Raw genomic sequence first — 279354 nt, forward strand, 5'->3', positions numbered from 1 at the left:
CAGGGTCTGTACTGGGTCCACTGGCTCCCAAATCCCTGCCTGTACTGTCACCACAGCTGGATCTGGGAGGAAACCTGATTAAATCAGGAAGGGAAATTGTCTTTTCCAGGCTCCCTTTGGGCTATCCTCTTATCAGGAGACCAATCTGATCTAAGGAAACTGGGGGGGTGGGGGTTGCAGGCTGATCTCACAGGCCCAGCCCCCTGCCCCCCCCCCCCATGTAATCACTAACATCCCAACCAGCCTATGGAGAAGCAGCACCAAGCTCCAGTTCCAGCTGATGAAACTAAAGCACAGAGTTGGCAGGAGAGCTCACAGCAGGTCTTTACAGCTCGCTCTATCTTGGACAGATCTGTCTTGTTCTAAAGAGCCAAATCTAGGAAGTGAGACTTGTCCAGACCCCACAGCTCACCAGCCCCAAGTCCAGAGACCTTTGGGACAGGCCCTGTCCTGGAGTTTCCACCCAGACCCCTTGCTTGGTGTTGGAGAAACTGAGGCCCAGGGAGGGCCCATTGCCTGCCCGAGCGTCCCTGCAGCAGTGGGCCAGAGGCTGGATAAAATGAATGACTGGAGGGCACACTGATGGAGGGGCCGGTTGGAGGTAGGTTTTCGAGGCTGACCCGGTAGCCTGGTCCCGGCTCTCTCCAGGTAGGGTGGGGCCGGCTACCCTAGAGGGCGGGGCCTCCCGACAGGGCCCCGCCTCCGCCCCGCCCTCCCTGCGGAGCCACAGCGGGGGAACCCAGTTTCCGAGGAACTTTTCGCCGGCGCCCGGCCGCCACCGGGGCCAGGACAGGACGCGAACGCGCGCGGCGGCGGCAGCGGGTCGGGGCCGGCGGACGCGACACTCGCTGCGAAAGTCCGTACGCGGCGGCGGGCCCGGCGGGCCGCCCGGAGGAGGCAACTGCGCCATGGACGAGCCGCCCTTCAGCGAAGCGGCCTTGGAGCAGGCGCTGGCCGAGCCGTGCGAGCTGGACGCGGCGCTGCTGACCGACATCGAAGGTACGTCAGGGGCCGCTTGGGCTCCGCGGGAGCCGGGAGCTCAGGCGGCGACCGGCCTTTGTCTCCCCGGCCGGCGCGGGCGCTGGCTCTGTACTGCTTGCGCGGGGCTTCCCCGCGTCTCTGGGCCGCGCGCTGTGGGCCTCCTTGTCCAGACCGCTCTGAGCCTCCCTGTGCCCGCCCTGGCGTGTCGGGCCACGCCTCGCCGGGTCTCTTGGAGGCTCAGGGCCGGGCACGTGCGCCTCTGAGCGTCCCGGGCCCCGCGCCGCGCAGCCGGTGAGTCCTCAGCCCAGTGTCGGCCGAGGCGGGAGCTTGAGACCTGGGCGTCGCCGAGGCCCCGCCCCTGCTCCAGCCTTGACGTCAGCTCAGGGTTACTCGCGGTCATTCCCTCCGGCCTGAGAGTTCAGCTCGGCTCAGAGCTCACGCGCATGCGCGCGGCGCTTCCTCCTGTCTCTCCTCCCTCTCCCCTCCACCCCGCCCCCGTCCGGTGCCCCTGGTCCAAGACGGGCATCGCTTCTGCAAAAATTTATTCAACATTTACTGAATGCCAGGCCGTTTCCTAGGCATTGTGCGGAGGGGGGATTCACAGACCGGCCTGGGATCCTCCTTTTCTTGGGAGCACGTAAATCCACCAGAAAAACCGCAAACGGATATTTAGTTGCAAGTTGGGGTGGAGCAGGGGTGGGGTGAGACCTCATTGAGCAGACTTTTGAGCTGAGACTGAGAGTCAGCCCCGGGCCCTCCTGGAAAGGATGTTCTCCCAGCCGAGGGCGTGGCAAGGGCGAAGGCCCCGAGTTTGAGGAGTTAAGAGGAATGCACTGGAGGTGAGGTTGGGACCGTTGATAAAAAGAGGATCCCCTGTGGGCTGGAGAGCGGACTAGGACTGAGGTTTACTCACATCTTTGCAAGCATCATTGTTTGCTTGACAGAGGAGGGGTTTGGGGACAGTGCGGCAGGTCCCATCTGGGAGGCTGTGGCCCCACTTTGTAGATAGGGCAAACCACAGTCCCCTGCAGACTGCCCTCCGTGGTCGCTTCGCAGTTTCAGCAACACCGGCTAAAGTGCGCTGGGTCGATGGGGAACCTGAGGTCAAGAGCACAGGACTCAAACCTCCCACAACCTAGACAGACATGTCCATGGAGCCCGTGGCACCTGGGGTTACCAAAACAGGCACATCGAAGTCACCCACTCCTGTCTTACTGCAGCCTTGCATGGTAGCTCAGCTGGCTGTCAGCCTGGGGCCTTATCAGCTCCCCTTCCCCACGGGCCAGGCCAGGGGAGGGTCTGGGAGGAGAGACCCTGATTGTGGGGCTTTTCCAAAGCAGGACTTGAATCTGGACACTACTCACTTACTTTGACGTCCTGCCCAAGCTCTCTCAACCTCTGTGCCTCAGTTTCCCACCCTGGATACAAATGCTTCCCTTCCTAGGGGAGTTGGGAGAATGGAATCAGGGCAGGTGTATCCAGAGCACAGATCTGGCATAGACCTTTCTTATTGACTCATAGAAGCATTAGGTCCTGAGGCCCAAAGGCCAGGCCCTCCCAGCCATTGGGGGCTGGGGGCAATTCGGCATCAGCTCTAGTCTGTGAGAGAAGGGGAAAACACTGGGGCCTCGTGCTGGTTGGGGCTTGACGTTTGCCTGCCACGGTAGATTTCTCAGCTTTTATCCAAACTTTCTGTCCCCCCCCCGCCACCCGCCCCCGCCAGTTACACAGAGGATCTCTTTGCATTATAGAAAAATTAGAAAGTGCAGGTGAGCAAAAATAAAAAAAAAACAACCCAAATCTTCCTTAAACCCATCACGCAGAGAGAAGCTGTGTTAATTATGTGGGGGATTATTTTCTGTGTATGTCCATATATATACATATACATACATATATATATATATACATATACATACATACATATATATATATATATATATATATATATATATATATATATATTTGTTTTTGAATGGCTCTACACTTGTGATCTACTTTTTGAAAACATCATTGAGGTACAATTTACCTGTCGTAAGATTTACCCATTTTAAGTGTACAATAAGTTTGTACATTGACCAAGTTGTGTTGACCATCACCAGTTAGTTGTGGCACATTTTCATCCCCTCTGTTTACAAGTGCTCCCTGGTCCACACCCAGCCTTCCACACCCAGCCCAGGCCACCGCTAACGTCTACTTTTATAGAGAATAGGGTCCATTAGCTCACAGCAGGTTGTAACTTGCTTTGTTCCTGTATCTACAGCCAGGCAGCAGTCAAGTTCCTTGGTTTGTCTACTGGGTCCCTCATTGATGGACATCCAGGTTGTTCTGTTCTTATAAACTGTACTGCAGGGGACACCCCAGGCCGGTCTTTGCTTGGATGGATCCTTCTCTAGTTCTGTAGGCAGAGGTTCTGGGAGGGGAATTTATAGTCAGAGACCAGGCCTACTTGGGAGGCTGTTATCCTGGCCTTGGAGAGAGGCAGATTCAGGGTCTAGAGAGATGTGACTTGGGTGTGGGAAAGGTACGGTCTCCAGGTCCTCTGAGATGACAGAAGGTTGAGAGGTAGGCCAGGCAGGCCTCGAGTGCCTGAAAGGGTAGATGGACTGAATCTTGGAGGCAGTGGGGAGTCCTGGGGGGGATTGGAGCAAGGCGTTGCCATGCCTGGGTTATATGTCGGAAGCTTCCTCTGGCCGCTGGAGTGGGGGAATCACAACACTAACTGAACACTTACTGTATCCCGGCACCTAGCTGACCATTGGGTCCCCCTGACAACCCTAAGTGGGGTAGACTTCAGATCTTCATCTTACAGATGAGTGAGTGCCTTGAGGCACACAGAGAGGTTAAGTGACTTGCCTGAGGTCACATAGCCAGAACCTGGCAGAACCGGGATTCAAACTCAGGCTGTGGACTCCAGAGGCCACGCTCTTAACTGCTGTGCTCCTAAGAGTGGGGGTGGGGGTGGGAAGCAATAGAACCGGGAGCCCTGGAGGCTGCTCCATGTGGGGCTATGCTGGGGGCCTGGGAGTAGATCAAAGAAGGGTCAGAGGCCACGCTGCCACCTCCCTCTCCCAGCCCAGAGCAGCCTTGAGTCATGAGACGAGGACTGTCACCAGGCAAGGGGCCAAAGGCCTTGAGCTCCACCCAGCCCTGATGCCCGGCTTTGCCAAACCCTCTGTCCTATGACGGGTTTGGGGGCGGAGCTGGCAGCATGAGCCCTTAGTTCTGTGGGTGAAGGCATTGCCTGGGCCCGGTACACCCCAACCTCCGGCGAGCTCCGTCTCCTCCCAGGGCCTCCTGTTCTGGCTCTGTGCTTTGGGGGTCCTTGTGGCAGTGGGTGGAGGCAACGGGAGAGCAGTCCTGTGCCATGTTTGGGATTGGTGTTAAGCCCCCGGCAGGTTTCACTTCTCTGATTAATTTCTCAGATCTTGTCCATGCTTTTAAATGCCGGAGAGGCAAGTGGCCGTGAGATTCCGGCAGGGGCCGGGCTGAGTAGTCACCCTGGGGGCGCTGGTTTATTTGAAGCCTTTGGTGGCACAGTTCATTCTCCCCTCTGCCCGGGTATCCCCACCTTCACTCTTTTTCATACCCCGGCAGTCCTCCCAGACAGGGTGGCCTTCCTGGATCTCACCCGTCCCCGCCCCAGCTCAGCACTGGCAGTGTTTTCTGGCGCTCTCCCGGCCCTGGGGTCCGTCAAGGTACCTGAATAAACCACAGGAGGGCCTGCCTTCTAGGTCTCAGCCTAGGCCTGTCTGGCTGTTTTCTGGTTCCAGGGCAGTCCTGGTGGAGAGAACACACATTGGGGGCCATTCTGCCACCCCCCTCCCCACCTCTCCCCATGTTATCTCATGCCCAGTTCTTCCCCCAGTCCCACCAAGAGGAAATACAGTGCAAGACTGCTTACTGTTCAGCTCCCAGCTCCGGGCATACAACTCCTCAGTCCCCAAACAGCGATGGCTCCCCAGTGCCCCCAAGATAAGGTTCCTTTGTCCCAGCATGGCATTCCTGACCTGCAGGGCTTACCAGACCTGTCTCTTCGGGGGGATGGACAGAGGCATGCTGGGAGTAGGTTGAGGTGTCTGGGGGTTACCTCCTGTCCGATGTTCACTTCGCTGTGGACGCAAACATCCTGAGTGACCTGGTCAACCCCAGGCAGGGGTCACCGCCAGGCGGAGGACTGGGATCTGGACTTTGTCTGAACAACAGGTGCAGCTCAGTTGGGAATGGCAGCACTGGCCAGAGGAAGTATCTCTGGCCTTGTCTCTTGCCAGCCATCGGCCCCGTGGATGTGCCCTTTGATCCCCAGACCCGACCGGGATGGCATTCGTGTGACACCTATGTCCCATGTGGCTACACAGAGGGGGTTGTGTGAGGGGAGGCAGGGGAGCCTTAGAGACAGATTTGGGGCTCCCACAGGGGGGGATCTTCAAAAAAAATTTTTTTAATGTTTATTTTTTTGAGAGAGGGAGAAGGAGAGAGAGAGAGAGAGACATGCACGAGCAAGGGAGGCACAGAGAAAGAGGTAGAAAGAGAATCCCAAGCAGGCTCCGTCCTGTAAGCGCAGAGCCCGACACAGGGCTTGAACTCATGAACCATGAGATCATGCATGACCTGAGCTGAACCCAAGTCAGAAGCTTAACCGACTGAGCCACCCAGGCGCCCCTGAAGGCGTGGGGTGGTCTTTGAGGCTGGCTCCAGGTGTGTGATTCCCATGCTGAGTTTGGGAGGTGGCACAGGGAGAGTTTGTGGCCTGGAAAGGCCCACCCCCACCTGGAACCCTGCTCAAGCTCACCCCCTCCCCCCGAGTGACGTTCCAGCTCTCTCCCAGCAAGCCTGTCCCTCCCAGTCACATGCCAGGCCTACCCCTCCTAGGGCTCTGGGGTTCCCACCAGATCGCAGGGGTCTCAAATTCAACCCCTGCTGTGTGACCGTGAACAAGTGGCTTAACCTATCTGGCCTTCAGATTTTCCTCAGTGTACTAAGAATGATGATAGAAGCATCTTCTTGTGGGTGCCTGGGTGGCTCAGACTCTTGATTTCAGCTCAGGTCATGATTCCAGGGGCCGTAGGATCGAGCCCCATGTCCGGCTCCTCACTGTGCACGGAGCCTGCTTGAGATTCTTTCTTTCTTCCTTTGCCCCTGTACCCTTCTCACGTGATCTCTCTGTCTAAACAAACAAACAAACAAACAAACAAACAAACAAACAAACGAAAACCTTTTCTTGGAGTTGTGGGCAATCAGCCCATTAGAGCTCAGCCCATTTAGAGCTCAGCCTCTAAATGAACTCATTTAGATCAAGGGCTTATGTAGCACAGGACACATAGGAGGCCCTCAACCAATTTTCATCCTTTAGAGCACTCAACCAGGACCCGGCACCTAATATGTTTAGCTTATTATCCAAGGATCCTATGTTGGAAGTTTCTATGGGCTGTGGTTCCAAGTTCTGAGCACCCACCATTTTTGATTCTGGCTCTCTGCTTGGGAGACAAGGTGGGGCTGGGTAAAGTGGGGAGCCTCTCACCTCTCCCCCTGCCCGATCCCCAGGGGAGCAATACCCAGTCCTCAGCTACCATTAAAGATAAAGAGACTAGGGGCGCCTGGGTGGCTCAGTCAGTTAAATGTCTGACTCTTGATTTTGGCTCGGGTCGTGATCTCACGGCTTGTGAAAATGAGCCCTATGTCAGGCTCTGTGCTGACAGCCCTGAGCCTGCTTGGGATTCTCTCTCTCTCTCTCTCTCTCTCTCTCTGTCTCAAAACTAAATAAACATTAAACAAAACAGCAGCACGTGGCCTTCGAACCAATACATCCTCTTCAGGTTGAAAACAGGCTGCAGGGAAACAACCCAAAAGGGGGAAATAGATGTACAACACTACACAGGGGACAGCTGCTCAGCGGTAGGGGACTGCCCCCAAACTGCCACTGTCTCGGGCCCTGGGTTGGTTTTCAGCTGCCAAAATGACGAGTAGGTGCCCCAAGCCTTCACCTATGACAAGATGCCTGAAGTGGTGCTTCCTCGCACCTGGTATAGTGGCCATCTTCCGGGTCACGTTCAGGGTTCTTTGGTGTGTGCAGTTGGGAACTAGCGTGTGGAGTGACACAGAGGAGGGAAGAACCTGAGAAGGCGGCATCAGATCGCGTTTTGAAAGAGGAGCAGTAGTTTGCTAGGTAGACAAAGGCTACCGGGAAGGGCATTCCTGGCAGAGGGAACAGCCTGGGCGAATGCATGGTAGCCCTGAAGAGCTTGGCGTGTTCGGAAAGCAGACGGGGAAACTGAGGCAGGGAGAGAGCCCTGTGGCCGGAGACCGGCAGCGGGACGGTGGCTGGCTGGCTGTACAAACCTCTGATTCTCGTCCCCTCTGTACTCAGCCCTGTGCTGAGTGATGCCAGGGTTCGGGCCCTCCCAGGCAAGGCCCGGCCACTAATGGTGGTCAGGAAGGCCTCCGGGAGGGGGCAGTGCCAGAGCTGAGCCTTACTGAGCTTTGTGCTGCCTCCTCTTCCGTTCTTGCACACCACACACACCTCCTGACCGGATACAAGTGCTGCCAGCAGGTTGGGGCAGAGCCAGGCTGGAGCGAGGGCCCTCTCCTGTCTCTGGCAGGCTGGAGCTGACCAGTGTGGACTCTGGGGTTGGGGGACCTGTGTTCTGAGTCCCAGATTCTCTCCTTGGCAGAGGCAGCCACTTGGACACACGGCCTCTCTCTGGGCCTTAGTTTCCTGGTCCGTCTCGAGGGCCCGTGCCCAGGTATGCTGGGGCTGCAGCCATGGGCCCATCCTCTTCCAGGAAGAGCCAGCACACATTTGCACCCCCAGGCAGCCCCGCGTGCACAAAGGGCAGTCTGTCCCCGTTGCATCCATGACCAGCCGAGGTCGTGCAAACCTGCTGACCTGAATCCTCAGGAGGATCAAGGAGGCACTGGTAGGAGCAGCAGGGATGAATGGCAGGCAGAGTGTAGCCCTGGCTTCCCAGAATGTTCGGCGAGTGTCCCATCCCTGCCTCGTGCCCTTCGAGCAGGCAGAGGTGGAATGCTGCGGGCGTCCTATAAGCCCTGTCCCATGTCCTCTCCCGTGACGGTGCGGCTTTATATCCTTCACTGTTCCTCAGAGTTGTGCAACTTTGTGATCTGCATTGCACGGGACAGTTTGCAAATCCTTTTCCTGCCCATTTCCTGGAGAATTGGTGTCCTTGGCTCAGGCAACGGACAGCCTGGAATCTCAGCTTCCTGGCTGCCTCCCTGAACTCTGTCCCCTCTTTGCTCCCTTTGCTCTGGCGACACTGGCCTCCTTGCTGTCTCAGCATCATCACCCCAAGCTTGTGTCTACCTCAGGGCCTTTGTACTTGCTGTTCCTTCTGCTCAGGACATTCTTCCTCCCTCCTGGCCTCTTTCATTCAGGCCTCTACTCAGATGTTACCTCCTCAGAGCGGCTTGCTGATCACATGTGTAGCGGCCCCTCGCACTGTCTTTATGTGGCCTCTGTTTCTTCATGGTGCCCATCACCATCTGTACCCACAATTCCTCCATGTATTTGCAGACTGTCGGCCACTGGAACATAAGTTCCACGAGGGAAGGCCTTTATGCTTTGTCCCTGTACCCTCAGTCCTGGCAAAGGCCTGACACACAGTAGACACTTAAGAAAAGGCAGTAGATATCGTCAGAGAGACGACTCTGGGCTTCACGGACCAGGCCATGTGAGGGAGGTGGTGAGCTCCCTATCTTAAGAGGCTTGCACACAGAGCTTGTTTGGGGTTCAAGGCCTCATGAAGGTTGGATGGGCTGGAGGCTTCTGTGATGATCAGATCTGGGCTCCTGCCAGTTGGTGGTATTGGGTCCTCCCAAGATTTCCGTCATGGCCTCACAGAACAAACAGGCCAGAGAATAAAAGGCTGCCCCACATCTGCCTTCCAAAGGAGGTTTCACGGTAGAACCAGGGAGGGAGAGGGGCTCAGGTTTCCTGTTGGGCCCTGCTACAATCAGGGCAGGACTGGAGAAAGGAGAGGAAAAGGGAGGAATCCAGGCTTGGGGAGGAGGTGAGGAAGGTGAAAGATTGGAGGGGGTGCGAGATGGGCCCACTGAGGCTCAGAGTCTATGCCTCCTTTTCTTCCTTGTGTTCAAGGACATGGACCTTCGGGCCTTCTGAGTCTCTCTTTATGCCGGAAGCCTAGTGTTCAGCTCACTGGAGAAGGGCCCACCACTTGGGAGCCATGGCCAGCTTTTTGGGGCCTGCTGTCTTGGGCACTTCTCTTGCCTCGCCCTAGTCCCAGCCCGATTTACTCTGCGTAAAACAATCTTCATTAAATGGTCACGGAGCTCTGACTTGAATGTTGCAAGTAATGGGCAACTCACTACCTGCCTTAACAGTTCTAGACCATTTTATTTGCTGCAGAGGGACTAACGTTTATTGAGATCTTGCTGAACGCTGGGTGTTTCATACACTTGCTCTCTTGTTATTTTTTTTCATTTTTTTTAGTGAACCTACAATGTTATATTAATTTCAGGTGTACCATATAGTGATTCAACAATTCTATACATTACTCGGTGCTCATCATGATAAGTGTGCTCTTAATCCCTGCCACGTCCCTCATCCATCCCCACCCCCACCCTCCTCCCCTCTGGTAACCACCAGTTAGTTCTCTATAGTTAAGAGTCTCTTTTTTGCTTTGTCCTTTTTCTCTTTGGTTTTTTTAAATTCCACATATGAGTGAAAGCGTATGGTATTTGTTTTTCTCAGGCTGACTTCTTTCATTTAGCATCACACTCTCCAGCTCCATCCATGTCGTTGCAAATGGCAGTAGTTCGTTCTTTTTGATGGCCGAGTAATATTCCATTGTATATATTCATTTTTCTTTCAGCTGTTGATGGGCACTTGGGCTGCCTCCATAATTTGGCTTTTGTAAATACTGCTGCAGTAAATACGCTTGCTCTTCTAGAACCCCACCCCTGTCACCTCTGGAGACAAGGGGTGGAGGCTCAGAGAAGGGGAGTGACCTGCCTGGGATTACATGGCAGGTGAGGCACAGAGGGAAGGCCCGCCCCGTTGGCTGTGTGGGGAAGAGGTGGGCTGTAGGGCTTGCTCTCAAATTTACGCCCCCCCCCCCCCCCCTTAGCACCCAGCTTCTGCAGGAATTGGCGGGCACATTCAGCTCCAGGGGAGAGTGAGATGGGGGGCTGCTCAGGCCGTGAGTTCGGGGAAAGGCTGGCCCCTCATATGCCACCAGATGCCTTGTGACACGCAGGCCCTCTTTCCCGCTGCATCTTAGTTTAGACCGCGTCCTCTGCCCCATGGCCAGCGCCCCCTCTCAGGAGCCTTTCCTGACTCCTGCTACCCTCAGGGGGGCATTGGGTGACCATTCTCCCTCCTACCTCCTCAGGATGGAATGGGGGCAGAGCACAAAGATGTGGGAAATGGAAAACAAAAAGGCATGAAACTGTGGAGAAGGGAAGGGAAGGATGAGACAGGAAGTGGGTGTCCCAGGCCTGACACCCTCAGGGCTGGCCCTGGCCCTGGCCCTGGCCCTGGCCCTGCCCTGAAAAGTTTCAGGCCGGTATTTACTTGTCGGTCCTGCCACATTCTGGGCTCAAAAACTGGGGAACGTGGTAAGGAAGAACAGAGCCGTGAGGGTCTGCTTTTGAAACTTGTGCGTGGAATTCAGGCCTTGGTGTCTAACCTGTCTTCAGTCTTTCCAGCAGCAATGCTTTGGATGAGGTCACAGTCTTTCCAGCAGCAATGCTTTGTTTTGTTTTTTTTTGGGGGGGGTGGTGAGAGAGGGTGTGAACACCCATAAGCTGAGGAGAGAGGGAGGTGGAGGTGCTAGAGAATTTCCTTATCCTTGGCACCCCCTCCAAAGCCGTGGAAAGATCTAGAAAGATCAGGAAGTAGATGTGTGTAAGGGAGATGAGGCTGAGTTTCCTTGTTTATAGGCTGGTGGAGAGGGAGAGAGATTGGGGGCAGGAGGGACTCCAGGCCTGAACACGCTGCCCCCTCTGCCATGCCTGCCTGCCTGCCTGCCCAGGATTCAGCCACCCTCCAAGGCCGCAGGAGACAGAGACAGAGGAGGGGCAAGCCCCTGTGCTACAGTTGAAGGCTGGGGCAGGACTTGCTGGTGGTCTGTTTGGCCACAAAAGCCCAAACTGGCAACCTGGGCAGCTTGCCAGGCTCTGTTCATCTGTATGTGTGTTGAACTTTGACCTTACTCAGAAGGGGAGGCAGTCCTAGGTACCTCGTCAAAAGACCCCCAGAGCCTGTCACCCATGCCTTCTTTACCTTCTGTCCCAGGGATTAGGCTGCCTCTGGGCCTCCCAGGACCCTGCAGTGAATAAGTGAGTCAGGCTATACCTGGCGATTGCCGGGGGGGGGGGGGGGGGCTGGGGGGGGGGCTGGGGGGGGTTGGGGGGGGTGTGTGTGTGAGACCTTGGGGGCCAGGGCAGACTTTGCTGACCTCCTTCCCTCCACCCCAAACCCAGATTTCTCTGCAAAAGGACATCTGTGCAGACAGACAGAGGCCTCAGGTTCCAGTATTACCTGAATGAGTAGTTTGGGATAAGGGTCTTCCTTCCTCACTCTGGGCCTCAGTTTCCCGGCTGCGGCCAGTTATTAGTCATCCATGTGCTGGGGGATGGCCCAGGAAGGCAAGGTCCCCGCACCTAAGACCAGGCGGCCCTTGGCCTTACGTCAGCGCTTCTTGGTACTGAGCGCAGCACCCATTTTCTCCTTCACTTTTCTCATTAGAGGCCCAAGGAGATGTGATCATCCCATTGTCTAGAGAAGCAAACTGAGGCCTAGGGGTGGGGAGCCGCCCAGAGTGTCAGCGATTTCCAAAGAGTGTTGGGGCATCCCTTCCGGGGGCCTCCCGGTCCCGAGCCCACTCCGCGGCGCTTCGCGGATGTGGTCGGAGCTGGGGGCTTAAAGGGGCCGGTGACCGCCAGTAACCCCGGCGGGTGTCGGCGCCGAACGGGTTAAGGGCCCGCGCCCGCGAGTAACCCCGGCCCCATTCAGTGCCGCGGGGTGAAACCCGAGCCCTAGCCGCCGTCGGGGGTGGGGCGGGGGCAGGGGCGGGGCCCTAGTGAGGCAGTGGCGCGGTCGCTGATTGGCTGCGCGCGCTCACCCCATGCCCGGCCCGCGGCCCCGGGGGGGGGCGGAGCCGGGGGGGGCGGGGCGAGGCGGGGGGGGCGGGGCGCTCGGCGGGCTTTAAAGCGCGGCGGAGCCCTGACAGGTGGTCTGCGGTGCGCGGAGACCGGCAGGCCAGCCGCCGGGGCGCCCCGAAGGGGCGGCGGGCGCGGGCCGCGGAGCCATGGATTGCACGTTCGAAGGTATTTTTTGGAGGACCCCCCCACCCCTTTATCACAGAGCCTCCACCTCCGCTGCGGGGTCACCACCCCCGGTTCCCTCAGAGGGGGGCGTGTGTATGCAGTGGCTGTGGAGCTCCCAATAGGAAGAGCCAGTTCCTGAGGGGGCGGAGTGCCAGTTCCCGGCTCTCACTGGAGTTGGTGGGCCACCCCCACCCGCCCCTGTTACTTACCCCCACCCAGGCGTTTGGAGTGAGAGGGTGGCTTTCCCAAGTCCTCCAGGGAGGAGTCCTGTTGTCCCATCTCCCAGCGCCCCCCCACCTCGCTCCCGTGAGTCGAATCTGGGATCCCAGACCTGGATTCAGTTTTTCTTTCAGGGCCTCGGTTTCACCATCTGTCAGAGGGGCTCATGAGGGCTGGGGTGAGGGATGGAGAGCCCCACAAGTGAAAGTGCTGTATGCGTTTCCCACCTGCATCAACACCCCCCCCCCCCCGCCCCCCGCGGACCCATGGGGTGTTTCCATTGGAGGACCCAGGGAGACTGAGCCCGGCACCCCCGTCTCATGCTGCTGCAGCCCATAAGGAGGTCCCCTCCCTGCCTGGGCACCTGTCAGTAGGAAGGAGGCAGGCAACAGTGCGTCCCACGGGGGGGCCAGCTTCCTGTCCCCCAAAACCTTGCGGCAGCCCTGCCGTGAAGGCCTTCATCTTTTCTTGTACAGACGAGGAAACTGAGGCCCGGTGAGAGGAGGCTGTTGGCCCAGGCCAACAGTGGCGAGCAGGGCCGGGAGCTCAGGCTGGGGACCTCGGGGGCCCGCGGGGCTCCCAGGGCTGTGCTCGTGGGTCCTGCGGAGCACTTTAACCCAGTGGGTGGCTGCCCCTGCTGGGTTAGAGGGCCCCGGGCCAGCACAGCCAGGCAGCTAGTCTCCCGCCAGCTGGGGGAGAGGCTGGGGCGAGTGGCGGGGAGTGTGTCCCAGTCTGTACGAGGAGGAAGGAGCCAGGACAGACAGCGCTCGCTTTTATAGAGGGGAGACTGAATGGCCTGGTCTCGAGGCTGCCTGGCTGCAGGGTCGGTCTGGGCTTGCGCCCAGAACACGCAGGGACACGCTGGTTGGCACACACGTGGCCAGCGGCTGGCTCAGCCCCAAGCCTCGGTCTGTTCCACAGAGGAATGGGTTGGTGATGGCAGCCCTGACGTCCGCAGTGCTGGGCCTAAACCCCAATTCTGCCTCAGCGTAGGTGTGGGGCGAGTGAACGGGCCTCGTGGGACCGGGTCCCTGCAGGGCTCTGACCTTGTCTGGTTGTGGCAAGGACTGTTGGATACATACGAAGCACCAGGCATTGCTTCAGGTGTCACAGGTGCCCACGCAATGGCTGTGTGTCTGGGGGCACGGGCTTATGTGGGTGGCTTTCTATTTCTGCATCATTGCTCCACACGTACAGCTGTGTGGACAAGAGGCAGGGAATGTATGACGCCCTGTACAGGGGCCAGCCCCTGCCCTGCTGTCACTCACACAGCCTCTTCTCCTTTCTCCAGACATGCTTCAGCTCATCAACAACCAAGACAGCGACTTCCCGGGCCTGTTCGACCCACCCTATGCTGGGGGTGGGGCAGGGGGCACAGACCCTGCCAGTCCTGATGCCAGCTCCCCGGGCAGCTTGTCTCCATCTCCTGCCACCATGAGCTCCCCACTCGAAGGCTTCCTGGGGGGACCCAAGGCGACACCTCCACCCTTGTCCCCTCCCCAGCCTGCACCCACCTCATTGAAGATGTACCCGTCTGTGCCTGCCTTCTCCCCTGGGCCTGGTATCAAGGAGGAGCCATTGCCGCTGACTATCCTGCAGCCCCCAACCCCGCAGCCCCTGCCGGGGTCCCTCTTGCCCCAGAGCTTTCCGGCCCCAGCCCCACCGCAGTTCAGCTCTGCCCCTGTGTTGGGCTATCCCAGCCCCACTGGAGGCTTCTCCACAGGTAAGGGGAGGGGGGGGGCATGGGGGGCGGGGACAGCAGGAGCACAGAGAGGAAGGTCTGCTGCGGTCTCGGGAGAGGAATTGGCAGACTTTAGACATTGGGCCTCTGCTCTAGTGCCTCAGACACCCCGGTACTAGCAGTCCTTGTGTTCTTGTTATTGTGGGGTGAAGCATTGCCTCCCATTCTGCCGGGGTGTCCACATCCACGCTGTCCTTCCAAAGACAGACGCCCGCCAGGAAAGCCTGTACATCTGCATTCGAGCTCTAGGCATGGGTTGTCCCCATAGGAAATAGGCCCCGGGGGGTCATGACTCATCCAAGGCCATAGGGTGATAGGGCCCTGAAAGGTAGGTTGAAAGTGGGTTAGGGCAGCCTGTGCCCGCAGCCCCAGCCTTTATCTCTGCAGGGACCCCTCCAGGGAACACCCCGCAGCCGCTGCCTGGCCTGCCACTGGCTTCCCTGCCAGGGGTCCCGCCCGTCTCCTTGTACACCCAGGTTCAGAATGCGGCCCCCCAGCAGCTGTTGACAGCCACGGCCACCCCCACAGCAGCCCCTGGAACAACCACCGTGACCTCGCAGATCCAGCAGGTCCCGGTGAGGAGGGCTGGCCGGGTGTCAGGGAGGTGGCAGCCCCTGGTTCAGACTCCCAGCTCTTGGCTGAGGCGTCCCCCTCTCCCAGGTCCTGCTGCAGCCCCACTTCATCAAGGCGGACTCTCTGCTTCTGACGACCATGAAAACAGACGTGGCGGCCACCGTGAAGACGGCGGGTATCAGCTCCCTGGCCCCTGGCACGGCTGTACAGACAGGGCCCTTGCAGGTCGGTGGCATGGGTGGGGCGGGAGGTCAAGGGGTCTGCGCATGTGCATGCCCGGCTGGTAACCCGTACCGGCCCTTTAGACCCTGGTGAGCGGAGGAACCATCCTGGCCACAGTGCCGCTGGTAGTGGACGCCGAGAAGCTGCCCATCAACCGGCTGGCAGCCGGCGGCAAGGCCCCGGGCTCGGCCCAGAGCCGTGGCGAGAAGCGCACAGCCCACAACGCGATTGAGAAACGCTACCGCTCCTCCATCAACGACAAAATCGTCGAGCTCAAGGACCTGGTGGTGGGCACTGAGGCGAAGGTACGGGCAGCAGTTTTCAGAGGCGCTTCTGGGGTGACCCTGGGGAAGGAGGTGACGGGAAGAAAAAAGAAGGATTGAGACTGAGCCTGGGCCGTGGGCTTTAGCCTCCTTGGGCCTGGCCAGGGCCAGTGATTCAGCTGCACTTCATGGAGGGAGGCTCCCCTGTGTGCTGGGGGCTAATTTAGGTACTGGGGATGCAGCAGCGAACAGACAGACAAAAAACCCTGCTCTCTAGGAACAGACGTTCTAGGGGGGACGGGGGGTGACAAGAAACAGGATAAATAAGTAAGCGTTAGAGCACGCCATATGGGGGTAGGTGCTGTGGAGGAAAATAAAGCAGGAAGAGGAATGGTGAGAGTTGCACATCTAAACCACCTCACAAAGGTGACATTACATAAGCAAAGACCTGAAGGAAGTGAGGGAGTGAGGCACGAAAACGGTAATAATAATAGCAGTTAGCCAGACACTGTTGTATGCATTTTACGTATTAATCTTGACGCCCATCCGGGGAGTTAGGTTCTCCTGGGGGAAGAGCATTCCGTGCAGAAGACATAGCAAATGCAAAGGGCCTGAGGCAGCGGTGTTGTAAAGCAGCGTCACCCACCTCGCTTAGGTGCCTACTTGCCAGGCCTGACCGGCTCCCTGTGCTGTCTCTCTCCTACCACCTGCAGCTGAATAAGTCTGCTGTCTTGCGCAAGGCCATCGATTATATCCGCTTCCTGCAACAGAGCAACCAGAAGCTCAAGCAGGAGAACCTGAGTCTCCGCACGGCTGCCCACAAAAGCAGTGAGTCCTGGCCTCACCCTTCCCTTGGCTCTGCCCACCTCCCCCGCCCCTGCCTGCCCCTTAAGCTCTAACCCTATAAGGGCCCTCAGCCCCTCCTTTGGCCCCAACTTGACCTTCAAGAGCTGGGCAACCTCCTAGTTGCCCTCTCCACAGGGCCCTAAGCTGACTTGGAGTGGGTATCCTAGCCTTCACCCCCAGCCCTGCTCCTTTCTGGCCCACAGAATCTCTGAAGGACCTGGTATCAGCCTGTGGCAGTGGAGGAAACACAGACGTGCCCATGGAGGGCATGAAGCCCGAGGTGGTGGACACGCTGAGCCCGCCACCCTCCGACGCCGGCTCGCCCTCTCAGAGCAGCCCCTTGTCCCTTGGCGGCAGGAGTAGTGGCAGTGGTGGCAGTGGCAGTGACTCAGAGCCCGACAGCCCAGTCTTTGAGGACAGCCAGGTAGGGTCCTGCCGTTCCCCCCCCCCCGCCTGTCTCCCCATGATAACATCTGAGCCCTAAGACTAGGTCAGGAAGAGGCCCCTAACATATCCCACCTCCCATTTTATAGACAGGAAAACCGAGGCCTGTAGTCATGTGAGGTCCCACAGTGAGTGTGGGTGGAGTGCTGAGCCCTTCCTTGTTCCGTCCTCTCTGGGCCACTCCCGCTCTGCCCTCCCTGACCTGCCCACCACCCCCCAGGTGAAGCCGGGGCAGCTGCTGTCCCCTCACGGCCGGGGCATGCTGGACCGTTCCCGCCTGGCCTTGTGCACACTCGTCTTCCTCTGTCTCTCCTGTAACCCCTTGGCCTCCCTGCTGGCCAGCCGGGGTCTCCCCACCCCCTCGGATGCCAGCAGCACCTACTACCGTCCCGGGCGCAGCGTGCTGGGCACTGAGGGCAGAGGTAGGACAGGCCAGCGTGGGTATCTTTGGGTGAGAGGTGGGAAGGGATCCTCGGGGGGACCCGAGGCCCGTGGAGCTGGGGCTCTGGATTTCCGGGGAGCTGTGTCCCCCATCCTTCTGTCTGCCCCCAGATGGCCCTGGCTGGGCCCCCTGGCTGCTGCCCCCACTGGTCTGGCTGACCAATGGGTTGCTGGTGCTGGTCTTCTTGGCGCTCCTCTTTGTCTACGGCGAGCCGGTCACACGGCCCCACTCAGGCCCCGCCGTGCACTTCTGGAGGCATCGCAAGCAGGCTGACCTGGATCTGGCCCGGGTAAGGGGTCAGATCCTGGAGGTGGGGTTGGGGGGACTGGCCGGGGCCGGGACTTGGGCAGCCCCCGGGAAAGTGCTGGGTGCCACTCCCCGTCCCTTCCCTGTCATGGTGAATCGGGCCCTGTCTTCCCCACTCCTGTCTAGCCTTCAGACTCCCATTGAGTGGGGGACACTAGGGTCATGGTGCACAGCCCAAGGTGGAAGGATCTTCAGAGCAGGAGGGGTATCGCGTGCTCAGATTCCCTGACACCCCTTTCCTTACCTGGCAAACCCTCATCCCCAGGGGGACTTTGCCCAGGCCGCCCAGCAGCTGTGGCTGGCCCTGCGGGCGCTGGGCCGGCCACTGCCCACCTCCCACCTGGACCTGGCCTGTAGCCTGCTCTGGAACCTCATCCGCCACCTGCTGCAACGGCTGTGGGTGGGCCGTTGGCTGGCAGGCCGGGCAGGGGGCCTGCAGAGGGACTGCGCCCTGCAGGCGGATGCCCGCACCAGCGCCCGAGACGCAGCGCTCGCCTACCACAAGCTGCACCAGCTGCACACCATGGGTATGAAGGGTGGGGAGCCGGGCCTGAGGGGCTCCTGCCGCCCCTGCCCCACACCCCTGCCTCACATCCTGCCCATTTTTCAGGGAAGTACACGGGCGGGCACCTGGCTGCCGTCAACCTGGCACTGAGTGCCCTGAACCTGGCGGAATGCGCGGGGGATGCCGTATCCCTGGCCACACTGGCTGAGATCTATGTGGCCGTCGCGCTGAGGGTCAAGACCAGTCTCCCGAGGGCCTTGCATTTTCTGACAGTGAGTGGGTGGCGGGCTGGTGGGGACAGGGCTGGGGGCGTGTCCCTGCAGCTCTGACCAGGGGCTGCACTGGAGGAGGCAGCTGGTCGCGGGTGGGCTCCCGGGCCTAGCTCGGGTCTGGGGCCAAGGTCTGGTTTTGAGTCCCTGTCTGGGTCCAGTGTGACAGCCCAGCTCCCCTCCCCTACAGCGCTTCTTCCTGAGTAGTGCCCGCCAGGCCTGCCTGGCCCAGAGTGGCTCGGTGCCTCTTGCCATGCAGTGGCTGTGCCACCCTGTGGGCCACCGTTTCTTCGTGGATGGGGACTGGGCCGTGTGCAGTGCCCCGAGGGAGAGTCTGTACAGCTTGGCCGGCAACCCAGGTGCTCTCTCACTCCTGTGCCCATCCCCTGTCCTCCCACCTCTTCCTTTGTCCCCCATGCCCATGACGCCCCCCGTCTGTCGTTGCTGTGGAGGCTGCAGGAACGGGAAGACTGGCTCTGTCTCAGTGGGGGCTCCTCAGAAGCAAAAAGGGAGACAGAGATTTGGGGGCAGGTGGTTGATTTGGGAGGTGATCCCAAGCAAGACCATTCATTGTGCAGCAAGGAGATCAGATGGAAGGGGACAGGCTGACAGAGGCACGTTATTAAGTAGACTACACTGGCCAAGGTGGGTCATCCTATCCAGGGACAGGGGTGGGAGCATTTATCTGTCCCACCTGCATGACCAGGAAAGAGCACTTGGTGGGGAGAGGTGGATGTGGGGGCCCTTCCTCCCGCCCCGCTCACCCACTCCTCCCTGCAGTGGACCCCTTGGCCCAGGTGACTCAGCTCTTCCGTGAACACCTCTTGGAGCGAGCACTGAATTGCGTGGCTCAGCCCAGTCCCGGCCCTGGATCAGCTGATGGGGACAGGTGAGGGGCCCTCCGCTCCCCTGCAGGCAGGCGCCCTCCACGGTGAAGTCTGGGAGTGGCTACGTCCAGGGCCCTGTGTGGGTGGCCAGAGCCGGGCTGCTGTCCAGCCGCTGGGTGGCCCCAGGCGCATCTCAGTTCCTCCCCGGGTCCGCTTCCGGCCCGGCTTGGCCGGAAGAGATGGCCGCACGGTACAGCTAGCACATCGGGCCGCGCTCTGGTGGGAGGTGAGGAGGGCTGGGGCCTGCCCAGGCCCCCTGCCACCTGCGCTGACTGCCAGTCCTCTCTTCTGATGCAGGGAATTCTCAGACGCCCTTGGGTACCTGCAGCTGCTGAACAGCTGTTCTGACGCCGCCGGGGCCCCAGCCTGCAGCTTCTCCATCAGCTCCAGCATGGCCACCGCCACCGGTGAGCCCCCAGGCCCCTGCCCTGTGACTCCCAGCTCAGCTTCGGGTACAGTGTGGCTGAGTTGCGGGGAGCCTCCCCACCCACACCCCTGCTCCCTACAGGCACAGACCCCGTGGCCAAGTGGTGGGCCTCACTGACGGCCGTGGTGACCCACTGGCTGCGGCGCGACGAGGAGGCGGCCGAGCGGCTGTACCCGCTGGTGGAACACCTGCCCCGCGCCCTGCAGGAGTCCGAGTGAGTCCCGGCCGGAATCTCCCAGCCCCCCCCCCCCCCCCCCCAGCACAGCGCTGCTCCCCCCAGCCTCTGTTCCGTGCCGTTGGGGTCACCGCCTTTTCTTCCCCCGTGAAGCCACAACCAGGGCAGTGGGGAGCTTAGTGAGGGCCTGGGCCCGGTCTGACCATCAGTCCTCTGCCCTGGCCCCAACAGGAGACCCCTGCCCAGGGCGGCTCTGCACTCCTTCAAGGCTGCCCGGGCCGTCCTGGGCCGCAGGAAGGCAGAGTCTGGTCCGGCCAGCCTGGCCATCTGTGAGAAGGCCAGCGGGTACCTGCAGGACAGCCTGGCCACCACACCAGCTGGCGGCTCCATTGACAAGGTGAGGGTTGGTGCCGGGGGCCTCGCAGGTCTGGGGGGCGGTCGCCGCCTTTCCACTCCCCGAACGTTCTTCCTTGGGTTGCAGAAGACTGTGGGGTTAGCCTGACAGTACAGGGCTTGAGGCCCGGCTCGCCTTGCTTTTCTGGCTGAGGCTTGGGTCCGGGGGAAAGTGGCCACCCCTCCGCCCCCGCCCTCAGTTTCCCCACCCCCAGGAGGAGGGGTAGGGTGAGTGGTCTGGCAGAGCCCTCTTTGGAGGCTGCCCCTGTGGCAGGCGGCAGGTGTGGGGGCCTGGAGAGGCGGGCGGCCCCGCGGTGCATTGCTGTTGCATTGCACGTGAGTGAGGCGGGTGCAGTGCCTCGGCAGTGCAGCCCGGAGCCGGCCCCTGGCACCGCGGGCCCCCACCCTTCCCCTCCGAGAGCCGGAGCCCCCCCTGACCCCTGCCCTGCCCACCACCCCCAGGCCATGCAGCTGCTCCTGTGTGACTTGCTCCTTGTGGCACGAACTAGCCTGTGGCGGCGGCAGCAGCCGCCCGCGCCCACCCAGGCCTCGCAGGGCCCCGGCCCTGGGGCCCAGGCCTCCGCCCTCGAACTGCGTGGCTTCCAGCGGGACCTGAGCGGCCTGAGGCGCCTGGCGCAGAGCTTCCGGCCTGCCATGCGGAGGGTGAGTGCCCACGGGGCCACGAAGCAGCAGGTGCGGGGAGAGCCGGGGCCTGGCCTGAACCCCGACTCCCCCGGCCTCCTCGTGCCCAGGTGTTCCTACACGAGGCCACGGCCCGGCTAATGGCAGGGGCCAGCCCCACGCGGACACACCAGCTCCTGGACCGCAGTCTGAGGAGGAGGACAGGCCCCTGCGGCAAAGGTGAGAGGGGCACCGCCCTGGTAGGGGGCGGGTCCTGGCCCCGCCTCCCCTCCCCTCCCCGCCCAGGGGTGTGATGGATGCGGAGGGAGACTGGGTAAGAGAGGCAGAGACCAAGGGACTTAGTGGTGCTTGCCTGATGGCGATGTCCTACCTGTCAAATGCACCGGGGGCCACCGTCCTCCGTGGGATGGGCGACTGTGCACGCCTCTCTGAGTCAGTGGCACGGGACAGGCCCTGGGGAGGGGTCTGAGGCTCCACTCGGTGCGCCTCGAGGCGCGCGGGGAGGGCGGCCTGTGGGGCGCGGACAGGCCCCGAGATCCCACCCGGCACGGCCCTGCCCCTGACGCGCGTGCGGTGTGCGCAGGCGCGGCGGCGGAGCTGGAACCGCGGCCCACGTGGAGGGAGCACGCCGAGGCCTTGTTACTGGCCTCCTGCTACCTGCCCCCCGGCTTCCTGTCGGCTCCAGGGCAGCGCGTGGGCATGCTGGCCGAGGCGGCGCGCACGCTCGAGAAGCTCGGCGATCGCCGCCTGCTGCACGACTGCCAGCAAATGCTCATGCGCCTGGGCGGCGGGACCACCGTCACCTCCAGCTAGACCCCTCGCCGGCGGCCCCAGCGCCCCGGTATCCTTCGGCCTGTGTGCCGGGACGGAGCCTCGACGGCCAAAGGCAGCGACAGAGACGGTCCACCCACGGACGGCACTGTCTCCTGGGGGGAGGGGGGGGATGGAGATGGGAGGCACTCAGGTGCTTTTGCTGCCTCTTGACCTGGGAGGCCGGAGGGGGCGCGACCCCACCACCCCTACTGCGCCCCAACCGAAGAGGGAAGAGCGGCGGCCAGCATGGTGCTGACCTCTGGTGGCCGATCGGGGGATTGCAGGGGCCTGGCCGGCCGATGTCACCTCCTGGCTCTGTTCGGCACCCGGTGGCTTTTCCCCCTTCTGTCTCAGAGAGGGGTACATTTCACTGAGCTGAGGGGGGCCGACTTGGCTTTCCCAGCCAGCAAGGGGGCCCTACTCCAAGGCGCCTCTCTCCCTTCTGGAGAGACTTGTACATAGTGTAGATCGGGCGCACCAGCCTCCTGGCCTCTGAGGCTCAAGTGTTACTTTGCCTTTTGCAAACTTTATTTTCATAGGTGAGAAGTTTTGTACAGAGAATAAAAAATGAAATTATTTATAACCGGGGTTTTGTTCTTTGGGGGCGGAAGGTGTGCGCTTTTGCTGATAGAAGAGCCAGAGGGGGTCCTTTGGGTCTCCCCTCCCCACCCGCTTCCTGCCCTAGACCCAGGCAAAGGTTTCCCACCCTTATCCGCCATTAGGGACTAAAGTTTCCCCTTCGATGTGGGAGGCCTGTGGGTATGACCTCTAGGCGACCTGGATCCCTCCAATTTGTGAGCCACACGTTTGGACTGTATCAACCCTTAATCCTTAAGAGCTGCTCTGGTTTCAGCTGCCCCTTCCCACCTCCTTACTTCTACCCCTATCAGCTCTCGGGTGACATGAGAGGACGCCATGTCCTTAAGGACCTACTGTGATAGGAACTACAGACTGGTATCCCTGTTTGGGGTGTGCGTCTCCCCTCCCCCACCCGTCCCCATTTCTCTGTCTCTTGCACTTGGGGGAGTTTTGCACCCCTATCGCAACCCAAGAGCCCGAGGCCGCCTGGAGTGTGGGTGCGTGGGCGGGTGCCCTCCCGGCAGAACGGGTCAGATCCTTGACTGTCATCCATTTGTGCCCCACTGAGCCTTCCTCTCCGTCCCCACCCCCCACCTAAAGCCTGGCCCCCTCTCCCAGCGGAATCTGGTTAGAATCCACGGGCTGCAGACTTCCAAAACAATCGTTGTATCTTTATTGACTTTTTTTTTTTCTGAATGCAATGACTGTTTTTTACTCTTAAGGAAAATAAACATCTTTTAGAAACAGCTCGATACACACAATCTTCAGTGTGAAGCAATATACTAATAAGAACACTAGTCGTCTTAACATTTACAGTCTTCATATATATTATATATATGTATATGTATACATATATATACACTATATAACGAGGCCAGATATAATACACACGTTTACCATTTTACAGTCATATGTACAGGAAGTTGCTAGGGCGGCCCCAGTCTGGGGGCTGCATCAGGCCTATCGAAGCGTGGACAGAGCTGAGGACACGGACGGACAGGCGGACGGACTGGCGGGGACTGGCTTGGGCCGGTGGTGGCTGCGCGGAGAAGGGGGGCGTCGCCGTAGCCCCCTTCCTGGCAAGGGCCCCGTGCTGAGGGACGCACGACGCAGGGCGGCGGCGACACACGGGAGAAGCGAGCATGTTCCCAACATATATACATTCTATGTAACATATATATAGAGGGGTACACAGGTTTGTACACGAATCTAGCGCTGTCTCTGCTCCCGTGCCGAGTGGGCGCTGCTGTCCCTGGAGACGGGTGGTCGTGCAGAGGGACGATCACGCATTCGCCGGAGGAGGTGCGCTCTGGTCACCACTCCTTTCCACTGCGTTCCCAGGTCGCGCTCCAGGGGTGGGGCAGAGGGCTGGAAAGGGGACGAACAGAAGCCAAAGGGGTGCCCCAGTCCCACCCACACCCGGGGAGCCCGCATCCCCTGAGCATGGGTCCCGGACTCCTCTGGCTCTGCCCAAACCGCACGAAAAGTTTTGGCCAAGGCTGGGTGGGTGGGAAGGGCTCTAGGACGCAATTCGAAAGGTTCCTTCCAAAGCCTCCGGCCTCCTCCCCCGCCGGCCTAGTCCTCTCCGGAAAGGTTTCGGCTCCCTCCCCACCCCACCCGGCCTCGGAGCCCGGAGCCGCCCTTGGCCACTTCCTGGGCCCTTTGGACCCCCACTCCCACCCCCAGGGCGCCCAGCTGCAAGCCGCGACCGGCTGCGGTGGCGGCAGCACCCACGTGGAATGTGTGCCACGTCGTCTTGGAACTACCAGGGGAGAAGCGTGTCCCCAGGCTAAAGGGGTCTCCAATCCCCGCCGGAACCTGGGTGCCTCAAGGAGTCTGGCCGCTCCACGGGCTCCCTCTCTCCAAGCCTGGCCCGGAGGGGTGCGGGCGGGAACGCCCAGTGTTGTCTTGTTCCGGAAGCAGGCGGCTCCGGAACGTGTTTTCTTCCCAACCCGGGACCGCAAGTTTCAGCCCTAGGGGCCAGATCCAAGATCCGGAATCCGGATCAAGGATCGGCTCTGGACCCGCGCTGGGAGCAGCTCAAAGGCCCGGGGGCTGCGCAGGCGGCTCCTCTCCTTCGGCGGCGGGCGGGCAGGCGGGCTTCGGCGGCTTCTCCCGCCGTTGGGGTGGATTACAACGGCAGCCTCTGCAGGGGAAGAGACGCCAAAGCCCCCGTTACTGCCGGTGGCGGACCAGCGCCGGGAGCGAATTCCTCCCAGCCCCGCCCCTCCCCACGACCCCGCCCCCGCGTGAGGCTCCGCCCCTGCCCGCGCCGCCAGCGCCGGGCTCGAGTATCGTTGGAGGCAGCGGAGCCTCACCTTAGGCCCGAACTTTTCTCTCCCCGCACCCTGCCACCGTCACCTCCGTGCCCGACGTCCCGTGCCCCTGTCTGCCCTTACTGGCCCCCACCTCGGACGGCCCCCTCCTTCAGGACCTGCCTCGTCAGAAGGCGGTCTGACTAGCGCGTGCCAACCTGCCCCAAAGGCTGCGGATAAACCAGGAATAATGAAGTTTTGGAGGCGGGCAGGTGGGGGCTGGGCCCTGCTGAGGGTCCGCAGGGCAAGGGGTGGGGAGAGGGAAGGGGCTCCCCTCCAGCCTGGACACCTTCCAGGGAAGGCCTGTGGTCACCTACCTTATGTTTGGGACACTTCAAAGAAAAGTTCTCTTCGATGAATATGCAACCTGCCACCAAAGAGAAGTTTGGGTGGTTAGGACGGCGGCAGGAGTCTCATCAGGGGGCCAGGTGGGGAGGGGGGCCCAGCGCCCACGAGACCCTAGGCTACGGGGCTTTTTGCGAAAAGCAAAGCAGCCCATGCTTGAAACCCTCCCGGTCTCCGAGACCCCATCACGACTGAGCTGAGGGGCCCCGTGTGCTTTTTGTTCTCCCGGAGCCCGCTTGTCACTCCGGAGGACTTCCTGACTCCCTCCCTATGGCAGATCCCCTATGCGTGGGTCTCTCCCCTGCCCCTGCCTCACTTCACTCGGCCACGCTTGTCACTTCCTCCTACTGGTCTATGTGTCGGTTACTTGCTCACCAGCCACTGGCACCTGTGCCGCTCAGAGCAGACACTCAGGATACGGGCTTGTCCCTGTGGGGGCCTCGAGGGGGGAGGCAGACCTGAGTCTGGGGGCAAGGGGAAGACGGGACTGAGGTCTTGGGTCCGAGTGAATCCCAGCAGGCATCTGGGTGCCCTGGGCACTGCCCACCCTGGGGGAACAGAGAGGACGCTGAGCATGGCCAGTCCCTGATGCCCACCTCGGCCCAGGGGTGCACTCATAGCAAGCTGCCACTCCACTGCCTGATGCCACCTAGGGAGGCCCCGGCTTCTCCCCCAGGAGCCCCCAGTCACCACCCCCTCGTCCCCTTCTGGGCTCACCCCCACCCCTACCCTGCCGGCCACTGCTCTGAACAAACCCCAAACCCATAAATAGCCGGAGGCCGGAGCTGGCCAAGCAAGGCCTCTCCTTCCAGCACATTCCTCCTGCTCACGCCGTGGCTCTGTGCCGTGGCATCACGGCAGCGTGGTGGCTGGTAGGCAGGGTGGGGAGGGCAGGTCTGCAGGCCTGAGAACAGGGCTGGGAACCCTCCAGGCCTGTGGCTGTCTCCCCTTTTTTTTTTCCGACCAACCGCTGCCAGAGCTGGGGAGCCTGAGACCGAAAACTGCCCACGAGGTTTGTGCACTCCAGGGCCAGCGGCTGGAGGCAGATCGTCAGTTTTTCCTCTTCTCTACGCTCCGACAGGCCAGACGCGGTGCCGGGACTGAACTCACACCTTCCAAAGAGCATTGAGCTAAAACGCCAGGCCTGCACATGTGAGGTCATCCCCGCCCCACATCCCACTTCGGGCCCTACAGGTTCCGGGTCTCTGGAAGCAGAGGGCAGGAGGTCACCACTTCCAAAACCAGCTTGCTCAGCTACGCCCCCGGCATCCACCCTGGACGTGTGGAGGGGAACCACAGGACAGGGCCAGGCCACCTCTCCTGGTGTCTGCACCTGGGGACCTGGGGACCCAGCTGACAAAGTGGCCCCGGGGCCTGAGTGTGGAAAGGCTCAGACAGACCCGTGGCTTGCTGGCTTCTGCCAGCGATTCTGAGTCACTTAGCCCCAACGAGGTGGTCCTTAATGGGGTGGAAGGGACAGGGCTAGTGAGCCAGGGCAGAACGGGACGGCCCTGATGCCCTACGGTCTGAGAGCGTGACCCAGACATCTGGAGAGCCCCACGGGCCCCCGCTTGGCAGGCCCAAGGGGTCGGGTAGGTGGAAGGTGCCAACAGAAGCCGGGGGCTCCTGTCTGCCAAACGCTGGATGGCCTCCCCAGCCTCCTCCCCTAGTTCCTCTGTCTCCCAAGCCTCCCGCTTGGTCAGGAGGGCCGTGACCAGCCCTCCCTGCCGCCCGGAGGCTCACTTGTTCTCCCAGCTTCTCTGGCTGCTGCTCCTCCAGTGCCCGGGGCTCCACCCGCTCTCCTCTGCCAGCTGCTAAGTGGCGGTGCCCGACCCCCCCCCCCCCCCCCCAGCGCCCTGACGAGCCCTGGGGCTGATGGCCAGCGAGCCTCTGTCCCGAGCCCAGCTGGGACAACTTCCCTTGTACGTCTGCTGACGCCTCAAATGCAGCCTGTCCAGAGGGAAGCAGCCCCGTGTGGCGGACGGACAGACCGCCGGAAGAGCTCCAGGCCCCCTCCCTGGGCCACTATCCTCTGCGCTGTGGCTCTGTCGCTCTTCTCTAGCAGAAGAGGAATCCATCCTGTGAATCTGGGCGGGCTGGGGGACTCGGTTTGGCCAACCGTGTGGTGCCGAGCCTGGCCTGCGGGGGCACGAGAGGCCACGCGACCGCAGCCACCCAAGTCAGTGGCGAGGAGGTCCGCCAGCCGGCGGGAGCGGCGGAGCCCGCCGGCTGACCACGCCCTCGGCACAGACCACCGGGGACTGGCGTTGAAGCCAGGAAGCCGGGCCTGGGAGAGCCGGTAGCCGACACACCTTCGGCACACCCCTGTCCTGCCCCAGACCTGTCCCCTCCAATGTGGGGAAGCTGGATGGCAGGCTCCACACCCCGTCGCCCCTCACCCTAAGGCCTGCACATTCAGTGCCAGCGAAGGCTCTGTCCCCATCAGCAGGTCTCGTCTCCTGCCGGGACAACCTCTGGCCCCCTCGGCTCTGGCTGAGCCAGTGTCTCATCTGCCCGGCTTCCGGGGCCCCTTCCCGTGGCAAGCTCTGGGGCTCTACAGAGACCCCTATCATACGGGAAATCCTTCGAAGATTTCCTTTCGAGCAGAAGCGTATTGTGTCCGGCCTGGTATATACATCCCACTGCTAACCAGCTGCGGGGCACCTCCACTGACCTGCTGGGTCCAGGCTCCAGTGGCGCCTTCTCCTGGAAGTCCTCCTGGATTCCACACACACCCCCCTCCCCCAGCTCAGACAGGGGGACTCTGTCCCAAGGGACACACTCTTCGCCCTTCCTGGTTGCCATAACTTTGGGCAAAGATCATGATTTTCCTGTCTGTCTCACTCAAACGGGAACCCCCGGGAGGTTCTGACGGTACTGGGGTGGGAGAGAGAACACAGGATGGGGAGCAAGACAGGCAAAGCAGTCGCATCCTGGTCTGTCCTGCTGTGTGGCCATGGGAAAGGCAGCCTGTCTGTAAAGATGCAGCCTGGGAAAGCACAGGGGCCTGAGGCAGGGCCTGGCACCCAGTGGGTGCTAAGTTAATCACTGTAGAAGGAGGGGTGCAACTCGGGGTAGTTATCTATTACTGGGGTAAGGCCACGGGTCTGGTTAAGTGGCTGAGTCCACACTAAAATCTGGTTCCTGCTGCCCAGAGTAGGGCTGTGGAACCGGGAAGAAGCCCCACATCCCCCTCCAGCCGGCCCCCTCCCTGCACGGTGCGAGCACCTCAGCCCTCGCCAAGGAACTGTCATCACTCAGTCCTGCGGGTGCTCCCGGGGGTGGCTTAGCTGGGGCTGCTGCTGGCCGGGGACCAAGCGGGCAGGTGGGGGCGCAGGGAGTGGTCCCCGCGGCCCAGGGCAGAGCCAGCAGGCATTCAGGTGGGGAGGAGGGGGCTCCAGGTAATGGGAGGACCTACTGGGAGACACCTCTGCTCCGTCATCCATGAGGCAGAGTCATTGATAACTTCACCCGGGTTCCAGGCTAGAGGCGGGGGTGGGGTGGGGTGGGGCGCGGGGAGCAGGGGGAGGAGGCCGCCGTCCAGGGGACTGGCCCCAAACGGGACGAGGGCTGCACTTCCCTGGGTGGCGTTCATTACTTGGCTCACTGCTCCGAGCAGCCGCAGCAAAAAGGGATGATCCTAATCTCTGTTTTACAGATGGGGAGCCCACCTGCAGAGGCATCCACGAACCTGCCCAAGTCCACGCGGTAAGAATGCCACGGGGGTTTGAATCCAGGCCAGAGCTGCCTCTCAGTGACTACGGCTCCGCCATAAGCAGCCTCTCTCTTTGGATGAAATCGAAAGACTGTGAGCCTGGGTCTCCCTGCCTGCTCGATGAGGTTTGGGACTCCCGGATCTCTCGGGCCCATGCAGTCTGTCCTTCTGTGTGCCTGGGTCACGGTGGGTGCTCATAAACGCTCATGCGACAGATGAATGAGTAAGAGGAGAGAATGAGGTGGGTGAGGGTGCAGGGGAAGCCTGATCCTGTCTCCAGACCCCAGTGTCCTGCTGAAAACCTACAACCGTTGCCTGTAGCCAACAGGAGGGTTTTTTGTTTGTTTTTTTATAAGTAGGCTCCACGTGTGCAACGTGGGGCTGGAACGCACAACCCCGAGATCAAGGGACCTATGCTCCACTGACTGGGCCAGCCAGGCGCCCCCAATAGGAGTGTTTTGAACCCCATCTCCTCCTCCCTCACTTGGTGTTTGCTGAGGTCTGTACCTCCCATCTTTCTTTACCCAGTGAACTCCTATTCAGCCTTCAAAGACCCAGCCCCAGTACCCCTGTCTCTCTGAGGCCTGAGATCCTCCCCAGCCCCTACCACTCCTAAGCACTGATAGCTCCTGAGCTAGCCCTCCATCCTGTAACGCATGCCTCTGGGCATCCCTCGAGCAGGTGGCTCGGGGCTGGTTCCTCTCTGTGGCCTTAGCATTGTCCATCATGGGTCCCAGGGGAGAGACAGCTGAGAAAATAAATTGCTGGGGCAGGAGAGGAGGGCAGCCAAGGCGTCAACTGGGGCAGGGTTCAAGGAGCGGGGTGCCCGGGTGCCCCTGGGCTGCTCAGGTGGGCCTCCAGGGCCTTCCTGTCCCCTTGGGCTGGCTCTTACCCGCATCGCTGGCACACGGGTAATGGTAGGTGTGGGTGCATCCCTTGTGACAGCACCCGATGGTGGCCCCGGCTTCTTGGCAGCTGGAACAGGTCTGGTGAGGAGAGAGGGAAGACGGGTGAGTCTAGGGCTTTATAGACAGGCTCTCCCACGGACCCCACGTCCTTTCCCCCGAAACGCTCCCTGGACATCGGTGGGAAGGAGGGTCAGTATGGGGCACAAGTGCCCCCAAGGGCGATTTTGTGGCAGAATTCCGAGCTGTGCCTTGGACGAGGGGACCCTCTTGGGGCAGGAAAACGTCTAATCTCGTGGATAAGTATCAGGGTCTAGGCATCACACAGACCTGGGTTCAAATCTCAGCTCCGCCATTCTGCCCCACGTGACCTCAGCCGCTAACTCAAACTCTCCATGCCCCGTCTGTGCAGTGGGGACAGTGCCTCCCTTACGGGACAGTCGTGAAGATTAAATAAGAGACGCCGTGTGCCCAGCAGATGACAAGAACTCGTGAGGCCACTCACCCTACGGCTGTGGCTACCGGCCAGCACTGAGCAGGTTTGTGTGTGCGTCCTTACCCACTGGTTCCTCCCACCGGCCCTTCAGGCAGGTAACTTTCACAAACCCCATTTTCTAGATGGTGAAACTGAGGCTTCCGCTCCAGGCAAGAGTGAAGGCAAGAAGCATTGCTTTCTACCCAGAAAGACACTCTCCCGCCCTTCGATGGGCCACTCATCCTCGCCAGATCCCCGGAGAAGAGGACACAGCCAGTCCTGACATGCCGAGGTGATGTAAATCTCACGCGAGGCAGCACAGCGGCCAGCCCACTCTGCCCCATGTGGGGCAGGGACGTGGCCGGGACGGCTGGGCGATGCCAAGGAGGCGACGCAAAACAAGAAGCCTCACTGTATGGGTTGGGGAGGGCAGTGCACAGGAGGGCAGCGCAGCTGTGGCAGGACTAAGCTGTGGTTGCTAAGCTACCGACAGGTGACGGCAGCTTACGATGTGCCCCATGTGCCTGGAAGCAGCCTCCCCATAACCTTATGTTGATATGCTCGTAATTCTACCCAGGTTACCAACGAGAGCTCAGAGAGACTGATTAAACTGCCTGAGGGCACACAGCCCCTAAGTCGCCGAGCCAGGCTTTGAGCCTAGCTGCCCGGCTGGAGCACAGGCTGGCGATCACCCCCCCATACTGTTCGAGGCAGGGGCTCCATGCCAGGTCCCTGGACTAAGACAGATCCCATCCCCAGCATCTGGGGGAGACTAGGAATGAGAGTCTTCTCCCACCTTCCTGGGGAAGATGCCCAGGAATGCTCCCTCTGGCATCAAGCTGGGAGCGGGGAGGTGCAGGGATGGGGGCTGGGTATATTCTGGAACATCAGGTTTTCATACAATGCCTTTAGACGCGCAGTTTCCTTGCGGTCAGGGCTGAGATCTCCTGGGACCGTGAGGCCCCAAATTCCCTCAATTTCTGGCCCACAAGGAGGGAATAAGGCAGGACTGGGGCCCAAGCCAGGGCTGCGCCCTCAGGGCTTTTGTCGCTTACAGGACAACAGGCGCAAGAGCAGCCTCACGCTACCATGCCTGCACCGTGTGCCTCCCTCCCCCAATCCCGAGTGGCACTGCAGACGTGAAGAAATCAAGGGACAGAGGGACAGAGGCCTTGGGCCCTTCTGACCGTCACACCCAGGCTCTGATCCTCTGCTCCCCCGGCAGGGCTTGTGAACCTGACAAAGGCCTCCAGGCTGGTGGAGAGAGAACCCGAGGTCCCAGGGGGTGGGCATGGTAGGGCTCAGGGACAGCAAGCCGTGTGGGGGCTCTCGGGAGGGGACAGAGAAGAAACGGGGCTGCCCCCGAGGGGCCACACGGAAGTTCTGTCCCCCAGGGAGCAAAAGTGAGGCCAAGGTAGCAACAGGTGTGCCGGGGCCTGGAGCCCTGATGCACAGGGCCCCTACTGCGTGCTGGGGAGGGAAGACCACCCCCACAGCCCCGCAACCCTGCGGCCCTGCCAGCGGGGTTTGGCCTCCTGAGGTTCGCAGGGGCCTGCCCTCAGCAGAGCTGCGATTCGAACCCGGGTCTGCGTCTCTCTAAGGGAGTGTGCTGCCACTGAGCTGTCCAGGCAGCAAGAGGTCTTGGCGGGGACAGGAGGCCTAGGATGCCCGGGCTATGGGAGCAGGGGGCATGGAGCCGTGCCCCTCAGAAGTCCCAGAGCCCGCCCGTCTCTCCAGAGCGTTCTGTGGCACGGTCTGCTCCTCCGGCTGGGGTGGGGGGGGGGGGGGGGGGGGAGGGCTGCCTTAATGATCCCCTCTGAGGCTCACAAGCCCTGGCCTGGCTGGACCATCTCTGGCTCGGCGGCCCTTCAGATCCCATCTGAGCTGCCTCCGGTGAGGGAGGGAGGTGCGGCCGGCGAACGGCAGGTGCCTGCTGCTGTGTGTCCTTGCCGCGGCCCCGTCCCGACCTTCCCGGGGAGGCCCCCGGTGGTGCCAGGCTACCACACCGTTTTTGGCGTAGGGCACAGCGGGCAGAGATGGGCCGACCGGGCTGACTTCCAGCTCCGGTACTCAACAGCCGCGGGACACCAGGAAGGCACGGCGCCGCTGTGACCCCGGCTTCCTCGTCGGCCCAACAGGACTCGCGTGCGGGTCCGCGAGGTGAGACCAGGGCGCCCGGAACAGGCTGGGGGCACGTGGGCAGCTTACCCACCACGATGGGTGCAGGTGGCTGGGAAAAGGCTGGACCAGGCCCCGGCTCAGAGAGGCAGCACAGGCAGGCCAGAGTCGTGGGGGGGTGGGCGGGCCGTGCGTGCTGGAGGGGGGAGGCGGTGATCTGAGGGTATTACTTTTTAATGATGGGAGAGACTTGAGCCTATGTCAGACAGGTTGGGCAGGAGCCGGGAGCCAGTGACAGAGAGAGAGACAGAGAGAGAGAGAGAGAGAGAGAGAGAGAGAGAGAGAGAGAGAAGGAGACAGGGAGAGAGGAAGACAAAGTAGCAGATGTCCTGTTGGGAACTGGGGTTGCCTCAGTCAGGCTGGAAGCCTGGGCGCGGAGAGGTCTCTCACCATGCCCCCGGGGCTGTGTAAGGTCTGGTGCAGGAAAGGAGGGGAGGCTGAGGCCCTCGGGCACAGGGGCGGGTCCCAGTGGCTGGGGGTGGGGACCCCCAGCACAGGCAGTAGGAGGGGGGTGGGCCGAGTGGGGGAGGGGGAGGGCAAGAGCACAGGCCTCAGGAACAGAATGCTGGCCCCACCACCACGTCCCGGGCACATTCCGCCGACTGCCACCAGGCAGACCTGAGGGGGCTCCCAGATGCGCCCCCAGCTGCCTGCTCACTCCGGCCGCCCGCACCCCTCAGGAGGGAGCGTGAGGAGCAAGATCCCCCGGTAGCCGGACTGGCGGCATCACCTAGTGTGATGTGGCCCAGCCGCTATCACTGGGCCTAGCAGGGAGCAGAGGACGGTCGGCGGGCACGGAGGCCAGGCACGGCTCTGACAGTTTCACGGGCACGAACCCGCTCGGGCCCCACAGCCCCTCCGCGGCGGGGACCCACCCTGCCCGCGTTAGAGAGGAGGACACGGAGGCACAGAGGGGCTGAGCCCCACGCCCAGAGTCACACGGTGCGTGACGGGCGGTGCCGGGGTCTGAACCGAAAGCCAGCCTGCGTTCTTGCTCAGGGACCTCAGTGACGGTTCCTCAAGGAGCATTTTGTGACTGTTTCACGAGAGGTTCCCAGACCACCCGGCCCTGGGAGGGGGACGCATCCCAAACACCTCCCGAGAGGCTCTTTCCCTCGGCCCGTGCTCCACCTCAGAGACCAAGGAGACACGTACTGGAAGGGGGGGCACCTGCTTTTTTTAGGCTGCCCGGATGTTCAATTCTGGGAGGCTGCCTGTTTTGGGGGGGGTGTTGGCGTGTCAGCTCATGGCACCAGACGGGGCCAGGTGGACTGGGGGTTGGGGGTGGGCGACCGGAGCCCGACGGTGGGGGTCAGGTGTGTGTATGGGGGACGGGCCGGGTGCTGAGGGGCTGAAGCTGCAAGTCCTGGACAGGGGTGGGCGAGCCCGCGCTGCCTCCATTCGACTCCACCCCCGAGCGCCTGACGCGTGAGTCTGTGATCGTGGGTGTGTTTGGCCCAAACCGTGGCACCGGAGAGATGAGGGGGGATTCCCAACTGCCTGCCTGCCTGAGCTGCGGACCCTGAGCTCCCCCACCGCACCTGGGCTGGCCTCTTACCATGTCCACGGCCACCTTCATGGCCTCCTGCAGCCCAAAGAGCTTCCCGGCTACCAGGTAGACCCCGCCCGTCCACACGGCGCAGGCCTCGTGCACCCAGTGCTCCTGGGTGTCCCCGCCAGGCTCTGCCGGCGGCTCCTTGCTGCAGTCATGCTTGCGGCTCTTGTCAGCTGGGGCCACCTCCTCGCCCCCATCCCCCCGACCGTCGCAGCAGTAACAGCTCTGCAGCCGCCGGGACAGGCCCCGGGCGCTGGTGCGCAGGGAGCCCTGCTTGGCGGCGTCGGCCGGGCCGTCGGGCCTCGGGGCTTTTCCAGGGGCGGCGGCGGCGGCGGCGGCACATTCAAGGTCTTTGAGTGTTCTCTCGAGGGGCGGCGAGGCCTCCCCACAGGTGCCCTCCGGCCGCACCTTCTCCTTGAGTTTTGGCTTCTTTTTGGGGAGGCAGTGTTCGGGGTAGTAGGGCCCACAGAGGTCCCCGAGGTCCTTGAAGTTGGCCGGGTTTTGGCAGAGGCAGCAAACAAGGCAAGAGGTACTCAGGGCCTTGGAAACCACGGGCCCCAGATGCATGGTGGAGGACAGGGGCAGGGAGGGGCGTGGCTGCAGGACGGAGCCTCCGGGGAGCGTGGCCAGGGAGGCCCCGGTCGCATCCAAGGAGAAGGAGCACGAGGATGAGGAAGAGGAGGCAGAGGAGGAAGGCTTCCTGTGGGGCTTGGGCTCCTCCCCCGGGGAGTTGACGACAGTGCATATGGTGGTGAACGCGTCTCTCTTCTCCACCCGCACAAAGGGCGAGAAGGCCGGGGTGCGGCTGTCTGCTCGAAGCCGCTTGCAGGAGGAAATGTACTTGAGGCGGATTTCAGGCTCTGCGGGATCCAGGGGCAGCACCTGCTGCTGCCGCCGCCGCTTGGCGCGCCCCTTACAGGGGGAGGAGGTGGTGTTCTTGGCCCGGCCCCGAGTGAGGCGCTTGCGCTTGGAATAGCTGGCGTAGTTGGCATGGCCCGGCTGCTTCTGCGCCCTTGTCTGGGGCTGGCAGGGCCGGCCCTCAGGGGACTGGGAGGCCAGGCCCAGCTCCTCCGTCTTTGGCTTCTTGCCTCCTCCACCAGAGCTGTCCTCACCGCCCCCCTGAGTGCCATTGGCCCTGTCTCGGGGAGTCAGGAGCAGAGCCGGGCCTAGGTGGGGCCGCTTCTCCAGGGGACCTTTAGGGAGTCCGAGGGCTCCGGCCCTGCCTTTCCGGCTTCTCTTCTTAGGCGCCAGGGCAGTCCCCCCGGGCAACAGGGCCTCCGGGGACGTGAAGGCCTCGGTTTTGAAACAGTCAGTCGAGGACAGTTTCTTACTGTTCAGGAGTTTGCCTTTTAAGGATCTGTTGGTTGGATTTCTGCATAACGGGTCGGCCCCCGAAGCTGCTGGGAGCTTCTGCCCGGTGCCCACATTTAAGAGACCTTCGCCTGCCCCAACTGGGCTGCCCCCGGCGCTCTTGAGCCCTCGGTCCTTCTCAGGGAGAGATGGGCTCAGAGGATTACCAGGAGGGGCCCCCGGCGTTTTGCACGCAAACTTTTTCAGGCTGGGCGAGGTGATCTTCTGCACGATGGCCTCCAACTTCAGGCCCCGGCCCTTCCGGGGCGGCAGCACCTTGGTCTTCATGGCCCCCTGGAAGGCCGCCCGCGAGGCGAGCTTCAGGCAGGCATCCGGGGTCTCCGGGGGCGGGGGCTTCACGGCGGGCTCACCGTTGCCCTTGGTGGGCTTGGCCTTCTTGGGGGAAGACATCCTCTTGAAGAGGGTGGAGGAGTCCTCGGCTCCCTCCTCCTTCACGTCCCCCCCACCGCCGCTACGCAAAACCAGGTTCCGCTTCTTGGTGGGGACAGGCGCCATGAAGGCTGACTTCCTTTTGAGTGAGTGGAGGGGCCGATCGGAGAGCTTGCTGCCTGCCCCGGGCTTGGGGACCCTCGCCCGCTGGCTGGCCCTGCCCTCCTTCTGGGGGCTGCCGGCGACCTTGAACGTGGCGGGCAGGTGGTTGTTGGCGAGGAGCTTCTTGGTGGCACGGCAGTTGGGGAGCCGGCTCTCTGAGGGCCGCCGTCTCTTGGAGTGGAACACTTCCTGGGTTTTCGTGCGGGACCGCAGGATCATGGAGCGCTGGTCCTTGCCCGGGGTGCCGGGCGAGTCTGTTTCCTTGGTCTTGGAGCCCATGGGGCTGCTGTCGGAGGCCACGGGCAGGGCGGCCGGGTTACTGGGGCTGGATGCCGCCTTGGGTGACGGCTTGCCCACCCGCTTGCCAGACTTGAAGGCGGCTCGCTGCTTGCCCCCCAGTTTGTCTGGGGGCGCGGGGGTGGTGGTGAGGCCCGGGGGTCCAGGTGTGCGGGGCTCACTCAGGGCCGTGAAGGAGCGTGTGCACATCCTGGGGAGCCCTTCTGAGGCCCCCCGACCCGGGGCTCCTGCTCCTTCCATCTGTCCCTGGGGGGGCCCCGTGCAGGATTCGGGGAGCAGGAGGTCTTTGGGCAGCACAGGTGCCCTGCACGGGGAGTCCTCGGCCTCGGGCAGCCCCCGGTGCACCCGCCGGCTCCGTAAACTTTTGCCGCGCGGCACAGGCTCTTTCTTGGCAATGGGAGCCTCGGGCACAGCGGGCTTGTTCGGCTTCTGGGCCAGGGAGGCGTCCGGGGCCAGGGTGGCGGAGTCCCCTGGAGCCAGCGCCCCGTCGGGTCCTTCTTCGCCTGGCTTCATGTGGGACAGGGAGGACTCGAACCAACTCTGGACCTTCGACTCCGCGCCCACGGTGGGGCCCAGCAAAATGACAGACTCCCCGGAGAGGTGGCACGGGGAGCCCCAGCCGGCCTTGGTGTCCAGCACCCCCTCCACCTCCTCCTTGGTGCACATCAGCGGGGCCTTCGGCGACAGCGGGTCCTGCATGCCGGGCCTCTGCTCGGGGCTGCCCAGGAGCTCACACAGGGAGGAGTACTCCTCCTCGGCCTCCAGGTCGTCTTTCCTCCCGGTGGGTGGCAGCAGGGGGAGGTCCCCGAAGTCGGCCGCTGAGCAGCAGTGCCGGCCCTCCTCCAGCCACCTGTCGGCCTTGCCCACCTCGGGGCACTGCAGCAGCCCGCCCACCTCCTCCTTCACCCCACCCGCCTCCTCCTGCTGGGAGTCCCGAGGCACCGTGGCCTTCTCCCCGGGGGGCTCCTCCTCCTGGAAGACCGGGCAGGCCGAAGCCTCGTGGGCGTTCTCCTTGCCCGCGCCATCCGAGGCCTTCCCGCCCTGCTCCAGGCCCTTGGTGAGCTCACTGGGGTGGAGGCCCCACCGGGGACAGGCGTCCCCCAGGTTTTCCTCGGGCCAGGCAAAGGGGTTGGCGCCGTCCGCGGAGCCGGCGGCGGTCGTGTCCGGGAAGCAGTCAAAAGCCGCGGCGGCAGGGTCCGACACCGCGGCCCCCAGGGTGGGCTTGCTGCTGAAGGAGAGGGGACCGGCCGTCTTCTTGGGGTCAGGGGTGGCGAAGCCCACAGAGGGGTCTTCAAACAGCCCCGGGCTGAAGTCCTTGGCGCTGCCACCCTTGTCCAGCTGCAAGGACTCGGGCAGGGCCTCCGGCTCCCCTGGCCGCGGCCACGCGTTCTTGGCCACGGAGTCCAGGCAGGCGCTGTGGTTCTCCAGCGAGAAGGGGGGCTTGCCGGCGTCCTTGGCCAGGCCGGGCGGCTCGGCCCAGGCCTTGTCGGCCTTCTCGCCGATGGCCTCCTGCAGCCCCAGGATCTCGGACGCCAGGTCCTCCTGCGCCAGGGCGCTGAGCAGCAGCCGCGGGCAGTCCCGCTCGCCCGCCACGAACTTGGAGAAGCTGTCGAGCGGCAGGCTGCTGTGCAGACTCTGGAAGGAGTCGTCGGACTTGGTGGACATGTCGTCGGGCGACGTCACGGAGCAGGTGGACACGGACTCGGGCTTGGCCTTCGAGTTGCTGTTGACCCTGGCGGGGCTGCCCCGGGCCTGGCTGCAGTAGAGGAAGCTGCGCTCCAGCGGATCCTCGGAGCCGCTCAGGTAGTCGGCCTCGGGCGGCTCGGCGTGCGTGGACTGCGGCGTGCTGCTCAGCGGCTCGGACAGCGGCGTGCCCGCCGGCTCGGCCGAGTAGCCGCTGCCCTCGGGGCTGCAGTGCTGGCTCTTGTGCTGTTCCGGGGTCCTGGACACCAGGTTCTTGACGCCCTTCTTCTGCGGCACGGCCGCCTTGGAGAGCAGCAGCTGCTGGACCGTGTTGGAGATGTTCTCCACCTGCGAGGTCAGGGCCGTGAGGCTCTGCAGGCTGAGATCCGACAGCAGGTTCTCAGGCAGCTTGTCCTTCTGCAGCGGCTTGCAGTTGCCAGCCTGGGTGTCCACCGAGCCGGCGGCGTCGGTCGGGGAGGGGTTGAGCAGGGGCATGAAGTGGCTGTGGTCGGCGATGCCGGCGGGGAAGGCCCCGGTGCCGAGCGCCTGCTGGTTGTAGGGGAAGTTCTCCAGGTTGGGCATCAGGGGCGACGGGGTGGAGCTGTAGGAGGGGGAGCGGCCCACGGAGCGAGCGGGCGAGTGGCCAGAGCTGGGGCTGAAGGTCTGATAGTACTGCTCCGGAGTCCTGACGGCCGCGTCCGGCTGGCAGTAGCCAGGGCCTTGCTGCCCGTAGTGTTGGTACTTGGCGAGGTTTTGGTAGTGGAGGGTTTCCTGGGCGTGGTGCCGGCTCTGAAGGGCCTGCTGCTGCTGCTGCTGCTGCTGCTGCTGCTGCTTCTGTTGGTCGTAGCTGAGGCGGCCGGACTGGTAGGCGTGAAGGTTCTGGACCCGCTGCCCCGGGGCCAGGCTGGCGGTGGCGGTCAGCGGCCTGTCGTGGGGCTGGGCGGACGGTGCGGTGCAGCTCTTGTAGGAGTGGGCGCCCTGCCCGCCGCCGCCGCCCTGGCCCGGGGAGGAGTAGGTGGAGGAGGCGGGGAAGGACTGCGTGTGCTGGGGGAAGTGGCCGCCCTGGGGGAAGGGCAGAGGTGAGGCCATGTCGTTCTGCAGCTTCTGCCTTTGGAGTTTGGGGTACGCCAGGGGCTGCTGGGGCTGCGGCAGCTGCTGCTGGACGTGCAGGGAGTGAGTCCGAAAGGGCAGCTGGGCGCCCTGCTCTGGGTACTGCCTGCCGGGGGGCACCGCGGCCTTTTTCATCAAGTTGTCCTCATATTTGCCCACCCCCCCTGGCAGGGGCTGCGGCTGGGGGGGCGGCGGCTGGGGGGCCCCCCAAGCCTGCAGGCTCTCCTCACCCGAGTAGCGGCCGGGGTACGGGCTGCTGTCCTGCACGCTGTAGCCCGAGAAGGCCGGCCTGCCCTGCAGGGACTGCTGGGAGGGGAGCCCCTTGCTGCCCCGCGCGGTGGCCGCGGCGGCGGCCGAGCCTGCGCCGCCCTCGTAGCCCGGGTACGGCTGCGGGTTATAATAGTCCTTGGCCAGCAGCCGCTGCCGGTCACAGCTCAGCCCGGCCTGGCTCGGCTGTCTGTAATTCTCCAGGCGAGATGTCTCCTGTGAGGTCTGCTGGTAGTTCTGTTGTTTGCCATGGAAACCACACCTTTCTCGAAAAGACTGCATGACTCGGGCTGGTTATCTGTGAAAAGAGAAAGGGAGAGAGGGAGGGGGGGCGGGGAGGGGGGGGGAAGGGAGAGCGATTCAGACGGGCCATTTCCCTTCCCCTCAGAACGCCTGCCTCCCACCCCTCTCCCGCCCTGCCCTCTCCCCGCAGCTCTTAACGGTCTCCCCTTTGCCTGAGCCTCCCCACCAGCTGTGCACATATTGACAACTTCTGTGTCAGGGAGGTGTGCTCTGTAATTCCCGCTCCGACATCGCCCGCTGCCAGCTGAGCCTTGCCAAGGATGGCCACCGCTGCGGGAGGCGCCACCCCACCCTGCTCCCAGCCAGCTCCTCCCCTCCACGCCCCCCACCCCCAGCCCTCCCCTGCTGGCGTAAGTAAAATCGTTTAGCAGAGCAATCCCACTCCCCTGTCCCCCCCCCCGCCCCGGGGCCGCCTGGGTCCTGCAATCCAGTCCCAGCGCGGCAGTGTTCAAGCGTGACCCAGCCATGCAGGGACCAAGGAAGGTTTGCCCCTGCCCAGAGAAGCTACTCACCAAGGCCTGTGGAGAGAGAGAGAGAGCGCGCGCGCGCGCGCACACACACACACACACACACACACGCGCACACACACAGACGCACAGAGGCGCGCGCACAGCCCGCACGCGCGTGCACACACACACCTCCTCTATCACTGCCATGCCATCTGGAATCTGTCTGTTCCTTCTAGCAGACGTCGATTAGGGGCTGTGGAGCCATTGTAGGCATAAAACGTCCCCTTCCCTGACTCCCAGTAACGCAGGACAGCGGCACCTGCCTCCTGTTTTTGATATCATAGGTGCGTAAACAGATTACGTGGCCCAGAGTGAGGGAGTGCATGCTAATGGGGGACACAGCCGCAGTCCCTTGGCCACGGAGGAGCGCCCCACAGCTGGGTGTGACGCAGCCCCAGCCCTCCTGGTCGGCCCCTCCCGTCTCCGACTCTACAGGGTCAGGATCAGGGCACACCAGGCCAAGAGCCCATCTGGTTACTATTTTAGGGGCTCGCGCCCCTGGTGAGGTCTAACCAGCCCCAAAGCAGGATCTTGGATCAGGAAATGACCCCGGAGAAGGAGTGGGCCCTTCAGGGCAGGGCAACCGGAGTCACAAACACAGGCTGGCCCAAAGCATCCAGGCTAACGGTCCCCCTAACTGACCGGGGGCCGGGTCACCCCAGCAGACCCTCAAAGGAGGGAGGGATGGAGACAGGAGCGAGGAACGTTCCAGGCTCAAGAGAAATCACATCAAGGAGTCCGGCGTTCAGCCAGAGGCCCAGGGGGGTCAGGATTTAACCCACAACTGTGCCGCTGGTGGGTGAGCCAAGAGGCAGACAGAAAGGCCCAGGCCCCCACAGGGGCACCAGGGACTTTCCAGTTCCCAGCCGTTCATTCCCAACACCGAAAGAGGAAGGGGTGGCCTGCCGGGGGCCACAAGCTCCCAGAGTTATAGGAGGGACCAGAAATGAAAAAGAGACACAGAGGAGAGATAGACGGACGGACGGATGGATGTGCGCAGATGTGAGAACGAGGAGAGAGAGTGATGAGGAGTGGGGGATGGGGGCTCCCCCAGGAGGTCCAGCTCACTCCTCAGCTCTTCCCCTGGATCCCACTCAGATTCCTTTCTCAGTGCTGGGGCCCGGGGAGGGGCTCCATCCGGCCGAGCAGGGCCAGTCTGGGGCGGCCAGAAGCCCCCGGGAGCCCTGTTAGCACGGCCCAGGCCCACCTCCCCTGACCTCGGCAGTCAGCCGGCCCTGACTCGGGGACAGAAGGCCCTGGCTGCAGAGGGGACCAGTGTCCCACAAGGCAAGCCCCTTCCCACCGGGCCCATCAAAGCCAGCAGGCCCCTGGCAAACACAGCCCTGCTCCTTCCCTCCCGCCTCTCCCTGGATTTATCACAGGCACCCCAACAAGGAAAAGCGCGCCCGCCCTTCTGACCCACTTCAATCCCATCCCTGGTGGCTGGGATCAAACGTTACAGGGGGTGCCTGCTGTGACACGCCAACCCAGAGGAGCGGGAGGCATCGCTTGGCCCCGTGCCTCCTGACCTGACCTTCCAGAGAAGGCTGCCGGGCGGGCGGCCCCCTCCCATGCTCGGGCACAGGAAACGAGCAGGCACGCAACCGGCTGGCAGCAGCCGTCACTTTTATTCATTCGGGTGTCACTGGCTGGCAGGCAGTGGCGAGGAAGGCCCGCTCCCGAGGACATCCTACGGCGCTCTGCCTCCCCGGCCTGTGTTTATGAGCCCGAAACGCGCAAACCCAGGACCACTCTGGAGGCTGTGCCTCGTATATCTGCACAAATTACATTTCGGCTTTTATTAGTCCCAGATCGCTCCCATTTCCTGCTGAGTGTCCTGTGGATATCATTAACATTTCTACAGCTTTTTTATGTTTTTATTTTTTATTTTTCTTCACATTCTCCAAAATGCATTACCAGAAACATTACTTAAAAAGAGAGAGTACTAGGACCAGTGTCCCGCCCCCCCCCCCCCCTTTAATCAGTCCAGCTGCTGCGTCTTTTAATTTAGCCGAGCCGTATTAAAGGCGGGTTTCCCAATACACGAGCAGCTGGATGCGGTGAAAGCATCTATCTCTAAGAAAAGACAGTTCAATTAAAATACGAGAAGCCCAGTGCCTGATGGAGAACGCAGGCAAAAATGCTCACCCCAACACCACCCTCCAACCCCAGGCGGCGGGAGGGGGAGAGGGAGGGCTGCGGGAACAAAGGCACGGCATCAAAGCTGATGCCATGCCGGTCTCGGGTCTCTCTGAGCCAACAAGGTCCGCTGGATCTGCCAGGAGAAAATGGGGCTCTGGCTCTTTAAGAGCTGCCTCAGGCCTGCCACGGGCTCTGTTGTTATTAATTATTATGATTATGATTACTTTTCAAGAGCACTAGGAAAGGACAAGGAGGGGGAGAGAGGCAGGCGGCAGGCAGGGGTGGGCGGCACCAGGAGGGGGGGCAGAGAGAGGCCCCTTTGGCAGAGAGATGGTGACCTCTGAACCCACCCGGGGAGGGCAAGAGGGGACAATGGGGGGAGCAGCCTGGGGCGTTCAGCCTCCGTAGGTTCAGCAGGAGGGAGAAGGGGTGGGGGTCAGGGGAGGGCACCCCCCTAACACATCCTCATGGGGCTCCCTCTGGGCCAGCCCAGCCTCCCCATCCTCGTCTCCCCCACCTGCTTCTTGTGGACACTTGGTCAAGGCCTGATCTCTGAAGTTCTCGAGGGGGAGGTCAGTCTTGAGTGTCCTCTAGGCACCAGACCGCAATGCTTATGACAGAAGTCCCTTATAACAACTCCTGGAAGTTGGTTTCCCCGGCCACTGGACTGAGCGTGTCAGGGACAGGCACGCTCTCGAGGCCACACACAGCACAAAGCTGGTTCAAGGACCCGGCCCTTGCAGCCAGTGCCCCAGGACTTCCTTTAGCACAGCAATGGGCCTCACTGCTCCTCCCCACTCCGTTTCCACAGCCATGAAACTGGAGGGGTGGGGGGGAGATGAGCCCAGGCCTCTCCGCTCCCCGCCAAAGGCACTATAGGTCCAAGGGCGCAGGGGCATCCTTTGGCCCTGGGTGCTTAGTCTGTGCAGGTTTGCTCAGTGCATGCTTTGACTATTCTGCCCTTCTAGAGAAAAGGGTGAGGTTCAGAGGGCAAGAGACCTACCTTTGAGCCCACCCACAGCGAAGTTCCCTTTGTGGGATGCCTGCAGCGGCAGCTGCGACCAGACCAAGGGTGCACGTCCCCTCCCCTGGACCCCACACCAAGAACTCCCACCTAGAGGAAGACATCTCGGAGTGTGACAGCAAGAAGGTGCTGCCAGGGAAGGGCAGCGGTCCCCTGTGCAGCATGTGAGGCCCTGAAAACTAGGCCAGGACCCCCCTTTTATTCAGGGAGCCAGACCCACCTTAGGGAGGTCCACTCATGAGCAGTGGTGCTCACTGGCCTCCCACTATCACCATGGTAACTGCTGTCCCTGGGCCCACAGCCCCTCCAGTTCCCCGGGGCAGTCCCCCTGGTCAGGGACACGGGCACAGTGTGGGCCAGAGCGGCCACGGCCCCCACAGGGGACCTGATGGAACCCAGCTGGGAGGCTGTGGCTGGAGGTTTTCCTGAGAGCGAGGGGTGGTGGGAGAAGGGAAGGGTGGGGAGACCGAGAGGAAGAGAGAGGAAGGAAAGGAGAGAGAGAAGGAAGCTTTCTGTTTCCCAGCAGCGGCTCTGAGGCCACTGGTTCCATCCCACCCACTTATCCAAGGTTGTTTTATGACCCGGTTTCCTGATTTGTAGCTGCAGGGGAAAAATGTAAAAACCCAACCCACTCAAGGCCTGGGAACTAGGAAGGAGGAAGTTACCTGGGTCAAGAGGCTGGGGATGGGGCCGGGGGGTGTCCAGGGAGGAGTGAAGAATGTAGGACCACCTCAAGCCTCCCCATCTGCGGTGGGTAATGAATACTAAATATGAAGCCTTGATTAAAATGATAAATCACTAGCCAGGTTTCCTGCTGTCCTGTGGGGTCTATCTTGAATACTAAGGGCCTGGCTTGAACAGGGGAAGGGACGAGCTCCCAAGGAGCACACAAGACAAACAGCCCAGTCCCTGCAGGCCCCTGGGACAGGTTAGGGTCCTCGGGCCCAGGGGCTCGTTGGGAGGGAGGGACTGGAGCCAGCTGGGAGAGCCTTGCCTGGGGCACAGGGGAACGATCCTGGGGCAGAAAGAATCCCAGAGAACAAGGCAGCCCCACCTCAAAGGATGGTCTCTGGAGACCACCTCGTGTGGGCGCTCCCCCCCAACACACGTGGCATGCACCCCTTCTCATGGTGGGCATCCATGGGTGCTCTCAGAAGAACCCAATCCACCATACCCCTCTACAGCCCTTGGGTGGGAGGAGCTGGGGGCTGGAGGTCCTGAATATTAGGCAAGAAGGACAAGAAACTGCCTGGAAACTGCCATGGAAGGCTGCCTCACCATGCTCTCCAGACATCAGGCGGGTCCCCAGCCAGGCTCTGTAGCTGAGACTAGGGGCCCCCCGGTGAGGCGGGGATCTCAGGGCTCTTTGGAGGAGGTCTGAATAGGGAGCAGAGGCTTCTGGACACTCCTGACGTTTGAAAAGCCTTCCCTCAAAGCCCACCAACGCGGTCTATTCCAAGGACCCAGCTGCGGAGGCCCCAGAGACCCTCCTAAGGCACTCGAATATCTCGTCCTCAGGGTCTAACCCACCAGGAGGTCGCCCCACCCGGCCCTGGGGCACAGGCAGGGTGTATGGAGTGTGCTAACTCCTGGAAGCTCCAGGCCCAGCTAGGAAGCCACAACACCATTTCCAGGAAGAGCCACCGCGGAAGTCCCACAGCCCAGCGACTGGGCAGCAGAAGCCAGATCTCAACTTGGGTGCCTGACTTCTAAAGCTGAGCCCCGCTCCGCACCCACACCCCACTGCCCCATGGTGTGGTTTCTGGGATGCGGTGGCCAGCAGGCCCACAGATCTGGGCCGTCCGTGGGGGGGGGGCACGGTCCAGGTGTGGTGAAGGGGCAGATGGCCAGCCAGCCCTCCCCCACTGGGAGCTGTGGGGGTAGCAAGAAGGGATTCAGCAGCAGCTGTGCCCTTGGTACTCCAGAGCCCGCCTGGGGTGGGGAGGGCTCAACTATTCTCAGCTCCGTACTTACCAGTCTCTTGTGGACAGGAATTGTTTTTAGATCATTTTATTCACCATCCAAGAAAAACAAAATCACCACCTCTCCCCATCGTCAAAATGAGGACCAGAAAAATGGGAGGTATTGACTGCTGAGATGCAAACAGCTAAGAGGCCTGGGGTCTGGTGGCCCACACATTCAGGGACCCACAGGGGGTCTCCCAGTCTGCTCTGCTAGCCTCTCCACCAAACCCCCAGAAGTCCCTGGTCTTGTAGGCAACTGCACAGTGTGGATACGACATTGGATCTGGGTGTCTGCTGGCTTTGAGGGGAGGCAAAGGTGGCGAGAGAGAGCCCAACCTCTCACCCCAGCTTGTCCCATGTGCCCCAAGGGACCGTCACTTCCCTGCGGAAGTGGAAGCACCAAGGCCCCAAGCCAGTGGCCTGTGCCGCTGTGGACTCTGTGGCTTTGGGCAAACCTTTTCGCCTCCCCAGACCTCAGGGCCTTTGCACTGGCTGTTTCATCTGCTAGGAATACCATTCTGATATCTACATAGCTTGCTCCTCGACTCTAAGCCTTTGCTCAGGTCACCCTCCCCAGTACCCCTCTCTGACCACTGTGCTTGGAAGAACACCCCTTGCGCTCCTCCTCTCCTGCTCCTACCAAGTGCTCACCTCCTTTTAGTACGCCATGTGGCTGGCGGGCTTTATGACTGGTCTCTCCTCTTAGAACTACAGTTCCGTGAGAGCAGGCATTTTGGCCGGTTTTGTTCGCAGCTACATCCCCGTATCCCAGAACAATAAATATTTGTTGAACGAATAATGTGTAAATGTGACATTAACTCTAGAAAACATCCAGAACAAGCAGTCGATGGCAAAACGAATGCCGGGGTGGGGGTGGGGAGGGCGGGGCACGGGAGGCTTATCGCCACAACCTCTCATTCATTCGACAAAGAACAATCTCCTTCGGGCCTGGCAGACGATGCCCGTGAGTGAAGTGAACAGGTGGGGACGGAGGCAAACTAAGGGTCCCGGTCCCAAAGCGAGGGGGAGCCCCACTGAACTCCAGAGCTTCTGAGTTGTATTTCACATGTACATGCATTTAAAGGGAAGTCTCGCCTTTTAATATATGCTATCAACCAAGTAAAAAGTCTTGGGGCGCCTGGGTGGCTCAGTCGGTTAAGCGGCCGACTTCGGCTCAGGTCACGATCTCGCGGTCCGTGAGTTCGAGCCCCGCGTCGGGCTCTGTGCTGACAGCTCAGAGCCTGGAGCCTGTTTCAGATTCTGTGTCTCCCTCTCTCTGACCCTCCCCCGTTCACGCTCTGTCTCTCTCTGTCTCAAAAATAAATAAACATTAAAAAAAAATTTTTTTTTTAAAAAGTCTTAACACCCGGAGTTCCGGAGAAGCCATGTGGGCTGACACCATCACAAGCTCCCAGGGGTCAAACGCTGTGTAACTGAGGCACACAGAGCTTTGCTAGGGCAGAGCCAGGGCCTTGTTGGGAGAATTTGGGCACCTCGCACGTGCTCAATGGCAGGCGCAGGAGCTCAGTGTGAAGGAATGAGAACAGGAGGAGCACCCAGAACCTTCCCTGGCCCCTGGGAGAAGTCCTGAGACCAGCACGAACCAGCCATGTCGTGGAGCCGCAGGGTAGAGCTGAGGAGGAGCCGTGGGGGAGCTGAGGCCCCAGGGGTGCTAACAACCTTCAGGGCATATTCCACCCCAGGCACCAAATGAGGAGGCCTTGCCGCCCGCCCCGCCCCCCCCCCCCCTTGCTGGGTCCCTGCGGGGTTCCCTGGTGGCACTTATCACAGTGGCAATTACATAATTAATGGTGTAATGAGCTGTGTTACGTGTGCCTCCCCCACCAGAATGCAGCCTGATGAGGGCAGGGGCTTCTTCATCTGTTTGGTCCTAAGCCCTAATGGCGGAGACTGTCCCGAGTGGGTGCCAGTTAAACACTGCCTGGACAGACGGGCAGACGGGATGGGTGAGGGGCTCGGCTCTGGGTTGAGGGCATTAGCCATCCTCACCACAGCTCTAAAGGATGCTGCCCAAAGAGAAGCCTGATGACGACAGGCCTGAAGGCCAGCCAGGACACCTGCAATAGCCAGCCAGGAAAGAAAGACAAAAAGCTCTGTACTCCAGACCTGGGTCACAGCCCCTCCCCTCTCGGGTCAGGTCCTTTTTGGCTCAGCTCACAGTGGGGTGGGGGAGAGCTGGGTGCTGAGGATCCAGAGGAAAAAGCAGCAGGGCCCCTGCCCTCCTGAGGCCAACAGACCCTCAGGAGGCTGCGCGGTGGAGAGTGGAGGTTGTCAGGGGAGGCTGGAAGGAAGGGGCCATTATGTGAGAAAGGGTGAGGGCCTACCAGATGGAAGGAACGGCCTGAATGAGGCCGGAGGCAGGACTGAGCAAGTGGGGCCACTACCATGATGTCCCCTCCTCCCCCTCAGGTGGCCTGGCTGCCACAGCCAATGGTCAAATGCCCTCTGTTCTCATGGCTCCAATCCCTGGCAATCCTGCAAAGTCACCCCGATTTGTTAGCTGCCGATATGGCTGCTGGGGGAGGGGCGGTGGCGGACACTCTCCCACGTGCCTTTGGGGTCCAAGCTGGAGAGGGGTCTCTGGCTTGTTTCTGACCTGGTGCTGCCTACCTCTGCCTCCCGCCAACGAGGCCAGCTGCTAGCAGCAGTGAGCCACCAGAAGCCACTTTCCACAGAGCACGTTCTAGGTCAAACTCCCCCCCTCATTTTGCAGAAGGATTAACAGAAGCCCAGAGAGGGCCAGTGACTTGTCCAAGAGGTCCAGCAGGGTTGAGATCCCTCTACAGCTCTGTGCCCCTTGGTCAACCAGAAAATGAACTCAGAGCTGGAAGCCAAAAAGAGGAGGGGTCAAGGTCTTCCAGCTGGACACCCCAGAGGAGCCAGGGAATGCGCCCCCCTCCCCCGCCTTTCCCAGCCTGGGCGGGAACCACCTCTCCCTTCCCTGCCTTTGACACCCCCTCTCCGCAGCATCCCACAGTCAGCATCCCAGTCGGGGAGGCTCAGCAAACCAGCCCCTCCCAGCCCCGTTCCACCTGGGGGAGCCAGGGAATTGGCGCCCCCCCTCCCCCCAGCCCCCAGGGGAGGAAGCCGCCTGTCAGGCCGCCACGGCGTGTCAAATCCTCTTGCTGCCTAATTGTGAGACGGCGGCGTTTAAAGAAACGCTTTTCTGGCCGCCTGCCACACCGCAAACTGCTTGGTATAATTTTATTATTAAGGAGAGAGAAAAAAAGGGAGGGGGTTGGGAGGCAGAGAGGGAGGGGGGAGGGAGAGAGAGAGAGAGAGAGAGAGAGAAGAGAGAGAGAGAGAGAGAGAGAGAGAGAGAGAGAGAGAGAGAGAGAGAGAGAAAGGGAGAGAGGAGGAAATTGCTTAGTCCAAGTCAGCTGGTGGAGTATTCTGCTCAATGTGAAAGCGGGGACGGCTTTCCAGTTGGCAAGCTGACTTCGTTAATTGCGCATTCAGTCTCTACTTAGGGTAATTGAAACGAAGCGGGGCCCAGGTCTGACAATTAGGGTCTGCGACTAGGCCATTAACCCTTTCTGCATCCGCCCCCCACCCCCGATGGATAGCACGCACCCACTCCAAGTGGGGGTGGGTCACCGGGCACCCCCCGCGAGAACCCATTCTGAGGCTGGGGGGGGCAGGGAGCCGCGCAAGGCGGCGCGTACCGCGGCGGGGGGGGGGGGGGGGCTGCTGGGCGGGCGCCCCAGCGCGAGCAGGGTTAACGCGGTGCCGAGAGTCCGGGAGCTCGGCTACGGCCGAGCTGGGGATGGGGGAGCCGCGCTGGGTGTGTGGGGGTTGTTTGCGGCCTCGCCGCCCCTCTGCAACAGATGTTTCAGCCGTGTAAGACAAAGGCAGAGCGCCTGCTGCTGCCGGGAGAAAATCCGCAGGACTCCCTCAGGGGCAGGTAAAATTTCACCTTCTATTTGTGTTCCCCCCTCGCACCCCCGCTCGCCCCCGCCCGGTTTCCCGGCCTCTGCGCCAATCCGGAAAGCGCCACCAAAGACGCCGCGCCGCCTCCTCCGCAGCCCAACCCGCTGACCCCAGCAAGGTCACGGCGACCTCGGGCTCCGCCAGCAGCGCGCCCGCCAGTCGTCCGCCGGCGAGGGGTGCCTCTCCGCGCCCGGCCCCCCTCCCGGGGCGCCCCCCGTCCGCGATCCGCGGTAATTGGAGGCACCGGGCGCGAGAGGAAGGGGGCGCTGCACTCGCCACGAGGCGGAGGCGGCGCTGGACGCTCCGCGCCTCCCTCCTGCCAGCGCTGGGACCCCGGGGGGCTCTGCACCCCCCCCCCAGCCCCCATCATTCATCTCCCTGATTCCCGCTGTATCCGCCCTCGGAAGTCAGCCGAGTGAAGCAGCTGTTCCTTGCACACTCCACTTGACCAAAGATGATGATAAATGAGGCCCGGGCTGCGTCGGGGACGCGGCGGCGGCCGCGAGGGGCGCGCAGGGCGGGGCGTACGGCCCACCGCCCCCTCCCCGCGCCTCGGAAAGGGCGAGGACGCGGAGGACAGAGGCCGAGAGGCACAATCAAAGGGCCGCGCTTCCCTCCCGGCGCCCCGCGCAGCCCCCGCACCCGGCTGCCAGAAGGCGGCGGGCGGAGGTGCGCCCGGAACGCCGGGGCCGAGGCGGAGACCTCTTCCTCGCGGCCCGCGCCGCAGCCCCGCCCCCGCCCTGCCCCCTCCCTCCCCACCTCTTCCCCTAAGGCCGCGGTCCCCACGGCGCCCTCGTCCCCCACCCCCCCCCCCCACCCCGGTGCCTCAAACCTATTAACGCTCGTAAATAATGAATAATGGAGCGCTTCCCTCCAGCCGCGCAGGCTGCGGGCGGGGGCCACCGCCAGCTGCGCCCGGGCCTGGGGAGGGGGCGCCCCCCGGCCGGGTGCAGGGGGCCCGGGCGCGCGGCCCCGCACACGTGCAGCCGCGGCGCGCAGGCGGGCACCCCGCCCCGCGGAGGAGGGGGAATCCCGCGCTGCCCTCCCCAACGCCACCTCCCCTGGAGTCCTCTGGCACCGAACGAGGCGAGAGAGCGCGCGCGAGCTTCCCAGCCGGAGAGGGTTATTTTTAACCTGCCCCCCTTTCTATATCTGCCTCTCGGGTTTGCGCGCCCGCCCGCCCGCTCCACCAGCCGAGGACGCGGGCTCCTCACCTCGCTCGGCGGCTCCGGCCTCTGAGCGCCTCCCCCGGCCCGCGGCCCCCGCCCCTGCGCGGGCATCGCGCGGCTAAATCTCAGCCTGGAAAGGACCGATTAGGAGCCGCGTGCCTTTCTGCGAAATATTGGAACCGGGTGGGGTGGGGGCGGGGAGCCCGGCGCTCTCGTCCCCTCGCCTCCCTCCCTGCTTGCCGTGACTGCGAGAGGCGGCTCCGGCGCTCCCTCCGCAAAACAGGGGGCGGCCGGGCCGGGGCGCCGAGCCCCCCTTCGCTTTTCGCCCTTCACTCCTCAACGCCCACCCTTCAGTCATCGACAAAGCTGGAGCTTCTAACACACCGACCCTCCGGCAGCGGCGGCGCCAAGTGGGGTGCCGCCTCCCCCCATCTCAGCCTCCTCCCTGAGCCACTCCAAACAAACACACCATTTAAACAGCAGCGGGTTTGCACACCAACTTCAAGGCGGACCCCGCCCGTGCCCGTGCCCAAGGCGCACCGGGGGGGCCTCTTTCCCCAGCCTGTCTCCCTCCTCTCGGGCTTTGGCCTCCGTAAGGCCCCCTTTCGTCCCTCCCTCCACTCCCTTCCCCGTCGCGCCCAGCAGCCCAGACCCCTACCCCCACCCCCCCCCCTTCCTCTGGGGGAATGAGGCAGCAGGAAGTTCACGTCCATTCCCATTACCTTGCTCTCCAAAAGGCCACCCACCCAAACCCCAGCCTGTCCTTACCCCCAAGGGAGGGGGCAGTAGAAGAGCTGGCTGAGCTCAGAACCCCCCTCCAGGCTTTGACTGGATCAGGCACTTGACATTTTCCAGACTCTGCTCACGCCCAATCCTGGAGACCCACAGGCACAGGGCCCCCTAAGGACCCCCTCCTGAATGAGGTGGGGTAAAAGACAGCCGCTGCAAAATACAGGGGAAAACTGTGGAGGAAGTGGTGGGCTGAGAAGGAGGGAAAAGGGCGTTCCAGCGGCAAGGAGCTGCCTGGCTTAGTGGCAGGAAAGAACACAGCGTATTTGGGAATCTGAGCCGGATTTCTCTCCCCAGCTTAGCTGGAAGGTGGGGGAGGGTCCGGCCCCCACCCCATGGGAGCAGCCTCTGGCCAGGATTATGGTAAGCCTGGCAGGCCTGGGGGGGGGCGCGGCGGCGGGCAGAGGGTGTGAAGATGCATGTGGACTACAGATGTGAGGACAGCAGGTGCCACTGGGCTTATCCGATGACACCTTTGGGCCAGAAGCTGCAGCTGGGGGGCCCAGCCTGCCCTGGAGGTGAGAGAGAGGCGGCAGGAGAGAGCGGGTCCCTTAGCGCAAGCAGGACCTGGCAGGGCACAGTGGGCTTCTTAAGGGGCTTCTCCCCCCAGCCAGCCTGGATACTGAGCCCGGGGCCACCCTCACATCTAGAAAGTTCTCAGTAACCTCAGACTGTCAGCTGGGCTGTTAACAGCAGCGGCATCAGACGGCATGCTGTCTGGCCCCCTCCTATGGCCAAGGTGCCTTGATACATTTTACTTCTAACCCTCAAATTGCCCTTCTAGGAGGTGACGTCACCTCTCATTTCACAGCCGTGGAAACTGAGCTCCAGAGGGGGGAAGGGGCCATTCTGGGGACCTTTCTCAGTCCCCCTGCCTGGGCCCGTGGGTAGGGCCTCAAGCTTGTTTGTTCTGCTTCCCGGCAGCTGGGCATCAGGGAGGTGCCCAGGGGCTTGAGGGCGCAAGATAATGAGGTCCTGGTTTGCTCCTTCGGCAATTTCAGAAAACTGGTTTCCTTGGGAGATAAAAAAAAGGGCAAGGGGTTGGTGTGGGGGAAACTGGAGAGAGAAGTCACAGTGCCCACCACCAACTCCCTCCACCCAGTTCCTCTGGCAGATCCAGTTACCCAAGGCGCCAGGCCCCCTACTGAGGGTTCCCAGGTGGGGGGTTGGCTCCTGGGGCTGCAGAGTTATTGTAGTGAGGCCTGGAGTCCACACAGGCCTCATTTATTCATCTGTAGCCGGAATATAAATCTCACACAGCCATGTACCATTGCGCTCTTCAAATGCGTACGGCCGTTGTGATGAATAAATTACAAATTCATTTAGGGCCTAGTGGCTCTGTGTGGTTATACCCTCCTGCCCCCAACAACAGACTAACAGCTCCTATTTTGGCATGAAAGGCGTCTCTGGCTCAGGACTGGGTGCCGAGTCGGGGGACCCCTTACCGATGAACATCTGGGACCGTGGGACCACCTTGTCCACCAGTGCCCTGGCTGCCCCCGCCCCTTTCCAGGAAGGAAGCTTCCGTTTCTGGACAAAGCTTGGATGGACAGCGTGATGCCCCCAGAAATCTCTGGGTGGGGGAGGAGCCTGGCCAGCCCCCCGGGACACGTAGCCCGGTGACCACAAGCATTGACCTTTGGGGAAAGTGAACCACCAGCCGCTGCCCCAGAGGCTGGTCCGGAGGCGGCCTGGGACCGACCGCTTGCCTCAGGACGGAAAATATTTGCCTTTGGTTTTCAGCTGCCGCCTCATCCTGCCTGATTTCCCTCTCTTCCACACAGACGTGAAATGTGGAGGTGCTTAAGGGTCAAAATGAAGGGAGGGCAACCGTCAGAGTCCAGTGTCTGGCCCTTTTGAACAGCACTATTTTTCTCCCAAGGTGGAACAGAATACTTTCTGTCGCTGTCCTGTGCGCCGGTTTTCTGCACCCCGTGTTCCCTCTGCCCAGCCTCAGGCCCAGCCCCCTCGGGCCTCACCTCCAGCGGCAGCAGGCCCTGCCAGAACTCCCTCCCTGCTGGCTTCCAGTCACTCAGCATCTGGGGGAGAGAGCCTCTTCCAGCCCTACAGAGCTAACTCAGCCTGACCCCAGCGCTGTCTTGTTCTGGAAGGCTGCAGGAGAATGCTTCCTGGCATGTTCTGTGGGGCTGGTGATGGCAGGTCTCTCCTGCTCCTGAGACATGTCAGATTCACAAGGGGCCAGGCCAGCCAGCTGTGAGGGCTCACAGGCGGCTAGCTGTGTGGCTTTGGGGTGCAGGGAGGCTCATCTTCCCCCAATCCCACCCTGATTGTAAATGCCTGTGCCCTGATGCCACGCAGCTCTGGGTTCAGATCTCAGTTCTGCACTCGACCTGCTGGGTGTCCCTGGGCAATTCACTTAACCTCTCTGGGCTTCATGAAACCTGAAACCTATTTTTTTTTTTTTAATTTTTCTTAACGTTTATTTATTTTTGAGACAGAGAGAGACAGAGCATGAATGGGGGAGGGTCAGAGAAAAGGAGACACAGAATCTGAAACAGGCTCCAGGCTCTGAGCTGTCAGCACAGAGCCCGACGCGGGGCTCAAACTCACAGACCGCGAGATCATGACCTGAGCCGAAGTTGGCTGCCTAACCGACTGAGCCACCCGGGCGCCCCCTGAAACCTATTCTTACTTACACCGCACTCACAGGGTTGACGTGAGAGGTTGATCTGCTGTGTTTTATACGTGGCAGAACCCCAGGGTCGGGTGGTAACTGCCAGAGCCTCTGGCATTGTCCCTGGGGGGCAAGGGCCAAGTGTTGTACTCGTCTTCCAGGGAACGGTGTGTGTCTGCGACAGAGCAGGTCTTCTGGTAGGTAGGGCCTTATGGGGGATGATGTACCCCCAGAGCCAGGGAAGCTTCTGGGACTGAGCGTTAAGTCCTGTCCACAGACTGTGCCCTGTCCCCCCATGGCAGGAGGGTTGTCTTCCTGGATGGAATCTCGGTGTTTCTCATACACTACTGTGCACATCTTAGGAAGAGGCAGATTCTGCTGTGGCGGGCTGGGGGTGGGGCCCAGGATTCGGCAATCAAACAGTCATGGGCCTCTCCAGGCAGAGTGAGATCTCGGCTCTCCAACACTTCGGGTCCCGCTGAGTCCTGGAGGCGAGGCTCAGCCAAGGGCTACGGGTCCTGTCCTGTCCTCTTGAGGACCCAGTACAAGGCTCTGGCTCTGTGTCTCTGAGTTCTGCACCTCACAGCTGAGTCCCTGCAGTGGTGTGAGCCCCCGGGACCCTGCATTTGGCACCGCTTCCTGGCCACAACACGCCGCTAAAAGGCAGCTTCACACCGCGATTCCCGGCTTCCCGGGCCTCAGTGCCCCCCCGTCGGCAGAGCGGGAAGCTGGGATAAACTGATCCCACGGCTGCCATTGATGGCTCCCCACACCCTCTTCCCTTCCCAGACCCCTTCCAAAGGTACAACAGATCTCAACCCAAGCACTGACCCCAGGGGCGGACCCGAGGGGCTGCAGTCCTGGGGGACCAAAGGTCACCCAGACTAATCACAAACAGCAGCCACTTCTTGCTGGAAGCCTTTTGCGCCGGGCACTGTCCTAATAAGCACTTTGCATGTACAAACCTCACCCACAGGACAGCTCCATGGGGGGGGGGGGTACTGTTATCACCCTTGTTTTATGGGTTGAAGACACTGCAACCCAGAGAGCTGAAACCCCACTGCCCGAGGTCACACCGCTGTGAAGGGGTGCCGGGCCCGCAGTGACTGGACTCAGATTCTCCCCAGCCTGACCCCCAACCGTACATGGGGGCCTTTGAGGATTTCCTTATGGGGAATACCCAGTTAGATTTTCTAGGCACGGAGCAGGGGTGAGCATGGCATACTGCATCCACCTGGGGATGTGGGGAGAAGCCAGTACAATCTCTGTGGAGAGTTTGGGGGCAAGACAGACCCAAATAAAAAGTGCATGCACCCTCCGCCCTGCAGTCCGGCTCCCAGCCAGGCCCAGATTCCTCCGCACGGGGCTAGGACTGTGATGTCCTTTGCAGCAGTGAAAAGACTGGAGATCCCCTAAAATGTCCGTGTGAGGGGGATGAAAGAAATACATTTGGGGAATTCCAGAGTGGAGTCTAGGGAGTGAGGAAGGGCCCCATGTATTCAGGGGGTGCAGCCTCCAAGCTGGGGAGAAAGGCACAGGGCAGAAAGTGTGCAGAGGTGCTTTGTCGCATCAAAGGGGACGGTGTATTTAAAAAAAAAATTTTTTTTTTTTATGCCATGAGCATATAACCCTTACAAAAAGGTTTTAAAACTTATTATATGAATGAATGTCCATCCTCTGGGCTATGCAGGGTGGCTGAAGAAGCCTGGGGTTTGGGTTCCAATCTGACATGGCCGGGTCCATGCTGTTGGTCTAGAGGCCAGCAGGTCACGTGACCTCAGATTCCTCATCAGTAGGATGGCCTGAGGCCGGCTGCCGAGAGGAGTCAGCGCTCCTGCGTCCTGCAATGGGCAAGACGGGGATCATTCCCCATTTTACAGGTGGGAAACTGAGGCTCCGAGGGGTGGGGGACCAAGCCTGAATCCCCCTAGAGTCTGGACCATCACTTCTGGGGGCACCGCCTTGGGGGACACAACGTGCCCAAGCTGTGAGGGCAGCAGGGCCGCTGATAAACCACGGGCCGGCGCAGAACTCCCCGGGACCACTCCTGGTGTTGTGTGAGATTGTGTGTTCCACTCCATTTCTACCACAGTGTGCTTCCTTCAGTCATCAGAACAAAGGCAACACACATTATAAAACTTAAAAGTAGGGGCCATTCTGGGCGCTCATGGGCCCCAAGGGTGTGGCCTGATCGGGAGGCAGTCCAGGACGGTCGGGGGCCAAATCCTGGCTTAGACACACCGCTGAGCTGTGGGGCCTCAGCAGGCAACTCCAGCGCCCGTGCCTCAGTTTCCTCATCTGTGAAACAGCAGTATGAGTAAGTACCTCAGAGGGTGGGTGAGAATTAAATGAGAAAGTGGACAGTCATCCAAGCCATGCCTCGCAGAGGAGGGCCCAACAAGTGAGCTGTTATTTCTAAAGGGTAAATATTTATATAATTTTTTCTAACAGAGGGAAAGTTCAGGAAAATCCCTGACTGGTCCTAGCTGGCTTTGGAGGTGGGGCTGGGGGGGGGGGCGGTGGGGAGCTCCTTGGAGTGACAAGAACCTAGCTCAGCACTCCCCCACGCACCCGGCCCCAGGAGCAGCTGGTCTCTGCCCGGGTGGGCAGGCACACTGTCCTGGCACAGGCAGGCAGTGTGGCCGGAGCGGGACTGGCCGTCTGTGTTCCCTAGCTGGCACGTCGGGTGGAACAGACTTGGCCGGAGGCCTCTACAGCCCCAGGCCCGTGGAGAGAGGGCTCAGAAAGCCTCCTGTGTTCCACCCGGCTCTAAGGCTGGCTTTTTCCAGACCAGAGCCTCGTGAGTCTTTGGAAAGAACATCCAGTACCCAAGGCCCTGCACTGACTTTCTGTGTGACCCCAGGTGAGTCACCCCACCTCTCTGGGCCTCTGTTTCTTCCCCTGTCAAATGTGGATTGGGACAAGTACCCCCCCCACAGCGTTAAGCAAAGACCCAACAGGAAAATGGACATGTTCTGTCATCATCACCCTCGCAACTAATTTTCACGCAGTGCTTACGTGTGCAGGGCCCTGTTTTAAGAAGCAGCGTGCGTATTTTAACTCCTCTGACAGGTGAGGCAACAGAAGCTCAGAGAGGTTAGGTCACTTGGTCGAAGTCACATAGCTCGTGAGGAGTCAGAAGCAGTATAGTAGGTCAGTAATGGGAAGTCTGACATTATCGTTATAATTCACGCTATGAAGTCAGGCCTAGGATCTGAAAGCTTCAAACTCCATTCCCGGAGCCCCCGGAGGGAGCACTGTGTTGTAGTTGGCTCTGATTTTCATGGCAGGCCCTGGGGCAGAAGTTGCTCTCTCGGCACTGGGATTTTGAGTCCCCTATTTCCCGGGTGCCCTCCATATGCAGGGCATCGACAGAGGTGCAATCTTCCCTGCCACAGCATTTTAATTCCAAGAGTAACTGTGTAAGCAATGTATAAGCATGCCCATTTCGCAGACAGCACAATTAAGGTCTGGAGGCAAAGGGAACTTCTTGGTGAGCAGCAACACTTAAGACTTAAACTCGGCTCGTCTGGCTCCAAGTCCACTACTCAGGACAAGGATCCTGGGCACAAGCAAAAACAGTGGGCATCAGAGACCCCCCCTGAAGAAGTGAGACTTTTGGACACTGCAGGGATTCCCAGAAATTTTGCTCTGTCCCATGCACTGTCCTTGGGACATCCGATCTGCTGCTTCTGGGCTTATGCCTTCACTTCACCTCACCGTGAGCCTCCTTACTAGCCACAGGTTCTGGGTGGACCATTTTACAGATGGGGAAATTGAGGCCCGCTGAAAGGCAGGGATTTGCTCCATGGCTCAGAACCACTTCCGGGTACCTATGGGCTCCTGTCACAGACCACACAGTCCCTTCTTTACCCTCACACCCCCTCCGTGTATTCATCCACCTATCCATCCACCCCCTCACTCACCCACCCTCACATCCATCCGTCCATCCGTCCATCCGTCCGTCCATCCATCCATCCATCCATCCATCCATCCATCCATCGAAGAAGTAGTTACTGAGTGCCTCCTGTATAGCACAGACGTGCTAGGTACTGAGACAGGCGTGGGCTTTAGAGCCTCTTAGATTTCGAAAGCCGGTAATGCCGAAACACAGGGAAGGCCCCCAAATCATACCTGAGTGGGAACAGCGGATCAGAAAAGACTTCCCAAAGGAAAGTCCTCGCCTGAGACCTGAGGTTAGTGAGGGGATGAAGAAAGGCCTCTGGAAGATGAGAGAGGGAGGGCGAAGGTAATAAAAATGTGACTGACCATGGCTTGCAAGTTGAACGTGAGTGAGGGGCAGGAGGTGAGAAGCAGGCAGGACCCACGTGGTATAGGCCTTGTGAGCCACATGAAGATCTTGGATATTGTGCGTCGACAATGGGGAGCCATAGAGGGCAAGCAAGGGAGTGAGTGACACTACGGGACACGTGTGTTGTGAGCTCCCGGTGTGGCAGTGGTGGAGAGCAGATTGGTGAATGTGGGGAGAGGGGGCCAGGAAGCTAGGACAGTTTCCCAGGGAGCAATGAGGGGTGCCAGGCCAGACAGGAAGGGTGAGATTCTAGAAATGTCAGGAACAGAGCACTTTGGGACTCAACGGCCAATTCCAAACAGTGGTGGAGAAGAGGGGACAACCCTCCGGGTTTGTCCAGAGCCCATTCTCCCAACTGTGAGGTGATCCTTACCCTCCTGCTCCCTTCAGACCCGCCCCACCAAAGCCTCTCCTGGACGTATCGCTGACCCGAGTCTGGCTCATGGCTGCCAGTGTGTCAGCGCCCGTCAGGGCGAACACCCTTAGGTGGCAGATCTCGAGTCTGGATCCCAGCGAGGGCAAGGAGGCCAGGCGGCACAGCGGCTCAGAGCGGACCCCTCCAGGTCCACATCTCCAGCCTCCTGTCCTACCCATGGACCGGCACCAGCCTCTTCCCTCCCCATCGCACTGCAGGGACAGTGTGGCATCAGGCTGTCTGGGCGTGGTGGGACACAGTGATGAAAGGCTGGTGCTGGGGACTTGGGAGGGAGCATGATTCCCATGGGAAAGGGGTACCCAGGGGCCTGGCCCCCCACAGGCCAGCTTTACTGGCAGGTAAGTCCCAGCCAGCTCCTTGGGCATCTGCCCCTCACTGCGAAACAAGCATGGACATGTGCAAACATCAGCAGGGAAACCCCCAAGCCGCCTGACCTTGTGCTTCTGCCCAGGCACTCTCTTTATTTTTATTTATTATTTATTATTTTTTTCCACATTTATTTATTTTTGAGAGACAGAGCATGAGCAGGGGAGGGGCAGAGAGAGAGGGAAACACAGAATCCGAAGCAGGCTCCAGGCTCTGAGCTGTCAGCACAGAGCCTGACGCGGGGCTTGAACTCATGGACCGTGAGATCACGACCTGAGCCGAAGTTGGACGCTCAACGGACTGAGCCCCCCAGACGCCCCCTAGGCACTCTCTTTATTCCTGTCCCTCCTTTTCAGGCACACATGCCCCTCAAGGACCAGACGGGCCATCAGGTCCACAGGACACACACACCCCGTCCCCTGAGCTCCTTTGTCCCTACCCCTCCCACCCTCAGACCCGCGGCTGGGAAGATGTTGTCTCTCAAACAAACTGAGTTTCGAGTTCACCCACTGTTCTCTCTCGTGGGGATCCAACAGCTAACTGGGGCCTTTGATGGACGTGAGCAAGCCAGGGGTTCGTGGACTGCATGTTTGTGGAATGGATGAGTGGGGGATGGGGGATGGGTGCGGGTGGGCGCGTGGGCTGATGGGATGGGATTCCAGCCCCAAGTAAAGCCATGGCTATTTTTGTTAGCTTGAACAAAATGCGATTTCCCTAAGGCTTACAAGAACATGGCAGGTAATTCCCGGGGTCCTAGAAGTCCCCTCTGCAGCCACCTTTCATGATACCCGGGCCGGTTCACTCAGAGGGGAGCAGCCCTGCTGGACCCCGGGCTCCTGCCTCCCCAGGTCGTGTCATCCCACATCCTCCGAAGTTCCCCTTTTTGCGCCCTGCCCCCCGCCCCTTGCGGCTCCCAGAGACCCCTGGGAATTCCCCTGACCTGTAGGTGTCCCCAGGCCGGGGGTCCCAGGGAGCCTCTCCTTGGGAGGCCAGAAGGGCGTGTGAGGAAGGAGGGGCAGGTGGCTGCCAGAGCCCGCCCGGCAGCTTTGCAGAGCTGGAGAGAGCAGGGCGTTTGTCATCTGCTGAGGACAGTGGGGATGGTTTAAGGTGAAATTTAAGCCCATTAGTGCTTGGCTAATGACATCAGCAGAACGGCGAAAATGAAGACGGCAGGGTGTGTGAGCGCCCATAAATTGTCAGAGCTGGCGCCGCCTCCGTCCTTGGGCCTGGCTCCCCGGCCCCCCGGCCCCTCCGCCCGCCTGGGCCGAGTCCCCCCCCCCCCCCCCCCCACCACGGTCCCTGCAATGCCGACTCCGGCGGGCCCGGCCCCTGCCCCGGCCAGGCCACGCAGGCCGGGGCCCCCGGGGTCAACATGCGGCTGGGGCCTCCGCCAGGGCGTGAGAAAGGAATCGGCCAGGGAGCCCAAGCGTGGAGGCAGCATCTTCTTAATCTCTCTCCTTTTATAACTTCTGTCTCTTTTATGCACACGCAAGGATCCCGGCTCAGCCGCTGGCATCTCTTCCCCAGGCTAATCCCTGACAGCTCTGTTTATGTCTCCCATAATTCTCCAGTTTTATGGTTTTTTTTCGGGGCCATTAAGCTCCCAGCCACAAGCTCCTTCCCCTGCCCCCGCCTGCCTTTGTCCTTGAGGCCTGGCAGCCCCACCGCCCTTTGGGAGACAGGCCGTCCTCCCCCAGCAGGTGGACAAGGACCTCGGCCAGAGGACTCACTCAGGACGGCCCTGTGGATGCAGACTTCCGGTCGCCAGGCCCTCCTGACACCACTCCCCCGTCCCTCCCATTACGGCTCGTCCCTCCTCCCTGGTCCACACCAGGGTCCAGGAGGGCCCTGGGCCACGCCCACCTCCCCAATGGCGCTGGTCCTCAGTCCCATCGTTTGGCCTCTCTTTCTGGCTGACCTCTTCTCCTCCCAGAGCCCTGGCCGCCTCCTGAGGACAAAGCTCCCCCACCTCCTCGCACCCCAACCACCCCTGCAGCTCCAGACCCCTGGATCCAATACATCCTAGACATCCTAGGCCCCCTCCCGTCCAAAGACCTTGCCTTCTGCCCCATGTCCTTCTGTGGCCTGTCTCTGAGGAGGCCTCAAAGTCCTCGTCAGACCCCTCCTTCCCGCCCTCATCGCCACAGCCTAGAACCCGGCCTGATCGCCTCCTGCCGGAAATTCCATGACCTAGCTCCATGCTGGGTTTCCAGGTTCCCAGCCTCAGCCCTGTATGGAGTCTCACAGGCTTGGCTCAGGGCACTCCCTTGTGATAACACCTTCAGTGACTCCTCAGTACGTTCACCTACTCGAGTTCCTATTCTCAGTATGGTGCTCAGACCTCTCCAGCCCCAGCACCCTGGGGAGAGCCGGCTCCAGCTGCCCTGCTCTGCGGTGGGGATCAGGCCTCAGCTGTCCCATCACCAGGCAGGTTCACGCCTCCTGGGCTACCCTTCCGCACCTCTGCAGGTCCATATGCAAGGCAGCAGAGGCCCCTGAGGGCCTTCCCTGACTTCCTCCCTAGATGAAGTTCTTCCCTTTCTTCATCCCACGTAATCTTCCCACATAATCCCCTCATAGGACTCCTATGTCTTATGGGGTGCCTCGTCTCCTTGGACCGGGCACCTGGCTTCCTTTGTCAGTCACCCCACAAAGGCCGACATGAGATGCTTAAAGGCGGAGCCTCTCCTTGACTCCCTCTCCTTTCTGGGTACACCCCCTGTCACTCTCTCTCTGGGGCCAGCACCCCTCGGGGGGTGACCCAGCAGGGAGACAGCAGGCACCCCCTCGGGTACCCTGGCTCCTTCGTGGGGAGGCATGTGCACCTTGGGAAGACACAAGAGGTATTCCTTCTCTGTCTTTCCTCCGCTTCCTCTGTTCCCTTCTGCTGAGCTGCCTTCACCAGCCAGAGGCCCCGCCCCCCCGCCCCCCCCTCCCCAGCCCGGCCACCGGGGTCCTGGATGCCCCTTCCCTGCACATGCAGGTGACCCAAGTCCCACCTGTCCTGTGATGCTGCCCTGGCCTCCCGGACACCACGTGGCCTGCTGCCCGCTCCTTTCCTCTCTCCCCGCATGTTTGGGTGCTGGAGGGTGGTGGGGGGGGGACGCGCATCAGGCCCGCCTCCCCGAGATCGGAGGGAGGGGAACAGATCACCCGAACATTTCAGTGCTAGGTGGCTGTGCCGCCCTCTCCTCTTCACGTGGGCTCGGCGGCCCGAGCGCTTGGCTCGCTTTCAATCGATTCCAACCTGAGTCGTTTTGCGTCTCCCCAGTCTGTCTGGCCGCAGCTCGGCAGGCCCCTTGCTCTGCTCTGCCCTGCCCGCCCCGGCTGGCATTCCACCCAGACGGCTTCCTGCCCTTGGCAGGTTTCAAGCACGGCACCAGCAGCCCCTGGCGTGACAGTCGGAGCCCTCCTCGGCGCCTGCCTCCACGTGTGCCCTGGGGCACGGCACCAGACCTCACAGGGGAGTGTTCTCTCTGATCGGGGGTTGGGGGGGGGGGCCTGCCTGGCCAGGCTTCTACCTTGAGAATAGCTCTGAGCACAGACTCCACGTGGGGACCCAGGCAAGCCCATGGACTGCTGTGAGGAATCTTGTGAAGTCCGGGGCGAGCTCTGCGATGAGCAGGGCCCCTTCCGGAATAAAAATGCAGGAACCTCCCTGCTCAAAAAGTATGAACCTCGGGGTGCCTGGGTGGCTCAGTCGGTTACGCGGCCAACTTCAGCTCAGATCATGATCTCTCAATACGTGGGTTCGAGCCCCGCATCGGGCTCTGTGCTGACAGCTCGGAGCCTGGAGCCTGCTTCAGATTCTGTCTTCCTCTCTCTGCCCCTTCCCCGCTTGTACTCTCCCTCTCCCTCTCTCTCTCCTAAAAATAAAATAAACGTTTAAAAAAAAAAAAAAAAAGTATGAGTCTTAAGACAGCGACGGCAAAGCACCAGACCAAGCACAGGGCATTTCTGAGCGCAGGCCCTGTGTGGCTGCACAGGTCACGGGGTCACGAAGCCGGCCCTGGCTGGGAGAAGGTCACTGTACCAGCTGCCACACCCTGGCCACGTTCCCTAGGCCCCAAGCGCTCTACGGAACACTGCGGGAAGATTGTGACTTAAGCCCCAAGTCACATGTGAGAAGTCACAGGTAACATGAACCGTAATACTGATGATAGTTCCCATTTGCTGAGCACTTACTATGTGCTCAGTGCTTTGCACATATGGAGTCAGCAAACTATCACAACCACCCACTTCTACAGCTTGTGAGATGGAGATTTGGAAGGGCAACGTAATTGCCCAAGATCGCACAGCAGGAAAGTGCTGGAAGCAGGAGTGAGCCCCGGCGGCCTGGACTCCAGGGGCTGCCTCCCAACCTCAACCACAGGCCAGGCAGGGGCGCCACCCTGTGCCCACCCTGCAACAAACATCACCAGGCTCTCCCGGGGGCCGAGCCTGGAGCAGACAGACCACTGCGGCAGTCAAAACATCTACACTCCTGATGTGGGCTCTACCTCTCCTCTCCTCGCAGAGACCCAGAAACAGGCTCCGCGGAGGGCGACCAGCTCTTACAAGGTCACAGGGCGCAGCAGCACCCCCAATCCTAGTCCCCAGCAGCCCTGTTTCCAAAGACCCTTTTCTGCCCCTCGGGCAAGCGCTCACGATCCTGATTTTGTTTAACAAACTGGCTGGAAATGCACAACAATGCTTAACGCCAGTGTCTCCTCATCAGAGGGGCCTAGAGATGACTTCTATTTTCTTCTTTTCCCTCTTTGGTATTTTCTGTATTTTCTCCTGTGAGATAAGATTTGTTTTCAAAAGACCAACAGCTCTGAGTTTTTTAGAATGAACAGGGAACAGGAGTCTGTGGAAGCAAGTTGTGGTTAATAGAGAGTTACCATAGATACCGGGCAGGGATTTACATACCCCCCAAGAACTAGAGCACAGCAGACTAGTTTCGGGCCGTGCTGGTCTGGGTCCCTCTTCCCTTCATTGAGGAGGGTTCAGAAGGTTCCTCAGAATCTGGGGGCCTGGGATTATTCCTGGGTTGTTTCTGCCTGGTTCTCCAGGGAAGTCTGAACGCTCTGGATGGTGTGGGCTTCCGGGAGCTGGGAGTCTCGGTGTCACCCTGGCTGGTTATGAAGTGTGTCCCAATGTGTTCTGTCATCTTGCCTGGACAGCCACTCTGCCCTCCACTGGTCCCCACTTCTATCCCAGAGGCCTCCCTCAGACCAGAGCCTCCCGCCTCCCCCACCCCCTGCCCCCTGCATCACAGCCAATCAGATCCCCGAGATCCACAAGACCAGACTCCTGCCCCTCCCCCACAGTTGGCCCTTGCTACCTCTTTCTGGCCTCATCCCAGTGCCCCCAGCGTTCTCTGGCCACGGCCAGTGTTCAGAGACCACGGCTCACTCCTCGGACACTCCTGTCTCCGCACCTTTGCAGTCCCTTTCCTGGAACACCTGCCCTCGCACCCACTCCGCCCAGAGCGGGTGGCCATGTCCTTCTATGTCCCCAGCTCCCAGGCCTAGTGCAGTGCTCAGAGAATCCATCAACAGTCTCCTGTGCCCTTTGGAGCTGGGGCCCCCAGCGCCCCCCACGCTGACGCTGGGCCTTCCGCCGACAGCTCCGAGCCACCTCCTGCCCGGAGAGCCCCCTGGGTCTCTGGCCTGAGAAGAGCTGAGACAGCTCCTTAATAAAAGCGGGCCACAGACGCGCCTGAGTGACATCGCGCCAGGCCGAGAGGCGGCGGCTTACAGCAAAGCCTCATTTTTCTTCTTCCTGTTGGGCACTGAAACAATTTACATTAAGAGCCCCACATGTGTCTGTGACAAAGATGCATTTCTTCTCACGACTGGCCAGGGACCCCCCTCTGCTTCCCCGGGTGCCCCCTGGCCCCCACCTTCAGCGCCTGGCCCACTTCTCCAGGAGTTGCGGGGGGGGGTCTCAGGGACCACCTCATGCCTGGGTCACCCAGACATGGGGCCAGGGGAGGTCAGCCAAAAGAATAACCACGCCATGTCTTTACTAAAACAAAAACAAAACAAAAGCCCACCAACCCGGAAGGGCCTGGGGGAGGGGCCACGCATCCAACCACATGGGTCTAAGGATCTCAGCAGAGCCTTGCTCTGGCCTCAGACAAATAAAAGGGTGTTGGCAGGATGCGGGCTGGCCGCACACAGTGGCCTCACGTGCAGCCGTGTAAGTTCACGTGTGAGACGGCCCCACCGAGCAGGTCACCTGTCCAGCATCGCAGACCAGGCCTACAGGCCAAGTCTGCCCAGCACTGAGGCCCCGGCTTGGGGACTCCGGCTGCAGGGCCCATGGCCTCCTGTGCTCAGCCCTTGTGAATGAGGGCCGGCCAGGCAGAGAGGCCGGGGCGAGCTGCAGGTAAGGCTCCCCAACAGTCCTGTCTCCCAATGGCCAAAGCCTAAAACCCCACTGTTCTCTTGGCTTCACGTTGGGCGAAGAACTACCCTCTCTGGGCTCCTCTATTAAGAAATGCCACCCCAAGAGGTAACAGAGCAAGTCTCACCACCCTCTGAGCAAATGACCCCGGACCCTTGATCCCGTGCAGCCAGGAGCAGGGAGGAGCGGGGGGTGGGGGGGAGGGCTCGACCAGTTGGGCTGCCCCGCAAGTCCCCTCTGCTGACTCACTGGATGGCCTCAGTCTTCCTGCATGTCAGGTGGGCGAGGAGGCACAACCGGACGACTTGTGAACGAGGGTGTTCCTCGCACATGCGCCTGGCAGATGTGAGTTCCATGCATTCAAATATGACACGATTATTCTTGCCTGCGTACCAGAACGTGCTATGTCACCGCATGACTCACAGTAAGGCCTACAGGCTATGGTTTGGGGCTGAGCGCACAGCCCCGGGTACGGGCCTTTTTTAATGTGATTTTAGGGGGCGCTGACTATATGTGATTTTCATCTTCTGTTCACAACACAGATGCCCCAGTTCTGTGGAAGAGGGACTGCCGGCGATGTTTCCGGATTCTGGGGTTGAGGGAGCTGAGGGCCTGGCCCATTCCTTTGTCCCTCTCCCTGCTCCTGGCCTGGGTCACTGCCTCGGTGTCTCCACAGTGCCCAGGAGACTTCTTACATACCACGAGGCCACGATAATTCCACTCCCAGGCACATAGCCAGTGGGAATGCTATGCTGGGGCACCAAACCACATGCTCTAGAATGTTCATGGCAGGTTTACTCATAAGATCCTCAAACTGTAAACTACCCAAATGCTCATCAAAGAAGGGATAAACAAACTGGTATATGCACACAATGGAATACTACACAGCAGTGGAAGAAAGCAGGTACCGTACTCAACACGGGCAGAATGGCTTGTTGGGTAAAAGAAATCGAGCCAACGAGGGGCGCCTGGGTGGCTCAGTCAGTTAAGCGTCAGACTTCGGCTCAGGTCATGATCTCACGGTTCATGAGTTCAAGCCCAGCACTGGGCTCTGTGCTGATGGCACAGAGCCTGCTTCGGATCCTGTCTCCCTCTCTCTCTGCCCCTCCCCGGCTCATGCAAACGTGCGCGCTCTCGCTCTGTCTCTGTCTCTCTCTCTCTCAAAAGCAAATAAACGTTAAAAAAGAAAAAAAAAAAGAAATCGGACCAATGAGGTTGCATACGGATGAAATTCGCAAGCTGAAAAATGGGTCCTGGGCAGGCAATGCCTGCTTCGGGGGTGGTGCTGCTCTTTCTGTCGATGTGAGTGCTGGTTACATACAAGTATGTTCAATTGGTAGCAGTTCATCAGCTGTTCATTTGTGCCCTTCTCTGTATGCAAGTCAAGGAAAAGTGCAAAATGAAAACAAAGGAGACTTCAGCTTCCTTGACTCAGTGCCTCCTGGGGCTCCTCACTTGGCTTGGGACGGAGTACAGAACCCACCCTGGCCTAGGTGGTCAACGTCAACCCACCACCAGATATGTCCCTGTCTTCTCGGCCACAGGTAGCGTGTGCGTCCCCTCCCCTCAAGAAGTCAGGGTGGGCATAGCCCGCTTTGGTCAATGGAATTCAAGCGACAGTGGCAGTGCTACTTTAGGGGAGAGCTCCACAAGCCCACCTGCCTCTGTCTCTTTCCCTCTGTGACACGCAAGCATTCCAGAAGGCTGCTGCTCTGTCCGCTCGGATCCCCGAGTGACAGCAGTGAGCAGTCCCTCCTGTCTGGCCACAGACACAGCACCGACGAGGAATAAACCGTGTCTTAGGGTGCTCATCTTTTGGGGATGTTTGTTATGTGGCGTAACTAGCCCATCCTGACTAGTACACCAGGCATTCAGGGTCTCTGTGGCCTGTGCCCTGACAGCCTCCCCAGCTTTGTGAAATGGAAACGTTCTGGCTTTGAGCACGCGGGGACATCGGCTGTACGAATGCACCCTGTTTTTTCACATCCTGTGCTCCTGGCACTCCCCAGCATCCCACCCCTGCCCTGCCTCCCAGGCAGACTGCCATTTGTGGCTGCTCCCCTTCTGGATCCCACGACCCCAGCCGAATCACCTTCTTTTGCTGCGGTCGGTGGGCAGTCATTATTTCCCACGAGAACGAGCAAGGAGGGAAGTAAAGACACACAGGCCTGGCCCCCCGCTCCTCAGGAGGGACCTCCAGTGAAGCTCCTGCGTGAGTCATCACAAAGCCAGGTGCCTGGTGGATCTCGAGGCCCCCCTCCCCACAGTGTCCAAGCTCTCTGCCAACTCCTGCAGCTCCACACGGCTTGTCTTACACCTCCCCTCCCTTCTCACGTTTCTACGGGACGCCACCCCCACCCGAGGGCCTCCTGCCGGCTGGGGACAGTTGTGGGGGACAAGGAAGGATCTGGGGCCCCTTGGGGGAAACGGTGCTGCCGATTAACCTATTTTAGGTGATACAGATTGGAACCCCAGGGGAAGAACATTTTTTCCAGAAAGGCCTCCCTTTGAGGCCACGTGATAAATGATCCCAGCTCAGCACTGGCCCCGGTTCCCAGCTACAAAGGCTGCCAGGGAACCTCCCAGAGCAGCAGGGTTTCAGAGTGGCCAATCACTGCATAGTCCTGGGGGAACCTCGGCTGTAGCTTGCTCCAGCCTGGTGACAGGAGAGGGCTGAATGGGAGCTGTGTGGGCAAGAATCTGGGGGTGCACCAGGGAGCCGATCGGCCATGGAATCAAAGGCCTCCTGGACCCGCTGTGTCCCGATTCCCTTGATTCCACTAAGCTGTCTCTACCTGCTCCTCCCAAGTCCCAAACGCCCACCCAGTCACAGCTGGGAGGGCTCTGAGCAAGCACCTGTCTTCCTCTGCGCTGCCACAGGAGAGCCTGGAGACTCAGAGAGGGCGGGTGACTTGTTCAAAGTCACACAGGAAAGCTAATTAATATAGTGGGTTAGCTTTCCTGCCTTGGTGGGGGGGCTCCCTGGCTGCCAGGGGTGTAGACCTTCCCTTCAGGTCAGACTGAACCCCTTGGCTCAGCCGGCACTGCTCTGAAGCCACCCCTCTTCAGCTTCATCTCTAAACCCTTTGCCCCACATGTTCTCTAGCCACTGGCTCCCACCGGCTCCTCCTGCACATCAGGCTCTGACCCCCCCCCCCCCCCGGGGCCTTTGTGCACATCCTTCCCTCTGCCTAGGCCCCTAAATCTTCTCTGCTCAAAAGCCACCTCTTCCTGGAAGCCCTCCCTGACTGCTGGCCTAGGCAGCCCTCCACCCCTACAGCTCTTCCCACTCTCTGAGATCACTTCCCTCGTGTATGTGTTGACTCACTTTTTGTCTGTCTGCCCCAAGGATGGTGAGCTCCATGAGGCAGGGTCCTGTCTATCTTGTCAGAGCACACAGCAGGCACGTGCTTGCTGAAGGGACGGTGGTGGATGCCAGCACTCCCAGTCCTGACCCAGGCGCAGGACCCGGGGCTGGGAGTGAAGCCTGGGGCTACTTCTGGGTCCCAGGACATCCTCATGTTCAGGTTCAGCCTGCAGGCCCTGGAGCACCGGAGGTCCTCCCTCCCTTCACCCTGCACCTGCTGGCCCACGTCCTGAGCCCGCTCTACCTCTCCTGCCCTCCCTTCCCCCTCAGACTCCACCGTCTTTCTCCTGGCCCTGCCCTCTGCTCATAACCCTCCTGGCCCCCCATCACCATGGGACAATGTCCCTGCCTCCTTGGCCTGGCATTCAGGGGTGACCTCCACCCACCTTCCCGGCCCCCAAACCTCAAGCCCCAGCAGCACTGTACCCCCAGGAGCTACTTGCACCTACCAGCTCTTTCATGCCCCCCCAGCCTTTGAACACACCGGGCACGATCCTGGGGCGAGCCTGCCCCTCCTTGTCTGCCTGGCAAAACGCGAGTAGGCCTTCTTACCTCAGCTCAAGATCATCTCCTCTCAACTCTCACTGTGACCTTCCATAGACACCTTCCTGGCTTCCCTCCCAGCCCCCCGGCTACCATCCACTGTCGCATCGGTCACTTGCCTGTCAGGACCGGCAGCTGTCTGCCTCCCGGCGAGCTGCAGCTTCTGGTCCCCTCACGGCGGCCCCGGTGCCTGGCGCACAGTAGGTGCTCAGAGAGAGCCAAGGACGCGGGCTGGTGAGTAGACCGGTGCCGTGTGACTCCAGAGGCCGAAGCCGGTAGCTGGACGTGTGCCAGGGACCTAAGACACCAGCGAGGAGCCTGCCACCCCCACTGCCCCAGGCAACAGTAAAAACAACACCTTCCACGTGCTTGCTGGGCACCAGGCACTGTGCTGAGGCCACTCACAAGGGTCTCCTCTTTCAACCCTCAAGTCAACACGGGTGTCGTCACCATCCTCAACGTAGAGATAGGTACACGGAGTACAGAGAGGACAAGGAACTAGCCCAAGGTTACAGAGCCGGGAAGTGAGGGAGCTAGGACTTGAACCCAGGTCTGTTGGGACTCCAAAACACAGGGTCTTGAACTGAGAGGGGCCACTGCCATCCAAGCATGCAGTTCTAGGAGGCTCCAGGGGCTCTGGGGAAGGAAGGGCCGAGTGTCAGCGTTCCTTCCCGAACGCCTGTTGCCCTCTGACTACAGCCATAACTTGTTGCCAAACTGCTCTTTCCGTTCAGCCATCCCCCACTTCTGGGAGGTGAGGGCTTCTCCCTGGAGCCTTTTTCAGCGTGGCCCTGGGCAGCTGGGGCCTTGCAGGGTGGGCAGCGCCACCATCTGACGGCTGATGAAACCGAGGCTCAGAGAGGTTAAGGGATCTGCCCCCGGCCACACAGCTGCATTTCCAATTCTGGCTTCTGGGAGTGGGCACTGGGCTGCGGGGGCCCTTCTCCAAGGCAGGGAAACCTGGGACCGGGGAACCAACTGAGCTGCCAACAACCCCCGACGTCCAGAAGCTCCCAAAAGGCCAAGGGGTACTGGACACCCACACGTCCTGGGGCACTTGTCTGTCTCTCCCTCAAGCCTGGCGGCACCGTGGGGGCAGAACCCTGTCAAGGTCCCCAGACCTGCCCACACAGGGTAGGGTTCTGACCGGGAGGGAGCCCTTAGCAACTGTTAGATGACTGAATGGACCGTTACGCGTTTACTTCCCTTCTGTAATGTTCCACGGCCCGCTTCCTCCAGGAAGCCCTCTCTGAACACCCTACCCCCCTAACCCTAATCAGTGGGAATCCTCGGTAAGCACAGACCTCACCCCAAACTCCACTTAACCCCAGGTCTAACTCGCAGATGCCTGTGGGCTCCACCCCACTTCTGCTCACTCACCTCTGGGGCTGGAGCGCTTACTTCTTCCTATAATTCTTCACTCAGCACCCACTGGGTGCTAGCCTCTGTGCTGAGTGCCGTGTGTAACAGTAGGACAGCCATGGCCTCTGCCCCGAAACAAGCACTGGACATTCTAGGTCAGCGGGGTTCCCTCCGGGTGGCTCAGCCCTTGGCAAGCTTCACCCCTGGATCTGTGAGGACGTGGGGAACTATTCCCAATGCGTTAGGTGAGAAAAGCAGGTCACCAAAGGGACGCAGAAAGAATATGATGCCACTGCTGTCTTAAAAAAATGTATAACCGTCCCTGGTTCGGGAGCAACTGGGCCCAAAATGTGACCCGGCCATTGGTAGGTGGAAAGATCCCAGGGGAGCCTTATTTTCATGAGACTCTTGTCTATTTGCTGAATTTTCCACAATGAACGTATATTATTCGTCACTAGGGGGGAACTCTGCCAATCAACGCCTCCACTTGGCTGGGCCGAAGTCTGTGTCCCGGTTTGTGTCCTGCTTTCTGGAGCAGCACAGAGCAAGTGACAGAACTCCTCATGGGAAGGGGTTCGCAGGCTCCCGGCCTGGGAGCCAGTGTTTCTCTAGGCAGTCACCCAGACCTTCACCTGGGCCCTTGCCAGCCCCAACAGCAGAGGCCTCATACGGCCTGCGTATGCTTCGGTTCCCTCAGGGGGTCTGTAGTCATCTGGCCCCTCACTGTGATGACAAGTTCCCCAAGGCAGAGACCACAGGCCCAACACGGGGCTGGGCATACAGTAAGTGCAAAATAACAGCTTGCACAGAGTGGCCTCTGCTTCACACCTGGCAAGGGGTCTCACCTCTCCAGGACAAGGAGGCCGCTAACAGCAGCCCCTGCACATGTTAGCTAATCACCCACCGCAGCATCCCCACACTGGAACCGGACAGACGACATCTATGGTTCTCCTGCAAGCCCAAATCCGACTTTGTTCCTCCCCAGTCTAAAATCTTTCATAGCTCCCCAGCGTCCTGAAATAACCACGCCCCTCTGAGCTTTGTTATCTAAGGTCTTGCACCCTCTGAAACCTGCTCCCTCCCCTACGTCCTCTCCTCCACCCAAACAGGCCAGCCTATAAGGCACCTGCTAGTGGGTCTGCCTCACGCCCCTGGGCCTTTGCACATGCTAGTCCCTCTATCCAGAACAGGCAGACCCACCCCTATTCATCCTTCAAAACCCTGCCCAGGTTTCAGGCTCCTACGAAGAACCCTTCCTGATCCCTTACCCTCCCCCAGATCTGGTGACTCACCCCTCCCGTTCCTGCTCTTCAAACACACATTGATTATCACACTCAATGCAATTAGGGGTTGACAAGTCTGTCTCCTACCAAACCGGACGCGACGGGGACTGGGCCTTTTTGTCTTTGTTTTAAATCCCTGGTGCCCAGAGACCGCCTGCAGACAAACAGGCACGCGGGAGCGTCTAGCTGACAGGTGGGTGAGTTGGTAAACAACATCTGCACAGCCCTTTACAGTTTACGAAGCCTTTTCCCGTCCTCTATCTCACCAGGGCAGCGAGGAGGGAAGGCTCCCGCTGCCTTCGAAGAGCTTTGGGGGGGCCCCTTCTCTCTCCCCAGGCAGGAGCTGAGGTTCGCCGGGCACCTCCGGCCGGGCTCACCGAGAGCAGCCTGGGCCCCCTTGCAGCAGGAAGCCAACCGTTGCCCCTGCCGAGGGCCCTCCCACCCACCCCCGGGGAAGCACCGGCAGGTGCCCGGGTGGCGGCCGGTCGGGTACAGGCTCGGGTGAGGCTGCCATCCCGCCCGGAGCTGTGGGATGCGGCAGCTCCACCAGCGAGTCTTGGTAACAGTTGCTATGTAAAACGCTCGGAGGGGGAATTTACTGTCAGCGTTAATAATAGATGAAGGTTTCAGAATTTTTGATGCCTTACGTTCTAAGCCGTTTGATTTATAATGTCTCTGGAAAGGGAGAGATGAGGGTGGGGGCGAGGGAGGAGGCCCAGAGGCAGGAGCCGGGAGCTCATCCCCCTGCCCCCTTTGACAGGCCGGGAAACCGAGGCCCGAGGGGTGAAGCCAAGGAGCCGTGGGATCCAGATGCCCCGTGCTGCCCCGGTCCCTGGGAGGAGAAACTAAGTCCCGGCCCCTCCCGCCCCGCGCCTGGGGTTGTTTTGATGGATTGCAGCTTCTCCTTTTAGCGCGAGCAGGTGTATCTCAAGTAGTCTCCGGAAGCAGCGCTGATGGGAGCCTGTGGCGGGGGCTGTGTGGGGCTGATTAGAGGCGCTAGGAAGGCAAAATGCAAGTCCCAACTTCCCTTCTGCTTAGCTGCAAGTGGCGGCTGTTGTTGAGTCGGGGGAAAAATAGCCTCCCTCGGAGAGCAGGCGGTGAGGCTGGGCAGGAAGCAGAGCCGTTTGCTGGGTTGCTCAGAGCCCGAGGGGCTGGGAGGGGGGGGAGTGGGGGCAAGGGCATAGGGGGCTGTCCTGGAGGCAATGTGGCCACTGGGTCTGCCATTCAGTCCCCCGCACGCATGCCCGGATGGACACACACCTGAACGTGGGCTCAGGCCGCCCCACCCTGCCGTGGGGCCGCTCCCCTGCTGAGGCAACCCCCGAAATTGAGCTGGTTTTTTTAGAGGGTGCCTTCCCTTTGGACTTTCCCCACCAAGCCTCTGCCCATGCTGGTCTTTTCATCTGGAATTCTTTCCTGCCTCCTTCGTCTAACCCTGCTTGGCCTCTCACTCCAGCCTAGGAAATCTTTCCTGACACGGCAGCCCAGATGGGCTCTCTCCTCCCTGAATCCCCGAGACCCGGGTCTCCGGGCAAGAGAAACCGGGCCAGGATATCCCAACACCCAGATGACATCCCCTCACCTCCACAGCTCTGTCCCCCCAAATCACATCATCTCCCACTTACAAATGTGGGTATGTCTGGGCTCAGTGTTCTGCGTCATTCCTCAGACCCTGAACGTGTCTAGGAGCCTTCACTTACCAAGCAGATGGGAGGACCCTGCCCCTCTCCGGCCTCTGTTTCCCCGTGCAGGGAGCCGGTCCCCAGCGTTCAGCACGGGCCTAGTGTGGACCCACAAGCAACCATGGGGCCAGAAGGAGGAGAGTGACACCCCTTCCCCCACAGACACCCTCTTGGGGCAGCACGTGAAGGCCCACAAACTCTGAAGGGCTGTGGCAATGCTGTTAATAACTGACAATAACTATGACCAGAACCCCATTCTGGCGGGTGAGCCCATCTCCCCATAGAGAGAGGCCTACTCGGACCACCTCTACAGAAACCCCCTCCCCTGGCCCCCCATCCCACCTCCCTGCTCCATCACTGACTGGCTCATCTCCTTTTTTCAGTGCCTCCCATTCACACATCAGCTTCACAAACAAGGGTTTTTGTCTGTCTTGACCACCGCTGTGCCCTCAGCACCTGGGACAGCCTGGCACATAGCAGGTGTATGACAGGGGTTAAGCTGAATGGATAAAGGAAAGAAGGAATGAATTAATGCACGAACGCATGAACGAACAACAAGCCCTTCCTGAGCCCTCACATAAATCAGGGCTGGCCTGGGGGCACAGGGGTCTGCAGGGGGGTGCAAGGGCATGGGTATAATCACGGGCTTGCCCCATCCCGCTCTCCCTCATCCCTTCTTCATCCATTCACTCATTCACTCGTGCTGCACTCGCGCGTCCCCAGGCACCCCCTATACCCGTCCCTGTGCGAGGCATTTAAGTGTCCCAGGTTCCAGAATGCTCTCAAGTGGTGACCCTGGAGCTCCCATCCGAAGGGGAGCCAGGGCACACAGACCCACCTACAGGCTCTTAAATAATCACCCACGCCCCAAATGGAAGCTGCTCTGGCCCTCCTGACCCTCCCAGAGTGGCTGGGACTCATGCAAGGATTGGGGCCATGGAAGGCTGTACCAGCCCCCTGCTCCCCGGTGCTGACAGGGCCGCCGTAGGCACTGTGCCTCAAGGCAGAGGCTTCTCCTGGGAGGTAAGGCCTCCTGCCTGCCTGCCTGGGCGAGACCCCGCCCCACCCCCATGTCACATTCCTCCAGGAAGCCAGCCCCTGCAGGAATTATGGGTATCACCCACTCACCGAATATTCCAAGGCCCTCCTCGGAGCCAGGCCCTGTGGGGCACATGCTGGGGACACTGAAGGAATTGGACCAGGTCCCCAGCTGGAGGGCACCCCAAGGGACACACCGATTATTGTCTTCATGGGAGAGTGTGGAGCAGGTCTGCGGTGTCCCAGGTGCCCGGTTAGGAGCCACGAAGTGACCCAGTCATATCTGAGGGTGAGGGGGGCCCAGGCTTGGAGGGATAAGCAGGGAAGAGACAGGGGGTGAGGGGTGCCCCCTTTTCTGGCTCAGGAAAGCACCCCTGTTGGTGGGGACGCTGATGGTGAGTGGGAGTGCTTCCTGGGGAGGGGGCTTTAAACGGTCACGGACCCCTGATATCTTCAGGGCCCTTAGTCCCCAGAGGGCAGGGATCCCCCAGAAGGCTGTGCGCAGCCTGCAGGTGGGGAGGGTCTGTGGGTGTCCAGTAGAGAGACGCCCCAGTGGAGACAGACCCCGGTGTGGAGAGCTCTGCTTCAATGTCTGGCAGCCTCCAGCCTCCCAGAGCCTCACCGTCTGGGCTCCGCTGCCCTTCGGCAGGCTGAGCTGGGACGGGAGGTCACTGAGGGTGGCTGCCGGGGCCTTGGCAAACAGGAAATGCCAACTCACCCTTGGGAGACGGCTCCAGTGCCCGATGCTCCCCTTGGCCTCTCTAACCCCAGGCCTGTGCCTCTCCTTCCTGCCCCAGCCCCTCCCACCCCAGGCCTCCCAGTCTTGCTGTTCTGACCAACCCCACTGGCCAGGTCTTCTCCCACGGGGGTCTAGAAACAAAGGTGCCGGGAGCCTAGAGGCCCCTTAATCAGCCACTTACTCACTCACTCACTCACTCACTCACTCAACAAAGTTGCATTTTACACTATGCGCCAGGCCCGGTGTCTAGGGCTGTCAGTTTAGTGCTGGGCTGCTGCCAGGTTGTTGGGGGAGACAGTGCAGAAATGGGCCTGCCAAACGAGGGGGGCAGCACCATGACAACAAAGTCCAGGCTGTGTGAGCCCAGAGGAGGCCTCTAACCAGTCCAAAGGTCAGGGGAGGCTTCCAGGAGGCCGGCTGCATGCTGTGAGGTGTAGTCAGGTATGGCTTTAGCGACTTCCTCTCCCCTCCTTGGCCTCCTTTCTGCCCTACTCCAGAGGTTTTGTTCATCAAGTCTCCCCAAACAGGTAGATCTCCACTCCAAACCTCCAGCTATCTCAGGGCCTCAGTTTTCCTGATGTATAGAATGGACGCGATGAAATCACCCATGTCGAGTGGATAAACATTTACATAGTAGGTGCTCTCTACCCACTATTCTTCTCCCCACTCTCTGCTGAGAGACAGGCCCAGCTGTCGTGACCAGCTTCCTATCCCAAGTGAAGCCTGTGGACAGCCCCCAACTACTGCCCAGTGAAAGCCCAGGATTCTAGAAGCACCAGGAACTAAGTAAGCATTGGTGGGTGAGGGCTGCTGGGTCATTCGTTATGGCTTTAATAATGGGGTTTCCGGAAGGTCATCTAGTCAGCAATAGGGGGCACCATTTCTCCAACTTCTTCAGTGCCATAACCTGAGTTGTCATGGGAGGCAGGAGGGCTAGGGCATGCTATATGATGCCTTTGTACAAAATAGGAAAAGACACCCCACGTGCCAGGCTGCACAGCTCAGCTAGTGGAGGGCAGGCTGGATTTCTGCCAGGAGCCCTTGTGCCATATACAACCCATACAACTGTGCCCTCTGGCCCTGGTTCAGGTGAGCGTCAGCATGGAGGCCTTTTACCAAACAGGTCTCTCCTGCTTTTCAGACCACTCAAGCCAGGTGTGAGAACTTCCTGAAATCACCTGCAAAGTTTGTGTGTATGTGGGTGCACAGCACATTTTTCTGAAGAGGACGCAGAGCTTTTTTTCCCAATTCCCAAAGGGTTCAGAGTCCCTCAAGTCTGGGCCTAAGTCTGGGCTAAAGAATGGTAGAGGGGGGGTCTTGCTAGAGCCCGGGAAGGGATCTGAACGTGTTCGGGAGCACAAACATTTGCCATTCTGTTTCTCAAATATTGGATTTAAGATTCTGACCATCAAAACCACACAGGCTTGGGGCGCCTGGGTGGCGCAGTCGGTTGAGCGTCCGACTTCAGCCAGGTCACGATCTCGCGGTCCGTGAGTTCGAGCCCCGCGTCAGGCTCTGGGCTGATGGCTCGGAGCCTGGAGCCTGTTTCCGATTCTGTGTCTCCCTCTCTCTCTGCCCCTCCCCCGTTCATGCTCTGTCTCTCTCTGTCCCAAAAATAAATAAAAAACGTTGAAAAAAAAAAATTAAAAAAAAAAAAACCACACAGGCTTGAAAAAGGGATAATTTCTGGGTCCCACCCCTGAAGATCTGTGATTTGGGGTGCCCTGGGCCCAGGAATTGCCCTGATACAAATTCCAAAACTCCTGAAGGTCTGATGTAATACTACATTGTTACTGGCTCTGCTGTGGGTTGTAGTTTTTCTTTTGGTATTGGTGCAGAGCAACGTATACACCCCAAAGTCCATCGAAACCCCCAAAAGCATATCTATGCATATAACTATTTAACTGATTTCATGACTTTAGTTCCCTTTTCATCATCAGAGTGCGGTGGGGGTAAGGCCTCTGGAGATTTGGTCATGCACACCCCATCAAGCCAGGGAAGGGCACCGTGAGTGCTCCACAAAGAAGTCAGACGGCTGGGCCTCCCAGGAGTCTCTGGCCCCAGCGTGTGCTCAGCAGCCCTCACCAGCCCACTTCTGTTTCACGCCTGCCTCCTAGGGCCAGCCCCAGGGCTGCCCATCTGGCCAACACAGTGGGCTATTCACCAAGGGCACACACCAAACCAGGCTCCTCTGGCCTGGGGTTCAGGCCAGACACTCACCCCATGGCCCGGCCTTGGACACAAGCTCTTCTGTGTCTGGGAGTGAAGGAGCATCTGTCTCCCTTTCTCCCAAGTCCCGGCATCCAGCACTGGGCCTGCCAAGGAGGCCTTGGGGGCAGCCTGATGAATGGGTTCATTCAACAATACAAATTGAGCACCTACTGTGTGCCAGGCCGTAGGCAGGACCCCCGCCCTGATGGCACTCAAGTCTGGTGTGGGAGGAGGACGCACAGATAAAGGCACAACTGCAAGGGAGACAAGCTGTTAAGCAGAAGCAGGCAAGCAGCCCATGTGGAAAGCTTCCTGAGGAAGAGTGAGAAACTAGCCAGGGAAAGGGAAGTAGAATGTCCAGGAACAGAGAATGGTGTGCAAAGGCCCTTCGGTGGGAAGGGGCGGCACAGGCCGGCGTGTAAGTATGGTGGTCAGCCCCCGTGATGGGTCGGCCACTAGGGACAGGTCAGCGGGGGTGGACCACCAAGCGCCGGCACAGTCGGGCCTCTCACTCTCAGACCCCGGGGGACCAGAAAAAACTGCAAGAGACAGAGCCGCTGGCACGAGGCGCCCTTTGTTGGGGGCCGCCAACATGGCGCACTCACCCCCCAAACCAAGCTCCCAGGGCTGCTGTTCCGGAAGCCCCGCCCTTTTCCAGCCGCGCGCGCCCACATCGGCTTGTTAATCACGGGCCGCGCGCGCCTGAGGACTGACACGCCTCACCCCGGTGCCCCGCCCACACGTTTTAGCCCCGCCCGTTTCCGGGGCCGGGCGGGGCTCATGGGGCCGCCCCGCCCCTCCGCGGCGTGCCGGCTAATCAGGGACGGCGGCCTGGGCTGGGGGCGGGGGCCTGTGCGAACACAAAAGGCAGGAAATACAAGGCGTCTCTGGCGCTGTAACCATGACTACCTGCGCCCTCGCACCGCCCCGAGCCCTGTGGGGGGACCAGCCCTCGGCTATGACAGCAGGATGCTAGGGATGCTAGAGACTGGTAAATATCTCTCCCATGGGATGCTGGGCCGCCCCCCACCACGTGGCCGCGAGACCCTGGGCCTCTACTCCTTCGTCTGTGAAATGGGGTCACAGGGCTGAATTCCCTCGTTGATTTCACCACTTCTTGAGTGCCAACTGTGTTCAGGGGCTAGAGATGCAGACAGATTAAATACCAAAAATTCGGGGGCACCTGGCTGGGCTCAGTCGGTGAGGGCATGCGACTCTTGATCTTGGGGTGGTGAGTGCAACGCCCCACTTGGGGGTAGACTTTACTTAAAAGAAATCCGGCCCTGGGGTGGGATTATACTTTGGGGCGTGGGGAAGTTGGGGGTGGGGGGAAGGGAGACAGCCAATAAGCAAAAACACAAATAAGTAAAGCATACAGGACATTAGAAGGTGACTAAGTGCTTTGGAGAAAACAGGTTTGGAGTAAGGAGAGTGGGAATATGAGGGGGATGGTTTGTAGTTTTAAATAGGGTTGATCTGGTAAGTCTCCTCAAGAGGTGACCTTTGAGGGAAGGCTAAAGGGGAGGGGGAATCAGCTGCATGGCCATCTGTGGCGAGAGCACTGGAATCAGAGCCAGAGCCAGAACAAACAGCCAGTGCAAAGGCCCTGAGGCATCAGTGTGCCTCATGGAGAACAAGGAGGCCACTGCATCCATAGCTGAGTGAACAAGGGGAGAAGAGGAGATGAAGCCTGAGGTTACAGCAAAAAGATCCAGGCCCCTCAAGGCCTCAGCAGGTGCTCAGCCCGGTCAACATCTCCTTTTCCCTCCTCACCTTCTTCCTTTTAGGGTGTCCTTTCCTCCTCCTTCCTCTTCTCTTCCCATGCCCCCTCTCCTCCTCCATGGACTAGGAGACATTCCCTTATCAGCATAGGTCAGAAGGACCTGGGTCACTGGTCTGGGCAACAAACCTGGCTCTGGGGGTGAAGGCAGAGATAGGAGCCAAGAAGCCAGACTCCTTTAGGCTGTGTGCAAACTGTCACCTCTGCCTGGAATGCCCTTCCCATCTCTCAATCTAACAAACTACTGCCTTAGCCTTCAAGGGACAATCAAATGTCACCTCCTCCAGGAAGCCTGGGCTACCTGACTTGGTAAGATGCCACTCCCCAGAGCTGTCCTCCATAGAGACCCAATCACAGCACATTCTCCTGCAGCTTTCCTACCAGGGACTTTTGTCGTTTCTCTGCATGGGGTGAGAGGCAGGGGGGCTGCTGCTAAGTGGCAGAAAGGCCCGCAGGAGAGCACCTGCCAGTCATAAGGGGCTGGAAGAGAAAACCCAAAGTGGACGGCCAATAGTTGGTAGCCACGTGTGTGCCTTCCCCTCCTGTGTGGGAGGGTGGGTCCTGTCTTACCCCACCAGTCACAGGTGGTGCCAGGCGCAGGCCTGGAGCTGGGGAGGTGGCAAGGAACAGAAGAAGCCCTCCAAAAACGGGCAGCTGAAACGACGGAAGAGTGCTGAGCCCTCAGGGAGATGTAGCCCCCATCTCAGGCAAGGGCAGAACCTTCACAGACCAGGAAAAAGGGAAGCCAGCAACTGCCGCTCAGCCTGCATATAGTTCATTTCTTCTGGACACTGGCCTGTTTACTTAAATACCTGTGTGGAGGCAGGTACTTTAAGGAAGCAGGGCAGGGTCCCTGAGTCAGCTCTGCCCCTTAACAGGTCATTTGAGCCTTGGCCTCCTTCCTCATTTGTGGATGGGGACAATAATAATACCCACCTTGCAGGCTGTTATGAAAACTAAATGGGCCAACGTGAGAAAAGCTTAGAACCATGGTAAGAACCCAGTAAAGGTTGGCTGTGGTGGTTAGAGAGACCTGAACAGGAAGCTTTGGAGTCAACAAAACCAGTGTCTGGCCTCAGAGCCACAGCTGGACTACATTTCCCAGCCTCCCTTGCAAATGGACATGGTCACACGACTTGAGTTCTAGCCAATGGAATTTGAGTAGGATCTATGCGCCCATTCCAGGTATGAGGACCACCCTGAGGTCGGAAGGCTAAAATATATCGTCACCCCATGGGGGAAACCGTCCACCAACCAGGAACTCTTGCTGCCCTCACACACGGAGGACAAACTTCTAGAAACGTTAGGGTTTGTTCACTTACTCATTTACTCATTCAGTAAATATTTCTGAGGGCCTGCATGCCCCATATTGGGTGCTAGGGATGGGGGGGGGGGGAGGGGAGTCCTGCCCTTGTGGAGCTTACCTAGTGTATAGAGGAAGGCCATCATTAGTAAATACAAAGGGCAGACATACTGGGACAGGGAGGGGGAGAGAAGGGAGAATAGAGTTCTGGGTAGAGAGACCAGCGGCCGTAAAGGTCCTATGGGTGTGAGGGAACGCAGTCCACTTCCTGGCACCAAGAGGAGAGAGGTGAGGCCAAAATGATCAGTCTTCATCACGGCTCCTTTCTGAGGCTCAGTTTTCTCATCTTTGAAATGGAGGCTGGGGTGCCAGGTGGCTCAGTTGGTTGAGCATCCAACTTTTGATTTCACTCAGGTCATGATCCCAGGGTCGTGGGATCTAGCCATGCATAGGGCTCCCCACTCAGTGTGGAGCCTGCTTAGGATCCTCTCTCTCTCTCCCTCTCCTCCCCTCTCTCTCCCTCTCTTCCCCTTTCCTACTCACTCTCTGTCTTAAAAAAAAAAAAAAAAAAGGAGGCCACACTAATAACACTCTCTCACAGGGCATCTCTGGATCTCAGAAGAAAAAACACCACATGCACGGTGCCGCTGGGTGCCTGTTCATTCCAGATTATTACCAAGAGTGGGCAGAAAGGCCTCTGCCTGATGGGGGTAGCGTGGTCAGCTCAGAAGGTGAGCAGGGCTGTCTCTGGGGCACAGGAGGCAGGAGCAGGGAGGGAGAGTTGCTGCTATTAAGGCTCCTGCCACGCGGGCTAAATATCAAGGATTGTCTCCAGCTGGGAGAGCCATTAGGCAGCAGCGGAAGTGCTGGCTCTCTGGGGAGGCGGGCAGGACTGTCCCTGGAGGCAGCTCAGCGAGCTGGTGCTAAGAGCGGGAACTCTCTGCTGACGGGCAGATGCTGGCCGCCATTCAGCCTCTTTGTGGACAGGGACAGTTGAGATGGGCACTGCAGGATTCGTGGAGAGGTCCAGGAGGCCCTCGGGGACTGATGTGTTGGGCATTTCCCTGATGCTCGATGCCAGCCCGACTCCTGTCTCCTGAGGTCAGAAGCAGGAAGACATGTACCAGATCTGGGAGGGGTGCCTGTAGCCAGGTGCCTGAAGAGACACAGGCAGGCAGTGGGGAGTGCTGGCAAGGGAGGTCTGCCTAGGAGCTGGAGCCCTGAGTGAGACCAATGGAGCCCCGTGCAGTGGGACATCACCCCCAACTCACATACCTGCTGTGGCTCCCTAGCTCTTCTGCTGCCAGCTCTCCATGACCCAAGCCCACCTCTGCTTGCTCTAGCATTACAGACCTTCATGCCCCAGCTACTCCCACAGCCATACTTTTGCATTTGCGGTTTCTTCTGCCAGGCATGCCAGACTCACTGCCCATCCCCTTACATCTTTTCTGTCATCTTTTGAGAACCACTTGGAGTTCTAATCCTGGCTGAGTGAGCTGGCCAAGCAACCTCCCCTCTGATACTTAGCTTACTCATCGAGAACATGCGGAAGCTATTTCCTACCTCACAGGGTTGTTGGTGCAAATTAAACACGACAACGTATGTGAAAAGCACCTAATGGCACGTGGCACAAAGAAGTTATTTAAAAAGTAGACCAAAACAAAACAAAACGAAATTAACTAACAGCACTTAGCAACAGCACCTCTTCCTGGAAGGCTTCCTGGACCACACGTCCCCGTTTGGGTTGGGTGCCTTCTTGTTTGGTCCCTACCTTCCTGGGCAACCTGTGGCTGGACAGCACACAGGACAGCAATGACTTATTTGGGCATCTGCCCCTGTCCCCACTAGACTGTGAACACCTTGAGGGCAGGGACATCCCTGGTGGGTGCCAGGCCACGCGTTCAGTGTTGGATGGGTAAGTGAAGAAGGGATGGATGGCATTGGCCCAACCTCATGTATCCCAAGAGCTAAAAACACAAGCTTGCCTTGCCCCTGGGAGGGGAGAGGATAAACATCTCAAATGCCCTGGAACCCCAAGATTCTCAGCCTCTGTGCCTGGGACCAGCTTGCCAGGACAGTGCTCTGTCAGCTGCCCTCTGGCTCTGCCCAGAACGGTCCTGACCTCAGCCCAGGCCCCCAGCTCCTTCCCGGGCTGCCACTAATGGCAGCGTCCAGGGATGGGGACAAGCCTACTCCATCTCCCTCATTCTCTGCCAAGCCGCCGGTCAGCCAGTGGCCAAGTGCCAAGCAGTCAGCCTGAGCTCAGAGCTGGCTGGAGAGGGGGGTGATAAAACATCCCAGGTGGCCCCAGGGGTTTGGCGAGGCGATGTATGGGGGGGTCCACGAGCTGTCTGTATTTCTTCTAGAAACCTCAGGGGTACTGTGCGTTTACCCAAACGAGGCCACAGTGACACAAATCTAGCAGTACCCCTGCTCTGGGCCAGAAGGCTGTCAGCTCGAGGCCCTGCTGGCTATCTCCCCCACCCAAAGCTTGGATAGGCAGTTATGGATGTCTTTGATTAATAAGAAATGGGGGCAATGAATTAATCATTATGTAATAAATGCAGTTTGTTTGGCAGCCGTATCTTTCAAAAACATGGCTTGTGTGTGAGAAATAATGAAGGGGTCCCTCGATAAACACATATGGCACTCTGGGGGAGGCTACAGTTTTTGCCCCAGGAGCCCCTGTACTTGAGGCAGTGACAGCCACGGGCACCCAGGGGGTGGTGGGAGCTCTTGACCAGAAGTCCACAGACGGCCAGAGGCAGGCCAGGTGGCAGCAGGTGGGTGGAAATCCGGCAGAGAACGGTGGTGGTTTGTCCGAAACCCCTTAGGACAGGGGTCCTGGGCTTAGCCCACGATCTCCACCCTCCTGCCCAGCGCCAGGGACAGCCTCGCGGCTTCCCTCGTCCTGGGTCGGCTGCCCGCCTCTCTCTGAAAGGAGACGCATGAACAGATGTTTCCTTGAATCAGGAAAATAACGTTGGCTCCCAGATGGGCTGCGTCTCGGAAGCGCGTCCTCTCCCTCCCTCCCTTTGTGACAAGGTCTTTCTTTCTGGGGAGCAGCTGAGCGTCAGAGAGTGGTGGGTGGCGGTGGTGGCACACCAGCGGGGCATCTGCCGGCTCGGTCATCACCCGCGTCCCTGGAGGAGGACTTGGAAGGCACAAAGGCCTCCGCCCGCTGCTGTTTGCAACGCGGGTCGGCCAGGTGCTGGTGGAGGGCATTCTGCCCGGAAAGGGGGAATGGAGGCCTGATGGGCAGGCGCGCCCGGAGCTGAGAGCGGACCCCGGCCGGAGAGGAAGGCCACGCAGGCCCAGCCACCCCACGTCGCGCCCGCCCACGTCAGGAGCCGCACACCGTCCATTCCCGGTCCTCGCCCCAGACCCCGCCCCCTCCGCCCGCGTCCAATCGCCGCCGGCACAGCCGCTCCCACCCCCACCGCCGAGCCCGTCTCCCCCCTCTGGCCACGTCCCGGCCACCAGCGCTGCTCCGCAGCGCCCCGGACCACCGCACAAGCCTCCCGGGGGGCTCCCTGACCCTCTCACCCTCCTGCAAGCCGTGCTCGAGGGAGACCGTTTTCAAACACACACACCGGGCCAGGTCACTTCCCGGCTTAAAAGCCTTCAGTGGCTCCTATTACTTACAGAGCACAGCAGAAACTCCGGCCCAGGGGTTCGGGGCCCCGCGCCACCCGCCCTCCAGCACACACACGCTGCGCGCCGCGGCCAGGCTCTCACGGGTGGCTTCGCACGGAGGGGCTGACCCTGGCGGTCCTGCCGGGATCCCAAAGCCCGCGCGTCCCAAACCACCTCCCTCTCCCCGACCCGAATGCCTTTCCTGCTCCCCTCTCCTCTCCACCTAAACACTTACCAGCGTTTGTGCAGGCCCAGTTTAAACCCCACGGGTCCTGTCAAGCCCTTCCCGACTCCCCCTCCCGACCCTGCCACCCACGGTTAACCCCTTCCTTTGTGCACCCCCTCTTGCCTCATCTTACAGCAGGCTCCCCGTCACAGGGTAATTGATCAGTTTCCTGTCAGCCTCCCCGGCAGGACCCAGAGCGCCCCCTAAAGGCAGAGCCCGGGTCTGAGTCGTCTCTAAACGCTCAGAGTTCCACACACAGTAGGTGCTCAATGAAGAATTAAGCGTGTGTGTGTGTGTGTGTGTGTGTGTGTGTGTGCGCGCACAAATGCGTGCTCCCCCTCCCTCGAATCCAAAGGTCCACATTAGACTAGGAAAGTAATGACTTCCAAGGAAGCCTCTGTGCAGAGAAGCTCTGACCTATTATGTTACGTACCTCCAACGTTTCTTCTCTATTTACAACGATCATCTCTCTCCTTTTGTAATTAAAAAGTGATTTTGAAGGAAAACCACAGCAAGGAGACTTAGGGGAAACCTCCTGGTACGGACCCTGTTCTGTGCAGGGGCTTGCCTCCTTGGCTGCTAACACTCATGGCCACCCTGGGTGTGCCAAGATGATGTGGTCCACTTTACGGACCAGCCAACAGAGGCTCAGGGCAGGGAAGGTCATCCAGGGCAGATGAGCTGGTATTTGAACCATGGGGAACCTGAAACCCACGATACCCCAGGCTGCAGCTGGGTCTCCCCCAGACAAGTCGGCTGTCAGTGAGAAAGTGGGGCCGATCCTGGCAGTCCCACAGGGACCCCGAAATCAGCATATACACAAGTGCCACGATTCACAAAGTCACTTGTGTCTGTAAGCAAAGTCTGTTAAGCATTCACCACGTGCAAAGGACAGTGCAGGAGACACAAAGGTGACCTATCTCACTGCCCAAACCAGAATCTTAGGAAGCAACACCTCCTGCTGGTGCCCTCACCAGTACTCAATTCGGTCTCCCTTCCCCTCTCTACCCTGGGCCCATCAGCTCTCCCACTGCCAAAAGAACCAGGCCCTGGCCAGCCTAAAAGATGTCCTTGATATTGCTGCACACTTATATTGGTTCCCAGTCCCGGCTGGCATACAGCAGTACCTGAGGGGTTTATTATAGTTCCAATTCCTGGCCGCCCCCAGGGACTGTAATTCAGGCAGGCCCAAGGATGCTATGCTGGGCATTTCTGAGTGTCTCTTCCCAAGTGACCAAGCAGATGAGCCCCACGCTGCTCCCATGTCTGTGGGCGGAAGCACAGGGGCCTGGTGCCTGGGAGCTGGATGTGGGGCAGGGGCAGGGGGCTGCCTCTGTGCCTTCACGCTGAGGTCAGCCCCAGAAAGAATGCTGTGTGTGAGATCTGCTGTCCTGCATGCCCTGGCATTTCCAGTGGCATAAATCAGTCTGACAGTGCCCAGGTGTCAGCAGTGATGAGCTGCTGGGGGAGTGGGGGGCAGGGGCAGCTGGGCTCAGGGGCCTCCTCACCCCTCCGGAACCGTGGGGTCCCTGGCACACAGAAGGGGTACAAGAAACGTTTGGGGGCATGGAACAGATTCCTTCCAAATCACAAAGGCTACCGCTTATCAAATGCCCGCCTGTGGTAAGTATTCTGCCTACATGAGCTTGTTTAAAACTGGGACTGGAATGAAGGTACTTGTAACAGCAAAAGGAAGCCGTCCCTGTGTCCACCCTGCAGAGACAAGGCACTTCCAAAAGTACCTCCTGCGTGTTTCCTTTGGCCCAGGTTGAAGAGTGGGCAGGGGACGACTAAGGAGCCCCACGGCGCCCCAGAACAGTGTGTGTGAAAGGGTCCCCTGGAGGAAACCCCCAAACTGGACCTAAGGCACAGAATTCCCAGTGACAGGAGGAAGGGGTAAAGGATGAGGCCCCTGCCCTTGACTCTGGGGACTCAGGCACAGAGCTGTGGGGATAGAAACTTCCAACTTTACACACTTCTGTTTTGTCTTAAAAAAAAAAAAAAAAAAAAGATTAGAGGATTTTTGGCGAAGTTTGCAGTAAATTCAGGGCCAGGGTTTGGGGGTGGGGGCAGGGAGTGGTGCAGGGTTGGTACCTCCTGCCAGATAGGTTATTTCAGACTGGGGAGCATGGCTTCGTGCACGCGCTCATGCATCCATTCATTCGACAAAGATCCAACACTGAGCATCCTGCCGGCTACCCCAGGCCCCAGCTATAGGAATTCGTGCTTTCATTCACGCCACAAATATTTATTAAGCGTCTGCTATGAGTCTTGGGGCCTTGGTGGTGAGCCTGGAACCATAGCTTGAGGCCTGGCTGGGGGTGGACAGCCCAGGGCAGGCCGGGCAGGGCAAAGCCACGGGGCACTCCCTGCCGTCTGCCCCAATGTCCCTGCCCCCTGGGCCCTGTACAGCGTCACCGGTGGTCACAGGAGCCCACCCCCTATCCCTGAGCCGGCAGGCACCCAAGACGGGAATTATGGTCTCTACAAGAGATACTGACATGAAACTGGTTACTGCCTTTTCAGCAAACGTAATTCCTTTTTATTAGAAAATTAAAGGGTAGGACCAGCTTGCCAAAAGCCAAAAGAGCTGAAATGTGCTTTCCTAAGATATGCAGCGTCTGATAAAACGGATTTGCTCGTCTCTCTCCTTTTCCACCAACATCTCCCCTTGGCCCGTCTCTCCTCCATTCACGCCCCTTCTACTGGCACCGAAGCAATGGCCGTGAGCTTGGCCTCGGCCAGCAGGCCTATCACCTGGGAAGGGATGTGGGGAGCGTGCCTTTGTTTCCTGGCACAGGACAGGAACCAGGTGCTCCCGCTGAGCCCCACTCCCTGGGTTTCAGCCTTTTTAGAATTACCTTGGGGATTCTCTAGCTTTCCTGAGATGCAAAGGCTGCCCTTGGCTTCTGGTAAGCTGAGGGTAGCATGAGGGAAAGGCAGGAACAATAAAAGATTGGGCTCCCGAGAAACAAGCTCATCCATCTGGAGACCCAGGAGCAGGCGGCTCCAGACGGAGCAGCGGAGGGAGGCGGGCAGGGCAGGGCGCCGAGGAGAGGACAGTCCCTCCGCTGCCACACAAAAAGCAACTATTCAAAACCACCCAGGGAGTTCTCTCTTATTGAAAAGTCCTTGATTCTTCCCTTTCTGCTGCAGAACTCATGAACAAGGGCCCCGTCTTATTAATGGGGTGATGGAGGGGCCTGGGAGGGAGGGTCCTCCTGCGCAGGAAGGTGGCCGAGCCCGCCCCACGAGTCATTAGAGCTGGTAACTAAGGTAACTCCAGAATCGGATTTTCTTCCCACTAATCTCTTTTTCTCTTTCCCTTTCTCCTTTTTTTCTCTGCTTCCTGGTTTGGAGGGAACCTCAGACGGTGGGGGGGGGGGGAGGTGGGGGGGGGAAGATGGGATTGACACGTGTGAGTGCATCTGAGTGTGTGCGCGCGCCCGGGTGAGTGTGTGTGCGTGCGTGTGCATGCGGAATACTAAAATGACGACCCCGCTCTCGATGCTCTAGCGGGTGGGGAGAAGTCTCATCTCAGGTGTGCCCCATCCTTGAGCACATGCCCCCCACCCCCTCCCTGGTCTCCCTCTCTCCCTGTTCAAGGGCAAATCCATTTCCTTCACTCCCTCCTTGAGTAACAAAAGGCCAGACGGAGTTCCCTTTCACCTGCTCTGATTGAAGCCTCCGCTTTGGCATGTCTAGTAGAGGCCGCTTTGTTCTGGGCAAAATCAAGACAGGGTCTGCCCTGGAGGCCTGACAGGGTGGGCGAAGGGGTGGGGGGCAGAAGTAAATACAAAAAATAGCACTGTCCCACAGGCCTGTGCTGCTTGGACCTCTCCGCCCGGGAGCTGTGGTTGGCGGAAGCCAGTTCAAATCCTAGCCGTGTGGCCTGGTGTTAAGTTCTTTTACTCTCAACCCATAGGAAGCCCCTGATCCAGTGTCAGGTCTCTCCCCACACTGGCCATCTCCAGGCTGAGAGCGGACGCGCCACTCTTCCAATTCGGTAGATGTGACGCATCGGGGGGGACAGTGATCCCAATCCTCCAGGGACAGCCGTGTTAGGGAGAAGGCACAGCGCTGGCCGCCGGGGCCCAGGGTTTCTGTGGGCGGAGAAGGAGCTGGGAGGCCCTGAGCACGGGACTGCAAAGGTCCGCATCTGCGTGTCTGCGTACCTCCTTCCCTCCTAAACGTGGCGGTCCCGAAGGATCTCCCAAGGTTCTGGGTGGGTCCTGGAGCGGCACAGGGTCTGACCCATGGAGGTGAGCGATCCCCATATCCTCTGGGAAGCCAGCTGTGGAGGGCTGCAGCTTCAGGAAGCTTCCTGCTTCCCCCCAGTGGGAAGAGGGAGTTGTTTGCACCGGTGAGGTGAGTCATGTCAGCTCTGCTGGCTCTGTGCGTGTGGGGGAGGGGCTGCCCTCTCTCTGGACCCGAGGTGACAAGGTCAGCCCAGCAGCCGACTGACGAGCTGGACTGGCGCCTGGGACCCACCCCGGGCGGCCTCTGGGGCGCCCCCACTGCTCCGGTCCCCCCAGGCCCCCACTGCCAGGAGGACCAAGCCCAGCTCCTGGCAGGTGGCGGCTCAAGGCCTCAAAATTCGCACGCAGAGGGGCAAGGGAAGCCAGTGTGGCAGTAGGAGGTCAGGGGAAAAGGCAGGTATTGGAATATGTCTGGAGCAGAGCCAGAACAGAGGTCCCCAAGCTCTGCGGGCGGAGGGGGCCACAGCCCAGATGAGCAGCAGGCATCCCGCAGCTGGGCCAAGCTCAGGTTCCAATGCCACAGGCCCCCAACGCCTGCTGCCAGGTCGTCTCCCTGCACCCTCATCCCTCCCCATCTCCCCCTGTGTCTGTCCTGCCCACCCGCCCCCCCCGCCCTCTAAGCAAATGGGCCACTCGTGGGCACTGCCTTCTTCAGCCCCCTTTCTCAGCTGCTGGAGCTGACCTGTCCCTTCCATCCAGCTCCCTCTGTCCCTCTTGTCCTCGGAGGCCAGTGGTAGCCCGCTCCCCACTGAAGATGGGCTGTGAGCTTCTGCGACCCAGGGGTCAGGCAAGCTGCAGTGACATGGCCTTGCTGAGCAGAGCTCTTCCCTCAGTGGGTTTTCCAGGAGCTCTTAATGGATGATGTGTGATGCCCTGTGTGTGTGTGTGTGTGTGTGTGTGTGTGTGTGTGTGAGAGAGAGAGAGAGAGAGAGAGAGCGAGCGCCGTGTGCACGGAGGAGGCAGCCATCTCCTGCTCTCTGTCCCCACCCTGTCCTGACTCCCAAAGGCCTTAGTCTCCCTAGTCACAAAACCTGCCCACCCAGGGGCAGAGAAGGCCCCAGGCCGGGAGCTCCCCGACGGACATTTCTGGGTGCCGGGAAAACACCCTCCCGGTAACAACCATGATGACAGCTGCTGCCATTCCCTGAGCTCCTACTACCTGCGGGGGGCTGGCCTGGGCCTGCTCAGGCTTAGGCACATTTATTAATAACAACAGCGCGAAGAACAGCCTGTGCTTCCAGTGTTCGTTGAGCACCTGGCAGGCATTTCAGCCCTGAAAACTCCCACGAAGCTGACCACAAACCCCATTTCCCAGTTGGGGAAGACTGAGACCCTGAGGGCAAGCACCAGGGGCTGGGGGTGGGGTGGGGAGGGTGACCACAGTTGCTCCCTTGTGATGGGAACACTGGCCTGAGTCTGGGCAGTTGTGGGTAGAAGCTGCTGGGAGCCTCTGCATTTAGCCTGAGCCCCTCACAGCCGCCTCTCAGAAGCTCAGGAGGGGTGGGCTCTTGGCCTGTCTGGAGCCCATGGCTTTTCCTGGCTGGCCCCTAGAGTCCTCCGTTTCCACCAGCAGACAAGCCTCAGGCCCTGTGGGGTGGCAGGGACCACCCAGGTAGACAGAGAGGGAGAGGGAGAAAGGGAGGAGGGTAGGGGGAGAGAGAGAGAGAGAGAGGAAAAGAGAGAGAGGGAAAGAGGGTGTGTGTGTGTGTGTGTGTGTGTGTGTGTGTGTGGTGACCCAGCGCCCAGCCCGGATGCTCCGCCCAGCCTGACCGCAGCTGGGAAAACAGCCTCCTCAGCTGCCCCCACCAGCCACAGCCCACCCCACCCCACCAGGCCAGCTGCCTCACCCAGCCCTGAACCAGGAACTGGGCCTCTGCCGCCATCATGGCCTGCTCAGCCGGAGTCACAGCCCCCCAGGCCACCCCCTCAGATCCCTGCCAGATCCGGGAGGAGGCAGGGGCACCCCTGGAAGCCCACTCCCTCCTGCTACCCTGGCTCAGAACCCCCCAGCGTGGCTGCCCCCAATTGTACACCTGCCTCAGGCCAGCCGCCCTCCGCCCCTCGACCTTCGCCCAAACCGTCAGGTGAAAGGGTCAGCTTTTTAACTGCAGTGTGGCCGTAACTAACCCTAACCCTCATCTCCCTGAGCTGCGGCCCTCCACCCCATCCCCTACACCAGCGTTTGGGGCATGGAGGCTGGCACTGGGGGCAGGGAAGGGGGCTCCCCACCCTCCCCCACCTCACACTTCTGAGGCAGGATCACTGAGGCTGAAATTTCAATTAAGGAAGAGAAATAATTACTCCGGGGCTCCAGGCCGGCTCAAGTGCTGACAGGCCTCAATAGCCGCTTCCTGGGAGTCGGGGCTGGGGCGGGGGGTGGGGGAGGTAGCCTGGCACCCCAACGGTCAGCCTGGGCCTGAGCAGGGAGGGACCTGGACCTTCACCAGTGTTCAGCCTTGTACCCCTCTTTCCCTTCTGCTGAAGCAAGGCCAACCTCAGGGCTGCTCCAAGGTAGGGGGGTGGTGGGGATATTGGCTCCAGAGAGGGTGGAGGCTTCTGGCAGAGGGGGCTGGGGAGTAAGCCTCAGATGGCTCCAAAGAAATGGAATTAAATTAAATTTAACCATTCAGTCACTGCCTGTTCCTGCAGTGAGCCTGGAGACTGCCAGGGCCCCACCAGGATCGGGGTGGGGACCCCAAGAACAGAACTGAGAGGGTTCTAGCCTCCCTTGGGGGAGGATTCCAGCACAAGCCTGAGGGAGGGGGTGGCTCTGGAAAGGTCCCCAGAAGGGCTGCTCTGCCACTCACAGGAGGAGTGGGCTTGGGCAAGGGCCTCCCCTCTGGACCTCAGGCCCATCCTCCTGCACAGGTAGGGGGGCGTTCCTGCCCACCCCCCCCCACCCCCAGGAGACCCTCTCCCATTTACTACTCCAAGAGGCAAACAGCCAGCTTTAGCAACGGCCCTCTCGTCTCCAGAAAACACCATCTCCAGAAATATCCCATCTTTGATCCTTTTCTGAGAATGACACATTTCCTCTCCAGAAACGCTTGGTTTGAATCCAGAAATTCTCAGCTCCAGAACATTCCATCTCCAGAATGTTCCATCTCCAGAAACGTTCCATCTGATCTCCAGAAATCCTCTCTCATCTTCAAATATAATCCGTCTCCATAAATGCCAGTGCTCTCTATAAAGGCTCCATCTTAGCTCCAAGAATGTTCCACTTCCAGAAATATCACATCCCATCTCTAGAGATGTTCCATTTCAGCTCCAAAAATACCTCAAATCCAGAAATGCCCTATTTTATTCCCAGAAATACTCCTGCATCATCTTCAAAAACACTCCATTTCCAGAGGTACTACAGTTGATCTCTAGAAATAGTCCATTTCCAGAAATGTTTCATCTCTAGCAATGTTTGGAATCCAGAAAGGCTTTATCTTTACTCCAGAAAACGCCCTCCCCTATCTCCAGAAATGTTCAGACTTCGTTTCTCAAAATGCCCCCATTTCATCCTCACACCTGTCCCTCCTCCAGAAATGCTTTCCATCTTATTTCTAGAAACGTCCTCATCCTGTCTCCAGAAGTGCCAGGTCTCACGTTCTAAAAACATTCCATCTCTGGAAATGTCCCGGCTCACATCTAGAAATGTCGGTGGTAGCCCCAGAAAGGCCTCCCTCCCTGTGTGGCCCAGAGGCTGCAGAAACACAGAAACCCTCGTCCTTCAGGACCTTCTGGGGAGGGGCTGAGCAGTGAACCGGAGGCCTCCTCTTCCTCCTCCTCCCTTGTCCCTATGGGATGCCCCCTGGGGTCTCTCAGCCCCATGCTGGGCCTGCTATTGTGCTAAGACCTGGGCTGGCAGGTGTCAAGGTCCCCATCAGTGGGGGTGAGGATGGTTAGGGTTTGGGGTGGCTGGGAGCCCCTGAGGATCTGATCTGGGGGCAAGGGTGGTGACAGGGACCTGGGGTGGGAAGAAACGGACCAGGAAGGAGGTGGCGGGACACAGCCCCCCCCCCCCCCCCCCCACACCCTGGTCACAAGCATATCCACTGGCCCACATGCACACTTGATGGTCAATACCTACAGCGCACAGAAACACCCTCAGCCCACCTCCCACCCCTCAGAGCCACACACATTATACACTCTCTACATGGAGATCCACACTCAACACTTGCAGCCCTGCTCATTCAAGTGTACAGAACACACGCAAAGGCACACACACAACACAGATACACACACACACACTGACAGCTATCCTCCTCATCCACATTCCCTGGGGCTCTCTGAGCCAAGTTCTGCGGACACCAAGGGGCAGAAGCCCTCTGCCAGTCCCTCAGACCAGTCTGGGTTGGCAAGACGGAGCAGCAGCCTCAGTGACCGATGCGTGCCAGCAAGGGGAGGGGGGTGGGTGGGGGTGGGGGTGGAGGGGTGTGGGGGGAGGGGATTCACGGCGCCAGGACTTGGGCTTAGAAGGGACTGCAAAAGACAGGAAAGGACATGTTCGGCATCTGCTTGCAAACCTGCTGAGAGGGGACACTCCCTTCCCCTTGGAGCAGCCACCCCCCCCCCCCCCCCCCCCCCCGGCCACCTCTGCTAAATGACACTCTACATGACAGAAGTCCCTCTTTGGGTGGAACCAAAACCTTGCACGGTCACCTCTGTCCACAGGGCGCTGCTTTCCAGAGTCGCAAAGTCCATGCCCTGCTGAGATTCTACATGGGAGAGTCTCTTGTCTCTGTCCCTTGATGGGTGGGGAAGGAAGGGGGCCTGGAGGTGGCTGAGCGGAGGGTGGCCCGGTACCAGCACACGCGTATGCACACTCACATGCGTGCATGCACACTCGTACACATGCAGACACGCGATGTGCCTCAGTGTCTAAAGATCTCACGTGCAGGCACACAGGCAGGGATGCAATACACCTTCATGCCCGGGACCCACACACAGGAATGAGGGGGTGGCCCCTGGTCTGCACCAGGTCCCGGACCCCTCTGCGGGTGGAAGCTCTGAGCCTCTAGGTGTGGGAGGGGAAAGGGGCCCCGGATCCATGATCTCTGTTCCTGGCAGCATTGGGAGCTCTGGTCTGCTCCCACAGGATGATAATTACCATTTATTAAGCCTCCCGATTTAGAATCAGCCTCAATTAACTGGAACCTCCCAAGCCCCCTTTTTGGATCCTTTGGGACCAAGGGCAAATGCTGAAAAGACCTTGAAGGTGCCCTTCAATTTGCCCTCAGCATGGGCCCCTTTTTGTCTACCTCCCCGCCAACTGGCCAGCTCTTGCCTACAAATGGGGCTTTTGGGTCGGTCCCACAGCCACCACCCCACTCTTAGGCTCTTTGTGTTCTGAATACTCTGTCCCTCTCTACCTAGACCTCCTCCTGTAGGAACTGAGACCTTCACTCAAAACTGTGAGGGAATAAAAAAAGCCAAATAGTCAAGCATGATCTGAATGAACACATGGTCCCAGGGTTCAAGTTGGGAGACAGCTCAGGGCCTGGCCTCGGCATGGTGAGGTGAGAGGGCTGCCCCCACCCCCGTATCCTAGTTCCCAGGAGCAGCGGGCTTTCTGGAGAGGCTTCTGCATTGGTATTCTCTGTCCCTCACAGCCCAAATTACACCAGCTCTCCTGGGACCCTTTTATCGCACGTTGTCGCTTCAGCAAAAGGTTATGTACGAGAACATCGAAATCCCTCCCGCATATTAACTAAAAGAGCATTTTTTAAAATGCACAGGAAAAAGCAGCTCACCTAAGAGCCAATTTTTACAGTATCTTAGATCAGAACGAGCGCTGGGCCAGCAGTCAAGAACAGGGCCCTTGTCAGAATCCCGCCCTCGCTGGGACCCAGGGCATGTCACTTCACCTCTCTGCCCCCCACTTCTCTCTGTCCAGTAAACATGAGAATAAAAGCCCCCACAATGGTGCTCTATCAGGGGTGCTGTGAGGGCCATATGAGTGACTGCAATGAATGAACCGTGCTATGGAACCAGAAGAGTCCAATGGGTGTCTGTGTCCAGGCCCCCCCAAGCGCGGCGGTAACAGGCAAGGAGAGTTCGATGCTTCTCCTCAAGTACTACTCTGAGCCCTTTTGCACCTCCTTGTTTTTCTCCAGGAGGTCCCCCCCCCACGTGGGGCACCCTTTCCTTTTTCTTTTTTTTTCCTGCCTGGAGAATTTCTGGAAAACACTTCAAGACACAGTTTGAAATCAGTTCCTTGGTTCTGACATTTTACAGGTGAGGTTCAAAGATGTAATCTACCCAAGACAAGTGAGAGCCAGGGGCCAGGATGGGAACAGAGGGCCAGGCAGGATGGAAGTGGGGGTGGGGTGGGGTGGGGGTGCAACTGGACAGGGTGAGGACCGCACAGGACCGGGCAGAAGGTGGCAGCCCATCTCAGCTCTGCCTTTAGCACCCCGTGGGCACAGGTGGGTTTCTAGTTTCAGAGAAGCAAAAAGTAGGATTTTCATGTGAAATCTCATGTTATATTTTCAACTGGTGTGCTGGACGGGGCACCTGGGTGGCTCAGTCGGTAAGCGTCCAGCTTCAGCTCAGGTCGTGATCTCGTGGTTCATGGGTTCGGGCCCCGCGTCGGGCTCTGTGCTGACAGCTTGGAGCCCGGAGCCTGTTCGAATTCTGTGTCTGTCTCTCTGTGCCCCTACCCCGCTCATGCTCTGTCTCTCTCTCTCTCTCTCTCTTTCAAAAAATAAACAAACGTTGAAAAAAATTTTTTTAAACTATGCGCTGCTCAAACAGCACCCATCTGAGGGCATCACACAGCCAACAGTTTCTGGTCTGGGTTCTCAGGCCCTGGTCTCTCTACCTCTCCCTGGAAGAGGGTAGAAGGGGAGTTAGGGCTGGGCAGCAGGACTGTGGAAACTAGGTCTTCATTTTCTAGGAGAGGGCTCTCCCCAGAGCAGCAGGGACCTCTTTGAGCCTCTGTGCGCTTTTGTGACACACGGGGATGATAACAGAGCCGGCCTCCCTCCAGCATGCAAAAGCTGAAGCCCCTTAACATCACAAAGGGCTCCGAGGGTGCAAAATTCTCAAAGGTTACTTACCTCCGCTGTCAGGATTTGCCCTACTGGCCAATCCAGCTGTTTGGGCTACAAGGAACCTTAAGATAATCCGAGCCTTTTACAGATGAGGAGATGACCAGGGGGAAGCGGCTCTCGCCTCGCATCACAGAGCAGGTGAGTAAGTGAATGACAGTGTCAGCCCTGGATGACAGACTCCTTTCAGTCACCACAGTGGGACGCATGATCCCCTTGCTCCTCCCCTAGACAGGAGACTCCAAACATGGGGAGTGTCAGGAGGGGTGCCCCGCTGGGCCTCCCCTGGGGTTGGGCAGTGCCCTCCGCACCACAAATACCCAGCAAGGAGGGCCATGCTCGGACACAGCCCTGGGTTCGTCCCCGGCTTCTTACTAGGCCAGAGGGGCCTTGAGCCAGAGTTGCCTGACTTCTCCAAGCCTCAGTTTCTTCATCTGTGGAATGGGGATGGTGGGACCTTTCCCTCCCTCACCCCGTGAAACGGGAGTGAAGACGGGAAATAACCAAGAGCTCAGGACCCAGCACTGGGGAGGCCTCGCAGAGAGAACATTCTGAATAATAGGATTTCAGGTATTATTTTATCACCCCCGACCCTGTGCGGCCCCGCATCCCCCATGCTGCTCCTCCTCCTGTCCTCCCTGGGGCCCTGGGTACCACTCCTCTCTCTCCGTGCTGAGCCTTCTTTTTAGGGAATTACAATCTGCTGGGCTTTAATTACTGGTCCCCGAGGACATCCACCTCTTTCCCCAGCGAGAGGTAATCATCCCTCCCAAGACTCAGACGCCGCAGGGCTGGGCGGAGCTGCTCCAAACTGAGGCAGGAATTCGGCAGCGGGTCGGCGAAGGCTCCGTCCAAGGAGGGAGGATGCTCTCGTCCAGTTCAGGCCCCAGCACTTAGAACTGGAGGCCTCAGTGCCGAGGGAGGACAGAGGCTCTGAAAGGAGAACCGGCCGGCCAGCCAAAGGACTCACAGCCCCACCGGGTCCTTTTCTGATCATCCCTGGCTTTTCTCCTCCTTGGCTCATTCGAGCCCTGACTCCAGCTGTGTTCCCTGCCTGGAACAGCCTTCTTTTCCCACTGCCTTCAGGGTAAAACCCTTCACCACGGTCAAGGCCCCAGACTCCTTTTCAGCCTCCACTCCTGTCTCTCTGCCTCCTTGCCTCCCCCCCCCGCCGCCCCCCTGTCTTTCTAGAGCTCTCCTGGCCCTTTTGTGCCTCTGGGCTTCCCGGCAGGCTGTATAGTGACAGTCCCTCCTGTGGTCAAATGCTCCCCCTTTCAGACCCAGGGCCCATGTTTCCTCCACTGGGAGGTCCACCCTGACTCTCCCTGGACATGGCCTGAATGTGCCTCTCTGGGCTGTCAGTAAACATCCACCGAATGAAGGATTGTAGGAAATGAAACTCGACCTATAAACCAGGCTCCCACCAGACGCCTGCTGTCCCTCCCCAACCCCCTCCCCCCCCCCCCCCCCCCCCCCCCACTGAGCCCCGTCAATGGCAGCAGCTGTGGGAACTCAGTCGTGCATGTACAAGACTGGGTCAGGCCACGGTGAGCCACACGGACAGGGTCAGGCCGACCTGTTCCAGTCGGGTCCCAGCACCCCTGTGTGTGATCTCCACGCTCCCACACCCTCACTTCTAAGACCACTAACGAGGGCCAGGGCGAGTGTGGGATGTGCACGAGGCTGGCCCTGTGCACGGTTTTCAGGGCCCTGCAGACTGAGGTTCAAGGCCAGGCACAGAGGGCGGATATAGTGCCTCCTGGATAATAGCTATTAAGCCAAGAGGCTCCAGACTGGCAGCCTGGTTGGGGGAGGGGGGGGGGGTGTCTGAATTTGGCCACAGGTGGGTTGCTGGATCAGGTGACAACAGACACAAACCAGGTGATGTCATGTAAACATCGCAATCCTGCTTCCTAAGAAGGTAGGTGACAGGCACCCTGGGCTGCATCCCCACAGGCCACCCTGGCAGAGCTGAGCTGCTGAGCCCCACGAAGGCCAGACAGCCCTCACATCCTCATTAGCTTTGCCCACTGGCCCTGTGGGACTTCGAGGTTGCTGGCCCCCACATTATGCAAACATGAGTTCAGCTTCTGATCACTCCTGCAAGGTAATAGGTTTGCATTTTAAGCAGAACTTTCAATGTTTTGACCCTTTGGCAGTGACAAAAGGAGGCATCTCAGGCCCTGAGAAAGGGAAGAAGCGGGTATTTTTTGGGAAAGCAGGCACCCTATGGGTCAAAGTGCTCCTGGGAGGCGGCACCTTGCAAGGGATGACCTGGGGTAGGCATAGTGTCTCCGCCTGCTTCAGCTCAAAATGCTTTTTGTGCGATGAGTGACATCTGCGTGCCTCTCTTCCAAGTCTGACCTTGGGAACAGGGGGATGCTGACTTTTTTGGGCCCCATCTGCCCCTCTAACTCCCCATGACATCATTTCTGATCTCAGAACCCTCCCCTTGGTCAAGGTCCCCCTTAGAATGTGGAACTTGGCTCAGGAGGAACATCCCCTCCCTTTTCACAGACACTATCTTTGATAATGCACCTGCAGGGGGTGTCCAGTGAGATTCTTGGCTCCCTGAAGGTTTCTACTGAAATGACAGTCACCTCAACCCCAGACTGTCTCCTAGGAAGCATGGAATACAACATGTCTCCCACCCTACAAGCCGGCAAACCCAAGGCCCCTGTCGTGCTAACACACAGATGCCCTGAATGGACAGACGAATGCTTAATGAGGCCCTCTGTGCGTCCCGATGCTGCTAGACGTTTGAACAAACCTGACCTGGTTTTCTTTACTTTTCTGACAGTCCGGTCCGGAAAAAGCCATGATCCCCACTGCCCAAAGGCAAAACCAAGGCTCAGTGAAGAGAAAGGTCCCTGCTCGAGGCCAATGTTCTCATGTGCTTTTGGGTGTGGCTGACCTAAAGAAGGGTCTCCTCCTCTCAGAGAAGCCGGGCCTAGATGCACAAGTGTGTGGAACAAGAAGGGATAGGGCAGTGGGCCATGCTTGTGGACAGTTGGGTCCCCACAAATGCTGAGCTAAAAGGGTTTACCGAAGCACCTAGCACTTAAGAACCAGGGCAACACTTAATTCTGGGGTGTAAGCTGAGGGTCACCTGCTTTATTATTATTATGACTACTTTCTACGACAGTAGTCTTTCCAAGGCTGACTGGGGGGAGATAACCAGGTAAGGCAGAGCGTGACCAGGCCCAGGTTTTTTCCAGAAAGGTCTTGGTGGCAGATACCCAGGACTATGGGTGCACGGTATCCAGCAGGCCCTGAGGAGCACCTGTGGCTGGTCTGGTGTCACACTGTCAGCCACCTCACGGGGGACAGTGGGAGGGAGGAGGAAGAGGCCCTGCCCAGGATGGCGAAAGTCACAAGAGTCAGACCAGAGCTGCCCAGGGCCAGGGAGTCATCTGGCTCCCCACATGAATGGACACCACAGCCCTATGCCCTGTGCAGCTTGGATGAGAAAGGAACAATCTCAGGATGCCACGAAGGATAAGAAGGCCTGTCATCGACACCTCAGCGTCCCAGGGTCCTACAGAGGGAGGATCCCTAATCATGAGAGTCAGGGGCAGCTGGGAGCTCGGAAGTGGGGTCTGGAGCTTAGGGTCAGAGAACTGGGTCCAGCCTGGGGTCCCTAACTTCTGACTCCTTGACCTCAACCATGTCACTTCTCTGTGAAACCTGAACCATGAATACTGACTTTCAGGATCTGTGTTAACGACAAGGCCGGTGTCGTGCACATGAGTGGGGCATCCATGAAGTCTGGGATCCTGCCAACCAGCTCCCAGGACCTCGGAGAGCACCACCTTGGGAGGTGGGGGGGGGGGGGGAGGGGAGGAGCGGGGTGGGGTGGTGGTCTTTAAAATTCAAAGGAGAAGCTCAAATCTGTCTTGGGCATATAACTCCAACACCCGGCCACTCAGTGCCCCCTCCCCAGGCGGGCTCCCCTCCCTTGGGCTGCGCCCTGCAGCCAGACCTGCCCCATTCTGCATCCTCTGGCCTCAGTCTCAGCTTTTCCCGGCCGGGGGATGTGAGCAGGAATGGCTCAATCAGGATATAATCGTTTTTAATTAACGTGCGGATCATTTCACAGGCTGATCTCCTTGGAGACCAGAGGGAAGACGGTCTTTTAAGATTTTCTTTTGCCTCCCCCCGTTCCCAGTTGAAGGCCGCCCCCCCCCCTTCACCCACCCAGCCGCAACCTTGAAAGCAGCACAAAAGCCTGCTGCCTGGATCCCTCTTGGGGCCATTAGGAGGAAAGTGTGTGCTCACACACAGACAAACATGCACGTGCCCAAGCTCAGGGGCACGCTCTCCCCCCGCCGGAAATGCACAAATGGGATCAGAGACTCAGAGACATATGCACACACCCACGGACATGGCACACACAGGGCTACACACAGATTCGCACACACACACAGACGTGCGTGCATGCACACGTGCCCAAGCTGGAAGACACACAGACCCCTTAAAAAACATACAAATAGGGTCCAAGGCAGACAGACATGGCACGCACACACACACACACACACACACACACACACACACACACAGGCTGGCAGGCAAACCCACCCCCATACAAATAGGATCAGACACACAGACATGCACACACAGGCATGCGTGGATGTGTACACATGCACGGGGACATGTCCAAGCACAGAGATGCACCACAGAAATGCCCAAATAACCGACGCTCATGGGAGGGTTGTTCTGAACCTCGGTGGCCAGCTGGTGTGCTGGCAGTGGGGAAACAGAAGGTTCCTATCCTTCGATGGGAAGTCAGAGCCACAATCACCTTGTCCCCTAGGAGTGCCCATTGCCCCAGCCCCCTCCCTGGTGCCCCGCCACCTGCCCTGCAGGGAAACCCGGGAACAGAAGCCTCCCAGGTCTTGCCTCCCTGCCACGCACCTGGTCTGGATCCTTCTGATCCCAGAGCCCGGCTAACAGCTGTTTCACTCAGCCCTCACAGAGCCCACCCCAGAACATCCAGCCTTTCCTGGCGGTCCAGCGCTGGCTAGCCCTGACACCTGCCCTGGGAGTGATGTCCCCCAGTCTGTCCTCTGGGTGCCCTCTTCTCTTCTTCATTTTCATTCTCCTCCTTCCTGAGCTCCCTTCCCTCTTTTCTAATCCCTCCCTCACTGATCTCCCCTTCAGTTCCTTTCTCTCCCCCCCTTTCCCCCTCCTCCCCCTTCCTCCCCAGGGGCTCTCCTGAGGTCAATCTAAGATCCAAACAAGTTGAAGATGTGGCTGGTCGTTCCCCACTCCCCCACAGTGGATATCTGTGCCAACACCTGCCCCCCCACCCCCACCCCAGCTCCTGAACAGACCCAGAGCTTGGTCTTTGGACAAGTAAGCCGAGGCACAGGGGTAAGGGCACAACCACTGGGATCCTCTGACAGGAGCCCCACTCCTCTCACTGCACCTGCTTTGGATCCTCGACTTCTCCTTCTGGAAAATGGGATGGCAGAGAGCAAGGAGGAGTTTTGAGGAGGGGCAACACGGGAGCCCCCCGCTGGCCAACCACAGGCTAGCAACTTTGGTGACCCCAGATCCTGTGGGCAGGGCCAGTGTATGTGACACAGAAAGTATGTGACAGGCTTAGGAGCCTATCTGTTGCACCAGCTGGCCATTGATGCCAGGGGAAAGCTGGGGGCTTCTCTCTTGGATTCTCAGTGCCCCCACCCCTGCAATCTTTGAAATGGGACAAGGTCAGCCTAAAAGATCCCTGGGAACTCTTCCCACACGTAGAAACCAAAATGACAGATCACTAGTTGGTTCCTGGCTGCTGCAAGGCCCAGCGACTGCTGTGTGACCTTGGGACTCACTTCCCCTCTCTGGGCCCCCGGTTTCCTCTTCTGTCAAAGGAGGGGGCTCAGACAGGTGATTCACTGCCCAGGCTCTTTTCAGTTCTGACAGAAGGTTCTAGGTTGTGAGGAAGGAAGGGGAATAGTGCCCCACTTCTGGGAAAACGAGAAGCCCATTTCTTCCACTGCAGAAATGTCGGAATCTTCAGCAACAGCAACGTCATTTTGAGGAAATCATCTTAAACATCACAAAAAAGTGCTCTGTGCAAAATATATTCACTACCTCGTGCATCAGGAGCATCCGGGATGTTGAACAAAAGGGGAATAGTAAGTAAATGATGGTACATCCCCCCGATTGGAAAAGCCCGAAGATATTAACCATGGTGTTTAGGAACAGTTGGTTACAAAACAGGAAAAGGCTCCTGTTAGGGCCAACCAAGAAAGCAGGATATACATCTGAATACAGAGAATGGCTACAAAGTCTTTTAAAAAAAACAAACCAACCACCAAGTCTGTAAAGAACATCAAAATATTAACATTGTCGTAGCCCACTGTCAGTATCCTTGTTTCTTTCTCTAGATTTCAGATGGTTCTCTGAACCATATTGTAAAATGTGTATATATTGAAAAGGTTTTTTTTTTTTTTTTAATGACTACATGTCTGCTATTGAGAAACTTTCCCCTTTCATTCATGTATTCATTCATTCATCATTGATTCATTCACTCCTGTGTTTGTCCAGCCAAAGCGGAGTGCCCATGGTGTGCCAGGCCCAGGGCTCTAAGACCTGCAGGGAATACTTCTCACCTGCAGGAAACAAATGCGTGGGCGGGGGTGGGGGGGGGGGGGAGGGGGTGGGTAGGGAGACAGCTACACCAAGGCACTCCCCCATAATGGGGCCCTGGGGGGTAGGGAACAGAAATCAATCTTGCAGGTTTCAGCCCTGCCTCCCCCTGGCCTCCACCAGGCCTGCCCTCAGCTCCTAGGGTCTCGTAGCCCAGCCCACGGGTCAGAAACTCACCCTTCACCGCCAGCCATCCAGCTGTGGGTGGTTTAAGGGTCAAGGTGGGGAGCAGGGCAAAGTGGGCAAAGACCCACCCCTTAGCCCACATGGTGATTCTACTTCAAGTTCCCATAACCCTGGCGCATGGTGGCTACCTGGCTGCTGTACCCTCCCTGGGCTCTGATTTCTGCTTCCCTTGAACAAGGCACCACCCAGCCAGGCCCTGTCCCGCTGCCTGAGGCTGCTGAGAAGGGAAGCAGAGTATGGAATCTGCTAGCTCCTGTCAGCCAGTGTCACGCTGTTAGCACGTCAAAGGGTCCCACAGTGTGTCCCTGCTGTGTGGGGGCTGACAGATTTCTGGGAAGGGTTAACTCTTGACATTCCTGAACCAAGCCACAGAACAGCCTGAAAACAGTCTGCCACCCCCCCCCCCCACACCCCCATCCAAGGTGCCTTGCTCCCCCGCCCCGCCCCCCTGCCCAGGAGTCCTCTCTTTAACTAGGCAGAAGGGTTTCTTTCTCCCGCCTGGGTTGCCAGCCTGGGGTCCCCCGGCCTCCCTACTCCGGGAAGAGAAGGAGGAGCCCAGGAAGCTCGCCTGGGAATCAATTGAGGCAGATTTCCATGGACTCTTCTCGGCCCCTAGTCCTGTTCCAACTAGCCTTTCACCCGATCCACACCTTACCCCCCCGAGCAAAAGGATCTGGGCGCTTGGAGTGACGAGAAGCTTCTGACCCCAAGACCCCTACTTTGCGTTGAGCACACCCTCACAGGCCTGCGGTCCCCAGAAAGTCTCTGGTCTAGAACTCCCCTCCCATGGCCCCAGTGGGAAAAGGAGAAGTTCCCACCACTCCCCTCCCCCTTTCTTCCCCCCCCCCCCCCCCCCCCCCCCCCCCCCCCAGGGAGAGAGAGAGGCGTCCGGATCTCCGGGTCACCGGAGCGGCGTCTGCTGTGGATCGCAGGAGACAAACACTCCGTCACTCTCTCTCTCTCACACACACACACACACACACACACACACACACAATCACCCTCGGGATCACCTCTGAAGCCCGCATTGTACGGGGAGGGGAGGAGGCCGAGTTGCAGGGAGGAGGTTGAGGTTGGGGGCGGGGGGGGGGGGGGGGGGGTCCGACGTGCCTGAAGTCACCAGCCAATCAACAAATCCAAGAGGGGCTAGAATCCACGACCCCCGGCCGGGCCGAGAACCCCACCTTACCCCCGCCCCCTCCCCCAGCACAGCACCATCGACGTCAACGTCTCCAACCCAAACAAGCCCCTCCCTCCCCCTCCCCCTGCTCCGGGTCACCAGCCCCCAGAGAGACCCAGCTACGACCCCCACCCCCGACGGCAAGGCGCGAGATTTCATTGTCAGCCTGGCCACTCAGGCGCGCGTGAGGCGGGGGTGCAGGGCAGGGGGGCCTGTGTGGCAGGCTCCGGCGCGGGGAGTGGGGAGGGGTCTCCAGGGGAAGTGTTTGAAGCTGCTCCTCCAGCTCTGTCCAGATCCGGAAGCTGCCGGGGGAGGGAGGAAGGCGGGGGTGGGGAGAGCGCGACCTTAAGCGCTCGCAGGCGGCAAGGAGGGGCCGCGGCGGCCGGAGGAAGCGCCCGGAGGCGTCGGGGGCGCCGAGTCCCCGGGGAGGCAGCGCTCTCGGGAAGTTTCCCACCGGTTGCCTGGAGCAGGACAGGGTGCGCAGACGGCCCTCCCCGGGCTGACCGGCTCCAGCGCGCAAACTGCGAACTTGAGCAAAACTCCTTCGTCTCTGGCGTCCCTCACCTTCCCATCCGCGGCCACCAGCCCCGCCATCTCAGCCCCCTGTCGTCCACCAGTGCCACAGTCGCCAAGACCTCTCACCAACGTATTGTGGAAGAAAGGGGAGGGGAAAGTCCCCAACACAACCGAACTGCGGCCACACACACACACACAAAAAAAAAGAAAGAAAAGAAAAAGAAAAAGAAACAAAAAAGGAAAGAAAGAAATTCCTTCTCCTGAGACCGATTCCCTCAACCAGCGTGGAAAACCCCCAAACAGGCAAATCTGCAACTCCAGCCAAGATCGCGGCGCGGCGGGAGGGGTGCCCGCGGCCGGCGGCCACCAGCGCCGGCAGCCCCGGGCTTGGGGCAGGTCTGAGCGCGGCGGCGTCCCGGGGGCTCCGGGAGCCCTCGCGCCCCCGAACGGCCCCCCGAAGACACAAAGCTCTGCCGCCAACAATACCTGCGGGTTCCTCCTGGATCTCCCGGACGCCGGCGCTGCGCGTCTCGCCGTCTCCCCTTCCCCGCGCCGTCTCTCTCCTCCTCCTCCTCCTCCTCTCGCGCGCGCTCTCCCCCTCGCCTCTTCCAGAACGCGGCGGCCAGATGAGATCCTTGGGAGAAAAAAATGTGAGCGCTCGCACGATTCCTTTCTCTCCGCCCGCCGCTCGCGGCGGCACCGGGCTCGCTCCTTTCTCCCTCGCGCTCCCGCGCGCGCCGCGCCTCTCGCGCCCCGCGTTTCCTTCTCAGCAGCCCCTGCGAGCGCCCTCAGTAGCCATTATTCACGGGCCACCGGAGGACAGGAGGTAATTAGAGACCGCCCCGTGGCCGCATCCACTCTGCAAGCGCGATGCGGGCTCGGGGTGCGCGCGGGGAGGGGCGCGCGACGAGGGGGCTTGGCTGCGCGCAGCCCGCGCCCCAGACGCGGGGGAGGGGGAGGAGGAGGAGGAGGGGGCAGGGAGGGAGGAGGCGAGGGGAGGAGTGGTGAGCTCGGGTAGGGAGCGGGAGGAGGGGGCGCCGGGGAGACGCTCCCGCGGCTCTCACCGCGGGGGCTCGGGGTCACCGGCTAGGAGGCTCCAAGGCGCTTAGGGACCGGGGGTGGGGGCGAGTGTCTGTGTGTGTGTGTGTTTGTGCGCGCGCGCACGCGCGCGTGTGTCAGAGATGGAAGGGGAGGGAGGGAAACGCTTTAATATTTTTCCAGTGACTTACGAGCCCGTGGGTGAGCTCTTGGCTGCGCGGTTAGGTCCGTGTGTGTGTCGGTGTGGCCGTGTATTTCTGGTCTGCCCGACGTGTGAATGTCACGGGGTTTGGGGGTCTGGCTACGAGCTTGCGAGTGTCTTGCTGGGCCTCGGAGGAACTGAGTGATGCGGTGCCTGCGTGGAGTTGTGTTTGTGTGCGATCGTTTATGGAGGGTTCTGTGACTGCGTGGGTGGGACTGCGCCCATGTGGGGCTGCATGTATCCGAGGGGCTGTGTGTACAGGATCGTGTCTGCGTGGGCCCGAGTGTGCCTCAGGGGTGTTGTGTGTCTGTGTGGGTTTGTTTGCGAGTGGGATTGCGGTTGTTGGGGCTGTGGGTCTGCGCGTGGAGGGGGCAGTACGCCTGTGCAGGGCTGTGGGTCGACGTGAGGCTGTGGTGTGCGTCTGCAGGCGGTCTTGTGTGTGGCTGCGTAGGGCTGTGTTCTGCGTGCGGGTCTGAGGCCTGGCGGGCGCGGGGGTCAGGAGGGGGGCTCCGCGTGGTGTCGACGATGGCACCGCCGCAGAAGAGCCGTTTAAGGCGCGAACAGGCTGCGCTGGGGTCGGGGCGCAGCGCGACGAGTAGTGGCGGAGGAGGGGCGGGTAGAGAAGGCGGAGACGAGGGGGCCTTCATCTCGCGCCCGCCCCCCCCCCACCTCCGCACCAGAAACGCAGCTTGGAGATCCTGGTACTTGCCGGCTCCGCGGTCCTAGAGGCACTGGGTTTGGGGGACCCTGCTGGGCGGGGGAGACGCCTATGGGCTGGTGGGGGCAGTGGGAACTGAGACTCTGGAGATCCGGAGCAGCTCACAAGTGCGCGGCGAGGGCTGCCTGGAGAGGCGGGCGGCAGCCTGGAGACGGCAGAGGACTGGGCCAAGACAAAGGAGAGCGGGGCCGGGGCCTCGAGGCGGGACCGCACCTCCAGGTCCCCCCCCCCCGCCCCCCCCGCGGCGGAGGGGCAGCCCAGCCCGCGCGCTTCAGGCTGTCGCGTGGAGCCCCGGGGCGGTGGTGCGGTGGCGCAGCCCCTCTAAGCCCCAGTCCGGGAGCCGCCTCGGGGAGCAGCTCCAGGGCCCCGGGGGGCACGGAATTACACGCCCCGGGAGGGGCCACCGTAGCGGGGTTGGGGGGGGGGGCGGGTTCTGAGCTTAGCAGGCGGACGCCAGCGCCCCGGGGCTGTGATTGAGCGCTCGCCTGGCCCGCCCCTCGCCAGGCTGCTCACCGCCCACGCAGCCATTCATTCATTCATCTATCCGTCTCTCCTTCTACCCACCCTTCCATCCAGACACGTGTCCGACCTATCGTCCGTTCACCCAATTATCGCGCCAGGGATCACACCGACGTGTCAGACCCGGCTCTCTCCACTCTCTCTCCTGCTTGCCAGTCTTGCTTGTCTTGCTTTCCTCGGGCCCCCCCACCGATGCTCCCCGCTCGGGGCCCCTCTCTGTTCTGCCAAGCGGGGAGGAGTGCACCCACGACCTCTATCACACTTAGGTTTTGCTGTTCAGTGATTGCCCGACTTCCTCTATTAACCCCCACCCTGCCCCTACTAACCTCTCCATACATCCTACACTCTACTCCCGCAGCAATTATGAGCCAACTGGGTGTGGGGAGCCTTCTCCCCACCCTGCCGGCCCTCCCTGAGGTCTGGTGGCTCCTTAGAGAGGGCAGTGGCAGGCAACTGCCACTGCCTGAGCTCTTCTTAAGGCCCAGCCTCCTGTAGGCTGCGTAGAGGGGAGGGAGGAATGGGGACTAGAAGGGGTTTCATGGATTGCTGTGTGTCCAGGTCTTTGGCTAAGGGCTGTGCAGGCTTAGGGCCTGATGGCACAGAGGCCGCCAGTACCCCAGTGGCTTGAATAGTCACTCCCAAACCTACCATTGGTACAGCGTCAAGTGGGAAACCAAAAGCACAGATTCCTGGGCCCTAGCCCAGACCTAACCAATCCAAGTGCCCAGGGCCTTTGTACATGCTCTTTCCCCTGCCTAGGAATCAACAGCTTATAGCCAGGCTCTACAGTGGTCACTGGCCTGGAACGTCTTACAGGCTCCCCAGACTGCTGGGTGCATCTGCCCAGGGGCAAAGAGCCAGCCTCACTCCCATAAATGGACCCTAATGTGCCCTCTGGTCTTCCCATCTGTAGGACCCAGGCTACTTAGCCCCTATCTTCAATGATCTGGCCTTGGGAACCAGGGTTCTCAGTCCTGAGGCTGCGGAAAGGCAACATTAGACAAAAAAAAAAAAAAAAAAAAAAACCACCCCAAATCCCTGCTGGGGATCACCAACCCAGCCGCAGACTGGCCTGCAACCCCTATCATAGTGCTCCCTGACCCCTCAGCCTCAGACTGTCCCTGTCACATCTGACTCAGCCACCTCCTCCATACAGCCACCCACAAGGTCAAGATTGGCAGGTAGGGTGTGAGGGTGGTAGCGTGTGCCCCCTTTATCAGGAGGGGAGGGACAGGCTCCCCTCCCCTCTCTGGTTTCAGAGTGAAGTAAAAGTCCTCACAGTCTCTGATGAAATCCCACACAGTCAGCCCCCCCCCACCTCTCTGGCCTCATGCCCCTCCCCCTTACCCACTACTTTGTCTTCTAGATGGTCCTTGAATTCACCAGACACACTCTTACCTCAGGGCCTTTGCACTTGCTTATCCCTCTGGCTGCAATGCTCTTCCCCACCTTCTAATGTACCATATACTTTGTTTATTTAAGTGTTTTGCAGTTATTTTTGTCTGTGCGCTCACTGTGTACCCTCTGTACCTAGAATGGAGGCTGGCACACATTCAGTAGGTGTTGAATGAATAAATGAGTGAACGAGTGAATGAATGAATGAGGTTGACCCAAGCCTTCTTCTTGGGAGCCTATCCCAGCCCAGGGCTTTCTCTTCTTTGAACCAATAGCCCCCTTGGAGAAGAATGGGGGAAGGGGATGGAGAACATCAGGGCAAGATACATCACATGACTCATCCGAGGTCACTCAGTGAGTATTCTTCACCCATTCTGGAATCTGGGCACACGTCCTAAGGGTTTGGAGGAATAACACGGTGGGGGGATGGCTTGTCCCAAAGGAGAGCAGAGCCCTTCATCTGTCCCAGGGGTCTCTCTGTCATTCTGGGGGCAGTGTAGAAGAGGGGTCCAGATTCACATCTGCCGGGGGGGGGGGTTGGAAACCCCCAATCTGACCAGAGCCCTTCTACAAGTGTTGTCACAGAGGGTCACCAAGACAACCCCTCAAGTGGGGACCTACTCATCTCTGAGAGGAGACACCCAGGCTGAGAGCCATCTCAGGATGCATCAAGAACACACAGGAAGACAATCTGATCCCTACTGGACTATTAGTTTCTAGAGAAACCTTGCTCACCTCTGCCTGGCACAGAGCAGGTGCTCAGTATGCATTTAGCAAATGAATGAATGAAGGAGAGACAGTGTCAAGGTTCAAACTTAGGTCTACATGGCCCCCGAACCCTCGCCTGTTCCATCAGACCCCACTGGTTGGGGGGGGGGGGATCATGGGATCGTGACCATGGGATCATGGTGGTAGTACCCAGCACATAGCAGGTACTTCATAAATACTGAGGGAATGACTGGCCAGGGAGGCTGTCTATCTGGCAGGTTCCCTGCTCCGGCCAGGGGTCTGACTCCACTGCTCACCACATGAGTACTTCCCCAGGCTCAGTAGGGAGGGGGACCCCCTCATGCTTGGCTGGCAGGAGAGTTTTATGGGCCACGGTGGGAGTGCTGGGAGTGCTCACGGGTGTCAAAGGGCCAGATGCTTCCTGGGGAGGTGCGGCTGTGCTCAGGAGAGCCTGGGCCTGGACAGGTCAGCCCTTTGTTTGCCCAGTGCAATCTGGATAGAGCTGCTTTCCTGCAAAGTGTGTGTCCAAATACCATTCCAGTGTTAAATAATAAACAGGAGCCAGGGAGGAGACGCCAGGCAGGGGCCTGGGGAGAACAGGCAATGGGGTGAGTGGAGCTGCCAGATGTTAGGCTCACTGACGGGCCACCAGGGACAGGGGTTAGCCAAGGGCCACCCAGGTGGGCACAACAGGCAGGGAAGAGGGGCCTAGACTCCACCTACCAGGCTAGGCGGGTGCCACTGAGACACCGAAGTCTCATTCAAGCTCAGCCCTGATCTGGTAACCCCCAGGCCCTCCTGGCTTTGAGACGCCATGGCTCTCCGAGGAGAAGACACGCAAGTCTGCAGGTCCCGGTTCAGAGGTGGGCCAGGCAGGTTGCAACATCTATCTTATACATATTTATAGAGAGTCAGGTTTCAAATCTCTACCTTTCCCTCACATCAGTCACCGTTTCAAAGACGGGGTCTCTGAAGTCCAAACAATTGACTTGTCCAAGGTCACAGAACTTGAGTGTAGCAGAAGTACTCATCCATTTGCCTGGCCGATATTTACTGAGCACCTACTATGTTCTAGGCACTGTTCTATGTATTGAGTATTCAGAGCAAGGAACAAGACAAAGCTTCTGTTCTTTGTGGTCATGAGTCAGACAAGAAACAGAATGAATGGGTAAATTATATAGTATGTTACACTTAGGCGGAAAAATAAATAAAGCCAGGGAAGGGGACTGGGAGCATCTGGGGAAGGGCTGTGTTTTCACGTTGGGTGGTCAGGGAACTTGCACTTAAAAACATTCGAGAACAGACTTGAAAGACTGAGATAGTAGGGCGTGCAGCTATGTCGGGGGAAAAGCTGTGCAGGCAGAGGGAACAGCTAGTGCAAAGGTCCTGAGGCAGAAGCAGGGTGAGAATTTTCATGGAACAGCACAGGCTGGTGTGGCTGGAGCTGAGTGAGCCATGGGGCAAGTGGGAACAGATGGGGACAGAGAGGGGACAGAAGCCACACCACAGGACCCTATACACCTTAGTAAGAACTTTGGCTTTTACAGGGAGTGAGATGAGGTGTCTGCAATGTTCTGAGCAGAAGTGGGACACGATCTCTTTGAGGGCCTTCCTCCTAGTATCCCCAGCAGCCGCGAAGACAACAGACATGCGGGCAGGGCAGGAGCAGGGAGGCCAGAGGTCCAGGTGGACGAGGACAGGGCCTGGCCAGGGTGCGGATCGTGGAGAGCCAAGAAGGCGCAGAATGCTGCCTTTATTTTGGAGGCGGGGCTAACAGGACTAGCTGGTGCATCTGGCCTGAGGAACCAGACAGACAGACGGAGCAGCCAGGCCTGCTGGCAGAGTGGTCTGGGGCAGGTGCCCCAGGCTAGGGGGAGGGCACTTCCTTAGGAAGGGCACAAACCTGCCCCATCTGACAGGTTAATGAACTTCATGCCAATGTGTCAGAGCAGATAGCTGAAGAGGCCCCGTTTCTATCAGATGTACTGGGAGTAGCGCCCTGCCGAGTCATTTTCCCACTCCAAGCCTCAGTTTCCCCTTTTCGGGAACACGTCAGTCCAGGGCAGCAGCCCGAGGGCCCGGCTGGCCTTCCCTCCCTTGTGGCCACTGCTGTTCTCGCAGGCCAACCGAGTGAGACCCGCTCCGCAAATCTCTGCTCCAGGGTGCATTTCTGGAGTGCCCGCCAAGTGCCATTGTTGGGGGGAACAGGGGAGACGACAATGCACAAAACAGACAGACCCCCTGCCCTCGTGGTCACTAAGCAATTCCAGCCCTGTTACTTTCGGTCCCCCGCCAAAACCCTCTACCCACCTGGCACTTCCTAAGAGCTGGGCCACCATGTGAGACCGAGAGCAAAAACACTCGAGAAGATGTTTTTCTTTGAAAGCAAAGCACTTGGGCGGTTCAGCTTCTGGGGGTGGGGGGCCAGGATCATAAACATCCAAGTCCTCTTAAACTCTCAGAACATTCCAAACACTTGGTACGCCCCCTGCCCCAAATCTCAGGGAGGGCAGTGGAGGGCAGAGGAGGGTCTGGGGTCTCCTTATTCGGGTTCCGGCCCGAGTCGGGGCAGGAGAAAGCCCTGGGGGCAAGGGGCAAGTCCTTCACAATCTGCCTTGGGCTGGTCTGCCCATCGGGCTCTGCAGACACCAAACCATTTCCTGCCTTTGATCAGCACGACCTTTGATCTCTGCTGTCTGTGGCTTTCTCTGCCATCTGTCTGTCTGTCCATCCTTCTTCACTAGGCTGTGGGAGGCCACCAGATGAGGTCACACAGCTTCAGGCTCAGACGGGGCAGACCGGCCCGCTATGGGCTACCCTTCACTGGGTGTGGGCCCCAGAGGAGGAACACTGTGCAGGGGGGCGCACACTCTCTCTCACCCCATAGCCCCTACAGCCTCCATGTCCCGCGCGATCCAGGCTGGCGCCTGACCCCCGGGGGCAGTCACCTCCCTTTCTCAGCATCTGACTGCGCTAGAAGGTGCTGGGCTTGTATCCCTGAGCTCGGAGGAGGCGGCGAGGCCCTGCAGTCAGAGGGCGGAGGCCGCAGGCAGGGCTGTGTGGGGAGTCAGTGGGAAAAAGAGGCGGGCCGGACAGGACAGCCGGATAGACAGACAGAGGAGGGACAGGGGAAGGCAGACGGCTGAGGAGCAGGAAGTGTGTGGAGGGTGCCAGAGCAAATGAAGGGGAGAGGGGAGAAGGGATGACAGGGCAACAGGGATGAAGGGAGGGGAGGGCACCAGGTCCACCAGGCAGCATCCCCTCAGCCTGGGGACGGCCTGCCCCTGCCACATGTTCTCCTGAGCAGTCCTGCGTCTGGAGGACAGCCCTTCGTTCCCGGCTGTGACCAATGCCACCAATTCCTCACACATGTGGCCCGGCTGGGAGCCATGTGAACCTTCTTGCCTCTGAGCCCCCACCTCTCAAGCAGCTGCAGCCCAGGGCTCAAACCTGTCTTCACGGTGAGGGAGCCGCCAAGGGGCTGGGAGTCCTATCCGGTCCTCGACGTCAACACAGATGGCCCCCTGACCCAGCCACCGACCGACCCTTAGCCACAGCCACATTGGACCCTTGACCCCAGTCAGTGTGAGCCTCCTGCCCCAACTCCAGCCACAGACTGACCCCTGCCCTCTGCCACGAATGGGCTTCTGACCTCAGCCATAGTCCCTAGCCGCAGACCAACATCTGGCTCTTGCTGGGGATCGACCTGGGGCCCCAGTCCCAGCCTGAGCCTGAACTCTGATGCTGGCAGAGGCACTCTGCCATTCTGGGGACCATCCTGTGCACACATTCCCCCAGGCCACTGGGGACCATGTGGGAAGACGGAAGGGGCCCAGCGCAGAGCCGTGGTAAGAAGCACCATCAACCCCGTACATGGCCCACGCCGAGACCTCAGGGTCAGGCGGTGACCAAGGGCGGGGGGGGGGGGGGGGCCGAGGCCACTGACACTTTCCCCAAGCAGAATTCACTGGCGCGGAGCGGGAAGCCTGCCTGGGCCAGAGCGAGCAGGCCAGACAAACACACAGACATACCCAGGAACTGCCAGACCGACACACACAGTCAGACCCAGCAGCCCAGCCCCGGAGACGCTCCCACACCAAAACTCACCTGCAAAGACACACGGAGCCCGAGATGCACAGGTACCAGCACACGGATGTAAAGCAAAGCCATGGAACCAGATACACGCACACACGGACTGTCCCTGCCCCTTTTCGCTGAGCCGCACGGCTTCTCTGGCCCGGGCCCAGCGGGTCCCCAGGTACCCAAGAATGGGAATGACAACAGCTCCCTCCTCTTCCTCTCCTTCCAAGAGCATGTGGAACCTACCCTGAGCCCCAGCAGCTTCCTCTGCCCCCCCGGGGAAGAGACCCCAGCAAGAGCCCAAGGATTACTCCCTCCTCCGAATTCAGGGGGGTCGTGGATGCCATTTTCTACACAGAGGGCCTGCCCCATGTCACACGGCAGACGGGGAGGGGGACCAGGATGTGCACACACACACAGGGTCTCCTAGGTGGAAAGACACAGGCACACACGTCCATGTGTACGCACACTCACAAAATCAGAGACACGCATGTGCTCGTTTGCACGCGACGACGTGTACTGCAGGGACCTACACAAATGTACCCGTGTGAAAGTGACACAGTGCACACGTAAGGACACCCAGAGACTCCTCTGTGTAAGAGTGCGTAGGCACACCTGCCTCCACACGTCATTTGTTCCCTGACCCCGCAGTCTCCAGGGATGGGGACCCCAGAGACCAGGGGTCACTCTAGGTGGCTCAACCACTCCTCAGGTGCCCCTCCAGCCCCTTCCTGTCTCAACCGAGAGCTCTGTGGGCCTGCGCCCTCCCTCTGCCTGGTGGCACTGGGGATGCTGCCCCGGGGCTTCTCCCGGCCTCCAGTTCCTGACCCCAGCCAGGTGAGGACCCCCGAAGTCCTCCTGACCTCGTCCCGCCTGGACCTGGGCTGGCTACGGCATGCCCTCTGTCTTTGGCACAAGGAGGCCAACTCCCTCGCTCCTGGGGGACGACCGAGCCCTGTCACCTCCACCTGTCAGCTGTGGGAATGTGACAAGAGACCCAGGCCCTGCTCAGCTTCTCCCAGGGTGGGTGAGTCCCCAGGAACATTCAAATGGAAAGCCCTTTTCAGGGGGTGCCTGAATCTGCACAGATTGCCTCTGGAAGGATGGAGAAGAAACTGCTGATCAAAAAGGAGGGTAGGGGTGGGAGGGATGCTAATTGTGCGGTGTGAATTTTTTACCACATGAGTGTATGAGGAGGAAGAGGAGGGGCGCCCGTGGGGAGGGCAAGGAGGGAGGAGGGAGGGGTGGGAGGAGGAGGGGATTATTGTTCTAATGCTTTTCCTCCCAGTTTGGCTTCATCCCCAAATTCCCCGGTGGAACCCAGGTGACTGTGCCACAGGGCAGGGGTGGCGGGCGGGGAGGGGTGTTGACTCTGCCAAGCACCCGTGTGGAATCCTCCCAGAAATCCTCTGAGGGAGGCGTCCTTAGCCCATTTTGGAGATGTGGAAACGGAGATGTGCAGACGGGAGAGCACGAGGTCTGAGTGGCTTTGGGTGGAGCCTGAACCACTGTCCTGTCTCGGGAGCCGTTCTCATTCACCTGTTCCATCCGGGGCCCGACTCAGAGCAGTCCAGCCCGGGCACGAGTGTGGAAGAAAGGAGTCGAACCCCCGGCTTCGCACGCCTGCCTGGGTTCTGACCTCCAGGAGAGTTACCGGCTGATGCAATCGTGGCTCCCATCCTCCCCACACACCTTAAACCAGGAAAAGGGCTGCCTCTGTCCTCCCCGGTGCAAGTCCGGTCCTGCCACACCGTGGCTGTGTGTCTCTGGGCAGCTGTGCACCCTCTCTGGGCCACAGTCGCCACAGCTGGGAAGAGAGGTGATGCTTCTCTGCTCCTGCTTATTGCCTCATGGTGGGGGCAGCGGAGGGGGTGGGGGCAGCGGGGGTGGGGGGCGGGTTATGGGCCGGAAAGCAGCCTTCTAAGCTGTAATCTTTCTCCCTAAATTTGGCACATGGTCCACCGTCCGAGACCAGGAGAACCCTCCCCAGCCCGGCCCCGAGACGAGGCAGCTACAAGGGGCTTTCACCAGACAGACTGACAGGGCCAAGAGCCAGGTCCAGCCAGCCACAAGTATGACGTCCCCCCGGCCCCGTTTCCATACATTTTTGTGGTGGGGAGGACTGCGGTCAACTTTCTTAGACAGTCCACACCACTCCCGAAACGCGTGACGAGGGACTCACACCCAGCTGCTTCGCGTGATGTGCCTTAGGTTTTTTCACCTTTAAAATGGGAGACTGGCAGGGCCTGGGTCGTGTGTTGAGGAGGCATGGAAATGAGCACGTGAAAGTCATTGTGGGGTTTGCCTCGTCGCGAACCCCTGAAAAATGCCAGCTCTGAAGGCTATTAGTCCCTCCTGGCCTACGGAGAGATGGGAGTTCTCAATCGCCGGGATAAGTATCAAGTCTCAATTTCACGGTGGTGGTCTGAACATTTAATTCGGAAATCCTACTTGGCTGTGCTGCCGGGGCGAAGGCCCACCCGCACTTTGTCCCCCGTGCTGAGTGACCACTGACATGTGCTCTGGGCTGCTAGTCCCCAAATCCCTTCACAACCACCACCCACCCCACAACCAAGCAAGGGGCCCGGAGGCCCGGTGCTGCAGACCCAGACGCTGGGGCTCAGAGAGGGAGCTTAGGAGAAGTAGAAGCAACAGGAAGACAGATTTCACCTCCATATAAGGAAGAGCTTGCTAACAGGCAGAGCTGCCCAGAAATGGAATGAGTGAACTGCCTTGGGAGGTGGTGAGCGACCCGTGGCTGAAGGCGTGCAAGGGAAAGAAGGAGGTCTCTGGGTGGAGATGGCACGCGGGCGGGCGGCTCAGACACTAGTTGGGGGAGGAGGCTGGGAGCTCTTGTCCTGTGACTTGACCAAGGCCATGTGAGCAGGAATGGAATCCCAGAAGGTCAGAGCTGGGGGCCCGGACAAGCGCTCTCCTGCTCCAAACCTGTCACGTGAAAGCCCAGCGGACAGAGGCCCAGCCCTCCCCATCAATCCCATGCCCACCTCCCAGATCGCAAAGCATTTATTTCTTAGAAGGAAATACCTACTTTCAATTTTGAAAGCTGGAAAGTATACGAAAGTAGAAAGGAAAAACAAAACAAAACAAAACCCCGAATCCCCCTCACCCTGTGACAATTCCTGTTAATATTTCCTTCCACTCTTCTCCATGGGCATCTATTTTGGTTAGAAGTCCTAGTATGCGCTAAAAATATATATATATTTTAAGTGAGATACAATCCACATACTATACAATTCACTCTTTAAAAGTGGTTTTGAGGGGCGCCTGGGTGGCGCAGTCGGTTAAGCGTCCGACTTCAGCCAGGTCACGATCTCGCGGTCTGTGAGTTCGAGCCCCGCGTCAGGCTCGGAGCCTGGAGCCTGTTTCAGATTCTGTGTCTCCCTCTCTCTCTGCCCCTCCCCCGTTCATGCTCTGTCTCTCTCTGTCTCAAAAATAAATAAATGTTAAAAAAAAAAAAAATTTAAAAAAAGTGGTTTTGGGGGCGCCTGGGTGGCTCAGTCGGTTAAGCGTCCGACTTCAGCTCAGGTCACGATCTCACGGTCCGTGGGTTCAAGCCCCGTGTCGGGCTCTGGGCTGATGGCTCAGAGCCTGGAGCCTGCTTCCGATTCTGTGTCTCCCTCTCTCTCTCTGCCCCTCCCCCGTTCATGCTCTGTTTCTCTCTGTCTCAAAAATAAATAAACGTTAAAAAAAAAAAAGTGGTTTTGGGGGCGCCTGGGTGGCTCAGTCGGTTAGGCGTCCGACTTCGGCTCAGGTCACGATCTCGCGGTCCGTGGGTTCGAGCCCCGCGTCAGGCTCTGTGCCAACAGCTGGGAGCCTGGAGCCTGGTTCGGATTCTGTGTCTCCCTCTCTTGCTGTCCCTCCCCCACTCATGCTCTGTCTCTCTCTCTCTCTCTCTATCTCTTTCAAAAATAAATAAACATTTAAAAAAAATTAAAAGTGGTTTTGGGTATATTCATGGCGTGGTACAGCTATAATCACTGTCTGATTTCAGAACATTTTCATGGCCCCCCGAAGAAACCTATACCCGTGAGTAGTTACTCCCCATGACTCCTCCACACCATAGCCCCTGTCAACCACGAATTTACCCTCTGTCTTTACATGTAAGTGCAAAGTGCTTCTTCTCAGCCTCCCTGGGCCCACCCCTGCCCCCTTCGGCCCTTCTGGCAGCCAGAGGGAGCCTGCTGAAACCCAAGTCGGATGCATCCCTCCCTCACTCCGTGCCTCCCACCTCACACAAGAGTTAAAACCAAACTTGTACCACAGCCTACAATCACCTACACAATCTGATCTCTACTACCTTGACCTCATCGCTTCCCATTCTCCCCCTCCTCCTCCTGCTCCAGCCACGCGGGCCTCCTCGGGGCTCCTCAAATGCATCCGGCACGCCCCGGCCTCAGGGCCTTTGCACTGGCTGTTCCTGCTACCTACAACATCCTTCTCCTAGACGTCTGCTCAGCTTTTCCCACCACCGTCTCTGCAGCCCCGCTTTTTCTTCATTAACTCTTATCACCTGCCTTATCTATCTTTCTGTCCGCTGTCTTCCCCTCCGCTAAAATGGCCGCTCCATCGTTTGGCATCTTGTTTGCGCCTAGCATGGAGTTGCAGCTCAGTGAATATCTGGGCTGTCTCCAGTGAAGTCAGTAACATAAAAGGAACAAATGCAAAAAAACGAGCGCCCCACAGAGCAGACGTTATGAACGAGGCCCTCTGCCTGTGGACATGTGCGGTTTAAACCACACTATGCCTTTTGTTAATTGAGCCAGGAGTGTTCACATAAAAATCCAAATTCCGGTTTCTCTTGAAAACACAGATCTGGTCATCCCGGGCCGCACACCCGCGTGACGACTGTCAGCAGGCACTGAGAGGCAGGGCCCGGGGGCGGGGGGGGGGGGGGGGGGCTAGGGTCCTGGCTCTGGGGTCTGAGGCCAGGCTAGGGGGCTGCCTCTGCTGGGGGGGGGGGGCCATCCCCCGGTGGGAGGCCACGAGGTCCTGCCAGGTGAATGCCTTGTGGTTCCTCAGAGACGCCCAGATGTGGCACCCTGGAGGAAGGCCTCCCCTACGGCTGCTCCCCAGCATCGGGGCCCTGGCTGACCCCAGCCTCATCTCTCATCCACCTTTACGATTCCAGCCATGTGAGCTAGCAGCACCTGCCCGGGCTCACCAAGCTCGGTCACCCTTTGCAGCTACCGCGCCCTATGCATGCTCTCAACTTCATCCTCGGGGCCTCACCTGACCCTGATGGCCCGTTGAGACCCCCCCCCCCCCCACACCACCTCCTTCTGACTGTGAGGTGGAGAACAGAGGGTGGCACCCTCTCATCCCGGCCTCCCCAGCCCTGGCAGTGCCCGGCGCACAGTAGGCCCTCAGGAAGCTTGGCTAAAGGACTAGGAGAATAGCACGCACCCTTAAGGGCTGGAGGAACGAAGGGATAACACGTGCACCTGGGAGGGTCCGGCTTGGGTCACGGTCATTGCCAGCATGCACTTGCTCAATCACCTACTGTGGGCCAGTGCGCAAAGATGGAAAACCTGGGCAGGGCCAGCAGGGGGGAGACGGGTCCAGAGAGAAGGCGGCACGGCTGGAGCCCGGGTGTGCTGCTGCAGTTGTGCGTGTGCGTGTGCGAGTGTGTGTGCGTGCCTGCTCATGCTGATGAAGGAGGGCTCCACGGCGGGCAGTGTCCGCTATTCTCCTAGGGCCTCAGTCTCCCCTGATGCAGGGCTCCCCTGATCATCACCCTCTCTGGCCCCATGGTTCAGTCCCGCCTCCCCACCCTGAAGAGGTTTTCAGGGTACTGCAGCCCTGCCTTCCCATCCATCAGGATTTTGCTGCATTCCTGTGAGTCATTCTCCAAACAAACCCCTGCGTGCAAAGGAGAGAAGGGAGCAGGGGAGGGGGAGAGGGGAGGCTGGATGCAAACCCAGCCCCGCCTCCTCCCTCTCTCCTGCTCCCTGTCGTCATCTCCGTCATCTCATCATCGTCGATGCCCCCTCCCATGCACATATGCGTCCCATCCCCTGGACCAGGAAAGCTCTGGAATAAGAGTCTGGTCAGCTTGTACCGCAGACTTGCTGTGTGACCTTGGGCAAGACCCTGCCCTCTCTGGGCCCCTGGAGAAAATGACCCTGAAGGTCTCCCCCTCCAGGATGCATAGGCTTCCAAGGCAAACTGTATCAAATGAAGCAGTGTGTGTGTGTGTGTGTGTGTGTGTGTGTGTGCACGCGTGCATGGGTGTCCTCAAAGCAGCCTGCCCGCTGCCTCGTCTCAGTTTCCCCACCTCTGAAATGAGAGGGCAAGTCCCTGGTAGGCACAGGGGACAGGGGGCACATCTGACAGGTGCAGCTGGGCAGGGGGCCTCAGCGCGGGCAGAGCAGCTGGTGCCAACGGATCACGGAGCCCAGGCCAGCCTGGGGCCCCAACGCTGGGCCAGGGGGTCCTCCCACAGGAAGTCCCAGTCTCCTGCACTGAGGCCTCCCTGTGCAGGCATTTCCCCGGGCTGGTGGGGTTAGGGGGACTGGGCGTCTGAGTCACAGAGCCAGGGGCCAGGCCATCAGGAGTGTCTCTATGGGCAGACCCCAGCTCTGGGGGAGGGGGGGCGGGGGGATGAGATGGTGCTGGGAAAAGGAGGAAAAATCCCCACACCAGCAATGAAGAGCAAAATGGCTGTGGCTGTATGCCCGTGTGTGCGTGTACGTGGGTGTGCGTGTGCATGTGTGGGCGAGTGGGGGCGGGGGGGTGGGCAGGTCCCACAGGAGACCGTGGTCGTGTGGCTCAGATGCTGGAAGCCGGTGGTCCAAATCGATAAGGACTGTGTGCAAACATCTGTGTGCTTGTACATGTCTGGACGCATGGCACGTGAGGGAAGGATGGGGGGCCGGTGCAGAGGGTCTCCCTCACATGCCCTCTCTTGGGGCTGAAGCACCCTCTGGGCTCTGTTTCTTTGTGAAAATCCAGCTTCTCAGTCACCCTCACTGCAGCCGTCACCTTTGACAGGTGGGTGTGTGCACCAGCCTGGGGGCCCTCACCCACGCGTCTCCCTGTGCCTGCGCGTCCTCAGAGCCCCAAAGCGAGCGCAGAAGTGGTCGCCTGGCCGAGGGCCGGCGAGCAGTGGGAAGCACGCCTGCGTATGTGTGACAGATTTCGGGGGGTGTGAGCGTCCACGAATGCGAGCACACGTGGCAGGGGTGTGTGGGTGTGTCTGAGCGTGGGTGAGTATGGGTAGTGCCACAGCGGGCTGGCATCTAGGGCTGTGCGTGCGAGAGGATGTCTGCCGGGAGCGCCAGCTCCAGGACTGCCCCAGTCAGTCCCCAGCTCGGCCTCCGCCCAGGCTGAGATGCCTCCTCGGGGCCCTCGGGCTCTGTGGCTCCATGACAAAGGGGTTTCCAAAGCCCCCCCCCCCCCCCCCCGGGCAGCACCCACGCGTGCACAGGGGCCTCGTATCTGTGTGCCCCCTTAGGATTCAGAGCCAAGCTCCAGGCCCTCTGCCCAGACAGATGCCCTGACACACACCACTTTGAAGCTGGTGTTGGGGTTCAGGGAGCCTGGACGGGGGTTCCGCCCTGACCAAGGCCCCGAGGCGACAGGGGAGGGAGAGGCCTCCCTCCCCCCCACCCCCCCAACTCAGACTGAAAGCTGAAGTCCTGGCCACAGCCTGCAGATTGTTCACGAACCCCCTCCCCTCACACCACCCTCACACAGGCCCCTTTGCTGTTTTTGCAACACATGAAGCACGTTCCTGCCTCGGGCCTCTGCACGGCCACTCCCTCTGCCCGCAGTGCCCCATCCCCAGACCCCCCCCAGACCTCGCTTGCCTCCCTCACACATCACCTGTTCGCGAGGCCTCTTCCTGATTCCCGAAGTTAAAACTGTAGGGGCGCCCGGGTGGCTCAGTCGGGTCGGCGTCAGACTCTTGATTTCGGCTCAGGTCATGAGCTCCCGGTTCGTGGGTTCTAGCCCTGCACTGGGCTCTGCACTGAGACAGCAGAGCCTGCTTGGGATTCTCTCTCTCCCTCTCTCTCTGCCCCTCCCCGGCTCTCTCTCTCAAAACAAGTAAACGAACATGTAAACAAACAAACACCTTCCAACTCCCGAGCCCCTTCTCTGCTCTCTATTTTCCTCGTTGCACACGGTGCCTTCTAGCATACTCTGAGGTACTGTCTCCCCATAGAACAGAAGTTCCACCAGGGGAGGGGTCTCTGCTTTGTTCATCGACGTGCACCTAGAACAGTGCCGGGCACACAGTAGGGGATCAATAACCATGTGGGGGAATGAATAGCACGCCCTGTGATTCAAGAAAGGAAAGCCTCCATTTGAGTGGTGAAATCTTTAGAAACCTTACCCCTGTGGGAGTTTCAATTCTTTTTTTCTTCTGAGACAGTGCAGGGAGGAAACTTGTGCCATCCGCTCTCAGCTTAGGCCCCACCCCCAAATCAATGGTTTGCTCTGGATGAGACAGGCAGACCTCGTTTTTTCTTGAAACCATGTTCAGTCGACTAAGCAACCCCCCTTCCTGGACAGCTACCCTAGATGTTGCTTGGGCCACTCACTGACTCTACACCTACCCCCCAAATCTTCTCGGTAACCGTGCAGGGAGCCCCATCCACCCCACTGCTCCCCCAGGCTGCAGGTGCTGCCCACAACCACTGGCCCCCAGCCCTGGGCTCTCCCGGTCCCTGGGCTTCCTTTTCAGACCGCTGTTCAACCCTCACCCACCTAGATCCTTGGCCTGACCTCCCTCCCTCCCTCCTACGGCTGGTCTTTCATTTTACCTACGTGGCCTCCTCATCCTTCAGCCCAGAGCACTAACTAGGCCCAAGGCCAAAGTCTCCCTGCAGCCTGGCCAGACCCAGCTGCCACCCCTGCGCCTTTTCTCAAGCAGGACCCACTGCCGAGAAGGCCAGTCTGTCCCTCCGCCTGGCTCTGCGAGTCTGAGGCCCGCCCTGCCCCTTCCAGCATTCCCCACCTCTGAGCCCCACAGGGGAGCCCACCCCGTCCCCCCTGGGCCACGTGCTGTTGCTCTGCACAACAATCGTCAGCTCCCCCGGCCTACGAAACAGGTGCCCACGTGACATTTGCTGAATGAATGAATGAATGAACGAACGAATGAATGATGTACACAAATGAGGAAGAAGGTGAATAAGTGAGAGTCTGAGTGGGACAATTCTAGAAATAGGTCATTCTCGAAATGGCAGGCCTTCTCTACAGCTCACTGTTCCCTTGTAGGGACCCCTGGTGTGTGTGGGAATGACATTTGAGTGACAACGATATGAACAGACCTACCTGTCAGCCTAGGCTAGGCTACCTTGCTACGACAAAACCCCCCAAATCTCAAGGGCTTGAAACAACCAAAGTTTACTTCTCGTTCACTCGTTCACACCACGCATCCAGCAGGGTGGCAGGGAGGCTCCCGCCCACTGAGCAGTCACCGCTCTGGGCTGCCAGAGAGAAAGAGAGTTCTGGCATCTCGCCGGCAGTAGTGAGATGTTCAGCCTGAGAGACACGCGCAGATCATTGGCCAGAACCGGTCACGTGACCCCGCCCAACCACAAGCCGTCCAGGAAGCATGATCCCACCACGGGCTTGGGAGGATGAGGAACTGGAAGTCTTGGCCAACAGCTCTAATGACACTTCCAGAAACACCAACAACACTATGAACAGCAGAGGCCATTTATTATTTCCTGTGTCCTGGGCACTGGGCTTAGGACTGGAAGTGGAGTTTTACTTAATACTCGTAGGATCGCTCTGAGGCCGCTGCTATGAATATTCCCATTTCCCAGAAAAGACAGCTGGAGTCCAGCCAGTGAAGCGACTCACCACGGTCACACAGCTTGTAGGTGGTAGGGCTGAGATCGGAACTCCCATCTGTGATTCCAGGCCCTTGTGCACCCCATTGCCCTGGGGTCAAGGATGGGCCTCAGACCAGAAGTCCCCTCATGCAGAAGGCCATACTGACCGTGCCTCCTCACCACTGCCACAGCACATTCCCAGACTTCTCCAGTGCCCCAACCCCCGAAGGCGATGAGGCTGGTCCCAAATGTCACTGAGAGAGACACTGAGGCTCAGAGGGACCGGTGACTGAGTCAAGATCACACTGTTGGGCTGTGCAGGGCTGAGATGAGATCTTAAGTCTCTGTCCACGGTACTCTGAGGGTCCCCAACCATCTCAAAAAGGTTTTCTTAATGTGGGCTTATTTTTGAGAGAGAGGGAGAGACACCTACCTGGAATCAGATCCCAGCCCTGCTCTGTGATCTTAATCTCTCTGAGCCTTGGTCTTGTCATCTGTGAAATGGGGTGGCGATCAAGATTACAGCTGACATAGCCCATATCTGACACCTAGTAGGTACTCAACAAACACTGTGGCTGTTATGATTGCAGCTGGGTTTTCTTTTAGTTTTTTTTTTTTCTGTTTTTGCCCACCAATTTCCACTTCCCATCCCAAACCTGGGCCCCAGACCATGATGAACTCTTCCTGAGCTGCAGTGGGGCCTCTGTACCAGAAAGGTTATGGCTAAAGACTCTCACTCTGGCAGCCCCAAGAATGCATTCCCCTCACACAGCCCCTCCTCCCAAAGACTTTATGCCTCGAAGTTTGGTCAGAATGAGCCCCCACCCTGCACGCAAACCCTGCGTGGCATGCGTACCCCCAAGCAGTGCCAGAGACTCACAACGTGGTCCGCCCCAGCAGCTCAGCCTCCAAGGGCAGCCACCCTCCTAATGTGGACAGGAAGTCAAGGCCTTCCCAGCCTCCTCTGAGCCCACCCTCTGCTAGGAAGCCCGGAGCCTCCAAGTCTCCTTACCCTTTCGCCCCTTGTCCCCCAGCTCCTGGAGCCTTTCCACTGCCTATGAATCCTACGCATAGTTCCCTGCCCCAATCATCCAGTCCATAAGCATTTATTGAACACCTACTACACGCAGAGCACCAGGCCAGGCACCATAAGAGAGGCAGAGTTGAAAGGGCATGGCCCCGCGTCCCCGTGAGCCCAGAGTGCAGCAGAAACATCATATGCATTAGTGACGCTCCACAGCCCGATGGTTACTAACACAGGCTTTGAAGTTGCACAGAGCTGGATTCGAGGCCCAGTCCTGCCACCTCCCAGCTGAGAGACGCTTTGGACACACGGCATCACCCCCACTAACCTCAGTGTCTCCATGGGCAGAATGAGATGGTAACGGAATCTACCTCGTGGGTGGTGACAAGTTTCCGGGTACCAAGAGCTTTGCACAGAGCCCGGCACATAATAGGAGGTCAACCCACGTTCAGCCTCATTCCTCGCCTTGACTGGGCAAGGGCAGAGTCCCGAGGCATGCCAGAATAGACCTCCCTCCAGGCTTCCACCACCTCATTAATCAGAAAGGACTGTCCACCCGGCTAGGATGCCACCTGACGCCCCTGGCAGCCTGCCCATTCACCTCCATCTTGTCTGCAAGGACATCTGGGGATGGGGACGGAGCATGCCAAGTTCTGGCTGAAGGCCAGGCATGCTGGGACCCCAGCAAACCAGAAGAGGCTCACCCAGCAGGCCCCACCGCCATTGAGCCCACACAAGGTCACTGTCGACACACCGCACACACGCTGCGCTCACACAGTAGGTCCACAGTAAACATCCTAGGTGGGGTGGGGAACGGGCTGAGGCTAGGTTGTGCCGTGAGATGAGGTGAGTAGTACGAGCTGGCCATGAGAGGAACTGAATTTGATGTCTCAGCAATAGGGAGCCACAGAAGGTTGCTGGCCAGCAGAGGGACTTCTGCCCACCTCCCGAGCCTCGTGCTTCCCCACCCTCTAGTAAGCTTGAGCTTTTTGTGGTTGTCCCTTACTCCCCCCACTCCGAATACGAGTCCATGTTCTGCCCCAAATCTTTGCCCCAAATGTTCTTCCCCTCAAACCGTTCCCGGCCCTTCTGATTAGCTCACGCTTCTCCTTCTATGTTGAGTTTAGAAGCCTCTCCGGACCCTCCCCGTCTGGGCTCAAAGTCAGTTCTCTGCCTCCTGCAAACTGGTCCTCCCTACATTAGAGCACAAGTATTCCTTTCTCGGGCCACCTTGCCCGGACAGGAGTCCTTGGAGGGCAGAGTCCTGATCTGACTCCCCTCTGCGCCCCAGCACTGCCTGACACAGAGCAGGGCAGGGATCGGTGGTTTCCTGATGGACATCACTTTAGCCTTTAGAATTCTGTCTCTGAGATGGCACAAAGGAAGGACACAGGAGCCCACTTGGGGAAACGAGGTCATTGGTGCAGACCAGAGGGGAAGAGAAATTGGGGCGGGGGCAGCAGAAAGGAGGGGCCGGTGGGCAAGGGGCAATGCAGAAGGGAGGAGTGAAGAAGGGGGTTGGGGAGAAACTTGGAGAAACTACAGAACCAGGAGGAGCCTGCTCCTCCCGTTTTCTCCCTCCGTCTGCAGAGAGGAGATGGAGGGTGGGGAGAAGCAGGACTGAGGGAGAGACCCGGGGTGCAGGCCCCTGCCAGTGGCTCACCCCGAGGGGAGGAGCACAGGCAGGTCCCACAGAGAACACCTGGCGTCTGAGGCGTCCTGACCTATCATTTCCTACAGCCCCCAGGACCCCCAGTCTGGGCAGAGGGCCCAGGGCAGCACTGCATGCTGGGACAATCAGACCAGACTGGCCCCAAGGAACTGTCGGTCTGGGGGAGCAGGAGACACCAAGATACCCCGCATCCTGAGCCGCCCCTTCCCTCAAGAGAGGGAGCAGAAAGACAGAGGCTGCCTTGTTGGAGGGGACGGGGATGGATTTCAGGGCGGGTTGAGAGAGGGAGGAGAGGGGCCCTCGTTCCAGGCAGCAGGGACAGTTCCTGAAAGGCAGGGAAGGTAAGGCGGAGAGAGAACGAGCCATCTGGGGGCCTCTGAGAGGTCACGCTGAACGCCCTCCAGGGCACGTGGCGCACAGCGAGCGACCACCTTTACTGTCGCCGCCGAGCAGCGTGGCACCGGCCGGGTCGCGGGCAGCGGCCGTCCCGAAGGGCCTTGAATGCCAAGCCAAAGGTGGCCCGGTGCTGGGCAGCCGGCGGCGGCCGCGGGCCAGAGGGAGCGCCGCGCGATCGAACGCCGGGCCGCCGGCGGAGCAGGTCTCCGCCGAGGCAGGGCGATAAATTAATTAAATGAACCTGCCACGCCAGCCTCTCCCCACCCTGCGCCGCGCTCGGAGGATGAGCGGGGCCGGGCCGCGGCCCGGCGGAGGCAGGAGCGCCCGCCGAGGCCCAGCCGCTCCCTCCCTCCGTCCCCTCCCCGCCGGGCGCCGTTTTCCAGGTAATTAAGGCCGTCCAGGCGGGCGCGCAGCTGCTTCCGCGGCCGGCCGCGCCTCCGGCCCGGGCAGGTGCAATTAAACCCGCGCGTTCGCGGCCATTAAGCATTAATGCAGCTCATTAGCATAAGAACGAGAAGGCGCTTTGATGGCGGCAACCCCGCAGGGGCAGCGGGCGAGCGCCGGAGGGGCGGCGGGGTGCGGCCGCCCAGAGCCGGGGGCTCGGGCTCGAGCGGAGCCTGCAGCCCCGGGGACGAACCCCCCCCCCCCCCCGCCGCCGTGCGTCCCGACAGGGAAGAGGGGTGTAGGTCTGGCCGCGACCGCGCCCAAGTCCCAAGAAGGGGTCTTTGGAGGGCGAGGGAGGAGGCCCACCAGCGAGGGCAGGTGTCTCTCTCCCAAAGAAACAGGTGGGTAAACTGAGGCCTGCAGGTGCCATGTGACTCACACAGGGGTCCCACAACCCGGGAGCGAGAGCCCAAGTCTCAGCCTGCAAGTGGTTCCTTTATTAACAATAGTACCAGCCCACACTTAACCCTTGTTTCTGAGCACTTAGCAGAAATTCTCTCACTTAATCCCCCACCCCCAGCAACACCCGGAGCTAGTGGGTACTTGCAATTGTGATCCCCACTTTACGGAGCAGGGAAATGAGGCTTGGGAGATGGACTTTATCTCAGGTCCCATGGCTGGTAAAAAGCCAACAGCAGGATTTGCACCAGGGCAGTCTGGCTCCTGAGGCGGGGCTCATAACCAGGAAATCACACAACAGCCAGGAGGGGTTACCAGGGAGGAGGAGGGGGCTGTGGCTAGGTGGGGGTCGGTCCGTCCCACCCCAACTGGGGGTCAGACTGAAGCCAGTGCCACCAATCATCGCCTTGGGGGAAGCAGGTTGTAATAATACAGAATTCCAGTAAACTGGAAACTGGGGGTAAAATCGTGCCCAAGGATTGATTATTCACTGGCAATCATTTGATTTTCCCCCACAAACATTTGGTGGGCCTTCAAAATGGGTCTGGGCCAGATGCGGCAAGAGGACAACCAGTTTGCCACTTTGCCTAATGCCTGGCAATTAACAGGAATTCAAGAAACACGGGCTGAGCAAATGAACAAGTGAATGCACGGATACGTGCCTCCCTCTACAGCATTGGGGGGAGGGGGACGGGACCGGTCCTCAGACTTCATCTCTTCCAGGTTTCCTTCGGCTCAGGAGGTGGCTCTGTGAGAGCAAAAGGGCTAAGGCGAAATGGCAGGTGGGGCCTGAGGCAGCCTTGCTGTGCTGTGGCTCTGGGTGTCCCCTGGGGCAGTGCCTCGGGCATTCCAAAGTCAAGGTTGTTGCCGAAAGATGTCTTGAGGGCCTGGTGGTTAAGGCAAAGAGCACAGGAAGAGGAGACACAGGCCGCCTGAGTTCCACTCTGAGGGGATGGAGCTAGAAGGAAACTTCTGGCCCCTGAGGAGCTCAGAGAAGGTAGGCAGTTGCCAGGGGCCACACAGCAAAAAGGAAAAAAAAAAACAAATCTCCTGACTCATGCAGTCCTAGATATGCCCTTAGCAGGTGTCTGGAGCAGCCTGCAGCCAAAACACAGGACTTCTCTCTCCATAAACAGCTCTGCACGTATCTTCATGCCTCTGTCTTGGCTTGTGATGGTGTGCATTCCCATACATGAATGTATAATGACACCAGTAATTTGACTGTTCGATTACCGTCTTTTCCCCCTTGGCCACACATCCCAGGGGCAGGGATTACGAAAACCCAGATCATGGCGGATCTCAGTCCTGGAACGAAGTAGGTTTGCAAACGTATCTGTCCACCAGACGAAGTATTATTACTACAAACAGTCACAGTGCCAAAGAAAAATGCTTGGTGTGGGCTTTCCTGCTTCCCCAAGCCCTCAGACATCCCCCCGCCCCGACACGCATCCCCAGGCACATCCCCACACAGCTGGCTCATGGACCTGGATGGGCCTCGATGCCTCCATAGGCAGGAGAGGGGCTCAGCCCCCCTCTTCCTAACCTGACCCTGCGGCCAGCCCACCCCCTCAGCTGCTGGCTGGCCTGCAAAGGTATCTGTCCCAGGGGGGCCCTCAGCAGCCTCATTAGGAAAGTAGTGACAGACGCATTAGCTGCTAAGGGTGTGTGTGTGTGTGGGGGGGGGGGGTGCCTGAGGGCTGTCACAAGGCTGAAGAAAACCAAATGCCTGCCACTTCCTGGGTCACTGGGCCCCATCTGTGCCAGGGGCTGTGGCTGGGGAAGGGACACAGACAATGCCCCAAGTACAGAATCGCCCCCAGAGCTGGGACTCACCCCTGGGTCTCAGGGCCCAGAGCAGGGATCTTCCCGTCATTCTTGCTGTTCTTGCTGCCTGCCTCCTAGCTGGAATCGACTCACTGAGTGATCCTTGACAAACCTGTTCTCTCCGTGCCTCAGCCCTTACAGTCTCAATGCTCTGTGCGAGAGGAACCCAGGAAAGCTGGGAACCCATTCCCGTGTAACAGAAGAGGAAACTGAGGCCCAGGGAGGTGCTGCTCCAGAGCAGAGTACTAGAGTGGGTGCCAGGCTCCGCATTAAGGTCCTGGCTAGGCCACTAATAAGCTGTCTGGCCTCTGGACCTCAGTTTCCCCATATGTGAAACACAGGCCTGGACCACAGTGACCCTGGAGTTTCCTCTGGCCTTTGGGCCAGGGTCAGGGATTATCGGTGTCCTTTCAGCCCCCAAAGCCAGCCCTCCCTGGAGCCCGACGCACAGCTACACACAGGGGTCACAGAACTCAGACTTCCTAGGTGCCGAGTTGCTCCCGGCGCCCAGGGCTGGGGGAAAAAACAGATGCCCAGCAACCCAGTCACTGACCACTCCCTCTACCATTGATAAAAAAGCAGGTGGGAAAAGTCTTATACCGCACTCCACATGCACACAGGAACAGGCCTCGCACCACAGGATATACACATGAACACAGAGACAGACACTGAGCCACATACCCAGGTTCTCTGCCCACAAACACAGACACACAAACCACACTCACACACAGAGGCGCACAGGCGCCCCTACCGTACCAGTGCATGTATGGGTACCCAGGAGATGCTCTGACAAACCAACCCTCTGTCATTTCTCCAAGACACACACACACACACACACACCCGCACATCTATCCTAGTCGCAAACACAGACACCCCCACAATACGCACAAATCACACACACAGGCACATATTCAGCAATCCAGCACAGATAGACTCATACACTTGCCTGGATGCGGCAGCCACAGGAGAACCATCACCCCCTCCATGTACAGAACCCACCCCCCCTCAACGGACACAGCCACATGCTGCACACACAGGCCTCCAAGCCCAGGAACACACACACATACACACCCATCTTGCCACTTGGTTAAATTCCACATGGCAGGCGGTGCCCAGCCCAGAAGAGCAAATCCAGATAAATAAATCATGTTCAGAGCATCAATCTCGGCCCCAACCTGGCTGCCTCTTTGCTGCAGGTAAAGCGAAACGGGTCTTAAATATTTTATAAATGAATAAACCTGTTAAGAGAATGTAATTTACAGGGCCATTGGCTGTAGGCTCACAATATCCCTCCCACCTCTTTTCATTTTGGAGAGCACGTGGTGGTGGCAGGTGGTGGCCACTGGGGCATGATGTCTGGTGCCCCACCCGCTGCCCTTCTGCCAGGGGTGTTATTCCCAGGGAAAGGGGCATTCTGTGATTTTCCATCCACTAAATCCAGCTGCTGCTCAGAGACAGGGCCCTGCATTCTCTTGTCTCTTTGGCTTTTTTCCCCCCCAAGCCTTGGATGCCTTTTAAATGCCAATCCATCCCTGGCAACTGTGATTTTCCAAGGCCTGTTTCACACGGGGCTTGGATGTGTTAGAACTGAACTGCTCAGGAACGGGGAAGAAGAGAAGCCCGTGCTGCAGGGATCAGTGGGGGCGAGGCCAGCTTGTGGCGAGGCCAGCTTGTAGCGAGGCCTGAAGGGCAGCCGGGCATAGGGAGGCTGAGCCTGGTGCCAGGCTCGCCACCCCCCAGGGAGAGGCTGAGGAGCTTTGGGCAGCAAAAATGGCTCTAGGATGTAGAGAGGGAACAGAAGGTGTGTTCCAGGACCAACAAGGTGTCTTTGGGTCTGAGGATGGCTGGGGCAAAGGAGGCTGGAATGAGACCTCACTGCAGCCTCATACAGCTGGGGCCAGTAAAAGCCCCTTGCTGCTGGGACCTGACTCTCAGCTGGGGCCATGAGTCTTCAGTGTCCCGGACCAGGCCAGGTGATCTCCTGGCCCGGAGCTAGCAGAACCTCCTGGCCCAAGCTGCTTTTTATTATTTTTATTATTTTATTATTTATTATTTCATTATTAGTGGCAATGAGGAAGGGCTCCTGCCTGGGGTATGCAGATGGAGAGAGGATAAACAAAGTCAGAAAGGGACCATCTAAGGGCACCTGGGTGGCTCAGTCGGTTACGTGGCCAACTCTTGGTTTTCGGCTCAGGCCATGATGTCACAGTTTGCGAGTCTGAGCCCCGCGGCAGGCTCTGCGCGGACAGTGTGGAGCCTGCTTGGGGTTCTGTCTCTCACCCTCTCTCTGCCCCTCCCACACACTTGCTCAAAATAAATAAATAAACTTGAAAAAAAAAAAAAAAAAGAGAGAAAGGGATCATCTAGCCTGGCTTTTCTGAAGTTCTCACAAGAACGTGGTTCCAGTTTTCTCAAAACTCCCACAGACTCAGGAAAAAGGAGAGTGTTACACAACTTTGAGAAAAGCAGGATATCAAATGGTATACACAGGATGAGCTATGGCATGCTTGAACAACACAAAACCAATGAACAGGGGGGCAAAGTCAAATGTGCCTAGCTTCGAAGACTGGGATTACGGGTGAATTGTTTTTCTTCTAACTTGTCATATTTTCCAAAAGTCTGTAATAAGCTTGTCCTCCTTTTATAGAGGGAAAAAAGCTGCTAAAACCAGCAAGTGCCTTACAAAACCAAATATATAGAATGGTCCCATATTTTACACGTATTTATCATATATTCTTTACCATATGTCTAGAACAGGATGTTGACAGAGATTATGTCCTAGGAGTAGAAACATACGGAATTTTTTACTTGTTTTCCTGTATATAGATTTTTCTAAATTCAACATATTAATAACATGATAATTTCATTAAAAACAAAATGCTTAGGACTGGGAAGTTCTTTTTGATATCAAGCCTGAGTCTCTCCTGCTGCAACTGAGGGGTCACACTGAACGTACTCACTCTCCCTCCGTGTGTGCGCACCGGGTGAGGCTTGAGAAAGGCCGAAGGGCAGCTGCCCAACAGGCACACAGCCTCCCTTCCAACACCTAAAGGCTGGCATTAAATTTTGCTTCCTGCCCAATCCAGGTAGGAGGGAACAGAGGGGTCAGCTGGGTCGGTACCTCGGAAGAGACTGGGGGAAAGAAGGCGGCACTCCGGCCCTGGAGTGCCGGGTCTTAAGGCGTTGGCAGCAAAGTTCCGGAAGAGGCTGCCCCCAGGGCAGGCGAAGTGCCCGGGCTAGGGAGGTAGGAATGTGTCTCCTGGCCAGACAGTCCACTGGCTGCCAACTAGGGGAGGCCCGTGCTCCTGGGCTGGAGGCAGGCCGTCTGAGCGGCAGAGTCCAGGCCTGGACGACGTGGTGCGTGCGTGGGGTGCGTCCCTGGCCCTTAGCGGGGAGGTAGGCCCGACTGACCCACGGGCAGCACCAGAAGGACAGAGTTGGAGGCCGCCGGGAGCCTGCTGCTCCGGGGCAGCGCGGCCTGGAGGCTGGCCGCTACTTTCAACTTCCCTGCCGCGGGAGTCAGCGGTGCAGCCTTCCCACGAGCCTGGCCCCGGGAGGCGCTTCCTGCTGCCCCTGACGTGGGCTTGCGGGGCTTCGGACGCAGAGCCCGGTCGTCGGGCGGGCCTCGAGCCGCGGCGCCGGGATTGGAGGCCGCTACCCTCAGTCCCGGGTTCCCGGAAAGACAGCGGTTCGGCGAGGGGGGCGGAGCCTCGGTAGCCCCGCCCCGCGCCCCCGCGGAGCACGCCGGGACGGAGCGCTGCCATGGCGACGGGAGCGGGCTGCCCCGCCCCGCGCCCCCCCCCCCCCCCCCCCCCCCCCGCGCGCCGCGAGGCTCCCGACCCCTCCCGGCGTCGCCGGCCCGCCGGCCGGGGCTTGTCAGGCCGGACGCCGCGGAGGAGGCCCCGGCGCGGCCAAGATGGTGGGCGCCGCGGGAGGGGAGCGGAGGGGAGGGCAGGAAGCGCGGGCGTTTGCCCTCTCGCCGCCCCCTCTCGAGGTTGAGGAGAGGAGAGGAAATGGCCCCGGAGGCGATAATCGAGCTGCCAGTGTGTCTGGCCTGACAGCTCCTACCTAACTAAGCCTTTCCCCGGAGGCCCGAGGTCTGCCCGGCCCCCAGAGGCGGGCCGAGCTGGGACAGCCCGCGCTAGGATCCAGAATTTGACATCCGTCCCCTCCCCCCACCCGCGCACCCCCTCCCCCCCCCCCCAAAACGCCCCCTCGCCCTCTCGGAAAGAAGGTCCCAGAAGGCCCCCGTCTTCCTGGCTGTGTCCCTTCCCCCAACCGAGTGCGCCAGTGAAGCGGACAGTATTTGGTTCCCCAGGTCTGGGGGCCTGAGATGCCAGCCTCTACCCACCTACACCCGAGGCATCTGTTACTGGACAGCACGGACCCCTTCCCCTTCAGTGGGGCTGCCTTCGAAGCCCCCAAAGCGCCCGCAGCTCTGAGCAGCCATCCCTGCCCTTCCAGGAGATCCAGCTGAGCTGACAGCTCCCCTAGGGAGACCCTGATCCCCTCTTACCCTGTGTTCTCCCAGCAACAATGAGGGACAAGAGTAGGATGGGAACTCACACTGACTGGGCCAGGCCAGTTTGGCCAGATGACTATCTTCCCGAGTCCTGCATGTGAGTGACTCTGCCCAGGTTCCGTGGGCAAACAAGCCCAGATCTGTTAAGGAGTGAAGTACTCCGGATGCCTGTCCACACACAGTGGCACTCCCTGCTCCCAGGCCGCCTAGCTAGGGCTGGTCCGGCTGCCTATCTCTGGCCCAGAGCGATGGCCTGGTCTCCCAGTCCCTCCTCCTCCCCACTACCACAGGCCTGGCTTCCCTTCTGAGACGCCAATCTGCAGCCACACAAAGCCCTGTTTGTTTGCTTTCTCTGCTGCTCCCCCTGGATCCGATGTCTTTCTCTGCTACCTGCCGGCCTGGCTTCCTCTCCAAGCTGCCCTCCCAGCCAGCTGAAGGGAAGGAGGGGGCGGCCATTCCAGCAAGCCCTGCCTCACAGCCACCCCAACATTCCTCGAATCCACCTCCCCAGTGCCAGGGCACCCAGCTGGGGCAGCGTGACCCACAATGGCTTTGCAGCCCCCTTGCTGCCTCAGAAAACGTAGGGTGCCAGCGGGGTGGAACAGGAAAGATGCCTGCAGCCAGGGGCTGGGGCAGGGGGAGGGGAGCCCAAGAGGCCCAGCCAACCTCCCCTCTCCTTTTGTGAGCAAGGCTTGTTTTGTTCGTCAATCAGGAAGGCTGCCCTGACTTCCCAGCAACCCACGGGCTGCCAGGAGATAAGGAGATGAATGGGGCCAGGAGGGCTGAACTGGAGGCGGCAGAGGGACACCCTGGTTTTATGGCCCTCCCCCCACCAGTCTTTCTGGGGCGTCCTGGGTATCCCGGGCTCTGGGACAAGAGCTTACAGGCTGCACTGGGAGCCTTACACGGTAGGTGCCCCCTCAGTGCCCATCCTGGGCAGGCACCTGAGAAGATGCCTCTACATGGTGGGCACCCCAGAGCGTGCAGCCTCGGGCACCCTCTACAGTGTCCTGGGAAGCCTCATCAGCCTGAGCTGAAACAGGGCTTTCACAGGCAAAGAAAAATAAACACCCGCATTCCACACCACCTTCTCTACCTGCAGAGTAGGGGTTGCCCTCTCTCCCCGTTCAAATAAAGAAACCCAATACGGATACTGCACAAGATACAACAATCTCTCCCGGTTCCCCTCAACCCAGGGCTCTTTTATTGCACCCTGCCACACTGGGTGGCCCAGGGCAGGTCCTAACCTCCCTGGGCCTCCCTCTTCCCCTTCCTGTCCCCTCCACGCAGAGTTTAACCCTTACAGCAACTCAGGATAAAGGCATGATTATGCTCACTTGGCAAATGACAGGAGGCCCTAAGAGAGAGAGCCACAGACACCAATTGCCCCACTCAGAATTCAGGCTCATTTCTGTTGGACTCTAAGCCCTAAAAACTTCCCACCAGGCTGCAGTATCATTTCACGGCCAGTGAAATCTGCCAAGTGGATGAGTGACCACCACGCGGAGGTGACTGAGGAGTAGGCAGGTACAGCCAGCAGATGTCGCTTCCAATGTCAGCTCTGCCACTTGCTTGCTGTGTGACCTCAAGCAGGTCGCTTAACCTCTCTGGGCTTCAGCTTCCTTGAGAATCTGTATAGGGCAGCTGATAAGGCTCAGAGAGGACAGATGCCCAGGAAAATAGCAGGCACTCATTAAATGATGGCTTTTCTTTATGATCCCTTTCAGCATCCAGAGAGACCTCCATTCCTTAGAGGAACCAGACCTCTCCACCTCTGCTTTCACCCATCTGGCCCTGTTGCCAGTGGTCCCCTGGTCCCCCCTCCCCCCACCAAGTCACCCTCTCTGGCCCTCGGGAACACTCAAGGCTAAGGCCAAGGGCTGCCAAGCTGAGCTCCCCAGGCTCCCGTCCTGCCTAGGAGATCAGGGCCTCTCTGTTTAATTAGCCAGGGTGAGGGCCCCAGGAGACAATGTCACCCTAAGGGAACAAAGCCAGCTCCGTCCACATCCTGCTGGACTCCAGAAAAGAGAACCACTCAATTAAGTCTGATTTGCCAAAACGTCTGTTTTTAGTGCTATTTCGGGCCACGGTGGGGATTTTCTGTGCTTGTCTCAAAGGTACCCTAAACCAGATTCCTTCCTACCTCCCCCACCCCTCCTGTGTTTGAAATGAAAATATGTTCTTCCTCTTCTCTCTCTTTCCTTTTTTCTGCCTCTCTTTCCCACCTATCAGAGGGATGCAAATGAGAGAAAGGGAGGAGGCCGGGCCCCCACAGGAAGGCAGCACTCCCACCCATGAGGTCTCAGCGGGGGGGGGGGGGGCACAGCTCAGGCCCCCAGAGCACTGGGAGCTGTAGTTCCCTCAAACCAGGCTGCAGGGTGAGAGCTCCTACTGGAACTTTCTCTCCTCCCCACCTCTGGGAGCTTTTGCTTGGGCTGTGCCCTCTGCCTGGAAAAACCTCCCCCAAGGTCTCTCCTCCATAGAGTGCAGTTTACCTTCTTGGCTTGCAACGCAATTACAATGAAATCCGCATCTATGCAATCATGTCTTTAATGTCTGCGAACCTGCCAGACTCTAAGCTCCAAAAGGGCAGGGGCAGCATCCACTTGGTCACCGCCGTTTCTACAGGGTGGGGTCACCCGCCCTTGGCACTGTTGACATCGTGGACCAGATAATTTGTTGTGGGGGCTCTTCCTGTGCATCCTGGGATGTTTAGCAGCAGCCCTAGCCTCTACCCACTAGATGCCAGCGCCTCCCCAGCTGAGACAACCAAAAATGTCTCCAGACGTGGCCCACATGTGCCCTCGCCCCCACCTGAGAACTACAGCTCTGAGGCCTGGCACAGTGCCCTCTGAAAATGAATGAATGCGTGCTTCCTCCTTCCTCCCCCTAACAGAACAGGCGATTTTTATTTTATCTCTTTACCTATTATCATAATCATGTGCAAAATTAATTTTCCCTATCGGACCAGAAGCTTCCAGAAGACAGGCCCATGTGACCTCAGCCGTGTATCAATGCTGACTGCCCATAACTATTCCCTGGAAAAACAACTCTCAAGGTATCAGAGAGCGCCAGACCGAGGCCTAGTTCTGGCTCCCCCTTTGCCAATGCCCTGGATGACTGTGTGACTTTGCTACGCTAGCTAAACTTCTCTGGGCGTCGGTGTCTCTCCAGTCACTGTCACAAGTCTCTGTCCTACTGGACACGAGTCTTTCCGGTGGTTTTCAATTTACATTTACATATTCTGAGAATTTTTATTATCAAAACTGGTGACACTGATAAAGCACTTTGCAATGTGCCGAGCACAGCTAAGTGCTTTAGAGGCATCATCTCATTCAATCCTCTTAAAAAGAAAACTAAAGGGGCGCCTGGGTGGCTCAGTCGCTTAAGCGGCCGACTTCGGCTCAGGTCGTGATCTCGCGGTCCGCGAGTTCGAGCCCCGCTTCCGGCTCTGCGCTGACAGCTCGGAGCCTGGAGCCTGCTTCAGATTCTGTGTCTCCCTCTCTCTGACCCTCCCCCGTTCATGCTCTGTCTCTCTCTGTCTCAAAAATAAATAAACGTTAAAAAAAAAAAAAAGAAAGAAAACTATGAAGCAGGTACTATTATTTTCGTTTCTTGATAGGTGAGGAAATAGTGGCTCAGAGCGCTGGAGGGGACTGCCTAAGACACGCATATGTGGTCTGGTAGCCTCTGGCACCTGAGAATGTCTCCATCAGAAAACACTTTTTTTTTTTTTAAACGTTTATTTACTTTTGAGAGAGAGAGAGAGAGAGACAGAGTGCGAGTGGGAGAGGGGCAGAGAGGGAGAGGGAGACACAGAATCCGAAGCAGGCTCCAGGCTCCGAGCTGCCAACACAAAGCCGACGCGGGCCTCGAACCCACGAACCGCGAGATCAAGACGTGAGGGGAAGTGGGACGCTTAACTGACTGAGCCACCCAGGCGCCCCTTCATCAGAAAACTGTTGGCTTCAATACTTGATCCTGAAATCTTTCCTACAGTCTGAAGCCCGCCTTTCCCAGTGATTAAGGCTCTTGCGGCCTTATTCCTATCTTCAGGCCTCACCCTGGGAGCCCCCTGGGTAGAGAAGGAGCTCAGGTCACCACAGAAAGGTCCAACAGAGTCCAGGAGGTGGTAAGTGCTCGTTGAAATCGGTCTGCCTTGACGGGGTTTGGAGGGCCACCCACCGCTCCCTTCCCTTCCCTTCCTGGGGCATCATCACTCTGCTCAGGAGTGCCCAGGCTGGGAAACACTTCCCCCAGCACAGAGCCGCCCTTTAAGATTCTTCAGGGAGGGAATAAAAAACAAGCAGGAGCGGGGACACCTGGGTGGCTCAGGTCGGTTGAGCACCTGACTCTTGATTTCCGCTCAGGTCACCATCTCACAGTTTTCTGAGATCGAGCCCCAACATGAGCTGGGCGCTGCCAGCGCAGAGCCTGCTTGAGATTCTCCCTCTTTCTCTGCTCCTCGCCCTCTCCCATCCTCGGCGTCTCAGAATAAACAGATCGACTTAAAAGAACACCACAAAAAAACCAACGAGGAGGAACCATTCCCTAGCACCTTCTAGGTACCAGGCAGTGCTGTACGTTACCTGCGTTAACTCACTAATCCTTCCAACAATTCTATGAGGTGGGTGCTGCCATCTTCTCTATCTTACGGATGAGGCACTCGAGCAAAGAAAATAAGTAACTTGTGCCAGTCAGTCAGTGGCGGAGCTGGGGATGGGAACTGCGGCCGCTGAGCTCCAAATACAAGCGCTCGTCTGTCGGCGAGGCCGTAGGAGAGAGGCATCGCACTTGTGGCCGTGCTCCCAGCACGCTGGTGTGCAACAGGGTCTCAATGTGCGATTTGTGAATGAGTGCACGAACAAACGAGTGAGTCTGTGGTCACACGGCCACACCCACTGCCGCCGAAGTCACAAGTTGCCAGATGCTTTCTCAGAGCCCACCCACAGCGCTGGGACAGAGCCTCTCTGGAAACAGAAGCTCTGGCCAGAAGGCTCGTAGAATTCTCACCTGCCCCGCTGTGTAACAAAGACCCCCGCCCGCAATCCACCTCCTCCACCGGGCTGGAAAAGAAACTTTGTTTTGGCCAGTGTCGCGGCGGGGAAGGTTTAGAGGCAACCCGGCACGGACCTGCCGTCTTTTCTGCGCGCAATCAGGAGGGGCCTGTGATTACGCCCCGTTATTATTATTTTTGATTATGCCCATCATAAAGGTGGGGGTACGGAGCCTAGAGAGGGCAGTCAGTACCCAGATTTGGCCCAGGCGGGCCGAACCCCAAAGCCTGTGTTTATGGTCCCAGGTTCAGACCCTTCCTTGCATCCCAGATCCTAAGACACCCTAACACCGCCAGCACGTTTAAAGTTTGCAGAAATTAACGCTCGCATCTTTGACGGGGGAGGGAGGTGCCGGGCCTGAAGCAGCAGCTGGAACGAAACCTTTTCCTGGTTCTCGACCAGCGCTTCTGCTGTTCCCCCACCACGCTGTCCTGTGCACAGTCTCCAAGGAGGGGGCTCGAGGAAAGGGGGCCCCAGCTCTGCTCCGGTCTGCAGGTCCTGCCTCTGGACCCCCAGCCCCGGGCCTGCCCACGCTCTGAGTGAGCCCCCCCGCCGTTCCTGTTCTGTCTGCCCCCTCCACTCGGTCCCCTACTTTCTTCATGCAGAGTTGCTGACTTGGGCTCACGCACCATCAGTCTGAAAGCAGCTGACCTTCTCCCAGTTTACAGCTGAAACGGAGGCCTGAGGGAAGAGGGGACATGTCCCCACAGCTCCTTGCCGATGGCTGCCAGCGCCCGGTCCCTGGCTGGCTGCTACTGTTTCCCCTCCCAGGACTTGCTCGTGCCCCTCCGTGGCACCCCGGGCGCCTGTTGACCTGAGCCTGACCACTTTATATAGAAGCTGGATGTTCAGGGTCCACCTGGCTCTTGGACTTGGAAGGCCCGGAAGGCCAGACCATAGGTGGTTCTTCTCTGGGGCCCAGTTTGAGCATGGGGCTGAGGCCAAAAACCCGAGGGGATGTCTGCTGAGGGAAGGAAGGAAGGAAGGAAGGAAGGATGGAAGGAAGGGAGCAAGGTTCAGTGTCAGAGGCCTAGAACTCCTGGGTACTTCCTTTGCTGATCCTGAGCATACAATTTAGCCTCAGGAGCATCTCCTTCCCCCCCTCCCTCCGCGTCTTTTTCTCTCTCCCCTGCCTTCTCTCTTCTCCTGCCTCACCTTCATCCCTGTCTCCCTCCCTCCCTCCCTCCCTCCCTCTGTCCCACACACACTATTCACTCAGAGTTGAAGAACCAGCAGAACAAAATCTCTCCTTTGCCAGTGGAGCCCCAGTCTTTGCCTCCAGCCCCTGGCATCCCCCCCACCCCGCCCCCCATCACATTCCAGTCTCAGATCCCCAGTGACCCACCCCGGCACAGGGCACAGCCCTGCCTCAAACCGTCGTCTCCTTGATCCCCCGGGAAACAGGATGAGCCAGTTTCTCCTCAGCCCCCTCAGGGGGCAGCCTGGGGGTGCTGGGCCCCTCTCTGGCCCTGCCTGTCACTCAGAAGTCTGACAGAACAGAATCCTCTGACTAGGGCCCTGAGCACCTGCCAAGGATCTCAGGGGCCCACAGAAACAGCGTTAGGCTCTCACCCGGCCCACCGCACCTAGCCCTTCCTGCCAGGAAGCATTTCCAAGCGTCTCCCCGTGTTCCAGGCCTCGCCCTTGGCACTGGGGCTGGGAGAGGAGGGAGGTGTGCTCTCAGGCCTAGATGCTCCAGCCTGGTGGGGAGGACAGACACTGACAGAATTACCGATAATTCCATGATAAACACTATGCCACGGGTATAGACAAAGGGAGATGACTCAGTCTGCCTCACAGGTCAGAGGAGGAGGAGACAGGACGTCTGTTTTGGTCTTGGGAGGCAGGGAGGAAGGTGAAAGGCATCCTAGGTGGAAGCAGCGGCCAGGGAAATGCACGGAGGCAGGGATGTCCGTGGCTGAGTCCTGGGAAGAAGGCTGTGCTGTGGCTGGAGGGAGAGGAAGGGGCTTGAATAGGGCAGAGCAGGCGGGGGGAGGGAGGGACACACCAGGAAGGGCCCCTACAGTGTGGGAAGGACCACGGACCGGACCTGTATTCAGTCCAGCAGGAGCCCTTGGAAGTTATCTGCTGAGGTTGAGAAAGATCACTCTGGTAGTGTGGACCCCGCTGGGAGGGGCAGGGTGGAGGCAGGGAGGCCAGTGAGGCCCAGCACAACCTCTTTGGCCACCATTCGTTCTGAGCTAGTTCCACCCCTCTTGGCCGCGGTACACAGGCCACGTCCGTTCCAGCCTCCAAACACTTGCTTGTGTGTTCCCTCTGCCAGGAACGCCCCTCTTCTTACTTACCTACGCTTGAAGCCCCTGCCTCCATAAAGCTCCCAACTCTGGTCAAGACTGAATCCTAAAGCCCAACTTCTCTGTCCCACGCATCTGGGAAAGAAATTCTGCAGTGGCTCCCTCCGCTCTTCTTCACGGGGGCAAGTCTTACCCAAGATGCTGCCACACACTCTTGCCCTTATTATCCCCGTAACACCTACAGGGTGCCTTCACCGGGGGACCCGCTTCCTGCTTGAAACCTGGCTCGAGCTCCCATGACAATGCTGGTTCCCTTGGGTATTATCTGGGTCTCAGTCACCCACCGGGCTGTGACCTTTTTGGAGGCAGGTGTACAGGGCCTCAGAAATGCTGGGTCCTTAGAAAACACCTGTTCCCTTGGGGCCGGTGAGCTTAGGCACCTTTCCCACAGAAACACTGCCCGCACTGCGCATGGCTTCACCTTGTCCCTCCCTGTGACCCACACATTAAAAGGGGGGAGGGGGGCACAACCACAGGTGGCTATCACAAGCAACAAGACAGGGGCGCCTGGGTGGCTCCGTTGGTTAAGCGTCTAACTCTTGACTTCGGCTCAGGTCATGATTTCGTGCTTAGTGAGTTCAAGCCTTGCATCAGGTTCCACGCTTACAGCACAGAGCCTTCTTGGGATTCTCTCTCTTTCTCTCTCCCCCTCTCTCTCTCCGCCCCTCCCCTACTCATGCTCTCTCTCGAAATAAGTAACAAAAGATAGGACACTGAGACACAGAGAGGTAAATGACTCATTTAGTGTGTGTGTGTGGGGTTGGGGGGAACCAGGAGTCAATCCAAAGCCTGGCCCCGGAGCACCTCGCCCTGTGACTTTCCAAAGACAAATGGAAAGGAAAAAGGAAGCGAAACAGTAAGAGCCTGAGATACATTTTCATTGGGGGTAAAAGAAAGCTATATACTGATATATATGATACATGTATATGTATGCGAGTAGCAAATCATCTAGAAGGATACATTCAAACTCTTAACTAAGGTTACCTGGGGGGGGGGGGGCGTTGTGGAGGAGTATATTTATTCTATATACTTCTGGGTTATTTGCATTTTTCACAGTAAGCATGAATCCACGTGTTAGTCGAGTAATTTAAAAAGGGAGAACTTGTCAGGGCCTCAGTTTATGTGTGTGGAATGAACAGAAGCCAGATTCGTTTTGTTGGACTGTTTTCTTCTAAGTCTGGGTATGACCCATTCGTGGATTGTGAAATCAATTTAGTGGGCTGCAACCGGCATTTAAAAAAATTTTTTTTTCCAAATAGGCTAGAACAGAAAGTATCCGCTCAGCAAAGTAGAGGATAGAGTTATTTCACTCAACTTTTGTTTCAGTTTTAGATAGTGGGGTGAACAGAATTGTGACCTAACATGTACTTCTTCCTACTGGCAAGAGTTTGAAAAACCATGGGTAGAGACTTGGGGGGGGGGGGGGGCGTCTGAAAGGAATGGGGGAGGGGGCACCTGCAAGAGCCTCTTGGTCAGGTCTGAGTGGGTGAGTTCCAACTCTGGGAAGAAGCCACAGGGGCCCCTGGTTCTTGGAAAAGCCCTATTTAGCCCACTCCAGAGTTGGCTTCTGGGGCCTGGATCATCTCTTGATAAGACTGCTTCCCTCCAAGGCTTTTGCCTGTGAGAGGCTTGGCCAGATATCTGGGAACGAGCCTCCCAGAGACCAGAAGGTCTGTGTTCACTCCTCTGTGGCACCCAGAGCTCCTAAGGATGCTCCTGGGGTCCCATGTACACCCTGGGCCGTCAAACGGGCGGGGTGGGAAACAAGATTCTTTTCCAGCTTCCACATCCCCAGAGCCACATCCCAGGGAAGCCTCTGGAAACACAGCTGTGTGGTCAATCGGGAGGGGCCTCCACTGAGTCTGCAGCGAGGGCTGCCCCCACCCTGGGTGAGCCCGACCTGGGCAGAGAGAGGTCTTTATGGAGAATGGGGTGGGGGAAGGGAAGCAGAGCCCCCAGCCTGGGGCTCCCAGGGCGCTGGCGCCCCCACTTCGCAGCTCGCCTAACCTACCCCCGCCTCCCCTCCCAGGGCAGCAGACAACTAAAAAAAGATAAAATAAAAAAGAAGTAATTCCCCTGCTCTGACGTCAGCGCGAGGTTTTAACAGCCCGGCAGCGGCATGAAAACTGGATTGCAACCAGATGTAATGCCCTTGAATCGTCAACACACCGCTGCGTTGGAGAAATAAAAGCAGGAGGGGGGTGGAGGTGCGGCACTCTGCGTGGGAGGGAACCGTGCGGGTCCCGCGTGGGTCCTGGGATCCGAGCCTGCCGAAACCACGGGAAAGGCGCTGCGGGAGGGAGAGCTACGAGCGGGGCGGCTCGGGGCCCGGGTCCGCCATTCAGGCGCGCTGCCTCCCCTCCCCCAGCCCCCCAATAGCGCATTGTTACGCTCGGTTTTGTCCGTCCGGAGCCGAAACCCCAGCGCTCCCCGCCCCCTCCGCCCCCGATCGAGGGCTTCCAAGAGGGCACAGCTCCGGCCGGCACTCCGGCCCTCGGCGTGGACTCAGAGCCCCCAGAAGGGAAACGGGCTCGCTGGGAAAACGGGCGCCCCAGGAAGCTGGGGCCGCAGCGGCCTCGGGCCTGACTGATGTTTCGCTTCCCCTCCGCCCCTCCTCCGAGGCCCCCGGCGCGACCAAGGCTCCAAATGTCACCCCCGCGCCCTGACACCCCCTCGCCCCCTCCGCACTCGGCGACGCCGCCCGGCGCCCGGCCTCCACGTCTCCTCCCCGGGCCCCTGCCTCCTAGGGCGCGGGGGGCCGGGGACGCGGCCGGCTCGCCGCGCCGCTGTCCGGGGGCCCGGGGCTCACGCGTCCGGTGCCCCCGACCGTGACGTCACCCCCGAAGGGCCCGTGAGCCCGGGGCCTGGCCGCGCCGGAGCTCCCCGGGCCTTAGGGCCGTTTCCTGCCCGGTCGCGGGGCCTGCGCACAGGCCCGGGCGCCGATGCCCGCGTGGGGGCACCGCGGGGACCCCCGGCGCGCCCCATCTCCCCCACGCACGGCCCTCACCGCCCCCGGCGCCCTGCCTCCCACGCCGTGCCGCACGCCAGGCCCCGAGTCCCACACGCTCAAGTCGGCTCCCCGCCCCCCACCCCGGGCGCACTCACAAAGCTCCCCTCCCGCCCCGGCGCCGGGCGAGTGTCCCCCCGCGTCCCCACGCCCCGCGCGGCAACACTCCGCGCCCCGGCGCACACACAGCCCCGGGCCACACGCGCCCCTCGCCGCTCGCGCCCCCACGCCACGCACCGCCCCCGGGGCGGCCCTCCGGTGACCTCGCGCACCCCCACACCACACAAAGCGGTGACCCCGCGGACCCCCACGTCGCGGCCCGCGGCGCGCTCGGCCCCCGAGCCCGCCTCCGTTCCTCACCCTGCCTCGGCTCCCGCCGCCTCGCGCCGCCCCCACCCCGGCAGCGCCCCCCGCAGCCCCCGCGCCCCAGCGCTCCGTGCTCACCTCGGCGCCCGCGCTCACTCGGGGGTCCTGGGTCTCGCGCTGCGACTTCGCGGCCCGCAGGCCCGGGCGGCCATGGGGGTCAGGGCGCGGCGGCCCGGCCGGCCGGCGGCCAGGCAGGAAGGAGGGTGGGCCGCGGCGCCCCCTCCTCGCGCCGGCGCTCGGGCGGCGGGCAGGGCGGCCTGCTCGGCTCGCCTCTCGCCCTCGCCGCCGCCTCGCTCTCCGCCTCGACTCTCCGAGCCCAGCCGCGGCGGGGGCGGCGCCCGGGGGCGCGGGGAGCGGGCGGCGCGGGGAGCGGGCCCTGGCCGCGCACCCGGCCGGGCCTGCCTGGTGTCCGCGGGTGCCGCGGGGAAATGCGATCCCCTCCGCACAGGAAGAGCGAGCGGGCGGGCGGGCGGGCGACGCGCGGGGGGAGAAGGAGAGCGAGAGCGGGAGGAAAAAAGTTCCCGGGCGGCCTGGCTGCGCTCGCTCGAGGCCCCGGGCGCCAGGTGGGCCGTGCGCGCCCCGACAGCACCCCCTGGCGGTCCGCGCGCCCCACTGCGCGTCACCCCCCCCCCCCCCCCCACCGCCTGCCCGCCGGCTTTGGGGGGAGGGCGCCTTGCGTGGGATCCAGGTGGAGCCCTCCCGGACTCGCACGCCCCGCCTGGGTCCTGGGGACGCCGTGGGACTGGGGGCTGGGTGAGGGCTGGAACCTCGGGCGGATTTGGACTGGCACCTTGCCCTCAGATGCTTCCAGTCTCTGGCCTGGTTCCTAGGCCAGGCTCCCACCCTCGCCCCACCATCAGCCGTCACCGTGACCTCCTCTTTACAGGGTGGGAAACATTTTTGACGTCTAAACTCAACAGGTCGGACATAAATTTCTCCACTTACTGGGTTCCCGGCACCTTGCTGGGTGCTGGGGAATCAACAGAGACAAATGGTCCCAAGCTGTCAGGGAGCTAACCTCCTGTGGGGGACAGACAGACAACAAACAAATGCTTACATACATAAAGAAGATAATTTCAGGGAGTAATGAGTCCTAGGAAGCAAATTAGCAGGTGAAGTGACAGAGAGGGGCTACTTAGCTGGAAGTGAGAGAAGGAGGCCTGAGCACAGAACTGAAAAACAGGAAGGCAGCCTGCCATGAGTAGAGCCAGGGGAAGACCATTCCCAGCAGAGGAAAGATCAAGTACAAAGGCCCTGAGGCAGGAGACAGCTCGATGTGTAAAGGGCCAGGAGATAGGTGGTGGGCACACTGAAGGCAGAACCATAACGGAAGACCTCGGTCTTCAAGGCTACAGAGGGCCTGGTGAGGAATTTGGATGTGATTCTGGTGCCGCGGGAAGGAAGCCGTTGGCAGATTTTAAGCAGAGGAATGTTGAATAAACGAGTGAGTGAATGAGCCTGTGAACTTATAGACAATTGCTGCTCTAACGCTTTGACTCACCAGGGCTCAGGCAGAAACCCACAGACACCTGCTCTGGGAGCCTCCCCACCAGCCCCCCAGCCTCTGCGGTCTGTTGGTCCTATGGAGGGGAGGGCAGAGCATCAGAGCTCCCAGGTGACCCGGGGCTAGTGAGGTCCCCTATCTAACCTCAGCTTCCTCATTGGTAAAATAGGCTGTAGTAGGTACAGTGCCCTTACTCTGTGCCAGATACTGTCTTTCTTTCTTTTTCTTTCTTTCTTTCTTTCTTTCTTTCTTTCTTTCTTTCTTTCTTCTTTCTCTTTCTTTCTTTTTCTTTCTCTTTTTTTCTTTCTTTCTCTTTCTTTCTTTTTTCTTTCTTTCCTTTTCTTTCTTTCTCTTTCTTTCTTTTCTTTTTTTTTTTCTTTTTCTTTCTTTCTCTTTCTTTCTTCTTTCTTTCTTTCTTTTTCTTTCTTTTTTAAGGCTTATGTATTTATTTTGAGAGAGAGAGAGAGAGCACAAGCAGGTGAGGGTCAGAGAGAAGGAAAGACAGAATCCCAAGCAGGCTCCACACCATCAGTGCAGAGCCAGATGCGGGGCTGAGACTCACGAACTATGAGATCGTGACCTGAGCCGAGATCAAGAGTCAGCTGCTTCACCAACCGACTGAGCCACGTAGGTGCCCTGAGATACTGTCCTTCTTTGTATGGGTTGTCTCATTCGATCCTGGCAGCCCTTTTGTGAGGCTGGCTCACTCATCACATTTTGTTCATGTGGCACAGAGTGGTGAAATCACCCGCCCAGGTTCCCAAGCTAACGTGTCAGAGCCAAGACCTGCACCCTTCCCACTGAGGCTCCGTCACCTATCTCCCACGGAGAGTGGCGAATGGTAAGAGCGAGGCGGGGGCTGGGTCACAAAGTGAGCTGCACCGTTTTAAGCTAGTTCTAAGCACACGTTCTGGGGGGAGCTGGGGGGAGACCAACCTGGTTTCTAAATCTGGCTCTTTTGTGCCAGCTTTGGGCAGACCACTTGACTTGCTGAGTCTCGGTTTCCTCGTCTGTAAAATGGGGGTCACAGCAGTACCTGCTTCCTGGGGTTGTTGAGAGGATTGAATTAAGTAAGGTGGGTGAAGCATTAAGCCCAGAGGTCAAATACTAGCTGAGTGGGAATGGCTGCTTTCATCCGTTCAGGGGCTTTTTAACCCCCACCATGGTCCACTCTCCTGCCCTCCCTGCCTTCACCTGCTTTTGGGAGAGCCCAGGGGCAGGCCTGACGCCAGGAACCTCAGTGGGAGCTGAAGGAGGCAGCCTCGCTGCGGGAAGGAGATTGCGTGGGGTCCAGATACTCACAACTGCCATTGTCGAGCACCTACGTGCACCCGCTGCCTTCCGTATGTATTATTTCCTGCAGCTGCTGTGACAAATGACCACAATTTCACTGGCTTAAAACAACACGCATCTACTCTTTACCGTTCTAGAGGTCCGAAGAGTCTGAAATCAGCTTCCCACGGCTAAAGTCAAGGTGTTGGGAGGGCTGGCTCTTTCTGGAGACTCTAGGGAAGAATCTGTTCCCTGTCTTTTCTAGCTTCTGGAGACCACCTGCATTTCATGGCTTGTGATGGCGTGGCGACCTCCAGAAGCTAGAAAAGGCAAGAAAACAATAGCTTCTGTTGTCCCGCCTCCTACTTCCTCCCTTGACCTTCCTGCCTCCTCTTCTAAGGACCTTTGTGATTACATTAGGGACACCTGTATATTCCAGACCCTTAATTTAATCACACCTGCAAGGACACCACCCCCACCCCCTCCCCCCCCCCCCCCCCGATTTTTTTTTTCCATATAAGAGAACATCCACGGGGGCCAGGGATTAAGACATGAATATCTTTGTGAGTCATTGTTTAGCCTCACACTCCATGCATTCTCTGAATTCTCCCTCATCATAACTCCTTTTACAGATAAGAAAATCATCAAGGCTCAGAGAGGTGAAGTCACTTGTCCAAGGTCATCCAGCACATGAGTTTATTCACCCGTTGCCTGTCAAGGAATTCCCGAAAGGCTTCCTGAAGGAGGTGACCTGTGAGCTGAGATCTGAAGAGTGATTTTCCCCAGTGTGTTTTAGTCAGGGGAGGGCATGGGGCTTCTCAGAAGAGAGCAGGGAACTGAACAGGGGTCACTGTCAGCAAAGCCAGTGCCCGAGAGATTTCTGCTGAGAACTGCTTCGTCATCCTTAGCCAGATGCGGTAAGAGGGCCAGGAGGGAGGGGGCCACCGTTCAACAGACTCCCAGTAAAGACGCTGTTGGTACAAGTCTCAAACTTGCAGCTTGAATGTGGAATCCAGGGTGCTGGGTTTGTTTGGACTGGAGAGGAGAGCAGAGTGTTTAAAAATCTGGAGTTGAGTACCTTTAAGGAATCTAAGTTCTTGGTGAGTTGAAATACCTGTTTTGTTTTTTCTTTTTAAGTTTATTTATTTATGTTGAGAGAAAGAGAGAGCAAGAGCAGGGGAGGGGCAGAGAGAGAGAATCCCAAGTAGGCTCTGTCATGGTCAGTGCAGAGCCCGATGTGGGGCTCGAACCCACGAATCATGAGATCGTGACCTGCGCTGAAATCAAGAGTCAGATGCTCAACTGACTGAGCCACCCAGTCACCCTTGAGATACCTTTAAGGAATATAAATTTTACTTCTTGTTCTCTTTTAAATCCCCAGATGCATTTGAATTTGGATACCCTCCCTCTTCCCAGGGGTCTTAAGACCTAGTTCTGCCTCTGTGTGGCCTTGGCCTTGGGCTACCCTTAGTTTTGTCACAGGTTGAAAGGAGACAAAGACCTCTACCTAGGGGAGGGAGAAAGACCCTTGTGGGCTGGAGGATAGGAAAAGGGGAAGGATCTTTCTCAAGATTGGATCGAGCATCCTGAGCGAATAGCCTTATTTATCATTTGCTCACTCAACAGAATACAAAGCGAGCCTTTCACCAAGCCTCAGCCTCATTGGGTAGACACCCCCATTCAAATAGCCCCCTGGTTCACACAAGGAAACTGAGGCCAGGGAGGGGAAGTACCTAGAGCAAGAAAGTACAGAGTGGGATTCGGGGGTGTGTAAGTGCCCTGCTGGAACTCAACCGCACGGCCAGCCTCCTGTCTTAGGGCCAAAGCACCTGGGGGCTGAAGGCAGAATTTAGGATGTGCAGCAGCCTCCCATTCGTAAGTATATAGCCAGCATTTACTGAGCACTTACTATGTGCCAGGCCCTGTGCATTTTGGTCTGTGAGGTGGAGACTCACGGTCTGCATTTTGCAGATGAGAAACCAGAGGCCCAGAGAGGGGAGAGAACATTCCCAGAATTGGTCAGCTCAGTGCTTGTAGCTGTCGGCTTAGTCCGGGCATTCTTCGGGCCACTGAATTCCATCCGCTGAGTTCCATCCTGTTCTGAAACACTTCATGTGCGGGGTTTTCCTTGTTGAGATGGGGCTGACCCAGCCAGATAGATGGAGCCTCGATTTGTCAGCCACGGGGCACGAGCCCCCAGGAGTTCTCCAATATCCTTCTCACCAACTTTGTGAGATTCTACAGCTTTGGTTAAGATTTGAAGATTTCCTTCACCATCAACTTGTGTAAGTGAAACTGATGGAAAAGATGCCCACGGCAGGGGCCGGGGGAGACGTGGTGCTAAACAGCGGGGGTGGGGGCTAAGTTTGTAAGCCGTCAGGACAGTGGCAAATCTGGTCACGTTTTAACAGTTTTTACTTCCAATGCAGATAACAAACGCTCAGCTGCTGGGGACCCCCATCACCTGGATTAGCTGGGTCAGCCCAGGAACGGTTGCATCAAGAATTATAGGAGGAGGGGGGATAAAATTCCATCTTGTCTCAGCCATTATGGGTCTCTTTCCAGAACCTTGTCTTTTGGTGGTAATAACCCATCTACTTCTGGGATGCAGAGGTGGTCGTATGACTCAGATTTAGCCAACCAAAATGCCCTGTTTGCCTGGCCACCGTAACTGGTTCGGGAAAGGCCACAGGACCCAAGCCCTCTGGGAGTTTTGCTGGAAGCATTGAGCTTTGCCAGGCCCTCCAGGAGTTGTTAAGCCAGTTGGCTGTGGGCCTGGGAATAAAGCCAATATGGAGAGAAGCTGTCTGGAGATACACCCAGAGATACCACCTGGGCGCCTGGATCCAGCTATGCCTGAAGCTCAGAAACTCCTGGAGTTGCAGTTTCACAAACCAATAAATCCGCCCGTTTGCATAAATTAGTGTGAGCTGATCTTCTGTTGCTTGTCTCAGAGAGAACCGAAGCTGCTTTGCCTGGAGAAGAATAATTAGGAACGTGAGAATGAGAGCAGGGCCACTATCTCCAAAGAGCCGAAGGGTTGCCCTGGCCTTGTATACAGATTGTGTGGTTCCAGTGGGCAGGAGGATCTGGAGCAGGATGTTGGCTCTATGAGGAAGAACTTTCCCACAGTTAGAGCTGTTCAAAGAGGACCCCGCGCCACCTGGAGGGAGAGGGTAACTTCCTGTCTCTGGGGGTACGCAAACAGAAGCAGGATGTGATGAAAGGGACTGAGGCTGGCTAGAACAGCAATCCTGTAATTGACTATGACTCCGTACCTCAGGCCAGCTTCAGTGGGGAGCTGGAAAATACCATTTGCTCGCCATTTTTCATTGTAAAATATTTCAAAGGGCGCCTGAGCGACTCAGTCGGTTAAGCGTCCGACTTCGGCTCAGGTCATGATCTCGCGGTTTGTGGGTTCGAGCCCCGCGTCTGGCTCTGTGCTGACAGCTCGGGGCCTGGAGCCTCCTTCGGATTCCGTGTCTCCCTCTCACTCTGCCCTTCCCCGGCTCGTGCTCTGTCTCTCTTTGTCTATCAAACATAAATAAAGTAATAAAAAAATTTAAAAAGGTTTCAAATATTCAAGAAGATAAGACAGTAATTCAGCGATCGCCCCTGAATCCATTCTTGTCAGCTCAAGAAATAAAACTTTGCCAATGCAGCCTTGCTCCTGATGGCAGACTCCCACCCCCACCCCCACCATCCCCTTGCTGGTCTTTAAGCTTTTATTACATACGCACAGGCCCAAGGGACATGTAGTTCACGGGTCTCTCTTAAATCGAGGGGTGGGACTTGCCATACTTTTGGGCCCTACAGAATTTTTTGTGATTGCCAGTGGTGAAAATAAAAGCAGTTGGCCACTAAGAAAACATATATTTTCCTTCTTTCTTTCTTTCTTTTTTAATAATAGAAAAGTATTACAAAAGCAGTCCCCAAACAGTTTTTCATCTTGTGTTTATAAAAGCAACTCCATGACCCCCTCTCCACCTCTGGCGCCCCCCCCCCCCCCCCCCCCCCCGCCGCCTCCCCTGTTCTGCTGTTCGGGGCTCCCTCACCCTCAGCGCTGTGGGGGCTGAGCCGGAGATAAGGTGGATCAAGGGCTCTGCTCATGCCCCGGGGTGTAGTAAGTGCTCCGTTATAGCACCAGTTGGAACTGTCATGCTTTTCAGGAACTGCTCCCCACCCCCAGCCACTCCCCTCAGTGGAGAAACTGTCACCCTCCTCCCTCTGCTCACCCCCTGGTCCCGGTGGTCGTGAAATCCTGACAGTTTCAGCCTCTGGTTGTCCCCCGATGACAGCCTCTGGAACCGGTCTCTTGCCTTCAGTTTTAACCCCCCAACATCTGCCCTCCTTACGGTGGCCCAGACAGTTGTTCCCTTCCAGTGTGTTCCTCCCGGGCTTGCCTCCCTCCACCCCGCAACCCACCCCAAGCCTGGCTTGGCCTTTCCGTGTCCTTCCCAGCCCCATCAGTTCCTCCTCCCAGCGTCCCCACCTACTATTCTCTCTGCACCTTTCTCTTTTTGCTCTGTCCGGGGGCTCCCTCCACACCCTTGCAGGCTCAACTCGAGAGTGGGTTCCTCCAGGGTCCGGGCGCCTGGGGGGCTCAGCTGGTTAAGCGTCCGACTTCAGCTCAGGTCATGATGTCAAGGTTCGTGGGTTCAAGTCCCGCGTCGGGCTCTGTGCTGTCAGCTCGGAGCCTGGAGCCTGCTTCCGATTCTGTGTCTCCCCCTCTCTCTGCTCCTCCCCAACTTGCGCTCTGTCTCTCTCAAAAACAAATAAACATTAAAAAATTAAAAGACAAAAAACAAAAAACAGTGGGCTCCTCCAGGGTGCCCTCCCGGAGCTCCTCGGGTCAAATCAGGCCTTTACTCCCTCAGCCGGGTGCCTGGACGCTTACTGTCCCATGGAATTCTGGGTGATCGCTATTTTTTATGAGTCTTTCTTGCTCGGGGTGGAGAGTTTCTTGAGGGCAAGAGTGCTGTCCTCCTCAGGGTTTGGCAGATAGTTTTTGCACAGCAATGATTAAAAACAGTAGCATTTACTCTTCTAGGCTCTTTGCACCTACCAATTCATTTCAGCCTCATAAGGGCTCAGGAAGGGAAGTACTAAATCAGCCCATGTTACAGATGAGGAGGGGAGGCACGGGGAGGGTGTGTATGTTGCCTGCGGCTGCCGTAACAAGTCACCACTAACCTAGTGGCTGAAAACAACACAGATTCGTTCTCTTACTGTTCTGGAGGTCAGGAGTCCAGAATCCATTTCTCTGAGCAGAGCTGGTTCTTTCTGGAGGCTCCAGGGGAGAATCCGTGTCGTTTTCTTTTCAGATGCCAGGGGCTGCCTGCGTTCCTCAGCCTGTGGCCCCTTCCTCGGTCACTGCTGCTTCTGGCTTCTGTTGTCACATCTCCTTCTCCTCTTTGTCACATCTCCGGCTGCCTCTGTCTTAGACGACACTTGTGATGACATTGGGCCCTCCAGATAAGCGATTCCTCTCCCATCTCAAGATCTTTGTCTTCATCACTGCAGAGTCTCTTTTGCCATCTGAGGTCACGTGCAAAGCGTTCGGGGTTTGGGGCTGTCTTTGGGGGCCATTATTCAGCCGACACAGAAGTGCCCCCGAGTGGGGTGGGGCATGAGTTACTTGGACCCTGATGAGGCCTCGAGGCCACCGCCAGCAAGACAGGGCACAGCCGTTCCTCCCACCTCCTCCCCATCCCCACATCCCCGGTGGTCAGCAGGGCCCAGACCAGGGTCTTTGCTGAGAATTCAGTCTTCAGAATGTGCCAGGCAGTGGGTCAAACTGTTCCCATCTGTCATTGAGTCTCTACAACCATCATCCCTCATATACCCATTCTATGGATGTGCAGGTTGAGACTTACCGACAGCGGCTGGTATTTCTTGAGCATCGACTGTCAACCATGGCCGCGGCCACACCCTGTGCACCATATTTCACGGGTTCATATGCTCGGGCGGTGCTCACAGGGGCCCTGTAAGGGAGGTACTGTGATCCCCATGAAGGTACAGAGAGGAAACTGAGCTTAATGGTACGGCCACTAGTCACAGAACACTGAGGGCACTTGACGGACGAGGCTGAGCTGGGCTCCAGAGCTGCAGTCTGGAGGGGAAATGGAGGGCCGGCAAGGTCTGGTCTGGGTAGACAGCCCCCAGGCCGCTCCCTGTCAGGTTCACGGAACAGCCACGCTGGAGCCCAAGGGTGTGCAGGCTCTGTCCAGCTGCCAGGCCTCGAGGGGGAGAGAATGCTGGTCCTGGGCTGTGGGGTGGGGGCAAAGAGAAGCTGGTGGGAGGTAAGCAATGGGGGGCTGGGGGTAGGGAGGGCGTGCAAAGTGGGGAGTGGGGGTACAGAGCCTGGGCGGGTGGAGGAGGGAGTGGGGAGTGGGGTAGAGAGGGAGGGGGAGGGGGGACTGGGGTGATGGAGGAAGGGGAGGGATTAGGAAGTGGGGAGTGGGGGAGGGGGGAGATGGGAGGTCCGGGAGGGTCGCCATAGTAACGGGAGTCCGCGCCGCTCTGAGGCTGAGCTGCCCCTGGGGAAGGAGATAAAATGTTTTCTATCGATCTTTGTCGGGAGAGTCATCAGTGATAAGCTCCTCCAGCCAAGACGGGGCTGGAGGGGCCTGGCTGGTGGGAGTGCGCATGACGGCTGCACACTCCTCCGCCCGTGGCACCCAGGGTGGCCACCAGGACTGGGGGCGGATCGGGAGGCTGGGCAGGGAGCCGCATTCATCGGCCCTGGCCCTCTGGCCCCTTGTGCCCAGTGGGACAGTTACACCTGGGCTGGATGCGCGCGGAGTCAGGGACGGAGGGGACGAGACAGGGGCTGGGGATCTGGCTGATGTGTGGAAGGCTGTGAGGCCGTTCTCTGTGCCCCGAGGTCCAGCCGCAGGGAACTTGTCCTTTCTCTTCCCGGGAACTGGCGTCAGGTTCGTCAGGTGCCCACCTGCGGGATGGGCAGCCACGGCTGGGGAAGGACCCAGTGGCCTCCGCTGGGGACAAACGCTCCAGCCGTCTATGCTGCCGGGGCCGGGGTCAGGGCCATTGTCCAGGGCCTCCGGGGACCGGGAGCGGCTTCCCCGCAGGACGCGTACGTGCCCGTGTGCGCATACGTGTGGGCCTCGCCGCCCCCAAGCGTACAGACGTGCACGGATCACCTGCCCCTGCCAGTCTCCGTGGGTGTCCACCTGTGTCTATGTGGTTCCTTCGCTCCACGGGTGTTAGCGCCTGCGATGCCGGGGGGCTGGGCTGGACAGGGGTGCACCGGTGACCCAGGCAGACACAACTCCTCTTCCTCTTGGGGTCGACTTTTGGGGGTGGAGAGTCAGACAAATAAAACAGAAAAGTAAATAGGGAGACTCTGGATAATTATGTGCCAGGGATTCGTAGAGGGGGCGGGAGAGTGGGGAAGCGGCTTCTTAGTTCTGTAAGGAAGTCGTGGAGAACTAAAGAAGAACATGCTTGGCCCTGCAAATAGCAAGTGCAAAGGCCCTGAGGCAGGAGTGTGCCGGGAAGCTTAGCCCCTGGGGGGCTGGAGTGGGTGCGAGGGCACAGAGGGTCAGGAAAGGTTTGGGTGGCCACAGCGAGGCCTCTGGCTCTGACGCTGAGTGAGTGGGTGATCTCCCTTGAGGCCCCCACAACAATCCTAGGCCGAAGAGAACAGACGTGGGCCGGGGGCAGCAGCATGGATGCCGCCAGGCCGCGGCTGCATGAGTCCAGATGGGCATCAACAGGGCCTGGTCAGGGTGCGAGCCGGGACGGTGTGAAGAGTTACCGATCCCAAATATATTTTGAAGGTAAAATTGACAGGATTTGCAGACGTGGGAAGAGAAAGAGAGGCGTCCTGGGCACTCGAGAGTTTTGGCCTGAGCCATTGGCACTGTGTGTCTGTGGGCGTCTGATCATTGCTCTCAGGCCCCGCTGTGTGGGGGCAGGTGTGTGTGCACAGCCCTGTCTCATCCCTGCCGTCGCCAGGGCCTGTGGGCTGGGAGCGGACAGCAGAGAGAGGAAACCAGGGAGGGAGGGGCCATGGCAGGTGCTTGAGAAACATTTATGGGTAAAAATGGGCACTTTAGGTCTACCCCTTCTCTGGGCACCACCAGCTGGTGGCGTCTGTCCTGGAGGCCCTGAGAGGGGACACCTCCCCAAGAGCAGAGACACTGGCTCTCACCTTCCACGTCACCTCCTTCCAGAAACCAGAGAGAATCTCACTGGTCCATTCAGCTCTCAGAATGCATTCACTTTCCTTCTCCACTCCCCCGATTCCTGTCCGTCCTCCAAGAGCAGCTCAAACTCCGGTTTTTTTTTTAATTTTTTTTTTAACATTTATTTATTTTTGAGACAGAGAGAGACAGAGCATGAACGGGGGAGGGTCAGAGAGAGGGAGACACAGAATCTGAAACAGGCTCCGGGCTCTGAGCGGTCAGCACAGAGCCCGACGCGGGGCTCGAACTCACGGACCGCGAGATCATGACCCGAGCCGAAGTCGGACGCTTAACCGACCGAGCCACCCAGGCGCCCCTCAAACTCTGGTTTGAAGGAGTCTGGGGAGACGCCAGCAAGGTGGGTACTGGAGTCAGCCAGGGGGTACTTAAGTCTGCCACTTGCTGCTGTGTGACCTGGGGCAAGTCACTTCACCTCTCTGAGCTGACGCTTCTTCCCTGTGTAAGTAGGAGCCAAGAGCTGATAGCACCTGTCCTGTGGGGGTTGTTCAGCTGTTATCTCTGTGAGCCTCAGTTTCCTAATCTGTCAAGGAGGGCTGAGGGAAGATAAAAAGAGACACTATCTGTGCCCAGGTCACGGTACGCCTTTTCCCCACATTCATTCCTTTCTCCTGCCCTGGAACCCAGTCCTGTCTCCCCGTCTCCCCACTCTGCTTCTCTGGAACTCCCCACCCCCAATTCTAGGCGGCTCTCGTTACGCTGTGACCACAGGCCCACCAGACCCACAACGTCGGTACCACACAGGGTCTCCAAAGGCTGTCGCTGTAAATGGCCCTGCTCGGTTACCCGGCTGGCTTTAGGAGCTGGCCACAGAGCTCCAGCTCAGAGTCCGTGTGGCTCACCGTGGCAGACTGAAAATGGCCCCCAGGGGTGCCTGGGTGGCCCGGTCGGTTTGAGCATCCGACTGGCTCAAGTCATGAGCTCGCAGTTCATGAGTTCGAGCCCCACGTCGGGCTCTGTGCTGACAGCTCAGAGCCTGGAGCCTGCTTTGCGTTCTGTGTCTCCCTCTCTCTCTGCCCCTCCCTGACTTGCTCTCTTTCTCTCTCTCTCTCTCAAAAATAAATAGACATTAAAATTTTTTTTTTAATTGAAAATGGGCCCCCAAACATACCTAAATCCTAAACCCTGGAACTTGTGGCCCAAAAAGGGTCTTTAACAGGTCTGACTTAGTTAAGGACCTTGAGATGGGGAGATCATCCTGGCTGATCTGGGTGGGCCCTATATGCCATCACCAGCGTCCTTCTAAGAGAAGTGACAGACATGGGGGGGGAGGTGACACATGAGGTCACACACGTTACCACAGAGGCAGAGACTGGAGTGATGCGGCGGGAGCCAAGGAAGGGCACAGCCACCAGAAGCAGGAAGAGGGAAGGAATGAATTTTACCCCCTGGAGCCTCCGGAGGGAGGGTGCCCTGCTGACCCCTGGAAGTCAGCCCCGTGATACTGATCTCACACTTCTGGCCTCCGGAACTGAGAGAATAAATGTCTGTGCTTTAAGCCACCAAATGTGTGGTAATTTGTTACAGCGGCCACAGGAAACTAATACACGTACATTTTAGGATTTCTCGACTACCACCCTGAGCCCCCTCCCTGCCCGCTGCTCACCAGAGCTGGGACGTGATCGGGTAGGGTCGGTGGGTAGGTGTTCGTTCACTCCTGCAGGCCAGCGGCGGGGGCCTGGGGGCTGGTGGGGGACAGGGCGGGTGGAGGGGAGCCCGGACAATGTTGGTGTTCTGTGAGCTGCCTGACCTCAACTCGGGCCTGGGATCCCCAGGGATGCTGGGAGCAGTGGCTGCACTGGGCTGCCCTGGCCTGGCCCCGTCTGATCTCTCCACAGCTCCTTTGTGGGTTGGAGTGGAGCTGAGATCCTCCCTGGGGAGGCCACAGGTCCCCTTGAGCCTCCCCAGAGGGCACAGAAAGCCGTCACCCGTGGATGCAGACGCATGCAGGGAGCATGGGAGGAAAAAGCCCGCAGCGTAGGTGGTGGCTGCCTGTGTGTCCACGCGCATCTGTGTGTGTCTGTGGGGGTGGGGCTGGTGCATGTACATATATATGTGGGCCCAGATGCAGCCCGCCCGTACTGGTAGGGAGCAGGTGCATGTGCACGTGATAGAGGCCCAGCTGAAAACCCAGGTGTCCCAGAAAGAGCCTACATAATTTTCTTTCAATCAACTTAAATCCTGTTCTAAGCCCCCATTCTGCTGACTGGTGGAAAATTGCATCTCCGCTATTCTTGGGACTCCTTTTCCCCTCCAGAGTGATGCAAAGGTCCTGGGGCCGCACAGCCTGGCTACCACCTCTGGCAGGACTGTGGGTCAGGACAGGTAACCGACACTTCCTGGCTGGTGGAGAGACCAGCAACACTCCCTTAGACGGGAAATGCAAGGAGCCTGCCTGGAATTGGAGCGTGGGGCAGCGGTGGGTAAAAATAGAACAGAACCCAAATTAATATCCGGTATTCATCTAGAACAGTACAGTTGTGCTGCTCCGTAGAGGTGTCGTGGCGTTAGCTACGTGTGGCGATTTGGATTTCTATTAATTAAAATGAAACACAAAAACATTTAATGCGGTGTTCCTCAGTCACATGAGCTACATTTCAAGTTTTCAGAAGCTGCGTGTGGTGAGGATGTTCTACAGAACTTGCTACAGAAAGTTCTAGCACTGGCATAAGTTCTACCCTTTTTTTTCAAAAAATTTTTTTAATGTTTATTTATTTTTGAGACAGAGAGGGACAGAGCATGAACGGGGGAGGGTCAGAGAGAGAGGGAGACACAGAATCTGAAACAGGCTCCAGGCTCCGAGCTGTTGGCACAGAGCCCGACGCGGGGCTCGAACTCACGGACCGCGAGATCACGACCTGAGCCGAAGTCGGCCGCTTAACCGACTGAGCCACCCAGGCGCCTCAAGTTCTACCCTTTTGAAAGGAGTAATCTGCCCCTCCTACAGGTGGGGATGCTTGGACTAGACAGGCCACTCACCCCGGGGCCATCCTCTGCGTCCCTAGGGGAAGTTGGCTTCCGGAGAACAGTCCTGTCTTTGTTTAGAGGTACAGCCAGCCCTGAGCTCAGCTTGTTAAGGAGCTGTGTGGCTCCAAGCCCTGTCTCAGGCCTGATACTTCACTCCTTTGTGACTCAGTTTCCCCATGCATGAGATGGAGATTGTGACAGCCTCCTGGGGCTGCCATGTGATTTCTGTGAGTTAACATTTGTAAAATGCTCAGGACACCGCCAGGTACACAGTAATTTCCAAGTCAGAGTGCATCAGAGTGACCACTGACACCTCGGGGCCGGGATTTGCTTAAAATCAGACTCCCAGTCTTATTCACGCTTCTAGCATTCACTTGATGAACACGTACTGAGCTGGCTTTGGGGGGGGGGGCGCTATAAGTTGTATGATGTAGATCTGGAGCTGTGGGGGCCACCCTGGGGGGAGGGAAAGTTGCTCTGAGAATAAAGTGAATCCAGAGGAAGGTTCTTGTTGATATCTGAGAGCTGGATCCAGCTGTTCCTGAAGCTGGTTTCTTTCTAGTTACGTTTGCCAATAATTTTTTTCCTGTCATTTGTGACTCAAAGACTAATCTTAAGGGGCCATCTCATCTCACTCCTTACTCCCTGATGCCTGATCCTTCTCTACAGCAGCCCTGATAGCTTGAATGCCACTCACGATAGGGGTTTCACTACTTATCAAGCTCCATAAGGGTAGTACCAATTCTTCCACTAGTGAGGGCTGATCACTGATTGCTCCTGTCTGGAAAGGGTGTGTGCAAGAAGATGGGATGAGGGGACAGCCGGGCTGCTCCTGAAGGAGCCCTCCTGGCTCAGATACAGTGCGGGGCGGTGGAAAGAGGACCCTCATGATCTGGCAGGCCTGGGTTCCAATGATAGCACTGCTGGTGACTCACCGTGTGACCCCGAGCAAGACACTCTCCCTCTCTGATCCTCAGTTTCACCACCTGGAAAATGGGTTTCCTGGCAGCATTCATGTCAGGACATCGTGGGGGGGGGGGTGGGGTGGCAGGAAACGCGTGCAAGCTTTTGGGCACACGCCTGTGCCAGGCACACAGCAGGCACGCAAGAGTGGGGGCCACATCTTTTCTGTGGACAGTGACACTGCTCCTTCCACACACATCTGAAGGGTCTGCTCTGTGCCGTGAGGGGCCGGCGCTAGGGGTCTACAAGGAGGCCTGGGTCACTCCTGCTCTGGAAAGCGTCCACCGCGGCTATGCCGTGCATCCTTCCCCTGGCCGTGGCGTGCAGCCTGAGACACAGGAGCTGTCTGTTGTCATGGAGACGGGGGCCCACTGGAGTCCTGGGCCCGTCAGTCACCTCGGCCTGCTGCTGCGGGCACATCGGCGGGAGGGTGTGGGACGCAGGGTGTGCATAATCCGTGCGCCTGTGTGTGCGCGCAAGTGAAATTCCCGAGTGTGCAAGGCAATGCCCCTGTGTGTATGGGCGTATGGAGAGAATTCCTGTGGGCACGGAGGCCACCTGCCTGCACGTGGGAGCGTGAGCAGAATTCCCGCAGGCGTGGGGCTGGGGGTGTCGGTGTTGTGGGTGACTCCGCACGGAGGGGTGGCGTCGGAGTCGTGTGTGGTCTGGGTGTTTGGGGCGTGTATCTCTGGGATGCCGGCCCCAGGGCAGGGTGGGCGGGAGTCTGGCTCGGTGGGGAGGGATGTGGGCTCAGGTGTCCTTTGCTCCGTGTGGCCCTGGTGGGTCACTGGAGCTTTTGGAGCCCCGGAGGCACGGCAAGGTGTGAAGGGCATTCAAACTCGATAGCTCACGCAATCCTCATCGGTACATGCGTTCATTCAACACATATTTATTGAGGGCTGATGACGTGCCAGCTTCTGGGGTTACAGCGTGATCAAATTTCCCTCCCTCGGGAGTCCGGAGCCTGGTGGAAGTCGGACAAGGTCCAAGTGAGCAAATGGCAACACAGGGATGCCAGCAAGACGAGGGTGCCGAGACATGGGGGGTGAATTCTGAGGGTGGCGTGGTCAGGGAGGTGACCTTTGAGCCGAGGCCTGATGGAAGGAGGGACAAAGTCATTGGGAGAGCGTTGCAAGCGGAGGGAACAGCAAAGGCAAAGGCCCTGAGGTTGGGCCGAGGTTCGGGTGCCCGTGGAACAGTCGATGTGCTGGAACCACGTGGGCTCCACAGTGAGAAAGCTGTGAGGTAGCAGGAGGTGGACGGAAGGAGAAGAGAGAGTAGGCCTGGGTAGGCTGGGGGCTTGGATGCTGGGCCCGAGGATGGAGTTTAGGGCCAAGAAAGCCTGGACAGGTCTTCACATAGGAAAGGCCCCATACGTCTGGGGACTGGTGTTGAAGATGCATGAAGGGCCCAGGAGGCGGGTGACAGTCCTCCCCTCCCGCACAGAGGGATTCTGCTCTGGCTCCCGTGCGCGCTGGGCTTGGCAAAGCGAACCTAGAACTCTCACAACCCGACGACATGAGAAGAACCTAATCAACACGAGCGAAAGATCTGCCCCTTCTCCAAAGATGTGCAGAAGGTGTGCGAGCACGTGAAGAGAGGCTCCGCGTCGTTGGTCATCTGGGAAATCAAGTCAAAACCTCCACGAGACACCACGCCACCCCCACTAGGATTGCTAAAATGTAAAAATCAGATAATACCAAGTACTGGTGAAAAAATCTGGGACAATGGGAGCTCTTGTACGTTGCTTGCAAGGAGGTAAAATACCGCAGTCACTTCGGGAAACACTCTGGCAGTTTCTTATGCAGCTAAATATGCACTTACCATATGACGCAACCCTTTTCACTTCTAGGTGTTTACCCAAGAGAAATGAAAACATATGTCCACACATATGCTCATGGCGGTTTTCTGCGTAATTGCCCCAAACTGAAAACAACCCAAATGTTCATCAGCTGATGAACGGAGAAGCAAAACGTGATACATCCATATGATGAAATATTATTTGGTAATAAAAAAGAGTGAACTCTTGGCATCACCACCGGGTACATGTAAAAAGCAAGGGTGAATCTCAGATGCGTTACGGTGCGTGCAAGAAGCCAGATCAAAAGACTAGGTACTATGATTCGATTTAGGTGACATTCTGGGGGTGTCAAGATTATAGGGACAGAATACTGGTCAGTGGTTGTCCGGGGCTGGGGGTGGGGAAAGGGTTGACCACAGGGGGCATGAGGGAACTTTCCGGGGGGTGAGGGAAGTGTTCAATGTCACAAGGGGGTTGTGGTCGAAAGGTGTTATATATTTGTTGAAACCCACAAAACAGTCTGCTAAAAATGGATACATTTCATTGTGTGTAAATTATGCTTCACTATCTCTGGCCGTAAACCATGACCTCTGGTTCTGCTGGGCATAGGGTAGTTTCTCAATAAATGTTTGATTGACTGATTTGGAAATGATTCCTGCCGAACATTGAGGTCCCTTGTTCTTTTTTTTTTTTTTTTTAATTTTACAAGTTTATTTATTTATTTTGAGCAAGAGAGAGCACGTGGGAGGGGCAGAGCGAGAGAGGGAGAGAGAGAATCCCAAGCAGGCTCAAGCAGGGCTTGAACTCGTGAACTGCGAGATCATGAACTTGAACTGAAATCGAGAGTCGGTCGCTTAACTGACTGAGCCACGCAGGTGCCCCAAGGCCCCTGTTCTTAACAGGTGAGGCAGGAGTGACCAGGACATCAGGATCTTGCCGAGGAGGAGTGTGTGTGTGTGTGCATGCATGTGTGTGTGTGTGTGTGAGAGAGAGAGAGAGAGAGAGAGAGAGAGAGAAAGAGGGAGGGGAAGGTTTCTGAGGGGACTCCTGGAGACTACTGTGGTCTGTGGCTATCAGGAGCACTCTGGTTCCCCTCCTAGCACCAGGCAAGACAGGATGCACCCCTTGCTTCGAAGTCAGGGGTGGCAGGTGACCTGCTCTGGCCAATGAAATAGCAGAAGTGAGCCTGTCACTTTTAGGAAGCAACTTCGAGGGCTGGTGTGCAAGTCTTCACTTTCCCTTTTCCCTGACCTGCTGACCCCATGTCAGGACAGAGTCTTGGTCAGCCTGGACCCTGGAGTGACTCTGACACGTGGGGGTCTTCCTGCTCCCCTGGGTCAGACATGCAGCATGGGTGAGAGGAATCCCTTCCTCCCTCCCATCTTTCCTTCCTTCCTTCCTGACTTTATTTATTTATTTATTTATTTATTTATTTATTTATTAAAACAATTTTTAAAGTATTTATTTGAGAGAGAGAGAGAGAAAGAGACAGAGTGAGAGCAGGGGAGGGGCAGACACACACACACACACACACACACACACACACACACAGAATCTGAAGCAGGCTCCAGGCTCCGAGCTGTTAGCACAGAGCCTGACGTGGGGCTCGAACTCACAAACTGTGAGATCATGACCTGAGCCGAAGTTGGATGCTTAACCGACTGAGCCACCCAGGCGCCCCCGACTTTATTTTTTAGAGCAGTTTTAGATTCACAGCAAAATTAAATGGCGAGTACAGAGATTTCCCACGTACCCTTCCCTCCAGCCTCCCCCAGCTTTGGAGTCCCTCACCACAGCAGGGCATTTGTCACAGCTGATGAACCTACATTGACACACTGTTATCACCCACCGTCCACACTTTACCTTAGGGTTCACTCTTGGTGGTGCAGGTTCCGAGGGTTCTGATCAAGGCACACTGGCATGCATCCACTGTGATGGTATCATACAGAACAGTTTCAGTGCCCCGAAAATCGTCCGTGCTCTCTGTGCTCTGCCGATCACCCTTCCCTCCTCTCCAAGCCCCAGCAGCCACGGATCTTTCTGTTGTCTCCGTAGCGTTGCCTTTCCCAGAATGCCATATAGTTGGAATCATGCAGTGTGCAGCCTTGACAGACCGGCTTCTTTCACTTAGTAATCTGCATTTAACTTGTCCCCGTGTCTTTTCATGGCTTGAGAGCTCAATTCTGTTTAGAGCTGAATCCTATGCCAGTGGGTGGAGGGACCACAGGGTATCCATCTATTTTTGCTAAAGCACGTTTTGGTTGAGATTATGAAGAAAGCTGCTGTAAATATCTCTGTGCAGGTTTCTGGGAGGGCGTAAGTTTTCCAGTCGTGTGGGTAACGTGGTGGCTGGATTCCATGGTAAGACTGTGTTTTGCTTTGTTAAGAAACTGCCTGTCTTAGCTGGGGCTACCATCACAAAATGCCACAGACTAGGTGGTTTCAACAACAGCAATTTATTTTTTTTTACTTTAATATTTTTATTTTTTTACATTTATTTATTTTTGAGAGACACAGAGACAGAGCCCAAGTGGGGGAGGGGCAGAGAGAGAGAGGGAGACACAAAACCGAAAGAGGCTCCCGGCTCTGAGCTGTCAGCACAGAGCGCGACACGGGGCTCGAACTCAGGAACCGTGAGATCGTGACCCGAGCTGAATGAAGTTGGACGCTCAAATGACCGAGCCACCCAGGTGCCCTAAACAACAGCAATTTATTTTTCAAAGTTCTGGAGGTATACCTTCTTCTTGGTGTGACTTAATATGGTAGGGGTGGGGAAGACAGAGAGAGAGAGAGAGAGAGAGAGAGAGAGAGAGAGAGAAAGAGAGAGAGAGAGAGGAGAGAGCTCTAAGCAGTGTCTCTTCTTATAAGGATAGGAATCTACTGAATCATTTAAGGTTATCTCATTTAACCTTAATTATCTCCATAAAGGCTCTGTCTCCGAATATAGTCACATTGGGGGCCGGTGCTTTCACGTATGAATTTTGCGAGGACACAGATATCCATCCATAACACTGCCCAACGGTTTTTCTGGGGTGGCTGTACCATTTTGCATCCCCACAAGGAGGGAATGACAGTTGCCTCGCTCCACGTCCTTGTCAGCATCTGATGCCCGTGCTGTGGAGCATTTACTTGTTTGTTTTTTGTTTATTTAAAGATTTTATTTTTTTAAGTAATCTCTGCCCTCAACGCGGGGCTGGAACACACAATCCCGAGATCAAGAGTCGCGTGCTCTACCGACTGAGCCAGCCAGGCGCCCCCTCATTCTTTGGACGGTGTCTTTTGTAGAGCAGAAAATTTAAAATGTAACGAGGGCCAACCTAGCGACTCCTTGATGGATCCTGCCTCTAGCGTTGTATCTAAAAAGTCGTTGCTCAACTGTTGTTCTTTTAAGGCTTAAAAACCGCTGAGGTTTTGGGAACGCTTCCTACCACGGCATAACCTTGCTGGTCCTGACGAATGCAACAGTTAACAATCGAATTGTTGCTTGGCCTGCAGAACCAGGCTGCAGAGCTGACCGCCCAGCAGAGCTGCTGGCTCTGTTACCATCTGCACGGTGGGGGATCAAGATCTAGTCCAGGAGCCAAGTCAGGGTGCCGTTGTCACCATAGCAACCTCTCAGTACTCAGAAAGCAGCACCCTAGAGCCTGGGAGGCGGCTGCTGCAAACGCCTTCCTTGCAGGGAGAAGCCCCCCTCTCACTCCCTCCTTCCTGGTCTCCTGGGCTGGTACATGGAAGGACAGCACATCGAGAGTCAATTTCCCACCCTAGCTGCAAGGGATCCAGGAACATGGGTTCAGCCTCCCAGCCTCACTGTCCCGAGAGACACAGGAGAAGGAGGTGGGAATGGGTGCGAAGGGCCACTTGACCATGATCAACACAACAGGGGGTGGGAAGGGGGGCACCGCCTTCCTGAGCCTGCGTGACTCAGTTGGTTAAGTGTCCGACTCTTGGTTTTGGCTCAGGAAAAGGAGAGGACCCGAGGCGCACAGACAGAGGCCAGGGGAAGACAGGCAGTGGTGCAGAGATTCAAGGGATGTGTCCACAGGCCAGGGAATGGCGGGAGGCTCCAGGACAACATGAAAAGGGACCGTCCCCTAGAGCCTCTCGGGGGAGCACAGCCGGGCAGCCACCCTGAGTTCAGACTTCGGGCCTCCAGAACTGTGAGAGAGAACATTTCTGCCATTTGAAGCCCCCCAAATTTGTGTTACTTTTTTTTTTTTTTTAATGTTACAAACATTCTTTCTAATGTTTACTTATTTTTGAGTGAGAAAGAGACAGAGGGTGAGTAGGGGAGGGGCAGAGAGCGAGGGAAACACAGAATCTGAAGCAGGTTCCAACCTCTGAGCCCATCAGTAGGGAGTCTAGTGAGTCCGACATGGGGGAGGGGGGGGGCTGAAACTCACAAACTGCAAGATCATGATCTTTGCAGCTTTAACGGGCTGAGCCCCCCAGGTGCCTCTGTGTTATTTTGTTACAGCAGCAAAGGGAGTAAAAACACTGGACCCCAGCTTTCTTTACCCAGAGGGCTGGGAGCACGGGAGCCCACGCTGGAATGATAGCCCCAGGACAGCCTGGGGGAGGAAACAGGATGTGGAGGGCGCCCCACGGAGGCCGAGAGCGTGGACCCGCCTTTGGGCTTCTACTACACAACACCTGTCAGCCTGTGCAGGGGGTTCAGTCCAGAGACTTGTGGGGGTGGAATCTGAGGGCTGCGATGGGTCCGGGGGGGGGGGGGGGGGGGGGGGGGGATACATGTGAGGCCATTCCTGGGGATTGATGTGTCCTAAAGGGGTTGGTGTGCCCTGGGGTCTGCCCAGCTTGACTTTTTCCGACTTGCTGTGTGCAGATGAGCAAGTCACAGCCCGTCAGGCCACTGGGAGGACCCAGTACTATAAGGCTGGACAGGCCTTTGGAAGTCCTGAGGGCAAAGCAGGGGAGGATGGGGAAAAACATCCTGTCACCATGGCGAGATGTAGGGGAAACAGGTATTCTTCCAGAATCCTGGCTTCTAAGGCCTGGGAATTCTTGCAAGGGAAGAGAACACTTCCCTTCCCCGGTCCGAACTGAGGGTTAAGTAGGGTGACCATTTAATCTGGGGGCCAGCAAACTTTGGCCTGCCATCCTGCCCGGATTCAGCCCGCTGCCTGTTTTTATAATACAGTTTTATTGGACCAGCCACGCTCACTCGTTTACACGGTATATAGTGTGGCCTTGGTGCCACGAAACCAGGCCCGGCTGCTGTGGCAGGCACCACGTGGCCTGCAGAACTGGCCCGTGCAGAAGTTTGCCGGCCCCTGCTATAACTGACCAGCCACACGGGGCCACTTCTGAAGTGAGAGGAGGCTCAGCCATTCTGCGTAAACCGGGCTGTCCCAGAAAAGACCAGGCATGCGGTTGCTGTGGGCCACTCGGGCCCCTAGCTCCCTTTCGGTGATATTCATGGCTCTGGTTGTCAGTGCTGAGGTTAGAGGAAGGGGCTGCGTGGGACCCGCTGGCCCAATGCGCCACAGGGCCCACCGGGTCTGCCCAGACCGGGACTGAGGCCTTGGGACCTGGGTAGAGCCCCAGGAAGCCCCATTAGGAGGAAGGAAAGAGAAAGTGGGGCCTACCAGTGTCTGTGGGCTGGGCACAGGCCTGGTGAGGTCCTGGGTGTTTGACTCTCTCTGCCCCTTGGCACCATGTGGGTCCTTGAAGGTCAGCCCACTCTACCTGCAAACGAAGTCCCTAGCCCATCACTGTCTGCCATCCTGCTGCCATCACCATCCACAGCCCTCAGGGTTGTGGTGCTTCTGTCCTTCCTGAAAAGTCCACACACAGCAGCCAAAGTGCTTAACGATTCAAACAGGCCACATCATTGCCCTATACCACACTGCCTACCCCATTTCCTATCATCTTTTAAAAATTTTTATTTATTTATTTTGACAGAGAGTGAGCAGGGGAGGGGCGAGAGAGAGCAAGAGAGAAAATCCCAAGCAGGCTCTGCGCTGTCAGCATGGAGCCGAACGTGGGGCTCGATCCCGTGAACCGTGAGATCGTGGCCTGAGCTGAAATCTTGAGCTGAGCTGAGCTGACACTTAACCAAATGAGCCACCCAGGTGTCCCTCTTGTCATCCTTAAGATAAAATCCCCATTTCTCCTGCATGACCCAGCCCTGCCTACTCTCTCACCTCATCAGCCCCCACATTCCCCCTTTCTTCGCTAAGTTCATTGCTGGTTCTATAAGTTGCCGAGCTTGCTCCTGCCCCAGGCCATTTGCACAGATTGTTTCCTCTGCCTTCCTCTAGGCTGGCTCCTTCTCAGCCTTCACCTTGCAGCTCAGATGCCATCTTTTCAGAGTGATTTTCCTGACCAGCTTTGCTGAAGGTCTTGGAGTTCTTAACTAAAGTCTTGTTCTGATGATTTATACTTTAACTTTTATTTCAAAATTATCCATGCCTACAGCTTAAGGAGTACAATAGTTTTAAAGGTTTATTGGGAACAACGACAGTCTCTCTTCGTTCCCTCAGTTGCCTCCTTCCCCAGAGGAAGCCACTTCTGGAACTTTTTAGCTGGTTCTTTTGCTGTTTATCTCCATGCCTCTAAATAAACTGCTCATCTTACGGCTTCTTGCTTTTTCAGCCTTCGGTATTATCTACTGACTTCCCATTCTAGAAGATGGAGATAGGGTGCTCTCCCTCCCCCCTTTCAAAAAAAACGTGGGCTATCTTGACCCCCCACCCTCTATTAGAATTAGTTATGATTTGGGGGCGCCTGGGGGGCTCAGTCGGTTAAGCGTCCGACTTCGGCTCAGGTCACGATCTCACAGTTCGTGGGTTCCAGCCCCGCGTCCGGCTCTGTGCCGACAGCTCGGAGCCTGGAGCCTGCTTCAAATTCTGTGTCTCCCTCTCTCTCTCTGCCCCTCCCCTGCTCATGCTCTGTCTCTCTCTCTCTCCCTCAAAAATAAATAAACATTAAAAAATTAAAAAAAAAGAATTAGTCATGACTTGGATCAAAGTGTCATCCAGGGAGGTACAGTGCTTGTGCTGCCCTTTAAGAAAAAATGTGTTCTGCTACAAGGAGTGTGGGCCAGCTGTGGCAGCCCTGGGCTTCAGGGCAGCATCTGGGCCGAAGTGATGCTCTGGGAAAGCCCTCAGCCAGTTCCTGAGCACGGGGGACGGCATGCACCGAAGCCACTTCTCCCCAGCGTGGAACTCCTGAAGCGGGCAGTCTTTGCTCTGGAGCTCCTGGTTGGGTTGGACAAGACTTTTGCAGATTTGCATGGTAGTCCAGTGACCTCGCTGTCCGGTTCAGCTTTCCTCCCTTTTTATCTCTCGCGGGCGTCACTCGCCAGCAAACTTCTGTGCTCTCACATCATCTCAGCTGCTGCTCCCTGGAGAACCTGAGCAGACACAGGCAATATTCGGTGTGGACATCATGCCCACGTGAACGCCACTTGGCATGCAGTCTACCGAGATGAAATGTGCTTCCCGGTACAGCACTTAGCGCTCCTTGCGGCTAGAACAGAGAGGTTTTGCTTTGTTTTGTATGCACTGACCGTGAACTCCACCCCCTGCCTCGGCCATTTGTCTGGACCAAATTTCGCTTCTTATATATCATGTGTGCCATCAGTTTTCTTTTGAAGAAATCTCTCCAGAGATTTCTGCCCTGCCCTACTCTGCTCTGACCACCCTTTCTGCCTGGTGCACAGCTTAGATCACTTTCCGGTCACTTCTTCCCTCTCTCCCCAGGAGGATTTCCTGTTTCCTAGGTCTGTGATTTCCCCTTTCTTGTTTTTTTCTTCCCCCCTTTTATTTTGGTTTTCCGCCCTTCCCAAGAAAGAGTATGTAGGAAGTACATTCATTGAGACTTTTCATGTCTGAAAATGTCTATAATCTACCTTGCTATTTGGTTTCTAGTTTAGCTGAGTATGAAATTGAAGGTTGGAAGTAGTTCGCTTTCAACTATTTCCAGAGCACTAGTCCATCACCCTCTGGCTTCTAGTGTTGAGAAGTCTGAAGTCAGTCTGATTTCTGATCCTTTGTAGGAGACCAACTCCTCTTTCCCCTCTCTGGAAGCTGTGGGAATTTCTCTTTGTCACTGATCTTCACAATGATGTTTTGATGTGACTCTTATTTTCATCCATTGTTTGGGTTCTCGGTGAGCCCTTTCAATCTGCAAAGGACAGGAAAAGCCCCATCAACCTGGAACATTTTCATAACTTACATGATTGATGATTTCTTCCCTCTTTGTTTTCTGTTCTTACTTTCTAGAACTCCTAAAACTCAGATGTTGATGCTCCTGTACAGATCTGCTCCATTTTCTTATCTTTTCCATTTTTTATTTCATTATCTCATGCACTTGAAAAATTCAATTTTATTTTTTAACGCTTACACTGATGTTTTAATTTCTGTATGTCTATGTATCTATAAATACATTTTACCAACAATATAATATATAGTATAAATATAACACATAGATATAGATATAATTTTCCTGGACCCTTTTCTGTTCTATGAAGATTCTTTTTTTGCCACATCCTGTTCTTGTTTTATTGCTGTAATTCTCTCATCTTTCCGAAGATATTATTGTTCTTGTTACTCATTTTTAAAGTTTTCTTCTTCCTGCAGAGTTTGTTTCTTTTTTGCTTTTTCATGTTTATTGATATGAGTCTCTGTCTTTCTCCTCAGAGGCTTGCCCCAGATTTCTGGTGGTATCTGGAATCTTTATGAGCCTTGCTGACTCACCTCCTGCAGTCGTTTGCTGGGGACGCCATAGTGAAGTACCACAGAAGGGGGGCTTCCGCAACAGACGTTTATTTCTCACAGTTCTGATCTCAGGCTGGAAGTCTGAGATCAAGGTATAGGCAGGGTTGGTTTCCCCTGAGGCCTCCGCCCTTGCCTTGTAGATGGCCAACGTTTCCCTGTGTCTTCACATGGTCCTTTCTCTGTCACGCTTGTGTCCAAATTTCCTCTTATAAGGACACCCATCAGATTGGGTAGGATGCATTCTAATGGCCTCATTTTACCTTGGTCCGGTTCCCACCACTTCATGGAACCAGCTCCCCACAGGTGGCCAGTCATCCTCTTGTTATCTGTCTGCCGGGCAGAGGCTGCTCTATCCCCATCTGGCAGAGCCTTTCTGCAGCATTTGATTCTATGGCTCACTTGTCTTTTCCCGAAATTCCACCCTCGTGTGCTTTGGTTTTCTTTCTTGCTCCTCATATTGTGGGCGTCCCCAAGGCTCTTTCGTCCTCCTTCTGTGAGGCCCAGTGACCACTTGCACCAGGATGGCAGTGCGTGGGCAGGTGGGATGCTTGTTAAAAAGCCAGATTGGCAGGCTTCATCACAAAATGTCTACACTGGAGCCTGTGGGCACGGAATCCAGGAAGCTTCCTCGTTAATCAGCTCCCTAAACGACCGTCTGGCGCGCTGCTCGGTAGCCAACATTTCTTGCGTGATCGACAGGTGCCCGTCTGAGCGCTCCGTCAATGTTAACTGATTGAGTCCTCCCTGCACACCTGTGAGATAGGAGCTAGGACCACCTACACTTCACAAACGGGGAAGGAGGCTCAGAGAGATCAAGGCCACACGGCTCCTAAATGGCAGTGCTCAGTGTTACCTGTCCTGGAATTACAAAAAAATGGCAGCACTCAGATTTGAGCCCAGGCCACGTGGTTTCAGAGCCCACAGGGCAAGCCGCCCCTCTGGGTTGTCACAAAATTTCAGAGCCACTGTCCCAAGTCATCTCCTCTATCTAGCGGCCTTACTTTCTTTTTTTTTAAATAATTTTTTTAATGTTCATTTACTTTTGAGAGAGAGAGGGCAAGAGAAAGAGAGAGAGAGAGAGAGAGAGAGAGAGAATGAGCGGGGGAGGGGCAGAGAGAAAGAGAGGGAGACACAGAATCTGAAACAGTGGCCTTTTTTCCAAATCAGATTCTTCTGGGCTGCTGTAACCTGCCCAGACTTTCCTGGACCCAGTCCTGGATGTTTCTTGGGCGCCTCTGTGCCAATACATTAATGAACCTATGCATCTTCCTCCCAGACTGCTCCTGCCTGGTGCTTCCCACCTGGGAGGCCGTCAGATACTGTCACCCAACCTAAAACCTGGCTGTCAGCCCGAGTCTTCTCTCTCCCCTGCCTCCCATCCTGCTGTCCCCCTGGCGCTGGCCTCTGACAGGCCTCACCTCCCCCGCAGTCCTGCTGCCCCTCCCTAGACTCGCTTCCCTCACCCTCGCAGCCCTGACCCTCTCCTTCCTCCACTCCCAGCCACTTTCCTGCTTGGGACCCACCATGGCTGCCCACTGGCACACGACTCAGCACCAAATCCCTTTCCTGGCTCTAGGGTGATACCTTCTCTCTTGCCAGCCGCTCTGCTCAGTTCTTGCAATTCCTGGAAGACGGCCTGTAGCTTCAGGCCTCGAGGCCTTTGATTTCACTTTTCTACTGCCTGCTAGGCCCTTTCTGCCTTTCTTTTCTTAAAAAAGAAAAAAAAAATTTTTTTTTTCCTTAAGTAGGCTTCATGCCCAGCGTGGAGCCCCATGCGGGGCTTGAACTCGCAACCCTGAGATCAAGACTTGAGTTCAAGAGTCGGACGCTTAACCGACTGAGACCCTCAGGCGCGCCCCCACCAGAATATTTTTTAAAAATGGAGATAAATTCAAATAACGTAAAATTTGCTGTTCTGACCATTTTTAAGTGTCCATTTCCCTGGTCTTTAGTATATTCGCAGTGCACAACCAACACTCTCTAGTTCCAGAACATTTTCATCACCCCCAAAAGAAAGCGTGTGCTTCCCCATTGTCCCTTCCCTCCGCGTCCTGGAAACCACGAATCCACTTTTGGTCTCTGTCCATTTGCCTGTTCTGGACACTTCACGTAGATGGAATCATGCATTACGTGACCTTTTGTGTCTGTTTATTCTGCCTAGAACAATGCTTTTTTAAAAACATTTTTTAAAGTTTATTTATTTTGGGGGCGCCTGGGTGGCTCAGTCGGTTAAGCGTCCGTCTTCGGCTCAGGTCATGATCTCGCGGTCCGTGAGTTCGAGCCCCGCGTCGGGCTCTGTGGCGACAGCTCAGAGCCTGGAGCCTGCTTCAGATTCTGTGTCTCCCTCTCTCTCTGCCCCTCCCCTGTTCATGCTCTGTCTCTCTCTGTCTCAAAGATAAATAAACATTAAAAAAAAGTTTATTTATTTTGAGATAGAGAGAGAACACAAGCGGGGGGTGGGTAGAGAGAGAGGGAGAGAGAGAAAATCCCAAACAGGCTCCGCACTGCCAGAGCAGAGCCAGGGGGGCCGGGGATGGGGGACTTGTTCTAACCCTGTGTGGAGTTCAGAGACTTGAGTCTGTGGCCTGGCTCTGGGTGACCGTGGACAAGCCACTCCCACCTCCAGGCTTGGCCTTCTCCCCTGTTAGTGGGGATCCCAACTCTGCCTGTGGCAGTTTCTGTGGGTGCCTGTGGTTGCTCCCCAGGCCCGCCATAACACAGCACCTCAGGCTGGGGGCTTAAACAACAGAAGCTTCTGGTGTCACAGTTCTGGAGGTGGGACGTCCCATCAAGGTGTGTGTGGGGGTGGGGGGGTGGGGGCGGGTCCTTCTGACGCTGTGAGGGAGGGGCCGGTTCCAGGCCTCTCCCCTTGGCATGCGGATGGCTGTCTTCTCCCTGTGTCTCTTCACATTGTCTGTGCATGTCTGTCTTTGGGTCCAAATTTCCCCTTTGGGTAAGGACACCAGTCATATTGGATTAGGTCCTGCCCTCATGACCTCATTACGACTCAATGAAATTGTGACTAATGACTTAACTTGATCACCTCTGTGAACAGACCCTGTCTCCATGTAAGGTCTCCTTCTGAGGCGCTGGGGGTTAGGACTCCAACATATGTATTTTGGGGTGCACAGTTCAACCCATAACAGCCCATACTTGCCCTCAGATCCTTGTCGCAGGGTCTGCTTCTGGGGACCCCACTTGGGCCACAGCCCCGCTTGGCTCCCAGACTTGGGGAGACTCACGTGAGCAAATGCAGTGTCTGTGGATCATCTGCTATCCCTGGGGCCCCGGGCTCAGCACCCAACACAGCAGACAAAGCTCGCGGCATCGTGAAGTTCATGGCCCAGGATGGGGGTAGAGTGAGGCGGGTCGCGAACATGCAACGTAGTTGTAGACAGCAAGACGTCTCTGGGAATATCAAGCAGGGAATGGGCAGGAGTGAGACGAGGGGAGGCTATTTTAGCCTGGGGCGGTCAGGGAAGGCCTTGCGGAGCAGGTGACATCTGAGCTAAGACCCGAGTGGTAAAGATTCCAGCCTTGGGAAGTGTTGGGGGACGAGCATACCAGTCAGAGCAAACAGCTAAATGGCCGTGTCTCTGTTTCTCACTTCCCACCCCCTAAATACCAGCACTTAACACGAGGAGAGCCATGCTGGGGAGAAGAACGAGGCATACGTCCCAGGAGTGACGCTGGAGGAAGCCTAGCCTGGCTGGTGGGTTTTTCGGAACTTCTGGGGGGCTGCCAGAGGGGAGAGGGGTCAGATGAACTGTTTACGGAGGTAAGAGGAGGAGCAAAGAGCACATGTGAAGAGGAGAGAAGAGGAAGAGCTTTGTGAAGAAGACGAATAGAGAGTGAGCACCCCATTTCTGGAGGTATTCAAGGCCAGGCTGGATGGTCTCCTGGCAGGACACTGTGGAGAGAACTCGAGAGTTGGGTTGGATGCTGGAGCACCTCCAAAATCTGGGTTCACTGTCAGAAGCACCCAGGAGGGGCCAGACCTCTGATTTTCATCTGTGACAATACCCTGGGCCTTCTCTCCTGTCCCTTTTATGAATTTAAAGGGAACAACTCTACCCTTGGCTTTGAATCTCACGGGCACCTGAGACCATTTCCCACGGCTCATGCACTACCTGTAGTGTCTTTGTCTTCCACCAGGTGGCACTGTTCACCTGGTGTTGGGACCCAGTTGCCCTTCCTTTGGCATTTTTTTGAGCACCGGCAAGGAATAGAGAGACGCCAGAGTTTCAGTTCTCAAGAATGGCCCGAGTGGGGAAAATCCTTGCAGACCCCAGCCCTGCGCTCAGATGTGAGTGGCTTAGCATGTCCTCCGGAGAAGGGTCAGGGCAGATCCGAAGGCCAGTCTCAGCTCCACCACCTTCTAGCCCTGAGACATTGAGCGAACCACCTCTCAGAGTCTGTTTCCCCCCGCGTAAGTGGGGAACTGGTACCATCTTGGAATTTTGCCGAGAGGAGTAAAATCAGTCCACAGTGTCTGGCCTGGAACAGGTGGTCAATGAAACAGGACAGAGCTTGTAGACGTGTAAGGTCTGCTCGGTGGAAACTCACTGCAGCCCTTCCAAGTTCAGGGGAATCAACTTCTTGACGTCTAAATGATTCCCAAGAGGCTTTGGCGGCCGCCCTCCTCTTCCCCGAGTCCCTTAGTTCCACGGTGGGACCTTAGATTGCCTACAATAAACAGGTTCTTAAGTTCCTCAAAAGTGCTTGCTGTAGGGGCGCCTGGGTAGCTCAGTCGGTTAAGCATCTGATTCTTGATTTCTGCTCAGGTCATGATCTCACAGTCTGGTTTGTGGGTTCGAGCCCCACATGGGACTCCGGGCTGACAGAGTGGAGCCTGCTTGGGATTTTCTCTCTCCCTCTCTCTCTCTCTCTCCCCCCTCCCCACTTGTGCTCGTTCTCTCTCTCTCTCAAAATAAATAAATTAACTTAAAAAAAAGTGCTTACAGGAGAATGTGAAGCCTTACATACATAGTTCCATTTGCAGTGCAATTTGGTGTGGGTTCACTCGGGAATTTTTTTTTTCTTTCAGCGTCTACCTAACCTCACATCTATGTAAAAATTATTATTGGGGTGCCTGGGGGGCTCAGTCGGTTAAGCGTCCGACTTCGGCTCAGGTCATGATCTCGAGGTCCATGAGTCTGAACCCCGCGCTGGGCTCTGTGCTGACAGTGCAGAGCCCGGAGCCTGCTTCGGGTTCTGTGTCTCCCTCTCTCTCTCTGCCCCTCCCCTGCTCCCACTCTGTCTCTCTCCGTGTCTCCCAAAAATAAACATTAAAAAAAAAACTAAAAAAAAAAAAATTTAAAGAACGATAAGCAAGGGGATGGGATGCTGTCGGATGTCGCTCTGAGGACATAAACCTGTGTCGTGGCCAGTGTCGAACGCTGGCTCGCATCCCAGACGGCAGGGGTTTGCCGCTGCTTACATTTTTTTTGGTTAAAGCTGCGCATCTGACAGGCGGAGAAGCTGATGTTTGCCAGCGGCTTCTCTCCGTGGGTGTCAGAACCCCGGCGTGGGTCCTACAAGGTCACTAGTACATGAGGGTGACCCCTGGCAGGCACGTGGTGGCCCGGGAGAGAAGAGGGGAGTGGCGGGGGTGGGGGTGGGGCTGTACTGGAGGATGAAGAGCCCAGTGGCTGTGGGGCCAGGCCAGCCTCTGACCGTGCCTCCTGGACCAGTTCCCCGGAGCCTGGTCCCGAAGGCCGAGCAGGCTTGGTGCTTGGAGGCTCCACGCTCGAGTGTCTTCCTCTGTCACCCTCCAGCTGCACCTGCGGATCTTGGGCACCTGCATAGCCAGCAGCCAGAACAGTTTCTGGGGAATTGGACCAACCAGGGCAGCGATGAGCTCACTGGGGATGCCCACGGGCAAGCGCTTTGCCTGATTTCCTTCCACGCCCTCCCAGCCGCTCTGTGAGGCGTTCGTTCATCTCCCGGGGAAAGAAACGGATTTCCAGAGGTTTGGTAACCTGCCTGCGGCCAGCGGCCAGGAAAGAGCAGAGTCAGGAGTGGGGCCGGGCCCTCCTGCACGTGGAGGTGTCCTCCCGGTTCACATGGCCCCTGGCCCTTGCGTTCCCTGGGACTCTCTCAGCCCGTGAGACGGGCAGGCTCAGGTGCCAAGGGTTCTCAGGGGGCCAGGGGTCACCTCCCAAAGAAGTCACTGCTCCGGCATTCCTTGTCTCAGGGTCTGCCTGTGAGGGGACCCCCCCCCCCCTCCCCGCCCCGAGACACTCACAGCCCCGTCCCACGGTCCAGAACACACGCCGGCCACCTGTGCTGGCGTGCTGGAGATCGGTCACAGGGCCGCAAGGCAGCCAGGCTGGGCCTCGAAACGCCGCAAGCCTGACTGTGTGGCTCACATCATCTCCCCTCGGGGTGTCCACGGTCTTTGGACTGGATTTCCCGGAATGTGCCCAAGATGTATGGGCTCAGCGGGGCAAGTGCTCTGGGCAGGCTGGGCTGAACACTACGGTGGCGGCGGCCCCTCCTGAGGGCCAGGCCTAGCGGGGCGAGGCGCCCCAGGGCACGGAGGGACCCACCGTTCCGCAGCCCGGGAGCCCAAGGCCTGCGTCCTTCCCAGAAGTGGCTCTTGTTGACAGGTGCCGGGAGCCAAGGGCAGCCCAAGCTATTCCGCCCTGGAGTCCCCTCTTGAGGGCCAGCTGAGACCCTCCGTGCCTCTCCCTGCCGGACAATGCCTCACCACAGACAGCACTGGCCTCTCGGCTCGGCAGCACGGCCTGCTGTCCCTAGGGCATCGCACTGCCTGCTCGCTGACACTGGGACAGGCGCGAGGTCAGACCCGGGACGCCCCTCCGGTGTGCATCCCACCCCCACTGCTCTCTCCCTATGTGACCCTGGCAGTCAAAGCTCCTGAGGGACGGGGGGGGGGGGCCCGGGGTGGGGGGAGAGCAAACACCGACCACCGTGGAGGCCACTGGCTCCCCGGGGAGCTGTGGGGGTGTTCTTCTCATTGATGTAAGGAGACACGCTCGCAGAGATAGGCGTCTCTTTTTGTCCGTATTGGAGAAAACAGATATGTAGCGTCGAAGGTGATTGCGTGGGTGTTAGAGCCGGGCGGGGGTGGGGGAGGCGAAAGTTTAAGAAATGAATCAGATGAAAATTGTTAGGTGACCAGAGGACCGTTTTCTCTGTACTCGATTGGAAGATCCTAAGAAGTCTGATGATGCCAAGCTTTGGCAAGGATGCTGAGCCACGGGAGCTCTCATCCACTCCTGGTGGGGATGCAAACTGGTGTAGCCACTTGGGGAGACAACTTGGCCTTATTTAGCAGAGTCAAGGAGATGCGTCTTTGCTTCAAGGAGTGGACCCCAGAGCAGGGCTTCTGGAGCTTTGATGTGCATGCAGATCACCTGGGAAATCTTGTCGGGAGGCAGTTTCAGCCTCAGGAGGTCTGGGTGAGCCCAGAGAGCCCGCGGACCTCTGTGCGAGTGTTCCCGAACATTCTCAGTGGCACTGCTGGTGGTAACACGGGTTAGAAACAACGCGAGTGGCACTGTTCGTGGACTGGGTGGGGGAAATCGTGGCATGGTCGCACGACCGAGTAGCTCACAGCCCAGAAGGGGGACTGCGCCTGGCCTGGGAGCTCTGGCCAGTTGGGGCAGAGCCCGATTTGGGCCAGGTCTCCCACGCCAGGGCCGGAACTTTGCTGGAGTCCCCTGGTGGGGGCGACGAAGGTGGAAAGCCTGTGGCCCTGCCAGCCAGGCTCCTGGTAACATTTGGATTTGGAACGTAACTGTGTGCTGTGTGGCTCGTGTCCAGTTCCCAGCTGGGGAGAGCGTGTGGTTGCTGACCGGAAGCTGAATGTGAGGTCTCCCAGGCCCTGGCCAAAGTGGCGAGAGAGAATTCTCCCTGAAGAACTCTCGTTCGAATCCCAGCCCTGCTGTGTGACCTTGTGCAAACCGCAGGATGTCTCTGAGCCTCAGTTTCTTCAGCTGGAAAATGGGTATAATAGTAGCTCCTCACCTCCCATGGGCTGAATGGTGACCATCCTCAGGGGCTCTCTGCGATCCCCCAGCCACCCGGCCCTATAATGGGGCCCCCATTTCTTCACTGGCCAAGTCTAGGGGGCGCTAAAGGGCTAGGGCAGGCCCTCCAGGCTCTTGGGGCACCTTGTCCTGACCACCGTCTCCAGCCCCAGCTCTGCATTTGCACAGCCGCGGTCCGGCTCATGGAGATGGCTCACCAGGAAGCAGATGCCCCTGAACTCTCGGCTAGGCCCAGGCATGGGCAGGTCAGGGTTCACTGGGGGCAGAGGCACCACAGCCTGCCCTCGCCCCGCTGGCCAGCTCTGGCCTCAGTCTGGGGGTCGGCCCTGGCTGGGGTTTGGCCTTGCCAGCTCGCCACCCTCCTGTGTCACCTCCCCGTGCCTCTCTCACGACCCCTCACCCACACTGGGTTCCTGGGCATTCCTCAGTACCTGCCGGCCCCCTGTCTGAGATCTCCGCCCCAACATCTCTGCAAAGCTGGTTTTCTTGTCTGCAGGTCTCAGGAAGGAAGAGAAGTCCGTGAGAGAGAGCGAGCCAGGGGGAGAGCAGTCGCAGCCCGAGTGACAGGAGCTGGAGAGATGTCTGCATATCTGAAAACCCAATAAATATGGAAAAGCGGGGGCCACTGAGTGCCTGGGCTGCCGCTCGGGCCTCCTGCACAGAGCATGTGGGGTGAAGCTTTGGACCCGCTTCCAGATCCCAGGAAGGCCAAGGGGCAGCTGTTTCCTCACGCGGCCATGGCAGGGCTGGGCCGAGCCTGGGCATCGAGCCAAAGTGGCCAGAGGGAACGGCGGCAGCCGGCCGCGCTCTGCGGGTCTGGAGCCACCACGCTGGGGCAGGTCCAGGGTCGTCTAGGGGGAGAGACCCCGGGCTGGGGCCGGAGATGTGGTTCCAGGCCAGCTCACTGGGTTCAACCTTCCTGTGGCCTTAACTTCAACATTTAAAATAGTTGGTTCTCGGTAGCTCTTCCTGCCCACGGGTCCTGTGCCTGTGCTTTAATAAAATCACCTTTCGCACCAAAAACAGAATAGAATAAAATCGTTGGTTCTCTAAGGGTCCTTCTTCAGCTATGAAATAGAGCCCCTGGTGTGATTTCTTGGAGGCAGTTTGAGCCTTGGCCCCATGACCGCTCTGGTAGGGAAGAAACAGGCCCCTTCTGCCTCTTGCCCCTGGAGAACCCATCATCCTGCACTTGGTGCCCTCAGACTCAGGCTTTGGTCCCTCTGGAGCCCCTCACGTTTTCTGGAGCTGTCTGTCCTGCCCTCTGCACTTCCTGGGCTGCTGTGCAGGAGTCAAGTCTTGGCGCGTTATCATCGCCAGCCCGTGGAAGACCACCTCTCATTCATTTTATTGTGTGACGGGTTCCCTTGTATCTCCAACCCCCACTCCCGTCCCCCCCAACCAAGACTCCCACTTCAGAAAACATATTTCGGGGCGCCTGGGTGGCTCAGTCGGTTAAGCGTCCGGCTTCGGCTCAGGTCATGATCTCACAGTTGACGAGTTTGAGCCCCGCGTCGGGCTCTGAGTTGACAGCTCGGAGCCTGGAACCTGCTTCGGATGCTGTGTCTCCCTCTCTCTCTGCCCCTCCCCTGCTCGTACTCTGTCTCTCTGTCTCTGGCTCTGTCTCTCTCAAAAATAAATACCTAAACATGAAAAAATTTAAGACAACTGGTATTTCATCTTTAGGTGTGTTTCTGTCCTTGTAAAAACACACCACTTGGTTTTCAATTGGTGCCGTGTTACGTCTCATTCCGTTCCTTAACACTCTAACTGAGCATCACGATCTGTCCCAGGAGCCTTGGGTGCTCCTAGTTCTCTGCTTTTCATGGACACCTGGACCCACAGCCCCACCAAGGTGCGTGCATTCCAGTGGAAAGGAAAACATTCCTTTCCAGTCTCCGTGGGATGGGCATCAAGGTGGGATCACAGAGCTGGGAGAAGGATGGCTGGTTAAGAGTAGTGACGGTTCAGCCTCTGGAACAAGGTCGATCCCACCTCACAGCAGAGCAAAGGAGGGGCCCAGTGAATTCAAGATCCAACTCTTAAAAAGTGAAACTGCATATACCGTGTCCAAGAGGTAAAGCTAATAGGAGTAAACATTGGTTGATAGCTTTGTGATCCTGGGGTGGGGAAGATGAATCGCAAATGTCCCAAACATGAAGTGTGCTCCCATGCATGAGAGAGAGAGAAAGAGAGAGGGAGAGAGAGAGAGAGAGAGAACATGTGTACAAAGGAGAGAGCAGTGAATTTGATTACATAAGAGTGAAGGATTTCTGTCTCATGAAGGACACCACACACAGAAATTAACAGGCAAATGGCAGACTGAAAGCAAAAAAAAAAAAAAATCTTAAAGGTTTTATTTATTTCAGTAATCTCTACGCCCAACGTGGGGCTCAAACCCACAACTCTGAGATCAAGAGTCTCATGCTCTTCTGACTTGAGCCAGGCAGGTGCTCCGAGAAAATAGTTTTGATAATTGAAACCAACAAGGACAAATGTTGCTGAAAGAAACTAAAGGAGATATAAACAAATGGAAAGGCACTGGGTGTTCAGGGGTTGGGAGGTTTAGTATTGTCAGGATGGCTTAGTTCTGTCAAGCTTGCAGATTTAATGCAATCCCGATCCAAAGCCCAATAGCCTTTTTTGCAGACACGGAAAAGCCAATCCTCAAATTCATATGGAGATGCGAGGGGCTCTGATGAGCCAAAGATACTCTTTTTTTTTTTTTTAATTTTTTTTTTTTTTTTTTAACGTTTACTTATTTTTGAGACAGGGAGAGACAGAGCATGAACAGGGGAGGGTCAGAGAGAGGGAGACACAGAATATGAAGCAGGCTCCAGGCTCTGAACTGTCAGCACAGAGCCCGATGCGGGGCTCGAACTCACAGACCATGAGATCATGACCTGAGCCGAAGTCGGCCACCCAACCGACTGAGCCACCCAGGCGCCCCGAGCCAAAGATACTCTTAAAGAAGAGTAAACTCACCGGATTCACGCTTCTTGATCTTACACCTGATAACAAAGCTCCCTCAATCAACTCTGTGTGGTACTGGCACAGGATAGTCATGTAGACCAACAGAATGGAACTGAGAGTCTGGAAATAAACCAATACGTCTGTGACCAGTTGATTTCTGACAAGGTGCCAAGACCATTCCATGGGGGAAAGAACAGCTTCTTCGACAAGTGGTGCAGGGACGACCAGATGGTCACATGCAAAAGAATGAAGACGGGCCCCTACCTCACACCATAGACAAAAGCCAGCTCAAAATGGATCAAAGGTCTAAACTTAAAAGCTAAAACTATGGGGCGCCTGGGTGGCTCGGTCGGTTAAGCGGCCGACTTCGGCTCAGGTCATGATCTCACAGTCCGTGAGTTCGAGCCCCATGTCGGGTTCTGTGCTGACGGCTCAGAGCCTGGAGCCTGTTTCAGATTCTGTGTCTCCCTCTCTCTCTCTGCTCCTCCCCTGTTCATGCTCTGTCTCTCTCTGTATCAAAAATAAATAAACATTAAAAAATTTTTAAAAAAAGAAACAAGGGAAAAAAAAAGAAGAAAAAAAAGAAAAAAAAGCTAAAACTATAAAACTCTTAGGTGAAAATATAGGAAGAAACCTTCATGACTTTGCACTTAGCAAAGGATCCTTAGATATGATGACAAAAGGAAAAGGAGATAAATTTAATGTCACCAAAACCAAAAACGTTTGTACATCACAGAACACCGTCAAGAAAGCGAAAGGACAGCCTACACAATGGGAGAAAATATTTTGAAATTATATTTCTGACAAGGGTCTGGAATCCAGAATACATAAAGAACTCCTGTACGTCATGAACAAAACAACCGACCAATGCTAACAGTGGGCCTATGATTTCAAAGTAGATATACAAGCAGACAACAAGCACATGAAAAGATGCTCCACATCATTATTCATTAGGGAAAAACAAATGAAATACCACGAGGAAATACCACATCACACCTACTAAGAAGTCTGTAATTAAAAAAAAAAAAAAAAAAAAGGACTAGATGAGGCCCGTTTCCTATTTGGCACTTTTTTTTTTTTTTTATAAATTTTTTTTTTAACGTTTATTTATTTTTGAGACAGAGAGAGACACAGAGCGTGAACAGGGGAGGGGCAGAGAGAGAGGGAGACACAGAATCTGAAACAGGCTCCAAGCTGTCAGCACAGAGCCCGACGCGGGGCTCGAACTCACGGACCGCGAGATCATGACCCGAGCCGAAGTCGGACGCTTAACCGACCGAGCCACCCAGGCGCCCCATCCTATTTGGCACTTTTAAGCAAATGGATTCCTAGGGTCATTTTGCTCTGACTTGGGCCTCTCGCCCGAGTGAAGTGTCGCCTTGGAGGGGACATCTCAGGGGTGTTGGGGGGCCCTCCAGCGGAGGGGCCTTCTTTCCTCAGGGGAGCAGAGGCGGAGGGAACTTCATGTGGCTTAGCAGGAAGGCGCTCTCCTTGGAACCTGGGAGGGGAGGGTGTTGCCAGGGCCCACGGCCCCTCTGCCCTTTTGCCCCTTTCCTCCCCTCAATTCCTCTTCCCGGGCAGAGGAACCCCGGGGGGTCAGCCAGAGTGGGGGGAAAGGTGAGGCAGAGAGGGCAGTGCCTGTAGCCAAGCTCGTCCCCACCAACAGTGGCTGCCTGCCTGGCAGGATTTCTCTGGGTGACGGCAAAGGGCTGTTTATCATTCTTTCCCTTTTTCTGTATTTTAGATACTTTACTTAAAGAGGAAGAACTAAAGAGGCTTAGGGTGGATATTTAGAGGGTTGTGAAACTCGGCGAGGCTTCTGTGTGTGAATTTGCGAGTGTGTGAGTGAGTGTATGTTAGTGTCTCCCCTCGGCTCCCCCAGAACGGGGACGGGGATCATGACAAGGGCTATCGTAGCCCCCAGCACCTAGGATCAGTCAGGGACCCTCCACACACACCCCCTGCCCCTTCCAGCAGCCCCAACAGGTCCCCACTTTGCAGAAGAGGAAACGAGGCTCCGAGAAGCGAAGTGACTTGCCTAAGGTCGCACAGCGAGCCAGCGGCAGAGCTGGGATTTGAGCCAGGCCTGGGGCTCTCCTGACCTGCCCCGCGAAGCTGCCCGAAGGGCAGGTCATGTTTACGCGGCCTCCACTGCAGATCCCTGCTGCGCAGTGCCCAGCCCCGATGACCCGACACGGCAGCCCAGCCCTGGGAGGTTCTCTGTCTGTTGGCCCCAAGGCTGAACAAAGCAGGGGTCCTCTCTGACCTGAGAGTCGGGTCCTGCGTGCACAACTCGGGGAGCCTCCCGCTGCCCCAGAGGACGTGGTGACATAGCACGGCTCATCAATGGCTGTGGTGTGTGTGAGCCAGCTGGTTGTGCCTCAGAGTTGACATTTCCCTGGCCGAGCTCCTCTTCTTAGAAAGAAAACACGGGATGTAGGGCAACTCCAACAGCTGTGTTTAAATGCCAGACTTCATTTGACCTTCAGAAGCAGAGAACGTTGTCCTGTTTCTCACAAACATTCCCATCTCTTCTCAAGGGAGCCCCGTTACTTACAAACACGGCAATTCTACAATGACCATGACTGCCAGGCAGCAGTGTGCACGTTGTGCACTGCCTAACTCCAGGCAGAACACCAGTCTACGTAAAAGTACCCTTTTTCTGTTGCACAGTGCTCAACCTGTGCAACAGTGCCTGGTGGCCCTGAGCCTCCAGAAATATTTCCGCTGGGTAGACAGGTGAGTGGGTCCCCTGAAGCTTTGAGAGGGCGGGTGTGCATGCCTTCTTGTAGATATGCGTCCCCTTGAGCAGGAGAAACTGACCAGTTCCACAAAAGGGACCTGGAGGTGGATGGCCCACCCTCATTGATGAGCATTGCGTATGTCCCCAGCACGATGTCTCACTTACCTTCCCCTCCCCCCACATTCCAGCGGGCCCAGACTTGGCTTGTGTTAAAAGTCTCCGCAGCAACCCTTCCATATCTGACTCTTAATTTCTTGGGGGGGGGGGGATCTTCGATGTACTCGCCCCTGTGTCTTCTGTCTCCTCTCCTGGTCTCTGCCATCTCCCTCCGCCACCGCCATTGTCCGGGTTGCTCAGATCCCGAGCCCTGAGTCCTCCCTGACTCCGCGACGTCCCTCCCTGCCACCGCCCAGGTCAGTAAGTCCTGGTGGTCCTGCCTCCTAGATACACTTGGGTCCCCTCCTTCTTCACCTCCCTACCTCCTAGGTGTCCAGGCTGGCCAGCATCCCTCACCTGATGGGGGCTCCAGCCTCCTTCTGGCCTCCCTGCCTCAACGACGCCCCGCTGCAGACCCTTCTTTTCCCTGTGGCAACCAGAGGGGCCTCTAAGAAATTAAATCGAGAGAAGCCAGACCCCAAAGGCCCCTTACTGTATGATTCCTTGTATATGAAACGGCCAGCAGAGGCCGATCCACAGGGACAGAGAGCAGATGGCTGGTTGCCAGGGGCTGGAGGGAGGGAGGATGGGGAGTGACTGCCCAGGGGTTCGGGGCTTCCTTTCGGGGTGGTGGGAGTGTTGTGGAACCAGGTAGAGGGCAGCGACTGCACAACACGGAAAGAACGAGATGCTCCTTCATCTGCATACTTAAAACATTGAATGGTGGGTTTTATGTTATGTGTGTTTTACCACAATCAATACAGAGTTTAATCAGATGTGGTTGCCATGGGTGGCTCCCCAGATGCCCTCACAATAACCCCAAATTCGGTGTCAGGCCCCCAGGCTCCAGAGCCTCACCTGCCCCTGGAAGGCTCGTCCTCTGCATATCCCCGGGGTTCCTCCTCCAGGCCTCTGCGTGGTTTCCCCTCCCCCTTTCCTCAGACTTTCTAGGGCTGCCTCTTCCCCACCTTTGAGGCTGCACCCCTGCTGACTCCTGAGTGCCTGGGACCCAGTCGGGGGTCTTTGTGGTCTGGATGAACGGAACATACCAGCTGGGTGGGTTCCTCTTGCCCCATGCGGCTTCTGGCCACTGGCTCGCAGGGGCCTCTGGCCAGCTGGTCAACCCTCGCCCTCCTGCGGGCCCGCCAGAGCTGAGCCCTGAGCACGGCCTCCTGGGAGCCCGGCTTCGTCTTTGCCCCTCAGAATCCTTTCTTCTGCCAAAAGATTCATCCCTTTGGCACGAGCAGCGTTGGATCCTGCCCCAGTGCTTTCTGCTTCTGCAAATCCTCCGGGCTCCCATGCCCCTCCCTGCTAATACCCGTGCCCTTGAGAACTTTCGACTTCTTCTGGCTTCGGGGAGGGGTTGTCCAGAGAACCAGAATCACACCCAGCGCTTGGCACACACCACGGGCTAGACCACGGGGTAGGAAGGGCAGCACCGGGCTTGTTCTGAAACGTCCCTACCTGTGTAGCGATGGTTCCTAAGGTGAAGGTCAGGAACGTCTGTACCTTGTCAGCTGCTATGGCTGCCTTGAAACGCCCTCGAAACTTTACCCGAAAGTCACCTTCTCAGTGAGGGGACCTTCCTACTTAAAATTGCACCCCCCCCATGCCCTCCCTGCCTCATTTTTCTTCAGAACCCTCACCACCATCGATGAACGGGGCAGAGACTTTCCTAGGCCATAACTGCCTTGTCTCAATTGTTGGGGCGATGCTCACAGACGGTCAGAGAGCAGCCAGCCCGCCCCCCTTGGCTCCTCGGGGCACAGTCCTGGCTGGGCCTCATCCTTCCTCTCCAGGACCATCGACGGCCCTTGCCCAGCTCCCTGCTCTGGCTTCTCGCTTCCAGACCTCCCTTGGAAGGGGCTGCCCAAAGGCAGACCTTAGCACTCCTCGGCTTAGCACTGACCGGGTGGCTTCTCAACTTCCGCACCGCTGGCACTGCGGGCGGATAACCCCCTATTGGGGGAGCTGCTCTGACCATTGTAGGACGTCCAGCATCCCTGACCTCAGCCCCTGAGATGCCAGGAGCACCGGCCCTTGTGACAATTAAAAATGTCTCCAGATGTTGCCAAACATCCCCTCGGGGCAGAACCGCCCTTGGCCAAGACATCACCTTTTCTCTTAGGGATAATTTCAAGCAGATACAAAATCAGGGAGCACAGGGTGAAGAACCCCCGGGACCTGTCACCCAGCTGCACAGTTGTCAACCCCTGGTCAACCTTGTTCCATTCCCACACCTACCCAACACTCTCTTTATTACTTTGAAGCAAATCTCAGACATCGTATTAGTTTGTCTGCAAATGTTTTGACAGTTCCCTCTAGAGAACAAAGACTCGGGGCACCTGGCTGGCTCATTCGGCAGAGCGTGCGGCTCTTGAACTCGGGATCATCAGTTCAAGCCCCATGGTGGGTGTAGAGCTGATTTAAAATAAAATAAAACAAAATAATGGCGTGCCTTCTAATCTATGGGCTTCTTGTTCATCTCTTTGATCCCTTGCAATTTATCTGTTGGAGAAACCACCTCTTGACCCCCCAGAGTCTCCACGGTCTGGATTTTTCCTGGCTGCACGCCTGTGGTGGCGTTTGGTATGTTCTTCTGTCTCCTGTATTTCCTGAAATTTGGTGGTTGGGTCCAGTGCTTACGCAGACTCGGGGTGGATTGTTTCTGGCGAGAAGGGTTCGGAGGCAATGCTGGGTTCTTCCATCAGGAGACGCACAGTCTCTGGTTTTCCTGTCTCTGATGTCAGCGGCTGCCTGCCTTAAGCCCTGGCAGGCTGCTTCTCCAGCTGCCCGGTGCCTGCCTCGGCCTGCCCCGGGCTTGTTGCGGGACCACACCGCTTGCCTGCGAGATGTTTCCCGGGCTGCCGGGGTGGGGTGGAGGTGGAGGCAGGCTCTCAGAGGCTGTGCCTGCTCTCCCCAACATCGTGGGCGCCTTAGCTGGGCAAGCAGGTCTCGTGCCTTGAAGGCCGTGCTGTGCACCACGGGAAAACTCTGTGGCCAGGACTCTATCTCCCAGAAGTCAGAGGTGAGGACTTCTCTCCCAGCCCTCGGGCAGGGGTGGTTTCACAGGTAAAGGGGAGAGAGAGGGCACCGGGGCAGCAGCTACAGCTGGGTAATGGGACGGGGGGTAGCACACAGGCCCCATCTGGGACCCGAGACTGGTGGAATGCTGTGGGCATAGGAGGAGCAGTGGGCGGGCCTGCCTGCTCTGGCTGGATGCCGGGCTGTACCCCTCCCTTACGTATCAAGGCACCTAGAGACTTTAGTCTGAGCTCCCTGCACAAATCTGGGTGCTGGGGGATAAGAAGGGAGAGCTCTGCTGGGCTGGGTGTCTGAGGACCTCTCAGAGGGAGCGACACTTGACCTGCATCTTCAAGGACATCTTCCTCCTCTGGACACGTCGTCCGTGCGCAGTGGGGCCCACGAGAGAGATGTGTTTAAACGCTTTTGTCTCCCCAAGGCGGTCAGCCTGCAGCTGGCACTCACCGTGTGGGAATGGTCTGGAAGGGTCCAAGGGAAGAGGAAGCCACCGTGGGAGTGGGTGACAGCCACAGAGGTGGGTGGGAACTAGCGAGTCAGGGCTCCTAACACCAGCTCCCGTGGGTTGCCCTGGAGGACCCACTTTACGTGGATTGTTTTATCACAAGAACCCCATGAGAATGGAAGTATTATTGACATTTAACAGACCAGCAAACTGAGGCACAGAGTGGTCAGTGATTCACTCTAGTCACGCAAGTGGTAGAGGCGTAAGTCAAACCCAGTTCTGGGTGATTCTAAAGGTGTAGAAAATGTAACTGACTGTGGTTCCTTAAGTAAGTCAGGGATCAATTGTCACCTAAAAGATGACTGGAGGTGGGGTCGAGGGCTGGCTTGGCAGTTGCACAAAATCATCAGAGCCCCAGGCTCCACCGTCCTCAGTTTATGGCTTCCATCGCCAAAGTCACCTCATAGCCCAAGATGGCTGCTGGAGCTCCAGCTGTCTCATCTGTTTTATAGGCAAGAAGAAGAAGAAGAGAGGAGAAGGAGCACAGACCTTCCTCCTACTCTAATTGGCTCTTTAAAGAGGGTCTCTATTAGTCCCACTCAACAGCTTCCAGATCATTGGCTACCGCAGCTCCAAAGGAGGATGGGAAATGCAGTCTTAGTTGGGCACGTCGCTGTGCAAAGACCAGCGCTCTGTGAGCGAGGAAGAGGGAGATGATATTATAGGGCCTCCCTCCCCACCTCACCAGTCCCCAGGGGAGCCATTTTCCACGCCTCCCAGTTTCCCCGGAGCAGCGTGTCCCAGGACGCATGTAATCCAGACCCACCGATGGGAGTCACTTGAGGCTTTGAAAGTCATTCAGCCCTTCTCTTCTGGACTGCTTTGCTGGGGGACGCAGGCCCAGAGAGGCATGTCCTGGGCCGTGTGCTGCAAGATGAGGTGCCACAGTCTCACCGCTCGTCCCTGGCTTTGCCTGTGGTCTCCTACGGGGGACCCGCGGCGCCGTCTGATGCGCGTAGAATCTGTTCTCGTTTATTACGCCGGTTGGTGGTTTCGAGCGTGTGGGCTGGTGTCAGAGAGACCCGGCTTTGGCCCTTGGCTCCGCCTTTCCCTGGTTGCATGACCATGGGCAAATGTGCTTGCTTGTTCGTGAATTTTCATCCCCTCGCCTGTGAAACGGGCATCACGATTCTGCCACACGTATGTCGAGGGCTTATTTGGCACCAGCCCTTCTGAATGCTCCATGGACACTAATATGCTGAGCCTCGCCAGTGGGCCTGTGAGATAGGGACGGCTGTCATTTCCATCGCATAGGTGAGGAAACTGAGGCACGAGGAGTTTAAGTACAGCGAGGGAATCACCAGGCTGGGAGAGAAACCTTATCTGACCGGAGCTCACTGATGTCTGTGACGGGCTCCATTTAGCACCTCGTGCATAGTAGGTACTTGGCACACGTTGGCTAATGCTACCCTGTTCCCCAGGCCCCTGGGGATTGGTGCCCACACTTGGCTAAACGTTGTCTGCCTGGCTCTTTGTAGTTCCATTCGTTCCACTGGCTGTTTTTATTTCTATTTCCTTGGAATTCTGGATTCTAGATGTGCGTCTCAGTGGTCATTTGCAGCACGCATGAGAAGACCAGGGCTTTGGGGCGATGTGACAGCTTCCCAAATGGGAGTAACTGGGAACGCGATGTTTATTCTGCAGAAACCAGTGACCCAGCTGCCTTCCCTGGGGGAGTGGCCCATGGACTCTTCTTCCGTAGCTTTGCCAGGGTGACTGGGATGGTCTCTGCTGGGAGAGGCCATGCGAACAGGGTGTCATGTCTATGCTGAAGGTTTACTGGGAAGAAGCACCAGGACAGGGCAGCAGGCAGATGTGGGAGAATAGGGATGGGAGCCATGAACTCTCCTGCCATTATTTCTTCACAGAGCCTCGGGCCTGGACAACACCAGGCCTGGTGGCCCTCTCAGCCCTAGGACAATGGGACTTTCTGACAACAGCCCCAGAAACAGGACTGGGGATTGAGGCAGACCCCGCCGACCGACTTCCTAATACCTATTCTGTTTGTGCTGGCAAAACATCGCTTGGCTTTTTAATCAAAAGAGCCAGCCATGACCATTCTGTCACCAAACGCTCATGCTGATCATGTGACCCAGGCAATCAGTCCCGAAGTAGAAGGTCTGCTCGGGGCATTTCTGGGAAAGCTTTTGCTCTCCGGACGAAAAGAGGCAGGTGTAGTTAGCATGGCCCGTGACCTTTCCCCGTCCTTGGACTTGTCTTGTTTCCAAGTGTGAGGACTAGGGCCGTGGCACAGCCATCTTGTGACTCTGAGGCCAAAGCACGAGGATGGAGGGTGAATTATATTAGGGAAGGTGGAGTCACAGTCCCTGATCCTAGCAGCTGCTTGCTTCTGGTTGTGTTATGTGAAAAAGAAAAAGAACCCCCTGCCTATTTGTTTAAGCCTCTATCGGCTGGGTTTTGTTTTTTGCAGGCGAATGTGTTCCTAACTGATACCGAAGTGAAGGCAGAGGGTGGGTTGGGCCAATCAGGGACCCTGCGTGCTCAGAGAGGCTCATAACTGCTCCTCAGGACTGCTGTGTGCTAAGGCCTTTACTGGGCCTTGGTGACATCTGGCAAATCGGGCCCAGACCCTTCCCTCTAGGGGGTCATGGTCCATCAAAAAAGAGGACACAGATTGTTCATTGGTACAGACTGTTGCACAATGCTCCGGGTATAAGAAATCCCTTCCCTTTGCAAAGTCAGATGAAACCCTACTCGAAGGCCCACATACCAAGCTTGGCAAAAACTACAATTGCTCAGGATCACCAGGGAGCTTAGGGCTTGGTCACCCCTAAAAAATCGAAGGGGACCTTTGTGTTCGGCCTTTCACATTTCTGCGGACCCGGTCTGGTTTTCGTTAAATAAGATTAGCTGCTATAACGAGGAAACCCCAAAGTCTCAGGGTACAGCACCATGAAGATTTATTTCTTGTTCATGTGAGTTGGGTGTGGGCTGGTGGGAGCTGGTGAGCACATGGGGGTCAGCTTGGTGCAGCCTTTCCGTCTTGTGGCTCTGCTTCCTCTAGGTAGGTCTTCGGGGTCCTCTCATTCAGCAGGGAGATGGGGAAGGAGAGATGAGGCCGGCACATAGGAGGGTCTTTGGCCTGGGAGCGATGTCATCCCTTCCTCTCACGTTCCGTTGGCCGGAACTTGGTCGCGTGGCCATCCCTTACAGCAAGGGAGGCTGGGAGATGGAGTCTCGTTGTGTGCCCAGAGAGACTGTGGACACCTGTCGGCCCTCAGAGGTGATGGCCAGCGGTCTCCCTTCGTCATCTCGCCAAGCCCCTGTCTACAGCTGTTTCTCCTCACAGAGCAGCCAGTCAAGGCCCTTGGAGCACCTGGACCTTCCCAACATAAACACCTGAGCATCGGCCATCTCCAGGAAGCCCACTTGACCGGGGAAGGGCCCTCTTCTCTGGAGCCACCCACACCTGGGGTTAGAACAGGTTTCTCAACCTCGGCACTATTCTGTTTTGGGTTAGATGGCTTTTGGTGGTGGGGGTATCCCGCACACGGTAGGATGTGAGCAGCATGCCTGTCCTCCACCCACAAGATGTCCATAGCACCTCCCAGCTGTGACAACCAAGTCTCCAGGCGTTGCCCAATGTCCCTGGGGGTGTGTATGTGGCAAAATCGTACCTGGTTGAGAACGCTGCATTAGGAGATGCCAGAACTTTAGATAAAAAAGGCTGCCTTCTCCTTGGTGGACGGCTGAGGTGCAAGGAGGGAGAGGCACACGTTGTGTCCTGGCATGTCTGTGGCAGCAGAAAATAAAACCAAGATGGCCACTCATTTACCAGAAAATCATAGTTAAAATAACAACGAGATGAGATCAACATTGTAACGAGGTCTCTGTCGGGCTGGGCGTGTTCCAAAGGCAGGACCGTCAGGTCAGCTGCACGGGATCAGGGCGCTTTTCAAAGGAGGAGACACTTCCACCAGGTCACAGGCTCTCTGTCCCTATTGTCCCCGTACAGGCCCACTGTACCACTGGTCACGCTGCAATGATTTGCTTCTTCTCTAAACCCTGCCTTTTGTCCTACTGTGTCCCAGTGCTGTGCACATAGTAGGTGCTCAGGCTACTGAATGACTGAAGCAATCAATCGATAAATGAAGGAACTGATCCAGCACAAGAAGATTGAACTTTGGTCTGTGCAGTAAGGAGCCATTGCAGGGTTTTGAGCAGGGGAGTTGCCTGCTGTTGGGTGGAGGCAGGGAGGCCAGCTGTGGTGACTGTTCAGGTGGGAGCTGATGAGGGCCGAGAAGAGCTCTTTCAGAGAAACAGTTGTTGATGACTGATTCGTTGTGGCAGGGAGGGAGAGAGGGAGGAGTCTGGGTGGTGCAGAGAATGGGGGCCTAGGGTCACGGACTAGGAGCGGAGGGGGCTGGAAGACCACATACCCCCTTGTGGGGAGGAGTCCAGCAGGTGGGAGAGTCTGGGGTCTGAAAGGGAAGTTCAACTGAGCAATGGAAAATTAGGAGTCATTCACGTGTAGTGCCTGCAAGAACAAACACGTGATTCTACTTTTCGGAAGCTGGCTGTAGCTGTTTCTGCAAACACACAAGGCAGTCGCAGCCCTGATGTTCTGAGAAAGAGCACCTTTCCTTTGGAAGAATAGTCGAAAGAGCTCTTGGCTGGGTTAAAGGTCTTGGGTTTGCCTGGAAGCAAGGTCGAAGGGGGAGAAGTGCTCCATTTCCCCCAGAGATGGGGAATGGGTGTGTGTATGTGAAAACGCCGGAGGGCAGGGGCAGGCCGTTGAGAGACAGGGTTTCCTCAGAGACAGGGGCTGACACCCTTGAGAAGCTGAGATGGCCAACATTCCGTTTGAAATGACTCCTCCTGTGTAATTACCCTTTACGTTTGAACTCCATAATAGAAAGGTAAATGACCCAATTAGAAATGGGCAAAGGATCTGAACAGGCATTTCTCCAAAGGAGATAAACAGATAGCTGACAGCACAGGAAAAGATGCTCAACATCCTTAGCCGTTAGGGAAATGCAGATCAAAACCACAAGGAGATACTGCTTCACACCTAGGAGGAGGGCGAGTATCAAAAAGACAGAAACAAGGGGTGCCTGGGTGGCTCAGCTGGTTAAGTGTCCAACTTCAGCTCTGGTCATGAGCTCACAATCTGTGAGTTCAAGCCCCGCATTGGGCTCTGTGCTAACAGCTCAGAGCCTGGAGCTTGCTTGCTTCAGATTCTGTGCCTCCCTCTTTCTCTGCCCCTCCCCCGCTCATGCTCTGTCTGTCTCTCTCTCTCAAAAATGAGTAAACGTTTTTAAAATTAAAAAAAAAAGGCAGAAACGAACACGTGTTGTTGAGGCTGTGGAGGAGTTGGAGCCCTCACGAACTGCTGGTGGGAATGTAACATGGTGTAGCCACTGTGCAAAACAGTCTGGAAGTTTCTCAAAAGCCTCAGTATGACTCAACAATTTCACTGCTAGAGAACACCCAAGAGAAATGAAAAGGGAATCCATTTAAAAAAGAAACAAATAAAACCAATCAACCCGTACATGAAACGTCCACGGCAGCATTATTCACAACGGCCAAAATACGGAAACAACCCAGTATCCATCAACGGATGAACGGATGAACGGGATGTGGTATGGCCATACGGCAGAATATGATTCAGCCATAGAAAGGCATGAAGTACTGATACGCGCTCCCATGTGGATGGACCTCAGAAACGTTATGCTAGAAGACATCCGGATGGCCAACAGGCACATGAAAAGATGCTCAATGTCGCTCCTCATCAGGGAAATACAAATCAAAACCACACTCAGGTATCACCTCACGCCAGTCAGAGTGGCCAAAATGAACAAATCAGGAGACTATAGATGCTGGAGAGGATGTGGAGAAACGGGAACCCTCTTGCCCTGTTGGTGGGAATGCAAATTGGTGCAGCCGCTCTGGAAAGCAGTGTGGAGGTTCCTCAGAAAATTAAAAATAGACCTACTCTATGACCCAGCAATAGCACTGCTAGGAATTTACCCAAGGGATACAGGAGTACTGATGCATAGGGGCACTTGTACCCCAATGTTTAGAGCAGCACTCTCAACAATAGCCAAATTGTGGAAAGAGCCTAAATGTCCATCAACTGATGAATGGATAAAGAAATTGTGGTTTATATACACAATGGAGTACTACGTGGCAATGAGAAAGAACGAAATATGGCCCTTTGTAGCAACGTGGATGGAACTGGAGAGTGTGATGCTAAGTGAAATAAGTCATACAGAGAAAGACAGATACCATATGGTTTCACTCTTATGTGGATCCTGAGAAACTTAACAGAAATCCATGGGGGAGGGGAAGGAAAAAAAAAAAAAAAAGAGGTTAGAGGGGGAGAGAGCCAAAGCAGAAGAGACTCTTAAAAACTGAGAACAGGGGCGCCTGGGTGGCGCAGTCGGTTAAGCGTCCGACTTCAGCCAGGTCACGATCTCACGGTCCGTGATTTCGAGCCCCGCGTCAGGCTCTGGGCTGATGGCTCGGAGCCTGGAGCCTGTTTCCGATTCTGTGTCTCCCTCTCTCTCTGCCCCTCCCCCGTTCATGCTCTGTCTCTCTCTGTCCCAAAAATAAATTAAAAACGTTGAAAAAAAAATTAAAAAAAAAAAAAAAAACAAAACTGAGAACAAACTGAGGGTTGATGGGGGGTGGGAGGGAAGGGAGGGTGGGGGATGGGTATTGAGGAGGGCACTTTTTGGGATGAGCACTGGGTGTTGTATGGAAACCAATTTGACAATAAATTTCATATATTGAAAAAAATAAATAAAAATAAATAAAATTAAAAAAAAAAAAAGAAAGAAACGTTATGCTGAGCAAAAGAAGCCAGACACAAAAGGTCACACGTGTTGTGTGATTCTTCCAAAAGATGCGAATCTGTAGAGACAGAAGGTAGGTTAGTGGCTGCCAGGGGCTGGGGCGGGGACGGGGTGCAGGGTGACGGCTACGTGGGGTGATGGAAATGTTCTGGAATTAGATCGTGATGATGGTCACACGGCATTGTGAATGTGACTAAAAACGACTGACCAGTATACTTTAGAATGGTTAAAATAGTTCTTTGAGGAAGATGGGGTGGCAGCTGCAGCAGAGGCGGGGTCACCTACTCCTGCCCCTGTCTCCCTTCTGTTCCCTCTCCCCAAGGAACGAGGAACCGGTCAGTCAGGAGGCCACAGCACGGCTTCCGCTTCTTGAGATAGTGGAAAGACAGCCGCGGAACCAGAGGTGGCGGATCACCAAATTAGGATGACTCTGAGCAGCCATAACGTAAAATCTTTGGAGAAGGTGTGTGCTAACTTGAGCAGAGGTGCAAAGGAAAAGAATCTCACGGTGAAGGGACCAGTTTGAATACCTACCAAGGCTGTGAGAAACACTGCAAGAAAAACTGTCCGTGCTGAAGGTTCTAAGACTTGGGATCTTTGCCAGATGAGGACCCACAAGCCACTCACTGGTTGACATTGTCCTGCGGCTGCTCGGCAGACATAACCTCCATCAGCAACGAGCCAGCGGTCAAGGTTGAAGTGACCACTGCAGGTGATTTAAGCGGCATTTCTCATACATCGATTACCGATTGTTAAAAAAATAAAATAAAATAAAATGGTTAAGGGGCACCTGGGTGGCTCCGTTGGTTAAGTGTCTGACTCTTGATTTTGGCTCGGGTCATGATCTCATGATTTGTGAGTTCAAGCCCTGTGCTGGGCTCTGCTCTGACAGTGCAGAGTCTGCTTGGGATTCTCTCCCTCCCTCTCTCTCTGTCCCTCCCCTGTTCGCACTCTCTCTCTCAAAATAAATAAATAAACTTTAAAAGAAAGAAAGAAAAGAAAATGGTTGATAAAATGAAGTTTATCTCGACACAAAAAAATTTCTTAAAGTAGGTTCCATGCCCAGTGTGGGGCTTGAACTCATGACCCTGAGATCAAGAGCTGCGTGCTCCACCTACCGAGCCACCCAGATCCCCCCCGCCAATATTTTCTAAGTATATGGGAAGTCTCTGTACTTTCTGCTTACTTTCCCCGGAAAGCTAAAAGTACTCTAAGGTGTATTAATTAACAAAACACACAGAAAAACACGAGGTGGCCATGAAGGGTAGGAAAGCTGTAGCCTTGGGCCCCGTGGCACCACCTGCAAGCTACTAGGTGTGGGGACCCCCTCCCTGTGCATCTACCGTTGTCACTGCCAGCCTGCACCTCCCTGGCCCCGCCACGGTTCTCCCCTTCCTCTTTCTGAATGACTGAGCTTCCCTTTGGTCAGCAGAGGCTGCCTACAGAGAGCTGGTCAAAGGGCTTGTTTGTTGCCTTTGACCCTCATGACAAGCCCGTGAGGAATCGAGGGTTGAGGGAGGTCAGGACATTTGCCCAGGATCAATGAGTGGTTAAGTGGCAGAGCCTGGCCGGGCGGGACCGCGGGTGTGTCCTGTCCCAGTGTGCACAGGAGAGGGGCGTTGCCGTTGGGTCAGTTCCCAGGCAGCCCCTGGACAGCAATGCCCTGAGTCTGGAGACAATACACCCACTGGCCTGGAGACACAGAAGCACACTCACACATTCTGACACGTGGACGTATACTCCCCCCTGCACGGATCACACCTACACACACCCGCTGGCACCGAGATACAGGCAAACACACACGGACACACACCTGCACTCACACTGAAACAGTCGCATCCACGTGTGAACTAGACACACACTCGCACAGATGCTGAAGCACATTCGCCCACCTGGAAACACACACACACACACACACACACACACACACACACCCGAAACGGACATTTATACCTACACAGTGAGACATAGACCCAGACAACTCATACACACACAGACACGCACGAACGCGGAAACACAGACAGACCCAAACAGTAACACACTCCCATGAGGGGCTGGGCTCGGTAGCTGGGCTCCAGCCTGCAATTTAAAAGTGCTGATTACCTAAGTCCTGGGCTGGAGGGGGGGGAAACAGGCTGGCTCTGAGTTTCCCGTGGCCTGTGGGTCACTGTGACCCGGCACTTAGCCATCTGGTGCCCAGGCAGCTGGCTCCAGCTGCTCTCACTGGGGAGAGTAGGAAGCAGGGAGAGGGCAACTCGGGGACCAGGGCGGAGTGCTCCTAGGGGCCGCTCCCCTTAACCTAGGGCCACGTCTCCTTCCAATTGCTTAACCTCAGACTGTCAGAGTCCTTGAGTGTGGCGGTTACTGAATCCTGACGGTCACGGCTAACGGTAATAGCAGCAGCAGTGACAGCATTACTGAAGAGCATCGATTTGCTAAACACCTTCTGTGCGCCAAGCATCGTGCTGAGAGCATTGTCACCTTCGATCCTCACAACAAGCCTAGAAGATCAGTACTAGCCTCGTACCATTATGCTGATGAGGACACAGAGGTCTGCAGAGGCAAAACACCCCGCCCAAGCTGGTCTTCGAACCCAGGTTGTATCAGTCAGCTCTTGCTACAATAATGCTGCATAACAAACCAGCCCGGATGCAGGGGCTTACGGAGAGCGTTTATGCTCCTGTACGTGTCTGCAGGTTGGCTGGTCTGGTGTGAGCTGGTCTCCTCCATGTTGGTTTGTTCTGGGGCCCAGGCTAAAGGGGCGGTGGTCACCCAGGATTTGTGCTTCTCATGGTAGGTCACCAGAGCACCAGAGGGCAGAGCATACCGCACAAGCCCATTTGAGGGCTCTGTTTATGTTATGCCCATTCCCGTTCCATTAGCCAAAGCAAGCCGCCTAGGCCCAAAGTCAATGGCGCGGGGAAGTCTGCTCTCCCCACAACGGGAGGGGAAGAGTGAGGGTGAATACCCGCTGAGCGACAATTCAATCTGACGCTCAGGTTTAACTCCGAAACCCCAGGCTCACCACCCGTATGTGACGTTGCCTCCGTGGGCGGATAGCCTTGCACAGGATGGGACATTAAGGGTCAGGCTTCCTGGGGGTGGAGGTCCTGGCTCCGACACTTCCTGGCTGTTGCTTAAGCTTTCCGGGCCCCACTTTTCTCATCTGTGCGACGGGTTGTGTGCAGTACCAATGGGATGATGTAGATCAAGTGTTTGCCAGGAGGCCAGCACGTGGGGAGCCTTCAGCAGACAGCAGCTGATGTTACTGGCTGTTGTCTCTAGCCGTTCTCACCTGGGGGCCGCAACCCCCTTCCCAGAGCCATCTGGAAATGTTTGGCGGGGGGGTGGTATTTCAAAGCAGGGCCGGGGACACTCCATGTTTGCAAGACCCGCCCACACCACCAAAAATGGTCTGGCTCAAATGCTGAGCGCCCTCCTCCGGAAACCGGACAGATTCTCACGCGGGCACTTGGTGTCACAGATGGAGAGATCGAGGCCCGAGGAGGGGTGGGGGCTAGACCGGGAGGTGGCCTTGGGGTTCCTCGGTAAATACAGCGAGTCAGCTTGCCGCTGGGTTGCCATGTAACAAGGACGCATGGAGCAGGCAGCGGGGGTCACTGGTGAGGGGGTGGGATGACAGCTTTCCCCAGGGGTGGCCCCACCGGAACTCAGCTGTACCGGCGCTACTCTCCTGAACCGGGCTGCCAAGCCCCAGATTTATGAAAACAAGAACAGGCCAGCGGGTGACGACACACACACCTCTGCGGAGGAGCGATCAGCCGGTCACAGCGATCAAAGCTCACGGCCCCAGGATGGGCAGCGACACCACCACACCAGGCAGGGGGAGGGGGCGGGGCGCAGCCGCACTTCGGTGACGTCCTGGCCGCCAGAGGCACAGCCTCGGGGAATCATGGGAGACAAAACCCACCCGAGGGGCAGTCTGCAAAATACCCTGTGTTCTCCCAAAGTGTCAGTGTCGTGAAAGACAAGGTCAGGCGAAAGAATGTTCCACATCAAAGCCGGCGGAAGGCAACACGTGGTCCTGCGCTGGAGCCTGGATCTGATGAGAAAACGCACCAGGAAGGATGTTTTCGGGACAATCGGTGAAATTCGAATGTGACCTATATGTTGGATATGATCTTGTAGCAATAATACACTTCCTGATTTGGGTCACAGTCTCGAGGTTTCGTAGGAAAACATCTTTATTCTTAGGAAATAGCCACTGAAGTATTTAGCGCGAAGAGTCTGCAGTTTACTTTCAAATAGTTGATAAAGAAAAAATGATTACATGTGGGGTGCTTGGGTGGCTCAGTTGGTTAAGCATTCGACTTCGGCTCAGGTCATGATCTCACTGTTCATGAGTTCGAGCCCCACATCAGGCTCTGTGCTAACAGCTCGGAGCCTGGAGCCTGCTTCAGATTCTGTGTCTCCCTCTCTCTCTGGCCCTCCCCCACTCATACTCTCTCTCTCTCAAAAATAAATAAACATTAAAAAAAACAATTACATATAAACAGACAAGGCAAATGCTGGGAAACGATAATAGGTAAACCAAGGTGAAAGGTATATGGGTTTATTGTATAATTCCTGCAAGTTTTTGGGGGGTTGGGAAATTTTCCAGGTAAAAAAGTTTTTAATCACTTAAAATGTGCAGCAGTCTGGTTCGTGTCATTAAGAAGTTCAAGAGATTGTTAAAGATTAAGGCTCATGTGTCTTTTTGAAAGAAGGCACAGGAAGTGCATTGGTAAATAGTGCAAATAAAACAGTATTCTAATCAGAAAGGAAAGCACTTGGGGAAAATGCCCCAAATTGTAAATAATGGGAGAAAAAAACCAAATTAAGTAAGGTATAATTATTCAACTATTAAATCAATGTAAATATGTTTGGAATAATAATATTCGCTGCGGGCAGGTCAGGGAAATGGAAACTTCACCCTTCTGCAGAGGCACAAAGCCTTATTTATTTTTTATTGAAGTATAGGTGATGCATGATGTTGTGTTAGTCTCAGGTGTATGACATCGTGATAGGACAAGTCTGTCCATGTGCTGTGCTCACCGCCAAGTGTAGCGACCGTGGGTCACCACCCATCGCTATTTTTTTCAACACCACGGACTGTATTCCCTATGCTGTGCCTTTTATCCCGGTGACTTCTTCATTCCAGAGCTGGAAGCCTGTATCTCCCCCTCCCTCTTCACCCCCTTTGGCTCATCCCCCCCCAATAGCTCCCTCTCCCCTCTGGCAACCATTGATTTGTTCTCTGTATTTATGGATGTTTCTGCTTCTTGTTTGTTGGTTCATTTGTTTTGTTCTTTGGATTCTGCATATAAGTGGAACCATATGGCCTTTGTCTTTCTCTGTCTGACTCATTTCTCTTAGCAGAATGCCTTCTAGGTTCATCCATGTCGCTGCACTCCTTGGGAAAGGAGTTTGGCTGTCTGGACCCTTTGCCTCTGGGGGTGAATCCCAAGGAAATAATCCTAAACCAGACTTCACGCATTAAGATGACCCATGTGCCCCAAGAGGCAATGTCTTTGCTGAGGCCTCTCAACCCTCAGTTCTCATTGCTTTCCAGCCTCCTTCCTCGGTGCACCCCTGCTGAGATTTCCAAGTCACCTTCTAGCATTTGGGGCCACGACTGCCTGTTCCTGTACCCGTGGCAGCCCCTGTTTGCCTCCCCAGCACTCAGTAGCGCTCAGAGCTCCGCCCCCACCCCCACCAGAGTGTTTCTGGAACCAAGCCAATAAATGGGAAATGCCATCTTCTCCTAGAGTCCAGTCACTCGCCATTCCCCGGCCACCGTTGCTTGATTGGGGTGGGTCACCTGACCCAAAGGTATAGTTCTCACACCCTCAGCCACCTGGATGGACACCTGGCTCGCGTGGAAGCAACTGGATCTCATTTCTGAGGTTTATTGTTTTTTAGGATTTTATGTTTCAAATGTTTAATTTTGAGAGAGAGAGAGAGCGAGCAGGGGAGCAGCAGAGACAGAGGGGGACAGAGGATCCGAAGCAGGCTCCATGCTGACAGCCCGACGCAGGGGCTCAAACCCATGAACTGTGAGATCACGACCTGAGCTGAAGTCGGACGCTCAACCGACTGAACCACCCAGTTGCCCCTTTTAGGATTTTATGTTTAAGTGATCTCTACACCCAATGTGGAGCTCGAATTCACAACCTGGGGATCAAGAGTCGCCAGCCAGGTGTCCCTCATCTTTGGGGTTTAAAAAACAAACGTATTATCTAATTTCCAGACGTTGGGAGATGTTCCAAACATTGGGATTTGCTTGCTAGCTTAATCCCAGTGTTTAGGAAAATAAACTATGTGATTGGAATCCCTTGAAATCTGTTGAGATTTGCTTTATGCCCCAGCATATGGTTGATTTTGGCAAATGTTGTATATGACCTTGAAAAGAATATATGTTCTGCACTTGCTGGAAGGACATTTTTTTTTTTTTTTAAGTAGGCTCCACGCCCAACATGGGGCTTGAACTCACGACCCTGGGGTGGAGTCAGGTATTCTACTGATTGAGCCTGCCAGGTACCCTGAGGGCCATTTCTGAGGAGATCACGGTATAGAGCTGGCTTGTCATGTTCGAATATGTAGCCCCACAGGGTTTTTCCTGCTTTTCCCCTCAGTTACTGAGACAAACATTTTAACCCCACAAGAAATTTTTATTAGTTTCACCATCTAACTTATTTTTTTATTTTTAATGGTTTTTTTTTTAATTATTTTTTATTTATTAAAAAAAATTTTTTTTAACGTTTTATTTTTGAGACAGAGAGAGACAGGGCATGAACGGGGGAGGGGCAGAGAGAGAGGGAGACACAGAATCGGAAGCAGGCTCCAGGCTCTGAGCCATCAGCCCAGAGCCCGACGCGGGGCTCGAACTCACCGACCGCGAGATCGTGACCTGAGCCGAAGTCAGACGTTTAACCGACTGAGCCACCCAGGCGCCCCTAATGTTTTTTATTTTTGAGAGAGCGCGAGAGAGAGAGAGAGAGAGAGAGAGACAGCAAGCGGGCATGAGTGGGGGAGGGGCAGAGAGAGAGGGAGACCCAGAATCCGAAGCGGGCTCCAGGCTCCGAGCTGTCAGCACAGAGCCTGACGCGGGGCTTGATCTCGAGAACCGTGAGAGGGTGACCTAAGCCCAAATCGAGCTGGACGCTTAACTGACTGAGCCACCCAGGCGCCCCCCTCTTTGTCTCCATTTTTGAGGGACGACTTCACTGGACTCAAATTCAGTTTGGGCCTTCCTTCACCCAGTGATTCATTTGGTACATTTGACGAGTGCCTGACCGGTGCCGGGTGTGTGCCAGGTGCTAGAGATCCAGTGGTGGCCAAAGCAGGAAATGCCCTTGGTCTCCAAGAAGAGGAGGGAAGGGTGTGCCTGACAGGGAACAGGAGGTGCAAAGGCCTGGGGCTGGAAGCAACTGAGAAGAGGTCAGTGTGGCTGGAGTACAGACAGCAAGAACTGAAATGGCGGGGCCATATGGGACCTCTGGAGGCCATGGTGAGGACTAATGACCTACCTCAGTCCTTAGAGGAGTAGTCAGGCTTCTTAGAAAAGATGAAGCTTTAACTGGACCTTGAAGGGTGGATGTGATGGGAAGAAACAGAGAAAGGAGCAGAAGCACGATGTGTTTTGAGCATTGAGTATTTGGATAAGTGCTGATCCTGCGCTGGATCCTGTGCTGGGCTTTTTTATGTCGTTTCCTCCGTCCTAGGGAGGCAGGGTTGCACGGTGGTAAAAGGCCAGGGCGGGCTTTGGGCTGGCTGGCTTGAAGCGCATCACTTACTCAGCTGTCTGCCTGTGGGCCAGTCCCTTCCCCAGAAGTTGGTTCCCTCATTTGGAAAGCCGGAATAACACTCCCCGCCTCACAGGGCAGTTCCGAGGCTTAAGCTGAGTCTGCAGCTTTGTAAGAGCTTGAAGAGCTTGGCTGTTTGTTTTAATTGGTAGAGTTTTCTCTTCTGCTGAGCATCAGAGAGGGTAAGTCACTTGCCCCGGGCCCACAGCCAGAAAGTTGGGGGGGAGGGGGACTTCGAGTCTCACTTGCTGCTTTGATTTCCTACTCACAGATCCCATCCCTCTCCGCTTTCCATGGACAGGGTCGCTGGGGCCCAGAAAAGTGGTTTGCCCAAGAACACCCCAAATGTGGGAGTGGTAGAACCATTCATTCATTCATTCATTCATTCCTTATTGAGTGCCTGCTTTATGCCAGGCATGATCCAGATGCCACGGAGAGAGTTGTGTATAAAAGGGATAAGAATCTCCATCCTCGTGAAGCTCACATTCTAGCGAGAGGGACAGATACTACACAGAATAAATAAGTAAACTAAATCAATTTGTTAGATGACTATAGGGGCTGTGGAGGGAAATAAAGTTGGGAAGAGGATGGAGACTGGAGGGGGAGGTTGACATGTTCATAGAGCAGAAAGGTGATACTCGACCTGAAGGAGGTGAGGGAGGGAGCTCTGAGGACATTGAGGGAGCAGGATTCCAGGCAGAAGGCGCAAGGCAGCGTGTGCAAAGGCCCTGAGGCGAGGGTGTGCCTGGGGTGTTCCAGGAACCACAGAGAGGCCAGCAGGAAGGCAGGGGTTGTCTGCTCTGTGGACGCTGAGGGGTCAGGGATGCCCTGCTAGTACCCACTCCTTGCTGGCCTTCAATGGATGGATTCAGGTGAGCCCTCTTCTCAGCCATAGGAGGTCGCTGGGAGAGAGGCTCCTTCCTGAGCCTGGGGAGGAAGGGAGGGTTTACTCATTACCACTAGCACTGCCCTGCCCCAGCTCCCACCCCGGCTCCCGCTGAACCTGCTCCTCTCTGGTTCCTGGACACTCCTCGGGCACAGTGGGGACAGGGGGGCCTGAATACAGGAGGGAGGTATTGGGCATTGTGGCTATGACTCCTCATTACCCTCCTGTTTTTATTTTTATTTATGTATTTTGAGAGAGAGTGTGTGCGCGTGGCGGGGTGGGTGGGGGGGGTGTGGGGTGATAGAGGGACAAAGAGCGAGAATCCCAAGCAGACTTCATGCTCATCGATAAGCCTGACACAGAGGCTAGATCTCATGACCATGTGATCATGACCTGAGCCGAAATCAAGAGTGGGATGCTTAACTGAACCACCCAGGCGCCCCTATCGTCCTGGTTGTAGACAGCATGCATGAGGTCTCCAGTGCATGATGCCTACTCCCGCCCCCCCATCCCTGCCCCCACCCCCCTCCCCAGGCTGTCTGCTCTGCTGGCTTCTCACCCCCTCTCTTCCTGGGAACTCAGTGGGCCTCTGAGCTGGGCTGGCCCTAGACCCCAGCATGTCCATGAGGGTAAGGAATGTGATCTAAGAGCTGAGCCTCCGTTATATACAGAAGAGGCAGACAAACATTTGTTGAGAACCCACGGCACGTTGGGTGCTTTTGTGCTTATTACCGACGCTAATCCCCGTGTCAGTCTTGCTCAAGAGATATTATGCCTATTTTGTGATTCAGAATAGGGAAAGGCTTCAGTTTTACCCAAAGTCACCCAATATGCAAATGCTGATTTTAGTAATAGAAGTCCATTTTAGTGATTACTGGGAGCCACGCAGCCAGATCCAAGGCCAGGTGAGGGTAGGGAGAGGAGGGGAAGGCAATGAAGAAATGAAGAAGTGGCTTTTAGTTTTGATCTCCTTTTGTAGCAAGTGTCCAGCCACTGGCCAGCAAGGTCATCAGCAGATGTTTGCCCTGGAGCCGACTAGGAGATGTTGTGTGATAAATGGCTTCCCATATCTGAGGAGTAACCAAGGGGCAAAGAGAGATAACCCTGAGGGTGGAAAAGAGCTCTGTTTGTTACCACTTCAGGAAGGGTGACTTTGGGTTTGTATCATTAATACACACCCTGTTCAACAGTGGAGCGGGCTAGTTTTGGAAGTGATGAGTCTCCCATCACTTGGGGCATGTAAACAGAAGTGGCTTTTCTATTTGCCAGGGATGCTGAGAAAAGAATATTCCAGTGAGAGAGGTTGGCCTGGATGATTTCTGCAAGCTTTCAGACCTGGGAGTTTTCCAATGGTCGAGCAAAGCCTTCTGCCCCAAACTATCTTCCGCAGGAGGCTTTTGATATGAACAGCCCCAATCACATTTGAATCTGCAGTCTGGCTTCTCTATGCCTGGGTGTTTTCTTTTCACAGAAGGTGGCAGGGGGTGGATTAGGGGTGGAGGAGTGGATTTTTCTAGTTGCATCAGCTCTGGTGTGACCTCTGACATTTACCTTTCTTTGTTCCCAGATAAACCAAACACACACAAACTAATTTTTCTGGCTTCATAAAACAACCAGAGCAGCCAGGTAGGTCAGGAGAAAACTGGAGCTTCGGCAAAGTAGACAGGTGGTGGGGGTAGGGGAAAGGCCCTTAGGAGCACTCCACCTTGGCAGGCTCCCCAGAACGGACTCTGGGTCCAGGAGGCCCTGCCTGGACACCCCGAGGAAGAGAGCCCTCCCGACTCTTGTAACTAACTGATCAGGAGGCAAACCAGCTTTTGAGCACCTGTTGGGTACTCAGCTCTGTTGTGGCCAGTGGTAATTAAGTGCTTCCCGTGGGTCAGATCATGTGTGCTGAGTTTCACTGACATGTATTTCCCTTTTCCTTTGGAGGAAACTGAAATTTGCCCATAGTCATACAGCTAGTGCATGCTCCAAAGCCAGCGTCCTTCCTGCCCTTCCTGTCTTGTTGGTGGACCTGCTCCATCCTAAGGATGTGGTCAAGGTTGGGACTAGGTGTAAAGCAGTCAGCACAGGGGCAAGCACACCAGGGCTAAGGGGGAGAGAAGCAAGCCACCCAAATCAGGAAGCAGCTGGCCTTGCAAACGTCCTGCGTGGGCTGGCAGCTTGCTGGGTGACTGCACAAATCTCTGGGAATCTGACTCTATTTCCCTATATACGTAACACCCGGCTACAGAAGGGGCTCTCTGGGACCTGACCATCTAAAACCCCACCTACTTTTCTAAACTTCCTTCCCATTCTAGTGGGCACCTCCTCCACCACCACTCCACAGATCATCAGCCCTTTCTGGATTCCTGAAATATCCCTAGTCCTGTCCTGTCTCCTGGCCTTTGCACATACTGCCTCTCTTCCCAATTTGTCCCGCCCTCACACTTCACATGCCTTGCACCTTCTCCTGTGTTCAGGCCTCCCTCAAGGGATTCTCAGGCACTTTGCCTTGTCATCATCTGACCCAGCCCCCAGTTTCCTTCCATCATAGAACTTACCCAAGTTATAATCCGTTATTCATGTTTTGTCTCTTCCATTAGGAAACAGTGAGGGCAGGGACCTGTGTTGTTCCCTACTGTACCCGCAGTACACAGACAAGTTCAGCAAGCGCCCGGTGAGTGTACCAGAGAATGAATGAACAAAGAAGTGGAGGAGGTGTCTCTGACCGAGCCAAAGAATAGGGAGGCCGCAGGGGCGGGGGCCCAGGGTCCCGAGGAGTAGCCTCTGCTGGAGGCTACAGAGTGTGCTCGTCCTGTACCGCCTCTGGGCGAAAGCAAATTTCAGAAGGGGGCAGGGGACCCCGAGCCTGGGCCAAAGTCCAAGTCCGCAGGGGGCTGCGCAGGAAGCTACTTATACCTAGGACCCGCAGCCGCCGCCTCCGAGCCCCACCGCCAGCCAAGGACAGGGAGGCCAGGTCAGTTGCGGGCCGGGTGCGGGAGCGGGGACCGAAGGGTCTAGGCGACAGCCGCCTCGGAACTGGCAGTCACTGCGGCGCACGACCCTGGGACGTATAGCTCTGGGCTCCGCGAGATGCCGTCGCGAGCTCCAGGAAAGTGGCGCTTCGCGAGGACAGGAGACTACATTTCCCAGAAGGCCGGGAGGAGTTGGGGTCACAGGCAAAGCGCCCCGGGCGGCAGAGCTTCCCGGCACGACAGGGCGGCTTCGGGCGGGGGGCGGGGGGCGAGTTGGCGGCGGCCGCGAGGCCCCGGCGTAGGCTCTCTAGAGGCGGCCCGGCTGAGAGCATCTGGCGGCCCGGGAGCGGAGCCTATGAGCAGCTCGGTGGCGGGGCCGGACTGCTGCGGAGGCTTCGGCAATGTAGACTTTAGACAGGTACTGATCGGGCCGCGCGGCTGGGGAGGCGGGGAGAGGGATCCCGCTGCCAGGTGGGTCTTCCGGGCTCTGCCGCCGCAGCCAACGCCCAGTGGGCGGGGCCACCCGTTACCAGGCAGCGGGGGCGGGGCGCGGTGGGGGCGGGACTGCGCGCTCGGGGGCGGGGCGCTGGCGTGTGCGCACGTGCGCGCGTGCGCGCGTGCGAGAGGGATCGTGGATGTCACAGAACGAGTTCCTGAGATTTTGTGTGTGGGGGGCGGGGTGTGTGTGTGTGTGTGTGTGTGTGTGTGCGCGCGCGCGCGCGCCTCTGGGATTGTGTGGTCAGTTGCCCCAAGAGTGTGTGCCCTGAGTGTGAGTGTGTGGGACTGGGACTGGGCGTGGAAGCGTGTGAGGGAGGCCACGCAGGTGTATTTGGGAGTGTGCGTGGTGGCAGCATGTGGCTGTGTGGGACATGGGAGGCCCCTGCCGCAGTTGCATCCCCCCTTCCCCGGGCTGGAGGCCAGCTCTGCAGCGAGCGGAGTTAAGAGAAGGGTTTGCACCCTGGCATCTCCACCCCCTGGCGCTGAGCCGGCTGCAGAGCGTCGCCTCCTTCCCGGGTGGATGGGTGGAAAGAGTTTACAGCCTTTCAGTGTTGTGCTAGGATGGGGTGGGATGGGCCCTGCTGGCTGGAGACCCAGCTGCCCGAGTCAGCCCCTTTGCAAAGTTATAGGCCAGAGAGTTTGTGTTTTCTTGCTGTCTCTCCCCAGACTCCCCCTTCTAATGGCTGTTCCTCTCCAGGGTGTTCCCTCCTGTCAGAGCAGCTTCCTTTCCACCTTCCCACCTTTCCACCTGTTTCACTTGTCAGCCATTCTCTAAGGAGCCCGGGAGATGTGCCTCTGCCCCAAGCGGCCTTTCTTTAATCTAGAGCATCTTCCCCCCTTTATTCATTCACTGATACAGCCAGTCTTTGAGAACTTTGAGAGGCAATAAGCCCAGAAGCATAGAACCTTCTCTGATGGGGGTAAAACTGGTCAATGTTTTAGAGAGTAGCTGGTGGAGAGGTGGGATTGAAATCCCTATATCTGTGAGGGGTTGACCTGCAATCTGAGACCCGAGTGATAAGCCAGCGGGGCCAGATGCCGTGGGTGGAGGGACAGCAGGGCAAAGGCCTTGAAGGGGGGGGAGTATTTGTTCATCCAACAAAGAGCAGGCTAGCATCTGACCCTGAGAGAGTGCAGGATGACTTCAAGTGGATAGGTGGCCTCATGAGGATGATGTTATCCCATGGAATCCTTATGCTCTTTTTTTTTTTAATGTTTATTTATTTTTGAGAGAGAGAGAGAGAGAGACAGAGCGTGAGTGGGGGAGGGCAGAGAGAGAGAGGGAGACACAGAATCGGAAGCAAGCTCCAGGCTCTGAGCTGTCAGGACAGAGCCGGACGTGGAACTCAAACTCGTGAACTGCGAGATCATGACCTGAGCCACAGTCGGACGCTCAACCAAGTGAGCCACCCAGGTGCCCCCTTACGCTCATAAACCGTAAATGGCCATCCAGGGATCTCTGGGCCACATGGTCCGTGGTGGGACTGCGATTCTTGTGTTCTGCCTTAGCAAGCGTTAGGAGTTTGGAATGCCAGAGGGACCCGGCTTAGGGGGCGGATGCTTCCTGGATGAATGACTCCGGGTGGAAGGGTGGGTCACCGTTGACCTGAGGTGGGACGTCTTTGAGCCAGAGGCCACCACGGGAGGGGGCAGCGGGCCCAGCACAGGCCCAGTGGAATGCTAGGGTGCTGCCGGCTAATCTGAGCAAGGCCTGTGTTCTAGACCTGGCTGCAGGGGTGAGAATCAGCCACGGGGAGGGGATGATTAACTGGGTGTGTGTGGGAAGGGCTTTTCCGCTCTCTCCCTTCCAGAGCTTGGTGGGGCTGTGCGGTCGGAGAGAACGGGGAGTGTTTCCAGGGACAGGTCAGGGTGACCCTAGCTGACTAAAATTCAGTTTTTTCCACTGCTGTTGATACAGATAAGCTTCCTGTTACCGAAGGATTTTTTTCTTAAACACGACAACAACACAACATTACTATGTATTTGTCTTGTGGTAGTTCTCCTCCTTCAATCAAAATCTCTCTGTTTTTTTTAATGTTTATTTTTTATTTATTTTGAGGTGGGGAGGGGCAGAGTGAGAGGGAGAGAGGGAATCCCAAGCAAGCTCCACACTCAGCAGGGAGCCCGATGCGAGGCTCAATCCCATGACCCTGGGATCGTTACCTGAGCCGAAATCAAGAGTTGGATGCTCAACCGACTGAGACGCTCAGGCGCCCCCCAAAATCTCTGGTTTTAATCAGTCCCTGGCCCAAGTGAGCACCAAGGTTTCTCTTCACTCCATGGACATCTGTGCTAGCCCAGCACCATCCGATAGAAATAAAATATGTCCCGTTTATCATTTAAGCTTGTCTAAGGGGCACTTGGGTGGCTCAGTTGGTTAAACGTCCGACTTCAGCTCAGGTCATGATTTCGAAGTTCATGGGTTCGAGCCCTCCCATTGGTCTCCGTGCTGACAGCTCGGAGCCTGGAGCCTGCTTCAGATTCTGTGACTCCCTCTCTGCCCTTCCCCTGCTCAGCTCTCTGTCTCTCTCTCTCAAAAATAAAATAAACGTTAAAAAAAACAAACAAACTTGTAGCCACATTTTAAAAAGTAAAAAGAGGGGCGCCTGGATGGCTCAGTCAGTTAAGTGCCTGACTCTTGGTTTTCGGCTCAGGTCATGATCTCATGGTTCATGAGTTCGAGCCCCCTGGTGGACTCTGTGCTGACAATGCAGAGCCTGCTTGGGATTCTCTCTCCCTGTCTCTCTGCCCCTCCCCCACTGGTGCCCTTTCTCTCTCTCAAAATAAAATAAATAAACTTAAACAATAAAAAAAGGGGCGCCTGGGTGGCTCAGTCGGCTAAGTGTCCGACTTCAGCTCAGGTCATGATCTCGCGGTCCGTGAGTTTGAGCCCCGTGTCGGGCTCTGGGCTGATGGCTCAGAGCCTGGAGCCTGCTTCCGATTCTGTGTCTCCCTCTCTCTCTGCCCCTCCCCTGCTTATGCTTTGTCTCTCTCTCTCTCTCAAAAATAAATAAACATTGGGGCGCCTGGGTGGCTGTCGGCTGAGCGGCCGACTTCGGCTCAGGTCACGATCTCGCGGTCCGTGAGTTCGAGCCCCGCGTCGGGCTCTGGGCTGATGGCTCAGAGCCTGGAGCCTGCTTCCGATTCTGTGTCTCCCTCTCTCTCTGCCCCTCTCCCGTTCATGCTCTGTCTCTCTCTGTCCCCCAAAAAAATAAACGTTAAAAAAAAAATTAAAAAAAATAAAAATAAAAATAAAAGAAATCAGTGACGTTACTTTTGACAGAACATTTTATTTAGCCTAATACCTGAAAAATATTATTTCGTCATGTGGCACACTGCAGGTTCTCAATAGCCACCTGTGGCGGGTGGCTGCCGTATTCGACGGAACAGGGCAGCCCTTGGGTACGACGCTCTTAACCAGCTAGTTTTTGTGCCTGTTCCAGCTGGTACGGAATGTTGGTTTTGTTTTTAAGTTCAAAAAGTCCCTCGTTGGGATGAGGAGTTGACCTGCTGTGACCTCACCGATCAAGGTTGTTCTTGGCCCTCCCTACCCTCCCTGCCATGGGATGCCAGAGCCCTGCTCCCCAGCCTGCCAGTTTGCTGTTCACAGGCAGGGACGCCTCCAGGACTCAGCAGATGGCTCCAGTGGGGCCTAGGGGTCCCGGCTTCTTGGAGAACCCAGTGTGGCAGGGCACAGTCACATGGGAGCCTCTCATGCCCTTTTCCTTTTTTTTTAAAAAAAAATTTTTGTTTTTAACGTTTATTTATTTTTTGAGACAGAGAGAGACAGAGCATGAACAGGGGAGGGGCAGAGAGAGAGGGAGACACAGAATCTGAAACAGGCTCCAGGCTCTGAGCTGTCAGCACAGGGCCCGACACGGGGCCCGAACTCACGGACCGTGAGATCATGACCTGAGCCGAAGTCGGACGCTTAACCGACCGAGCCACCCAGGCGCCCCTCTCATGCCCTTTTCCATACGGACTCACCTGCTCTTGTGAGCAGATGGATGGTGTCAGGTGTCAAGAGACGCGCTTCAGTTTCTGGATCTGTAAAATGGGGGCAACAGTTGTATGGTCCTCATTTGTGATACAGGAGCCCGAGTAAACCATTGGAGACAAAATCCCTGTGGCAGGTGTGGGATGTCTTGACTGCCTTTCGGGGAAGATGCTTGCCTGCAAAGAAATTGTTTTTAAAGAATCTTTTGATGGTGGGGCACCCGGGTGCCTCAGTCATTTGAGCCTCTGACTCTTGTTGATTTCAGACCTGACCCAGGGTCGTGGGATCAAGCCCCGCGTTGGGCTCTGCACTGAGCGTGGGGCCTGCTTAAGATATTCTCTCTCTCTCTCTCTCTCTCTCTTTCTCTCTCTCAGCACCTGGGTGACTGAGTCCGTTAAGCATCTGACTCTTGGTCTTGGCTCAAGTCATGGTCTCTCAGTTCGTGAGTTCGAGCCCCACATCGTGTTTGCTGCTGTTAGCGTGGAGCTTGCTTGGGATTCTGTCTCTCCCTCTCTCTCTCTCTGCCCCTTCCTCACTCATGTATGCACTCTCAAAAATAAATATTTAAAAAATTAAAAAAAAAAAGATTCTCCCTGTCAAATGAAATTTTTAAAAATCTTTTGATGCTATTACTTTATTTAAATAAATATCAGTCCATTTTATTGGATGACTTATTTTGTGAAGTTCCCGAGGACATAATTTTTATCTTCAGTATTTTGGATTAGTCAAGACAGGAGGGTTGGGGCTTTTTTCTGCCTTTCATTGTAACCTTGGAGAAGTCACTTAAACTCACAGAACCTCAGTTTCTTCTGCTTCTGTTGAAATGATCATGCAGCTCTTCCTTATTTGGCTGCTAATGTGGGAATCACATTGATGCTTTGATTGTTGAACCAGCCCTGCATTCCGGGGGTGACTCAGGATCCTGATGTGTTAATCCTTTGTATATGTTGCTAGATTTGCTTTGCTTTGTTTTATTGTTGAGGATTTTGGTGGCTGTATTCATGAGGAGTATGGTTTGTTGTTTTCTTGTGGTGCCTTTGTGTGGTTTTAGTATTAAGGTAATGCTGGCCTCTTAGTGTGAGTTGTGAAATCATCCCTCCTATACTGATTTCTGGGGGAAATTGTGTGGTTTTGGTGTTATCTCTTCCTTAAATGTTAGTAGAATTCATCCAATGAAACCATCAGGGCCTGGAGCTTTCTTTTTTGGAAGGTTTTTAAATGTGAATTTATTTTCTTTAGTAGATATAGGGCTATATCTTGAATGAACTTTGTTGGCTTATGTCTTTCCAAGATTGGACCATTTCATCTGAGTTGTTGACTTATGGGCATAAGCTCCTTTATTACCCCTCTAATGTTTGTGAGGTCAGTAGGGGAGGCCCCTCTTGTGTTCTCGGTATTGGTAATTTGTGCCTTCCTTTTCCCTTGGTCAATGTAGCTAGAGACATTTTTTCCCAAAATACATGTTTTGGGTTTGATTTTTTTTTTCCTCTGTGTATTTCTGTTTTCAGTTTGATTGATTTTTGCTTTTATTTTTTCCTTTTGCTTGCTTTGAGTTTAATTTGCTTCTCTTTCTCTATTATGTTAAGAGTGAAGCCTATGTTACTGTTTTGAGCCTTTTCTTTTTCATCAAGATAACACTTATCTCTTAGCCCTCTGGCCCGCAATTTCTGATATTGCATTTTCATTTTTGTTCAGTTCAAAATATGTTAAAATTTCCCTTCAGACTTCCCCTTTGACCCATGGATCATTTGGAAGTGTGTTCTTTAGCAAATATCTGTCTGTTATTGATTTCTAGTTTAATTCTGTCATGGTTCAGGAGCATTCTTTTATGCTTTCTGATTCTTTTATTTATTAAAAACTTTTTTAAGTTTACTTATTTATTTAGAGAGAGAGAGAGCACAAGTGGGGGAGGAACAGAGAGAGGGAGAGAGAGAGAATCCCAAGCAGGCTCTACGCTGTCAGCACAGAGTCTAAACCACGAGATCATGACCTGAGCTGAGATCAAGAGTCAGACGCTTAATGACCGAGCCACCCGGGTGCCCCCTGATTCTTGGACATTTAAGATTTGTTTTACAGCCCGATTTGGTCTGTCTTGGTGAACGTTCCCATGCGCCTGGGAAGAATGTGTTTTGCTGTTATCGTGGGACGTTCTATGAACGTCAGCTAGGCCAAGGGGTTGACAGTATTGTTCAGGCTGTCCTCGTCGCTACTGATTTTCGCTCCTGCTGCTCCTACCTGCTCCCTCCTGCTTCCTAGCTGCTCCCTCAGTTCTGAGAGAGGTCTCCAACTGTCACTGTGGATTTGTCTGTTTCTTCTTTCAGTTCCGTCGGTTTTTTCTTCATGTGTCGGCCTCAGTTTTTAATCTGCAAGATGGGCATGTCTCACAGTGTTGTCGTGTGGACTGAATAACACAGTAATAATAACTAACATCGATCCGACTGTGCCAGGTGCCAGACACGGTACTAAATGCTTTCTTCGCATTATCTCATTTAATTCTCCTGACAGTCCTATGAAGGAGGCACCGCTACCTCAAAGCTTATGGAGGGCAGGATACCTGGGTGGCTCAGTCAGTTTAGCACCAGACTCTTGATTTTCTCCTCAGGTCATGACCTCACGATTTGTGAGGTCGAGTCCCGAGTGAGGCTCTGTGCTAACAGTGTGGAGCCTGCTTGGGATTCTCTCCCCCCTCTCTCTGCCCCTTCCCCCACTTATTCACGCTCTCTCTCTCAAAAATAAATACATAAACATTAAAAAAACACAAAGTTTACCAGGGCTCGTGGGGGGTGGCTCAGTCAGTTGAGCGTCCGACTCTTGATTTCTGTTCAGGTTACCATCTCATGGGTTCGTGGGATTGAGCCCCCACATCAGGCTCTGCCCTAGAGTGCGGAGCCTGCTTTCGCTGTCACTCTTTCTCTGCCCCTCCCTTTCTCTCTCTCTAAAAAAATAAATAAATAAACACGAAAAAAAAATAAAACAAACAAACAAACAAAGCTTACTGAGGGCACTTGACTTGCCCAAGCTTATGAAGGGTTTGTGGAGCCCGACCAGGCTGGGATGCACCGTGTCTTAGGACTGTGCTCTCTGTCCTGCCTCATTAAAGCCACGGCTGGGTGCCCGGTAACTTCCCAGTGAAGGTCAGCTGGCTTATTGTCATGATTACTCTTAATATATGACACTTATTTAAATAAATGTACTCAGCAGCATCGGCCTAGTGGGGTGTGTCCTGGGCCCTTGAGGGTGAACGGAAGAAAAGGGGTCTGCAGCTCACGATCACGTTGCGGAGTTGAGAGGGCACCCAAGGTGAGGTGAGGGCCTTGAGAAGCACGGGACCCGTGGATGCCACTCCCAGGCCCGGGGCTCACTGATGAGGGTGCACGTGAGCTGCCAGAGCGGTTTTGCACTTGGCCCGGGACACACGAGTTGAGTGAAGCATGAATGAACATCTTCCCCCTTCCTGAAAGGAGTTGCGGATTTGGGGGAATTAGAGCAGCTGCTGGCCATTTCTTTTTGTTGTGGGATTTAGGAGCGCTTCAAATGCCAGCTGGGGGCTACCTTTCTTGGATCCGTGTCCCCTCTCTACCTTTTCCTCAGGATGACTGTATTCCCGGAGGGCCTCTCCAGAAGAGGCGAGATGTCTGCCAGCAAAACAGAGGGAGGGGACAGAAGAGCGTCAGCCTTAGAAGCACCCTCTGCACCTCGTACTCTGATACTCGTTCTCTCCTCTGCCCAGAATGTGACCTTGGGGGTGAGGGGCAGTCTTGTCACCCCTACGTCATCAGAGAGAAACCCTGGGCTGAGACTGGTCACGGAAGGCCTGCCCAAGTGGTCCTTCCTGGAGGGTGGGGGTACCCTGACCCCAGCCCAGATTGTGAGCTGCCCGGAGACCTTCTTCTGAGCCAGATGCACCCCCCCCCCCGCCCCCGCCCCATGCAGAGGAGCTAAAACGAAGTTGGGAGCCTGCCTGAGTATAAAACTTCTTTCAGGAAAAAGACTCCAGCACATTCATTCTTGTGTCAGACACAGGGCTCTAACCAAAAGCTGCCCAGTAAATGTTGCCTGAATCGACCGAGAACGCCAGGGGCCCGCGGGGTCCCCCGGGACAGGCAGCCCCCACCCTCACCCCGCTCCTCCTGCCCTTTGCTGTCTGTGGTGTGTGGATCCCACTTGCGATCGATGTGACTTTGACTCTCTGGGCCTCTACTGTTTGTTTGGATGTCACAATGTGACCCTGGGTGCTGTTGACCTGCGGCGAATCCTTCCCTGAAGTGTCCTCAGAGCCTGTAGGCAGTACGGTGAAATTGCCATGAGCCGCTTCCTTGCCGACTCGTAGCGTTTCGGGAGCGGAGCCCATTCGTCCGTGACCTGAGTGGAATTCTTCCGCGGTTGGGTAGGTAGCGCCTCTCCTCTGTTCAAACACAGAGGTCCGCAGTCTGTGACCTTGGAGCCGAGTTCCATTCTTAGAATCAGCCGGTAGAGAAAGCCAGGATTTTTGCTGCTTTAACAAGATTGGGGCAGGGACGGGAGGGGTGCGGGACCCTCCCCTTAGTCAAGGCTGCCCACTTGTGTGCAGGGGTGACCGAGGGACCAGGGACCCAGGACGCTCCTGATCTGCTCAAGTGTGACCCCGGGGTGTTTTGTTCTTTTCTGCTGATCCAGTTTTAGGAGGGAGGTCCGCCCTTTCAGGTGAGTTTTGGGAAGTGACGACAATCAGGAAAGGACCTTCAGGTCTCTGGAGTGGGAAGCCAGAAGGGCCTCCCCTCTGCTGCCCGGAATACCCCTGTGGACCATTAGTCATTCTCCCCTGCTGAGCAGGCCCTTCTCCAGGCAACGCAGATCCCCCACTCTCAAGGTGACCGAGGTGACTGGATGCTTCCTTCCCGGCAAGACAGTTTGACCCCAGGGCACGGAGACCTGGGTGGGAGCCGAGGTTTCGGTTTTAACCCGTTCAGCCCTAATTGGGGGATCCTGCTTGATGTTACCTGCTGCCAGCTTCGGCAGGTGTTAGCTGGTTAACCTTTCAGTACCTCAGTTTCCCTTCTCTGCTTCAGCTCCCACAAAGGGTGAAAGAAAGAAGCATATTTCTCCTGCTCCTCTGCTGTGTCTCTTTGGGAGCGTTCAAGACTTTTGTCCTTGCCCCACCGGCAGCAAGCAGTGGCTGCAGCACTTCTGAGTCCCAACAGAAAGCCCCAGTTTCTGTCAGGAATCCGGAAGGGCTGATCTGGCCAAGGCCTGGCTCTGCTCTCCTCCTGTGATCTGGGAGCTTCTCTGAGCCTTTGGCTTTCTTATCTGCAAAGTGGGCATTACGATAGTGCTTGCCGGGATGAGGTATGTGAACTTTAAATAAATGCTTTTTGATTGTGGTACCTGGCATCGTGAAGCTTCTTGAAGGAGGTCTTGGTCCTCGGACCGCCGCCCAGAGTAGGGCCTCCCTAGTAGATGCTCAGAAAGACACGGAGTTGAATCCTTAAAAATATCTGCCGCATTTCCAGAGGACGTTGTTTTCCCCCAAGGGCCTGGTGGGGAAATAGGGGACACAGTTCCCAGTTCCCAGGCCGAGGCTCTTGCTCACTTTCCTCCCTGGGGAGGTGTAATTTACACGCAGTGAAATGCCCAGACCTTAGCGCCCAGTTGGAAGGTCTGACACGCAAGCTCCTGACTGGCTGTCCAGGCTCCAGTTGAGATGGGGAATATTTCCATCACCCCAGAAAGTTCCCTGTGCTCCTCCCAGTCAGTGCCCCACCTTGCTTCCCAGGCGGTCACAGTCCAGGTGGCTGCGCCTTCTTAGGCCTGCACTGAACCACCGGTCCGGCTCTCTCCTGCTCAGTGTCCCCAGGCCTGGGTTTCCAGCCGTGACGCCCTGGCCATCGTCTGCACCCTCTCTCCAGCTACCTGGGACTCTGCTCTGTACCTCACGCTTTACCCTCTTTCCTCTGGCTTGGTCACGCTGGCACAGGGTCAGCCTGTGGGACGGGAGGCGCCACGCTGAGGGCATGCCAGGTTTGCCTGGGACTTTGGGATTTCTTGTCCTCAGCCAGCCACTAGCTCGCGGCAAAAAGTGATGAGGAGCTGGGAATCCCAAGGCAGCGCAGGCTGTGTGGGCATGGAACGGGGCCCTGAGAATCACACCCGCAGATAACGCAGTTTGCCTATCCTTGAAATGAGGATGCTGATGATGGCGGGGGAGAGGGCTGGAGGGAGGGCTGTGGGAGAGGATATTTTACTTCTCTGTACTTCGTGAGAATAGACCACTGCCAGCTGCAGACCCTGACTGTTGTTCTTTTTCATTGTCATGAGCAAACGCTGCCTTAACTGTGCTGGAGGGCAGGCGAACAGGAGCAGAGGGTTCTGGCTTAGAAGAATAGTGGCCCTAAAAGGGAGTCTGGCTAACAATAAAATCCTTGTCTGTCCCGTTGCCGTATGAATTCCCGTGGGAAGTGTCTGCTCTTGTGAAAGCTAGCAAGGGTGAAAAGTACATTTCACGTGTCAGGTGTGCTGGCCCTAAGCTCCGCTGTTTGATGATTCAGAGGGCAAGCCTGGGTCTTAGAGGACCTTTTGTGGGCAGCCGTGGGGGGATGGATCGTGAGGACGGCTGCCTTATAGAGTTGATAAATGGGGTGAGTAGTATCTGGAGGGGACGATGGGTAGTGGAATTCAGGGAAGGGGGGGTCAGGGCTTCAGAACTCCTAGTAATCCCTGGTGCTCCTCTCTACACACACCTCCCACCCAGCTGTACACCCTACGGACGGGCAGGCCCCACCCGGGGAGACTGACCTGTCTTGAAGAGATCCCATCCCTGGGGTTTCTGAGAACCTGAGAAAGCCCTACCCCGCCCCTGGTCTGGCCAAACCACCTCCCGCCAATGCCTGTGAACACTGCTTGATTTCCCAGTGTAAAAGATGCCGTAAAAATATTTCCGAAGCGCGGCGTCTGGGCGGCTGGTGAATCTGCGGCCTCAGGAGCAGAGGGATCCGCCGGCCGCCTGCCGGCTGTCCACCGGCAGAATCTCCACGGTGGCCATTTGGGCAATTTCCTGCCTTCAGTTTGAGACCAGGAGGGAGGGGATCGGAGTCCCAGGAGCACAGGCAGCTGACCTGGAGGGCCCCTTAGGGATGTACCTTTAGCCCCTGCGTTTTGCTCGTGATGAAATGAGAGCCACTCGTGGAAGATACGGAGAGGGAGGAAAAAAATGGCCCTTAGCCTGGAGGAACGATTATGCTATAGGGACAGATGACCAAATCCTCATAACAGGGTGGACACTAAGGGCACAAAAGAGAGGGCCATGGGTGAAGTTAGAGGAGAGGCTCCCACTGGGTCTTGAGGGATGAGTAGGAGTTTGCCTAGAGGTGTCAGAGGCGTGGAGAGTATTTCAGACATGTGCAGACCCATGGTAAAAGGGTCTGGAGCAAGGTGTTGGTGTGAGTGATGGGGTGGGGCAGGAAGGGTGGCAGGTGAGATGGACGCAGGGGAGTTCATCGCCTGTCAGTGAGCGCTGGGATGGGTGAGCCCAGGGCAGGGGAGGAGGCCTGGGGATCAGAGCATGGCAGGAGGTGAGGCATGGGAAGCTGGCTGGGGCTCGAGTGCCCCAGCCTGAGGGCAGTGGGATCAGTGGGGTCAACGGACATATCGGAGTCATGGACGAGAGGGGAGAAGGGTCAATGACGGGCAAGTTGTGGCCGGGTGTTGAGGGTTGAGATGGGGACCGGGGAGGAGGGGCAGTGAGGCAGGTGCTGCTCCGTAAGTGGCTGAGCAGGCCCAGAGCAGCACTCTGGTGGCTTCCCAGACCAGCTCTCCTTCCATCCCCCCCGCAACCCCACCCTCAGCCCCATCACAGACTCTCAATGGGCGGGTCCTTCCAGGCCCGGGTGCTTGATGAATGTTTCTTCTCACACAGAAGACAAGAACGCCCTTTGGTTCAGTCCCAGGTTCTAGAGGCTTTGGGGCTGAGGTGTGCGTGTCTCTCTCTAGGGTGGGCAGCCTGTTTTGAGGCCTGTTCTGGCTGTTTTGTCCTTCATGAGTGGCTCCGCCTCTTCTGGCGTGTGCTCCAGGGCAACTTGGAATTTCTGTCATGGCCCGAGGCTTCATGAGGGGCCCGCCCTGAGAGCTTGGTACTGGCGCAGGGGGACCTCTGACCTGGGAGCAGACGGAGGAGGAAGCTGGAAGGCAGGCCAAGGGGTTTCCGGCCTCGTGGGTGTTGGCAGCGCCCGGGGTGCCCAGAGGCTGTGGTCGCTGTGAGGCCAGGGTCTGTTTGAATGTCACCCTTCCCCGTTCGCTGAGTGGGTCCTCCTGCATCATTTATTAATATGGGCTTGTGTGCCCGTGTGGCCACTTTGCCCCTCAGTCACCTTATCCACGTGTTTACTTAGTGGTGCCTTTGTGGCTTTGCTGGTTCATTCATTGGGTTCATTCATTCTTAGCTTTGCCCTTGGCCTCGTAGAGGTGAAGGTTTGCCCTTGCCTGGGAAGGATGTGCCGGGCCGCGTCCTCCATGCTCAGTGACTTTCCAGAATCTTCCCACGCCTCACTCTTGGGCACTGTCTAGATGGCAGGCTGAGTTAGGCCGGGAGAAGGGGGCTCAGTGAAGCAAGAGTTGGAGTAGAGGGGGCTGCTTGTCCTCCAGGGCTGGGTGACCCGTGGGGCCGACCAGGTCAGGAGCATTGCCTACTCAATCCCCAAGAAAGGTAGAGATGGAGATACTCCTTGAAAGGATACTATTAGGATCCCCAAACGAAGCAAAACAGAACAGAAAATACCATCAAAGCCAACATTATGAGGGGCGCCTGGGTGGCTCAGTCGGTTAAGCAGCCGACTTCTGCTCAGGTCATGATCTCGCGGTCCGTGAGTTCAAGTCCCGCGTCGGGCTCTGTGCTGACAGCTCAGAGCCTGGAGCCTGTTTCAGATTCTGTGTCTCCCTCTCTCTGACCCTCCCCTGTTCATGCTCTGTCTCTCCCTGTCTCAAAAATAAATAAATAAAACGTTAAAAAAAATTAAAAAAAAAAGCCAGCATTATGACAACGCTGTCACTCTGATGGACTTAGACTTATTTTACAATTTAGGCTTATTTTTACTTTGATTTGACGTGGAGAGTCACCATATTTTCAGTGCATTGGCCCTCAAGTCCTTTCTAAAAGCAGAAAGAAAAAGTCCAGAGAATAATGTAGGGATACAGCAAATACCACTCGAAATCGGAAGTGTCCTACTATCTTTTTTTTTTTTTTTTGATATTTATTTATTTTTGAGACAATGCAAGAGACAGAGTGCAAGCAGCAGAGGGGCAGACACAGGGAGACACAGAATCTGAAGTGGGCTCCAGGCTCCGATCTGTCAGCCCAGAGCCTGACGCGGGGCTCAAACTCATGCACCATGAGATCATGACCTGAGCCGGAGTCGGACGCTTCACCGACTGAGCCACTCAGGCGCCCCTATCTTTTTTTTTTAAGTTTTTATTTATTTATTTTGAGACAGAGAGAGAGAGAGAGCGTGCACCCCCCCCCCAAGACACACATGAGTGGGGGCGGGGCAGAGAGAGAAAGGGAGAGAATCCCAAGCAGGCTCCACACTGTCAGTGAAGAGTCTGATGGCGGGGCTTGAACTCACAAACTGTGAGATCGTGACCGAAGTTGAAATCAAGAGTTGGGCTCTCTACTGACTGAGCCACCCAGGCCCCCCCTACCTTTTTTTTGAAGAAAGAAATCAGTGTTCCAAGCGTTCAGCTCTTCTATTTTCTTGTCCCCAGAGGCAGGATGTCGCAATTCTGCCCGTGGGGGGATGCACTGGGGCCATGCCTGGAGACGTTTTTGGTTGTCGCAACTGGGGAGAGCTACCAGCACCCGGTGGGTGAAGGCCAGGGGTGCGATTTGAACACCCTAGGGTGCAGGGACGGCCTCGCCACAGAAAGTGATCCTGCCCCAAGTGTCCACAGTGGAGGGCAGGAGACCCCGCCACGGATGTGGCAAATAGTGTGAATGTGTTAGCATGTTGCATGCCAGTCTTTTTTTTAAAACACACGCACAGAAAGAACATTTAGCACCACGTGGTTTGTGTTATTTTCTAAACGTGTATATATGCTGTGGGAAATCTACAGCTCTCTTTATTCATTTGACTTTTTTTTTTTTTTTTTGAGATTTGTTTAAGGGATCTCTCCACCCAACATGGGGCTCAAACTCACGACCCCCAGATCAAGAGTCGATGCTCCCACTGACTGAGCCAGCCAGGTGCCCCTCATCTGACATGCTTTTCTTTAATGTTTATTTTTGAGGGAAAGAGAGAGAAAGACAGGGTGTGAGCAGGGGTGAGCAGAGAGAGAGGGAGGCACAGAATGCGAAGCAGGCTCCAGGCTCTGAGCTGTGAGCACAGAGTCCCATGCGGGGCTTGAACTCACGAACAGCGAAATCAGGACCTGAGCTGAAGTTGGACGCTTCACCGGCTGAGCCCCCTAGGCACCCCAGCAACATGTTTTGAAGAATATCACAAGTCAGGGCGCCTGGGGGGCTCAGTCGGTGAAGCGTCCAGCCCTTGATCTCAGCTCAGCTCTTGATCTCAGGGTGGTGAGTTCAAGCCCTGCGCTGGGGTCCATGCTGGGTGTGAAGCCTACTTAAAAAAATATATATGTCACCAGTTGACACAAACGGCTAGTTTGTTTAAATTCTGTAGTTTCGCTCCGTTAGGAATGGGCCACCTTCCATTTATCCTTCTTCCACAGGTGGACAGCTAAGTGGTCATGCTTTTCATGACAGGCGTGCCAGATGGAAACATCTTTGCACATGCGCATTGCACACTCATGGGCGTATCTCTGGGACAGGTGCTCGGGAGTGAGATCGCAGGCAGTAGGAACACAGCTTTCAGTTCACAACTTCCTCAGCGCTCAAGACTATCTGTCGTCAGGTTTGGCGAGAGGAGGCTCATTAATGTTGCTTCAGTTTGCATTTACCTGATTGCCAGCCCCTCGGCTTTGCTCCAAAGCCCTCTGCACGGTCCCAGTCACAGCACCTGGTGACCCAGACATTGGTCCTGGCGGGGTCACTCCCCCTGCAGGGTGCTGGCTGCTCATCCTCTCTCAGAGCCACCGATTTCCGGGCACGGTGTCCCCACACTCTGCTCTGCTGCTGCAAGCCCGGCCACCCTTCGACAGGGCACCACACGGCTGATTGGCTTTCGCCTTTTATCTTCCGTTTTATGATTACACAGTAGTAACCTTCGCTGGACTTGCCTGTGCCCGCGCCTCCCGGCGTGTTCCCGGAGGGTAACTTTGTTTCCGAGTTCCGGAGGCTTGTCTCTCCTTGTCCCGCAGGTGGGGGCCGGCGGGGACTGGGCAGGTCTCCTGCTGACGCTGGCTGTGTCCCTGCAGGCAGACCTCTGCGTTATGACCCGGCTGCTGGGCTACGTGGACCCCTCGGATCCCTGCTTTGTGGCTGCCATTCTCACCATCACTTTCAACCCGCTCTTCTGGAATGTGGTAAGTACCCTGCGCCCATATTATCTGGGCCAGCTGCACGGACGGACAGATGGATGGCTCTTCCCTCCCCACGTCTGTCTCTGCCAGCGTGGAATCGTCCTTTCTGTTTCCCCATCAGTCTCAGAGCCCGGGTGGGGGATGCGGACCAGGGAAGCCCCTCATTTTGGGGATCCCACAGCATCCTGACAGCGACAGCCCTGGGCTGCTGTGGGCTGGGCCAGTGGGGCTGTCCTGTGATGCGGCTGCCCAGCTGTGCCCGACGATCTCAGCCTTCTCCTCGGTGAAGTAGACGGCCTCGGCTTGGGGGCTGCCTTCCTCCTCTGCCATGCTTCGCAGGGAAGCAGCTTTCTTGGGAATCCTCGCCCCCTCGGATGTGCTCCAGAAACATGATTATTTGTCCTGAATGAGGCTTCCTGCAAAAGGGTTCGCACATCGCTGGACTTTGTGTGCTGGGTGGCAGTGAAAACAGGAGACAGAGCAGCACCCAGTTCTTCTGTGGGCCCAGGGGACGCCCAGGGGACGCTTGGAGCACGGAGAGCCGGGTGGGACCAGGCTGTGTGGGAAGGGGGCCCCGAACCCTCTGAGGAAGGTGTGGGAATGCAGGACAGTCTCTCCTGCTGTAGTTTTTCTCTGAGATGCCTCCTCCCCTGCCAGGATGTGGGGGAAGCTCGTGGGGTTTCTGGAAGCATGGAAAGGGGCGGCAGCGGTGCCCCCTGAGGCTCCTGCCCTGTGCCTAATCTCGGGTTTGCTGATGCAGAGCCACGGACATCGTGTGATCACCCTTGAGGGTAGCCTGAAGAATAAGGCCAAGCTCAGCGTTAGCAACACGCTGTTCCAGACTGTTTTCATTTCAGGTGACCACTTGGTCCCAGGGGCAGAACAGGACATGTTTTTCATCTGGTTTATGAGTTAGGTCTTTTCTCTATCTGGGGAGGTCGGAGGTGGGTGGGAGCGGGGGGTGGGGTGGGGGCGGGGCTGCTCATCTCAAGGAGGCCGCATTCGGAATGTTCTGTCCCTCTTCTGGCCGCCCTGAACACGCTGGGCCCACCCTGAGGTGGTTGGTGGCGGCCCCCGGCTGAAGGCAGCCTGAGGGGCGGGATGAGCTCTGAGGGCTTGCTTTGCCTAAAACCATTCCTCTGGCCTTCGGGGACCCCCGCCACACCCCACATGGGACCGCCTCCCTGTTCATTTCTGCTCTCCGTTCCTTCTCTGCCACTCACCGTCCCCACCCCCCAGCTTTCCTCCGGCAGCACAAGACAATGAAGGGTAAAAAGGGTATGTGGCAGGCTGAAAAATGGCCCCCGAAAGATGTCCACACCGCAATCTTTGGAACCTGTAAAGGTTTACCTTGGATGGCAGAAAAGGGGAGCTCTGCAGGTGTTAAGGATGTCTGGATGGGGAGATTGCCGTGGATTGTCGGGGTGGCCTGAAATGTAGTCACATGTGTCCTTATAAGGGTGGGGGGCAGAGGGAGATGTGAACACACTGGCTTTGGAGACTGAGGTGATACGGCCACCAGCCAAGGAAGGCGGGGCCACCAGAAGCTGGCACAGGCCAGGACTGGATTCTCACCTAGAGCCTCTGGGAGAGTGGGGCCCTGCTGGCTCCTTAATTTGGCCTAGAGATACAGATTTTGGACTTGTGGCCCACGGAGCTGTGAGAACGTGAATTCCTGTTGTTCTAAAGCACCTGGTTTGTGGTGATTGGTTACAGCAGCCGCAGGAAACTGGTGCAGGATATGAGACAGGTTGTTGGTCCCTGCGAGAAGAACCTGCAGTCGGCTAGGAGTGTGCGGTGCTCTCCCCTGTTCACCGTCCTCCCCCGGAAGGCCTGGCTTTGACCGCCAGTCTCACTGGCCTCCCCGTGCTGGGGGCTCGGCTCGCCGGCCTGCTGGGTGCGCAGTGGGTCCCCGGGACACTTTTTCATGCACAAGCCCCTTCCATTATTTCCCGCTGGGCCTTCCAACAGTGTGGTTTTGCAAGTTCATTTTGAAGTCACTTGGTGGCCCACAGCCAGGTTGAGGTGCTTGAGATTTGCGAGGCAGGCAGCCCGTGTCTGTGCGCTCGTCATAAGGCTTGTTTCTTTTGTCGTAGCGTTTGATTTGCCTTGTTTCTGCAGAAGTTGTACGCTGGCACAGTGTGTGGTCATTAGCGGGAGGGAGAGCTTTTCGGTCGGTTCAGAATGGGAGAAGTTATGGAAACATATTGTGGTTTAGCGGGCTGCCGCTGGCTGGGCAGTGGGAACGGGACCGGGAGGCTGGAAGAACTGGTCTGAGTGGGACCCCAGCTCTGTGACACCCTGGGGACGAGAATCCCAGCAGTAAGGGAGGTCGCACCTGTGAAAGCCTTTGATGAGCATTGATTCAGTCCTCCCTCCCCGTGCTTGGCCATTGTGCTGAGTGCAGTTCACGCAGGATTTCAGCTGATTGTCACAGCAAAGGCTGTTATTATCCCCTTGGGAGACCAGCCTCCAAGAGGTCCACTCATCTCTTACTTACTGATGGTCCACTGCATGCCAGGCGTGGGCGGCACACTGCCCTGGTTCTAAAGGAACTGACGTTCCAGGAGGCAGACACCGTGTGGGTAAAAACACGCACTGCATACAGCAGGATGGGGCTGGGGGTGGGTGGGCGATGAGGCAAGGAAAGGGGGAAGCTGGTCAGGGCAGGGGTGACCTTTAAGCAGAAACCTGCCCTCGTGTGGGAGGGAGCCCTCGGGTATCTGGAGAAGAGGAAGCAAGTGCAAAAGTCCTGGGTGGTTTCAAGGCTGGAATCCGACAGAGAGAGCGTGGAGGGCGGCAGGTCAGGGAGGGGGCTGGCCTAACAGAGCAGGCCTTGTAGGCCGTGGGCAGCATGTGCGATGGTTTCTGAGTGGGGAGCCGTGGAATGAATGGCCTGATCTGACTCCGGTTTTCTAGGCTGGCGTGGGCTGGTAAGCGCAGATGAGGGGTGAGGGTGGGCCGAGGGCGGGGCTGGAGGCTGTCACAGCGCTTGCGACCCAATGGTGGCCTGGACCAGGGTGGCACCAGCGGGAATGGGAGAAGTGGTCAGAGTCTGGGCATGATTTGAGAGCAGGAAGAGTCAACGGGATTTACCCTGGTTTGGTGGGGAAGTGCAAGAGAGTTCTAGTTGGGACCTAAGAAATAGGTATTTGGTCTTCAATCTGGCTCACAGCTCCCTGAACCCTTGAAATTTCCTAGGTGCTGAGTGTCATCAAGGTGTCTTGTGTGATGTTAATGAGGTGACTTATTAATGACTTATTAATGAGGTGACTTATTAATGAGGTGACTTATTAATGACTTATTAATGAGGTGACCCCCCCACACCATCCTAAGGACTGGGGAAGGGTGCAACCTTGCCAGAGGAACCAACCACCTGACCTCCGGGGAGGGGGGAGGAGCTGGAGGTCAGTTCAGTAGCCAAGGGCTACCAAATAATGTAATCAGTTGCCTCTGTAACGCAGCCTCCATTAGAACCCGAAACGATGGGTTCCAAGAGCTTCTGGGTTGGTGAGCATGAAGATGTGGGGAGAGTGGCATGAGAGAGCGTGGGCACTCTGCACCCCTTCCCCGTCCGCGCCCCCCCCCCATTCATCTTTTCCTCTGGGTGACAATTTGTACCCTTTAGTATCCTTTGTAGTAAACTGGTCATCAAGCAAATAAAATGGTTTCCTGAGGTCTGTGAGTTGGGCAGATAGTGTCAGACTTGCGTTGAATTGTAGGACCCCCCTCCCCCCCTCGCCCGGCAGCTAGCGTCAGAGAATTGGTTGGATGTGTGGGTACAGACTTGTAGAGGGCATGGCCACGTGGGACAACCTAGGGGCAGAGGGCCGTGGGGAAGAGACCTCTGTTCTGCCCGTGCCTGGGAGATTCTCGGTGGGGACGCAGGCCTTGAGGGTCTGGAATTCAGGGCAGTGGAATGGCTGGGGTTGGTGATGATGTCTGGAGTCACAGAGGGTGGCCGCCCAGGCCGAGCCTGGCCTTGGCTCCGGGCCTTCCGATTCTTCCATGGCCCACTGTCTGCCTCCCCGGGGCCGTAGCTCCTTGAAGAAGCTACGCCATTGGCTGGAGGGGCCTGCCCACTTGTCAGTGTCGTGGGTAGATGCGTAGGCACATCCTCCCCACCGGCACTGGCCCCGGGCCCATCTCTCTCTTCTTCCCGCCCCCTTCTCTCCCCGCAAAGGACTCTGTTGCTTCTGCCCTCTCCTTGTTGAAGCTTTGGGGAAACCAACACTATTGACCTTCACCGTTTCTTGAAACCCTGTGCCTCACACTGCTTTTCTGGCTCGCTCGGCTGTTCCTTGTGAACAGCTTTTCCTCTGCCTGTCATTCATTCATTCATTCATTCATTCACTCATTCCACAAACGTTCATAGCACACAACAGTGTGCCAGGCACTGCGCGAGCCTGCAGGACCCAGGGAATAAAGCTGCCCGGTCTCCATTGTTACAGGTCACAAATAGGTTTGTAATTAAAATGGTGAAAAGGTCAGGTGCTGCAGAGGGACTAATTGGGGCTTTTCCCAATTAGTCATCTCAGGGCACCGGGACCTGTGGCTCCACCTGGGCATGTCCAGGCCCAAAAGAGAGCTTGCTGTTTGAACTCTGGCCAAGAACCTCCCTGTGTGCTCCCCTACCAGGGGCCCAGGGCAGAGATCCAGGGGCCGGCCTTCACTCCTCACTGTCGCCCACCTGCCAGGACCTGTCCTCAGCCGTCCACTTGCTCGCCCGGTCAGCACTGTGGCCTTCCAGCCAGGTTCCCCGGCACCCCCTGTGCCTTTCCAGCCTTCCACGCCGCACGCTCCCTCCTTTGTGAACGAACACAGGCCAGGGCCCAGGGCCAAACCACCCAGTGCCCCAGCTCTCAGTTGCTTAAAGGTGCCCCACACCTTGCAGCAGAAGGTGTGAGCCCGTTCCCCGGCCCCTGGAGCCCCTCTGCTGGGCATCCCGTTGTCTGCACACTCAGTCATCCTGGTCCCTGCCCTTCCCTGGTGATTCAGCCTCTTGCCGGGGGCTTCTTGCGTACCCCGTGCCACCTCTTCCAGGCAGTCGTCCCTGCTTCTCACAAACCCCCTCCCCAGCCCACCCTCCGGGTCAAGGTTGCCAACACTGGCACTGTTGACATTCTGGGCCATCCTCTTCTCTGTGGGATGTTTAACACTGTCGCCTGCCTCTACCCACTAGGTGTCCTGACAGCCTCAAATGTCTCCAGATGTTGCCAGGGTCCCTGAGGGGCACGGTTGCCCTGGTTGGTCTGAGTGAGGCAGCCCTTTGTGTCCCCTGCATGTGTCCTGTGTTCCCTCTGGTGTCACTGCTTCCCCTGGGCCTTCCCCTTGGCTTGAGTGTTCCAAGAGAGCCGGAGCAGCCCCCGCCTTGCTCCCCTGTCCCCCCAACCCTGGCCTGTGCCCGGCACCGTGTGCCATGAGGAAGGGCAGAGTTTCTGCTTCACCTCTCCGTGTGTGCGCCCAGCGCTGCCTGCACAGACCTGCAGCCAGCGTTTACTGGGTTCTCAACAGCTGGCCTCTTCCCCAGTTTTCTGCCCTGGCATCGGAGGAGGGGGCGTCTCCATCTGTGACATTTGCATCTGCGTACTGAGACTCTGCAAAGGAGGGGATCTGGGGTGGTGGGGGGAGTGAAACACAGTGGGCCCAGCTATTCACGGCATCTCGGTAGAGATAAGATAGACGAAGCCTTGCGCCGTTCCAGCTCTGGGAACTCCCTCCAGAGTCAGAACGCAGGAGCCAGCGGCAGGTGATGATGAGGTAGCCTTGAGCCCTCTCGCTGTTTACAAAAGAAAATGGTTTGCAGGCTTTGGTGTCTTAACTATTATCGAAGGCAGATTGCTTTGTTACGGACGTCAAAGCTGATTGAGCCTATCAGCATGTGTGGACCGGTGCTAAACTCTCGCCCTTGGGAGAGCTACAGGGGCGTTACTATTGATCCGGCTGGGACGGCAGGTGGGAAGGGGGACCCCCGACCAGCCTGGCCCAGCTTTCTGCTCCTCTCGGAGTGCCTGCTGTCTCACACCCAAGCCTGCTTGCGGGCTTTCTCCTGCCTGAGACCCACCACCCATCCTTCCAGGGTCCATGTGCAGCGCCCCTCCCGCCCCCCCCCGCCAGAGCCCCCCACGACCGGCTGTCCCACACTGCGTCCCAGCCTCAGACTTCTCTCTCTGAGGGTGGGATCTACAGCCTGTGTCTAGGGCAGCCGGCATCTGCAGGACGGCCAGCCTGCCTGTTGGCCAGGCCTCTCCTGGGTTTGGCCTTGAACTTTCTGCATCCCCAGAGCCTGTCAGTCCTGGGTTGGGCACCCTATCTGTAGAGGGTGAGTGTGGGAGGAGGCAGCTCTTCCTCTCCAGGAAGTAGGGGCACTGGCCATCTAGCCGGTGTGGGGTGGGGGTGGGGGGGGGTCCCTCCGCAGAGGGATGTTTTGTTGGCTCAATACCTGAGCTGGTGGCCGGGGACTTTGGAGGGAGCCAGAAAGGCAGGACGGTAGGTGGCGCTGTGGGCAAGGCGAGCGCAGAGCAGGGCAGGTGGGCCTGCCGCCTTCAGTGTGCCTTTGCCTTGCTCCCTCATTTTCTGGTTTCAGAGCCCCAGCCAGCAATTTCAGGCGCCCCAGAAGACCCCCATCGGTGCCAGGGAGCTGACCCTGAAGACGCCGCTGGGCTGAACCAAGGGCACCAGCCTGGCCCTTGGGAGGTAGTTCACACCCCACTCTGGGCCTTGGTTTCTCCATCTGTGAGGTGAGGACCCTCAGCTGAGGTCCTATCGAGCTCTGAGACACTGTGACCCACCCACTTTACCAAGTGCTGCCCTGGAATGTCCCTTTGCTGGGTCCAGGGGAAGCAGACGTCCCTGCCCGCTTGGAACCTGCTCTTGGGCCACTGAGGTGAGGGCGTTTATCGGCAGTGCGATCTAAAAGTCAGGGCTTGACTGATGATAAAGCTTGCTGGTAGAGACAGATCTGGAAGAGAGGAGACGAGAGAGGGGTTGTGAATCTCCCGGGCTTGTGAGCTGCATGGGGCCTGCTGAGGTATGGCTGGGCTTTCTAGACAAGTGGCAGGGGTGAAGGGTGGGGGCAAGAGTTGAGAAGACCCAAGAAAAGGGGGTGTGTATGGAGAGAAGGTGGACAGATGGGCCTGGGGCCCCGGAGGCAGGACCCTGAACACTGGCTTGCAACCCGGATTGTCTGCTACAGGCTGACAGTGAGTGTGTGCGTGTGTGAGTGTGTAAGTGTGTGGCTGTGCACGTGAGAGTGTGTGAGTGTACATGAACATGTGTGTGTGTGTGTGTGTGTGTGTGTGTGTGTGTGTGCATCTTATCCAGACAGGCTGGGGAATTGGGACAGGGCGTGAACCCAGACTGTCTGAGACCCTCGCCCCCACCTGGCTTTGAGAGCTGGCTCCCAGGGCATGGCCATGTACCCACTGGGCTCTGAGGCTGTGTTTCCGGATCTGAAAACATCTGCCTCTGCCAGGGTGCGTCTTGCCTTTGTGGGAATGCTGAGCTGGGCCTGCTGGTATAGCCCGTGGCACGGGAAGGGCCTTTCACTGCGCAGAGCTGGCTGGCTGGCTGGACGTGACTGAGACCTTGGCTCCTGGAGCCAAGAGAGCACAGAACTCTGGTTGGCCAGCCACTTGTCTCTTATGACTGGTGTCACCTGGGACACCATAGCCCTCCCCCAGCCCTGGCGCTCTCCCTGTCCCTGCCTGAGCTATGCTCAGAGCTGGATTCTGCAGAACTAATGGCATGTCCGGTCTTGGCTCCATGGCTGGGGAGGTCAGCTCCTTGTCACCAGGGACCCCTGCTTTGCCCCTCTAACATCTCAATGTCAGCTCAAGTGCAAGATGCCCCATGACGTGTGTGTGTGTGTGTGTGTGTGTGTGTGTGTGTGTGTGTTCTTTTCTGAGCCAGGGAGTAGATGGGTGTTTTTAGCTGGATGAAGTCCTGGCCACCCCCTGCGGCCCCATCCCTGTCCGAACGGAGAGCTGCACTCGTCGCTCTGTGGGGCTGCGGGCAGTGGCCTGGCGGGGGAGCGTCGTGACATTGGCCATGTCTAACTTTAGATTCTCTGTGTCTGAGCAACGTGGTGATGAAGTGCATATGGCACCTCGAACTGGGTCAGCTCACAGTCTTTGCCGGGATCCCTTGGAGCGACATAGTTAAGAGCAGAAGTGGGAAAAGCAGAAGGAGGCTGTCTCCTACGTGAAGCCCGGGCGAAACACTGGTGGACCCAGCTTTCTGCAATGACCTCATCTTTGCTCTCAGCTACCTGATATTCTGGAGATGCCATCTGAGTTTTCTTACAAATTCCGTGCCGGGTGGGGGTGGGGGTCCAAGCACTTTTTCCATTAATGATTTGTTTTTCGTTCTGGACTTTGTGGCTTTGTGAGGACATCAGGCACTGTTAGTACGTGTGGGATTGAAATGGGCACGTTGGAAAGGGCTCCTGGCTGAGTGGCTTGGGGAAGGGGACATCCTGGGATCCTTCCCTCATGGAGGGGTCCAGGGCAGAATTTTATTACCCTAGCCTTTCCCGGGTATTCTGTGCCAGCCTGCCCTGAGCCCTGAGCCCGAGCAGACAGGGCTGAGCATCCCCTCTGTGGCTCTCCCGCCCAGCTGCACTGCTCGCCCACGTGCCCTGTGCATTCATGTTTCGCCTCCTCCCTCAGACTGAGTGCTCCTGGAAGTGGAGGGCGGCGTCTTGGAGCTCGAGACAGGGTCTAGCCCAGCGCTAGAAGGGGTGGATGGAAACGTGTCCTTCCTTCACCGAGGGTGAGCTCTGAGTAGCCCGGGGAGTGGTGGGCCAGGCAAGGTCATGCCTTCCTTTCTCCATCTGTGAGGAGGGTGGCAGGTCCTGACCCCACTAATGCCCCCGTGAGTGCCCTGTCGGGAAGTAATGAGATGCAGCCATGAGCGGTTTAGCAGCCTGGGAGCTGGCCTGCCGGTGTTGTTGGCTTTGCCTCCTTCCCGGGTCTTCTTCTGAGGCCGAGATTCCATGGAAAATTTCCAGGGCTTGAGTTTTTTGTCTCGTTTTATTGCTAACTTGCTCTGTGACCGGAGCAAGTCATTTGGCTTCCCTAGACCTCAGTTGCCTCATCTTAGGTCTGGGGGAGCAGCCTTTGCCCGATTTCCTTGCCATCTGGCAGCAAGGCTGTCGGGGAGGGAATGGGTGCAAAAGGGTTTGGAGGCATGAAGTGTCCGGTGTCATATTTGGCTCGAAGGAGGGGCAGCCGTGGGGGCTGTCTGGTCGCAGGCACACCCAGAAGAGCTCTTGCATCAGTGGAAACTCCCAGGGCCTTTATCCTTCCAGCCACTTCCCCAAGCTTTAGGCCAAGTGTTTTCACTTGTTCCAGAATCTCCTGCCCAGAAAGCTTCCATGGCCTACAGATACCCCTTGGAGAGGGAGTTCTAGAGCTGGTGACCCCTTCCTTGTCCCCAGGAGTCAGGAATCAGCCAGGGAGAGACTTTGATTCAGAAGATGAGGGGGATGCACGTTGCTGGCCAGTGCTCTGGGGCCACGCCTCACCAAGCGGTACCCGCAGGCTCTCCTACGTTGTTGGGTGCCTCTGCCTTGCTGGGGAGTTCCGGTTCACCAAGTTGCCTGAGAGGCGGCCCCACTCTTGCCACCTTTGTCTCCGATTCCTGCCCTCCTCCTTCCCTGTCTTGGCACAGGGAGACTCAAGAGGGCTAAGATGGGAGGTGGTCAGGCGCCATGACCAATGTGGGGTTTGGGTTCCAAAGCCCCTGGGTGATGCCCCGTTGCATTTCAGGGAAGGCTCCCATGCATGTGTGCCTGCTGGACATGGGATAACAATTGTAGTTTGTTCAACGAGGGGACGGTATAGGCCTGGGGTGCTGGGCTCCTGAGGGCTCCAGAGGTTTTGGTGGTCCAGGGAGCCTGGACTGACTGGGAGACACCGAGGTGTGCACTGGGCAGGGGACAGAGATCATGAAGAGAGGCTGGAACCAAAGCTGAGCAGCTGGTCTGGAGGTCCTGGGTGGAGAAGAGTGGAGAATCCAGGCCAACTGTTGGAAAATGGGGAATTAGGAAGGGCCGGGGGCGGGGGGGCGGTGGGGAAGGTAAGGAGCAGAGGGTGGGAGGTGGAGCCTATGCAAATGTCCCAATGGTAGTTTCCGAAGTCAGGTGCCTCTTGTCCGGGGCTCTAACCCCGTACAAGGCTCTGCAGGTGTTTAGGTGGTCACCCCACCTGCTTACACATCTTTGGTACTTTTCACTCTGTCCCAATGCCCCTGCTTGCAAATGCTGCTTGGTGGGCCCGCTCGTGCCGGCTGGGTGTGCAGAGGCCTCTGCTCTCACCCTCCTGGCCTCTGCGGCACGACATTTGAATTGATTCCCAACTGGCCGGGAAATGGCACACACAGCAAGCGTGAGGTTCTCCAGCCTTCCAGGGCTGTGCTCACAGGCAGAGGATCATGGAGTGAGGACCGTGAGGATGCCAGCCCTTCGGCTTCATGACTGGGGGGGGGGGGGGGTGTTATCCTTCAGGGTCATCCTGTGGCTTAGATGGGAATACAGCTTGGTGGGCGGGTGACACTCCGGGCACGTAATAGGCATCAGTCCCTTTGCCTTGAGTCCCCATCTGTCTGCCCATACGGCAGGCAGAGCTATCATGGGCATTACATGATTAAGAGGCATGAAGGGGATTTGTAAGCAATAAAGCAAAGTACGAGCAGAAGGAGTTAGGTGATTTATAATAAACATACATTTGGTCTTCATTCCTGTTCCTGGCACAGGCTTCCTAAAGCCTTTGAATTTCCTAAGTGATGAGAGCCGCAAAAAAAAAGTCTCTGCTATGTTAATGAGGTATCTTATGGGAAGTCCCTGGGTCACCTAAGGCTGGGTACCAGTGGAGTCAACCCTGCGTAGACAGTTGGAACTTCCAGTCCCATCCCCGACCTCCCAGGAGGGGAGAGAGGCTGGAGATTGAGTTCAATTCCAGTGGACCATGCTTTGATCTCTCATGCCTGTGTAATGCAGCCTCCATAAAGACCCAAAAGGGTCTGGAGAGCTTCCCCAGGTTGGTGGACATGTGGAGTTTAGGGGAGAGTGGCGGCCTTGGGGAGCATAGACGTTCCACACCCTTGGGGTGGGTGGTTCAATCAATTAAACCTCCAACTCTTGATTTTGGCTCAGTTCACGATCTCACGGTTCATGGCATCGAGCCCTGGGTTGGGCTCCGCCCTGGCATGGAGCCTGCTTGGGATTCTCTCTCTCGCTCTCTCTCTCTGCTCACCACCCCCCCCCCCATAAATAAATAAACGTTTAAAAAAAAGAATCTTCACACTCTTTCCCCACACCTCGCTCTCTGTATCTCTTCCCCCTGGCTGTTCCTGAGTTAACATCCTTCATAATAAACTGGTAACTGCGGAAGTGAATTTTTCTCTGTGAGCTGCCCTAGCAAATTAATCAAACTGGGGGAGGAGGAGGTGGTCACTGGACCCCCTAGTTTATATGCATCGGTCAGAAGCATGGATGACCACCGGACTTGAACTCGGCATCAGTCGTCAGGGGCAGTCTCGTGGGATGCTTATCCGAGTTAATTGTTTGATGGTCGTGGGAAAAGCACACATATCGGAGGCTACTGTAACTTTTAGTTTTATTTGCTCATGAAGTTTTTTCTTTGATTATTTTATTTTTTATTTTTTATTTTTTTTAACATTTTTTATTTATTTTTGAGACAGAGAGAGACAGAGCATGAACGGGGGGAGGGCCAGAGAGAGAGGGAGACACAGAATCGGAAACAGGCTCCAGGCTCTGAGCTGTCAGCACAGAGCCTGATGCGGGGCTCGAACTCACGGACTGTGAGATCGTGACCCGAGCAAAGTCGGACGCTCAACCGACTGAGCCACCCAGGCGCCCCTTCTTTGATTATTTTTAAGAGTTGATGTATTTATTGGGGGGGGTGAGGGGGGATCTTAAGCAGGTTCTGCGCTGTGCGGCTCAATCTCACAAAACATGAGATCAGGACCTGAGCCAAAATCGAGCTGGACGCTTAACTGACTGAACCACCCAGGCGTCCCTATTTGCTCATGAAGTTTTAATTGCCTTTTTGACCATGCCTCTATTTCAGGCCCAGACTTGCCCCTTCTTCCTGAGGTGGGGGGGGGGTCTGCTCTTCTCCCTCCAAAAGCCTGGGACTTCTCGAGTATCCTGGTGGCGAGCACGGTGGGTCACAGAGCCCCAGTGGTGGTCACATCACCGTGGGAGGGGTGAGGTGAGGGGAGAGGGTTTGCCCAGGGCCGCTGAAGTGCTGAGACCCGTCCCCTGGCCCCCTGCCTGCCATACCCACAGGAACTCATATGGATCCCGGGGAGGCCCAGAAGCCCCTGCTGTCCAGGAAAGCCTGTACCCTCCTGCCTGTGCCCACCCCTTCCCACCCGGCCTGGGCTGGATGCCATCAGTAGGGTGTGACTCGTTACCAGCCACCGGTTCTTGAGGTCTGTGTGCCTGCACGAGGCTAGGCGCAGGGTGGGTTGGTCTCCCCAGAGGCGCCCCAGCAGTTCCAGGGTCAGATGTATGCTGAGGGCCCTGGGGAGCCCCAGAGGACGTGCTGCCCCGGGAAAGGCAGCTTGAGCTGGGCCGTGGTTCACTGCCGAGGAAGGCGCACATCCGAGTTCTTTCCCACCCCGTGGGACCACCTGTGCTGCCTCTACGACCCTGCCTGCCTGCTGAGCAGAGCGTGGAGCCCCCCCTCCCCACTTGTGCCCAGCGGCGAATGGCGGTGACCTTGACAAACACGTGGGAACCCTTAACTGTGTGCCCCATCTCCTGCGGGATGGCAGGCTGAGCCGGCCCCTCAGCTTTTCCCCTGTTTCTGCGAGAAAGACCGCTCAGCCTCAGCGGACCTTTTTATAAGGTGTCCGAGGCACTAGTGCCTTCTTGAGGCTTTCTTCTCTTAGCGATGAAGAACATTGGAGAAGGGCATTGGTACTGTCCCGAGCAGACACCTCTGTATTCTGTTCTGTAGAATCTGTCTCTGGTCAAGTAGGTAGGAATCTTGGGCGTGGTCACAGAGGAGGTGGGTAGGGGTGGGCACCTGCCCCGGTCAGCCAGCTGATTGGATGCGGTGGCCCTGCTCTGTGTCTCCCCACCAGTCTTTGAGGGTAGGGACCAAGAGACGGTGGCCTACAGTGAAGGGGCAGAGCAGCCCTAGGTAGGAACAGTGCCGTCCGCGGAGGGCACCGCCCCAGATTCTCCAGAAGCCGAAGCTGAAGACCAGAGAGGTTGCTTGGCCTGCCGTGGTCGCACAGCTGTGGGAGCAGAACTGGACCTGGCAGCTGGGGCTGCTGCTCCTGCGCATTACCCTGCTGCCCCCATCCCGTCCCCTGGAGGGCCTGCATGGTGCACACACAGCCCTCAGTGGCAGCATGGCCTGGCCTGGATGAGGCAGAACGCTGGGGCTCTGCTGGCGGGAAGAGGCCCTCAGAACACCTGCTGGGATCTTGCCCTGCGGCCCCCCTGCCCCTGGAGCCTGGGGTGCTCGAGTGTATCCTGCACTGACTTCTCGGCAGCTCGGCTTCTGGGCTGCTGTAGACGCTGCCCGTGTCAATATTATGACCGCACGTGGATTTCCTGTGGGCAGGGCCACAAGTGCGTGGCCATGAAGGCCAGCCACCTGGAAGGGAAGGCTCTGCTGGGGTACGGCTGACACAGGTGTCCTCCTGGCCCGTCCTCGGTCTGCTCAGCCTCAGGAGCTCAGGGCAGTCATGTCCCCCTCCCCTGTCCCCCCACAAGTCCCCCTGGCCCATCTTGCCGGGCCAGGGAGGGGTGGGGCGTGCGTTTCTGAGCATATGAACCTGTCTCGCTGATGATACCTCTTAGCTGAGGGACCTGGGCAAGATTTCTGGCTTCTCGGAGCCTTGGTTTTCTCATCTGAAAAATGGGCACAGTAGTCAGGGCCTCAAGGGTTGGACCAGAAGGTAGGCAGAACAGCACCTGAGCCAGCTCAGTGGCTCGCTCTTTCTTACTGTCCCCTTTGTGCCTGGCAGTTCTTCGAGGCCTGGCGGCCGGGAGCTTCTGTTGTGGAGCTGTCCTGCGGCTTTGTGGCTTTCGTCCTTCGGGACGGGCTCAGGCAGGCCTGCAGGGGCCTTCCCACCCAGCTTGGGAGGCGATGGCCTGGTCCAAGTCATGACCGGCTACTGACCGCACGACCTCAGGCGAAGTCCTCAACGTAAGTTCCGTGCCTCGGTTTCTTCATCTGTGAAACAGGTTCACTGTAAGGTTCTGTCCCAGGGTTGTGGTGAGATGAGTGAAGTAATCCACGTGCAGAACGCAGGGCAGTGCCAGGCGCAGAGTCAAAGCCGGATAAGTGTGAGCTGTCGTCTGGGTCCCGTCTGACGGCTGCCGGGGAAATGCTAGGTGACTGGCTGGCATGCTGGCCCTGCCAATCACGTGATGTGACCATGGGGCCTGGAGGAAGGGGCAGGGAATTGTTTGTAAAGGACGGAAGAGATGGGAAAGCGTGCACACAAGTTCTGGCCTTTGCCAGTCACATCGCTCGTGGCCGCCGGGTCCCTGGCCTGTGCCCAGCTGGGCCCAGGCTGCAGGGCCCATGGAGATGGCCGGTGACAGGGCAGTTCCAGAGTGGGGAGGGCGAGTGTGCGGGAGCACGGGGCGGTGTGAGTGGAGGAGAGGTGGGAGGAGAGTGGGCCGCACCTCATCCGAGGCTCGGGAAGGTCGGGGGTGGTAATGGGAGCTGAGGCTGGATGGGTGGTCTCGGGGGCCTTCCGGGGAGTTTGTACCTGCGCTGGGGGTGGCAGGGAGCCGATGGAGGCGGGGAGGCATGACGCCCACTGGATCTGTGGGCACGTCAGAGACCCCGGCCCAGTCCTTGCGTTGTTCCTGGCTGTGTGTGGCTTTGTGTCAGGGCCTGCTTGGTCACAAGGCGTTGATGCCTGCACCTGGGGGCTCTGCACCGTCGTCCTCCTCCTGGCCCTTTTCAGTCCTGCTTTAGGCAAGCGTAGCATGGTTGACAGGACGGTAGGTCCTGTGTAGGGAGACACAGAATCTGAAGCAGGCTCCAGGCTCCAAGCTGTCAGCACAGAGCCGGATGCGGAGCTCGAACTCACGGACTGCCAGATCTCAGAGCCTGACACAGGGCTTGAACTCACAAACCATAAGATCATGACCTGATCTGAAGTCTGATGCTTAACTGACTGAGCCACCCAGGTGCCCCTATAGTACAGTCTTTTCTGCTTCTATGTATTTGAGGCTGTTCTCTGGCTCTATCCTGTGCCCCGGGTTTCCTGGGGATCCTAGCCATGACTCGCCGACAGGCCTGAATGTTCACCCCACTCCAGAGCCCCAAATACGCCATCCAAACTGCCTCCCCACCCACCATGATGGCCCATCCACCCTTCATGCCTGTGACACTGGCTTTTGGGCGCTTCTGAGGACCCACTGTTGTGTGAAGGGCCAGAGGCCTATGACAAGGAGGCTAGCCCTGAACTGCAATCTAGCTAAACGTTCTCCATCCCTCACTCACACCGGGCTCCTGGCCAGTGGACCCCCTTTCCCAGCAACTTCCTGCCGTGGAGTGCCACTGAGGGACGAGCGTGGCCTTAGATAGGCTGCCCGGGCTCCAGTCCTGCTCCTGCCGGCCCTGAGCAAATCACTTAGCCTCTCTGAGCCCCTCGGCTCTCTCTGCCCTGCTTGACACCCCACGGGCCCTGGGATGCTGGTGCCTTGACCAAGGGCTACCTCCCCCAGGTCCCCGCCCCAAGGGAACCCCTGCCAGTCCTGGACCTCTGCCTCTGCCCGGGTTGGGGAGTGTGGCCCGTCGTGGCATCCAGCTCCCGCAGCACCGCTCTCTGCTCCACTCTGCCCGCCGCCCCCCACTGCCCACCCTGCAGTCCTGCTGAGGTTTGCTTCGCGCCCTTCATCCCGCAAACGCTCTCAGGGCACTTGCTCCACACAGCTCTGGGAGCTGGCAGGTGTTAGAGACAAATAGGAAGCCAATTCTAGAGCCTGATGATGAACCCACGGTCTGCTCTGTTCTGCTAGAGCATGCCTGTCACAGTTCCAGAACGAGACTGCTGGAAATGGCTTTCCCGTGGCCATGGCCTTCAGGGCTCCTGGGCCAGCCCCCGGCTCTCTTCCTCCGGGTCTTTCCATGTGCATCACCAGCCTCGGTCCAAGCGCCATTTTTTTATTTTTCATTTCTGGTCAGTCTGCTGTGTGCATTTTCGTAAGCACCCCATGTCCTTTGCAGAATGAAGCATGGGGTAGGGACAAAGGCCAGCAGAGCCCAGTGCGGGGCTGTTGGGCTTGGGGCTCAGTCTGAGGCATGGTCTCCACGCAGGGGAAGCCATGGGAGGAGCGAGCCCCCCTGCATGGGTGCGTCCCCACGAGGGGAGGGCTGGGCAAACCGACAGGCTCCACAGAGGTGGGGGTCAGAGGGGTCGGTGAGCGCCAAAGGCTCCGGGGGCAGCCAGGGGTCCAGCGAGACGGAGGAGGGATGCGGGGTCCGAGGTGTAGAGCTCTGGTAGGGCCCTGGGGACCTGCTGGGGCTGTGGGCTTTTCTAGGTCTTTTCAGCATCCTGCTTCCTGCTGAAGACAGAGTCTTGGTTTCTGTTTCCCTGTGAGAGGTGGCAGCCCATGGGCCGTGGTGACAGCATAGTCTACAGAGGCTCTCACTTCCCCCGTTAACAACACCACCAGGGGCTTTCCCTGCAAACGAAGGGCACCTCAGCTCTCTTCTTCAGCTCGGGAGGCCTCTGGAAGGAAGGAGGAGGCTTTGGACAGCACACAGGAATCCGCCGGAAGGCAGGCTCTGTCCCGGAACAGTCCCGGCCGTGGCTGGTACCCCAACCAGACCCTTCCCTCGGGACTTTCCTTTATTACTATTATTATTATTTTAATGTTTATTTATTTTTGAGAGAAAGAAAAACAGAGTGTGAGCGAGGGAGGGGTAGAGAGAGAGAGGAAGACACAGGATCTGAAGCAGGCTCCAGGCTCTGAGCCGTCAGCACAGAGCCCAATGCGGGGCTCGAACCCGCGAACTGTGAGATCATGACCTGAGCCAAAGTCGGATGCTTAACCGGCTGAGCCACCCCGGTGCCCCTATTAGTATTATTTTTTAAAGTTTATTTATTTATTTTGAGAGAGACAGAGACAGCACAAGTGGAGAAGGGCAGAGAGAGAAGGAGAGAGAGAATCCCAAGCAGGCTCCACACTGCCAGCACAAGAGCCCGACGCGGGGCACAAACCCCGAAGCTGCGAGATTATCACCTGAGCCGAGACCAAGAGTCGGATGTGTAACTGACTGAGCCACCCAGGCTCCCCCCTGGGGGCCTTCCTGTCTGGGCAATGGGGGTCGCAGGGCTGGGGTCCAACGGCCCGATGACTGTGTCGTTAACTTGAAACAGACCTGGCCCTGTTATCGGGAATCACGGTCTGGGGGAGCCTCCTTACCTGCCTGTCACCCCCCTTGTCATTTCCCTGCCCTGCTGCCCGGGCAGGTGGTGTGATGTGAGGCCCATGTGTCCTGTCTTCTCCCCGACAAGGAATGTGTCAGCTGCTCATGGCTGAGCCCTAGTTCCCATTGAAGTGGCCGGTGCTTAGAGGCCTCATATGTGAAATGAGTAAGCCAGACGGTCTAGAGAGGGCGCTACAGACACGTTTTCAGAGAGCCTAACGCAGAACAGACTGCCCCAGCTGTGGAGGACACACATCAATGGAGGGCAGCTCAGGGTCTGACTGGGCCCCGGGGTCGTCATGACAGGCATGGGCGGTCAGCATGGACAGGCCGCCACCCTCGGGGCCGATGAGGCCACATCAGCCTTCAGAGAAGCCGGGAGTGCTCTCTGAATGGCACCCCAGTACAGGTCCTGCAGAAGCCAGAGGAAAGGGGGGAGATTCAAACACTCGGCTGTAAATAAATGTCTCCTCTGCCGGACCTTAGAGACGGGGCCCCTGCCCTCTTTTGTGATGCATGCCTAGAAGACTGGTTCTGGAAAAGTTCTTCCTCACTTTTCAGAAGAGGAAACTGTCCTGGGTGGAGGGCACTTGTCCAAGGGTGTCCCATGAGCCAGTGACAAATGGGTGCCTGGGCCTTTGTCAGTGCTGGGCTGTCCTGGCGCTGGAGGAGGTGGTCCCTCGCCGGGCTGCTGAACACGCTCCCTCTGGGGGCAGAAGCCACGTGTGCTGCAGCTCTGTCCTCCAGCCCGTGCCTGGCCCGTCTGCCCCTGCACTTCCCTCCCAGTGCCACCTTCTCTTCCTAGATGTCACCTTTCTTCTTGGAGAGACGGTGGGGGGTATACCCGGGGTGGATCCTAGCTCTGCCACTTACCGGCTGGCCTCAGTTTCCTCCTCTGTGATATGGGCATAATGAGCCTATCTGCTTGTTGGGTCTCTGAGAATTCAGTGGTTTGGTCCCTGGGTGGGGTTTGGAAGGGTGCCCGTTTGCACTCTTGCAGATGCGTGCTGTGGTCACATCCCCAGATGGCACAGCGGCTGTGCACAGTCTATCAATGTTGGGTGAATAAATGCATAGACATATGCCTCCCGCCCCCTCCCCCCTCCCCCCAGCCCAGCCGCTTTCACTTCCGTGCTGTCGGTTCTTGTAAAAAAATCTGCTGACCCTGCACTGGTTGATGATGATACAGTCTTGCAGTGAAAGGGCTCCATTTGCTGGGGCCCAGCTGGAGGCGAGCTTCCCGCACCCCTGCTGGCAGAGCTCCCCACCTGCCAGAACATGCTTCCCCACAGCGCCGCATTTATGCCTCTGGAGCCCATGGCAGCTAGCTCAAAGGCAGGATGGGGCAGGATGTAAATGCCTAGGATGTTTACATCTGTCGGTGCCTTCGTCGACCGCCAAGCCCTTCACTTGTTTTCTGGAGGAGGGAGGCCTGATCCGGCACCCGTAGCAGGTGGCAGAGGTGGAGGGGTCCGGGGCCCTAGTGCTGTCCCCTCACACTAAAAGCTGAGCACCTGCACGAGCTGTGACTTCGAGAGAAACAGACAAGAGGAGAGAAGAGAGGAGGCGTTGAAGGCGCCTGGCGTTGCCGTAGCTGGCAGGGTTCTGCTGCGAGGCCCCTTGGCTTGGCCTGTCAGTTTGAAGGTTTCATGCCCCCTCCCCCAGGAGCCTCTGACCATCCAGGCTGGCGTAGCCCCCGCCCCCTGGCAGGGTATGTGCTGCGTGGAAGGGACAGCGGGAGGAAGAACCAATTCTCCCCGGTGTACCCCATCCCCTGCTGCAGCAAGGATATGACATCTTTCAAGACAGGCAAAAGCAATAAAGGGGAACGGATAGGTAGCCACAGAAGAAGGATCTAGATTTTGCTAGACTTTCCAAATAGACGTGCAGGGTTGGGATGGTTCGTGGGGCCTCACGTTGCTGAGATGCTGGCCGTGAAGGATGCTGCGGAGGGCCCACGTGATGAGCTGAGCGGGGTTAGCGGCAGGGGCATCCACGGGCTTAAAAGATGCATGATTAGAGGGGCTCCAGAGGGTGAGGGAGGCGGGAGCATGATTTCATTTGAGGCGTCCCTCTGAAACAAAACCCAGGTGGGCAGCTGGGAATGGCGGTCTCCCGTGCACATTAGCCTTCTCTCTCTCTCTCTCTGATCCTCACAGCCTCCAGGGATAATTACAGGATAATTATGGGCGAGAACATGGAAAGAGCAAGCGCTGCCTGCATTCCAGAAGCTAAGCGCTGTGAGCCCAGCTGGAGACCTGGGGGGCCTCTCCCCAACTGCCAGGTGGCTGACGGAAGGGCCGGTCTCCCTCTGTGGGGGCTATCAGAGCCCTGGCCCCCTGTTCTCTGGCTGCAGATCTGAGCCATGGCCCGTGTGGAGGGTGGCTTCTGGGTCCCCAAGAGCCTGGTGCTGGGGCCCCCGTGAGGGGATCTTACAGCCTTTCTCACCCCCAGCCCACCAGGTGCCTTCACACCTGCATGGAAACCTGCACGCTGGTTACTTTGAAGAATGGGTTGAGCTTGGGGTTTCTGGAAGTGGTGAGTGGGGGCGTCGGACCCTGACTGTGCCTCCCGGGTGAGGACCCTTCAGCATTGCCCCTGGCGCGTAGTGGGACAGATATTACTCCAGCCCGTGCCGGGCTGGAGCAGTGTGTTCAGAAAACACTGTTCCCTGAGCACGGATTTGACACCTTCCGCGGTCAGACTGAGACAGCCCCCCCTCTTCTGGGGAGCTTGGAAAGTCAGGTGCGAGATCCAGTGGCCTAATTTTAGACCTTGGGTCTCCATGTCAAAACAGCAGCAGGATAATTAAAAGAAGAAAAAAGAAAGAAAGAAAGAAAGAAAGAAAGAAAGAAAGAAAGAAAGAAAAAAGAACAGAATGACAGGCTGGCCTTGGATAATTAAAAGAAGAAAGAAAGAAAGAAAGAAAGAAAGAAAGAAAGAAAGAAAGAAAACAAAGAAAGAAAGGGAAAGAAAGAAAGAGAGAAAGAAAAGAACAGAATGACAGGCTGGCCTTGGATAATTAAAAGAAGAAAGAAAGAAAGAAAGAAAGAAAGAAAGAAAGAAAGAAAAGAGAAGAAAAAAGAAAAGAAAAGAAAAGAATGACAGGCTGGCCTTGGATAATTAAAAGAAGAAAGAAAGAAAGGAAAGAAAGAAAGAAAGAAGGAAAGAAAAGAGAAGAGAAGAAAAGAAAAGAAAAAAGAATGACAGGCTGGCCTTGGATAATTAATAGAAGAAAGAAAGAAAGAAAGAAAAGAGAAGAAAAGAAAAGAATGACAGGCTGGCCTTGGATAATTAAAAGAAGAAAGAAAGGAAAGAAAAAGGAAAGAAAGAAAGAAAGAAAGGGAAAGAAAGAAAGAAAGAAAGAAAGAAAGAAAGAACAGAATGACAGGCTGGCCTTGACCCCTTGTTAATTATGAAGCAAGCACATTTCCACCAGGGACAGGAGGCCTCACCCAGGAGGGCTGCCGTCCATTCCCGCCCGTGGGGCCTCGGGGGTACCCAGACCCCTTTAAAAACCAATCATGCATATGTTCTTTCTGAAGTCCCTCCTCTCTAGCACAGACGGGCTAATGCAACTGTGTCATCATGATGCGGGTCCTGGAGCTAGGATGCGGGCCCCTCTGCACACGGCCCCAGATGCTACCCTTTTTCAGGACCACGTGCCTGTTCCAGTGTTTCTGACCCCTGTCCGCGCCTGCTTCTCGCCGCCTGCGGTGCACCTGTCCCGTCTCCCTCCCCATCTGCCGCTTTCCTGCTGTTTTGGGCAGCCACGCAGTCAGGCTTGTTAGACTCATGTGTGAAGCAAAAGCACGTCAACCCGAGGCAGGAGTCAGCGTTCCCCACGAGCCCCCGGTTTGGACGGGTGAGGGCCCTGGGAGTGGACACCTGCGCAAAGCTGCATACCTTGGTTGACCTTGAAGATCAGCCATCTGGGGTGGCCACCTGGGGTCCCTGCCTTACCTGACATAGCCATCTGCCCCTCACCCCTGGGGACAGGGTCAGTTTGTTGTCTGTAGTATCCCCGCAGTTATTGTGTTTAAAATTGTAAGTGTACGTGACACATGCACATGATAACAATTCAAACGGTGCCCAGGGGCATAGGGTAAAAATGTCTCCCTTGAACTCTGTTCCCCGGCCCTCCCTTTTGGGAGGTTCTCTGTGCGGAGAAACTCTCTTTCCTACAAGGGTGGCCACCTTCTTTTCCTTCATAAAAGCGGAGCTTGCTGATCTTAGAACAGTAACAGGAACTGGGGCGCCTGGGTGGCTCAGTCGGTGAAGCGTCCGACTTCGGCCCAGGTCGTGATCTCGCGGTCCGTGGGTTCGAGCCCCAGGTCGGGCTCTGTGCTGACAGCTCGGAGCCTGGAGCCTGCTTCGGGTTCTGTGTCTCCCTCTCTCTCTCTGCTCCTCCTCGTACTCTCTCTTTCTCAAAATAAACGTTAAGCGTTTTTTAATAAAACAAAAAAAGAAGAGTAATGGGAACTAATGTTGTGTTTCCTCAGCACTAGGCCCTGTTCTACCGAACTCTTCGAGCAGCTCTTGGCGCACTTGGAGATTTTCACTTTCCTGTCCATAGATCTACGATATTCTTTTCCGTTGCTACGCAGGATTCTGTCGTATGGGTGTCCTGTAATTTATTTGTCTCCCTCATGGACTTTCACCACCGTAAACGGTGCTGTCGTTACACATCCTTATCCTGCTCATTTGCTCACACGGGCAAGTACATCTCGGATCTGCGTTCAGTGGAACGGGGGTCCAAGAACCAGTGTGGCCGTGACTGTGACGGAGATTGGCAGGGAGGCGAGTGCGTGAAGGCCCAAGCCCCCGGGGCTCAGAGCAGACCTCCCCGGTGGCTGGTGCGCCTGACCTCTGACCCCTGAGTGCCACAGGAGACCCTAACCGCTGTCCCAGCCATGCGTCTGCGCGTCCAGCGGGGGCTCGTGTTTAAGCTCAGTCTGCATGGCAGCACGGGGAAGCTGTACGAGGTCGTCCCCAGAGGGACCGGGCCAGACAGACGTTGTGCTGTTCTGTCTCGTCCTCCCTGCGGGTGACAGAGAACCGAAGACGTCCCCGTCCTCGGAGGTCACGAGAAATGTTCCGGCGGGGTGGGTGATTAGCACAGAACACAGTATCTTGAACCCAGGCTGTACCCTGCGAGAAGAGAGAGTCCTCGTGCTCAGTGCTCTGTCCCCTCAGCTGTCAGGCACTTTTCAGGGACAGTCACACCGCTGTGTGAAGGGGATTGGGTTTCCTCAGGACGCTGCTTTTCTATGTTCCTTGCTGCAATTGGGTGGAGTTGCTCACCTCCCTGAGCTCACACTGGCTCCCCGCTTCACAGCCTCCGGGAGGGTGCGTGGGCATGGTTTGGGGGCACGGGGACTGGGGGGCCACGCGGGCTCAGTGTGGCCGTGTGGCGGTGACGGGGACACGGCTCCCTCCCATCTGCTGGGCGGGAAAGCTGACCATCCGCCCACCCAGCAGAACAGAACTGCTTTTGCCCAAAGAATGGCTGAAATGTCTCCGCTGCTGTTGTCACCAGTAGGCCGTGGGTCCGGGAGGTGACCACCTCAGAGGAGCTGGCCGGAGGCACGCGGGAACCCTGGGCTGACATTACAACTTTTCTAGGAATCTGAAAGTATTGAGAATAAGACGTTATTTAAAAATGCCGCGGCTGTTTGTCACTGCAGGGGGTCCGTCCCACTCCTGGTCAGTAAGCCTTCTGGACAAATGTCACTGAGTTTGGGCGTGTGTTTGGCCTGTGTCACCTCTGCATTCCACTGCCTGCCATGGACTCTGGGACAAGTTTGGACATGGGCCATGGGGCCTCTGGGTCCCTCGAGGGCAGGGGCGAGATGATCCCCAGCCCTGCTCAACGCTTCTAGGAATCCTGCTCCCGCCCCCCTCACCCCCCAACCCCAGCCCGCGGGGCTCCCCGTCCAAGGTGCCGGTGGCCCTTGCAGGTGTGTGCAGTCCGACCAACTCCTGAGTCTTCCGTCTGTGGACTGTGGGTCCTGACCTCCCGCAGAGGGTTCTTGTGAGGATGGGGGAGGTCGATGACGCCCTCACCGCCTGTCTCTCTCTGGGTTTCTTTGGTTCGGCTCATGTGTTGGTGCTTCTGATTCCGTAACACTCTCTGGAGTTCAGGTGTCCTTTCTTTTAGGGCCTTTGTCTGCCCCCTTCACCCCCCCACAGCCAGTTTCCCTTGTCACCGCATTTGCAATTCTCTCCCTCCAGCTCAGTCACTGATTCGCATGATTTAGACTTGTCCCTCGCGAGTACCCCTGGCTTCTGTCGTGAAGACACCTCACCTTGCTAGATACCAAGTCCGAGATCCAGAACAAAACCTTTGCGCCTGCTCTGTCCCCACCCCTCTTCCAAAGCCCAAGCACTGGGGGGGCCGGGTGACCCTGGCACTCTCACTGCCCGGATTTGGCTGTGAGGGCTTCAGGCAGTGCGGACACCCGGCAGGAAAGCAGGGTGGTCAGAGCAGGACAGAGAGCGCCATTCCATGTCTTCCTGCCCGGAGGAACCTTCTTTCTGTGTTCTGTGTGGGTCTCGTTTTTATCTTTCAGGCCACGGCGTGCGGGTCGCCCTGCCAGGGAGGCTTCCTCGACACCCCCAGCCCACGCTATTCTTTCTGCCAGCACCCATTCTCCGGAGATCGCCAACTCTGGCGATCCACCCCGGAGGCCTTCTGAGGGCCACGCCTGGCACGGGCCGGTACCCCGGAGCCGCCCAGGGGACAGACCCGCAGGCGGGAAGGCCGAGGCTGGCCCTCGCTTGCAGCTGAGTCTGGGCTGGTTCGTAAATACTCGCGCTGTCATCAGCAGGCGTGAACCAGCATTCGGTGCTCCTGCCTGGCAGAACTGTTTGCTGTGGAATCAATTCTCTCGAGTCTCTGCCGTCGCTGCTTGTATTAACAGCGAGCTGCTAATAGGGAACATTGGGTACCACCCGATGGGGGAGCCGAGCTTTGCTGTTAAGGACGCTTGGAGCCACAGAGCGGCGCTCAGCTCGGGGGGGCCCCCGAGAAAGGCCCAGGCTTCCCGAGCCTCGTCACCGGATCGCCCAGCTTCATCCTGCAGGTCGCTCAGACTCGTGCGGAGGCCCAGTCCGCTCCCCACCTCCTCTCTGTCCTTTAAAAGGAGAGGGGGGAGGGGGCAGAAACTGAGCCCGGTGGACAGAGGCCCGGGTCGGCATGCAGCAAATGAAATAATCCCGATTCAGCTTTGATGGCAACTGTGAGGGTAAAGAGACGGCCTTCGCCGGCACGTAAGCTTGGCAATTACCGGGAAGTAATTGGGCGTCCGTGGACTGCTCCAGATTGTGAGCACCATCAGGCCACCGAGGGCCACGCTGTCTGATCAGAGCCCGGTTCAGCCTTCCCGCCTGAATGGAAGCCACTCCTCCCTCTTATGCCCAGACCCCTCCCCCCCCAGTGGTAACAATTGTAGCTGTTCACCCCCCCCCCCCCCCCTACACACACACCCCAGGATGAACAGTGGCTTCCTCTGGGGCTGGTTGGCTTTGGAGCATCTCTGTGCTGTGTCCATGAGCAAGGGGCTTGGTGGGCTGGACAGCGTGTGTGTGTGTGTGTGTGTGAGAGAGAGAGAGAGAGAGAGAGAGAGAGAGAGGGACAAGGCTGCTGCATGCTGCTGTTCACAGCCCTGCAGATGCCGTATCTTTGTCTTTCTCTCTCTGTGCCCTTAGCAGACTTAGCAAACATTAGAAGTGCTCTGGGTTGCTTAAATCCTATTACGCCCAGCGCCCCCTGGCCTGGCCAGGGGAGGTTGTCACCAGCTTGAAACCTGCTCCTGCAAATGTCCTGGGGAAGGCCTTGCTGTGCCTGGGAGGGAGCCCAGGCCGTTTGAATGCGCACCCGCTGGGTTCAGGACTGCAGAGCCGGCACCGCGGCCGGAGGGAGAGTGTGGGCTGGGCTGGCCAGGCCAGGGTGGTGGCGATGGTGTCCAGCACATTCTTGCCCCTACCTTGGCTGCGGCACACGCTCTTCTCCCCCGATGCTGTCATTTCCTTTCTTCCCCCGTGACTGGGCCACCGCAAATGCAGAAGTGGCACTCAGCTTGGGCACTCAGCACGTCGGGGATTCAGCCAGTGTCCGAGTGCAGGGCACCTGGGAGGTTTGGGGAGGAACAAGGCATGGCCCCCTTTCCCAGGGTTCAGAGGATGCTTGAGGAGGTAAGGTGGGTATAGATTTCAGGGCCCAGAAGTTGCTATGCTGTGAGCAAGGCACAGGCAGGTGGCCCGAGGGCTTGGAGGGACAGAGCAGCCGGGCCACAGGCACAGACCCCCTTCGTTGGGGAGATTTTGGTAGGAAAAGGCAGGCAGGAGAGAGATAGGGTTCTCAGGCAGGGGCAACTTTTTTAATTGACAGATTTTAAACGTATACAGCAGTGGAGAGAACAAACCTCCCAACGCTCACCTAGATTCCAGAACATCTTGCCACATTTGCTGAAGTCATGAGTGCAGTGACACGTGTCCCCTCATCCTTTCATTGTAGCGTCTCTGAAACTGGGGACATTTCCTACCTCAGCGCAACTTCATTATCACAAGAGAGAACATTTTGAGCAAAAGTTGGGAAGCAGGCAAGAGTAGGGTTTGTTCTCGAATGGAATGGATGAATGAGTCATTGGATGTACCCAGCCCCTAGGCCTTGCTGTCGAGAGTCTGGTGGAGGAGCTGAGGCCAAGACCCAGGACGCAGGACAAATGGTGTTGCTCCCCAGGCCAGTGGGAATGGCTCCTGGGGACTGGACCCACCAGGGATGAGGTCACCAGAAGAGGGTCTAAAGCTTGGCCGGCTGCACAGGTGTGATGTTGGCAGGCAGAGGTCAGGGACAGCTCTTCTCGGTGGCAGGAATGGTATGAGAGAGTCATGGAATCCAGGTGACATGGATGTGCTGGGGACACGTGCAGGTGCACGGCCTCTTGGGGTGAGCTGGGACGCCAGGACCGTGTAGAGCTTCATGGTGGTTGCATCTGACCTTTTGAGGGTCCCCCCGGGGGTGGGTGAGGTGTCTCAAAATGCTTTACATGGAGCTGTAGCCTCATGGCTTGCACCCATGGCTGAGGTCCCACTCGGCGCACTCAACGTGCCCGGGAGAGTCGGGCTTTCCGGGGGGGTACGGCCTGGCAGGGGACTGGAGGACGTGCAGGTCAGACGGCCCACTGTGGAAGCTGAGGACACTGAGTGGCCCTTTGGAGTGGAAAATGCCCCGTGGGGTTAATGAGGGCCCGGGGCCAAGGTGGGCTCACTCAGGAACAGCACAGGTGTGGTCACCTGTCATTGCCTGGATGCAGCCTTCCAAAGCACGTACATTTCTAGCTCCCTTGTCGCAAACGCCGGAGGTGGCAGTGTGGTGGCTCAAGCTGCCTGTGTTTCTGCCCCAGTCTCAGGTGGGGGTGAAGTTCCTGTCCGGTGGGAGAATGCTCTTGGCACCCACGCCTGCTGGCCAGCAGTGAAGGAGGCAGCCCCGTTCTGCTGTCGTTGACGGACCTGCGGGACGTTGGAGCTGGTGGGGATGTTAGCCTAACCCCCTGTCCTTTACACACAAGGAAACTGAGGTTGTGATGTGTCCCGGCAAATCGGGGGACCCAGCCCAAAGGAGAGCTGTCCTGGGAGCTTACTGATTGGAAACATAGGTTCTGGATTCAAGGCTGGGCTTTACTACTGCTCAGCTGTGTGGCTTTGGCTGAGTCACTCACCCTCTCTGTGCCTCTGTTCCTTTATGTGTCAGATGAAGTGCTTTTCTCACAGATCGTGGTGAGGACTCTGGGGGACAATCCCTGGACGGTATGCTGCACAAAGCAGGGGCTCTGCTTCTCCTGAACCCTGTCCAGTGCTCTCTCCAGCCTCTAGGCCGTTCCCAGAAGAGGCATTAAGACTTCTCCTAGCAAGGCTGAGTAGCTGAGTTCCTTAAAGCTGGATCTCAGCTCTCCCCAGCACCCTGGTGGCAAAGCTTCATGTTGTTACAAGCAACTGACAGTCACTAGGGTCGCCTTAAATCACGTGCATGGTTAAGCTCAGAGGTCGAAAGAAGGCATGAGCTTGATTTGGCCTCTGCCACAGGGACCGGCCTTGAAGTATTTGTCTGGGATGTGCCGCTGCTGTGTTCTGAGCGGAGGGGCCCTGGGCCGGAGGTGGGGAGCACCGTCTTCCACGACTGCTTCAAAGGACCGCCACCTCTAGAGGCGGAGCATCTCGGGGGTTGTCCCTTCACGGTGCCGTGGGCCTGGTAGAGAGCCACGACGCTGTGTTCGGGAACGGCCGGGGCGATGCCATGGAGCTTTCTGGCGGTGAAAGCGGTTTCGGGGTTGAGTCAACAACCGAGTGGGAGTGTGAGGTCCCTCCGAATGCTGGGGCAGCATAGCCCTTCTCGGCAATCCCCGGGGACGCGGTGAAAACGCAGACTGACTCGGCGGGTCCGGGGCGGGGCCCAAGAGTCTGCATTTCTCAGAGGCTCCCGAGGGATGCCCGCACTGTTGGTCTGCGTTTGAGGAACTGGATTGGAGGCGGCGAGGCCGGCCTCCGAGGGAAGGCAGCTGGAGAGGAGCACAGGCGCGTGTCCAAACCCCTTCTGGCCTCAGGAGGCTCCAGAGAGGGCAGCATCTCTGAGGAAAGGAAGCGGAGACCCCTACCCCGCCCCCCCCACCATCGCTTCCCAGTGTGGCCTGGTGGCCTTGGGCCCTGCCCCCCTTCCCCCGACGGCTGCACACAGGCCCGGCCTTGGCTCAGCCTTGGTTCACGCTCAGTCCTCGCCCCCTCACCGCCTGCTGAGGGTCGGACAAACGGACGTGGACCAGCCACAGAAACCTGAGAGGCCACGCCCTCGTCTTTCTTCCTTCGTGAAAGACAAGCCCAGCACAACGCAAAGCCCCTGCACTCGACCTGTTTGTGTCCTTGGTACGGCGCGGCCTGTTCTCAGAGACAGGCCCTGCCCAGCTCTGGGCGCCCTGGGAGGTGGGTAGGTCGTGGCAGGTGGGGTGGCAGGGTGAGGCCCGGAGAGGTAATGTGGGGGCCACGGTGAGGTGAGCGCGCTCAGCCGGGGTCACCCGAGCAGGCCAGCGTTCTGCGGGCTGTGTCATGTCGGTCCACGGAGACGGGGCCCCTTTTCCTGGATTAACTTCTAGGGAGCTCAATTAGGCAAACCACTTTCCTCAGCCCGGGGCTTGCCTTAAAGGATAACAAGATTAGCTGCACCTTTCTGGCTCAGACACTAATATTCTAATATTCACTAATGGGGCTTCACTGGCCCTGAAGCACCTTCTGGAAGGCAGCGCTGGGCAGGTGGGGGCCTGGGTGCTGGGCCCCCGTGGCCACGGCCCATCGGTGGGGCTTAGAGCCAGGGTGGGCGGCCCATTCCTCTCCGGGCAAGGGGCTCAGAAGAAATCCTTCTGGGGTTGTAGACCAAGCTGGCGGCCTTGGGCACAGTCCTGGCCCCATCGCCGCACTCTTGGGCAGGTCACTTCCCCTCTCTGAACCTCACAGTCCTTGCCTGGAAAATGGGCACATAAACAGTTCTCGCTGGAGGCCTTGAGAATATGTGCTGGATTCTGCTTTTTCTGGGGCCGACTTTTCGAGACCAGTGAGTGGCCTTCTGCTGGACGCCACCTCTGTCCTGCTCGCTGGGACTGGGGACCAGGCTCCTGCTCCTGGGGATGAGAACCTGCCCACACTCCCTCCCTTCCCGCCCCCCCCCCCCCCCACTGCTGCTGAGGCCTGGCGATCACAGGGGCACCCCCCCAGTAGGCAGACAGCTCGTCGTCACTGGCCTGCTAAGGTGACAGGCAGCTGGCCACGAGGAGGGGTGCCCAGAAGCCACAGCCCTGGGGAGCTTCCGAGGGCTCCTCCCGGATGGTGGGCAGCTTGGGCTGTGGGGAGGCATGGAACTAGGGGTGGGAAGTGGGTCTGAGGCTGAGGGGCTCAGGCCTGTGTCCCCTCCGCCCACCCTATAAGCCCCCCCATGGCTCCCTGCCTACCCTCCTTGCAGGCCGCTTGCCTGCATCCTCCGTGCCCTCCCCGCCTGTGGGCTGGGTCCTCCACCGGACTCCTCCTCACCCCTTTCCTTTCTGTCTTGCCTTCAGGTCTCAGCTCAGATTCTTTTCCACGATGGGGTCTCTGTCCCCTCCGCCCCCCCCCCCCCGCCCCAGGCCTTTGCCCCTCGCAATCTTGTGCCCCCGACGTGCTCCTGGACCTTGGGCTGTGGAGTGTGGGCGCTCTCCCGAGCGGTGGCTGTGTTCCCTGTCACCCCTGTGCCTGGCCCGCGTTTCCTGGCCGCCCCTCTAGGGACTGGCACGGCGGTGGAGGGGACACAGCTGCTGCTCAGTAGCCGCAGCAGGCCACAGGGCGAACGAAAACAAAAGCACGTGCACCGCCAACCCTGTCTGCAGCAGCTTTGTTTACAAGAGCAGAGTCCCGTGACAGCCGAGTGTCCCTCGGCCGGGGAGCGGATAAACCAAACGTGGCCCATCCACCCATGCCATGGATCCCTTCCCTCACAGCCTCGGAAAGGAGCAAACCACTGAGGCGCAGGCACCGGGTCGGTGGAAAGGTCCCCGCCTTAAAAAATAAATAAAAAAAAAAAAAAAGAGGGCACCTGGGTGGTTCAGTCGTTTGAACATCTGACTTCGGCTCAGGCCATGACCTCATGGTTCCTGGGTTCGAGCTCCAAGTTGGGCTCTGTGCTAACAGCTCAGAGCCTGGAGCCTGCTTCTGATTCTATCTCCCTCTCTCTCTGCCCCCCAGCCCCACCCCTGCTCATGCTCTCTCTCAAAAATAAATAAACATTATAAAAAAAAAAAAAAAGAAAAGGGCGCCCAGGTGGTGCAGTTGGTTAAGCGTCTGACTCATGATTTCGGCTCAGGTCATGATCTCATGGTTCGTAAGTTCAAGCTGTGCTATCAGCATGGGGCCTGCTTGAAATTCTCTCTCTCCTTCTCTCTGCCTCTCCCCTGCTTGTGCATTTCTTTCTCTCTCTCTCTCTCTGTCAAATAAAGAAAACTTTTTAAAACATTTTAAAAAAGAGAAGAAAACTTCCCTCCGAGGAGGTTGAGGGGGTGGGGGTTAGAGACTACATGGTTCCACATGTAGGACGAGGGGGCAGAAAACAGGGGTTGTTGGGGCAGGAGTGGGGGAAGGGCCTGACTGTGAAGGGCACAGGGAACTTTCCAGGGTAATGGAAGTGTCCTCTGTCTTCATTTGGCTGTGGTTGCATGACTGTATGTGTTTGTTGGAACTCAGAACTCTGCATTAACAAGGGTACATTTCTTTCTTTTTTTTTTTAAACGTTTTTTCATTTTTGAGAGACAGAGAGAGACAGAGCATGAACGGGGGAGGGGCAGAGAGAGAGGGAGTCACAGAATCCGAAGCAGGCTCCAGGCTCCGAGCTGTCAGCACAGAGCCCGACGAGGGGCTCGAACTCACGGATTGTGAGATCATGACCTGAGCCGAAGTCGGTTGTCTAACTGACTGAGCCACCGGGGTGCCCTAAAAAGGGTACAGTTCTATTGTATGTGAGTTTTAGTTTTAAGTCTATAAATCTGACCTAAAAAAAACTCTCTTCTAATTAAAACTAATATTATTTCCAAAAAAAAAAAAAAAAAAAAAACCAACAAAGAAAAAAGGCTGGCTGACCGTAACTGTTAATATCATTATAGCGATGTTGATGTTGATGTTGATGTTGCAGTTCCACACCTGGCCCCACCTAAGATTCCCAGGAAAGGCCCCAGCTGCGATTGAAACCCTGCGTCTCCAGACAACCACTCTGGCCTCCAACCAAATACTTTCAAATTTCCTTTCTGAGTCAGGCTGAAGTCCGTGTAAATATTGACCAAAGAAGGCAGACTAGATTTTACACTGTGTTTGGTTAGTGGTTGGAGAGCCACTCCGGGGCTATTTTTCCAGCAGCTTTGTGCAGGTGGGCCTCGCTTTATTTGAAATAAATTAAAAAAAAATTTTTTTTAACGTTTATTTATTATTGAGAGACAGAGAGAGACAGAGCACGGACGGGGGAGGGGCAGAGAGCGAGGGAGACAAGACACGGAATCCGAAGCAGGCTCCGGGCTCTGAGCTGTCAGCACAGAGCCCGATGCGGGGCTCGGACTCATCAACTGCGAGATCAGGACCTTAGCCGAGGTCAGATGTTTAACCTACTGAGCCCCCGAGGCGCCGCGATTTGAAATACATTTTTAAAAAGATCCTAAATGAAGCATTGTAAGTGTGGTAGGAAAATGCATCTATTTAGATGGATCTCATAGTGGATCTTTTGATAAGGTAATTACCTCTTCCTACCCCTTTAGTGTATATATTAAGTAAAATTTAAGAATAGATTTTTGGTCTGCTTAAGCGAGGGCTGTGTTTTTGAGATATAGAAGTCCACCTTTGCCCTGGCCCCGGGCTCCCCGGGACACATGGTGGCCGTCTTCTTATGAGAAGCCACATGGTGTGTCGAGTGAGTGACAAGAGTTCCAGGGGCTGTCTCACGGTGAACTGGGTGTCCTCCCTGCTTCCTGTCAAGGTGGGCACAGGTGGCATTCCTTTAGTGTCCTCCCTCTGCCATGGTGCAGGGTTGGACAGGGAGAGCAGATCAGACGGGGGGAGGGGGGGGGCTACCCTATGGGTTCCTGCAGCCAGGCTGTCCCCTCCTGAGAGCAGACTGGATGCCAGGATGAGGTCCCACCCAAGTCACGGCTGTGTGACCGTCTTCCAAGTCAACAAATGTGGCCCAAGCCCCCTGGAAGGCAGGGTGGCGGGAGGGGCCCAGCGCTCAGCCCCGTCCATGTCCCAAATGCAGCAGGCTCCATGGGAGTGGGTGGAGTGCCTTGTTCAAGGTCCCACTGCAGGGTCCGGGTTTGAACCCAGGTTGTCCGTCCTCCCCACCCTCCCTGGGCCAGGGCTGCAGCCCTTCAGAAGGCTGTCAGCTTCTCAGAGGGGCAGAGCCTCAGGGCTTTCCTTTCCTCCCTCCCACTTCCCCCTTTCCCCAGACAAATATCAGGGCCGGAGAGGTGGCCACGAGGCAGAACGTGGTGACTTGTACAGTGATCCCGTTGGGGGCCAGTGCAGGGAGAGGGCTCCGGCATCTGCTGGTCCCTGGGGCGGCTTGCGTCTCCCGAGTGGGGTTGGATGTGGGGAAGGGCAGGTGTTTTGGGTGGACGTGCCCTTCCCTGGCCAGGTGACTTCTGCATTTGGCCCTCGTCACCCTGAGGGCATGGGGTCCGGGGACCTGCAGGGATGGGGTCTGCCCTCTTGGGGCTGTCAGCAGCAGGACTAGGGGAGGCAGAGGATCCAAGGCCCGGGAACAGGAAAAGTAGCCAAATAGAGTGTCGCTGTCCAACCCCGGGCTGTTCCAAGTTCTTGTCATGGGAGCTAGGCAGGCAGCAAGGGTTCTCACCTCAGAGCTGGCCTGCAGGGACTCCCTCTCTCCTTCCTTCTTTTTTAAAACGTTTTTTCTAAATATCTTTTTTCTCTCTCTTTTTAAAAATTGTGTTAGGCTGGCAGGGCGCCTGGGCGGCTCAGTCGGTTAAGTGTCTGACTTTGGCCCCGTATCGGGCTCTGTGCTGACAGCTCAGAGCCTGGAGCCTGTTTCGGATTCTGTGTCTCCCCTTCTCTCTGACCCTCCCCCGTTCATGCTCTGTCTCTCTCTGTCTCCAAAATAAATAAACGTTAACAAAAAATTTAAAAAAAAAAAAAGAAAAAAAAATTGCGTTAAGATGCACGTAACAGGAAGGTTACCATTTTCGCCGCTTTTTGGGTGTACAGTTCATGGTATTAAAAACGTTCGCCCTTCTGCTTTCTGTCCCTGAATTTGACGATTCTAGGTACCTGAGATAAGTGGAATCGTATGGCGTTTGTCCTGTTGGGTCTGGTTTATTCACTTAGCATCACGTCCTCAAGCGTGTTCATCCACGTTGTAGCGCATTGCAGAATTTTCTTCCTTAAGGATGATGAATATCCCACTGTATGGATATACCACATTTTCCTTATCCGCTCATCAGTCAGTGGCCCCTTGAGTTGCTTCCACATGTTAGCTGTTGTGAATGACATTATGAACTCTTTAAGATCCTGCTTCAAATTCTTTTTTTTAAATTTTTTAAATCTTTATTTATTTGAGAGAGAGAGAGAGAGAGAGCGAGCACCAGTGGGGGAGGAACAGAGAGAGAGGGAGACACAGAATCCGAAGCAGGCTCCAGGCTCCGAGCTGGCAGCACAGAGCCCAACTCGGGGCTCGAACTCATGAACTGAAGTCAGACGCTTAACCGATTGAACCACGCAGGCTCCCCTGGGGTGCGAGTTCTTGACAGAGAGTGACAAGTGTCCTGGGCCCCCACGTGGGACCAGGGGTGCTGGTTGTCTCCCAGGTAACTCTGGGGACTTTGGACTTGGCTTAAGTATTTAGGGGAAGCCAAGGACAGAGGCTTGGAGTCCACGTCGGGGAGAGGGTGCCGTGAAGGTGACTCCTGGGTTTGTGGCCCTCGGGGCCAGGCATCCAGGTGTATACCCCTCATAGGGCTGCTGTGTGGAGTCACCGGCAGGGGACAGGAAAGCAAGTGTCCACCACCTTCCCGAGCGCTCGTCCCACACAGGGGAGACTGTGTCCTAGGCGCCGAGGTCATGTGGGGAGAGAGGACTCCAGGACCCGCAGCCACTCGCTAAGCCAGACCCGTGCCAAGGTCTCACGGACCTGGAGGGAACGGTGGGGTGGCCCTCCCCCCAGGGACCTCACCCTTAGCGTCCTGTTTAGCGACTTTTTTTCTTTCGTGAATCACGCTTCCTGTTGTAACCTAAGAAATCACTGCCTTAACCAGAAGTCATAAAGATTTTCTAGTACGTTTCCCTCCACAACTTTTATAGCCTTGGGTTTTACGTTTAGATTTATAACCCATTTTGAGGTCATTTTTGTGCCTGAGGTCTGAGTTCTGCTTGGAAGTTCACTCTCGCCTGTGACTTCCAGACCCGCCTGTTGAAACGCTCTCCTTTTCCCACCCAGTTGCCTTTTGCACTTTGCCACAGATCAGTCGACCTTAGATGCGTGGGTTTATTTCTAGACGCTCTGTTCTGTGCCGGCGATCTATTCGTCCGTCTTTACACGCGCTGTCTCGGTTACTGCTGCTTCATAATCCAACTGGAAATCTGGTCGGGTTAGGCCGTTCTAAGGCCTTTGCATTTCTATCTGATTTACAGTCAGGTTGTATCAATTTGCAACAAGAAGGCTGTTGGGATTTTGTGGGGTGGGGGTGGGGCGTAGAGCAGAGGAGAGCTCTGACCTCTTAGCGACACCGAGCCTCTGGGCCTGGGGACACTGTGTCTCTCTCTCCACGTGTGCGTGCCTTAAATTCTCTTAGCAATGCCTTGCCACCTTCAGTGTGCCTGTCTTGCATCCGTGTATAGATCCTATCAGCTTTTCCTCATAGGTGGTCACATGTCTGCCGGGAAAGATGTTTCACTCCTTCCTTTCTGATTTTTAAATTTCCTTTCCTTTCCGATTGAGCTAGCTGGCACCGTCAGTCCAGCGTTGAGTAGGTGGCGGAAGCAGACGGCTGTCTTGTTCCTGATCTAAAGGGAAAGCTTTCAGCGTGGTGTGAGCCGTGGGCTTTGCGTCAAGGCTCTTTGTCAGGACGCGGAAGTCCTTACGTTCCTGGCGTGCCCGAGTTTTCGTCGGGAACACGTGTTGGATTTTGTCGAACACTCTTTTGTATCTGTGAAGGTGATCATAACGTTTTTCTTGTTTGTTTGGTGTATGTGGTGGATTTCATTGACTGGTGCAATTTTCAATGGCCAACCCAACTTTTCATTCCTCGGAAAAATCCCACTTGGTCATGGTGTATTATTCTTTTGATGGGTATAGTGCCAGTCAGTTTATGTACTTTGTTTTTCTTTTTTTAAAAAATTATTTATTTATATTCGAGAGAGAGAGAGAGAGAGAGAGAGAGAGACAGTGCATGAGCGGGGGAGGGGCACAGAAAGATGGAGACAGAATCCGAAACAGGCTCCAGGCTCTGAGCTGTCAGCCCAGACCCCGACTCGTGGCTCGAACTCACAAACCAGCAGATCATGACCTGAGCTGAAGTCGGACACTTAGCCGACTGAGCCACCCAGATGCCCCTATACTTTTTTTTCTTGAGTGAGCATTGGTAATTTGTGTTTTTCAAGGAATATATGCATTTTTTTTCTAAGCTGTCAAACTTATTGGTATAAACCTGTTCACATGGTCCTTTATTTCCCTTTTAACATCTGCAGACTCTGTCGTGATGTCATCTCTCTCATTCTATTGATCATTTGTGTCTTCTTTTTTCTCCATCAGTCTGGATCGAGGTTTTATTGGTCTTCACAGGAAACCTGCTTCGTTTCACTGACTTTTCTCTAATGTTTTTCTAATTTCTATTTCATTGATTTCCACTCCAAAATTACACTGACGTGGTTTCTATTTTCTCTCCTTTGTCTAGTTTCTTAAGGTGGTTGAGACTAATGATTTCAGACTTTGTTCTCTTTCTTTAAAAAAAAATTTTTTTAAGTGTATTGATTTATTTTGAGAAAGAGAGAGAGCACGTATAGGGGAGGGGCAGAGAGAAAGGGAGAGAGAGAGAATCCCAAGCAGGATCCACACTGTCAGCACAGAGCCCGATGCAGGGCTTGAACTCATGAACCATGAGATCATGACTTGAGCCAAAATCAAGAATTGGACGCTTAACCGACTGAGTCACCCAAGTGCCCCTCTTCTCTTTCTGATAGAGACGTTCGGTGCTATAAATTTGACCCAAGTGCAGCTGTAGTGCTGTCCCACAGGGTTTGTTATGGTCGGTTTTTATTTTCATTCAGTTCAAAAATCTTTCTAATTTCCCTCTTGGTTTCTTGTTTTTCCCATGTGCTTTTTTGGAAATGTGCTACTTAGTTTCTAAACGTTTGGGAATTTTTTTTAGAGATCGTTATGTAATTAATTTCTAGTTAATTCCATTGTGGTCCTAGAACATACTGTTATGTCCTCTTGGTTCATTCTGACGAAATCTTCTTTATCCTGGTATGAATGTTTGCCCTGAAACTTTGTCTGATATTAATATAATATGCTGGCTTTCTTTTAAAAAATGATCTATTTGCTTATTTTAAAAATTTCAGTATAATTAACATGTTGTGACAGGCACCGAGTAATGGACAGAATTGTACACCTGAAAATAACTTAACACTCCAGCTTTCTTTTGACCAGTGTGAGCCTGGTGTCTCTCGTACCATGGTTTTACTTTTCAACCTTATAAGTAAAGTATATTTCTTGTAGCCAGCATATAGTTAGATCTTGCTTCCTCCCCCCCCCCCCCCAATCCGATGATCTGTCTTTAATTGTGATGTTTAGGCCATTAACATTTAATGTGATTATTGATGTGGTTGAGTTTAAATCAGTGTCCTTCATTCCTTCATGTCTGGTGTCTGGAAATCTATTGTGTATTTATCTGTTTTTTGGTTGTTTCATGTGAGAGGCTAAACTCCACCCATCTTGACTGGAAGTAGAGAGGACACCTATAATATCTTAATATTATGTAATACTCATCCCATGTTCAGATTTCTCTGATTGTCTTAAAAGTATCTCTTTACAATTGGTGTGTTAGAATGGGGATCCGAATAAGAACTACCTTGCATTTGGTTGCGTTCTTAAATCCCTTATAATCTAGAGTAGTATCCCATCCCTTCTTTCTATGTCATTCATTTATTGAAGAAACGGAGTCATTTGTCCAGCAGACTTTTCTGGGTTTGGGTGATTATATCTTTGTGATGCTTTTTAACATGTTCTTCTGCTTTAACATGTTCTTTCCTATAAATGGATAGATCTAGAGGATCCTTTATAGAATGTGCTGCATGTTCGTTTGAAATACATGAAGTTGCCAGTATTGGACTATTTGCCCTACTAATGGCCCTGCTGTTGAGCCTCACACTTCCTGTTGCATCATGTCTGGGAGCCCCTCTTCGAGTGACAGAGATTGGCCAGTGGATTCCAGAGGTCATCCTGGCCCTCCACTGTCAAGACCCCCCATGTTTCCTGATGGTTTTCGTTGTATTGCATGTCACCTGGGTCCTTATCTCATTTAGGAGTTGCAAAATGGTGCTGTTTTCATCCTGTCACTCTTCTTGCATTTATTAGCTGTGATTCTTCTGTACATAGAAACTTTTCCTCATCAGTGATTTGGTTACCCTGAAATGAAGCGCACTTAGCAACGGCAGGATGAATGCTTAATTTTTCCCCTTTTAAAAACCAAGTTTCAGAATACTGTGTCAGTGTCCTAGTAAGCTCCAAAGAGATTGATGATTTCTCTCTGTGTGTGTGTGTGTGTGTGTGTGTGTGTGTGTGCATATATTTGACATATTTCAACTTGAAGTTTTCATCAGTGTTCTGACATTTCTGCATGCGTCTTTGTCAGTTTCTATTCCCACATTCAACATCTTGTACGTTTCCTATTATAGACTTGGAATTGGCCTTTGAACCAAGAAGCTCTGGTGACTTTTAGTGGAAAATGATATTTAGAGACCACAATCTGGATGCTACAGGTGCTCATTGCAAATGGAGAGGCGTGTTTTGTGGATCAAGCTAGGAAAAATGAATTTTTTAGAAAGAAATAAATCATAAGTTCATACTGGCATTCCTACTCTGAAAGTTTTTGCTTAACTTTAGAGATTTTATTTTTGTATCTCTTCTCTTATAGGGGAAGTCTGGCTCCTAAATATGTTAACATAATTTATATATAGTCAAAATAACAATACCTATATTATTGCTAACAATATGTTTACTGGATGCAGTTTAGAGTTTCTTTCTGGGGCTTTTTGTCCTCAGGCTATTTTATTGCATGAGGGAATATTGGTCAAAATACTATGTTTTCTCTAAATTTTTTTTAAGTTTATTTATTTATGAGAGATATAGAGACAGCATGAGTCATGGAGGGGCAGAGAGTGAGGGAGACACAGAAACTGAAGGAGGCTCCAGGCTCTGAGCCGTCAGCACAGAGCCCAATGCGGGGCTTGAACTCGCAAACCATGAGATCATGACCTGAGCCGAAGTCAGACGCTTAACCAACGGAGCCAACCAGGCACCCCCAAAATACTGTTTTAAATTGCTTGAAAACAATTTCATATATAATTAGGTCCCTTTATTTTGTTTTTTGATTTTTAGTGATTACTTTGTTTTTATAAAACGTTAAATGGTCTCACGCTCAGGCAGGAGAACTTCTGTGTGCCACGGGCCCCTCAGATGTGACGGTCGTGCTGCTGGGTTGAAATTTTGCAGGTTGCCTGGGGGTGGGCGGCCAGTGTCAGGTTAATAAAAAGCTTTGTGCCCCGCCTTCCAGAGTATGGCTCGGGGACCCTCTCTCAGGCAGTCAAGTCCAGAAGTGAATTCACTGCAAGGGGGAAAGTCCCGGATGTACCTCGGAATTGATTTATTCACTGAAGAAGCCGGTAGGCAGTGTCCAGTGAGCAGGTAATGACTGCATGAGGTTGTGGGCAGCACTGAAAGGGCGTGTAGCTATGGAAGCCATTGGATGCGACCCTGTGCCGCTGGTTCTGTGTCGTGGAAGGGTGGCTGGCCCAGGCTTAGGGTTCCAAGGACTGAGAGGGTGCTCTGGTCAGATGGGGGTGGGGCTCACAAAGGAGCCAGGGCTGTGTGCACCTAAAGGACCAGGTAGAGCTGGGTGTCAGGGAAGGGTAGATGTGAGCAGCCCAGGGCTCCCCGGGGCTGGGCAGCCTTGCCTTCCTCCAGGGCCTTTGGACCCTCCCCTCTTCATGGACCCTCCCTCCCCCCCAACCAGCTTCCAGTCAGTAGCTTCCCATCCCTCCTGGCCCTTCCAAGCCCTTGCTCATTTCTACTTGTTTGTTTATTTATTTTGAGAGAGAAGGAGAGAGAACGAGAACAAGGTGGGGAAGGGCAGAGAGGAGAATCCCAAGCCGGCTCCACACCATCATCGCTGAGTGACGCAGGGCTCGAACTCATGAACCGTGAGATCATGGCCTGAGCCGAGATCAAGAGTCTGACGCTTAACTGACTGTGCCACCCAGGCGCCCCGCCCTCGCTCAGTTTTAGATGGAACCGCCTGTGTGGGCCCCACGGAGTCCGTCTATAGGACGGGCAGAAGCAGGTCAGAGAGAAGGTCAGAGAAGCTGCTCACCAGTCATGTTGGCTTGAAGGCCTCTGAGCTTTCGTACATTCACACATTCATCATTCACGAACCCCAGTGGTCACTGGGGTCCTTTCTGTGCCGGACACAACACTAGGTACAGATAGAGGTGGGATGCCATTCGGACGGTTAAGCCAGGCCCGAACTTCCTCAGTGAGCATGTGCCAGGAGTTCAGAGGTATGAGAAGGTCCTGGTTGTGGCTGGGATGATCTGGGACATTTGGCTCAACTGACTGAGCCATCAGCCTTTCTTCATCTGCATGGTGGTGGCCTGTCAGGCCGACAGCCAGGCCTTCTTTAGGTCTTTCAACTCCCCACCCGCCCACATCAGAATGAAAACAAACAGCATTGCTAACATCTGAAAGTTTGCCACGCTCCAGACGTGTGCTCCTAGCGTTCTGTGTGCATTAACTCACTTCATCCTCAGAGCAATGCTGTGCGATAGTGTATTATGTGATCGTGCACAGCTCCACCGTGCAGGTGAGGAAACTGAGGCAGAGAGAGGGAACGTGATCTGCCCTCGCTCGTGTTTGAACCCAGAACCCGATGCTTTTCGCCGGTGTCCTGTCCCGTTGGCCGCCATGATGAATGCTTAACGGTTGGTCATCTAGTGAAAAAGCCTCTATCTCACCTCAAATGGTGTATTTCAAAAATCCACCCTCAGGGGCCCTCACTGCAAGGACATGTAGGAAATTTGAGAGGCAGGTATGTGTCCAGAAAAGGTCCTCATCAAGTCGGAGAGATGGCTCTCGAGGCCCCAGCGTGGACGCTGAGAGTCTCCTCCCATGGCCCTTGCTTTTGTCTGTGGACTCCCAGAGGAAGGGGGGGGCAGGTGCTGGTGCTTTCAGTGACTGAGGCATCCTTGGCTTTAATTATCATTATGAAATTACACATTTTACACGAAAACAGGCACCATTTGTTATGAATGACTTTGTATGGCTTTCTCCCCGTTTTCACTTCAAAACATTCTACTGTCTAACACCACATCTGGTCTATAGTAGATCCCCAGTCAATTTGGATGAATTGGTAGATGGAGACGTGAAGGAGTAGATGATGGATGGGGGTGGGTGTGTGGATAGGTGGGCGGATTGAGTGGAAGGATATTTCTTTTATTCTTTTCTTTTAGAGAGAGAGAGTACGTACAGGTGCCTGAGTGCACGAGCTGGGGAGGGGCACAGGGGGAGAGAGAGAGAGAGAGAGAGAGAGAGAAAGAGGGAGAGAGAGAGTCTTAAGCAGACTCCATGCTCAGCCTGACGTGGGGGTCGATCCCACAACCCCGGGATCATACATAACCTGAGTCGAAATCAACAGTCGGACGCTCAACCAACTGAGCCACCAGGTGCTCCCTGAAGGATGCTTCTCATAGCCTTCCAGAGCTGGAGACTTGCCCTGGTCTGTCTGAAAACACATCCCAGGGGCGCCTGGGCGGCTCAGCCGGTTAAGCGGCCGACTTCGGCTCAGGTCACGATCTCGCTGTCCGCGAGTTCGAGCCCCGCGTCGGGCTGTGTGCTGACCGCTCGGAGCCTGGAGCCTGTTTCGGATTCTGTGTCTCCCTCTCTCTGACCCTCCCCCGTTCATGCTCTGTCTCTCTCTGTCTCAAAAAAAATACGTAAACGTTAAAAAAAAAATTGAAAACACATCCCAGATGTCCCTCTCTCTATCCCTTGTGGCCACAGCCCATCTTCTCAGCTGTTGTCACCCACACCCACTGTGTTCCCAGTGAGACACTCAGACAGTCACAGGATGCTTGGCAGGTCCTGGCACCCCCTGGTTTTAGCAGGTGCCACTGGCCTGCCAGCATCCCCGAGTAAGGATCTCCCGAGGACGCATTCTTATCTGGCCCCAGGCAGAGCAATCATGGAGATCTTCTATAATCTCACAACTCTCTGTGGTAGGCACTCTTCATATTTCAAGCTGAGGGAGTGGCTCAGGGGCACGCGGTCTGTAAAGAGCCTGTGGCTCTCAGGCCTGCTGATCTTGGCAACGACCTTGATGGTTTACACACACAGGACTTCCAGGTCGAGAGTCACTGACGTTCCTACTTCCACGCTCGCGCCTCTGCTCCCTGGGCCTTAAACCCAGCAGGCTTTGGGTCCGAGCGGGAGGGACACGTTGCCGTGCAATGCTGTGGCTCCTGGCTGAAACACATCACATTGTCTCGGGGACTTGCTGAAAGCAGAGTTCTCCTTCCCTGTGGACGCCGATGAGGGTTATCTTTGCAGCTAAGAGGGCCGTCATTCTCAGGGGCACACGGCGGGCCGGGCTTACGCGCTGGAGGCCTGACGTCTGAAGTCACCGTGGTGTGCCTGCTGGAGGCCGTGCGAGGGGTCCTGGCGCGTGGGCAACACACACAGGCACGGCCCTGGCGTGCGCCTTGTGTAACTCTGCCCACACACGCGCAGGCTGCCAGCGGCCCGCAGCTCACCTGCATGCAGCCCGCCGCGTCCCGGACCGCCGCGCCCGCCCCATCTGCCCGGAAGTAGGCCGCGCAGCCTCTCGAAGGGTTGCTGTGCGCGGGCAGGCCTGCCGTGGCCTCCTTGTCCAGATTTTTCACCTCAGACCGGATGCCGGGCTTTTAACGGGAAAACTCTGCATGGTGAACTGTTGTTGGGTCACAGGTTTTTAAAGTTCTGTGAGTTTGACCCAAACGCTTCCTGGGCTGCCAGTTGCAACCTCTGTCTGAGCCACCGGATGCTGCTGCAAGGGATACCGAGAACGGAGCCCCGGAAAGTGGCAGAAAGAAGCGTACACCCTATGGGGAGGTACGGGTGCTCACTTCTGGGGACAGACTTTGGAGCTGCCTCCTTTCAGGCCAGACCCAGCATCGTCATCAGCACCATCGGTGGGGGGGGTGGGGGGTGGAGGGGGGTGGGGCGCAGGAGTATAAAAGATGCCAAGCTTGCTCCAGGGGCCAGAGACATGAGGGAGAGACAGTCTCTTCCACCCGGACGAGGCTATAGGGCTGGCATGCTTTCATCCATACGTGCTCTGGTCTGCCCACCATCCTGGGAGGTGGAGAAGGGATTTACTACCTTATTTTTTGTACTTCACAGCTGAGTCGGTTAAGGTAGAGCCGTGATTTGCCTGCAGACGCACAGCCGGCTGGGGGGGGGGGGGTCAGGAATTGTGACTTGTGTCCCTGGATTTCCATCCCCTTCCATTCTTGCTCCACCCGCCCACGTCCTGTTTCTTCTGCCCCGGCACAGAGCCTGCGGGACACATTTGCAAAAAAAAAAAACAGAAAATGAATCAACACTTTGGAAGGCTTCCCCGTTACAGAGCTGAGCCTGGTGACCCTTGCTCAGGGGTGTGGGAGAGGCAGGGTTGCCAAATGTGGCAAACACAAGCACAGAGCCCCAGTTCAGTTTGGGTTTTAGGTAAACAGCAAAGGCAACATTTGGGACAACCGATGCTACAGATTATTTGCCGTTTATCTGAAATTCAGATTTACCTGGGGGGCCCTGTGTTTATCTGGCAACTTCAGGAGGAGGGAACGTGGGCATAGACTAGGGGAGGGCTGGGAACGCCCATCTCCATTTGGGGGATTCTGGAAATCTAGAAGACAAGCAACGCCAGGAACGGTGACAGCAGAGCGTTTGGTCATTCTGCCTCCTGTGCCTACGCCCACCGGTCCAGCCCGCGGGACAGTGACCTGCGTCATTCTACAGCTCGGCCCCTGGCGTCCAGCCCCCTGCAGTCGAGCTGCGCTGACTGCTTCCGGCCTCTTAATTGGATGAAGTGTGCAGCTGGGCGCCCGAGGAAGGGAAGGTGGGGTGGCCAGGCAGGGAGGCAAATTAACCTTGGCTTCAGCAAGGCCACTGGCTGCTGATTTATTGATTGCCTTGAAATAACAGCCCAATCTAACACAGGCTGACCGAAAGGCAGATAGTAGTTATTCATAGGACTCCTCGTTTCCTCTTTCCCACATTGCCTGGTCCCGGGGTCTGCCACTTTTGGTTATTAGATTGCTCAGAAAGCACATTTATTACCCCACCGTTCCCCAGGTGAAGGGGCGGGTGTGGAGGGCCACCTGGGAGATCAGAGGTGGCCATGTGGTCCCCAAAGGGCCTTCGGAGGAAAGACGTCCCATCATCCCCAGAAGAGCCAAGGCCTGGCAGAGGGTCCAGCCTGGGAGTCCAGAAGCCTGAGTACTCGTCTAGGCCCTTCCCAGCCCTCGGTTTGCAGGGCTGAAGAATGGACCCTCTTCCTGGTCACCCAGGAGGGTGCTATGGTTATAGAAGTGAGGAGTGTGGGCTCTGGGCCGGGGTCCGTTGTGCATCCTGGACACATCCAGTGAGCCCCACAGAAACAGGGGAGCGTCCCCTCCTTTATTATTATTTTTTTTAATGTTTATTTATTTTTGAGAGAGAGAGAGAGAGAGAGAGAGAGAGAGAGGAGAGAACGCATGCATAGGGAAGGGGCAGAGAGAGAGAGGGAGACACAGAATCCAAAGCAGCCTCCAGGCTCCGAGCGGTCAGCACAGAGCCCGACGCGGGGCTCGAACTCACGGACCGCGAGATCATGACCTGAGCCGAAAGTGGACAGTTAACCCACTGAGCCACCCAGGCAGCCCAAAAGGCCCCTCCTTTAGAGGCTGAACTCAGGACCCCGTGGTGTCACACGTAGAAGAGTCTGCCAGGGTATGTGACACTGACAGCCATTCTCGTCTGACCCTAGAGCTCAGATTCAACAAGGATTGGATTTTTTAAAAGCGGCTCTATGGAGGTATAGTATACATACTCTAAAATGCACTCATTTCAGGTGTACAACTTGAGTCTTGACCAAGGGGTGTGCCTGTGTAACCACCACTCTGATCAAGGTATAGAACATTCCCTTCCCCACACGCCCTCTCCTCCAGTCCAGCGCCCCCACGTGGCCTCAGTGCCCAGCCCCCAGCCCCCAGCCCCCAGTCCCCAGCCCTCATCCCAAGCCCCAGCCCCCAGCCCCAGCAACCACCGCTCTGACATCTGTCACTAGAGCGGGTTCCGCCTGGTCTAGAACCTCGTGTAAATGGAATTAGGCAGAAGGCACTCTTTTGCATCTGGCTCCTTTTGCTCAGCGTATGGTTGATGACAAGCATCCCTTTGCACGGTAGGATGTGCCAGTGGCCCACGCTGTGTCTGTGCAATCCGTACGGTGCGTGGCGGGTTTCTGGGAGGCAGAGCCATCCCCAGGAGCACAGAATGCCACCTGCTGCCACTTCCATCCTCCTTTTGCAGCTGGACAAACAGCTCCCGAGAGAGAAACGCCTCCCCGAGCGTGGAGAACACGCTGGGCAGTTCTGAGTCTAGCATGCAGTGTTCCCGATTCCCCGTCTAGCGCTTTCCAGACTGGGCTTGCTGGGAGGGCCACAAGCCCCTCAGCTAGAAGTACGTGACCCCTTATGTAATTTCTAACAGATTTCCATGGCCTTTTGGAAGCATAATCCCATCGACCGGGAGGAAAAAAATCAATGGCCTTTAAAGCGGTAACCTTAAAAATCGCATACAAGGAACGGATGTGCCAAAGACCGCAGATTTGAACCACAGCTGGCTAACTGGCAGGGTGGAGAGAGGGGCCTTCCCTGGATACAAGGAGCCCAAGGGGTCATTCTGCTGCTCCTCTTTCTGGCTGTGTGACCCCACCAGTGGGAAGCCGTGGCTTCCTCATAGGTAAATGGACCATATATCACCCACCGCAGGCTCATTTTGGGGGTTAAGCGAGCTCAAGGAAAAGCACTCAAAATTGTGAAATGCTTGAATTCATGGTTATTGTGATTTTTATCATTAGCCTCTTGGCACTCCCCAGGGTTCTGGGATGGTCACCAGCCCTCCTCCTCCCACCAGAGCTCCCTCTGCCCGGGTGTCCTGCCCACCCTTGTGGCTTGAGTCTGGAGTTCATGTTTTTTTTTGTTTTTTTTTTTTTAACGTTTATTTATTTTTGAGACAGAGAGAGACACAGCATGAACGGGGGAAGGGAAGAGAGAGAGAGGGAAACACAGGATCGGAAGCAGGCTCCAGGCTCTGAGCCATCAGCCCAGAGCCCGACGCGGGGCTCGAACTCGCGGACCGCGAGATCGTGACCTGAGCCAAAGCCGGACGCTTAACCGACTGAGCCACCCAGGCGCCCCTGGAGTTCATGTTTGATGCCAGGCTGCTTCCTCTGGCCAAGGACACCTCCGTCCACTTTTCCGCCAGGCAGTCACGCCGAAAGGGCTTCTCTTTACCCCTTGGTCTGTGCCCCTTGGTCGGCTGCTTTGGAGGGTGACCGTGTCTTCCAGGGGGACCTTCAGCAGGAACCCTGTGCAGGCCGCACAACCTGTCTTGAAGTCTGACCACCCCAGACACCCTCTGGATTTAGTGCAAATCTGCCTGGCTGGATTTCGTTCTATGGGATCAGGCACACAGATGGAAACTCTACTCCATATTGCTATCTTGGGAGACTCTGAGCTTCCTGAGGGCCGGCCTGGCAGTTTACTGAGTCTTTGAGCCACGGCTATACTTGGTGCAGTGCTGAGCACACGTCAGTTGGTTGAGCTGGGTTGAATCCTACAAGGCGAAGTGCTTTGTCAACATAAAAGTCTTTTGTGCATAAGAGAACATTATAGGGGCGCCTGTGTGGCTCAGTCAGTTAAGCGTCCGACTTCAGCTCAGGCGATGATCTCGCGGTTTGTGAGTTTGAGCCCCGCGTCGGGCTGTGTGCTGACCGCTCAGAGCCTGGAACCTGCTTCGGATTCTGTGTCTCCTCCCCTCTCCGCCCCTCCCATGCTCATGCTCTGTCTCTCTCTGTCTCTCAATAATAAACTTAAAAAAATTTTTTTAACTAAAAAAAAAAAAGGACATTATAAAGCAAGGGAAGACTACAGAATGGAAGAAAATATTTGTGAATCACGTATCTGATAAAGGGCTGGTATCCAGAGTATATAAAGAGCTCGTACAGCTCATTAACAAAAAGATAATCAACCCAATAGAAAGAATGGCAAAGGACTTGCACAGACTTTTCTCCAAAGAAGACACACAAACGGCCTGTGGGTGTTCAATGTTATCATTATTTGCGGGGATTTCAAATGGTGTGACTTTCATGCCACTAGAATGGCTACAGTTTTTTTATTATTTATTTATTTATTTATTTATTTATTTATTTAAAAAAATTTTTTTTTCAACGTTTTTTATTTATTTTTGGGACAGAGAGAGACAGAGCATGAACGGGGGAGGGGCAGAGAGAGAGGGAGACACAGAATCGGAAACAGGCTCCAGGCTCCGAGCCATCAGCCCAGAGCCCGACGCGGGGCTCGAACTCACGGACCGCGAGATCGTGACCTGGCTGAAGTCGGACGCTTAACCGACTGCGCCACCCAGGCGCCCCGAGAATGGCTACAGTTTTTTTTTAAATGGAAAATAGCAAGTGTTGGTGAGAACGTGGAGAATCGGAACGCTTACACACTGCTGGTGGAAATGCAACATGGTACAGCTGCTGAGGAAAACATTCTGGAAGCTCCTTAGCGAGTCAAAAATAGATTTACCCTATGACCCAGGGATTCCACTCCCAGATACGCACCCGAGAGAAGTGAAAACGCACGTCCACACCAACTGCTGCATGCATCTTCACAGCAGTGTTATCCATAGTGGCCGAAGGGCAGAAACAACCCAAATGTCCATCCCCTGCTGAGTGGATGAACTCAATGTGGTCTGTCCACACAAGGGGATATCATTCGGTCACGAAGTCACATGCCACAACGTGGATGAGCCTCAAAAACATTATGCTAAGTGAAGTAAGCCAGGCACAAAAGGTCGCAAGGTTCTGTTTATGTGAAACCTCCAGAAGAGGTAAATCCACAGATACAGAAAGTAGATTCGTGGTTGCCAGGGGCTGGAGAAGGGGGTGCAGGGTGATAGCTAATGGGTACAGGGTTTCGGTGTGGGGTGATGGACGTGTTGTGGAATTTGACCCCGGTGATGGTTGTACAACTGAAAAGCACTTTGAGTTTTATCACAGAAAATGTTTTTAAAAATCTCGAAATGGCCATGAGAAGTATGAAGTCTGACCCCGCGCCCCCCCGTGGCCATCTGCAGGGCACTGAGTGGTGCACTCGCAGCCCCTTGAGCGCTCAACCCTTCCTTTCCGAATGAGGCCCCAGCTTCCCGTGGGGTCAGCAGAGGCCGCCTGCCTGGAGCCGGACAAAGGGTTTGTTTATCTTCTGGGAGAATTGAATAGTGATGGCAACAGTGGATCTGCAATCGAGGGGAAGGCCCAGGAACCACCTCACTTACCTCCTTCCCGTAAACTCCAGCCTACACCCTCTCCCTCTAGCCCTCTACCACCCAGGAAATCTGAGGACAGGAGCCGCCTCCTCTAGGGAGGGAGTCAGAGAGTCAGTGGCCTTGATCTGCTAGTCACTGTCTCACTGATTAGTTGCCGGGAAAGACAGATTTGTTTGGGAAGTGGAACTGGGCAGCAGACAGAGTCATTGCTGAGGCCGTGATGGAGATAATGGCCCCACCAGCCCCCAGGATCTGGTCCTCCTGTAGGATCCCAGGACCACAGAGGGCCCCCTGGACCTTCAAGACCCTCCATATGTCTCACACACACACACACACACACACACACACACACACACACGCACACACACACACATTCAGGGCCCAGGTGGGTGACCGGCTCGCATAACCAGAGACCAACCACCTTGACTCCCAGCCACTTCCCCTGCAGCATCCCCTGCTGTGTATTTGCCTTTTTGCACCGCCCCCGCGCCCCCCCCCCGACCCCCCACCGGGCAGCAGGTGCAATGGAAGTCCAATGGCAGCATGTGTGCGGAAGGAGGCTGGGGTCCTGGAGGCAAGCAGAGCCGTCTGTTCATTGCACTCCGCTGTTAGCTGTTGAAAGTTGAGAGTCTAGATAGGATCCGTTTGAAAAACTACAATAAGGATTCTGTGGCTAAAATTAAAGACTCGCAAGTCTGTGCCTCAGGGGGCGCTGGGGAAGCAGAGGTGAGGGTGCGGGTTGCCCCAGGGGTGAGAGCGCCCTGCAGGCGGGGCGTAGGCACTGGGTCTGTGATCCCCCCTCAGCCTCCCTTCGTTCGCCAGCTCCTGTGTGTGTCTCTGTCCGGCTGCTCCTTCTCTGTTTCCGTGTCATGTGCCGAGACTGTCGGGAATGTGTGTGGCGGGACGCTGGGTCTGGAGCGAGGCCCAGAGGCTGGTCAGAGCCCTGCTCTGGCTGGCGTGCGTCTTCTGATCCAGGTCTGGTTTTGCTGCTCGATGGGTTTGTTGTGTGCTTCCAGAAGGCCCTTGTGGTCCGTCCAGACGGGCTGAGATCCACACGCAGCCGCTGCGTGCAATTCTCCCTCCTTGGAATGGGGGCTCCAGAGCTTTAGAGCACAGAGAGACCTGCTCCCCGCTTCCCCCTCGGCCCCGGGATTCTCCCCAGTGAACATCTTATGTTGCCTTATTCTCTCCTCTGCACCGTTTAGGTGGCGAGATGGGAACAGAGAACCCGCAAGCTGAGCAAGGTCTTCCGATCCCCCTACCTGGCCTGCTACTCCCTGGGTGCTGCCATTTTGCTCCTGAACGTGCTGCGCTCGCACTGGTAAGCGCTTCCCGGGCCGACCGGCCGGATAAAGTCCGTTTCCATTGGAGGCATCCAGGGCACCTGAGGGGGCAGCCCCTGCAGGCAGTGTTACGCGGGTGGGTGCATCCAGATGCGGGGAGCGTTGCGTCCGAACGCAGTCACCCCCTCCCTCTCTGGGCCATCAGACTCCCATCCGCAGAGGAGTCCTCGTGGCCCCAGGAAGGCGACCGTGCCACATGCCTGGGGTGCAGGCACGGAGGAGCACCGCGGACAAGGCCAGGTGGTCCCCAGTCTCAATGTGTAGACCAAGCTGCTGCAGGACTCCCCTCCAGGAAGTGTCAGGGCAGAAGGCAGGTGACACTTGGGGACTGGGCCTCACGCAGGCTTTTTATAGCAAGCTGCTCAGCTCATGTCTGGACCTGACGTGTTACCTTCCTGCCAGGAGAACTCATTCCAGATGATAAAGTGCTGCCCTCGGGCCTGGTGGCGGGAGCTGGTGCTGATGCTCAGACAGGAGGCGCGGTGCCCTGCAGGCCACCCCTGAGCCCGGGGTCCTACCTCCACTGCTCTGTGAGAACAACTGTGGGCGCCACACTGGCTCGTGGACTGAACATGGCCCGTGCGGTGCTGGAAAAAATGAGCGATGATGGCACAGGAGAATTGCAAGGTCCGACTTGTCATGACAGATCAGAAGCCCTGGTGGCCCCGGCCCCCACGTGGGAGCGATCACTGGGGAGCCGAGTGGCGGCCGCTCGCCACGTTCCCCACACCCTGCCTCCCCCTGTGGGCCCTGGGGAGAGGGATGGCTATCCCAAGGGTCCTGGTCTTCAGAGAGGGCGTGGCCCCTGCCCTGGATTAAATGACACTGGAGACACTTCTCCAGAGAGGCCTTATTCCCCGCACAGAGGGGCAAGGGGCTTGGCTCGAGGCCCTGCCTAGGGTGCCTCCAGGCCTGCATGGCCCGTGTGCTGACCAGCTTCCAGGCCCTCTGACCCCAGGGAGCGTTTTCACATTTGTAGTCTCTGAGCAGAGAAGGGTTCCATTGTACAGACGAAGAAAGTGAGGCTTGGCAGGAAGCAATGGTTTGTTCGAGGTTTTCCAGCTCACGGAGCCTGATGTGGGCGGGAGACCAGGCTGCATCACGCTGGACAGCAGCTTAGGGAGAAAAGACCCCATTCACTTAGGAGGTCACACTGCCAGTGCGACCTTGGGCTGGGCTCATGGGTGTAGGAGGGGTCAAGGGAGGGGGGTTGGTCCTATTTGCCTACCCTTGCTGAGTGGGGTGTCGCCCCTTAAAATGGAAGGGGGCCCTGGGCTGCCGTCAGCTGGGCAGGACTCAGTAGCACGTTTGAGCCCAAGCTGAGAGACCAGGCCCCCTCTGGCAGATGGGGGGCTTGCTTCTCTGTGAGTCCTGCCCCAGGGCTGCTCTCTGGATTCCAGGCACACACTCCCGGGGCCGGGAGGAGGGCCGGTCACTGTGGTGAGGCCGAGGAAGGGTAGAGGGCTGGAGAGAACTTGCCCTTGTCCTGGCTCCCTGGTCTCAGTGCATGCTGGGTCCCCACCAGGGCCTGCACGTGGCCCGGGGAGGGCTTGGGCCCCACGGCCCTCAGCCCAGAGGCAGCAGACCAGGTGTCTCCAGAAGCATCCGTCACTGCCCTGAATTGCTACTATCCCTGAGCACCAGGCTCGGGCAGCCGTGCTGGGCTCCTACCATGGCTCCTCACGCTTCACCCCAACCCTTTGGGGGTGGGTATGGGAGCCCACGCGTCAGCTGGGGGCCAAGGCTGGTGAGCGGTTGAGCCAGGAGGCAAACCCAGCTGACTCGGATGTGCTGGCCCCTCTCGGGGAGCCTGTCTGTGTCTCAGTGCCGAGTTCCCATTTTCCTGCCCACCTTGGTAACGGAGCCTCTGTCTCACCCCTTGCTCAAGCCGGTAACTTGGGAGGCATCCTTAATTGTTTGTTGTTATTTCCCTGCTCGGCCCAGCAGCACACCTAGGATCCCCCCTGGGGATCTATCCTGGATCTACCCTGGGATCTGGACTTGGGATCTATACCCTGGGTCCACCTCTGAGATCTACCCTTCTCCCTTCTTGCCTCTGGATTACGCGGCATGGAGGCCCTCGGGGATCCTGTGGGGATGGGCGTCGACTTGTGTCAGCCCTGCCTAGCACCCCCGTCCCGCTCCCCTGTGCGGTAAAGAATGACACCCGGTTTCCTCATCTGGCCCCGGCCGTGTCTGGGTCACCTCCCCCCTTCCCCTGGCAGGGCCCCTTCCCTGACTCTTCCTGCTGCCTCATTTCTGTCGGGTCTGGCTCTCCTCCTGCCTTAGCTCCCGGCATCCATAGCACCTCCCAGCTGCACCCTATGTGTGGAAGCCCCAGTGCGACGACCCGCTCCAGCCACTTGTTGGTCTCCGGGGCTCAGAGGGCTCAGAGGGGCTCAGTGAGCACTCAGGCTCAATGCAGAGTGGACCGAGCCTGCCCTGGGAGGCCGGCTGAACCCTGACCCCGGAGAGAGAGGCCACAGGACGGCTCCGAGGCTCCAGTGCAGCCTGAACACTGAGGAGTGCACCAGACACGTAAACGAGTTGCTCGCTCCTTCTCTCCCCTGGGCCTCACTCACTCTGCTGTGGTCACAGTGCCAGGGTTACAGAGAGGTCTGGGTTTCCCTCCCACCGCGCTCACCCATGGGGACGTGGCTGCCTGGGGTGCTGGGGGCGGGGAGAGAGGGTCTGGCCCAGACAGCCCACTCTTGCCTTGACCGGCAGGTGACCACAGGGCTCCTATGAAATGGGGGGCCTGCCTCCGTCACCTGCACATGCACCCCCGGTGATCCTTCGGTGTCCCTGGCCTGGCTGGGCACGGGCTCAGGTGGGGTGGCCCGTGGGGTTAGGTTGGGGAAGACTGTGGGGTCAGGCCACACCTGTGATGTGGTAGGAAAGAGGGAGCCAGGAGGGGGTCAGAGCCCGGGCAGTGAATTCACGTACCGGGTCGGGTTTTCAATTTGCAAGGGGCTACTTTGCCCTCCTGCGCTAACCTCTTTCATTGTGCAGCTGAGACGGACGTCCCTTTGGGTTCCCACTTGGAGGGGTGCTGAAGCAGGGAGAGGGAGGGAGAGGGGAAGGGATGTGGGGAAGGGAGGGGAAGGGGTGGGGGGAAGAGAGGAGAAGGGGCGGGGGGGGGGAGGGAGGGGAAGGGGTGTGGAGGAAGGTGCCCTCCCAGCAGAGAAGCTGTGCAGGCGGCAACAGCCAATTCGTGTCTGCTCCGGTTACGAGACCCGCACTCCCCGTTGGCTGCTGGGCATGTTCGGGCCTCCTGTGCTGCCCACCAGCCTAACTCTCCTGTGGGGTTCCTCCCTCAATTACTCGGAAAACTCAGACGGCAGGGCGGCCCGAACAGGCTCCTTCCTTGTTCCGCAGCCCCGATCGTGGCGCAGTCCAGCCTTGTTAGCTACTCTCCAGCTTAACTGATTTTTCCCTTTGTTTTCTTCCCTGAGGAGCCTTTGCCCAGAGGGCCTGCAGACACTCTCACCCTTCGGAATGAACGAATGAGTGAATGGATGAATGAATGAATCCCATACCCTCTCTGTTCTGCCTCCCAACTAGTTGTCGAACTAGTTCAGGGGTTGGCAAACGGTGCCCCAAAGGCCCAAGCCCACTAGCCACCTGCCTTTTTACGTCTCACGAGCTCCTCTAGGTGCAGGTGGAATCAGACGGTATTTCCTCCTTTGCGTCTGGCTTATTTCATTTAGCGCAACATCCTCAAGGTTCGTCCCTGTTGGAACACGTGTCAGAATCTGCTTCACAATGCCAAGTGAAATGAGCTAGACACAAGGACTAACGGTGCCTGATTCCACTCATATGTGGGATCTCAAAGCATCCAACTCATCGAACCAGAGAGTAGATGTGTGGGAGCCAGGCCCCGGGAGTGGGGGAAGTAGGGGGACATGTTGGTCCAAGGGGACAAACTCGCAGTTAGAAGATGAGCAAGTCCTGGAGATCTAATGCCCAGCATGAGGACTATATGCTTAATTCCGTCTCGTATACTGAAAAGTTGCTAACAGAGTAGGTCTTAGAAATTCTCTCTGCGCGCCCACACACACACACACACACACACACACACACACACGACCACTATGTGAGGGGACGGAGGTGTAACCCACCTTATTTTGCTAATCATTTTATAACACGCGTACATGAAGTCATCGCGCCGTGTGCCTTAACCTCACGCGAGGGGATATGTCAATTCTGTCTCAGTAAAACCAATAAAGAACAAAAGGATTCTCAACTTTTTTTTAAAGACTACCCTTCCTTCTTGAGGCTGAATGATATTCTCTCATAAGCAGACACGACGTGTTGTGTGCCCATCTATCCGGGCACGGACTCTTGGGCCACTGTCACCTGTCGGCTCCCGGACTCGTGCTGCTGTGGACGTGGGCCAGCCCTGCCCTTGATTCTTCCATACCTAGAAGAGCATACGGTAGTTCTGCGGTTGACTTTTCTGGGGAACTGCCATACCGTTTCTCGCTGTTTGACCTTCCCACCAGCCTTGTTCGAGGTTTCTAGTCTCTCCGCACCCTCGCCAGTGGTTGCTATTATTATTTCTTGATAACGGCCGTCCCTTTTTTTTTTTTTTTAATGTTTATTTATTTTTGAGAGAGAAGGAGCACAAGTGGGAGAGGGACAGAGAGAGAAGACAACACAGAATCCGAAGCAGGCTCCGGGCTCCGAGCTGTCAGCAGAGAGCCCCACGCGGGGCCCGAACCCATGAGCCGTGAGATGGTGACCTGAGCTTAACCCACTGAGCCACCCAGGCGCCCCGATAATGGCCATCCTTAAGGGTGTGGACTGTTTTGATCTGTGTCCCCTGAGCGTTTTTTCACGTGCTTATTGGCCATCTGTCTATCTTCCTTTGAGAAATGTCTATTCAAGTCCTTTGCTCATTTTTAAGTCAGGTTGTTGCTGTTGACTTGTATACACAGCTTCATTTTAAATGGTTCTATAAGTGTCTACATGGTATCCCAGGTTTTGCCTCTCGGCCTACAAAGCTGAAAAATATTTATTTTCTGGCCTTTTGTGAAAAAGTTTGTCAGTCCCTGGACTGGTGGGTGACTAAGATCCCTTCTAACTCAGATCCATAACTGTGTGATTTTCCGTGTCAGGTGTCAGCAAAGTTTTTCCGTAAGGGCCAGATTATAAGTATTTTTGACTCTGAGGGCCATGCGGTCTCTGTTGTAACTACTGGAGACAGCCCGTCAGCATGTAAAGAGTTGAGTGTGACTGCGTTCCAATAAAACTTTATTTACAAGCACAGCCAGCGGGGCCAGATTTGGCCACAGGCTGTGGTTTGCCAGCCCCTGCTCTCCATGAAAGGAAAGTCCCATGGCCGCCTTTGGACATCCAGGTCCGCCTGGAGGATGACGTCCGGGACCCTGGGAGACGGTGGGAGTCAGAGCAGCCTGGGGGAGGGGCAGGTGCCCTGGGTGGGCCTCAGCTCTGCTCTCGATGGGCTGGCCTTGAGCAGGTCACTGAGGCCGGGTTGGTCTCCTGTCTGAAACGGAGAAGGAGTCCTTGATCCTCTCCCAGGAGGGGTCACCCGTCCCTCACTGACCGGCTCCTCGCCGAGGCTGTGGCCAAGCAGGGGATCCCGGGCTGGGGCAGTGACGGTCAGACCTTCACGCTTCATTCTAGGCAGCCAGTAGGAAGTAGGAGGATCTGTGATGCCTGGATCAGGCAACTTCTCCGGCAAGAGCTAGAAGGCCCCAGGTCCCTGGTCTCCTGACAGGGGTGCCTCCTTCCTGCAGGCCCCCAGCCCAGCACTGCGGGTTCCTAGGAGACCAAGCAGACAGGGCCACCTTCAGATGTGTATACACCAGCAAAGACCTCTCTGGCTTATTCTTGCATCCGGGGCCTGGGAGAGCTGGGAGGAAGTCCCGCCGTGTCCAGCTTCTTATAGATGATAGCTCCTCAGCTCTCCCTTCTCCCTGGCTTCTCGGTACTGGTGTTGGTGTGGCCCGGGGTCTGTCTTCCGGGCCATGACTTTTCTCTTGGTTGGACTGGCCACCCCAGAAAGTTTCTGGGAGGAGAGAGAGGATGCTCACAGGCAGGACTGTTTTCTGTTCACCTTCCCCACCAGCAGGCTCTTTCCTTCCCCTCTGGCCCTTCTCCCACTGCCCTTCCCTCTGCCAGCTTGGTGATCGGGTGGGTGGGGCTTCCAGAAAGGCTGGTGAGAATCCTGGCAAGACCAGCTCCTGCCCGTAGCCGACAGCCCCCCCACATTATCCCGAGCACCCCTTTCCACACATGGCTTCATTTGATTCTTCGAGATGTGTTCTCTTTTTCTTTTGTCGTAAAATACACATAGCACGACACCTGCCACTTAGCCATTTTAGACTGTATACAGCTCAGTGACGTTTAGTACACTCGTAATGTTGCACAACCAGTTTTGGCTAATTCCAGAACTTTTTCACCCCGAACGAAAACCCTGTACCCATGAAACACACGCCCCCTCCCCCCCACCTCACCCCAGGGCACTGGAAAATCTGAATTTGCTTTCCGTCCCTATGGATTTGCCTGTTCTGGACATTTCCAATGTGTCTGTTCTTATCTGTGTGGAAGCCACAGCTTCCGTGGTCGGGGCGGGGCAGGGGTGGGGGGAGAGCAGCAGTGAGGCAGGGTGGGGGGCAGAGAGCACATACAGCACATGCACGCAACTGAATGGAGCTCAGATCACGTGGCTGTCAAAGCCCTGGGCAGGGGTGGCAAGAGACCACTGAGCAGCGGGTCTGCTGGGTGGTCAGGGCCCCGTGGCCGCTGATGGGGGGCAGGGGGGAGGGCCAGGCATCCTCGTCAGCCGGCCTGCCCCAGCCGGGCAACCAGAAGTGGTCTGGGGGCCTCGGACAGGATGAGTAGACTCCTTATCTGGAGGCCATTAGCGCTGACCTGTTTGTGCAGGAGAGGGAGGCCTGACGGGCTGGGGGGCCTCTGGTGAAGCCCCCTCCCTGCCGGCTGCATCCCCTGCACAGCCAGTCTCAGTGGGATCCTGGTGGCCTGGAGCCAGGGTGGCAGTGTGTGGACAGCCAGGCGGGGCCCGGGCTCCCCGGGGCTGGCACTACAATTGCCTACCTTCCGCTAGGATCGCGGCCTCACGGCAGATGTGCAGGTGCACAGGGCCTCAGGGGGCCTCAGGTATATTGATCAGTCCCTCAATGGAGCTGTATTCCAGGACCCTTCAGAATTGCCCGAGGTCTGGTGAAAACAGGGACATGAAAGGATGGGGACAGCCGAGCAGGTGACTTCCACTCACAGCGTGGGGCGCACCTCCAGCAGAAACGGGGCTGGCGCCGGGGCCAGGGCGCCTTCTCCCCCTCCGTGTGCTAGTTGCCCCGGGGGCAGGTGCACGGCGTGCACGGACTGGCCAGATTGGTGGGTGTCAGCACGTGTGCCTCTCTGTCCCTGTTGCCATCTGTGTGCCAGTCATTCCTGAATCCAGGGCCCTGCTGGAACCGCTCACAGGACGTGGACAGGGCAGGCCCGACGGGCAAGTGGCCACGCAAAGGCGCCAGCAAATGGGGCAGATGGGGACCGTTCACTGCAGCGGAGGGCTGTCAGAGGGTTCCGTGAGAGTGTGGCTGGAAAATGGGGTGGGGCCTCCCTGGGGCTCCCGGGCTGCGGGAGGACTCAGATCCCTGTTGCTGTAGGGCCGCGGTGCTCGGCTCCTAGTGTCCCCACTGCTGCCGGGAATGTGGTCCTCCCCACGGCACAGTGCTCTGACTTCTTCCAGGCCAGCGGGAAAAAGTCTCTTGGACTTCCCTCTGCCCTCCAGGCCCTCTGTGAAAGGTTCCCCAGTACATCCCCACTTGACCAGGGTAATCTCCTTTCCAATGAACTGTAATTACATCTGGAAATGCCCTCACTTAGCCCCATCAGGAAGTGATGCCTTGGTGTTCGGAGGGCAGCCCACACCCAGCGGGAGGAATTCTGCGGGCCGGTACTGGGGAGCCCCTTGGAGGCCTGCCCACCCCGTGGTGGAAAGGAGTTCTAGGCGGCGGGAACAGGAGGAGCAGGTGGGGTCAGCTTTAATTCTGCAGGCTGGGGAAGGGCCTTGGTTAGACGTGGGATATGCAGTGGAGGTTCTCCAGGAGGAGGAGGCTGGGGCAGGAGGCAGGTGGAGACGGAGGCCAGAGCTGGGGAGGAGCCAGAGGTCCACGCAGACTCAGAGTCCTGTGATTGGGCAAGTGACTGACGTGGGAATGAGGGGGTCCCCTCAGACACCTTTCGTCTCGAATGCCTAGAGTTCTGTCGTATCCTGCCTGGGCCCAGGGGAACTGTGGGTGGGGCCTGTGTCGGGACCTTTGGAAGCAGAGACCTGAAGCCCCTCAGTGCAGGTGGGAGAGCTGGAGAACTGGCTGCTGACCAGGAGGGGGGCCAGGGAGTCTGGGTTAGGCTACTCTGAGGCACACGGGGCCTGGCTGTTGGATTTCGAGGACGCTGCATCTCAACAGGGTAGGTCCAGATATTGGGGTCAAGGCCCAGGTAGTGGGGGCCGAGGACCTCCAGCTGGCAAAAGCAAAAATAAGGCAAAAATAGGGCCCTGCCCCCAGCACAACCGCCCGCCCAGCCCTCTGCCCCCTGAGGCCCACTAAGAGGCTGGTTGTCGCCTGGGCTCCTCCCCTGCCCCACCCCCCCAACCGCTCTGTTTCCTGATTTGTAAGATAAGACAGACCCTCTCTTGGCTGTGATGGGTTCTGGAGACACTTTGAAAAGGTGATGTGTTCATCAAATGTGCGGGATCAGTACAGCATCATAGCCCTAAATTCTAGACACCTGATGACTTTCCAAAGGGTTACGTAGGAGAACATTTTTGTTTTGTTTTGCTTTAGCACTTGTAGGTTTATTTTATTTTATTTACTTTTTTTTTTTAAAGATTTTTTTTTAATGTTTATTTTTGAGAAAGAGAGAGACAGAGCATGAGCAGGGGAGGGGCAGAGAGAGAGGGAGACACAGAATCCGAAGCAGGCTCCAGGCTCTGAGCGGTCAGCACAGAGCCCGACGCGGGGCTCGAACCCATGAACCCCGTGAGATCATGACCTGAGCCAAAGTCGGATGCTTAACCGACTGAGCCACCCAGGCGCCCCTTGTAGGTTTATTTTAATGTGGATTAGGAAAAAAATAAGTCCACGCACCAGACGCCAGCGTTCATGAATCGTTTTGCTCAGCGTGGCTGGACCCTGAGGAGCGCGCTAAGCTAAGCCTGAAAGGTAGACTGTGAAGTGAATTGCCGTTCAGGTTCGCCTGGAGAACACGTGAGGGCGTCCTCGAAGGGCAGAAGTTTGTCAGCGCTGGTCAGTTGCAGACAGACATGGCCACCGGCCGGTCTCTTGGCCGAGCCGGGTGCCTGGGGTGTGGTGGGGACACAGCGGGCTGCGACACCCTCTGTCCGCCTCCACTCTGGGTTCCGGGATTTCAGGGGAGCAGAGCACAGACATCCTCAAGTCACACGGGTGACCGAAAGCTCAATCCACGTTTTAAAAATAGAACCCGAGACAAATGAATGAGTCTCTCCACTCCCACCCCCGGTGCAGAATATTTCCAAAGGAAA

General features: G+C 56.9%; 3 protein-coding genes and 1 long non-coding RNA gene across 13 annotated transcripts in view; 2 read left to right on the forward strand and 2 right to left on the reverse strand.

Moving 5' to 3' along the window:
* The first annotated feature begins 297 nt into the window (after nucleotides 1-297).
* SREBF1 (sterol regulatory element binding transcription factor 1) lies at nucleotides 298-22605 on the forward strand. Of its 4 annotated transcripts, none has more exons than XM_042916637.1 (19): nucleotides 299-999; nucleotides 13796-14227; nucleotides 14645-14820; nucleotides 14906-15043; nucleotides 15124-15345; nucleotides 16017-16131; nucleotides 16353-16573; nucleotides 16814-17015; nucleotides 17146-17324; nucleotides 17607-17868; nucleotides 17952-18118; nucleotides 18306-18474; nucleotides 18896-19004; nucleotides 19300-19409; nucleotides 19511-19643; nucleotides 19836-20001; nucleotides 20460-20660; nucleotides 20750-20858; nucleotides 21223-22605. In XM_042916637.1, exons 1-19 carry the CDS (start codon nucleotides 909-911, stop codon nucleotides 21450-21452), a joined length of 3432 nt encoding a protein of 1143 aa, XP_042772571.1. In that variant the 5' UTR covers nucleotides 299-908; the 3' UTR covers nucleotides 21453-22605. The 4 variants fall into 4 exon arrangements, with proteins under 4 accessions (XP_042772574.1, XP_042772571.1, XP_042772570.1 ...); XM_042916636.1 differs by having other exon boundaries at nucleotides 300-999; nucleotides 14633-14820; XM_042916639.1 differs by lacking the exon at nucleotides 299-999 and adding an exon at nucleotides 12187-12285 and having other exon boundaries at nucleotides 14633-14820.
* Nucleotides 22606-22681: 76 nt separating this feature from the next.
* RAI1 (retinoic acid induced 1) lies at nucleotides 22682-143433 on the reverse strand. 2 transcript variants are annotated; one of them, XM_042916634.1, is made up of 6 exons: nucleotides 143362-143433; nucleotides 104260-104407; nucleotides 33523-39076; nucleotides 29299-29392; nucleotides 24664-24713; nucleotides 22682-24177 (listed from the first exon to the last, which is right to left on the reverse strand). In XM_042916634.1, the coding sequence occupies exons 3-6, from the start codon at nucleotides 39058-39060 to the stop codon at nucleotides 24163-24165; spliced, it is 5697 nt and encodes a 1898-aa protein (XP_042772568.1). In that variant the 5' UTR covers nucleotides 39061-39076; nucleotides 104260-104407; nucleotides 143362-143433; the 3' UTR covers nucleotides 22682-24162. The 2 variants fall into 2 exon arrangements, with proteins under 2 accessions (XP_042772568.1, XP_042772569.1); XM_042916635.1 differs by lacking the exons at nucleotides 104260-104407; nucleotides 143362-143433 and adding an exon at nucleotides 39720-40475.
* A 45680-nt stretch (nucleotides 143434-189113) lies between these two features.
* LOC122206050 lies at nucleotides 189114-204342 on the reverse strand. Of its 3 annotated transcripts, XR_006196351.1 has the most exons (4): nucleotides 204255-204342; nucleotides 193552-193723; nucleotides 189838-189953; nucleotides 189114-189542 (listed from the first exon to the last, which is right to left on the reverse strand). It is a non-coding gene; the product is annotated as an uncharacterized LOC122206050 (long non-coding RNA). The 3 variants fall into 3 exon arrangements; XR_006196352.1 differs by lacking the exon at nucleotides 193552-193723 and having other exon boundaries at nucleotides 189114-189536; nucleotides 204255-204340; XR_006196350.1 differs by lacking the exon at nucleotides 193552-193723 and having other exon boundaries at nucleotides 204255-204340.
* The window catches only part of PEMT (phosphatidylethanolamine N-methyltransferase), an 84606-nt gene continuing 9559 nt past the window's right edge, over nucleotides 204308-279354 (forward strand). The window contains exons 1-3 of one of the 4 annotated variants that reach the window (XM_042914805.1): nucleotides 204308-204370; nucleotides 220507-220614; nucleotides 269658-269773. In XM_042914805.1, the coding sequence (XP_042770739.1) occupies nucleotides 220522-220614; nucleotides 269658-269773 (209 nt within the window). In that variant the 5' untranslated portion in view covers nucleotides 204308-204370; nucleotides 220507-220521. Of the gene's footprint in view, nucleotides 204371-204598; nucleotides 204671-205004; nucleotides 205087-213469; nucleotides 213551-220506; nucleotides 220615-269657; nucleotides 269774-279354 lie in introns of those variants that run through there. The other 3 variants (XM_042914806.1, XM_042914804.1, XM_042914807.1) reach the window with 3 other exon arrangements.

Source organism: Panthera leo, chromosome E1, assembly GCF_018350215.1.
Source record: "Panthera leo isolate Ple1 chromosome E1, P.leo_Ple1_pat1.1, whole genome shotgun sequence".
Lineage (NCBI taxonomy): Eukaryota > Metazoa > Chordata > Mammalia > Carnivora > Felidae > Panthera > Panthera leo.

Coding starts and splice junctions, on each gene's coding strand:
- RAI1 (XM_042916634.1), bottom strand. CDS start 39,060: ATGCAGTCTTTTCGAGAAAGGTGTGGTTTCCATGGCAAACAACAGAAC. Junction 29,393..33,522: donor TGAAGGTGGCCGTGGACATG/GTAAGAGGCCAG, acceptor TCTCCTCACCAG/ACCTGTTCCAGCTGCCAAGA. Junction 24,714..29,298: donor CCCGTGTGCCAGCGATGCGG/GTAAGAGCCAGC, acceptor CTTTGGTGGCAG/GTTGCATATTCATCGAAGAG.
- SREBF1 (XM_042916640.1), top strand. CDS start 909: ATGGACGAGCCGCCCTTCAGCGAAGCGGCCTTGGAGCAGGCGCTGGCC. Junction 1,000..13,795: donor GCTGCTGACCGACATCGAAG/GTACGTCAGGGG, acceptor TCCTTTCTCCAG/ACATGCTTCAGCTCATCAAC. Junction 20,002..20,459: donor CTGGCGGCTCCATTGACAAG/GTGAGGGTTGGT, acceptor CACCACCCCCAG/GCCATGCAGCTGCTCCTGTG.